This window comes from Peromyscus maniculatus, chromosome 7 (assembly GCF_049852395.1).
Source record: "Peromyscus maniculatus bairdii isolate BWxNUB_F1_BW_parent chromosome 7, HU_Pman_BW_mat_3.1, whole genome shotgun sequence".
Lineage (NCBI taxonomy): Eukaryota > Metazoa > Chordata > Mammalia > Rodentia > Cricetidae > Peromyscus > Peromyscus maniculatus.
The window spans coordinates 17,979,274-18,223,066 of NC_134858.1; the positions used below are offsets into that span (position 1 = coordinate 17,979,274).

A 243,793-nucleotide genomic window follows, 5' to 3' on the forward strand; every position below is an offset into this window, starting at 1 on the left:
CCACCACCGCCTGGTGTTTACTTTTATTTTATGTGTATGAATGTTCTGCCTGCAGGTATGGGTGTGCATTGGGTGCATGTAGTACCCGCAGGGCCCAGAAAAGAGCACCAGCGTCCCTGGAACCGGAGTCACAGACAATTATGACAGGCTCGGTAGGTGCTGGGAACTGAACCTCGGTTTCCTGGCAGATCAGCCAGTGCTCTTAACTGCTAAGCCATCTCTCAAGTTCCAAAAAATGAAACAGCTCTAAATTACATTTGAGTGTGCACATGTGTGTGTGTGTGTGTGTGTGTGTGTGTGCAAGTGCCATGCTTAATTGCAGAGGTCAGACAGCAGCTTAGGAAGGTAGTTCTTGGCACCTTTCCCCATAAGCCACCTACCCAGCTACCCAGCCCAAGTCTGTGTGCGTGTGTGTGTGTGTGCGGTGTGAGGACTGACCCCAGGGACTTGCTCTACCACTAAACTACAGCTCCGTCCTCCAAACTCCGTGCCCACAAGGCCTTGCATTCGGCCAGGTCTCCTCTCTGCTCTCACCCCCCTCACTTCCCCATCATTACATCCTTTCTTTTACCCAAATGCACCAGGCCTGTCCAGCCTCAGGACTTTTGCACCTGCTGTTTTTGGTGCTGGAAAGTCTGTTCGTGCTGGCCTGGGCGGCTCGTGTCTGTAATAGCAACACTCTGCAGGATTCCATGGGATGACTGTCTGGGGCTCAAGGCCAGCTGAGTCACAGAACGAGATGGAGGCCCTGTCTCAACCCGCCCCACAGAAACGCTCTTTCCTTTTTCTGCCAGTTTGAAGTTTGAAATGTCCTCTCCACCCTCCCCGATTCTCAGCTTTTTGTTTTTTTTACATTAATTTATTTTTAGGGTGTGTGTGTGTGTGTGTGTGTGTGTGTGGTGTGTGTGTGTGTGTGTGAGTTCTGCCTGTACCATGTGGATTTCAGTGATCCAAACTCAAGGATCAGGTTTGGCAGCAACCCACTGGACCCTCTCACTGGCCCTGCTATGACCCCATCTCAAGGTGCTTTTCTTTGGCTTGTGGGCTGTGGCCATTCGGTGAGACCATTCCATTTGTGTCATTGTAAGAACACATCTCAGCAACTCTGCAGCTGCTCACAAGTCCGCCGACTCAGCCATTCACAGCTCGAGACACTGGCCAGTATTGTCAAGTGGGGGAAGAAAGTCTGTTTACAGAGTAGTATGGAACCCCGGCTCATTGTGTCTTCATCAATGTCCTGGAGACGCGGTGCAGAGGCCCCGCCCACAAGTGTCAATGGGGTGACCAGTCTCTGTGGTGGGAGGGTCGAGAGCACCCCTCCCCCTCCCTTCTGCTGTTTCTATTCAAACCTCTAAATCTGATGTAGACAGGGGCCATTGTAACGGGTCTGGCATTTGTTTGGGGAGATGCCTTGTGGAGCTGTATTGCTTCGTTACAAATAACTAATCAGGGGCCGCTGAGATGGGTGAGCAGGTAAAGGCGCTTGTCACCAAGCCTGATGACCTGAATTGGATCTCTCAGACTCACAGGGTGAAGGAGAGAACAGACTCCCAAAGCTGTCCTCTGGCTTACACACACACACACACACACACACACACACACACACACACACTGAGTAAATGTAGTGAAATTCTTAAAAAGAAGTAACTAATTAGGGCCGGGGCTGTCACTCAGGGAGCAAGTGGAAGGCTACCTCCATCTTTCCCTGTGTGAGCGGGTGTGGTGGCGCACTGGAGGTGGAGGCAGGCACACCTCCCTGTGAGTTCCAGACCTGTTTGGTCTACACAGCATGCTTCCGGCCACCTGGAGCTGTATAGTGAGAGCCTGTCTCAAAAATATTTCTTTACACACACACACACACACACACACACACACACACACACACACACACAAATTTAAAAATTGCAGGCGAGTGTTTGAGGTTTCCTAACTCTATCATGGCACTGTGAGAGTTTATATGGTTTGTTTGTCGTCGTCGTGGTTACTGTTTTTGAGACAGGGTCTCACTATACAGCCCTGGGGCGTCTGGAGCATCTGTGCACACCGGGCTGGCCTCCTGCTCACAGAGACCCAGAGTTCGGGGATTACAGGTGTGCAATACCATGCCCAGCTTGGGATAGTGTGCTTTAGTCTCTCTATGGAGTCCTAGACAGCCTGGGAGTCACAGCAACCCTTCTGCCTCAGCCTTGAGTGATGAAATGACAGGCATGTGCCACCACACCCAGCTAGGGTAGCATCTTAGGTCTCAGGTCACGGAAGGTGCAGGGTAGATCTCCCCATCTTTCTTCTGTCTGTGTGTGGAGGTCGGAACCCACAATGCTACAGTGAGTTAAGAGGAAGGGCAGCCAGTGTTGGTCTTCACTTTCTTCACCATGGACACTAGCACACCTGGCCTGGAAGCTTCCAGAGAGTCTCCTGTGTCCACTTCCTGCCTACAGTGCCCACAACCGAGTCTGTGGTCACATGAGTTCCGGGATTTGAATTTAGGTCCTCACACTTCCGCAGCAAGCACCTGACACACCTGTGCAGCAGTTTCCTCCAAGACTGAAACATTCCAAAGCTCCTTAAGCAGGAAGGTTAGTAACTCAAACCAGCTTCAGGAAGTCCCTGAAACCGACCAGATTCAGCAGGCCCCTCCCTGCTCGAGTACGCAATAAAAGCTGAGAGTCCCTCTGAGACTTGCAGAAGGGAGCGGCAAAGACGACTCTGAGGTTGAGGCCACCTGAGGCACCTGGGAAGGACACTCTCCAACCTGTGCAGCTGCCTCCAGGCTGTGCAGTGTGCTCAGGTTCCCAGCTTTGTGAGATGTCGCTGTGCTGGGGTGGGCCTTGGTGACGCCGCTGTCTTAGAGTCGTTTCTGCTCCTGTGAATAACCCCTCACCCACACGCCTGTAAGTAACCCCAATAACACTCACTGGCTCACCTAGTTGGACTTTGGTGGTATCTGTACTTGGTCTGTCGTGGGCTCCCTATCTGGGGGGAGCAGACATGTGTGCTGTATCTCCTCAGGAAAAGTTTTGTCCCTCACCCTCACTGCCTCCAGAACAGGGACACAACCGAAGCAAAGATGAGCTGGGCCTGAGTGAGAGCGCAGTCCTGGCTATGGGCAGCAAGGCCGGCCGCAAGCTGAGAGGCCTGAGGGGGAAGCTTCCAGGGAGGGAATCCCGGCAGAGCTGCCTTGTCCTGTGTGCTGTTGTGAGTGTGTGTCTGTGCTAGGACAGCAGTTACACGGTTCTCGCTCTGGTAGTGAGACATGCAAACAAGGCTGAGCCATCAGGGTTAGCGTGTGTGGGGGAGGAATCCCAGGAGGGCCGGCTTCATCTGGAGGGATGCCTGCTTGATAAGGCGGAGGGCACTACAGGAATGTGTGGAGATCCCCTGAAAACAGTTAAAAGTTAGAGGAAAGTCTGCGGTCTTTAAGATGAGTGCAGAAGAGCTAAGAGTGTCCGGCAGCCCAGCGGAGTTAGCCACTGTTGTGTGTAGTTCAAAATACATCTGAGCCTGAGATGGGGGCCTAGCAGGCGCTCGTCTGTGTGGAAAAGCCATCGCAACAAGGAAGGGAAGAGATGGCAGCATCCTCCGTGTTAGCCTCGGATCTGGCAAGTAAATTAGATAAAGGGGGATGAGAGAGAGGAGGCAAAAGTGACAGACGACAGACACCCTGCAAGTCCAATCTTTAGTAGGACTGGGAAATCTGTGATCTGATGTCTGGATGGGGCCTTCAGTGACCCACTGTGAGAAATTAGTGTGACTGGACCACTCGGCGTTGGAACGTCTGACGTCAGGGAGGACACAGAAGCCGTGGGAGAGCCTGGCTCTGTGAGGCTGTGGGACGCGGGAGTGGATGGGATCAGTCGGACTGCGGTGGAGGCAGAAGACTGAGTAATGCAGCTCCCCACGGGTCAGATCGAAGTGTGATCACGGAAGAGTAAGGGAAACGTTGATCCTCGAGGCCGGTGTGGAGCTTTAGTGGCCTTGCTGAGCCCTTTGGCGGGGTAAGAGCTGGATAAAGTAGGAAAGGCTTTGGCAGATCTCAGTGACTTAGACCAGCATGTAAAGGAAGTTCATAAAGTAAAAACAACCATGAGGAAACAGTCAAAACGTAGAGCCGAGGAAGAGGTCTGTCTGGGTTACTCAGAGACACGTGGCAAGACTGTGGCAAGCTGAAGCTCCTGAGCAAAAGACTGACAGAAAGCCAAATTGTGTGCTGAGGAGCTTCCGGAAGTCTGTAAAGCCTGAGGAGCAGTTCACACAAGACAACCATGATGGAACAACACAGGTGAAGACTGCCAAGCCTGTCCTGGGGTGGGTAATTATCCCCCCAGTGAACAGCCAGGTATGGTGAGTGGGGAGGCAACAGCCGCCCTGACAACCCAGGGCCTGTCTGACCCAGGGCCTGTGGGTGCATCGGGAAAGCTGGGCCACATTCACCTTTGGCCCTGAGTAGGTCTGAGCAGACTGAGGCAGGCCCGCTGACTTGGTCAGGGTGGAGAGATGTAGGGGGGCTCCGTGAAGAGCTCTGGGATATGGAAACTAATGGCTCAGAGAGAATGACTGGGGGTGACAGAGAGCTAATGAAGTTAGCATCTCCTATCCACGCTGTGTGCCCAACCTTGATCTGTGGAGGAAGCAGCTGACAAATGGATGGAACCTTCTGGTGCTGCATGAGACCTTGATTGTGTTGACTTCACTATCTTCCTAGGTGTGAACTTCTGAGATCACCTGACACTTGGTGAGAACACACTCAGAGTGTTTCACCAAGGTTGTCTTTGTCACCCCACTGTTATGGGATGGGGGTTCGGGATGTTGCCTTGTCCTGCGTGGTTTCTGGGAAAGGCTTTGTTATACAGGTGGCATGGTGCCAACCTCTGAGGGCTTTGCAGATTTGGAAAGGCATCAGACAGACAGACAGACAGGTGCAATAGCCACTTACCTCACAACCCTATGGGGCTGGGTTAATTGAAAGAAAAAAAGAATCCTGAAGGACACTCCCAGAGGCCATAGGTTACTGATGAAGCCTCAGTGCCAGGGGTGGGCTCTACCCCCCTGTAGTTGTTGGCCAGTGAAGTCCCACAAACGGTGACGCCTTTGCTCCACGTCAGTTGTAGGCCAGGACTAAAGGGTGACGCCCTGTTGCTGAAGACACCGCACGCTCTGACTGTAGGACATGGAGACGCTAACTGGGACTGAACTGGAGACTCCCATCCTGCTCTCTGGCTTTTGTAGGGTCAGAGGGGTCATGCAGGCTGCTGTCCCCAACATTCCTGCGTGGATGTGGACCCTGTGGGCTGAAATACTGACATGCCAGGCAGGATGTGCCTGATTGTGCAATAGTTGCTCAGCCACTATGGGTAAGACCAATTCAACTGGATTTAAGGTCCACTCCACAAGACAGAGTTCACATCTGGTGCTGTAAACCGGACAAAACCCGGTGGCTGCTGCGGAGGTCCTAGGTCCCTGTGGGGAATGACTGACTTGTATGGTTTTTCTAGGTGGATGTCATGTGCCTGTCACACGCCTTCTAAACATGTGTGCTTACACCCATAATCACTTCTGTCACCCTCAACTCATAACGACAAGGGACGGTTACAGTGGCATGCGTGGTGGCCTGTTTCTTAGCCACAGGTGGACACCTACAGTCACCACCACCAAGGCTCAGAGATCACTGGGGAAGAGGAAACAGAAAGACTGGAAGAGCGGGAGGAAGAGGTGGAGTACTTTGTAACAGTTTCTTCGGAGATTGAAATAGTCCATCCTACCATCCTACCGGAAGCTCTTTAAGCAGGAAGGCAAATAACTCAAACTAGCATCAGGAAGTTCCTGAAACTGACCAGATTCAGCAGGCCCCTTCCTGCTAGAGTAAGCAATAAAAGCTGAGAGATCCTCTGAGATTTTCAGAACAGACCAGCTGCCTGGGAGAAGCAGAAACCAGGCGAGCTGCCTGGAAGAGGCTTAGACCAACTGAGGCACCTGGAAAGGACACTCTCCAAACAGTCCATGCTCATAATATTGGGCCCTCCAGAACAACAGTAAGAAAAGCGTCAGGTGCTAACCATGCACCAACCCCACAGCACAGCCCACAAACCCGGCACAGGCCGGACACACACACACACACACACACACACACACACACACCAAGCCACACAAACATCTTGTTGCAACAGACTTACCCCGAGTGCACCCTAGAAGCCACAACAGAAATCGCAGTGTCACAAAGTGTCACAAAGCACATATCACACTGACACCAGGTTCTACACACTCAAGAGTCATTTTGTCTGTTGCTGTTTGTCTTTTGAGATGGTCTCGTGTAGCTCAGGCTTGCCATGAAACCAGCAATTCTCCTGAACTCCTGATCTTCTTGCTGCCAAGTCTGGAATGCCGGGATCCCAGGCTTCCTCCACCAGGCGCAGTGTGTGTGGTGCTGGAGAACCAACCAACCAGGGTCTTCATGCATGCAGGGTGGGTGACACTTGCAGAAACTGAGCCCTCAATCTTATGCATGAGTATGTGTGCCTGTGTGGGCCAGGGGTCAACCTTAAGAGTCATTAGGAGGGAGCTGGAGAGAAGATGGCTCAGAGGTTAGGAGCACTGACTGCTCTTCCAGAGGTCCTGAGTTCAATTCCCAGCAACCACATGGTGGCTCACGACCATCTGTCACGAGATCTGGTGTTCACTTCTGGTGGGCAGGCAGAACACTGTATACATAATAAATACATATATCTTTAAAAAAAAGAGTCATTAGGAGCTGTCCACTTTTGAGATAGAGTGCCAGGGGCCTCACTGCCTCGCTCCAGCACTGGGGTTACAGGCAAAGGCCACCAAACCTGCCTTTATTTTTCTTTTCTTTTCTTTTTTGACAGGGTCTTACTGTATAGCTCTGGTTGAGCTGGAACTTGCTATATAGTCCAGGCTGGCCCCAACTCACAAAGATCTGCCTGCTTCTACCTCCTGAGTCCTGGGATTAAAGTTATGTGCCACTATGCCTGGCTTGTTTATTAGGGTTCTGGGGATCAAACTTAGGTCTTCAAAGCAGTAAAAACAACTGAGCTATCTCTCCAGGCTGCGCTCCCAATCGTTTGTTCATGTCTGTGCTGCAGCTGGAACTCTACAGGCTGGGCAAGCAAGCACTCTACCACTGAGCCACACTGCCAGCCCCACACCTCAAACCTTAATTATCCAGACCCATCTCGCAACAGTCACCTGCACAGATGCTGTGTCCCACAAGTCACTTATTCACTGCCTGGCACACCCCTGCAGGTCTACTGCCAGTCACTGGGGCCACACTCATGCCCCTGGGGCCTCTGGATCAAGCTGACCACAGAAAGACTCATCCAGTGGCACCATTTCCCTCCCCCACTCTGGGGAGAGGAAAAGATTCCTATACTTCTTTTCCCATGATACATTGGGGGCCAGATGGGCACCCTCAGCCTGGCCTCCCCAGGGGTCCTGGAGCAGATTTGAAGGGAGGAGCCCAAACACCCCCAGGCCAACTCAGAGAGGGGGGTTTCCATGGTGATTCTTCCCAAGGGAACTTGGGCTCACATGGTCCCAGCTGCAGCTGCTGAGAAGGGAGGCCATGGGGGAGGGGCAATGCAGAAAGGTGGGGGAGGGGCCGCTGCACCCCCCCTCCCCAGTCCCTAATTAGATTCCAGATGGCAGATGGGCCCCACCCCCTCTTCCAGGACAAAGCCAGGGAGGGGGTCTGCCCGTGGGGTCCTGGTCACTCTGTCCTATCTCCTGGGCCTGGCAGATTCCCTAAGTCTTCCAAAGAACATGGTAAGGACTTAATGTTGGCAGTACGTCCCCATCCAGGAGGAATGGTTCAGCTGGTAGAGGCAGTTGGTGCCAAGGCTGACCATCTGATCTGGATCCTTGGGACCCACATGGTGATTCCCACACTTGTCTCTAGTCTTCACACACACAGTGGCACACGTGTGCCCATGCACACATATGCACAGAATAGTAAAATAAAAATACAGGAATCTCTCACATTGATGGGTGAGGGAACAGGCTCAGAGAAATAAAGCCACGTGACCAGTAAGGAAAAGAGGAGATGCTGGCAGGGCTCACGGGACACACACACACACACACACACACACACACACACACACACACTCACCTTGATGGTCTTTGTCTGCAGTTTGAGGCCGTTGAGGGTGTTGATGGCTTTGTCCGCATCATTGGGGTCAGAATAGTTCACAAACCCGTACCCCAGGCTCTGCCCTGTAGGAGGACCAGAAGAGTGACTTCCCTAGTCTGCCTGGGGTCCCCAACACACTTGCCACGCTCCAGCTTTGTCCCCATGACAGTGTGTTCCCCAGAGAGCCACTTGGCGCCATCCATCCCGAGGTACCCCACCCAGGTCACACTTGTTTTTCCACGGCACTTCCTCCCTGCTTGCCACCCGAGGCCACGCACCTGTGATCTTGTCCCGGACCAACTTGCAGGATTCGATGTCCCCGATGCTGCCGAAGAGACTCTTGAACTCATCCTGTGTCATGTTCTGGGGTAGGTAGTTGACGATGAGGTTGGTCTTGCTGTCGTCAGTGGCTCCGTTTGTCCCAAGGAGTGGCCCGTTGGGCAGGGCCGGGCCGGCCGGCCCCCCCCCAACCTGAGACTCCATGGCCCCCAGTATCTGCTGGAGAAAACAGGTCGCACCCGCTCACCGCCCAGTTCCCATCACTGGAAAGAGGGGCTTGGGGATGAATTAGTCACGTCTAACATGGACTGAGTCAAGGGAGAGGGTAGTAATGGTTTTCATCGGGTTTTGTTTGTTTGTTGGTCTTTTTTTTTTCCCTTTCCTTTCTTTCTTTCTTGAGACAGGGTTTCTCTGTGTAGCCCTGGCTGTCCTAGAACTCACTCTGTAGACCAGGCTGACCTCGAACTCACAGATCTGCCTGCCTCTGCCTCCCGAGTGCCAGCTGTATCCATCGTTGTCTTCTTTTAATGATCGACGGGAACACAGCAGGTGAAGCTGTCACAGCAGGTCTGAAGACTGAGCTGTCTCCAGAACCCCGCAGAGGTGAAAGGACAGAACCTACAACTACATAAAGTTGTCCTGTGACGTGTGCACTACACATGCACACAAAGCAAAATTTTAAAATGTAATCCGTTTTAAATTAAAAAAAAAAAAAAAGGCTGGGCGGTGGTGGAGCACGCCTTTAATCGCAACACTGGGAGGCAGAGGCAGGCAGATCTCTGAGTTCCAGGCCAGCCTGGTCTACAGAACTAGCTCTAGGACAGCCAGAGCTACACAGAGAAATCCTGTCTCAAAAACCCAAAATAAATAACATAAAGTAAATGCTTTATGTGGCTAAGTACCTTACCTGTGTATAACGCCAGCACTGAAGAGGCTAAACAGTGGGACCTTGGCCCTTTTTTTTTTTTTGACAGGGTTTCATGTAACCCAGGCTGGTCTCAAAACTTGCTATGTAGCCAAGGTCAACTTTGAACTCCTGAACTTCCTGCCTCTACCTCCCAGGTGCTGGGATTACAGGAGTATGCCATCACACCCCAAAGCCTGTCTTAAAACCAAGTCAAAAAAGGGCATAAGGGCAGGGGATGTGCCTCGGTGGTGGGGCACTTGCCTAAGATGGGTGAGGATCTAAGTCACTCCCTAGCCCGGCCAACAAGCACGGTAAATTATAGTTTGGATAGGCTAGGGTGTGCCCACAGAGGTGTGTGTGCTGGGGCCTGGAGTGGCCGGGGTGGGAAGCAGTAGAACCTTGAAGAAGATCGGCCTAGGGGAGGTAATTAGGTCCCTGGCAGGGAGGTTTCCCTTGGAAGGGATTGACTGATGCTCTCCAGGGGCCCTGGCTGCTTCTCTCAAGACTGGGCTGTTTGGGACTGGAAAGTGATGCTCAGCAGGTAAGGGTTTGATTTCTTGCAGAGGACCAGTCTGTCAGGCGGCTCACAGCCACCTGTGACTCCAGCTTCAGGGGACCTGATGCCCTCTCTGGCTTCCAGAGGCACCAACGCTCACATATGCATACACATGGACTACATAAAATAAAATCTTCAATAAATAGAGACACAGAGAGAGAGAGACAGAGAGATAGAGAGACTAGGTTCTTTTAGGGGACGGTGCTGGGTGGAGCCCAGGCCTAGGTGGGGCAGGGTGTCTTACGGAGCCACTCCAGCCCCTTTAGGTCTGTGCGGAAAGACCATCATCCCCTGGGCCTGGCCTTTTGAGAACAGCGGTTCCCGCTTTCTTTCCTCCCCTTCAGAAGAAGGGGGTCAGCACATGCCACCAGGATGGCAAGGCGGCATCCTCCATTCCCACTTCTCTGCCCCTCTGTGACCCAACCCGAGGGCCTCCCAGAGGGTGAACAGATGGGACCACCTGCTCTGGGACTTCCAACCTCCAAAACAGAGCTAAGACAACCTCTTTTGTAGCCCAACATGGTCGCTAGCCCATGTCTGTAGCACTGGGGAGGCTGACGCAGGACAGTTGAGGTAGCTTTGTGGTCAGCTCAGGCTGCAGTGAGGCAGCAAAAACAAGAGCGTCCTCCAGACACTTCCTTTCTGTCTAAACTTCAAGTCTTTACATTTAGTTGTTTAGTGCGTGCATGCGTGTGTGTGTGTGTGTGTGTGTGTGTGTGTGTGTGTGTGTGTGTGCGCGCGCGCAGTGCATACGTGCCATGGCACACACCTGGAGGGCAGAAGACAACTTGGGAGAGTCTGTTCTCTTTTTCAACACTCGGGAGCCGGGGGTCAAACCCAGGTGGTTCGGGATTGGCAGCAAGCTCCTCCACCTGCAGAACCAGCTCGCTGGTCCCGCCTCTCTCTCTCTCTTAAATTAATTTTTTTATTTGTTTTAATTTTATGTGCATTGGTGTTTGCCTGCGTGTACATCTGTGTGAGGGTGTCAGGATCCTCTGAAACTGGAGTCACAGACAGCTGTGGGCCACCATGTGGTGCTGGGAATTGAACCCGGGTCCTCTGGAAGAGCAGCCAGTGCTCTTAGCCACCGACTCATCTCTCCAGCCCCTCTCTTCTCTTTATAAACATTCAGCTTCAGGTATTTTGTTACAGCAAGAGAAAATAAGCAGTTACTTCATATAAATAAGCGAATACCTAAAATCAGTCTGGGAATTTTCAGGATAAAAAAGGAACACTTTTCTTCATAAAAAAAGAAGTAGTCACAGCCTTCCTGGTGGTGTACATTTTTAATCCCAGAACTTGGGAGGCTAGCCTGGTCTACATATCAACTTCTAGGTTAGCCAGAGCTACACTGTGAGACCCTGTTTCAAAGACAGAGGGAAGAAAAGAAATCAAAATCAAACAAAAACAAAAAGTGGAAATTAACGACTTTAGTAGCTTTAAAGCCACAATCAGGCCCTTCTCTGGTGTGATTTGGTTTTCTTCTCCCACCAGAGATAACTCCCATCTCAAGGGTGTCAATATTTTTTCCTTCCTACATAATTTTCCTATTAGCCGTTTAACCCTATAATCGCCCTGTGAACTATTTTGGTTTGACTTTCTTTCTTCTCTTTCTTTCTTTCTTTCTTTCTTTTCTTTCTTTCTTTCTTTCTTTCTTTCTTTCTTTCTTTCTTTCTTTCTTTCTTTCTTTTTAAATAAAACATAAAACATCTGCAAAGAATATGACATTTTAATTTCTTAATTTATAGACTGTATCTGTCACTTCTTTTGGTGGAGACTGGGAGCTCACTGCAAGGGTCCTTATTCCTGGTGTTAAAGAAATGCTCAAAACAAAAATGCTATGCAGGCTGTGGCGGTGGCGCCCACCTCTAATCCCAGCACCGGGAAGGCAGAGGCAGGAGGATCTCTGTGAGTTCAGTGTCGTTCTGGATGCCAGGGCTAAGTAGTGAGACTCTGACTCGCAGAGTAAAGAGGAGGAAGCTGGTGAGGACGGCACACACAGACGTGTGGAATCCCGGCACCCAGGAGACTGAGGCAGGAGGACCCATGAACTCAAGGCCAATTTGAGCTTCCCGGACCCTGTATTAAAAGCCAAAACCAGGGAGCTGGAGAGACGGCTCAGGGGCTAAGAGCACTGGCTGCTCTGCAAAGACCCAGGTTCAATTCCCAGCACCCACAAGGCAGCTCATAACTACCTGCCACTCCAGCTCCAAGGAATCCGACACCCTCTTTGGGCTTCTAGGGACTCCTGCATATTTGGGTTCACCTAAACTCACACAGACACACACACATACACATGAGTACAGAACACATATATGTTTTTAAAAGCTCCAAACAAACAGACAAATAATTAATGCTCCATAATAAATAACAGCTCCATAATCATCGTAGCGACAGATATTCTTCCCCTAGGGCTGGCAAGACATCTCAGCAGACAGAGGTGCTTGGCACCAGGCCTAAGAGCCTGACGACTTCAGTCCCCCAGGACTTACACGGTAGAAAAACCATTCCTGCAATTTGCCTTTTACCTCCTCCACATGTACACCGTGGCACACACGTGCTCACACATACAATAAATAAATACTAGACAACTTAAAAATGCAATTGAGAGATTTTTTTCTACATGAGCTTTACCCAGCTAAGGTTATTTTGTATGTGGTGGTGGCGCATGCCTTTAATCTCAGCACTCGGGGGGCAGAGGCAGGCGGATCTCTGTGAGTTCGAGGCCAGCCTGGTCTACAGAGGGCGTTCCAGGACAGCCAGGGCTACACAGAAAAACCCTATCTCAGAACAAAACAATTATTTTGTATGGAATTTGGAGGTGAGTGTGATGTAGACACTCTAGCCCAAAAGTTCTTAAGGGACAGAGGCTGAAGATTCAGCACAATCCTCCCCTAAAAAGAGAGTTCAAGGCCAACCTGGGTGGCATGAGATCCCACCTTTAAAAAAAAGAAAGGAAGAAAGAAAGAAGAAAATGGGCCCAGAAAGACAGCTTGGTGGGTAAAGGCATTTGTCAAAACTCGACAGCCTGAGTTTGACCCTCAGATCCCACACTGGAAGCAGAGAATCAAGTCCTAAAAGACGTCCTATGACCCACCCCACCCCCCAACACACACACACACACACACACACACACACACACACACACACACACACACACACGTAAATTTTAAACAAAGAAAAGAGAAACCCAGAACATTTTCTTCGGGAGCTGGAGCTGTGACTGTAACTCAGGAGCAGAGTGCTTGTCTGGCGTGAGCCACCTCTCAGTCTGGTCTCTAGCAGTTAAAAAAACAAAAGCAAAAAAAAAAAAAAAGCCGTGTTTGATTTTGATCTAGATTTGTCCTTTCAGCAGGGAGTGGACGTGAGTTCTCATACATCCCGGATGAGTACACCACACTGTTATTTCTCTAGCCGTTTTATTTTCTTTTGAGCCACGGTTTCCTATAGCCCAAAGCAGCCCAGGATGACCTTGAACTTGTGAAGCTCTGAGTGCCGGGACTTGGGGCTGACCTCACACACCGGGTTTACATGTATAATGCTATGGACAATGTGGTGTTTTGTGCACACTAGGCAAGCACTCTGAAGCTGTGTCCAAACCTTCCCCCAGCTCGAGATGGTCTTGTTAAGCTGCCCAGGTTATCCTCCAACTTGCAAACCCAGAACTCTCAAGCAGCTGGGATCATAACTATGCTCTACAGTGCCTGTTCTATCAGGTTTGTAAATGTTGGATTTTATGGAAATATTTCCTGTATCTATTAAAGTAACTTTTGGGGGGAAGGTGGCTTTTTGAGATAGTGCTTTTCTATGTAGCCCTAAATGGTCTGGAACTGTTTAGATTTATTTTTATTCTTTTCAGTTATGTGTCTGTGTGTGGGATGTGAGTGCAGATGCCAGCAGGGTCAGAGGCATCAGATCTCCTGGAGGTGGAGTGAGAGCAGGTGTGAGACATGGGTGCTGGGAACGCAGGTCCCCTGCAAACAGAAGTGCTTTTAACCTACAGGCATCTCTCAGGCACCGCACCATCCCCTTCCCGGTCTCTGTCTCTCTGTGTCCATCTGTCTGTCTCTGTCTCTCTCTTTTCCAGACAGGGTCTCACTGTGTATCTCTGATCAGTAATCAGCCTGGAACTCTACTTAGAGTAGACCAGGCTGGCCTCAAACTCACAGAGATCCATCTGCTTCTGCCTCCACAAGCAGTGAGATTAAAGGTGTGCAGCAAGCTGGGTGTGGTGTGCCTTTAAACCCAACATTTGAGAAGCAGAGGCAGTCAGATCCCTGGGTTCTCGACCAGCCTGTTAAAGATTTCCAGGACAGCCAGGGCTACACAGAGAAACCCTGTCTCAAAACACAACAACAAACCAAAAACCAAACCAACCAACCAAACAAACCAAAAAAGGTATGCGCCCCCATGTGGACCTAGATCTTCTTCTGTGCTGGTGACAGGATTTCAAGGAGCCTAGACTGGCCGGGAGCTCGGTATAAAGCCAAGGATGACCTTGAACTCCTGATGTTGATGCCTCCATCTCCTGAGTGCAGGGGTAACAGTGAACTTGTGATCTTCCTGCTTTGGTCCCCTTGTGCTGGGGCCTGGGCCACCATGCCCAACATAAGGAATGACTTTTATATTTAATACATTATTGCTACGGATTATGTTAATTGATTTCCAGTATTAAACCAAGCATCCTAGGCAAACGAACCTGGCTAAGCAGACTTTTAAGCACGTATTTTATGAAACTTTGGACTGAGTATGGTGGTGCAAACGTTTAACTCCAGCACTCAGGAGGCAGACGCAGATGGAACTCTGTGAGTTCTGGGCCAGCCTGGTCTACAAAAGGAGTTCCAAGGTAGCCAGGGTTAAATAGTAAGACCCTATCTCAAACATTCTCTTAACTATGTTATATTTATTGATTTTTAATTTTATTTACTGACTTGTATATATGTGTGAGTGCATGTACGCCATAACTTACGTGGCAGTCAGAGGACCACTTGTGGGAGCTGGTTCTTCCCTTCACCACGTGGGTCTTGGGGACTGAACTCAGGTTGTCAGGCTTGGCTGCAGGGACCTGCTGAGCCACCTCACCAGCCTGGTCATGCATATTTTAATTGCATTTGTTTGCATTGCTTAATTTAGTTGGCTGATTTTTTCTGTTCCCGGGGATCTGGGAATTGAACCCAGAGCCTTACTCTGCCAGGCAAGAGTTGCCCCCTCAGCTCCCCATCTGCTCAGCAATTCTTACATTTATGTTCAAGAGTATAATTCAGCTTGATATTAACTGGTGTGTCCAAGCTTTTGACACTGGGACACGATGTTGTTGTCTACAAAGTTCACACTGGAGAACCACACAATTTTTAACAAAATATGTCCCCCCAAATTCCATGCTTATTTGGAGGCACTCTTGAACTCAGAGATCCACCTGCCTCTGCCTCCTGAGTTCTGGGGTTAATGGTGTGCGCCACATGTTAGGCAAAACTTCCTGTTTTAAATAGGGTTATGATTTTGTGTTGGGCCAACTTCCCAGCTCCTGTGGCCACCCCACCGGCTGCAAATGGATAAACTTGGAATACAGGAGCTAATTCTGCTAGGCTAGGTGAGCCACTAAGGCTCAGAGACCATAAGGAATGTGCTGAGTCACACCCACCACACGTCAGTGCGCGCAGTAGACGTCAGATGCACGCCTCTCCTCACTGAAGAACACATTAGCATTCTCTAGGAGAGATGACAGGCACTCAGACTGTCTTTGAATATACCCCTTGTATCCTCGAGACTCTGTTTTGCCTGGTAGTTGGGGCTGGGTAGATGGCTCAACAGTTACGATGGCTGCTCTTCCACAGGACCTGGGTTCGATTCCCAGCACCCACATGGTGTCTCACAACCACCTGTAACTCTAGTCCTGGGGATCTGACACCTTCTTCAGGCTTCTAGGCACTGAACTCACATGATGCAAAACACCCATACGGTAAAAAAGAAAAGAAAAAATCAAAGCAGGTGGTGATGGCTCTGGAGCGAAGGCTGCATCAAGGACCTTGGAAAGCCAGGGCTCAGTTCAGCTGGCAGAGCGCTGGGATCTATTGGTCATGTCTGCCGCGCTCCCCGGAAGGCAAAGAACCAGCACTGCCTCCAGCTCTTTCGTGGTGCAGCGGTGGCAGGATGCTTCAGGAGGTATAAAGGTGCTTGCTGCCAAGCCTGGCAACCTGAGTTCAATCTCCAGGGCCCACAAGATACGAGAGAACCAACTCCTGGAAACTGACCTCTGACCTTTTCACACTCACACTAATGCACACCTATACCAAGTAAATGTTAAAAAAAAGAAAAGAAGGAAGGAAGAAAGGGAGAGCCATGTGTGTGTTTAAAAATTACCAAAGCTTGACTGGGGATATAGTTCAGGGTACAGTGCTTGCCTACCATGTGAGGCAGTGGGTTCAGTACCTAGGACTGAAAAAAGGAGGGGGATTTTTGAAATAATGTTCTGGTGTGTTGGCTTATGCCTGTAATTCCGGTAGCCTTGTACTGAGGAAGCTAGGCAAAGATCACCACTACAGCTCAAGGCCAGCCTGGGTTAGAGTGAGTTGTGTATCAAAAACCACAGAGATTGGAGGATGGTGGCACACGCCTGTTATCGAAGCACTGGAGACAGAGGATCAGAGGTTCAAGGTCATCCTCAGCAGCGTAAACCAATTCAAGACCAGCCTGGATTAAGAGAGCCTGTCTCAAAAAAATAAAATAAATTGGGTGGTGGTGGCGCACACCTTTAATCCCAGCACTTGGGAGGCAGAGGCAGGCAGATCTCTGTGAGTTTGAGGCCAGCCTGGTCTATAGAGCAAGTTCCAGGATAGCCAAGGCTGTTTAATGAAACCTTGTTGTAAAAAACAAACAAACAAACAAAATACCTAAAACTGGGGACCAGCAAGACACCTTGGAGCAGCGATCCCTGAGGGCTCTGTGACTTCAAGTCAGCACAGTGATCCAGGCCCCAGTGGATATATGCTTGCTAGCCAGAGGCTCACACTCAGTGTGGGCAGTTATAAAGGAAACTGGGGCTTCCTTTTTATTTTGAGGTAAGGACACCTTCCACGAGCCTGAAAACCTGAGTTCCTTCCCTGGGACCTTCACAGAGGAAGAACCAACTGTTTCAAGCTGTCCTCTGACATGCTCCACATGTGTACTGTGGCAGCCATTTGGGGGGTGCATGCAAACACCCCCCACTTCCCCTCACATTAGATAAATAGAAATGAAATAGAAATGCATGCCTGAGCTATGCATAGTGGCTCACACATGTAAACCTAGCACTAGAGAGACTGAGGCAGGAGTGTGAAAGTCTGAGGTCAGCTTGGGCTACATCGTGACTTAGAGCCAGTACGGCAGACACAGCAAAGCCCTACCACCCCACCCCACCCCCAAAAACATGCTGGGCATGGTGGCGGCATACACCTTTAACTCCAGAAGTAGGCAAGCAGAAGCAGGTGAACCTCTGAGCTTGAGGCCAGCCTGATCTACATGCCAAATTCCAGGCCAGCCAATACTGTGAAGTGAAACCTTGTCTACAAAAATAAAGCCCATATCAGGCCGCATAAAGATGGAGGCTGAAGGGCTGGCGAGGCTGCTCAGCTGTTAGTTTGGTTCCACAAGACAGCTCACAACTGGGGCTCTCCTTTCTGTGTGTCCACTGCCTTCTTCTGGCCTCTGGACCCCCACCAAGCTCCAGGTATGTACACAAACATGCGTACAGTCAAGCGCGCACGCACACACACACTATAAATAAATCTGTAAAAACTGTTTGATGGAGGTGTCGAGGTCTCAGGACCAGAGTTTAACCCAGGCATTCATGTAAAGGTGAAAGAACAGACCCACAAAGTTGTTCTCTTATCTTCACACACATTTGCTGCAGCACGTGCATGCCCATCACACACACACACACACACACACACACACACACACACACACACACACACACAAAAGTTAATTTTTTTAAGAGTGGTGGGTGAGGGAGTTGCTGATCTCTGCCAACCATGCATGACTGGTTCCAGCTCACACTGCCCAACTGTGCATTCTCAGATGCGCTACCTGAAGTTTCTGGGACTCGAGTCCACACTGCCGAACCTCAGATTAGGGTCCAGCAGCCTGAGGGAGAACGGGAAGCCCTGTGTTGGGCAGCTGGAAAGCCTTCTGAGGGCAGTAAAGTCTGCTGTGGGCTTAGCTGTAAGAAGTGGAAGGAGGTCTGTAAGGTCCATGCCCCTGCCTCAGCAGTGTTATTTACAAGCATCCCACCTCAGTGAGTACAGACTCCACACAACTTTTAAGGACTGGTTCTCTCCTTTTGCCGTGAGGGTCCCAGCTCTTGAACTTAGGTTGTCGGCTTGATGGTAAGTGCCTCCCTCTACCTGCCGAGCTTTCTCCTGGTCCCTGACCTTGAACCCCTGAGTCTCCACCCTTCACAAGCTGGGTTTACAGGCCTGTGCCGGTTTGAGTGGAGCTGGGAGTCCAGTCCAGGCTTTGTCGCATGCCAAGAAGCATTCTCCCAGCTGAGCCACATACCCTGCCCTTGGGGTGGCTGCCGAGTTCTTGGCTTACAAGGTTTGGTCACCTCCCCTGTAGCTGGGGAGGCAGCTGGGCACCGGCTAAAAGGTTGACACCGCTGGGTGTAGCTTGCCTCAAGCCGGCAAGGCCCGGGGCATCTTGAGTACAGTAGGGTGAGGGAAGGGTGCCTCAGAGGGTCTCCTCTGACCGCCAGTCAGTCAGCTGAGAGTAGCTGCCTAGTCATGTGCTCCAAAGACACATCCGGTCTCTAACGGAACACGCCCTGCACTGACTAAATCCTGGGCTTATTAGCAATGGCTGTCATGGGCACAGCTGAATGAACACTGCAAGGTCTACATTTAGGTTCCCTAATATTCTCTTTCCCTCCCTCCCTCCCTTCCTTTTCTTTCTTTCTGGCCTTGGGCTCAGAGATGAGCCTGCCTCTGCCTCCCGAGTTCCAGGATTAAAGGCGCCCGATTCAGGTTCCCTAATATTAACACTATGTTGATATCACAGCCTGTGTTCTGAGAGCTTGCCATCTTATTCTTTTGTTTTGCCTTCTTAGTCCTGGGACTGAACTCAGGCCTCTTTCACACTAGACAGGCACCCTGCCGCCAAGCCTATCCCCAGCTTCCTCATGAGAAACAAACCCAGAGCTCAGCGGGTAAAGACACAAGCAACCGCGCCTGAGTGTGAGCCCTGGCATCCACGTGGTGGAAGGACAGAGCCAAATCCTGCAAGTGGTCCTCTGACCGCCACACACACAAACAAACCAATTTACAAGTGTAATGAAAAACTCACATCTAGGAGTAAAGAATGAACGGCCAATAGTAATAACAACAGCCGCAGCGGCATAACCGTATGGCAAGCCCTCGCTTAGCACGTACAAGGCCCTGGGTTCCAGCCCCAGCACTACAAAAACAAACAAACACCACAAAACAAAACTAAACTAACAAACCAGGACTGGCCTGCCAGCCCGAGCTGTGATCCCCGGACCTCGGAGCTTGATGCGGAATCAAACCTGTCTTAGAAACAAGACTGAATGAAAAGACAACCAAACATCCAAAGAGCAAAGCGATGCCGAGCGCCGACTCTTCACTACGCTCCAGATATTACTTTGGAACGTAAGACATTGCACGTGCTAGGCACTCACATCCTAGTTTCTGGAGCCCCCTGTGTATCAGGCACTGAGCACGTGGAGTCTGGATTTTTGTTTCGTTTGTTTTGAGACAGGGTCTCATTATGTAGCCCCATTGTCCTGGATACACTACATACCCCAGGCTGGCCTCGAATTCACAGAGATCCACATGCCTTGGCCTCCATGCCACCATGCCCAGCTACATGTTTGTAGGCTTCCAGCACTATTCAGAAAACTGGAAACCATTTGCTCCATTTCTCAGATGGAGAAACCAAGGCCAGAGGTAATGGTTTAGCATTTGCTATGGAGCCTATCTTAGATAGGCCTGTGTGTGTGTGTGTGTGTGTGTGTGTGTGTGTGTGTGCTCCTGTGTGTGTGTGTGTGCTCCTGTGTGTGTGCGCTCCTGTGGGCCACTGCACCTGTGTGGGGGTCAGAAGACAACTTTGAGGCGTTGGTTCTTCCCTTCCACCACGTGTGTCCTGGGGACGGACTCAGGTTGGCACAAACGATGGCAATCCCCGGCTCAGCCAGTGCCAGCTCCATGCCCAGCTTCAGTCAGCAACTGACCCCTGATTCACTGGCCCCGGAGTCTGTGAGTTACCTACCAGCTGCCCTGACATCACATCAGGGGTACCAGGGCGAGCTGGTTCTGGGGAGTTTGCTGCCAGCCTCTCATCTCCCATGTCTCCCCCCTGCTTCAGCTTTGCTGGGCAGGGCCTGGAGTCCCTTTCACAGCTGAACCTGCTGAGCCGACTAAGCCGATAATGGGGATCGGATTGGCAGAAGCCACACCCGGCCTGCCCGGTGGTCACTGCGTAGCCCGGGTTGGCGGCACCGCAGCGATCAGAAGGACATTGAGGACCGGCCCAGAACTGACTGAGCGGGACCTCTCTCCCTCCCTGGCTCCTCCTGTGGGTCTGTTTCTCACTCTTGGCTTCTTCCCACTCTCTCTCTGCCACTGCACCCCTCACCCCATCACACACAGCCGAGGAAGGATTTGTCAAGAACACACCTAAAGCCACTTGCTCCAAAGACCCCCGTGGCCTCCAGCTGGGCCTCTGGGCCCCAGTCACGGTGACAGATGCCTGGTGACAATAGCCACTGAGTGGCTGGCTATCTATGCAGGCAAGTCGGGGCCACCACGTGGTGCAGACTGAGCTCCAATTCCTGAACCCTTTTCCTCTACTTCTGCTAGGGGCCCTCACTGTCTCCATCCCCCTCACTTCCTCCTTCTTGAGTGTCCCCCACCACCACCCATGGGAATTCCAGGCCCCCCGGGGCTCCGGGCCCTGCTGTAACCTCTGACCACACCCTCTTCTCTTTTGCGCATTCTTTCCAAGCAGAACAACAGAGGAGGGTAAGTCTAGGGGGTGCTATATTGTTATGGGGGTTCTGAGAGTCCCCAGGAGGCCACACTCCTGTTCTCAGACCTGAATGAGCACCTTGAGGCCCAGAGATGGTAAGGAACCAGCCTGAGGTCACACAGCACGAAGAGCCGGTCTTGGGAAGACGTCGGGGAGGAGATGGTCCTTTCTTAGAGCCAGGTGGGCTGGTCCCGGGCCCAAGAGAGAGGAGGCCCAGAATAGACTACTGAGCTTCCCGTCCCCCACTGTACTAGCTGCGACTCGAAAAAGAGGCCGGGAACAACACTTGGTGTGCAGAGACACGCACGGAGAGATCTCCGAAGAGCAGAAAAGGTAGGCTGGGCGCGGGGACCAGACAAAGGACGCGCGGCGGCGCGGGGAGCTAGTCGCTCAGGGAGGCGGGGGTGGAGCCAGGGTGCGGTGAGCACTGGCCAGCCCCGCCCCGGGACACGCCCGGGTTGCCGGGTGGAGGTCCGAGGGCTCGCTCCAGGCCAGGTCCTGGGGGCCTCGGGGCGGGGCCTGGATGGGCGTGGCACGGCAGGGCGTGGCACACCGGGCGGGGCCGTGAGTTCGGGAGCTGACCAGCTCCGAGGCTGCTGAAAGCGAACGCGCGCCGGCCGAGCGGCGAGAGTTGCAGGCGCGTTCAAGGTCACCCCGAGGCCCGGAGCCCTGGCCCGGGGAGGGCGCGTGCAGAAGGCCCGATGGGATGCTGCTGCAGCCCCTCACCCCCTCACCTGGAGGCAACGGCTGGGGAAACGAGAAACCCCCCCTCCCGTCCCCCCCCCCCCGCAGCCCCAAGGCCCCGCGCGAGGCCACGGCCCGCGAAGAAGGGCGGAGAGACAAAGGGACCACGGCGGTGGCAGCGAGGCCTCGGGGCGCCCCCTCCTCTCCCCTCCCCGCTTGCCGCAAGGTCGACGGGGCTCGAGGACGAAGATGTTCGCCTCTCGGGCGCGGCCGGGGCCCGGGGTAGCGCGATCCGATGCCACCCCGCCTCTCCATCCCCCACAAAAAGCTCTCAGAGAATGCCCTGTGGCCTCTGCCGGACCAACAGAAGGCCATCGCGGCCCGCGTCCTCCTGGGCGGCCTGCGGGTCTGGGCCTGGGATGCTGGAAACATCCTCCGCCGCCGCGGCCCCTCCCCCACAGCCTTCCAGAGAGGGGCCATCCAGACCCCGGGGTGGCCGAGGGCACCCCGCACACAGCCCGGCTGGCCAGTCCTCTCCGACCAGGCTCTGCTCCCCAGAACTCCGGATGCGGCTGTACCCACTCTCAGGCCCGAGGCGCGGTCCTACCCCCCCACCCAGGCCTAGCTAGGCCTGGTCCTACCCCCCCACCGCGTCTCCGTGGAGCCAGACTCAGCCCCTCCCTCCCGTGTTCGTCTCGCAGCGACAAGGGAGTACCTACAGTGACCATTCTTGTGTGCCCGGTGGGCGCGGTCCGTATCGAGGGCGGCTCCGGGGGTCGTGCACTCCTGGGGGGGCGCCCGGTGCTCACGCCGGGGTCCCGCCCGGGCGTCTGCGGCTGCGGACGCTGCAGAGGCGGAGATGGAGGCGGCGGCGCCCTCGAGGGCCGGGAACGGACCCGAGCCTGGGGATGCGCGCGCCGACGGCCGGGTCCCCGGCGGCAGGTGGATGGAGGGAGCGGGCGCGCGGTGGAGGACGCCCAGTGCGCGGCCCCGCGGGGCCCGGAGAGGTCGCCCTTCCCTACTAAGATCTCGGCAGCTCTGCCTTCTGCGGTGGGCCCTCGGTCCGGCCTGTCCGGTGCCGGGTGCCGGGTGCCGAGTGTCGGGTCCTTGCCTCTCGCCCGCCCTCCCTCCCTCCCTCCGGCCCGCGCTGCGCGCTCCGCGCTCTGGGTCGCACCGCCGCCGCCCCCAGCCCTTTATAGCGGCAGCTGCCAGCGCCGGCGTCGCTCATTGGCTGGGTCGGCGGGTCCCCGCCTCCTCCCGGCTCCCGACGGCGCGGCAGGTGGAAGCGAGTGCGTGCCGGCGGACTCGGAATGCCGAGAATGAATATGCTGAGGCCTCGGATTCTGGCTCCCTGGTGCCTGTGGACCCTGAGTCCTGTCTTGACACCGTTCTGGTTCCCTCTTCGGTCCAGGACCTAACTCTGAAGGGGTGAAGACAGCTTTCCGTGGCCCAAACACAATCAGAAGGTTGTTAAGGGACAAAGACCCAGACCCGTGCTGCTAGGTCCGAGGTGAATAGGTTTCGTCCACATGACCTCTGCTGATATTAGAAATAATACTGGGTGGTGAGCCAGGAGGATCCTTGGTAGTTTGAGGGTAACATGGGCTACGCAAGACTCTAAGCTGACCTGGGTTACACAGCAAGCTCCAGGCTGATGTGTACCTCTTAGGAAGATCTTGTCTTTTTCAAAAGTGAAGGAAAAAGACAAGAAAACAGAAAGAAAAAAAAAATAAAGTGGGCACAATGGCACATGGTTGTAAGACCAGCTTTGGGCGATGGAGAGTCAGGGGGATCAGGAGTTCAAGGCCAGCCTGGGGTATATGAGACCCTTTCTCAACAAAACAAAACAAAATAAACCAAAACAAAAGGACAGATAGCTCAGCAGGAAAAGACTTGCTCGAACTCAGGGTGGCCTTGAACTCAGAGATCCATCTGCTTCTCCCAAGTGCCGGGATTAAAACCATTGCCATTATGCTGGACGGCAACCTGAGTTTGATCCCTAGAACTTATATAAAGGTGGAAGGGGAGAGCCAACTTCACAAAGTTGTCCTCTGACCTACACACACACACACACACTAATAGTAATAATAATATTATTAAATAATATTAATTTATTTAATAATATTATTATTAAATAAATTATTAGAATGCATGAAGCCTGGGGTCCATCCCTCGCACCACATAAACTTGGCATGATGCTGAAAGCCTGTAATCCCAACACTTGAGTTGCTGAGGTCATAAATTCAAGGTCATCATCAGTTACATAGTGAATTCCAGGCCAGCCTGAGCTACAGAGATTTTCCTTAAAAACGAACAACAACAACAACTGAATAAGAACAGCAACAGGAAAAAGAAAGGAAGGAAGGAAAGAAGGAAAAGTAGAAGTGATCTAGCAATTAGGGTGGTCTTAACTATATTGACTGTGGAGGAAACTAGACCTTGTGGGTTTTGAGTGCACCAAGCACTCTAGGGTCCAGAACGTGGGCACTGGCACCCTCCTTGGCAAGGCTACGCCTCGCTGCTCCGAAGCGGGTGAAGAGGTTTGTGCTAAGGGTTCTACACGATCCCTATTAGAGTCACGCAGCCTGAGAGACCATAGATAAAGTCTCCAAACTTGGACCAGCAAGGCTTGGCAGGCCTGTGGCTAACTCTGGCTTTCTGGGAGTGTGGCTGGTCTTGTGGAAGCACACCCCTTTTTAGGATACTGGAGGGCTACGCCTCCTTACTGCATTTCCCGGGGCAGGATTGGGGCTTGAGCAAGGCTTCAGCACTACAGACAGCGGCCCAACAAGGTGAAAACACCGCAGGTGACAGCCCAGATCCTCCAACCGGAGTCTCTGTCCCCAGCCTAACCTCATCCTTCTTGTTTTTTTAAAACAAATTTAGCAGTGTGTGTGTGTGTGTGTGTGTGTGTGTGTGTGTGTGTGTGTGTGTGTGTGTGTGTGTGTGTGTGTAGGTCAGAGGACAACTTTCAGGATTCAGGGCTCATCTTCCACCATGTGGGTCCCAGGAATCGAACTCAGGTCGCCAGTCTTGAGAGGCAGACGCCTTTACCCATAAGCCATCTCCACCGCCCTGGTCTTATTCTTGTGCACCCCTTCACGATCCGGCTTGTGAAGAGTGCGAATCAGCCTGATTTAACCAATCAGGAATGGCTCTCCAGAGACCCAATTGCAAGATGCCCTGGAGATTGAGCCAATGAGAGAGCACACGCCGAAGGTGCTGCCGTGCTGGAGAGGGCGGGCCAATCAGAGTGGCCCACACAGAAGGGGCGGTGGCAGAGCAGGTTCCCAAGTGGCTCCTCTGGGGTTTGTGGAGCAACTCGGCTGCCGACGCAGGACCCCCAACCCAGACGATGGTTCACAACCGCCCGCCCTGCCCCCGCGTTCCCTTCGGCTGGGAGTCAGTGTCTGCTGCCAAGCTACTTCCTGGGGCAAAGGCCCCACCGCGGTTCCCATGGAAACTGCTGGCTCCTATTGGGCGAGTAAAGAGAAGGGCTCTTGGAGCGCTGAGGCCAGCCCCGCAATTCTACCCCACGCTGATGTAGCCCCGAGTCGCAAGCGGAAATTGAGTCTTGTTGCCACCCCATCGGGACCAATCTGCTCGTGGTGCTGCAGGGCTCCCAGGGGCACGTGCCAGAGCTCGCGCCGTGCTCCCTTGGGTCACGTGGTGGCAACCACCCCGGGTCCACAGGGCTGGCGCACCACCTGGTGGTGGCGCCTTCTTCCCCAGGATCTCCCTGCACTCAGTGGGGCCAGGTCCTGTTCCAGGCAGGACACACCTAGCCATCCTCCCACACGGGAATCGATCCTCTTTGTCACTTTGGCACAAGAACAAAGCCACTTCTTCAGCGAAGCCCCCTACCCCCGTAACCCAACCCTCACCCCATCCTCTGCCCAGCGCTTGTCCCAGTGGAGATGTCTCATTTGGCTGTCCCCAAGTGTGTGATAACTGCTTGGTTCCTCCCACAGTCCTCCGGGCCAGCAATCAATATTCTGAGATATGGGAGGTGCGGGCATCAGGATTCTGGTTCCCCACACCCACCCTGTGGGAGCAGAGGCTAACAGGAAAGGTCCCTGTGTGCTACCCAAGGGCAGCCACCTCCAATCTAGCCTTGGTCAGGATGGGAACAGGTTAACTGGTCATGAAGGGGTGCCCAGCCCCCACAATTACTCAGGCCCGGGGAAGGACATCTCCTTCTTCACTTTAATCTCACTCTGTGCTCTTGACACAGTTCAGCAGTGCAGTCCCAGGTGCCAGCTCCGGGTGGGATGTGAGGGGGCAGGGTGGGGCACCTGCCCAGGGCGAGCGGGTAATGCCTCCTTCCGGCCTGCGGTTGGGGCAGCCCCAGTGGCTGTCTTGGGCTCTGACAGCCCTGGGCATGATGTCCAAGAGTACAAATAAATAGAGGCTGAGGTCCGTGGGCGCGGGCAGGTCAGGTGGGCTTGTGGTCCGGGTGGCTTTTGAGTGTGTGGAACTTGACGCTGTCCAGCTTCTCGAAGCGCTTGCCGCAGCGCTCACACGTGAAGTTGTACTGCACCTCTGCTGTGTGCTTCTTCATGTGCCAGTTGAGCGATGCCCGCTGCCGGCACTGGTACCCGCAAATTTCGCACCTGTGTGGCGGGAGGAGGGCCCAGGGGCAGGTCACCACCGGCTGAGACTCCCCTGCAAGCCGCTCAGGTCCCCTCCCTCCCGAGCACCCCCACACTCACTGCAGGGGCGTCTCTCCAGTGTGCGTGCGCCGGTGTACCTCCAGATGGTTCTTCCTCTTGAAAGACTTGCCGCAGGTCTCACAAGTGAACTCTCGGACGCCTGGGGGTGGCAGCAGCCTCAGGACACCGCCCAGTAGAGGTGGCTGCAAGGAGCGCGCTCCCCCCACCCCCCACCCCTGAACTGTTTCCGCTGGAATCCTAGCAGGTAAGAGGGCTGTGGTTCCTGACACAAGGTGCCGACTGCTAAGCTAAGCTGACCTTGAATGTGACCCTGTTGGGACTTGGGGCAACTACACATGAAAACCAGTACCGGGTACAGGGATGTGGGGTTTCATGGTGCAGCCCAGGCCTCCAGAGCGTGGGATTTACACATGTGCATTACAGCTGGCCTGTGGGGGCCAGGGCCTGACCTGAGTGGATGATCATGTGGCGCCGCAGGTGGTTGGACAAATAAAACTTCTTGCCACAGCCAGGGTGAGGGCACACTTTGGTCTTTCCTTTTCGGTGCACCAGGTTGACGTGGTTCTAGGGGTGAGAGGGGCAGCAGTGGGTACCATGGGCCCACCTGGGGGCTCTTAAGATGGGAAGACATGCAGGCAGCCAGGACATTAGCCAGTCTGTCTAGACTGGAAAGTGGAAGGGGCACTCCAGTGTCCAGCTTGGACGGGAGCACTGAGGTCAAAGAGCAGCTTTACCAGTCCCAGCTCTGGGATCCAGTTAACCTTGGTAGGCTCCTGCTGCTAGCCCACTACACAGAGGAGGAAACTGAGGCTCAGAGGCAGAGTGGTTGGCTGCTGCCTCACAGACGCTGCACTGCCCTGGGGGACTGGATTCATTTTGTTTCTTGTAATTTCATTCTTTAACCCATGACAACAGCCTGGGTGCTTACATGCTCAGCAATTCAACGGTCTGCTGGTGCTGCCTTCTGTGTGGAGGATGAGGAAACCCTTGTCTGCCCCGGGGTATATCATCCACACCACACAAGGCCAACTACAGGAAGATTTCTAGTTGTGTACGGATTTTGGGCTTCATGCATGGCTGGCCCCTGGGACTTGGGTGGTCTTCCTGTGAAGACTGAGAGGGTGGTCTGGGGAGGCAGGTCAGGCCAGGTGGTTGTGTCTGGTGTCTACATGGGGAGGTGTAGGGGGGGCTGCGGAAGCCAGATGTCCAGCAAGGCCAGCTAGGATGAAATGGGTTCATGGACGCAGGCCCGCACCACTGATTTCCAGTAGAGCCCCCATGCAGCCACGTGGTCCAGGCCAGCTGGACCTAGCAACAGGGTGGCCTCACCTGGAAGCTGCTGAGAGCCACATACACTTGGCTGCAGCCCTCGTAGGGACAGTGGAACATCTCCAGCAGGCCATCAGCATCCATCACCCGTGACCGCTTACTCCGCCGTCTCCTGGAGAGGAAGGAGCCTGTGGCATCAGGGTGCCAGTCCCCGGTGGGCTATAAGCCTGCAGCTGCTCCCTACCCTGGTCCCACCCACCCATCCCAGCACCCACTTCTCTGGCTCCTTGGGGATCTCATAGATGATAGCTGACATGTCACTGCCATCCAGTTCTTCTCCATCCACATCTGCTTCTGCCTCTGTATTCTCGGGCATGGTGGCTGCCAGCTCTACCAGTTCTGGGGCTACTGAATCCTCTTTCTCCTCCTTGAGCGTATACAGGTCCTCCTTCTCTACGGGGGGACACGGGGCGGTGTCTGTGGGGATAAGGCTGTCAAGGAGCTCACTTTGAGGGCCACTCCTTCCCCTCTGCCATCCCTCCCAACCCCTTCCAGAGGCCACAGTGGCACCACCAGACCTTTTTTGGTCTCAATGCTGGCTATGGAGGTCGTGTCCATGGTGCTGTGCTGGGTACCCTCAGGCTCCGTCTGTGTATAGGCTGCCACACCTTCCATCATGGCACAGGGTACCTCCTCACCCAGGCCACTGCTGGGAGTGCCACTGCCAGCAGCCACGTTGAGATGGATGCCCTCGGCTGTGAGGGTGTCATAGCCAGGCCCAGCAATGATGATCACCTGGGAGCCAGGTACCATGCCTGACACTGGGCAGCTGGCCACCACCTCACCCAGTGCCTCCTGGGGCATGTTCTCAAAGAGGGTGCCAGGGCCGGTGCCCATTTGCATGGGCACAGGCACACACACCACCGTCTCCAGGGCCTCAGGCCCACTGCTCGCGGGGTTCTGGCCCAGAGGGGTACCCTGCTCAGCCAGGCTCTCCACGTGATGGACATCAAAGGGGATGTGAACTCCTTCCTGAGTGATCAGCCCACTGCTGCCCGGGGGGCTGGCAGGGGTGACTGCAGCAGCAGCTGAGGCTTTGGCCGGTTGGGCCTCAGGCGGCTCATCCGAGTCCGAGCTGGAGCTAGAGCTGGAGGAGTCAGAGCTGCCAGCCACCAGGCCATTGCCCACTGCAGAGAGAGGGAAGGGGACAGTTATTAGTTGGGGAGATGGGTCGGACTCAAGTGCTTGTTTTAGAAGAACAAGGACCCGAGTTCTATCCCCAGAATCCATGCATGGGAGCTAGAAAGATGGCTCAGTGCTTAAGAGTCCTTACTTGGAGAGGACCAGGGTTCAGTTTCCAGCACCCATGTGGTGGCTAATTCAGTCTCAACACCAGTTGAAGGGGATCTGACACCCTTGCCTGGCCTGCATGAGTACTGCACACATGTAGTGTATTTAATATACATGCAGGCTAAACACTCACACACATAAAATAAAAACAAATTTTTACATTTCTGTGTGTGGACTGGTGGGGTGCTTTGGTGGTTAAAGGCACATGCCTGCAAGCCTGGCTACCCGAGTCTGGTTCCTGGAACCCCGTGCGGTGGTATGAATGAGAAACGCTCCCACAGGCTCATGCATTTGAACACTTGGTCCCCAGTTGGTGGCGCTGTTTGGGGGGGGGTTTAAGTTGTGTAGCCTTGCTGAAGGAAGTGCATCACTAGGGGCAGGATTTGAGGTTATGCAGCCCAGCTTGTGTTTGTAGTTGGGTATATGAGCCCAGCCCCCTGCTCGGCTGCCATGCCTCCTTCCCACCTCTGGAACTATAAGCCACAATAAATTCTTTCCTTTGGTCATGGTGTTTTATCACAGCAACAGAACAGTAACTAATACACTACACAGGTGGAGAGAGAAAATCGACCCCACAAAGTTGTCCTCTGACCTCCACACATGCTCTGTGGCTGCATGTCTCCCCATGAGCCACAGACACCACACACACATGCTACATACACATGTGACTAATAACAAGTGAAACAATTTTAAAGTGTCAGGTCAAGCTTGGTGGGACACAGGTGTAGGCTCCCCACCCCTGGCACTGGCGAGGCAGAGATACAAGGACCCCTGGGGTTCACTGATCAGACAGTCTAGCCTAATTGGTGAGCTCCAGGCCAGTGAGAAAGCCTGTCTCAAAGAGGAAGATGACATTTTTGAGGATGACACCCAAGGTTATCCACCGGCCTCCACCCACACATACACGTGAAAACACACACACACACACACACACACACACACACACACACACACACACACACATCTGGGGGCGTGCAGTTAGTGGTGGTGGCAGTAGCAGCAGCTGGAATCTATGTCACCAGGAACTAGGAACTGTGACTTTCAGGTCCCTGTGCCACCTGACCTGGCGGGCTGGATCAATCACTGGTCTCTTTTCCAGCTCTCACACTGCTCTCCCTTGGCCTCTCTGGCTTGTTTTATGTTGTTTTGAGATAGGGTCTCACTATGTATCCCTTGCTGGAAATACAGATGGAGACCAGGCTGGCCTCAAACTCACTGAGATCCGCCTGCAGCCTCTGCCTCCTGAGTGCTGGGATCAAAGGCGTCATCACCACCCAGCATCAGCACTCTGATTCTTATACTAATTAGTCATGTCAAATGCTGTCATTTCAACTAATTCCATAGGAATCTGAGACAATCCACCTGGGGCAAGCTTCTAATCCATTAAGTCAAAGCTCTGTCACCAGACTGTCTACTCTGATGCCCATGGAAAGTCCTGGACCACCTTGGGTGTCTTTCTGTCCAGACATCAGTTGGGAGTTCCATGATGCCGCTCTCAGGTGCCATGGCTGGCTGGGATGATTCATGGAACTCTAGAAGTTCTCCCTCTTGTCTGCTTATGATCACAACTTTATTATGAGGTTATAATTATCAATGATCAGGAGAAAGCAACTCTGGAGTCACAGCACCCAGTTCCTGGGGACAGATTTCAGCTTCTGTACATCTCTGAGAGAGCTTCCATCTCAGCACCATGCCACCAGGGCCTTCTGCACACGAGCCGTGTGTGTGTGTGCGTGCGCGTGCATGCGTGCATGCGCGTGTGTGGAGGCCAGAGGTGGACGCCTGGTGTCTTCTTCAATCTCTCCTCCTTATTATTTTGTATTTCTCACATTTATTTACTTGCATATGGTGTCGGTGTGGAGGCCAGGTGGACATCTGGTGTCTTCTCCAATCTCTCCTCCTTATTATTTTGTATTTCTCACATTTATTTACTTGCATATGGTGTCGGTGTGGAGGCCAGGGGATTACTTGCAGGAGTTGGCTCTTTCCCCCCACCATGGTGCACCCGAGGATAGAACTCTGATCATCTGGTTTGGCAACAAGCACCTTTACCTGCCGAGTCATCTCACTGGCTGGCACTCAGCTTTTCTGGGGGTGCTGGGGACCCACACTCATGTTCATGCTCCTGTATAGCAAGCATTTGATTGACTGAGCTATCTCCCCAGCCCCTCCCCGATGGGTGGGTGTTTGGCTTACATCTTAGCTCCAGTCCTGTGTTTGGGCTTTTAGATGTCTAGTCCCCGTCCAGCAGCTATGTAGGTGTGGGACCCAGAACCACCTAACTGGCAGAGATTCAGCAGTATTCCAAAGAGCTCCTTGTTAAAGTACTCCATATGAATTACAAAAACCACTGCTATCAGGGCTGCAGAGATGGCCCAGCTTAAGGCTAAAGAGTACTTGCTGTTCTTCCAGAGGACTCCAGTCCCATTCCCAGGAAGCTCTCAACAGCCCTAGGAGATCTGATGCCCTCTTCTGGCACATGCACACACACGTAGGTGTGCATATATACATACATACTGATGAAGTAAAAATAATCAAGAAACTACTCATTGTGTTAGTTTACAAACACTGCAAAACCTTCCTCCATTGAGGAAATTCTAAAGATCTTAGAAGTTTGTTCAGAGGGGATTGCTTCTAGAACTCCAAGCTGACACTGAAATTTTCAGAAGCTCAAATCCCGTATATCAAATGCAGTATTTGGGGGCTGTAGAGATGGCTCAGGGGCTAAGAACACTGGCTGCTCTTGCAGAGGACCTGAGTGCAGTACTCAGCACCTGCGTGGTGTGCACAACTGCCTATATAGATCTGAGACCTTCTGGTCCTTTCCAGGTACTGGACACCCATGTGGTGCACATATGTATGCCGGCAAACACTCACACTCATACTGTTCGTTTTTAGACAGAGTTTTTCCTAAGTAGCCCTGGCTGTTCTGAAAGTCACTCTATAGACCAGGCTGCCCTCGGTCCTGCAGAGATCTACCTCTGTCTCCCAAGTGCAGGGATTAAAGGTGTGCATCACCATGCCTTACTTACATAACCTTTTAAATGTAGTATTTGCTGTAGATGTTGCTCCGGTGGTACAGTGCTTGCCTAGCGCACACACACACAAAGTTCTGGGTTCCATCTCCAGCACTGCATAAACAGGGTATGGTGCTGTAATTCCAGCGGTTGGGTGGTGAGGCTAGACTATCAGAAGTTCAAGGTCATCCCTGGCTATATAGTGAATTCAAGGCCAGTCTGGGATACATGAGAACCTGTCTCAAAAAATAAGCAGGGCCAACAAGATTGTCCAGTGAGTGAAACCACTTGCCGCCACGCCAGGACTGAGGATCTGAGTTTGATCCCCAGGACCCCATAGTGGAAGGAAGGGTGAGCACCAACCCCCATGAAGTTGTCCTCTGATATTCACTGATATCCACATCAGTGCCACGCCACACGGTCCTTCCAACAAATAAATGTAATAAAAATTAAACAAATAAAACAAACCTTCACAGAACCCATACACACTCTTCATTTGCCTTAAATAATTGATAATACCTGACACAATACAAACTACCCTTTCTATACTGCATTGTCTCAGAAGCAAACAAACAAAAGGAAACGGAAGGAAGCAAGGATTTAGCATCTCAAGAAACCAGAAAGGAAAAGGCACCCAAAATAAAAGAGGCCTGTGCTGTAGTGTGTGGGGAGTGATCTCATGTATGCGGACCTTGCCCCATGTGCATTGAGTATGGAACCTGTGGGCACAGGGGGCAGGTTTGTGTATATGTGTGTCTGTGTGTCTGCATATGTGTGCACATGTGTACAGATACATGTGGAGGTCAGAAGCCACGTTTGGGTACCTTCCTCAGTCACTCTCTACCTACCTTATTCATAGATTTTAACTTTACTTTGAATCAAGAGTCTCAGTATGTAGTCCTCACTGGCCTAGAACTTACTATGTAGACCAGGTTGGCCTTGAACTCACAGTGATCCCGAGTGCTGGAATTAAAGGTGTGTGCTATCATATCTGGTTCCACTTTTTTTTTGTTTTTTGTTTTTCTAGACAGGGTTTCTCTGTGTAGCTTTGCGCCTTTCCTGGAACTCACTTGGTAGTCCAGTCTGGCCTCAAACTCACAGAGATCCGCCTGGCTCTGCCTCCCGAGTGCTGGGATTAAAGGCATGCGCCACCACTGCCTGGCTTCCACCTTATTTTTGGAGACAGAGTCTCTCCTTCAATTTGGAGTTCACCATTTGGCTAGGCTGGCTGGTCCGTGAGCCGTGGGGAGTCTCCTGTCTGATCCCCCCCCCCCAGAATTACAGAGCACGCCATGACACCTGTTTGGTTTGATGTGTGTGCTGGGAACTGAACTCATGTCCCCGCCTGCACAGCCAGTACTTTACCAGCTCAGCCACCACCCTAGCCCCTGAACTGTATCGGCTTTTATGACACCATAGGCTATACCAGTGGCCTGGTGACCCTATGCATTCATGGGGAGCTGGGCCTCCCTACTGAGCCCCAAGATCTTGGTACTGCACCCTCTGCCCCCCCATCTCCGAATCCACCCAGGGACACTGGGTCCTGCCCACTAGCCTTCCTCCCAGCAGAACTATGCTGCTCACAGGTGGTCCTGCCTCACAGGGTGGCAGTTCTGTCCTTCCTGTGGCTCAAGCCAACGTCCTGGGGCTCTCCTTGACTTTCTCTCACACCCACTTCCAATCTGTCAGCAAAACCTGCTGGGACTGCATCCAAAATCCATCCACCCACAGCCCAACTGCCCCTCCTCAATCCCTACAGATGCCGGTCATGGCATCAGCATCCCTGCAACAGGAGCAGCTTTGGCCCCCAGTTCCTAATCTGCTCATCACTTCCTGCCAAGACAGGCCAGCTCTTCCTCCTGTACACACATACCCTGCTGGTCGCATCTCCTATGATATGGCCCAGCTCCAGTTCCAGCCAATGGAGCAGCAGATATGGTTTCCCTTGGGCATACCTTCCACACCCCCACCCCCACGCCCTACCATCCATCCAGGCAGGCCCAGAAGGAGGCTAGAGCCACAGGACCAAAGAACCTGACTCCTGAGGTACAAGATGGCAAGTGGGTTAGGGGTGTGTCAGCTCATCGACTTCCCCAGGGAGACACCCTGATCACCTGTCTCAAGCCCCCTTCCAGAACATTTGATGATGTACTTGCTTATTTTGTTTATTGTCTGCTTCTGCTCTAGAACAGAAATGCCAGAGGGGCCAAAGAGATGGCCCAGCAGTTAAAAGCATATACTGCTGTTGCAGACGTTCAGTCCCAACACCCATGTCTGAAAGTTTACCACCTGTAACTCTAGCTCCAGGGGATCAAAGACCTGTAGCCTCCTTGAGCATCTGCACTCATATGCACACACACATGTTCACACACCAAGGAGGCCCATGGGCAGAGCACCCCTCCCACTCCCAGGCCACTAGTAAGCAAGGCCCGGCATCTCAGTCAGGTATTTGCTACTGAAGTCCACACACAAAGACTGAAGGGATGGGAGCCAGGAGTGACTGGGACTTTGACTATGCTCGTAACCCAACTGAGGCATGCCATCTGCGACCATTAGTTCCACGGCTCCAGAGCTTGGACTGGTACCTGCTTGCAGTTGTGTGCATGGCCTGCCTTCACAGCACCACTCTGGGCCCCAGAATCACTCTGGTGCCAGCCCAACTGGCACTGGAGCTATTTACTAAGAACACAGACCCAAAGGGTAGAGGAAGCTTTGTTTTGTTTTTAGCTTCTTAGTGGCCCTTGAGGTATGGTTATGGCCTGGCTAAGTGTTCCCCAAAGGCTCCTGTTCTAAAGACATGCTTCCCAAAATGGCACCATTAGAAAGTGGTGGAGCCTTTAACAGGCAGCTGAGCCTGAGGACTCAGGTCACAGGTGGCCCTAAAGGAAACCGTGGGACCTCAGCCGCTCTGGCTTTCTCTGGCAGAGGCTGTGGTGCGTGGCTCTCTCCTGCAGGCACGGCCACTGTTGCTGTCCCTGAGCTTCAGGTCCCAACAGTGCCAGAACTCTGGAACCTAGGCAAGCCTTCTCTTTTCCTACGTGGGTTGTTCTGGGCATTCAGTATAGTGACAGAAAGCTGACTCACACAGGCATGCAGACACCATCCTGGTTCGAGGGCCACAGGGTAGCTGGGAAGAGGAACAGGCCTTCCTGCCACCTACGACATCTTAGCTCCCAGCAACTCCCTGAAGGATATGTAATCACACCAGGCCTGGGGCACCAGTCCCTGACCCCAGCTTCTAAGGAGACCGAGGCAGAAAGATAGCTACTGCAAGGCCTACTGGCATTAGAGAGTGAATTCAAATTGCATGGGCCACTCGGTGCTCCATCCCCGGCTCCCAAAAGGCTCAAGGGTGGAATGCTTGCCTATCACCTGTGAGGCTCTGGGTTCCACCCCAAGCACCAAACACAAAAACCAACATCTGTGTGCAGCTGGACTTCACAGCTCCAGCAGAAGGTTCTCAGGCTGACTCTTGAGAGGTGGCAAGACCACCCCAGGCATGGCCAAGGTAGGGAGAGGTGCTTGGGGGGAGGCCAGGGCAGGAGCAAAGCCACTTCCTTACCCCTGCCTGGGCAGACATGGCTAATGAACCACAGGACTCGTTCCCAACAGTAAATTGTGGAGGTCAGTGTTGGCCCGGGATGACACCATCATAGCCTAAGAAGGTACCAGATAGACCAGCCCCGTCCTCCTGGGCTTCCTCAAGGGCTCCAGAGCGGGACAAATGACAGGGTTATAGGGAGGAGTCAGATGGTCCAGGTAGGGCCTCCAGTGGCCACACTGAGGGGACAGGTGCTAACCACAAAGCACAGGGCACCTGCTCTAGTAGACTGAATGTAACTGGCCTCATCAGCTCATAGGGAGGGGCACTAGTAGAAGGTGTGGCTTTGTTCGAGTGGGTGTGGCTTTGTTTGAGTGGGTGTGGCCTTGTTGTGTCACTGTGGGGATGGGCTTTGAGGTCTCATAAATGCTCAAGCCATGCCCAGTGTCTCGGTCTACTTCCTGTTGCCTTAGATCAAGATGTAGAACTCTCAGCTCCTTCTCCAGCACCATGTCTGCCTGCACACCACCATGTCCCACCATGACAATGGACTAAACCTCTGAACTGTAAACAACCCCAATTAAATACTTTCCTTTATAAGAGTTACCGTGGCCACGTTGTCTCTTCACAGCAAGAGAACCCTAACTAAGACACCTGCCCTCTGGAGACTGGCCGAGGCCCAGCAGGGTGGCCGTGGGTGTGGGGCCCACCAGGAGTACTTCTCATTTCAGCTTCCCCTCAGCCAGCTGGGATGCCACCTGCTTGGTGATGCCTGCCAGCACAGACTTAGCGCGATGACTGACCCCACCCTCAGGCCTGCTGCAGCACTTGGCAACTGGCCCTAGAGCCCTGGTCAGTCATGCCAAGTCCTGAGGCAGCTAGCATACAGCGTCCTCACTGCCCACACCAGGATGTTCCTGGGCATTCCTGAGAGTCCCTTTCAGCCTCCATGGGCAGCTAGCCCAGTGTGACTTGTGTGGGATAGGAGAGGGAGGAAGGGGATAGAAGATGCAACAGATCCAGGGACGACAGTGGGAAAGAGAAGATCACAGACAGGAAAGAAGCTTGAGTGTGGCCCAGGTCTGTAATCCTAGCTACACGGGATGCTGGGAAGGATTTCAAGTTCAAATTCAAGGTTTACTTGAGCTACAGAGAGTTCAAAGACAGCTTGGGTAACTTGGTGAGACCTTATCTCAAAACTAAAAAGAGGGCTGGAAGGGGCCAGAGGGATGGCTCAGAGGTTAAGAGTACTGATTGCTCCTCTAGGGGACCAGGGTTCAATTCCCAGCACCCATATAGTAGCTCCCAACCTCCTGTAACTCCAGTCCCAGGGAATATAAAACCACTTCTGGCCTCTAAAGGCACTGTGATACACAGACACAGACAAGCAAAAACAATACACATAAAACAAAAAGTGGGAAAACATTTGAAGGGCTGGAAAAATGGAGTGGGGCTGAGGATGTGTGGCTCAGTGGAAAAGCATGGGCCTAGGGTCTTTCAGTGAGGAGCTAAGGGCATACCCAAGTGGCAGAACACCTGCCTAGAATATACCAGTGAGGGGTTAGGTTTGTGTGCACATCTGTAATCCTAGTACTCGGTACGCTGAGGTAGAGGGGTTGTCTGAAACTCCAGACCAGCCTGGGCTACAGAGAGACACCCTGACTTAAGAAAAGCCAACAGGACTGAGTGTGGAGGGCATACCTTAATTCCAGCACTCAAGACGCAGAGGCAGGCAGATTCGTGAGCTCAAAGCCAGCATGGTCTAAAATAGCAAGTTCCAGGCCAGCCAAGAACAAATGAAAAAAATGCATAAAATATTTAAAACAAAACCAAAACTAGTAACCCAGCTAATGAGAACAAAGGGGGGTGAGAAGAAGGGCGAGGTGGGAAGAGAGCTGAGAGAGACGAGGAAATGAAAAGGTTGTTAGTACACAGGAGGACAGCATTCTGCTCAGCTTGGCAGGGACTCACAGACTGCAAGTCTGCAAAGGGCCAGGCCAGGCCAGGCTGACTCGACTCTGCCGGCTCCCGAGGCTGAGGGCAGTCAGGGCTGCTCCACCCGGGAGAGTGCAGAGGCGCATGCCCGCCTGCTACTCCCCGTGTCCCTGCCCTGAAGACTCACCTTTGTCACTGTCCGGCTCTGAGTCGCTGAGGGGCTTGAGCGGAGAGTGCAGGTCCTGGAAGTAGCGGTGGCCAGCTTCACACTGCCACACGGCCGTCGTGTAGAGGCCGAAGGTGGGGTCGAGCTCAGCCAGGTGCGGCTCATACGGGCACCGGTGTCTGTGGTCCTCATACCAGATCACCACGTTCTTCAGGCAGTTCACGTTGCGCCTCCGCCCTGTGGACACAGGGTCCAGGTGGACATAGGACAGGTGCTCCACCCCCCGGGGCCAACAGTCCCCACAGTCCGAGACCGCCTCTTGACTCCTACTCCCACTGAGCAGAAGAGGAAACTGAGGCTTGGAGAGATGACACAACCTAGAGACAACCGGGACCCGGAGAGCCAGCTCCTGTCCTGGCCGAGTGACGTCACACAGAAAGTGGAGACTGGCACATGCTAGAGGCAAAATAGTTGTTAGCTGGTTCTTTTCCCTTTAAAAAAATAGAGCCTCATTATGTAGCCCAAGATAGCTTTGAACTCCGAGAGGTCTGCCTGCTCCTGTCTCCCCAGTGCTGGGATTAAAGGTGTGCGCCACTGCTCAGCTTTTATCTGTTTCTTTTGGGATTAAAGATGTGTGCCACCATATCTGGCTGCTTCTTAATAAAAATCTTTATCAATACTTCTGGGCTAGACCCCCACCGTCCTGGGTCTTCCTGGTGCCCTCACACTGCCATCTACAGCCACAAGGGGGAGCCAGGAGAGCAGGGCATGGCCCCTCTCAGCTCAGAATCCACTGGCTACCACCTCAAAAGGGGAGGGAGAGAAGGCCAAGGCGGCTGGCAAGGCTATACAGTGTGTCAGGCCCCATGCCCGCCCGCCCTCCCTCCCTCCCTCCCTCCCTCCCTCCCTCCCTCCCTCCCATCCTCCTCTTCTCTTTACCCCCTCCAGCACATGGCCCCCTAGCTGTCCTTCAAATGAGCTGGGTTCGGTCCTGTCTCGGCCTTTGCACAGGCTGTACCCTAATCCTCAGTAACAGCCTTGCCCAGGGCCTTCATTCAGAGACCGCTCCACATGTACCCTCCTCTCAGAAACCATGCTCTCCAGAGTCTCTCAGCTAACTTTGGTTTGTTTCGAACAGCACAAAGAGGCTGCCTGTGGCTGTCTCCTCAGATGCCTCTTGTCTGTCTCCCCCGCTAGACTGACAGCCCCACGAAGGCAGAGACGTCACCGTTTTGCTTCCCTGGGACTAGTTAGGGTGAGAACTCACCAGACATGGTGAGGGTGCTGGAGGGTGGCCAGAGCGGAGCCAAACAGCCTGCATCAGATCTTGGCTTGGTCACAGTCTGGCTGGGCAGCTCTAAGTGAGTGGCCAGGGCAGAACCAGGATTCCACCTGTGGCAACTGCCACAGGGGCAGGAGGGGGCAAAGAGGTCACGAGGGCACACAGCAAGGCTAGGGCCTGTGAGAGGATGATGGGGCAGGGCTGGAAGGGACAGGCGTTCAGGCTGAGGGAGTGTGCCCATGAGAACCACGTCAGTGACATGGACTTCAACAGCGGCTCCATTCCCAGCCTGGCACCCCCTAACCCTGGGTGGTTGCACAGTTAAGACCGTTCACTTGCCTCTGCCTCCAAGAACTCATGTGCCAGAGCTGCGAACGGGAATGACTACGCATGCCTGTAATCCCATGAGACAGGGTGACTTTGACTTTTGAGGCTAGCTGGGTTACACAGTAAAACTGGCCAGAAAAAAGATAGTTCGGTGGTAAGTGACTTGCTACCAAGCCTGACCCACCCGAGTTAGATACTCAGGACCTATGTGGTAGAAAGCAAGAAGCAACTCCCATAAGTTGTTCCGACTTCACCCCTGCGATGTGCACACACGTGCATGCGCACACCCAAAAGAATAAACAAATGGAAAGAAATGTTTTCATTAGGAGCTGGGGATATGGCTTAGTTGTACGGCACAAAACCGGGGGTTCATCACTGGCACCACGTGAACTGTACTTGTGGCACACCCAATCAGCCTAGCATTTGTGGGATAAAGGCCAGCCTCTGCTGGAGAATGAGTTTGAGGTTAACCTGAGCTACACTGAGACCCATGTATCAAAACGGAAGCAGAGCAGGGCTCATTGCGACCAGGCGGTTCCCTCTTGGACCACCTGGCTGGGCATGCTAGAGATCGGCAGCCTAAAGACTTGGCAAGGCGCTGAGGTCACGCTGGCTGGGGCCTGTCAGGGTCAACCCATCTGGCACCTAACACACTCTGCCTCGAGCAGGCAGGGCTGGGGCTGGCTCTTCACCCGTGCAGCAAGGGACATGGATGGCGACTTCTAGGCTACGGTCCGTGTGTGCCGCCTCCCCCCCCACACACACACCCACTGCAGCTCCACTTACTTTTCTTCCGCTTTGGCTTTTTGGGGACTTGCTCCCAAGGCTTCCTGCAACACAGAGAGGTGGTGAGGGTGAATTTGGGGCTCAAGTCCTGGCCTGGTACAAACGACAGCAGTTCATCTGCTCTGGGATGGAGTCTGAACTTCCGCTGTCCTGTTCCCGATCCAGCAGTCCTTGGTTGGGTACCTGCCCCTGCCAGGAGCCCTGAATGGAGGCCTCTTACCATTACTTAACTCAGAGAACACTAGCACTCAGAAGGTCCCCGGCAGATGGGATGTGGAAGAGTTGGGGGAAGGCTAGGAGGGCCCCCTGATTCCTACCCCGTGGGGGCACATGCCCTGTATTCAGAGTCAGCCTCTGTACCCACAAACTTCACCAACCATCAATTGACAATATCAGTCAGAAGCGGTAGTGCACACCTGTCTCCCCAGCACTTAGAGAGCAGCCGTGGGAGGATCATGAACTTGAGGCCAGTCTGGACTATATCAAGAAGTCAAGGCCAGCTTAGGTTGTAGGTAGAGGGAAACCCTGTTTCAAAAAGCAAGATAAAGAAAAAATAATAGGAAGAAAATATTGGAGCACATGCCTAGCATGCACAAAGCCCAGGGTTCCTTTCCCTGAACTAAATAAACCCTGTGGTAGCTCATGCCTATAATCCCAGCACTCAAGAGGTAGAGGCAGGAGGATTATTACAAGTTCCTCCTTCCTGGCCTCCCTGTGCCTGCTCTCACTCTTCATGCTTCAGTGTAAGATCTTGACCTTCAAAATAATGTGTTACACTCACTTATTTACAGAGGTAGGGAATGCATAGTGCTTGTGCATGGAGGAGAGGAGGACTCGCAGGAGTCAGTTTTCTTCTGCCACATGTGTCCTGGGATCAACTAAGGTCATGCGGCTTGGGAGCAAATGCCTTCCTCTGAAGGGCTGTGATTACAAACACGCAATGAATCTGGAGCGTCATGCATGGAAGGCGAGATGCTGACGTGTGCGTGTATGTATGTGTGTAAGCGCCCTCGTGTGCGTGAGTGTGTGCGCGTGCGCGTGCGTGTGCGTGTTTGTGTGTGTGTGCTTGAAAGGCTGGGGTGGGACCCCGAGCTTTTCACATATTAGGTACTCCACCACCGGGTGCTGAGTTATATACCCCTTGCTCCTGGCTGATCACTGCCCCACAGAATCAAAGTGGGTTTTTTGTCTGTTTTGTTTTTTCTTTTTAAGACAAGGTCTCTCTGTGTGGCCCTGGCTATATCCTGGAACTCATTATGTAGACCGGGCTGGCCTCAAACTTAGAGAGCTCCATCTGCATCTGCCTCCAGAGTGCTGGGATTAAAGGCGTGTGCCACTATGGCTGGCTAACTTTTTAAATGATTTTATCATTTCATGTGCATAATTTTTTGCCTGCATTTATCTCTGTACCATGCATATGCCTGGTGGCCATGGAGGTAAGAAGAGGCACTGCATCCCTTGGACTGGAGTTCTAGATGGCTGCAAACCACAATGTGGGTACTTGGAACCAAACCCAGTTCCGACAAGTGCTCTTAGCCGCTGAGGCACCCTCTGCAGCACCCAGAGTCAGACAGATGAGTGCAAACAAGAGTAGAACAAGACACACTGTGAATCGAACCCTTTCTAAGCTCTGCATTTTTATTTTGTATTTTATTTGAGACAGGGTTATCATGACGAAGCCCTGACTGGCTAGAACTGTCTGTGCAGACAGTAGAGTTAATATCAAAGAATCAGGTGTTCACAGCGCGTCAGCTGACTGGGGAAGTTGAGGCATCAGCTGGAATTCCAGGCTGAGCTTTCTCTCCATAGCTGTGGACAAGCAGTGGGAAGCTCTGTGGGAAGCACTCCCCCTTCCTGCTATTCTTAAGGGCTTTTTCACTCTTGGGCAGTTCTGCCATTTTCTTCTCTTCCTGTGTCTGAGTTAGAGGGCCCACCCTACCCCAGACAAAGGGTGTTGGAGGGCACTGAGACAAACAGGCCTGGGTCTCAAATATGAGGGGGGCATCCATACTTCCAGAGCCAGCTTCTCTGTATGGGCAAGCAGCACATGTCCATTTACCAACATATGAACAACTACGGTGTGGTGAAACATTTATGCTCCGAGTTGGATCCCTAGAACACACATGGTAGGAGAGGACCAGCTCCACACGGCTGTTCTCTCATCTCCACCTGTGGGGCTACATACATCACACACACACACACACACACACACACACACACACACTAATACAATCTTAAAAGAACCCTCATGCCAAGCCTGGTGCATGCCTTTAGTCCCCGCATGAAGGATGCTGAGACGGGCAGATCTTTGAACTCGAGGCCAGCCTGGTCTACAGAGCAAGTGCCAGGACATCCAGGGCTACACAGAGAAACCCTGTCTCGAAAAACCAACCAATAAACAATTAATTAAGCCCGTAAGTCCCTTGGCTCCTGGGGAGCAACTCTGCCCAGGGAAAGTCGGACAAAAAAGAAGTTCCGAGTTAACTGTCCTTTTCAAAGTCTTCAGGTGAGAAGGAGCAGGATAGGTGGAGTTTTCCCTACTGACACTGTAGGTAGCTCCTGACAAGACAGTTGAAACAAAAGGCTGGCTGGAGAGAGAGCTCAGTGGTTAGGACCGCTTTCTGCACCGGTTTGGTTCCCAGCACCCACAGGGTGGTTCCCAACCACCCGTAACTACAGTTCCAGGGCATCTGACACCCGCTTCTGACCTCCGCAGGCAGCACGTGGTACACATGCACACACGCAGGCAAGGTGTCCACACACAGCACCAGGGCGCCCAGCGCCTTTGCAGCCACACACCTCTGAGACGCCCCCGCCTAGGCCAGCGAGGGCGGGGCCGACCCCAGGATGGACCAGTCAGCGCCCCGGGGGCGGGCAGAGGGGCGGGGCAAGGCTTGCATTGGCTAGTCACAGGCGGGGGGCGGCGCGCGAGGGGTCCGGGCCGCCGGAGCGGGAGACCCGGGCCTGCTTGGCGGCCGGGGGCGGGGCCTCGAGCTCGGGGGCGGGGCCGCGCTCTCCCCGCCTCTCCCTCCTCCCCTCCCTCTCCCGGCCCCGCGCCCCCTCACCCGTGGCGGCCGCTACGCTGGCCGCGCTCCAGCGAAATGAGGTAGGCAGCGAGTTTGGCGTCGCTCCAGCCGCTGCGCCGTCTCAGGTCCACCCAGGGGCCGTGCGCCTCGCCCAGGTACACGCGCCGCACGTCGTACTTCTTCCGGGACTCGAGCCTCCTCCGGGCCCGGTCCGACTCTGTGAGCCGCGGCCGGCCCCGCGCCTTTCGGCCCGCCGCGCCCTCTTCTGCCGCCGCCTCCCCGCCTGCGCCCGCCTCCGCCTCCGCCCCGGGCTCTGGAGCCCGCTCCGCCATCCCCCCCACCCTGGTTACCGGCCTCCCCCGTTGTTAGGAGCCCCGACCGGAAGTGGCGCGCCTAGTCCGCGCCGCCGGGAGATTTCTCACAGGTTCTTCACTGCCCGCGGCGCCAAACGGGGACAGCTAGCCGGAGCTGCGCATGCGCGGGCCAGAGGTACACTCCAGTTACCCTGCTCCTTGGGAAGTGGAGGCTGCAGGATCCGGGAGCTCAAGGTTATCCTCCGCTGTCTCCTGAATTCTAGAGCATAACCCTACCTTAAAGGTTTTTTACAAAAGACCAGTAAGATGACCGCGGGGAAGAGCGATTGCCGCCAAACCCGACAATCCCAGTTCCATTTGCGGGACTCAAAAGGGTGGAAAGCCAGAACCGACTCCGGCAAGTACGACCGCCACACACCCCTCCCACACATAAATACATAAAGGGAATTTTTAAAAGGATAAATAACAAAGGAGGGTCCCAGGACGGTCAAGCCAGACGAGCTCATGCATAACATCTTAAGGGAAGCCACATGGCCAGGGCAGAGGTTTTTATTTTGTCCATATTATTTTGTACCAGTTCAGTCTCTTGCTTCATGCCAGCTCAGACTCAACCCTGACCCTGCTGCTGCTGTGCCTGAGGGGCCTCATCTTCCTCCTGGCCCTTGGGAGGACCGTGGGGAGGGGATTGTTCCTCCAGCCTTGAGGTTGTCATCAGCTCCCCCGTGGACCTGGCCAGGCGAAATACCACGGGGACCTGTGCCAGCGCTGGGTTGGTCTCCTGCAGGCCCTGGATCCACTTGGCCAGTGTTGCCTGGTCATGGGCGCCAGCCATGCACATGGCGAAGACGGGGCCTTCTGTAACTGTTGGGAGAGAGCGGTTGGTGCCTCACCACCCTGAGGTTCCCTGACCTCCCGCTGATGAGCATCTCCACGCATTCACAGAGCAGCAGCTCCATACAGGTTCTACATTTTACCTGGGCCATGCCACCTGCTTCTTCAGACAGTATCAGGAAGCTGACCTTGACCCCAAACCTGGAGACTGCCATGTACCTCCCCTCAACTCCCCCTGTTGCTCGAAACTCAAATAGTCTTTCAATAAAAAGCTCAGAACCAGCCGGGAAGTGGTGGTGCACACCTTTAATCCCAGCACTCGGGAGGCAGAGCCAGGCGGATCTCTGTGAGTTCGAGGCCAGCCTGGGCTACCAAGTGAGTTCTAGGATAGGCGCAAAGCTACACAGAGAAACCCTGTCTTGAAAAACAAAACAAAACAAAACAAAAAAAAAAAAAAAAAAAAAAAAAAAAAGCTCAGAACCAGTTATTAGGGTAAATGCTGAAAGATGAGAGAGACCAAGGAACAAGCCACTGCCATGTCTCACCTCGCGAACTCCATGAATCCTGAGTCCTCACCTGAAAGGCTCCAGCTGAACGAGCCTCTAGCTGAAAGGGACGCTTCTGCCGAAAAGCCTTTAGTTTTTGTCTCCTCACACTTTACCAGCCATCAACTCCTGGGATGAAAGGCGTGTGTGCTTCCCAGTACTGGCATTAAAGGCGTGTGCCACCACTGCCCCTGGCTCTGTTTCTCTCCTAGACTGAGTCAATCTCATGTAATCCAGGGTGGCTTTGAATTCACAGAGATCCAGACGGCTCTCTGCCTCCTGAGTGCTAGGATTAAAGGTGTGTGCCACCACTGCCTGGCCTCTCTGTTTAATCTAGTGGTTTGTTCTGTTCTCTGGTCTTCAGGTAAATTATATTGGGGTGCACAGTATACCACCACACCCCCAAATGTAACTTGGCTGTTCCCTACTGACCCGAGGCTTGCATCTGTCCCGACTATGTCACTAGTCAGTATAGAATGCTCCATAAAAGATATCAGGGGCGGGGCCAAGGAGGACAGGTCCCTCGGGCACCTGACCGCCTGGAGACGGGGAATGGCAGTGTCCCAGCCCGAGGTCCTGAGGCCACTGAACAGGCTGTGCTGTGTTGAGTCCTGCTTTACCTTCATCCACGTCAAACTCGTAGTTGTCCCAACCGCTCCTTGAATACTCCAGGTCCAGCTGCATTGGGTAGTAGAGATTCCACTCTTCTGGGATTTCTTCTTCTTTCTGCCTCAGGCAAGAGAGAGCAAGCAGGATCAGAGGCCAGAACACAGAACCCCAGCTCCTCATCTGAGCCTTCAGGACAGTGCTAGCCTGCCTCTCCCCCTCCCCCCTTTCTGAGACAGAATCTCTAGTCCTGGCTAATCTGAAACTCACTCTGTAGACCAGGCTGGCCTTGAACTCACAGAGACCTGCCTGCCTCTGCCTCTGCCTCCAGAGTGCTGGAATTAAAGATATGTGCCACTATGTCTTCCTTATTTTTTTTTAAATTAACATTTATTTATGCACACCCTTGTGTAACTCAGGACAACTTGTAGGAGTCAGTTCTTTCCTTCCGCCATGTGGGTTCTGGGATGGGACTCACCTCTTCCTCAGTGGGTGGCAGATCAGCTCTCAGGATGTGATAATAGACACACTTATGGTGCAGCCAGAGAGGGAAGGGGCCCTCCACAAAAACAGGCTTGGATGGGTTGTGGCGGGCCAGGGCAGCTTGCTGATCAGGACTCTGGATTCCTGGTGTGGAGATGAGAACCTATTGATGTCTTAGCAGCAAAAGGCCCAGGGAGTCATTCAACGGGCCCAGAGGAATCTGGCAGAGACTGGGACAGACTGGGGCCTTACCTACAATGTAGGGCTGGGTGGGATCTGTGCCTGTCAAGTCACTGGGCAAAGACATCTGCAAAGAACAGCAGGGGTGCAAGATTGTGACTCCCCAGCATCTACAGGGGAGCCAGAGAAAGCAAAGGGAAAGAAGATGCCAGCAAATTCTGAACAGTTGTGCCAGATCCCCTACATGTTCCTCTTTTTTTGTAGCCAGTTTGGTCGGAGCTGCCAACACGGAGCCCATCCTGAAGGGGCCTTGGAGCCATCCAGCTATGTTCAGCCTGCAGTGACCTCACCCAAGTCACTGCACCTTTGTAGCTCAGTTGACTCATGTGCAGAAGTGACAGTAGCCGTTCTTCAGATGGCACCAAGACCTTGAACCTGGCCGGGACTTGGCTCAGTTGGTGAGTGCTTGCCTAGCATAATGCATCAAGACAAGTTTCTCTTTTTTGTCACAGTACTAGGAAAGGAACTCAAGCCTTGAACAAGGAAGGCAGGTGCCCTACCCACAAGCCCTGCCCTCACTAGGGGATGAGGCAGAGGCTCTTTTGTGTAGCCCTGGCTGACACAGAACTCACTATGTAGCCCAGGCTGGCCTTGAATTCAGAACGATCCACCTGCCTCTACTTCCCAAGTGCTGGGATTACACCTGGCATCTCTTTTCTTTATAAAGTACCCAGCCTCCAGTATTTTGTTAGAGAAACAAGAGGGGACTAATATACCCCGCACAGGATATTTTGTGATGGCTAAACAGACTAAGACAGGTTCAAGTGTGGTAATGCAGAAGGGCTTGAGCATTGTCAGAATACCAGGTGAGTGAAGGAGAGCCCAGCCAGGGTTGGCAGCTGTAGGACCCAACAAGAATGCATACCTGGTAGACAGTGACCTTGGCACTGAGGTCAGGTTCCATATGTCGCAGGCCTAGCCTGGCCAGGTCCAAAGGGTCCTGGGGCAGATCTCGGGGCACAGGGTAGGGGTTGATATTCTTGAATCGGGTGAGCCACAGCTTCATCCGCAGGAACTTGAGCATGGGGTAACTTTTGCGTCCAAATATCTGAGTCAGCAGGAACTCTGTCTCTGCGTTGGGCATGACTCCTGTGCTGGGCAGAGCCAGATAGAGCCTCAGAGAGGCAAGGCACAGTTAGACAGAGAGTGAAGTCAGGAGAGACAGCAGGAGGGAGAAGAGAATTAAAGGGAATTCATTTTTCATATTTTTTTTTCTTATTTTGAGACAGGATCTGACTATCTGTGCGGCCCTGGCTGGCCTGGAACTCTGTATGTAGAACAGAGATCGCCTATCTCTGCCTTCCAGAGCCGGGATTAAAGGTGTGCGCCACCACACCACACCCAGCCCATCAGGGTTGGTTTTATTTGAGCAGGGGCTGGGGCTAGGTTGCAGCCAAGTAGAGTGGTGGTCTGGCATACACAGCTCCAGGCTTGATCTTACCATATAAAAGAGCACAGTGGCACATGCCTATAATTGTACTCAGAACGTGAGAAATAGCAGTTAGGATCATGGACTGCATCACCTTTAACTCCAGGTCCAGGGTACCCAACACTGTCTTCGGACTTCTGTGGGCATGTGCACTCACACACTCACTGATACGCAGCATACATATGACTAAAAGTAAATCTTAGAAAAAACCCACAGAATAAAAAGCAAAGCAGCTGGGCACAGCAGCACATGCCCCTAGTCCTAACACTCAGTTTGAGGCCAGCTGGTCTACAGAGAGTTCCAAGACAGCCACAAACAAACAAACAAAAAACCCAGACAAACAAAACCAAAACCAAAAGAAAAATCAAAGCAAAACTTATGTAGTGGAGGACAAGCTTGAATGCCTACGTGCACCGCCTCCCCCCACGACCCCCAAGAGCTGGGATGACAGGCGTGCCCCTGAGGTTGTTGGAAACTGGGGACCAGCCTTGGAGTACCCCAGTAAGTCCCCCTCCAACTCCGCTACAGCCCTAGGCCCAGTAATTCTAAGAAGAGCCTGGGAGAGGAAGAGGAGGGGGAGAGGCTGAGACAGAAGGGGAGCGGGGGGCGGGCTGGGCCCACGCTCTCACCGTGCCGCTCCATCTGCTCTAGGACGGCAATCCCACACTCCTGCTGCCGTGGATAGTGGACGAAGATGCGCTGGATGACGTTGCGGGGCCGGAAGACCTCCTTGGGGAAGACATCCAGCAGCAAGTTGTACACTGACAGGTCCCGCTCCACTCCGAACTCGGGCATCTTGCGCAACGCTAGGTAGATGAAGTCCACGTGGCCGCGCTTGCGCACGCTGTGCTCCCCAAAGCTGCGTACTGCACGTAAGAAGCTTGCCTTGTCCTGCTCCCCATATGACGACGGCTTGAACAGTTCTTCATGGCCAGCTGGGACCTTGACGGGCTTCCTCTGGGGCTCGGGAGGTTGAGGAACCAACCACGTCTCATCCTTGTGCGTTACTGCGCTGCAGTGGAGGCCTCGGGGGGCCTGGAGGGACACCTGGGAGGGTATGGAGGGACACTTTAGCTTTTCTGGCAGAGGTGCCCGGGATATCATGGAGGGCCTCTGACGAGCTTTGATACGGTGGCTGCTAACCCTAGCTTAGGTACCATGACAAAGTACAGTGCCACATGGTGGCACACACCTGAAATTCCAACCCCCAGGAGGCTATGGCAGGAGAATTGAGATCTCAAGGCTTGCTTTGAAAGACCCTAACCCTTCAGGCTTACACCCCTCAAGCCCCGGGAAATAAGGAACTAAAAAGAAAACTAGTTCCAAGGGCAACCTGACTCAGCCATTACTCAACCACCCCTGTAACAATGTAACAATGTAAAGAGATTTCTGTTAAGAGATGTGCTCAACTGTGACTGGGATAGTTGCAGGTGTTCCAGAAGGACCACTGTGACCTTTGTGTAAACTCCACTCCCGCCTTGATACCCCCCTTGAGGTTTCAGGAAGAATGTGCATGTGGACGTGACTGTACCCACTCTGTATCAGACCATGATCTTGTGAAATGAAATTGTATGGGAACTGTAATCTTATGGCTTTTGTGGGTTTTTCCTTTAAAAGCCCCCATGGGGCTGCAGTAAGATGCGACTCTTGCTCTCTGGAGCTGAGTTTGCCTGACTGTACAGCCGCATTAATAAACACCTCGTGCTGTTGCATCAACTGGACTGGAGTCTGGGTTCTTGGGGCGCCCACTTGAGACCCTAGACTTTGGGGTCTAACAGCTTGAACCACACATCATATTCTAAGGCCATTTGGTATTCCATTTGTCTCTCTCTCTCTCTCTCTCTCTCTCTCTCTCTCTCTCTCTCTCTCAAAAAATACACCCTCTGTTGTGGTTTGAATGACTTCTGATTATTAATCCTTTGGGATTTGGAGTCTTGCTGGAGGAAGTGTGTCCCTGGAGGTGGCTTTGAAGATTTATAGCTTCAACCAATTTTCAGTTCATTCTCTGCTTCCTATGTGTGCTTGAGATGTAACCTCAGCAACCTGCTCTGGCCACCGGCTGCCAGGCCTCCCGTCATGGACTCACCCTCTGTGACTTAAGCCCAAAACCTTTAAGTCGCTTTGGTCACTGCACTGCAGGACAGCAATGCAGAATAACTGATGGGGGTCGTCACCAGGACAGGCAGGCCAAGGACCACCAGAACTCCCGTGGCCTGATCCTGAGAGGGTGCGTGTAAAGCCCAGGCCTTCCCCCTCTACTCATGAATGCCTGGCCTCTGGTTACCTGAGCAAAGGGAGCTCCTGAGAGGGCAGTCCTGCAGATGCCTCCCCAGCCCCTGGAGAGGCCTCGAGCCAGCAGGCTGGCCTGGACCCAGCTCATGCCTCTGCAAATTCAGCCACCAACCTAGTCAAGAGAAGTTGAGACAGCATTAGCCTGGCCACACACCTGTAAGACAGGGCATCAGTGTGACAGAGCACAATTCAGTCTGAAGAGCCTAGTCTATCAAGCCCCACGTGTTTATTTTTGTTTGATTTTGTTGTTTTTGAGATAAGAGTATCATATAGCCCAGGCTTGCTTCAGATTTACTATGTAGCCAAGGATGGCCTTAAACTCCTCCTCCACTTTCCAAGTGCTGAGACTTCAGGTGTGAGCCCCCAAGCCTGATAGTTTTTTAAATTATATTTATTGATTTAGTGTGTGTGTGTGTGTGTGTGTGTGTGTGTGTGTGTGTGTGCCTGCCTCATGCATACACTGTACGTGCTCTTGTGTGGAGGTTAGGGAATAGCATGGAGAGTTGGTTCTCTCTCCCACCATGTGGTCTTAAGGTTGAACTCAGGTTTCCAGGCTTGGTAAGTACCTTTATACAATGAGTCATCTCACTGGCTCATACCTGGCAGTTTTTCTTTTTCTTTTATTTATTCATTCATTCATTCATTCATTCATTCATTCATTCATTCATTCATTCATGCATTCTGAGACAGGGTTTCTCTGTATAGACCAGGCTGGCCTCGAACTCATGGGGATCCACCTGCTTCTGCCTCCCACCATGTGGTCTTAGGGTTGAACTCAGGTTTCCAGGCTTGGCAAGTACCTTTATACAATGAGTCATCTCATTGGCTCATACCTGGCAGTTTTTCTTTTTCTTTCATTCATTCATTCATTCATTCATTCATTCATTTATTTATTTATTTATTTATTTATTTATTTATTTATTTATTTTCCCAAGACAGGGTTTCTCTGTATAGACCAGGCTGGCCTCGAACTCATGGGGACCACCTGCTTCTGCCCCCCAAGTGCTGGGACTAAAGGTGTATGCCACCCCCACCCTACACTCCCCTTCATTATTTTTCTAAAGATTTGTCTATTTATTTTGTGTGTATCTGTACAAAGGTGTAGAGGCCACATTACTTTTGTGGAGGCCAGAGGACAACTTTTCAGTAGTCTCCTACTGTATGAATGCCAAGAATCTGACGTTTTAAAAACTTTTAATTACTTTTATTTTTAATTTATGTGTATGGGTGTTTTGCCTGCATGTATGTCTATATACTACATGTATGCCTAGTGCCTGTGGAGGCCAGAAGAGGGTGCTGAATCCCTGGAATTGAGATGGTTGTGAGCTACCACGTGAGTGCTGAGAATCAAGCCCTGGAAAAGCTCTTAATGGCTGAGCTATTTCTCCACTCTCCAGGCCCCCCACACCCTTTTTGAGACAGGGTCTTACTAGGTGGCCCTGGCTAGCCACGATGCTCTCCAGACTAGGCTGGCCTCAAACCTCACAGAGCTCCCTCATCTCTGCCTCTCAAGGATTGGAATTAACAGCATGCAGCACCAGTTTTTCAGACAGTCTTTCACTAAACTGGGAGCTCACCAGGTCAGCTAGAGTTCACCAGGGCTGACCAGTGAGCCCAAGGACCCCTCTTTCTCTGCCTCCTCCACCTTTAAAAGGAAAAGAAAAAAGGCTTGCACACAGCAGTTAAGAGAGGGGCTCAGAAGAAAGTAGGGTCCATCTGACCTTTTAAAAAAACCTTATTTGTGCATTCCTGAGCGTGTGTATACAGATGTGCCTGACACCAACCAGCACAGAGGACCACTTGCAGAATTCAGGTTTCTCCTTATACCACGTGAGTCCTGGGGACTGAACTCAGGTCCTCAGGCTTAGTAGCAAGCATCTTTACCTACTGAGCCATCTCAGTGTGTCGTGTCGTCCGTCCGTCCGTCCGTTCCACCCCCCCACCCCACCCCCGCCTGGTTTTCTGGCACAGGGTTTCTCTGTGTAACCCTGGCTGTCCTTGAACTCCCTCTGTAGACCATGCTGGCCTTGAGCTCATGGGCCTGCCTGCCTTTGCCTCCTGAGTGCTGGGCTTAAAAGGCTAGCTGCCTGGCATCTTTTTTTTGTTTTTTTTTTTTTTTTTTTTTTTTTTTTGTTTTTTGTTTTTTTTTAGCTTAAAAACAAAACAATTTTTTTTGGATATGTATGAATATTTTGCCTGTGTGTATGTATGTATTTATGTATGTGCATCACATCACCAGTGCCTGGTGCCTGCAGAAGTCAGAGGGGGCTTTGGAGCCTCTGGAACTGGAGTTACAGATGGTTGTGAGCCACAATGTGGAGCCGGGGATTGAGCTCCGGCTTGGAGCTTAGACTTGGCAGCAAGCACTTCTACCCAGCGAGCCGGCCCACCAGCCCCATCTCTTCTCACCCTGTGTCCTTAAGACAGAACTCAGGTGGTCAGGCTGAGGCAAGTACTTTATCGACTGAGCTGTCTCCATGGCTACTGCTGGAAGCTCTGGTACAACACTGAGAAGTGGCCAGACTGCACACCCTTGTCGGGATCCTGAACTCTGGCAAAAGAATCTAGTCTCTCACTGGGCGTGGGGGCGCATGGCTTTAATCCCAGCACTCAGGAGGCAGAGGCAGGCGGATCTCTGAGTTGGAGTTCAGCTGTGGAGGGCACAGAGTGGATGTGTTAACACCTGGTAATATTCGCTAGTCTGTAAAGCCAGCCCTCGTGGAATCCCCCAATCCTGAGCATTGTCTCAGTCAACAGAGCCCATCCTCCTGAAGGAGGTGCTGTGTACTTTGCAAAAGAGTTCGCAATTATGCTTATTCCTCCCTGGCCCCGGACTCCTTCCTAAGTTCTGTTTCTTAGTCAATAGAACCCACCCTTCTGCTTATTACGAACCCTTCCTCCCTGGGCCCTTGTCCTGAGCCCTGCTCTCAGTCAATAGAACCCATTTCTGTGGGAAAGGTCACAGGGGCTTTGCTATAGAGATGCACTTTGCAAGGGAGTTTCTTTCTGTGTGGCTATGCCTAAAGATTTGTTGTGGTAATTGTCACGTGATATGCTAACTTTTCCCCAAAGTTTTACTGTGTTTAAATGTACAAGCAATGAACCACTTGGCATTAGACTCCAGAAATTCGGACCCAGCACCAGCTAGGTTGTGCTGACCTAAGTTTCATTCTCAACCTCATCCAAATCATCCTGCTCTTGGTTGTGACACTTGCAGGGGCCCCCACAGCCAGCCTGTTCTACACAGTGAGACCCTGTCTCAAACAAATAAAAAAAGTAAGAGTGTTGGGTTTTATAATATAATAAATTTTATAAATAATCATGTAATTTTGGGGTTTTGATCTATTAGTGTATTACATTATTTTTCAGATACTAAACTACCCTTGCATTTTGGAGATAAATTCTCTTAGCCATGATATAGAATCCTCTTTGTATGTTTGCAAACCCACTGCAAGAGAACTTTACAGCTGTATTCAGGAGGCACTGGTCTGCAGTTTTCTTAGGGCACTGTGGGGTTTTGGTGTCAGGGTATCCAGGCCTCAGAGAACATGTTAGGAAGAGTTTAGGTCATCCTTGCCAGCACTCAAACTGGATACATAGCAAGTATGAAGCCAGCCTGGGCTACATGAGAACCTGCCTCAAAAAACAGGGAAAGAAAACCAAAAACCCAGGAAACTGTAACAAAACAAAAACCACCTTGGGAGCTAACAGGGTGGCCCAGCTGGTAAAGGTTGTTGCTGCCAGGTCTGAGAGCTGGAGTTCCACCCCTGGAACCCGGGGTGGGGAAAGAACTGGCTCCCACCAGTTGTCCTCTGACCTCCACTGGCGCACACATGTACACACACACACACACACACACACACACACACACACAGACAGACAGACAGACACACACACACACACACACACACACACACACACACACACACACACACACACACACACGGTCTAGTTGAGCCAGGCACGGTAATGCTCTTTTAATCCCTAACATTCAGGAGGCAGAAGCAGGCAGATCTCAGTGAGTTCCAGGCCAACTAGGGCTACATAGTGAGAACTTACTTAAGAAAATAACAACCCTTTCTCAGGTACCTCCCATCGGTACCCAAGATCTCACTCCAGCTTCCTGCTCTTTTATCACTGAAGCTACACCTAAGCCATGTCTACACACTGACTCCTTCCTCACCGACTTGATGACTGCCCTAGTCATGTAAGTAACACCAGTCCAAACTGGTGTGTTCAACACCTTGAAGAAGCCACACCATGACTTCAATGTCAATTTCTCCTAAGTGGGGTGTTGACTTGCTTGATTTTTCCTAAGTAGCGGATAGTGAAGTCCCCTCCCCCACAGCCCTTTGTTAACATCCTTGGTTTTCTTCCTGGCATCCAGGCCTGTTGCTCAGCCAATCAACGAGACCTCTCAATGTCTGCAGTGTGCAAAGCTGAAGGTGCACACAGATGCTCTGGGAGCACAAAACATGCAGATTCAGTCTTAGCGGTGGAAACGTGTTTGCACATCTGACAAACTTCGGGGTGAGAGCTCAGCTAGCGGTCTGAGGAAATGTAACTGGACTAGACTTGGGCAGTGATTCCAGTACAGATCACTGGACTACAGATCCAGTACAGATCACTGAACTATAGATCCAGTACAGATCACTGGACTATAGATCCAGTACAGATCACTGGACTATAAATCCAGTACAGATCTGGCCTACTCCAGTGAGCTGCTGGGGGCATGGTTCAGAGGTAAGTACCTGCCTAGACTCCCCCAGTGAGGGGCTGGGGTGTGGCTCAGTGGTAGAGCCCCTGCCTAGACTCCCCCAGTGAGGGGCTGGGGTGTGGCTCAGTGGTAGAGCCCCTGCCTAGACTCCCCCAGTGAGGGGCTGGGGTGTGGCTCAGTGGTAGAGACCCTGCCTAGAATTCCCCCAGTAAGGGGCTGGGGTGTGGCTCAGTGGTAGAGACCCTGCCTAGAATCCCCAGTGAGGGGCTGGGGTGTGGCTCAGCGAGAGGACACTTGCTTGGCATACAGTTAGATAAGAAGAATCGAAACCTTGGCTTTGCAAATTGTGTTCCAGGACCTGTAAAGTGCGGATTCTAACTCAACCTGCTTTGTGAGAATCTGCATTGTCAAGGCCACAGGTGGCAAGGCCACAGGTGGCTCCTACATGGAAGAGTAGTGACTGCTTACACTCATGGTTCCCTAAAGCTTTCACCTCCATAACGAAATATAACATTGGTACAAACCAGCCGTCTCAAGCTCCATTCACGGACGCCAACTGACAATACCTTTGTGTAGTGTGCTTCTCTGGAGGTCAGCCAGGGCCACCACCCTTCCTAGTTATTCAAGCCACACAGTAGGAGTCGTTTAGAGTCCGCCATGGCTCCATCAGTCTGTCAGATAGTCCAGGAGACGGTTCCCAAGTCTCCCCCTTTGGCACACCAGTCCCCCGCTGGCTTTCCTGCACACCAGTCCACACTAGGCTTTCCCGAACACCAGTCCACACTAGGCTTTCCCGCACACCAGTCCACGCTAGGCTTTCCTGCACACCAGTCCCCCACACTAGGCTTTCCCGCACACCAGTCCACGCTAGGCTTTCCTGCACACCAGTCCACACTAGGCTTTCCCGCACACCAGTCCCCCGCTTGCTTTCCTGCACACCAGTCCACGCTAGGCTTTCCTGCACACCAGTCCCCCCTAGGCTTTCCTGCACACCAGTCCCCCCTAGGCTTTCCTGCACACCAGTCCACGCTGGGCTTTCCTGCACACCAGTCCACGCTGGGCTTTCCCTCACACCAGTCCACACTAGGCTTTCCCGCACACCAGTCCCCCACACTAGGCTTTCCCGCACACCAGTCCACGCTAGGCTTTCCCGCACACCAGTCCCCCACACTAGGCTTTCCCGCACACCAGTCCACACTGGGCTTTCCCGCACACCAGTCCACGCTAGGCTTTCCCACACACCAGTCCACACTAGGCTTTCCCACACACCAGTCCACACTGGGCTTTCCCGCACACCAGTCCACGCTAGGCTTTCCCACACACCAGTCCCCCCTAGGCTTTCCCGCACACCAGTCCCCCCTAGGCTTTCCCGCACACCAGTCCACACTAGGCTTTCCCGCACACCAGTCCCCCCTAGGCTTTCCCGCACACCAGTCCACACTAGGCTTTCCCGCACACCAGTCCACGCTAGGCTTTCCCGCACACCAGTCCCCCCTAGGCTTTCCCGCACACCAGTCCACACTAGGCTTTCCCGCACACCAGTCCACACTAGGCTTTCCCGCACACCAGTCCACACTAGGCTTTCCTGCACACCGGTCCCCCACACTAGGCTTTCCCGCACACCAGTCCACGCTAGGCTTTCCCGCACACCAGTCCCCCCTAGGCTTTCCCGCACACCAGTCCACTCTCTCCTGGCCCGCAGGCTTCTTCCCTCCTCCACTGCAGAAGAGAGCTCTAACTCTGTAAACCAGGTGGGCAGAAAGATGGCTGTTGATAACATGCGCTCCCTGAAAGTATGGGGACCTGAGTTTGACCCCCAGCGCCCACATAAAAAGCCAGGTAAGGTGACACACACTTGCAGTCCCAACACTGGAGAAGCAGAGACAGGCAGCTCCCTAGCTGGCTGGCCAGCCTAGTCAGCGAGCTACAGTGAAGACCTTGTCTCAAAGCACAAGGTGGACAGCTACTGAGGAGCAACATCCACGGTTGACATTTGCCTGCACACGTGTGCATACGTGTACATGCACTAACATACATTCATGCACCCACACACGAACACACAAACGTGCTGGGTGTGGTGGCACACGCCTGTAATCCCAGCGCTTGGGAGACACAGGCAGGCAGATCTCTTGAGTTTGAGGCCAGCCTGATCTACACACACAGGGCAAGTTCCAGACCAGCCAGGGCTGCGTAGTCAGACTCTGCCTAATAAATAAATAAACTAATTAATAAAATCAGACTCGAGACAAGCATTCTGGCTGTAAAGTCAGCACTGTGGAGTCTGAGGCAGGAGGGTTGCATCTAGTATCAGACCAGCAGGTCTTAATTAGTGAGGTCTATGGCAGTCCTGAGCTACAGTGAGGTCCTGTCTAAAATATACATAAATAAGAGCCGGGAGAGATGATTCAGCTGAGAAGGCACTTGCCACTGGAACAATGCAAGCCGAAAGACCTGAGTTCAATCCCCGGAACCGGCATAAAATGTATAGATAAGACTCCATAGCTGTCCTCTGATCTCCACCATGCACCATGGCAAAGCCCCCATAACCAGAATAAAAACTTCACAGTAAATAAAGATCAGAATGGAGGCTGTCCTGAACTCACCCTATCGCTTCTAGCTACAGCCACATTGTTTCTGGAACAAGACAAGTTTATTGGTTCCACAGGGTTTGAACTTGTTTTACCCTCTGCCTACTGCTTACTGTCTCGGTGCATGCCTGTAACCAGAAGGCTGAAGCAGGAAGATCACGAGTTCGAGGCCAGCTTGGGATACATAAAGTCTTGTTTCAGGGAAAAATACACTGCTTGCAACAATCACTATTTGAAATCACGAGATGCCCTGTTCCGTTTGTGATTTGTTCAATAACTGGCTGTTTTAGATAATAACTTTTAAAAAAAATCTGTTTTTCTCATTGCTATGTCTCCATCAGTGGGACAGTGTACATGGTAAGTGTCAACACCGACCAACTGAGTGCGGACAAGCAGATAAACCTGAACAGCGAGGAGCGTGAATGTGCGTGTGTATGCGGGCTGCCACGGCTGCAGGTCCCGGAGAGACGGGAAGCCGCAGCTTCCGATGCCTGTCTCCCCGCCGACGTGCTGAGCGGCCCGAGCCGGCTGCGGTCGGTCGCACCTGCGAAACCGGGGCGCCGGGCAGCCGCTCCTCGCACGTCGCCAAGCCTGCACCCCAAAGGTCACCCTGAGGCCGAGGAGAAGGCCGTCCTCCCAGCTCTACCAGGCCTGGACGTGGACGCCCCGAACCCCAGACTGTCCCATCGTCCTCCCACGCGCGACCCACCTACTCACGCGGGCTGCCGCGGAACCCAGCCGGCTCGGAGGCACCGCTGGGAGCCGTCATGGTGAGCCAAGGAGCTTCCGGTTTCGGGCCGAAGGCGACAGCCAATCAGAAGAGCCTGTGGCGATAGGCCCCGCCCTCAGGAAGAGACTCGCCAATGGGAAGGAGGGAGGACACCGATGCCGCCGCAGGGGAGCAGGCCGTGTCCCCCACCGACTGCCCGAGCCTGGAGGCCTGGGGTCCCTGCGGCGGCGGAGGCGCTGGACCTGGGGGCCACGGAGTCATGCCATCCAGTTTTCTCACCTGAGGGGTCATGGCAAATTGTTGTTACGGACAAAATATTGTTAGGGACCTGAAGTACCACGTGTTCCGACAGACCTTGAGCTCACTTCCGCTCCCCAAGTGCTGGGATTAACGGCACGTGCCAATGCACCTGGCCACTAGATTATTTTTAGGACAAGGTCTTATGTAGCCCAGGTTAGCCTCAAACGGGATATGTAGCTAAGAAATGGAAGAAGGAGGGAAGGGAAAGGAATGAGCAAGCCCAGCATATGCCTGCCATCCCAGAGGTGGAGGCAGGAGAACCAGCAGTTCACAGTCATCCTTAAGACCCTGTCTCCATAAAAAAGGGCAGAGACTTAATCCGAGTATGGAGTTTTGAGGTGATACCTTCGAGAGGTGATTAGAACTACAGCTTGGTCCACCTATCCGTGTCCAGTCCAGCTAGGGCTACAGAATGAGAAAGCCTGTGTCAGACTGTGTGGGTCGGGAGGGCCCAGAGGACAGGTCCACGGTGCCTGTCTCTTGTCATGTGATGCTCTGCACTTACCGTGCACTCTGCCAGAAACACGGCATCAGCCAGCGTGGAGCCTCTGAACCTCCAGAACTGTCCACTAAGCTGAATGAACCCTTCTTTATAACGCCACCCACCCTCAGGCATTTCATCACAGTAGCATAAAACAGCAATACACCCAGCCAACGCAGAGGTAGACCTGGGGCCTCGAGTTCTCGGTGCCCACCCCTTAATGCCTAGTTTTGTTTCTGTGACCCTTGGGACTATGGTTTCTGCCTTACTTACTGCTTAAGTAGGTGGGCTCTGGCTGAATGAGACCAGGGGTCAGCTTCAGTCACTCCTATTGTCTTTGCCTTCGATGGTTAAGTTCTTAAAAGATTTATTATGCTTGACTATGAATTCCTGACTGGCCTGGAACTCACTATGTAGACCAAGCTGGCCTTGAACTCACTGAGGTCCACCTACCTCCAGAGTGCTCTAACTAAAGGCCTGTGCCACCATGCCCAGCTAGTTTTATTATTTTTATTTATGTGCTTGTGCGTGTGTCTGAGTGTGGGTATGTGCACTGTGTGCAGTGCCCGCAATGGCCAGAAGAGGGCATCAGATCTGAAACTGGAGTTACAGGTGGGTGTGAACTGCCTGCCACATGGGTTCTGGGAACAAAACTTGCTTTTGCTAGCACTGAAGACACATGCTACATGTAAATGCAGACAAAACACTCATACACATAAAATTTTAAGCCGGGCGGTGGTGGCACACGCCTTTAATCCCAGCACTCGGGAGGCCGAGGCAGGTAGATCTCTTTGAGTTTGAGACCAGCCTGGTCTACAGAGCAAGATCCAGGACAGGCACCAAACTACACAGAGAAACCCTGTCTCGAAAACAAACAAACAAACAAAAAATTTTAAAATGAGTAAAGGCTTAAAAAAGAAAAAGTACCACGGGCTTAAGATGTAGTTCAGTGGTAGAGTGCTTACTTAGCAAACACAAGTCCCTCAGTTCTCATTACCACCATAAAAAAAAAAGTCCTGGGGCTGGAGAGATGGCTCAGAAGTTAAGAGCACTGACTGCTCTTCCAGAGGTCCTGAGTTCAATTCCCAGCACCACATGGTGGCTCATGACCATCTGTAATGAGATCTGGCGCCCTCTTCTGTATACATAATAAATAAATAAGTCTTTTAAAAACAACAAGTCCCAGGTCACTGATGTGGTGATTTGCATTTTTGTCATCTGCAACCGAGCCACCCCCTCCACACCCCGAGACCTGAGTCTCATTCCTGGAGCCCAAACACTGGAAGGGGTAACAGCCTCCCACATGTGTGTCCTGGCTTGTGCTTGGGTGCACACGCAGTAAATAAATGTAATAAAAAATTTAAGAACAAACAAAAAGGGCCAGGGAATGAGCCCCGAGCAGTTGATTTAAACAAGTGCCTTCACTGGGCACCTGTCTCCTCTGTGTCAATCGGGTGTGGTGCAGTATGTGTGAGTGTCCCTCTTTGTCATGCAGTCCTTGGATTAATGCTAGAAAAACGGTGGAGAGTGTTGGCAGACATCCTGGCAGCCAGAGGACCACGGTTCACATCACGAGCCATGAGTCATAGTGACATCACATGCCCTGGGTATGATGTACACAGAAGGCACACTGTCACCTCTCTGGTATCCTTCCCAAAAAGCTTCAGTTGGATCAGGGCCAAATTATGAGACCATCTAAATTCAAAGTCACTGCTGAGGAGTTGGCACAGGGGTCAGGCTCACAAATGACTGAAGGCAGCAGCTACTGGAGACTCTAAAGAGGTGTGGAACTAATGCAAGGATCTTGGCTCCTGAACTAGACAAAGGACATGAGCAAACAACCCCCGAACTCTGAAGCAGTCCAAATGAAGCATTTGGCTCAGCAGATAAAGAAGCTTTTCTGAGCTGGGCATGGTGGTGCACACCTGTAATCCTCAGAGTTAGGACGCTGAGGCAGGAGGTTTGTGAGTTTGAGGCCAGCCTGGACTACATAATGAGATCCTCAACCAACTAGCTAAACAAATGAACCAAAAAGTTTATTTATTTATTTATTTATTTATTTATTTATTTATTTTGGTTTTTTGAGACAGGGTTTCTCTGTGTAGCTTTGCACCTTTCCTGGATCTCACTCAGTAGACAAGGCTGGCCTTGAACTCACAGAGATCCACCTGTCTGTGCCTCTCGAGTGCTAGGATTAAAGGCATGTGCCACATGCCCAGCTGCCATACTTAGTTTTGACATGGGTTCTGGGGAGTCAATTCAGCTCCTCATCCTTGTATAAGTGCCTTTACCCACTAAGCCAGCTGAGAGGGTAAAGGCACTTGCCACCAAGACTGATGACCCAAGTTCCATTCCTAGGACCCCATGATGGAAGGAGAGACTTCTGAAAGTTGTCTTCTGACCTCCCCACGTATTGGCAGTCATGTGTGCACACACATAAACAAACAAACAAACAAATGTTTAAAAAAAAAATTAAAACAAGCAGACCCAGGAAGAACTATGTCTGCGCCCACCCCAGCAGGCAGGCAAGGTGCAGAAAGGTGTCCGGAGTCAGGGTGGACGTGCTGACTGCACGCTGACGTGCAGTGCCGTCACTCGGAAGCCTATCGGAAGCCTAAAGCAGAAGGACCAAAAGTTCATCCTTAGTTACACACTGAGTTCTTCTTAAAAAATGTCTGGGCTTGTTTATTTATTTGGGTGAGGTCCCTTGTGTCTTGGTGTGAATGTGGAGGTCAGAGGACCCTGCACACATCTGTCCTCTCCTGTGGGTTCTCAGGCTTTTACCACTGAGTTCTCAAGAACCTTTTACCACTGAGCCATGTGAATGCCCCTCCCCCCCCCATATTGAGTTCTCGATCAGCTTAGGCTACCTGAAACCTGTATTAAAAAAAAAAAAAAATCATGCCCGCAGCAGTGGCGCACGCCTTTAACCCCAGCACTCGGGAGGCCAAGCCAGGCGGATCTCTGTGAGTTCAAGGCCAGCCTGGTCTACAGAGCGAGATCCAGGACAGGCACCAAAACTACACAGAGAAACCCTGTCTTGAAATAACAAAAAAACAAACAACCGCCCCCCCCAAAAAAAAAGGGAAAAAAAATCAAACCATGGGAGCTGGAAAGATGGCTCAGCAGTTAAGAGCACTGACTGCTCTTCCAGAGGTCCTGAGTTCAATTCCCAGCAACCACATGGTGGCTCACAATCATCTATAATGAGATCTGGAGCCCTCTTAGGGTGTGCAGACATACATGCAAATAGAGCACTCATATACATAAAATACATTTAAAAAAATCAAACCAGAATAAAACCAACCTGTGTAAGGCTCTGCAGTCCGTAAGTACTGGTGCACACCTGTCTTAGTGTTCTGTTGCTGGGAAGATACACCACGCCCAAGGCAACTTATAACGGAAAGTGGGGCTCACAGTTCCAGAGGGTGAGTCCACGACCATCATTGCTGCCAGCCGCAGGAAAACGTAATGGAATCCAGCTACTATCACAAAAGGTACTACTTGGAAAAGTCAAGGAATACTCCAAAGGTCAAGCTGTGGCTTAAGAAGTCTTGGTGATATTTTAGCATTTATGCTAAAATATATATGTGCTAAATATATATGCTAAATATATATATATGATATATGATATATATATATGTTAGCTGGTTCCTAAAATGATTTTCTTGCATGCTTCCAAGAACTCCTAACAGTGTATTTATCTAAATGCCTATCAAGCATCCAAGGCCATATGAAACACCTGTCTCCTAGGTCAGGCGGATAGCTTTATTTCTTGTGCAATTTGGGTGAGACCCTCCTTTCTTACAACCTTACTAACTTTATAGACCCCTACCTTCTTACCTAACCACTTCCCAGAATGTAGACTGAGCACATAGACCCCCTTTTTCATACACTAACCGGTCATTATCACTCAGCTGACCTCCTCTTTACCACTCCCATTTTCAGGTCATAAAAGAAAGCCTGGTGGTCACTGCCTGAGGAAAATTCTTACCTGCCTTTATGACCCCATAGAATTCAAGCCTGGTGACCTCGCTTGACCAGGGGATTGCTATTGCTTGGGTTTATAACTGGACTCCTGAGAGACTTGGGTAGAACTTAAAGAGACAAGAACGGAGAGGGATAAGGAGGATTTTGACCAGAGAGAACGTGTGGATGAGATGGAAGATGAGGAAGAGTCAGATGGGGAAGTACTAGCTGGGTAAGAACAAGATGAAAAGGACCTAGATGAGGCAGAATTAAGACGAGAGAATTAAAATAGAACTTAGAGGGAGCAGTAGATAAATAGAGAAATCGGGCATGAAAGGAGCCAGACATGAGAACAGAACTGAAGCTGTGTAGATAGGATGTTATCCCAGAAGAATTAAAGTGAATGGACTAAAGAGCTGGGTGTGCTGAGATTTTATTTCCTGAAAATAGTCCTCGCCATTAGTAGTTCTCTCTCCTGAGCCCCTGGCATGTATAATATTAAGACTGGTCCCTCCAATATCATACAAGACATCGCGGCAGGGAGCGTGGCGGCAGGCAGGCTGGCATGGTGCTGGAGCGGTAGCTGAGAGCGGACATCTGAACGTTGGAGTTGGAGGACTATAGTCTTGGTCTAACAACGGACTTTGGAAACCTCAAAGCCCACCTGTAGTGACACTCCTCCTCTAACAAGGCCACACCTCCAATCATTCCCAAACAGTCCACCAACTGGGGACAAGCTCTCAAACATGTGAGCCTATGGGGCCGTTCTCATTCACACCACCACAGCCCCCCAGAGGGCAGAAAGAGTTTCGCGTTTGCCACTGCACTGAGGCACCTCCGTCTGGCTGCAGCTGAGTGCCTGCTGGGCCCACGTTTGTCTCCGTGTTCCCAGCCGATGGGTCCTAGGGTGGCATGACCACAGCAGTAAAGGTCCCTGCATCAGCTGTCACTCTTCACACCTTCCCTGGGCACGACTGAGAAGGAAGACAGCCTGGGTCTGAAGCCGAGGAGTTTTATCATGAAATCTCTGAAAATTGCTCACTCCGGTCAACAGCGGCATCGTCTCTCTCCTCCGTGTTGTTTGCTGTCAGAATCTCACTTTGTCAGTGTGATAGTCACCAGGTGTGATAGCTTGGCTACACAGAGAGTTCAAAACCAGTCCGAGCTACATGAATGAGACCCTATCTCAAAAATAAATAAATAAATAAATAAATAAATAAATAAATAAATAAATAAATAAAAATAAAATAAATGCCAGCAAGCAGTTCTGATGATTTGTGTTTGATCCCCTCCCTAGACCTCACAACAGGAGAGAACTGACTCCCACAAGTTGTTCCCTGACTCATTGTGTGTTATATAAAATAATTGTAATTAAAAATTAAAATACAGGCAGGTGTGCAATCCCAGCCCTCAAGAGATAAATGCAGGAGGATCAGAAGTTCAAGGTTATCCTCAGCTTCATAGAAAGTTGAAGGCCAGCCTGGGCTATAGGAGACTATCTCAGAAATTAAAATGAAACTAAATACAATTAACTTTCTCTGCTCTTTTAGACAGGGTCTCACAGTAGCCCTACCTGGCCTGTAACTCACTATGGAGACCAAACTGGTCGTAAACTCACAGAGATCCACCTGCCTCTGCCTCTTAAACAGTACTTGCTTTCTCCCAATAATTTCCCGGAAAACCTCACTGCTGCCCATGAGACTAACAGATATAGGATGCTCTAGAAAAAGGGCAGCCAGAGGTCGTGACCCAGTCCCTTTGGGTGTTCCCCCAGGGGCTCTTCCAGGGAGGGCGGAATGGGGACACACAAGGCGCTCTCACTGTGTGGTCCCGAAGGCACTGGGGAGAGGCACCCTCACTTGGTGTGCGGTTAAGCACCCCCATGTCAAAAGGGGGTGAGTGTGAGACCCAGATCTTCCACTTTTCCTGCATTTAGGCATGCAACCTACGACCTTACACACGCTCTACAAGTACCCACCACTGATCTGCAGCCCCAGTCAGCCTTCCTTATTTATGTATTTTTTGTTTGTTTTTATGAGACAGAGTTTGACGTAGTCCGTGCTGGCTTGGAGCACTGAACTACTGATCCTCCTGCCTCCACCTCCCAATAGCTGGATGGGGTTCCAGGCCTTGGAGAGGGCACCTCGCTTGTTCAGAGCTGGGGATGGAACCCAAAACCCCACGCCGACTTAGCAAGCCCCCTGTGAACAGCACAGAACCTGACGTAAATCTGTCGAAGGGATGGAATGGGACCTCCTGCATGCTAGCGCACTCCACCTCTGAGCTGCTTCCTGGAGAGAAAGCCAGGACAACCGGGGTCTGCAAGAGAGGGACCGCCAAGAACAACCAGTGTAGCGAAGGTGGTCAGTCACTCTCCGCAACACACGGGGACCCAAATGTGTTGGAATGTGTGGGCAAGTGCTTTGTTTTAGGGAGTCCCCTAAAGCTTAGGGAAGACACTTTTCTTTCCCGTCTTTCCCTTTTATTTACTATTTATTTATTGTTTGTTTGTTTTACTTGTTTTTCTGTTTTTTTTTTTTTTTTTTCGGAAGCAGGGTCTCTCGGTGCAGCCCTGGCTGTCCTGGAACTCGCTCTGTAGACCAGGCTGGCCTTGAACTCAAAGATCCACCTGCCTCTGCCTCCAGAGTGCTGGAATTAAAGGCGTGCGCTACCACTGCCTGGCATATTTAAGTTAAAAAAACATTTTTTTTTTTGAGACAGGTTCTCATGTAGCCCAGGCTAGCCTGGAACTCACTGTGTAGCCCATGCTGACCTTGAACTCCTGATGCTCCTGCCTCCACCTCCTGAGTGCTGGCATCACAGCTGTAAATCAGCAAAGCCTGCTCCTTGAAAGATCCCGCGCTTCTCCTAGGAATGGGGAACTGAGGCGCAGCGCGGGCCAGTGCTTGGATGGCCAGGGACAGGGATGGGACCAGCGATGAGCTCCAGGATCAGGACGACAAGGCAGGCCCCCGGAGCACCGCCCCCGGGGTACCCGGGCTCCCCACCCGCCGCCTCCTCCCTCCGCCGCCGCCGTGCCAGCGCTCTGACTTCAGAGCCCGCGGGGATTCTATAAATGGCCAAGCCGCGGCGGACCCGGGAGCCCCGGCGGTGAGTCAGCGCTGACGTCAGCCCCCACCCCCGCCCGGTGCCCGGGCCGCCAGGGGGCACCAGACCTTGCGTGCTGTGGAGATCGCTGCCCTCTCGTGGAAGTGGCTTCTGGCTGTGAATTAAGTCAAATTCCACTGTGCTGCCTTCAGGGTATGTGACCCGGACAACTGACCGCGCTTCTCTGTTCATCCTGCAGGACCCTCCTTAGAGGGCTGCTGTGAGGCAGGGTTGCGATCTTATTTGATGTATTTCTTAGCCCACTGGTTCTCTGTCTCTGTCTCTCTCCTTCTCCCCTTCCTCTGTCCCTCTCTCCCACCTGCTCAGGGTTTCACTATGTAGCCCTGGCTGGCCTTAAACTCAGAGACCCACCCAAGTCTGCCTCCTGCGTGCTGAGATTTAAATTGTGCGCCCCCATGACCAATCATTTCTCCTTTACTTATTTTTTCCTCGTTCTCTCTCTTTTTAATCATATTTATTATTATTATTTTTTGAGACAGGATCTCTCTCATGTAGCCTCTCAAACTCTGTATGTAAATTCAACATGGCTTTGAACTTCTGATCCTCGAGCCCTCCAATCACTGATTAGAGACACACCACTGAGCCCCGCTTACCGGCCGGGGAGAGAACCCAAGCATTTCAGTTTGAGACAGGTCCCCATGCAAGGCAGGCAAGTGCTCTACCAACTGAACCACACCCCCAGCACCTCATTTATTTTGTCTGTTTTCTGAGACAGGCTGGGTCAGATTCACTGTGTAGCTGAGGAGGACCTTGAACTCTTGATCTTCCCACTTGCATCTCCCAGATGATTGCAGGCATGCCTCACTAGGTTGTCAAATGGGAACAGTCTGGAACAGCCCCCTCCATTCTCAAGGTCCATTTGACAACGTCTGTACAATTTCTGTTCGTCAAGGGGAAACTAGGCCTGCTGGTGCATGCCTGTGACTCGGGCATCAGGATGCCAGCCTGGGCGACATCACAAAAGCCTGTCTAAAAGACAGGGGGGCAGGTGCTGGCAACTGGCCCCTCGTAAAGGCTTGGGATGCTGTTAAAGCCACCGTGCCCAGGGCAGGACCCCACTGCAAAGAATTATCCAGCTCCAGCCATCATGTGAAGGCTGAGACACGGCCTGAACCTCACAGGATGGGGACAGAGGCTGAGTTTGAATTTTGCTGTGACACTGACAAAACTGTGTGACCCATTCCTAGGGAGGGGACCCCACACCCCTGCCTGTGCCGCTGTTTCCCCATCTGTAAAGTACCCGTAATAAGAACCCTCCTGCAGGGGGCTGTGAGTATTGAGTGGGTTAGACGGCCACAGTTTGGACAGGGCTTGACAGAAAAGCTGTTGGCAGTCAGGTGGGGCGATGCATGCTTGTAATTCCAGCTGCATAGGAGGTGGAGGGAGCAAATTCCAAGTTCAGTTCCCGCCTGGGAATGTAGTGAGACCTTGTCTCAAACAAGCTTTTCTTTTTTCTACATCTGTGTCTGTGTATGCAGGGCCCTTGAAGGCCAGGCCAGGGGGTCAGATAGCCTGGAGCTGGAGTTACAGGAGGCTGTGGACCACCAGATTTGGGCACTAGAGCCTGAATTCAGGTCCTCTGCGAGAACCGTGTGTGCCCTTAGCACTGAGCCATCTCTCCAGGCCAGGAAGGTTTGGTGGATGGTTTTGTTTCACAATATACATGACATGAAAGCAAAAAAAGGGACCATCTGGGAAGAGGGGGGAGGCCAGATGTAAAGAGCAGGGACAGGAAGGGGAGTGTGGGAGAACTATGATACTGTGCCTGGGCATGGTTGTGAATGACTGTAACTTCAGTGCTGTGGATAGAGGAAGGAGAATCAGGAGTTCAAGGTCATCCTCGGCTACACTTCAAGTTTGATACTAGCCTGGGCCACATGAGACTCTGTCTCCCTCCCTCCCAAAAACGTTATAATAAACATGTGTATTCCATTTAGTGTGTGTGTGTGTGTGTGTGTGTGTTTGGTCACATGCCCCCGCCCCCCCTTGCATGTGGAGGTCAGAGAACAACTTTCAGATTTCTCCTTCCACCATGGAAGTCCCAGAAATTAAGCCCGGGTTCTCAGGCTTGGTGGCAAGTGCCTTTCCTTGACAGTCCATCTTGTCCGCTCTACATCGCTCTCTACAGCAGCTGGAATCATTTCCAGTCTGCCTCTCCTCTCACTGTGCTGGCAATTATACTCAAAGTCTTCCCCATGCTGGGTAGGGATTTGCCACTGGTGTGTCCCCAGCCCCATCTCAAAGTCAAGTTTTATTATTATTATTTGTTGCCGTTATTGTTATTTTAAGTCGGGTCTCTATGCAGCTTTGGCTGGTCTGGAACTTCCTCTGATCCTCCTGCCTCTGTCTTCTGAGTGGTGAGATCAAAGGTGTGGACCTCCATGCCCTGCCAGATGTGTCCTTTACACATGAGCAGCAAATTGCAGGTCCTTAAAGTATCCTTGATGCACAGAGATTGCTGTCATGGAAATGTCACTATCTTGCCCTTGACCTGAGGTAGGTGGAGCATCCAACCCCACGGGCCAGATTAGAGCTCTCCTAGATAGGGATGCTTACAGGTGTCCATCCAGAGCAGCCCGAGTTGGATAGAAGACAGACGAGTGCTCATGACCAAAGACCAGCTAACACAGGCCCTGGTGGCCCAGGTGACCAGCTAACACAGGCCCTGGTGGCCCAGGTGACCAGCTAACACAGGCCCTGGTGGCCCAGGTGACCAGCTAACACGGGCCCTGGTGGCCCAGGTGGCCCAGGGATGCACAGTGGGAGTAGGTCCAGGGTCTTTGTTTTTCATCTCAAGGAGCCCAGGGTGGCCTTGAATTTAGTAGGTAGCCAAGGATGACCTTGTTCTTCTAAACATCCTGTGTCTACCTCCTGGGTGCTGGGATTACACACATGCATTACCAGGCTTGGTTTATGTGCTCTTGGGGATCGAACCCAGGGTTCTGTGCATGCTAGGCAAACGTCTACTAACAGATCTATGTCCTAGCCTCCCCCTTTTAACATTTTTCCATTACATTCATGTGTGTGTGTGTGTGTGTGTGTGTGTGTGTGTGTGTGTTTGCACACGATAGAGGTCAGAGGATAACTTGTAGGAGTTTGTTCTCTCGTTCCACCATGTGAATCCTGGGGTTCAAACTCTGGTCACCAAGTTTGTTGGTAAACATCTTAATTCACGGAACCATCTTGCCAACATCTCCCCACCCCACCCCTTTTAAACTAACGTGTGTGTGAGAGAGAGACAGGGTCTCACTCTATAGCCCAGGCTGTGCTGGAATTCACTATGTAGCCCAGGCTGGCCTCAAACTCTCGGGAGTTCTTCTGCCTCGAGTCCTCAAGTGCTGACATCGCAGGCGTGGGGACATCGTACAGCTCTGCTCTCCGTCCTTTGCTGCCCCGAGTCCTCATGAGGGACCAGAGAGGACAGAACAGGGCACCGGATTCTTAGTGGAAACAAAGCTTCGCTGAGATTCTCCCGTGTGCCAGGTACGGCCCTGGGCACCCTGGAGGTGACATTTTTTCCTGATCTTTATAACACTCATGAGGCAGGCTCTGTCATTAGCTCTTCTACAGATATGGCGATAGAGACCTAGAGAGAAGGTTATGTGTGGAGGCCCGGTGTGTGGAGATCGGTCAGACTGTCTTGTTAACTTCGGGGTGGGATGGGGGTTGGGGGCGACAGGGCAGTGGACACAGTCCTGGGACTGAAGAGGGACAGAGACCAGTGGCCTTTGAGATAAGGAGATTCAGAGATGGACAGAGACAGCTGGCGTGGGGAGCCCGGCAGAAGAGGGGTGGCCTGGGTGAGCAAACCCCCTTCCCAGAATAAGGCAAGCAGCCCCCTAGGTGGAAACAATGACACAATCAGCTCCCAATACCAAGGCCCTGACATCACGAGGTGGGGGTGGCCAGAGTGTGTGTGTGTGGTGCCACGCCCCTTGGCAAGGCCGTGGCCAATGGGACCGGCTTGGAAGAGCCCGGGGCTGGCCTCTGGAGCTTCAAAAACGTGTGAGGAGGGAAGAGGTGTGCAGACCCAGGCTCAGCCGGCTTGTCGCACTTGTCAGTGTCCCGGCCACCTCCGCTTTACCAGAGCCCCCTGGCCAGCATGTCCTCCGCGCACTTTAACCGAGGTCCTGCCTATGGCCTGTCCGCCGAAGTCAAGAACAAGGTAAGGCTGGAGGGGACCGCCTAGCCTGGCCCCTGACCCCCTGCCAGGGCAGACCCCGCTCCCTGAACTCCCGCCTACCTGTGTCACGTGACTCGAGACCCGAGGCGAGAAGGAGGAAGATAACGGGTACGGGCTGCTTTCTGTCCTTGGGACATCCCAGAGCCCTCAGTGACTTGAGGGGTGAAGTGAGGGAACCCCGATATCGTAAATAGAGGTAATCAGTGCTGCAAAGATTCCCCACCTGCTCAGAGTCCTTGTCAACCTTCTTGTTCCCGGGAGGGATGTAGGGGAAGGGACAGACCCCTACCTTTAAAAAAAATCAACTCTGCGCTTTGCAGAGCTAAAAGCCATTGAGAGACAGCATTTTCCTGCCATGGATGGGTAAACTGAGGCTTAGAAAGGATCAGCAAGGAGCTAGGGCGCCAGATAAGGCAAGTGCAGAGCCAAACCCCTCTCCACACCGGGATAGGTCGGTTTCCCGGACAGGGGACTGCACAGAGGAGAGGCAGTCCCATTTGACAGAAGGGAACACTGAGGCTCTTTCTTTGCAGGGTCCCACAGCAGGAGTTGAGGGGAGCGAGGAGCAGGGACTGGGACCTGCATCAGGTTGGGGTATCCTAGGGGCTTGAGTTGGGGGAGCGTAGGGGGCGGGTGCTCCGCGGGAGCCTGGTGGCAGCGCCGCCCCCTCCCCCCAGCGCCGGCCCCAGAGTCGCAGAAGAGCCGCCGCGCCTTATAAGGCGGCCTTGGGCAGCCTGGGCCCGCGCTATATAAGGGCCGGTTTGCTTTATAAAGCCGGGCTGATGAGGAGGGGGGCGGCAGGACTGGGGCCAGGTAAGGGGCTGCATCCCTCCTCCCCTCCTCTCCCCATTCAGTGGAAGCGAGGCATCCCCCCATCTCACCACCACCAGGGGCTGGGAGGCCAGCATGCAGGAGGATTGCTTAAATTACGCTGAGCGGCCTCGCAGACAGACTGCAGGGCCAGCCGGGAGGGAGATGGGAGCTCAGAGGTGGAGAAGGGAGCCGGCCGACTCCCACCCCTACCCGGGATCAGAGGGGGAGCTTCAAGAGCCATGAGCCCTACAGCTGGCTGGACAGCATTGTCTTCAGAGATGGGGACCCCAGACTGCGTCAAGGATGATGTACAGATTTGGGGGACAATGAGAGAGACGGGCTGAGGACAGACTTCAGAAACACACTCAAGGAGGAGAGGGGAACAAGATAACCCTCACTTCTGACCAGGGATTCTGTGTGTGTGATGGCGGGGTCTACACTGAGATGGCTCTAAGAGCAGCGTCCCAGCACCCCAGCACCCAGGGGCTCCTTCTTAGGGTTCATCCCCACCCCCACTTTAAGGCATCTTCTCTTCCAACTGGAGAGTGGAGGGGGGGTGGGTCAGGAGAAGCTAAGCCCCAAGTTTGGCTTGAAGGGGAAACCAAGGAGCCAAGCGCCGCCCCCCAGCTTCAAGGATCTGGCTCTCCAGCCCCCTCTTGTCTATTCATTGGTGCCAAACCTCAGAATGCCCGGAATGGCCCCCTGGGCAGGTGCCACCTCAATCCTGGCCCTCGGCCTCCTCCAAGTCCTGCCCCCCCCACCACCACCGTGGACACTAACACAGGATTGCCTTAGTTGGGATGGGTTGAAGTAGGAGATCGGGCCTGTCTGGGCTGAGAGGGGACCCAGAAAGCCAAAGCTACTCTCTATTGCCTGCATCCTCATCACCTGCCCCTCATCCCCCATCTCCACCTCAGCTGGCCCAGAAATACGACCATCAGCGCGAGCAGGAGCTGAGAGAGTGGATTGAGGGGGTGACAGGTCGCCGCATCGGGAACAACTTCATGGATGGCCTCAAAAATGGGATCATTCTTTGCGAGTGAGTAAGGCTCTTAGGGTACAGACCTTGCCCCCAACCAGGCACCCCACTCCATATCGGCCCTCAACCTCACCCGATGATCCCAAACCTGGAGCTGGAGTTAGACACTGATGTTTGAAGCCACCTACGCTTGAAAGGCCGCAAAGACTCACTTGTGTCTGATTCACAGGCAGAGGTGACTGAGTCCGTCAGGTTTAAAAGCCCTGAGGTGTCCCAGGCCATTACTTAGCTAGCACATGCTACAGGGTGAGGCCTATCTATAGATCCCAGTAGGCAACAATGGCTGTTTCGCGACAGTTTTAGTGCATTATGGTGGTGTCACAGTAATTTATGTCGAGCCTGGCTTCCCACGGCTCCTCATCACAGGAGCAGCTCACCATGGCTCGTCACACACCTGGGATCCCCAGCACAGGCGGAGGTACAGTTCAGGGCAGAACGTATAAGCAAGGCGGACTGAGTTCCAGCCTCGGCCCTTACACCGCCACCCGGCCAAACAGTCATTTACTTATCATCCATGCAATGAGCATTTATAGAGTTCCTGATACACACAGGCCTTTGCTCGAGGCATGTGGACAGAGAACCCGACTCCATGCGGAGCCTAGAGGGAGAAATTGTGCTGGTTCCATATCCAGCAATATTATCACCAAGAAAAGAAAAGATAACCAAATAACCAACCAGATAGTCACACTCTGGCCAGTAGGAGGAAAATACCGTGAAGAAAGTCCAACGGGCTGATGATTGGGTCAGTGGGTACTTGTCACCAAGACTGATGACCTGAGCTCAGTTCCCAGGACCCACATGTTGGCAGGAGGGAACAGGCTCCTGAAAGCTGTTCACTGACTTCTACACAAAGCATTCCACATGCATGTGCACGTGCCATGCACACTCATGGGCATGTATACACACACAGATGAAAACCACAACAGCCAACACTGCCATGTGAACACAGGAAAGCCAGGACATTCAGCCCGACTCAGGGACTTGCTGGCTGTCCCACACCCACCATAAGTGTGGGCTAGGTAGCATCCTCTTCCAACTGTCACCTCCTCGCCCTGCCTGGATTCTGAAGCGGCTGGGACTCACTTTCCCCACTCCTCCTTCTCTTCCTTAGATTCATCAACAAGCTCCAGCCCGGTTCTGTGAAGAAGGTGAACGAGTCGACCCAGAACTGGCACCAGGTAAGTCCAGACACAAGTCACCAGTTCGTTTCCTATCTTAGTAATGAGGGCTGAACCCATTGGGGGTGCTAGGCCGGGGCTCTACTGCCTGGTCATGCCCAGCTCCTCACTGGGGGGTTCTAGGCAAAGGCTCTACCACTGAGCCACACCCCAGCCCCTCACTGGGGGATTCTAGACAGGGGCTCTACCACTGAGCCACACCCCAGCCCCTCACTGGGGGGTTCTAGGCAGGGGCTCTACCACTGAGCCACACCCCAGCCCCTCACTGGGGGTTCTAGGCAGGGGCTCTAGGTTAGAACCATGCCCAACCATAGGCTCTGTTGTTGGCTTTGCCAAAGGCTCCTCTCACAGTCAGAGGATAACTCTGGTCTTGGTCCTCTCCTACCTTCTGTGAGACAGATTTCCATCTCTGTTGTTTTCTACTGGGTGCACCAGCCTTGCTGTCTCCTGAACTTGTGAGGGTTGCATCTCTACTTCCTGTCTCTCCTTACAGGAGTCCTAGGTTACAGACATTTATGCCGCATGTCTGACTTTTACTCCGTTTCTAGAGATTCAAACTCAGGTTCTGATGCTTGCGCAGGAACGTGTGGCTTTTTTTTTTTTTTTTTTTTGTCTTACCAAAAACATCTCTCTGGCTCCTACTTTTTATTTTGAGACAATGTCTCATTAAGTTGCTCAGACAGGCCTGGATTTGCAATCCTGCCTCAGCCTCCTGAGAGGATGGGATGGCAGGTTACTAACTTGTTTAAGTTTGTTTATTTGTGTGTGTGTGTGTGTGTGTGTGTGTGTGTGTGTGTGTGTACACTTGTGTGGGCAAGTGCTCACGGAGGCCAGAAGGAGGCAATGGAACCCTTGGAGCTGGAGTTATAGGAGTTTCATCCAGTCCCTTACCCACCAGCCCCTCAGCCCTCCACCCTCCCATCCCTGACCCAGCCTCTTCCCTTACAGCTGGAGAACATAGGTAATTTCATTAAAGCCATTACCAAATATGGGGTGAAACCCCACGACATCTTTGAGGCCAACGACCTATTTGAGAACACCAACCATACACAGGTTCAGTCTACTCTCCTGGCTCTGGCCAGCATGGTGAGTGTACCGGCAGAGTGGGCACGGGACAGGGCTGGGGTCGGATGCCCATGGGGACACTTGGGCCACTGAGCCTCACCGAGAGCGCGGCAGGTGTTGGTGAGTGAGGGGCATGAGGCCTCCTGGAGGCTCATCTGTGGTTCGCGTCCTCCTTCGCCCTTGCAGGCCAAGACGAAAGGAAACAAGGTCAATGTGGGGGTCAAATATGCAGAGAAACAAGAGCGGAGATTCGAGCCTGAGAAGCTGAGAGAAGGTCGGAACATCATTGGGCTGCAGGTACGGCCGCTGCATCACACCGCTGCTCTGGGCTGGGGGGATGGAGGCCAGGCCCTGGAGGCTCCGGGGCTCAGAATATCTGTATGGACTGGCTGCGAACCCTGTCAGTGTTTTCTCCTTACTAACTTGCTCCCTCTGCCCGTACGCCGAAGTAGTTCCTGTTTTTAACAGACCTTAAAATTATTTTATTTATTTATCTTTACGTGTATGAATGTTTTGCCTGCATGTGTGCCTATGATGTGCATAGTGCACGTGGAGGCCAGAAGAGGGCAATGGACCCCCCGGAACTGGAGTCACAGATGGTTGTAAGCATCCATGTGGGTGCTGGGAATTGAACCCAGGACCTCTGAAAGAGCAGCCAGTGCTCTTAACCACTGAGCCACCTCTCCAGCCTCTAGATCCCTTTAAAAATTATTCTTATATTTGCTGCATGTGTATCATGTGCGTGTGGTACCCATACAGATAACAAGAGGGCATCGGATCCCCTGGAACTGGAGTTAAGGATAGTTGTGGGTGCTGGGAATTGAACCCAGGTCCTCTGGAAGGGCAGCCAGTGCTTTTAACCCCTAAGCCATCTCCCCAGCCCTTTATACAGAGAAACTAAGGTTTGCAGAAGGAGCACACTACTTTTTTTCTTCGGTGTTGGGGATGGAGTCTGGGGCCTCATGGATGCTAGGCAAGCACTGGACCTTATATATCTATGGATGTGGTGTGCACATCCAGGTCAGAGGTCAGCCACTATTGTCACTCCTCAGGAGCCATCCACCTTGGTTTGTTTGCTGTTTTGTTTTGCTGTTTGTTTCTTTGTTTTGAGACAGGCTTTCTCTGTGTGGCCCTGGCTGTCCTGGAGCTCACTCTGTAGACCAGGCTGGCCTCAAATTCAGAGAGCTGTACTTACCTCTGCTTTCAAGTGCTGGAATTAAGGGTGTGCCCTACCACACCAAGACACCTTGCTTTTTTGTTTTGGTTTGGTTTGGTTTGGTTTTTCGAGACAGGGTTTCTCCATGTAGCTTTGGGCCTGTCCTGGATCTTGCTCTGTAGACCAGGCTGGCCTCGAACTCACAGAGATCCACCTGGCTCTGCCTCCCTAGTACTGGGATTAAAGGCATGCGCCACCACCGCCCAGCCGCACCTTGCTTTTTGAGACAGGGTCTCTCACTGGGTTTCTTAGTTTGCACTCTGATACTATGATAAAACACTAACCTAAGCTTTAGCAGGAAGGAGTTTATTTGGCCTCCACTTTCACATCCCAGTTTATCATGGAGAGAAGTCAGGGCAGGAATTCAAGCAGGAACCTGTAGTCAGGGACTGGAACAGAGACTATGAAGACACGTTGCTTAGTGCCTTGCTTTCCATGGCTTGCTCAATTTTCTTTTACAACCCAGGACCACCTGCCTAGGGATGGTGCCACCCACAGTGGGCTGCATCTTCTCGTATCAATCAATAATCAAGAAAATGGCCCACCGTCTTGCCCACAAACTAGTCTGATGGAGACAGTTCCTCAGCTGATGTCCCCTTCCCAGGGGACTCTAGTTTGTGTCAAGGTGACACAAACTACCCGGCACAGCTGACCTCTTATTAACTTGACACACACATCACTATTAAAGTACACCCTTTCCTTTCCTGTTATTCCCAAAGCCCTCCTCTACTGCAGACCACCCTGAATGCACCCGATCTTGTTAATATCACAACATAAAACTGTAACTTTAAATGTCTTATAGTCTTTAAAAAATTCAAACACTTTAAAAGTTCAAAGTCTCTTTAAAATATCCAAAGTCTTTTAATGTGGGCTTCTATAAAGATATTTTTTGAAAGTAAACATTTTCTTACTCCAAAAGGAAAAAACAAAGGCATAAAATACTTATACAAAATTCAAGTCCATCCATGTAGCTCCAAATCTTGTAGCTCAGTGTTTAACATTTGGGACTCAAGATCCTCTGGGCTCCAAGGGCTTGGGCAGCTGGACTCTGGCTCTGCCACCTGTAACACAGGCTTGTCTCGTAGGCTCAGGGAGGCTCTACATCACACCTGCTGTCCTTAGAGGTCATCTCACAGTCTATCTTCAATATGCTAGAGATCACCATTGCAACCAAGTGCATCTTCACCAGTGGCCTCCTGACCTCTTATCTGGGACTCTGACCCTAACTCACGGTCAGTGTCTGTCATGACCCCCTTCAGTCCTGGGGTTTCCACTGCAGCTGAGGCTGCATTTCCTGGCCTCTCACTGCTAAGTCTCAGTTGATCTCCATGAGCCTTTTAATCTTGCAGCTTTAATGATACAAAAAACAAAACAAAACAAAAAAAAAACCAAAACTGTACCACTGGGGAGACTCTCACACATTACCAAGTTCAGCTGCCAGCTTAAGATGGAGCCTTGAAGGCCGGGCGGTGGTGGCGCACGCCTTTAATCCCAGCACTCGGGAGGCAGAGCCAGGTGGATCACTGTGAGTTCGAGGCCAGCCTGGGCTACCAAGTGAGCTCCAGGAAAGGCGCAAAACTACACAGAGAAACCCTGTCTCGAAAAACCAAAAAAAAAAAAAAAGATGGAGCCTTGGCCCTTCTGGACGATAGTGTCTTTGTGCCAACCCTGAGAAATACTCCCAGATTTCACCTCCATGACCCTGGTTTCTTCTTAATCACTCCTCATTTCTCAGCCTCCACAAACCAGCATCAATTGATCAAGTGTCCCAGTAAAGCAAAGGTTTCACTTCAGTGATGCTGGTAACTCCTCCTCCTCTCCTCCTCCTCCTCTCCTCCTCCTCCTCTCCTCCTCCTCCTCTCCTCCTCCTCCCCCTTCTTTTGAATTACTTCACGCGCACGAGTGTCTGATTAGCACGTATGTATGTGCACCGTGTGAGCGCAGTGTCTGAGGAGGTTCGAAGAGGACAGTGGGTGTCTGTGAGCCACTGGATGGGTGCTGGGTCCTCAGCAAGAGCAGCAAGTGCAGTTAACCACTGAGCCGTCTCTCCAGCGCCCTGGTTTCTTGTTAATCAGAGCTGATTCTTAAGCCCCAGCTGACAGACATCATAGACTCATATTTGCTATTTATGTGTGTGGGTGTTTTGCCTGCATGGATGTATGTGCACCATGTGTCTGCTACCAGTGAAGTCCAGAAGAGGGCATCAGATCCCTTGAAAATGTAATTACAGGTGGTTTTGAATCATGTGCATGCTGGGAATAGAACCTGTGTCCTCTGGAAGGGCAGCCAGTGTTCTTAACCGCTGAGTCATCTCTCCAGCACCAGATTTTAAATTCAAAAGCTGTGTAAATGGCAACTTTCACACTTCCCTCTGACACATCACAAGCCAGGCCTCTGCCGTCTGTTTTCTTTCAGCATTCTTATCTTCCAAGTTTCCACAGAATTTCTCAGTAAGCTCGAGCATTTGATGGCTTTTCTAGCCCCAGGCTCCACAATCTCCATATTAGGGCTCTCCCATTTGGCTAGACTAGCTGGCCAGAAAGCCCAGGGAATCTACCTGTCTCTGCCTCCTCAGTCCTGGGATTATGAGCACATGCCACCATGTCCAGTTCCCTTAGGTGATGCTGGGCACTGATAGGTCCTGGTGCTTGGAAGGCAAGCACTACTTGAGACAGGTCTCCTATAGCCCAGGTTAGCCCTGGATTCACTACTCAACCAAAGCTAGCCTTGAGCTTCTCTTCTGATCCTCCTGCCTCCACCTCCCTCATAGTTTTTATCCTGACACAGTCTTACTAAGTTGCTCGGGCTGGCGGCCGGTTTGTGCTGTAGACAAGGCAGCCTTTAACTCGACGTCCTCTTTCCTTAGCCTCCCATCGTCGGGTAGCTAGGACTACGGACCTGTGCTAGCAGTCCCAGCTTGAATCGACCTCCTTTTCTCCTTTTGTTTACCTTGTTGTTTGAGACAAGATCTCCCTGTGCGTCTGTGGCTGACCTGGAACCCACTCTGTAGACCAGGCTGGCTTCAAACTCAGAGATCCACCTGCCTCTGCCTCCTTAGGTTATTTCCTTTCACTATGTGGGTCCCACGGCTCAACCCAGGCCATCGGGCTTGGAGGCAAGAACCTCTACCCACCAAGCCATCTGTCTCTCAGGCCCTGGACTTAAACTTCTGACCCTCTCGGGACTACAGTTGTGGGTCACTACACACGGCCATAGTTCCCTTGAGCCAGCATTCCAATTGACAAGAAGGGGACCACACCTTGACCCTGAGTCTGGTCATGCAATATCCCCACTCTGAGTGTTTCTGGCCTCCTGCTTTGCCATCAAATTTCTCTTGTGGGTCACAGGGACACTCTGCAATCCTCATTGATTAATTAATCTCTTTCCCAGATGGGCACCAACAAGTTTGCCAGTCAGCAGGGCATGACAGCCTATGGTACTCGGCGTCACCTCTACGACCCCAAACTGGGTACAGATCAGCCCCTGGACCAGGCCACCATCAGCCTGCAGATGGGCACCAACAAGGGCGCTAGCCAGGTTTGTGTGGTCAGAGGGACCCCTGGTGAGATGGGGCCGCGGAGGGGGGCTGCTCCCCCTGTGCCTTGACCTCTGTTCCCTCCTTAGGCCGGCATGACGGCACCAGGCACCAAGCGGCAGATCTTCGAGCCAGGTCTGGGAATGGAACACTGTGACACGCTCAACGTCAGCCTGCAGATGGGCAGCAACAAGGGGGCCTCCCAGAGGGGCATGACCGTGTACGGGCTGCCCCGGCAGGTGTACGATCCCAAGTACTGCCTGACTCCGGAATACCCAGAGCTGGGCGAGCCCACCCACAATCACCACCCACACAACTACTATAACTCCGCCTAGGGGCCCCCAGGGGGCTGGCTGCTGCTCTTGGCTGGACCCAGCGGGCCCAGCCAACCCCATCTCCTGCATGGCGTCCCCCAGCCCCCTGGCATCTGTCTATAGGGTTACAGTTTGGGGAGATCAGGCCGAAGGGGGCGGTGGGAAGAAGGGGGCCCCTCATCCCTGTAGCTCTCGAAGGGCCCAACACAGAATCGGGTGTCCCCAACAGCATCCAAAGGACGCATTGAGTAAAGGTATTTCAGCTGCCCCCTTGTACTCCCTCACAAGTGAGTACCTCCCGGAACCAGAAACCCTCCAAGCGAAGCCCCCAGAACCCAGGCTTGGCCTGACCCCTGCCCCGTTCCTGCAGCGGGAGCAGAATGCATGCCCGAAACGCAGCGGACACACACAGTTTGGTTTTGCAGTGACTGGCGTTTGTGGATGTGACAGCAGCGTTTGTAACTCGAGCACTTTCTTTTTCTATTTCACTGGAGCACAATAAATGGCTGTGACATCACCGGAGCCTCGGAGCTGGCTGTTCAGGAGTGTTGCCTGGAGTCTCCATCATTCTCCCATACACATACCCTGGGGCCAGGGAGATGGCTCCGAGCTAGGCCAGGCACTCGACCCCGAGCTCCACGAGCTGAGTTCAGTCTTTGAGACCCACATGGGAGAGGAGAATCAGTTCCTGCAACACCCTCTGACCTCCGTACACAAGCCATGTGATACATACACCCTTCCCTAAATAAGTATGTAATTAAAAAATTAAATGGATACACCTACAGACCTTACATCACTATAGAGGGTGGGCACATTGCCAATGCCACATACACTTAGACCAGATGATGAGAGAGGGTCCTGGAGGGGCTCCCAGGCTGTGTGCAAGTGGCATGGACTGGTACTCCTGGGCTGGGGTAATGGGTCCTAATGTTGGCAGAGCAGCTGAGTTAACCTCGGGGCATGGCTTTCTCTGTACGCCCGTCTTGTGCTCAGCGGTCTATCTTATTAAAACTGAATCCCATGGGCTGGTGAGATGTCTCAGCTGGTAAAGGTGTTTGCTACCAAGCCTGACAACCTGAGTTCATCCCCCAGGTCCTACACGATGGAAGGAGAGAACCAACTCTTGGTAAACTGTCCTCTGCCTCTTGCCACAGCACACACATACCCACCTACACAAATAAATGTCTTTAAAAACAACAACAAGAAACAAAAACAAAACCTGAGCCCCAGAAGTACCTACACTCCTGAAAGTCGAGACGGGACTCTGACCTCCCCTTGCCTCAGCAAGGACCCTGTTTTCTTGAAGAAGGCCCCAGATATTCTGCCTGAGAGCCTCTGTCAGCTGATCAGGGCTCCGAGGAGAGAATGCAGGAAAACAGGAGTCCGGAGGGCCCTTCCCCCACTCCATCTCTCCCAGGACAGAGGGTGAAGCCGTAACTCCTGGAGACACCAGAGATCAGCATGCAGACACACAGACACCCCGGCCTCCCAAACCCGATTCCAGGTGTCTTGGCCCCCCATGTTCTGGGGAGGCTGTGCTGAGGCTCTGCCTGTCAGATGAGGTGGTGGTGACAGAGGGCGCTGTTGTCAACACCGGGTACCCCTTCTGCTGAACCCCGCGGACAGCACTCCAGAAGCCTATCCGCTGCTGTTGCCTGGGGACTCCAGCTCCTACCTAGTCTAGGGGACCTTGGTGCACCAAGGGGCATATCACTGGAGGGTGGGGCTCGATAAGATCCGGCAGTCCAGCCAAGCAGCCACCACTTCTGGGCCAGCTCACTACCTTTCTTGGCTGTTCACCTGTTCTGCGGTGGCCGCAGAACCACTTGATGCCAGGTTCTGCTACCCGCTCATTCAGCACGGCTCCAGCAGCTTCTCTCTTCTCTACAGAGACAGGATCTGTGTAGCCCTGGCTGCCCTCTGTAGTAATAGTGTTCCCCAATATATTGTGCACCCTAATAAACTGATCTGGGGTCAGAGAACAGAACAGCCACTAGATATAGAGGCCAAAAAATGGTGGCACATACGCCTTTAGTCCTAGCATTCCAAAGGCAGAGGTCTGTCTGAATCTGTGAGTTCAAAGCCACACTGGAAACAGCCAGGCATGGTGACTCATGTCTTTAATCCCAGGAAGTGATGGCAGGAAGCAGAAAGGTGTATAAGGCACAAGGACCAGGAACTAGAGCCTGATTAAGCTTTTAGGCTTTTGAGCAGCAGTTCAGCTGAGCTTCATTCTGGATGAGAACACCTCAGATGGTGTTCCTCAGTTGCTATCCACCTTTTCTACTTTCATTTGGGGCGGAATATAAAAATGGCTCAGTGGGGTGGGGGTGGGGGGGTGGAGGCTGGCACACGCCTTTAATCCCAGCACTCCGAGAGGCAGAGGCAGGAGGATGTCTGTGAGTTCGAGGCCAGCCAGTCTGAGGAAACAGGATCAGCTGAGGAACTGGCAAGGTGAGGCTGTGGCTTGTTCTGCTTCTCTGATCTTCTAGCATTCACCCCATACCTGGCTTCAGGTTTATTTTTAATAAGACCTTCTAACAATTCATGCTACAGTTCTCGAACTCACAGAGATCTGCGTGCCTCTGCCTCCTGCGTGCTGGGATTAAAGGCGTGCGCCGCCATGCCCAGCACCAGCAGTTTCTTGTGTGTGGTATGCACAACTGTTTGTGTGGGCTTGTGCACGGTGAACATGAGGGCAGAGGCTGGCGTCCCATCATCCTTGGTGAGATCTCCCTGAATCCAGGGCTCACTCATGTGGTTCGGCTGGCTGGCCAGAGCTCCAGAGATCTGCCTGTCTCTACCACCCTAGTGCTGGGGCTGGACATGCTTTCACATGGAGCTAGGGACCTGAAGTCGGGTCAGTTCTGACAGCCATCTCCTGAGCTCTCTACAAGTCTCTTGTACCATTGAGGAGCTCTACACCACAGGTTGCTGCCCAGGCTCATGAGGCCAAGTTCAAGAGTTGAGTCCAGGTCCTTGGTTCAGGTGTCCTGTTGCCTTTGAGAATCTAAGGGCACATGGCACTCTCAGGATGCCCATCCTGTCACTCCCTCCAGCCTTCCAAGAGTCCTCACAACCCTTAGATAAGGTCCCTTCTCTGACCTTGCACTTTCCCAGTGGTCCAAAGCACCCAGGACAGCTGAGACCTCAGCCCAGAACTTGAACTTGCAGGAATTAAACTGGTGGGTTGTGAAGCAAGCTTCCTGGGCCCAAGTCTTCCTGTGCATTTAAGGCTGCAGGAACTGGGCATCAGCTTCCCCTCTCCGGTCTGTTTGTCTTTGAATCTGAAGTTGGGCAGCCACCTTCTTTACAGGGTAACCACCTTCCAGGTCACCTCCTTTTGGGTCACCTGTCTAGAAGCCTTGTGCTTATGTGAGTCTACACATGTGGCAGAGGTCAGCCAGAGGTCAACCTCAGATGGTGTTCCTCAGTTGCTATCGGCACTCCGAGAGGCAGAGGCAGGAGGATCTCTGTGAGTTCGAGGCCAGCCTGGGCTACAGAGCAAGATCCAGGAAAGACGCAAAGCTACACAGAGAAATCTTGTCTCAGGAAAAAAAACAAAAAAACAAAAACTTAAAACATGTATTTAGCATGTGGGTGCTACAGAGCTGGTATGGTCGTCAGAGGACACTAGGGAGCTGATGTCTTCTTCCTACCACAGGGTGGTGGGGGGAGTGAGGACAGAACTTAAATTGTCATGCTTACCCAGCAAACACTTTGCCCCCTGAACAGCTTGTCAGTTTCTATACTGTATAACAATTTTGATACTACTGTGTGTGTGTGATGTGTGGGGTTGTGCTAAGGGTACATGTGGAGGTCAGGACCACCAGGAGTCAGTCCTCTCCCCCTGCCATGTGGGTCCTGGGGATTGACTCAGGGCATCAGGCCTGTGAGCTGAGACATCTGACTTTTTTGTTGTTGGTGGTTGAGACTGGGTCTTACTATGTAGCCTTGGCTGGCCCAGAACTCAGAGATCTTCCTACCTCTCCCTCCTGAGTGCCAAGACATGGCTCAGATGTTAATAGCACTTGCTGTTCTTGCAGAGGACCTGAGTTCAGTTCTTAGTCCTCACACCAGGTCACTCAGAATCCTCTAATTCCCAGCTCCAGAACCAATGCCTCTCTTCTCCAGGCCCTCGATCACACACAAGCCCACAAGCAGACACACCCACCCATATGTAATTAAAACCCAATCTTTAAAGGCTTGTGCTACCATGCCCAGCCCAATCATGCTTTAGAGACAGGGTCTCTCACTGGCCTGGAACTAGCCAAAGGCTAGGCTGTCTGGTGGCAAGCCCAGGATCTGCTTGTGTCTGCCTCCTCAGCACTGGGTTCTGGGGATCAAGCCAAGGTCCTCACGTTTGGGTGCAAGGACTTTCCTGACTGAACTATCTCCCCAGCCATCTCTATGGTTTTCACTCTGATGGCTGTAAACACAAAGCCAGGTGTCTGTCTGGTCCACTGATATGCTGTGTACCCAGAACCGTCCAATTATGCAATATTATTATTGTTATTATTTGTTTGTTTTCTGAGGGAGGGTTTCTCTGTATATCTCTGGCTGTCTTGGAACTCGCTCTGTAGACCAGGCTGGACTTGAACTCAGAGATTAGCCTGCCTCTGCCTCCCAAGTGCTGGATTAAAGGCGTGCACAGGTGTGCACCACCGCCACCTGGCCAACTATGTTTTAAGTAGTGTTAGACCTCTGTAATTCTGCCACTTAGAAGGCTGGGGCAGGAGGATGGATTCGAGAGGATCCTGGGCTGTACGGTTTGTCTCAAACACCACCACTGGTTGGGTGGGATGGCGCGCGCACGCACGCGCGCACACACACACACACACACACACACACACACACACACACACACACCCTAGCACTTGGGGCAGAGGCAAGCAGTCTCCAAGCATGAGGCCAGCCTGGTTCACACAGTAACATCCATGCTCCGGAAATATACACATACACATACACCAACACACACACACACACACACACAAACACACACACACCAGACAAATAAAAACAATAATACAAACAAAAACAAAGACAAAAAAAAAAAACCTAACCACCTACGACCAAGAACTGAGAATGTACCTCAGTTGGTAGAGCATTTTGTCTAATACGCACAAAGCCCTGGGTCTGATCCCCAGAACCAGATGAATGAGGTGTGGTAGTGCACACCTGTAATCCCAGCACCTGGGACACAAAGGCAGGGGATCAGAAATTCAAGGCCACTCTCAGACTCATAGCAAGTTCAAGGTCAGCCTGGTACATGAGACCCACCACTCCCAATCACTACTAACTCTGCCCTCACAAAGAAAACAACAGAAGAACAGTTTGAAAAACTGACCAAACCATACACCATAGGGCCATCAAGATCTCTTCTGAGTGCCTTAGCCCCAAATCCCACTTCCCTTTCTGGCACTGGGACCTCATAACCCAAGAAAGCACAGAGCCAGGGATCCACACCGGCTGCTTTATTGACAGGCTTGTGAGTGACAGCTGTCCCGGAACCAGCCCCTACCTTTTCTACAAAAGTAAATGAGCAGGCAAACGGGCTCCCCGGCAAAGCCCAGCCAAAGGACCTGGTTGGTCTGTAGCCTTGACTCCCAGGCCACAGGCTGGGAAGGATGGGAAGTCCAGTTCCCCTGGGCAAGGCGCTGGTGAGGTGGCTGAGGAGACTGGAGGTCCCGGACACAGCTATTCCTTGCCTGAGATGTCAGGAAACTGTCACCAGAGGAGCCAAGAACCTAAAGCTTGGGGCCGGGGTGTGGGCTGAAGAAGGGCAACTCAAAGGCTTTCGGAGTCATTTGAGGCACAGGTTCTCAAGTTTGAGGCCACCCTGGGCAGCATGGTGAGACAGACCAGCAACCCCTCACCTCCACCCAACCTACAAGCAGTCACAGCCACCATTACAGCCACGTCTGCAGCCACACACACACACGTCTCCTCATTCACATCCACTCCACACACAGGGGGAGGGCTGTCACGGTCCTGGACCTACACCCTGGAATGTCTCTGGACTGGTACCCAAGTCGGGACTGCTGAGGGGGCAGGTCCTTGATATTGCTACTGATTGGCTGCCTCGCAGGCGTCTATCCAATCGCTGTACACATCCACTGGCTCTGACAGATCTGAAACACGGGTCAAGGATGATTTGTGGCCATGAAGCCCGCCCCCTCCTGAGCACATTTCTGCTCTGACAGGTCCAATCAGACCCCTGCCTGCCCTGGGCCTTGCACTTAGTGTTACGTCAGTAGACAAGGTCCATTCCCCCAGGTGGCAGTGGCTCCAGAACTGGCCATGGGGCCAGAGCAGCAGGAGTGAGGACAGTTCCGTGTCTTTGGTTACCAGCCCTTGAGCAGGTCAGGACAGCCCGACTCCCACCCACTTCCCCCATTCTCCGGGGAGCAGATGACTTTCTAAGGATACATGTGATGGGCGTCTGGAATTCCTCTAGGCACACGGTACAGGAGATGACTCCAGTGTTGCGAGCTCGGTCCCTGCATGGCAAGGTGGAAGGATGCATGAGAAACACACCCTGAGCCTGTCCTGTGGGGGCAACCCTGCCAGCAGGAAGGCCCGGGGGAACAAGGTGGGACAGAGGCCTGGAGGCCACGGCGGTAGGCTGGCCCACCCTAACCACCCACTTACATTTTCACGTCACAGGACTTCTCATGGTTGCAGAAGGGGCAAGTGAACTGGGTCTCCAGGGTACCTGTCATCTTCTTCTTGGGGGGTGGCTTCCGTTTAGACTTCCTTCGTCCCATGGCTACAGGGGGATGAAACCTGCGGGGCAGAGGAGGACAGGGGTCAGAAGCTGGTGGAAGCCGGCCACTCTCTACCTCCATTCTCTGGAGGCAGGCTGGAGGACCAGCAGTGGCCTGTGGAGAAAGGAAGATGTACACTAGGACATGCAGGCTTCTACCCGAGGAACCCAGGCTCCTGACCTTAGGCACAGCCGTCCGTCCCTGTGTACACTCTGGGCTGAGAACAGCCTTTAACCTTGGTTTCTCAACTTACTGTGTGACTCTAGGTAGGTCACTTAAGATCTCTGTGCTCAGAAGGTAGGGGTGGATGGCCGACTGCAGAAAAAACAGGACAGAAGGAAGGTACTCAGCACAGTGAGCGCAGCCTGTTGAGGGAGGCAGGAGTTGAGTCCAGAGAGCGACTAACGATGAAGTCAAGCTGAGGACTAGTCCAGAACCTACACAAAAGCCAGGTACAGCGCTTCCTATCTGTGACCCGGCACTCTGCGTGGGGACGACAGGCAGAAACAGGAGAATCGTTCGGGAGCTTGTGGGCTAGGGACAAAACATGATGGAAGGTGTGGACAGACTCCCCAAACACTAGCCCTCTGACCTCCACATGCACGACCTAGGACGTGTGCCTCCCCTGATCCCGACTACAAAGTCTCAAGCAGGACTGGGTTTTTTGGGGAGTGGGGGGTGGGATGGGAGTAGGGTGGCAGTGAGTGAGACAGGAAACAAACCAACTGAACAAGTGACAGTCCTGTTTGGGTGGTGCCCAGAGCTGGGATGGGGACGCAGAGGTTGGGAGGAAAGGCCCAGATAACTGACAAATGTGTGGGTCTTTCGCTCTCTTAAAAAAGAAAGAAAGAAAGAAAGAAAGAGAGAGAGAGAGAGAGAGAGAGAGAGAGAGAGAAAGAAAGAAAGAAAGAAAGAAAGAAAGAAAGAAAGAAAGAAAGAAAGAAAGAAAGAAAGAAAGAAAGAAAGGCAGTGTCGGCATGCACCTAACACCCAGGAGGCAGAGGCAGGCCGGTCATGGTCTAAGGAGTGAATTCTAGGAAAGCCAGGGCTACATTGAGAGCTCTTGTCTCAACCCCCACCTCACAAAGAAACAGAAAAAAACAAAACCAAACATGGTCTCCATTCTCAAATATCAGAGGATGACTTTGACCCCTGATCCTCCCAAGAGCTCAGACAGTAGGCATGAGCTGCCTGCCACGCCCGGGTTTCCCGACACTGTCATGTTAATACTGATTATTGACTTGACAGACTCTAGATCACTTGTGGGAGTCTCGGCACGCCAACTATCTTGATTAGGTTAATGACATGGGAAGACCCACCCTAAAGGAAGGCAGTGCCATTTTTTTGGGCTTCGGGATTATTGAAAGCTGGAGACCATTTTGGGCAACAAAATAAGTTCAAAGTTACCATCTTAAAAAAAAGGCAAACTCCCTTTGGCAGCACATACACTAAAATTGGAACGATACAGAGAAGATTAGCATGGCCCCTGCGAATTTTTAAGACACACAAATTCAAAAGGCAAAACATCTATATATATATATAAACTACAATAAAATTTTAAAGATCTGTGTTAATACATTTTTTTGGTTTTTTTGTCTGTTTGTTTGTTTTTGGAGACAGGGTTCCTCTGTGTATCCCAGGCTGTCCTGGAACTCAGAGAGCCGCAATCAGCCTGGTTCTGCCCCCTGAGTTCTGGGATTAAAGATATGTACCACGACTGCCAGGTAACGTGAAAACTGGGTGAATTCAGCTGGCAGTAGTCTAGCGTATAGAAGGTTCTAGGGTAGTGGTCCTCAACCTGTGGGTCTCAGGGTTGCATATCAGATATTTACATTATGATTCGTAGCAGTAGCAAAATTATAGTCATGAGTCAGCAACGAAATAATTCCATGGTTGGGGTCCCCACAGCATGAGGAACTGTACTAAAGGGTCGCAGCACTGGGAAGGGCGGGAACCACTGCTCTAGGGGCTGTGGTGCCCAACCCATTGCTTTCAAGATTCAGTTCCTGGGGCTTCATTGAGCAGCACTGGCACACTCCGGAATCCTAGCACCAAAGTGGCAGAAGAAGGAGGATTGCCACATGTTCAGCCAGCCTGAGCTACTCAGTACAGCAGACCAACACGGAACAACAAAACCAAACCATGCATGTTGGCTTGGAATGCAACCCCAGCACTTGGTAGGCTGAGGCAGGATGTTGCCATGAGTTGGAGGCCACAGACTGTCTCACAAATCCAAAACAATGGGGCTGACCCAGGTTCAATTCCCAGCACCCACATGGTGGCTCACAACTGCAACTCCAGTTCCAGGGGATCTGATGCCTTCTCTAGCTTCCTAGGACACTGCACGCGTGTGGTGCATCCATACACATAAGATAAAAACAAATGAATATTCAAAAGATCTGTATTAATAGTTACAGATGACAGGCGCTCTCTCTTTCTCTCTCTCTCTTTGTTTTTCGAGACAGGATTTCTCTGTGTAGCTTTGCGCCTTTCCTGGATCTCACTCTGTAGACCAGGCTGGGCTGGAACTCACAGAGATCCGCCTGCCTCTGCCTCCTGAGTGTCGGGATTAAAGGAGTGTGGGGATTAAAGGAGTGTGGGGATTAAAGGAGTGTGGGGATTAAAGGAGTGTGGGGATTAAAGGAGTGTGGGGATTAAAGGAGTGTGGGGATTAAAGGAGTGTGGGGATTAAAGGAGTGTGGGGATTAAAGGAGTGTGGGGATTAAAGGAGTGTGGGGATTAAAGGAGTGTGGGGATTAAAGGAGTGTGGGGATTAAAGGAGTGTGGGGATTAAAGGAGTGTCGGGATTAAAGGAGTGTCGGGATTAAAGGAGTGTCGGGATTAAAGGAGTGTCGGGATTAAAGGAGTGTCGGGATTAAAGGAGTGTCGGGATTAAAGGAGTGTCGGGATTAAAGGAGTGTCGGGATTAAAGGAGTGTCGGGATTAAAGGAGTGTCGGGATTAAAGGAGTGTCGGGATTAAAGGAGTGTTGGGATTAAAGGCGTGTCGGGATTAAAGGCGTGTCGGGATTAAAGGCGTGTCGGGATTAAAGGCGTGTCGGGATTAAAGGCGTGCGCCGCCGGCGACAGATGACAGGCTCTTAATAAGAAATCTCATAACTGGATGAATCTTAAAGATCACGATGAGGTTATTAGAATTAAATCAAAGTTTCTGAGACAGGGCTACTTTGGGTGAAGGCGGAGTGAGTCATTTAGGATGAAGCCTGGATGACAAAAGGCAGCTTTGATACAAGAAATCCAGGAAGAGAGAGAACTGCAAAGGGTCTGAGGCAGATGAAGCGTTTTCTCAGTTTTACCCCAGAGAGAAGGGCGGAAGCTCTAGGAACAACAGGGATAGAGTATGAGATGCCCAAGAGGAAAGTATGGGCCGGACCCCGGACCTGGTCCCGCAGCTGTCCAGTTTCCCCTCCAGTCTGGCCCTGGCAACCACCCACAACGGAATCACAGAGCTTCCCCAGGCCATCTCGGGCCACCTTGGTCGATCCTGTCTCGGCTGGGACAGGCACTGCTGCCACCCCTGACAAACTGAATTTGGTCCCCGGAAACCCACGTAAAGGTGGAAAGAGAGGATGTACCCCGCAAGCTGTCCGCTAACCTCTGTACACAGACACATAATACACATGAAGATTTCAAAACTTTCAGAACAGGGTAAGCAGGATGGCTCCGCAGGTAGAGATGCTGGTTGCCAAGTCTGACAGCCTGAGCTCAATGCCCTGGACCCTCACGTGAATGGAGAGCACCGAGTCCTGCAAGCTGTCCTCTGGACACTCGCATACACCATGCAAAACAAACAATTCCCCAGCCCTTCAACTCCTTATAGGTCGTCCAGCGTCTGCAACCCTGCCCGTCCATCTCCGAGGGGGGATTTCACTTGGCCACGGCTCGGTCCCCAGCACGCACCGTGTACACCTCAAGCACTTAAGAACCACTTGTTAAAGGCATCAGCGTTTCCGAATCTGTGTGGCCCCAGGATCCCATCCCACCGGCGAAGAGGCCGTGGCGTCTCGAGACAACCAGGGTGGCGGGAAGGGGGCGCGGCGCCGCCATCAGCCTCCCCCGGCTTCGGTGGCGCGGCCGCTCGCCCGGCTGCGGGGGGCCGGTGCTCAGGCCCCTCACACACGGCCGTCCGTCCGCCCGCAGAGCCATGCCCCGGCCTCGGCTCCACGCCCGGCGGGTGATCTAGACAAGCGCACCCCGCACCGCCCGGCCCAGCGCCCGGGACCCCCGCACCTACCTGAACCAGCCCTGCCTCGCGCAGCCCAAGCCGCTTCACCCGGGAGACGCTAACTTCCGGCCCTTGACGGAAGCGGAAATATGTCGCTTTGGTTTCCCGCCTACTCCGCAGCCGAGTGAATGATCGTGCAGACCCCGCCTCCTTCAACTGCCGGCCTCTGCGCGCGTGCGCGACGTCTGTGCAGCGCATGCGCTCCCGCGGGTTCCCAGCGAGCGCCCTGGGGCGGCGGATGTACGGTCCGCTCGCGGCCACGCGCTGTCCGTCCGTCTGCACGATCCCCGGTTAAGGTCCTCGCCCGGGACCGCCATCTCCTGGACTCCTCTCGCCGGCTTCTCCCCCCGGCAGCGCGCCTGCGTTTTCCCAACCTCCACGCTCACTCAGATATCCTAGCCCTAGGGAGACCAGTCGGAAAGAGGAAGGCCGGCAGCGGGGCGAGGGGCCGGGTGCGGGGTCAACATGGTCACAGTACATTAGATACACACGGGAAGATGGCACAGGGAAACCCACTGTGTGGGATTAATATATGCTAATGCAAAACAAAAAGTATCCCAGCCCTGACCCTGATCGTCTGTAATCCCGGCACCGAGGATTAGAAATTCAAAGTCGAGCCGCGCGGTGGGGGTGCACGCCTTTAATCCCAGCACTCGGGAGGCAGAGGCATGCTGATCTCTGTGAGTTCGAGGCCAGCCTGGGCTACAGAGCGAGATCCAGGAAAGGTACAAAGCTACACAGAGAAACCCTGTCTCGAAAAACAAAAACAAACAAACAAATGTCTTGTAAAATACATTAAGAAAGAAAAAATCTAGTAGTTGCTCAGTCTCACAAGATTGGGTGTCTCAGCTGGTCTTGAATTAGGCTCCAATGTCAGAGAAGGAATAGATTCCCTAACAAGGTGAGGGGAGGCAGGCAAAGACCAAAGCTTCCTTCTTCCACATCCTTATATACATTTCCAGCAGAAGGTGTGGCCCAGATAAAAGGTGTGTCTTCCCACCTCAAGATTTGGATTAAAGGTGTTTGTTTGTCTTCCCACCTCAAGATCCAAATCAAAGCTGTGTTTTCCAGCCTCAAAGGTCTGGACTGGAAATGGACTCATCCACTTCAAACCACACAAAAAACTTCTCACAGGTGTGCCCTCCATTTCTGGACTGTAGTTCAGTCCAGATATAGCCAAGTTGAAAACCGAGAATAGCCTTCACAATAGCCAAGAATGACCTTAAATTTATTTATTTGTTTTCGAAACAGGGTTTCTCTGTGTAGCTTTGGAGCCTGTCCTGGATCTCGCTCTGTAGACCAGGCTGGCCTGGAACTCACAGAGATCCTCCTGCCTCTGCCTCCCGAGTGCTGGGATTAAAGGCATGCGCCGCCGCCACCTGGCCACAAGACAATTTTTTAAAAGATTTACTCATTATGTATACAGTGTTCTGCCTATATGAATACCTGAACGCCAGAAGAGGACACCAGATCTCATTATAGATAGCTGTGAGCCTGGGCGGTGGTGGCGCACGCCTTTAATCCCAGCACTCTGGAGGCAGAGGCAGGCGGATCTCTGTGAGTTTAAGGCTGGCCTGGTCTACAAAGCAAGTTCCAGAACAGGCTCCAAAGCTACACAGAGAGACCCTGTCTTGAATAAACAAAATAGCTGTGAACCACCATGTGGTTGTTGGAAATTGAACTCAGATCCTCTGGAAGAGCAGCCAGTGTTCTTAACCTCTTGAGCTATCTCTCCAGCCCCCTACAACTACTAGATTCTTGAACTTACCATTCACAGTTAGCCTTTGTTGGATTAACTAGACTGCAGCCTGTAAGTCATTCCAATAAATCACACACACACACACACACACACACACACACACACACACATATATATATATATATATATAGAGAGAGAGAGAGAGAGAGAGAGAGAGACGGGAAAAGGGGGTCAGGGAGAGGCATTCCATAAGGTCTGTGACTCTAGAGAACCCTGACTAATACAGCTACAAATTGAGTTTGAGACCAGCCTGGGCTACAAAGACCGCTCCCCCTTTTAAGGCCACTCTAGCTGCTGGAGGGAGCTAGATGGGGTTGAGAGCTGGAAGAACAGTTTGAAAGTCGTTGCAGTAGCTGAATGGATTGTGGCCTCAGGTGGGCCAGTGTTAATGGGAACAGAAGAACTTTATACATCTAGAAATTGAGGTATAAAGCCAAACCGGTTCTGGAATTAGAGGCACAAATTCATATTCCCTGCAATGTATCAAAGACTATGACATGAGGGGTAGATTATAAGACTTCTGTGCGGCAGAGAGGGGCATTTGGAGCTCAGAACATTTGATGGTGGCAGAAGTTGCCAGATGATCTGAAAAGATAGAAGAGGCTTGGGGTCAGGTAGGCCGACGCTCCGGTTGGAAGAGGAGCCCTGGGAGAACGGAACAGGCAGAGGTGATGACAGGAGGGCTGTCCTTGGCAGAGCTCCAGGTGCTGCCCTCAGAAGGAGGCCAGGAGCTCACGGGGAAGAAACCAAGGATAAGCTTGGGGTAGAGGCTGACGAGATGACTCAGCAGGTAAAATACTTTTGGGGCGAGCTTGAGGATTGGAGTTTGACTGCCCAGCACTTGCATAAATGCCAGATGGGTGTGGTTCCCCACTTGTAATCCCAGCCTGCAGGAGGTGGAGACAGGATGCCCAGAGCAAGCTCGCTGGCTACAAGAGGTGAGCTCTGGGTTCAAGAGAGACCCTGCCTTAATTTATAAGGCGGAGAGCAATTAAGGAGGGTTCACTGGCCTCCACATGCAGACCCTCACAGACATGCGTGGGACACATACTTCTTTTTCTCTTAATTAAAGGCTACTGGCCATCAGGATGGCTCAGACACACACACACACACACACACACACACACACACACACACGGTAGGGGGAAGTGCTTAGCTGTGCCACGTTACTCATGCTTTGAAGAGAATAAAGGAAACATGTTAACTGTTGAGTCTGGTAAGTGTTTGCTCCTGGGGACCTTAACAAGAGTTATTTCTTTAGTGTGTTTCCAGGAACAACTTGAGGTATTTATTCAGAGCGGATGGTCTCCAGGATGTCCTACAGGGGGCGGTGTCATCCTTGAAACTGCCTTTCCTGAAGACATTTCCCAGTGTTGGCGGCTCCAACTCACAAGTGTAGTGTAGTGGTTCAGGCCTAAAATCCCAGCACTTGCCTGACTGTGGTGGCGCAAACCTTTAATTCCAGCACTCAGGAGGCAGAAAAAGGCAGATCTCTGTGAGTTCAAGGCCAGCCTGGTCTACAGAGCGAGATCCAGGACAGCCAGGGCTACACAGAGAAACCCTGTCTAAAAATAAAAATAAAAATCCCAGTACTCAGAAGGCAGAGACAAGATCTTTGCTAGTTCTAGAATGCTTGCTGTCTTATTTCTTCTAATGGTCAAGGCACAGATGCAAAACTCTTGTTTTCAGTAGCTGTCCTTGTCAGCTTTTGTCAGCTCTAGATGGGATCTAGATCGGCAGGGACAAGCCTCTGGTCACCTCTGGTAGGATCCTCTAGATTAGGTTAATGGAAGCAGGCAGACTGTGGGCGGCACCATTCCCTGGCTGCGGTCCTGGACTGAATAAAAAGGAAAAGAACGTCTGAGCACCAGCTTTCATCACCCTCTGACTGCAGATGAATGTGACCAGCTGCCTTGAGTTCCTGCCGCCGCCGCCGCCGCCGCCGCCGCCGCCGCCGCGCCTTCCCCATCACCATGGATCGACCCTGGGATCGGGAGCCAGAAGAAACCCTTCCTTCTGATTTAAGTTGCTTTAGGTAAGATAGTTTATCACATCGGCAGGAAAAGAAATGAATATAACGTGGGCCATGGTGGCTGCCAAGGGTCCAGCCTCACATTCCTTGTGGTGAGAAGGTGTCAGAAGCCTAGCATGGTTGAAAATACCTGTAATCCCAGCTCAGGAGGCTGAGACAGGAGGATTACCTTGAGTCAGAGGCCAGAATGGGCTACATAGAGAGACCTTGTCAAAATAAATAAAGTCATATAATTAAAACCGGACAGTGTCCTAGCCTGGCTTAGTACTGTAGCCCTGCTATCCCAGCTGCTGTGGAGGCTGAAGCAAGAGGCTCAAAGTTCAAGGTCAACCTGGGCCACTTGGACCCTGTCTCCAAATTAAAAAAAAAATCTAAGATAGGCGTGGTGACTCACTCTTTTAATCTCATAGCTCAGCATGTGGAAGCAGGAGCATCTTCACAAACAGAGGCCAGCCTAGCTACACAGTGGGCTTCAGAAAAGCCTAAGCTGTCCAGTGAGATCTTGCCTCAAAATGCCAACCATGGTGGTGAGGTGGCCCCACAGGTAAACAGGGTTGCCCTGCAAGCCTGGTGCCTGGAGTTCAATCCCGAGCCTGTGGTGGGAGAACCAATTCCTGCAGGTTGTTCTCTGACTTCCATGTGCGTGCCATGGTATATGTGCACACACACATCACACCCACCCACACACACACAACAGCCGTAATAATAAGCTGGCCGTGGTGGCACCCGGGAAGCAGAGGCTGGTGAAGCTCTCGGAGTTTGAGGCCCGCTGGTCTGCATAGTGAGACCCTGTCTAAGGAAACAAACGGAGTGTGTATTGTCCGGTTCAGTGCTCGCCTGGCATGCACAAGGCCCTGGGCTTCATTCCCAGTGCAGGAGCAAGCAACAGCGTTTTTCTCACTATCCACAAGTGGTCGCTGGACACTGCACAGCCCCCCCACCCATGCCTGAGAAATCTTTGTGGCATTTGGTGCTTCGTGGAGGGGGGAACATGGTTTGCAGTCCCTTGTCACTCATTTTCATGTGACATTTAATGTGTCGCTTCCCTTTTCTGGACCCTGGGAACAGGGACACTGGGTGAAGGTGACTGCTGATTCAGGGCTCTGACTGCCAGAAGGCCCTGAGTCAGTGGGAAGAAGCCGGTGGCCGTGAGCTTCAGGATGGTTGAGGTTAACGCTGAGCCAAGCTGTAATCATGCTAGTTGGCAACCTGACTGTGCTGGGTAGATTTGGTCAACACAAACTAGGCTCATCTGGACAGAGGGAACCCCAGCTGAGAAAATTCCTCCACCAGACTGGCCTGTAGGCAAGCCTGCGGGCCTTTTTTTTTTTTTTTTTTTTTTTTTTGATTAATGACTGACTGATGTGATAGGGCCCAGACCGCTGGGGGTGGAGCCACCTCTGGGCAGATGGTCCTGGGTGTATGAGAAAGCCACTGGAGCAAGCCAGCGTGTGGCACTGCCTCGCGGCTCCTGCTGCTGATCCAGTCCTGACCTTCTTCAGTGGTGGACTGGGATCCGGATGTATAAGCCAAATAAACCCTGCCCTCCTCATGTTGCTTTTCAGAGCGGTTCATCACCACAGTAGAGAGCAAGCCAAGACAGATATGGTGCCGAGACCTGTCTGGGCTTCTGTAATGGCCTCTGAGGATTGGGATGAGTCTGGCCTTTGCCTCATGGGTAGGGTCAGAAGTGATTTTTTTTTTTTAAAGACAAAGGTCTCATGTAGCCCAGGCTGGCTATAGACATGTCACTCTGCCTAGTTGACTTTTTTGCTTTACATCAACTTATTTGTGTGTGTGTGTATGTGTGTGTGTGTGTGTGTGTGTGTGTGTGTGTGTCTGTGTACCAGATGTGTGTGTACCTGTGTGTGTTTGTGCATGCATATGTGTATAGATTGTGTGTGTGTGTGTGTGTGTGTGTGTGTGTGTGTGTGTGGTCTCACTTGCTATGAGATTTTTTATTTAAACAGTTTTCAGGAGTCCGTTCTTTCCTTTCAATTTGGGCGGTCAGGCTTGGCAGCACATGCCCTTACTAAGTCATCTCACCACCCAACCCCCCAAAACAAGGTCATGGAGGACTGGCACGGGGTGCCACACCTTTAATCCCCAAACTCAGGAGGCAGAGGCAGACAGAGCTCTGAGTGTGAGGCCAGCCCGGTCTACATACTGAGTTCTGGGACAGTCAAGAATTTGAAGAGAGACTCTCTCAAAACAACAAAAATCCAAAAACAAATAACAATTCAAAGACCAAGATCAGGGACCAGGGATGAGGCTCAGTCAGAAAAGTGCTTTCCCTGAAAACGTGAAGACACATGTTTGATCTCCCAGGCATGGCCATGCCCATCTGTAACCTCATCAAAAGGAGGCAAAGACGGAAAGGTCACGGGACTTGCTGGCCAGCCAGACTGGTGGCGGCAGCAGCAGCAGCAAGCTTCAGCTCCAATGAAAGACCCCGCCTCAGGAAATAAGCTGAAGTCAGAGATGGCTGAGTGCTGGCTGCATTTGCAGAGTGTCTGGGTTCCCAGCACCTCTGCAGGAACTCCAGTTGAAGGGAGCTGTTCTCCTTGGGCACCAGCATGCATGTGGGCATATAAATTCCTGCAAGCACACAAACAAAAAATAAAATATGAAAGCCTATTTTAAATAGAGAAATTGAGGAAGACACCCAACACCAACCCGTGGCCGCCGCATGTACACATCCAAACATGCACACATCTACACATGCATGCGTACATAGAGACACACAAACTGAAGAAACAAGAGAGACAGAGCAGTCACTGAGGCAAGAGGATCACTTTGGCTTCAAGGTCAGCTTGGGCTGCAGTGTGAGCTCCAGACCAGGTTGGACTACAAAGTGAGAGTATGTCTCATAAAACAGCAAGAACAGATGACTCAGCTTAGGAGTGCTTACGGCTCTTGAGTTTGGTTTCAGCATGTGCATACATCTGGTGGTTCTCAGCTACCTGTAGCTCCGGCACCAGGGGATCCAACACCCTCCTTTGGCCTCTGTGGTCACTCCCACACAGGTTTGCATACATACACACATAAATAAAAAATCTACAGCCTGGTCTACAGAGTGAGTTCCAGGACTGCCAGGGCCACACAGAAAAACAAAACAAAACAAAAAAACACCCCAACGCTGCCCCCTCAAAAAAACCCTAAAACCACAAAACAACAGCAAAAATAAGCAAAGCCTGCCCAGAGTGTTGTAGAACTCCTGACTCCAGGAATCCTCCTGCCTCAGCTTCCTGGGTAGTTTGGACTCTCAACATACCTGGCACATGGTGGGGGTGTTTTGGCTCTGATAGACAAACCAGGTAACTATCTGTGGGGGTCAAACACTTGTTTGGTTTTGAAGTGGGGTTTGTGGTGATACGTCTTCTGAAAATATCTCTTCCCTTCAAAGGGACTGAAATTTTTGCAAGCCTTGCAGCTAAGTTAATTGTATGCCTTGAGATCATTCAAGACAGGTAGTCAAAATACCTTCCACTGTGTACTCAGCCTGTTTTCATCTAACCTGTTTCAAGACGATGTAAACAGCCTTCCCAGGTATGGGTTTTTACAGCCTAAATTGAGTGCAGAGCTTTTAGTCTTAAACCATGTTCTTCTTCCATGCCTCTGACGAGAATAATGGTGTGTGTGTGTGGTGTGGTGTATGTGTGTGTGGTGTGTGGTGTGTGTATGTGGTGTGTGTGTGTGTGTGTGTGTGTGTGTGTGTGTGTGGTGTGTGGTGTGTGTATGTGCAGTGTGTTGTGTGTGTGTATGTGTGTAGTGTGGTGTGGTAATCATTTTCTTTTCTTTTTCTTTTTTTTTTTTTTTTTTGAGACAGGTTCTCTGTGCAACAGTCCGAGCTGTCCTGGATCTCTGTAGCCCAGGCTGGCCTTGAATTCACAGAGATCTGCCTGCCTCTGCCTCCCAAGTGCTGAGATCAAAGGTGTGCATTACCACGCCCAGCGGTAATCATTTTCTGAAAGCAGCCAATAGACTGAAAGAAACCTTAAACAATGCAAATGTCCTGTAAGTGCTGGAAGCAACATGAGGACAGGACTGATAACATCAGTGCGGGTTTGAGTGCTGTTCTGGGTCATTTGGAGTTGAGTAACTTCTTCCCTTGTGAACTCTGGAAGCCATCTCTGTGAAGAATCCCTTCTTCCTTTCCTATGCCATGTTTTCTGAGAGAAAATAACAGGGCAAGAAAACTAACTCTCAACAGCTGCTGGGGGGAGGGAGCTGGACGAAAGGGAGAAAGACAGGCATGCTTTTTATCTCGGCGTTCAAGAAGGCAGGCAGGTTCAGCAGAGGAGGTCTGCAAGCAGCTGTGTGGGGTCCGATATCTTCAGGGAAACAGAAAAAGTTGAGTCAGGCTGAGCTGTGGAGATGAACAATCGCAAAAACTGTTTTCTTTAAGCAAGCAAGCAAACAAACAAACAGAGAAACCCCAGAATATTTTATTGGCAGGAATAGGAGTTTTGTGTGCAAGTGAAGGTCAGAACACTGTGAGTTACTTCCCTCTTTCCATCATGTGTGTTCCAGGGATGGAACTTGGGTTGTCACGCTTGGCTGCAAGCACCTTTGCCCCAAGATCCCTTTCTTAACTGTAACAGTAACTCTGGCTGGTCTCAAGTTCAACAGTATCAACATGAAGTAGCACACGGAGGTAGCTCTTCTGCCGCTCCTCTCTGGAGGAAACATCAATGAAATGCTTGCTGTACCTTGTTGCTCATTCAGCCAGGCAGCCAACAGCCCGGCATCCTTGCTGTCTCTCCTGGTGTGACAGTTGAAACTGCCAGGAGAGTGCTTTGTGTGACTTGTCTCAGGCCAGTGGCTTAGGCAAATATGTCTTCAGGCCAGTGTTACTCAATTCCCCACAGAAAGGAACTGGGCTTCTCGCAGCTGGCAGACTGACTTTCTGTCTGTTCTCTTTCCTCACATCGTTGTCTCTGCCTCCTTTTTTTCTTTCTTTCTTTATTCTTGAGACATGGTCTCACTATAGCCCTGAAACTCACTCTGTAGACCAGGCTGGCCTTGAACTCACAGACTTTCCTCTGCCTCCGGAGTGCTGGGATTAAAGGTGTGCGCCACCAGACCAGGCTCTGTATTCGTTGTGGGTGGAGTTGTGAGACCAGTTCTCGGGCAGAGCTTTTGTCTGTACAGGTGAGGCTCTGGAGTCCGTTCCCAGTGCCATCCACAAGAAGTTAAAAGGACAGCAGTGTTCCCGGGAGCCCATCCAGTTTCTCCAGAAACAAGTCTGAACACAGAGGATGTGAACACACAAGGGCAGCCGCCGTCTGCAGATTGCACAACGGACTGCAAGCCACCCAGCAGATCCTTGATAGGCGGACGGTTAGAAGCTCAGGATCAGGGGCCGGTCTCTGTACTCAAACAAAGATCTCCAGAGCTCTCCCACCAGCTGCTGGGGCAGCTCTCCAGATAGAAAAAGTGCACACATTAAGTTGCAAAAGGACCCTTTTTGGCTGATGAAAATGCTGGGCTTTCTTGTGTGTGTTTGGTATTGGGGATGGAACCCAGGAACTCACAAGTGTTAGGCAGGGCTCTACCACTGAGCCATGGCCCCAGCCCCTCACTGGGGATTCTAGGTAGGGGCTCTACCACTGAGCCACACCCCAGCCCCTCACTGGGGGATTCTAGGCAGGGGCTCTACCACTGAGTCACACCCCAGCCCCTCACTGGGGATTCTAGGCAGGAGCTCTACTACTGATCCATACCTCCCTGCAATGTAACATGTGGTGGGTTTACGACTTGTCCAAAACTTATCAGAAGGGTTGGTGTAGATCAGTTGGTAAAGTACTTGCACCAAGTCCTGGGTTTGATCTGATCCCCCATATCTCATAAACTAGTCATGGTTGTCACAGGCCTATGATCTGAGCTCTTGGAAGGCAGCAAAACCTTTTAGGGTGACGGGCTACAAATGCACCAAGAACCACAATGCAAATAAGACGCCTTAAGTGAAAAAAACAACAGAGCAGCTGGCTAGGGGTGTGGCTCAGGATAGGGTTGGCTCTGAGTGTTCTCAAGGCCCAGCTTTTCCCCAACATGCACACACACACACACACACACACACACACACACACACACACACACACCATACATACACATACACACACCACACACACTCCTTGTAAAACTATACATTTAGTGAGTTTGAATTAAGTGTGTAAATTACGCTTCAAAAATTGGTTTTGAAGAAAAGGAAGGTTAAAAAAATAAGGTGTGGTTCAGTGGGTAAGAAAAAAACATATTCCGGTTTGCTTTGATTTTCATAAGAAAATCTATGAGAGAAACTGGGTACAGTGACACACACTTCTCGTCAAACTTGAGGGCTGGGCAGGACTGTGGGGTTGGAGGCCAGGCTGGTCTGCACAGCAGATAGTGAGACCCCTTTTTTATGGAGGGTAGGGAGGAGGAGGAAGAAAGGAGAGGGAGGGAGGGAGGGAGGGAGGGAGGGAGGGAGGGAGGGAGGGAGGGAGGGAGGAAGGGAATGGATATGGTAGGGACAGGAAGGGAAGCAGTTTCCTGTCAGGCCAGAAGGAAGGAAAGGGTGGACCTGGAAAAGAAGGGAACACAGTATACTTTTTAATTTTCTATTTTAGTTTAATGTTTACTTTGCTTTAAAATGTATTTATTATACTTACTTATTTTTGTAGAGGGGCATGCCAGCCACTGTGAGTGTGAAGGGTGGAGGACAGTTTACAGGGGTCAGTTTTCTCCTTCCACATTGTGGGCTTGGGGATTGAACTCAGGTTACTAGTTTGTGTGACAAGCAGTTTTACAAGCTTTTGTTTATTTTATGCATATGGATTTTTTGTTTGTTTGTTTGTTTGTTTTGAGACAGGATTTCTCTGTGTAGCTTTGGAGACTGTCCTGGAACTTTCTCTATAGACCAGTCTGGCCTCGAACTCACAGAGATCCGCCTGCCTCTGCCTCCCGAGTGCTGGGATTAAAGGTGTGCCCCACGCCCCGCTTCCATATGGATGTTTTATCTGTATGTGTTTTCGTGTACTACATACATGCCTGGTGTCTGTGGAGGCCAGAAGAGAGTGTTGATCCCCTGGGACTAGAGTTATAAGCAATTGTGAGCTGCCATGTGGTGCTGGAAAATGAACCCAGGTCCTCTGGAAGAGCAGCCAGTGCTCTTAACCACTGAGCCATCTCCTCAGCCCAGTAGTAGGCACTTTTCACCTGGCTGGACCCTGTTTATTTGTTTTGCTTTGTTTTTTTTTTTTGTTTTTTTCCTAGGATGACAGACATGCATACATCCACTCACCCACCTGGTTTTATGTAGTTCTGAGGATGGGACCCAGGGCTTTGTGCACACTAAACAAATTCTCTATATCCCCATCCACATATTTTTCCTGTCTTTATTTTTTGCTGCATTTGAGGCAGGAACTTTCTGTGTAGTCCTGGCTGCCCTAGAGCTTGCTGTATAGACCAAGCTGGCCTCAAACTCACAGAGATCCACCTGCCTGTACCTCCCAAGTGCTGGGATTAAAGGCATGTGCCACCACTCCTGGTTCATATATCTATTTTAAGACGAGGTCTCACGTGGCCCAGGCTGATCTCAAACGTATTGAGTATCAGAGGATGGCCTTGAACTCCTGATCCTTGAGTCTCGGCCTCCTGGATGCTGGGATTGTAAGTGTACATCACCAAACCCTGCTGCACTTTTCTATGAACTTCAGAGTTTTGAATGTGTGATTATTCCCAGCTCCAAACTGAAATGGTCAAACGTTAATGCCGTGAGACAAACTGATGAATTATGGGTATGTAAAGGGACTTAGAGTAGGCAGAAAGCTTGTCAGTGTGTTTGAAAGCCTGGACTCCATCTTCAGCACTGAGGGGAAACGGAACCCAGGCCTCTGGGGTACATCACATGCTTGGTGTACTCAAAGCCTTCAGTTCTCAAAAGCCCCTGAAACGTGGAGCCTCAGGTGGTAGCACATCCTGCTGTGAGGTGGAGGTAGGGCCGTCAGGAGTTCAAGCTCATCCTTGGCTACTTATTGAGCTCAAGGTCAGCCTGGACTTTAACTGGACCTTTCTCAATAAAAGGGGCCAGGCCTGGAAAGCTGGCTCGGGGTTTAGGAACACCTGCTGCTCTTGCCAAGGACCTGGGTTCCATTTCTAACTGTTTGTAATCCCAGTCCCAGGGGACCCCATACCCTCTTCTGGCCTTTGTAGACACCTGCAAGGATGTGGCACACATACAGACAAGCAGGTACACACACACATACACAAAAATAAAAATAAATAAAATTTAACAATAATAAAAACAAAATAAAAAGCCAGGCGGTGGTGGAACACCGCCTTTAATCCCAGCCTTTGGGAGGCAGAGGCAGGTAGATTTCTGAGTTCCAGGACAGCCGAGAGTTCCAGGACAGCCAGGATTACACAGAGAAACCCTGCCTCGAAAACAAACAAACAAACAAACAAACAAACAAACAAAGTTGGACTGGAGATGTAACTCAGTTGGTGGAGTCCTTGCCTGGCATTCATGAAGCCTTGGCCTCCATCCCCAGCATAGGAGGATCCAGAGGCCGAGGTCATTTCTGCCACACAGCAAGCCAGAGCCCAGCCTGAGCTATATGAGACCTTGTCTCAAACAAATAAACAGGGAGGTGAGGATGGTGTTTGGCTCAAGGTGGTGAGGGGGGTCGGTTTGAAGGAGGGTGGCTAGAAACAGGAACTTGGGGACTTACTGTGTCCTTCTTTCTGATGAAGTAGCTGATTGGTTGATTTATTGATACATTTATATATATATGTATATATATATATTTTGAGACAGGGTTTCTCTACCATTCATTTATTTTTTTGAGACAGGGTCTCACCATATAGCACAGGCTGGCCTGGAACTTGCTTTGTAGAGCAGGGTGACCCAGAGCTCACAGAGCTAAGCCTGACTCTGGCTCTGGACTGCTAGAATTAGCAAGCTGGCTGTTAATTTTCAGCAGGATCTTGCTATGCTGCCATGCTGGCCCGGAAGTTCTAGACCCCAGTGGTTTCCTCTTTCATTCTCCTGTGTACCTGGGACCACAAGCTCAACCTTCGCATTGTGATATTTACTTAACATAACATCCACAACCAGGCATGATAGCAGATGCCATAATCCCAGCATGGGGTAGGGGAGGGGAGGCAGAGACAGAAGCACATGGAGTTCAGGGCCAGCCTGTGCTACATGAGACCAGGCTTAAAACAAAAACAAAAACAAAAACAAAAAAAACCCCCAAGGGTTAAGAATGTAGCTCGGTGGTAGAGCCCTTGTATAGCATGCAGGAGGCCCTGGATTTCATAGTAGCATAGGACCTGGATTTCTCAGTCCCACAGCTGGGGTAGGAGGGTTAATGTCCACATATGCAGTTAGTTGGTTATGCATGGGACTAAGAGATGGAAGGGAGGCCAGAGAGAGGCCTTAACAGGTAAGGCACCTGCCATCAAGCCTGGGAGCTTGTGTTTGATCCCGGGGACCCACACGGTGGAAGGAGAGAACAGACTTCCACAAGTTGTCTTTTAACCTCCACATGCGCCCTGAGGCTGCGTTCACCGACGAGTGTACACATACGTGCACTGGAACCCTGATGACGCACCCATTTTGGAGACAAGTGCAGCCTGGACAACTATTCTTTTATTGAATAGCGGTGGCAATAAAAATGCTTGATTTAGAAGAAAGCCTCGCTCCAAGAAAGCTCTACCCCAAAACCTCAGGGGTGAGCCCGGCAGTGGGGTGGGGTGAGTCCGTGTGCCCATTCTTCTTTCGTGTGTGTAAGCCTCTGTGGTTTCCTTTCCCACTCTGCCAGAGCACCGAGGGCAGAGGAAAGCTGCCTGTGGGCGAGGTCCTCACAGCACCTACCCACCACGCGTGCAGAGGCTTCCTGCCTCAGAGCCACGAGGGGCCAAGCAGAATCCTAGGTGTTCAGAGTCTGGGTCGCCTGGGGAGGCTGGTCTTGAAGAGTGACTTTCCAGAAGCTTCCACATAGGTGATGCTCATTTCTTTGGAGCTTATCTCCACATACGTGAAGCCACCCAGGGAGTCCTCGGACCCGTAGTGAAAGCGCAGATAGCCGTTGGGGACCTTGCGTTGGTGTCGCACAGAGGGGTCCATAAAGTTGCCGGCCCCGCTCAGCACATAGCCCACTCCGTTCTCATCCTGCAGATACTGAGGGCAGAGGATGCAAGGTTGGTCACTGCAGCCAGGGGATGACCTACCTTAAGTGTGGGAATAGGTCCATCCCTGATCACAGCGCTACCTTGAGCAAGAGGTGGATAACCTCTTTGTTCCATCTGCAGGAGTACATCAGTCCTACTTCACAGAACAACTGGGAGTTACTCTGGCATTTGGGGAGGTGTGTGTGTGTGTGTGTGTGTGTGTGTGTGTGTGTGTGTGTGTGTTTCAGTGTTGAGGATAGAACCCATGGCTTCCTGCTTGGTAGGCAAGCACTCTACCACTGAGGCCCAGCCCCAGCCCCTCACTGGGGGATTCTAGGCAGGAGCTCTACCACTGAGCCCCAGCCCCAGCCCCTCACTGGGGGATTCTAGGCAGGGACTCTACCACTGAGCCACACCCCAGCCCCTCACTGGGGGATTCCAGGCAGGGGCTCCACCACTTAGCCACACCCCAGCCCCTCACTGGGGGATCCTAGTCCAACACTCTGCTTTTGAGCCATGCCCTCTTGACATCGTAATCTGAGTGAGGGTATTGATGTTCACAAAGACAGCAGAGGCCCTCTGAACAGCTGGAGTCCGGCCATGCGGCACCTGGCCAGATTCCTGGAAGGATCCCAGATTCCCCATCCTATCCACAGAGCTCTCACCTGCAAGTTGTGGTCATGTCCACACAGGTAGGCGGTGACCCCGTACGTGGTCAACAGTGGCCGCAAGTGCTTGACCAGGCAGCGGGTGGGTCCGTGTTCAGCAATGGACCAGATGGGGTAGTGGCCAGCCACCAAAACATAGTCCTCCCTGGCTGCTGCCAACTGCTTTTTGAGCCAGGACATCTGGCTGCGGGCCACCCCCAGGTCTCGGGGCATTTTGGGCTGCTGGTTGCTGAAGTCATCAGAGTTGCCGCACAGCATCACTGTGTCCAGCATGAAGATGGCCACAGTGACGTTTGTCCGTGGAATTTTGAAGTGTAAACGGTAGTAAGGGCTTGGGAAGTTCCTGTGGAGGGAACAGAATTGTGGGTAAACATTTTCGGCAGAGCCACGCCAAGATTAGTTCTGGCCAAAGGACTTCCTGTTTTTATTTAAAGGAAAAAAAGTCTTAAAAACATTTCTTTTTAGATTGTATTTATTTATTTTTAATTTTCTATGCTCAAATGCTTGCCTGAATTGTATATGCTTGAATGTGTGACTGTGTACTGAGTGCATGCAGTGGCCCATGGAGGCCAGAAAAGGGTCCCTTGGGATTGGAGTTACAGATGGTTGTGAGCGGCCATATGGGTGCTGGGAAATGAACCCCGAGGCAAAGGAGCTCTTTTTGAAAATTTTAATTGTGTGTGTGTGTGCTCATGTATTTCCATGTTTGCGCATGTGCACAGAAGTCAGGGTCAACTTTAGATGCTGTTCCTCAAGAGCCATGCACCTTTTTGTGGTGAATTTCTGTGGTGTGCGTGGTGGGCGTGCACACACCTATGCACGCATGGAGGCCACAGGAGCGAGCTGAGTCTCCTCCTGTATTATTCTCCACCTTGTTCCTCTGAGGCGAGGTCTCTCGTCGACCCTGGAGCTCACTTTTTTTTTTTTTTCTGGCTAGCCTGGAAGGTAGCGAGCCCCACTGACCCTCCTCTCCTCCCTCCCACCCCACTTACTGCTGGAGCTGCATGCATGAAAGAGAGTGTGCCTGGCTGTTCCTGTGGGGGCTGGGATTCGAACCCTGGTCCTTGTGCTGGAGCAGCAAGTGCTCTTAACTGTTGCGCTGTCTCTCCAGCTACACTGCATTTGTTTCCATTTTTAATTTTTCATTGTTGCCCGTGCGTGCGTGCGTGCGGAGGTCACAGGACGACCTTTGGTAATGGGCTCTCTTTTCACTGTGGGCTCCCAGGATTGAACTCAGGTCCTCAGGTTTACAAGGCAGGTGCTTTTTACCCACTGAGACGTTTCGCCAACCTTCCTTTTTGAGACAGGGTATCTCACTGACCTGTGGGGCTCGCTGATTCAGCCAGGCTGGCTAGCCACCGAGCCCCAGGGGCCTTCTGTCTCTGCACCCCCAGACTAGGATTACAGACGCGTGCCTCCACACTCAGCTTTTGTCACAAGTTCTGTGGACTGAACTCAGGTCCTTGTGATTGCTTAGCAGGCGCTGCCCTGACTGAGCATGCGTCTCAGGCCTGAAAGGCTTATTTGGCTAGGCACAGTGGCCCACCTGTCATGTCAACACTTTGGAGGCTGAGACATGAGAATCTTAATTTCTGAGACCAGTCTAGACTCCATAGCAAGATCCCACCTCAAAAAAAACAAACAGCCGAGTGTGGTGGTGCATGTCTGAAATCTTATCCCTTGGGAGAGGGAGAGAGCAGGATCAAGAGTTCAGGATTATCCTTGGCTACATGGGATAGCCAAGGCCAGCACGGGCTACACCAGACCCTGTTTCAACAAAACCACGGAATTTCTGAGGGCAGGGCCACTGTTCAGTGAGGAAAGCACCTGCCACCTGATGACCTGAGCTTCAGCCCGGGAAGCCGCACAGTGGGACACGAGAGCCGATTCCCACATGTTGTCCTCTGGTCTCTACACGTGTCCTGTGACCCCCAATAAATACCATACAATGAAAAACAAACATTCCCCCCAAAGCCAAAGGGTCTCCTTGTCCCTGAGCGAGAGGCTCTTTGGGAAGGAGGGAAGCTCACCAGCGCTTGGAGACCTTGGAGTAGGCAATTTGTGCCGAGACGTTGCCAAGGTGGTCATGGTTTCCAGCCAGCACGTACCAGGGGACATTGCGCAGGGCAGGGTCGGAGAACACATCCTCAAAGGTTTCCTGTGACAGACAGAAAGGGGCGCCCCACCTCCGGGGTCAGCAGCCACCCTGCTGCTCTCACCAAATCAGCGACCAAGCACTACGGAACCACTTGGTGTCCCAGGTACCTACCTGGGGGAGCGTTTCTGCTTCCCTCTGCCCTCCCCAGAGGAGGGTCCCAGGGTGAAGTGACCTCCCCGCTGTCACCTCTAACCCTGCTGCTGAGCACGCACCTGGAACCTCTTGTCATTGGCATCGTGCACTCCAGTGAAGTAGAAGTTGTCCCCCAGGGACATGATGAAGTCCGCACCCATGATCTTCACGGTTCTGGCGATTTCTTTAGCGTTGGCCATCTCCCGCGCTGTGTGGAATGGGGCATTGGGGACCCCGCCCCAGTCACCCACAGCCACAAATCTCAGGGTGGGAGTAGGGGCCGTACAGTGAGCCAGGAGCGGGAGTGACATGATCTGCAGGCCCAGCAGCACCGTCTGTGCGTCCATCTGCGAGGGAAGAGAGCGTCTGGAGTCCCCGACTAAGGACAGAAAGCAAGGCCCTCAGAACTCCACTTTCCCTGTTCCGAGCAAAGGCGGGCCAGCTGAGCCTGGTGTGATGGTGCATGCCTGTAAACTCAGGCAGCGGGGAGGCGGAGCAACAGCATCAGAAGTTCAAGGCCAGCCTTGGCAACATAGGAAGCTTGAGAAGTGAAAACAGAAGGTCTGAGGCCAGCTGTACACGAGACCTTGTCTCAACACACACACACACACACACACACACACACACACACACACACACACACACACACACGAGAGCTAGCTATCCACAGCTGTCTGTTCCAAAGACAGACAGCAGCAGCAACTGGCCCTGGCCGGGGAGCTGAGGAGCTAGGGCAGGGTGGCCCCACAGGCCTCCTCCATCACCTTCCGCTGGCACTTGGCACTCACCCTGGAGGAAGCACAGGCTGCTCGCTGAGGCGGCAAGAGGCGATCGGGCTCCTGGAGCAGAACTGGCGATCACCGAGTCTTTATTCCCTGGGGGAGGAAGTGCATCGTTGGGAAAGATGATGCATTTTCTCCAAGGACGGTCCAGAAGCCCTCCCCTTGGGTCATGTGAGCACTGGACTTCCCCAGAACTGGACCTGGGGCTGGGGGTGGGGTGGCGTCCAGGCTGGGCTGGGCCGGGAGAAGCTTCGGGGGCGGCAGGCCAGGGTCTGATTGTATGTGTGCCGGGCATCCGTAGGTCCCCGTGTCTGGGTGTCTGTGCACTCTCGTGAGGCTGAACCTGTTTCACATCTGCGTCTCACGCTTGGCCGCCTGTCACTAGATGTCACTTTTTCTGTGTGCATCTGAGCCAGACCGAGTGGGTGCCTCTGCTCTGGCGTGGGAGTTCTGGTTCCGAGCAACCTGAGTGGCTTGCCTGTGACATATACTTCAATTCTTTGCTCTTTTCGTTTGGAGACAGAGTCTCAGGTCTCTCAGGCTGACCCCAAACTTCCTATGTAGCCAAGGATGACCTTGAACTCCCCAGCCACTGCCCCTGCCTTCCAAGTGCTGGAATGGCAGGTCTGAAGTCTTCCGTGGCACCCATGCGACAGACCCCTGGGCATGTCTGTCGCGTGCGGGAGTCGTGCCGCGTCTCTAACGTGAGCTCCGTGTTCGGAGTCACCTAAGGGTGGGGCTGTCTCTGTGTCCACCTCGCCCCCATAAACAGCGCCGCTGACTGCTTTTTCCAGGAAGTTCCGTCCAGGATCTTCCCTGGCCTCCCCACCCCCTCCCAGCCCGAGAAGGGACACACCACGTGGCTGCAGCACCCCCAGCAGCTGTGGGCACACCCACCGTTTGACCGCGGAGCCCAGTCCTGTGGTAGGTGGGGCCCTCTTCTCACCTCCCCACCTCCCTCCTCCCCTATACTCCTCAGACTTAGTTCCCTCAACACTCACCACCAATCCCTCCAGTCCCTGCGAGTGCGGATCCTGGAATCCCTCGTTCCGTGCTTTGCAAATAGGCTCAGAGAGGGCCAGCGACTCGCCCCAGGTCACCCAGCGCGGGGTCTGCTGTGGACGGGTCCCCAGTCGCACCTCTCGGCTGAGCCGAACAGGAAGGAAGTGGGTGACCTGAACGGGCAGAGACCCCTCCCCCGTGAGAGGCAGCGCGGAGGGCTTGGCCCGACCGGTCTCACCTCCCCGATCGGTCCAGGGTCCAAGCCAAACTGTGCTGACCCAGGCGAGCTGGGGATCCGCGGGCGGGCGGGCGGGCGGGCGGGCGGGCGGGCGGGCTGCACCAGTGAAGAGGCGGCGCCGGCCAGCCGGTGCCCACAGCTCTCTGCCAACCTTACTGAGTGGAGGCTTGCGGAGGGCGGGTGCCTCGATTTCCCCGCCCCAACCCTGCCTCATCCTCTACCTGGCGCCTTCCCTCCGGGGCTCGGAGTCCCGGGAGAGGAGGGGCCCCGGGACCTGGTTTCATTAGCACCTGCCTCCACCTTTGGGGTGCCCGCAGCCCCGGGTGGCCGCGCTGGGGAGGTCCAGCCCCGGACCGACCGGGCTCCCTCGTCGGGGGTGATGTCTCTAACCGGTCTCTCGGTCTTTAAAGTGGGTGAGAAGGAACCAGGGTGGCAGGTCAGCTTGCCTAGCACCAGAGCGGCTCTGGTTCCATCCCCAGCAGCAGGATGGGGGCGGGTTGGACTCCTACGTGTGCCAGCCACCTGTAAAACAGGCCTGCACAATCCGGGGAGGAGGAATTTAGGCGGAGAGGGACGCAGAGGGGGCTCAGAGCCACCCTCTTCTGCAGGTCTTCCCTGTTCCTTCAAACAAGAAAGTTTGCGGCTTTGCGGGGAGGCTGGGGTTGTGGTTCAGTTGGTAGCAGAGTGCTTGCCAACGTGTACCAAGCCCTGGATCTCAAACTCGAGTCGGTATAAAACAGGGGCACACCTCTAATCTTAGGCCGTGGAGGACGGAGCGTCAGGTCAAGATAAGCCTCATCCCAGAGCCAGGCATGAGACTGTCTCATTCATAAATAAATACGTTCCAGGGGAGGGGAGTCAAATTGTCCTTAAAATTCCAAAGAATAAGGCTGTGCCTACCTGGTGACTCACTTCTTTAACCACAGTGCTTGAGAGGCAGAAGCAGGTGGATCTCTGTGAGTTCAAGGTTGGCCTGATCTATATAGCAAGCTCCAGGATAGCCAAGGCTACGGAGAGAAACCCTGTCTCTAAAAAGAAAACAAAAACCAAATCCAAACAACAAAAGAATTCCAAAGGATAAAGCCTGGCAATGGGTCTTCAAGATGGTAGTGGCGCTTTCCGGCAAGCCTTGAGAACCGCGAGTTTCATCCCAGAAGCCACATGGAGGAAGGTTGCCGAGGACCTCCACATATGAGTTGTTAACACCCCCACCCCCATAACAAGTAAGTAAATGAGCGTAATAAAGATTTTAAAAGTGCCGGGGTAGTAGATCGTGTCTGTAAACCCAGCCATCGTAAGGCTGAGCAGGAGGGCTGCAGTGAGTTTGAGACGGCTTGGCTACACAGGGAGTCCTAGGTCAGCCTGGGCTAAAGCGTGAGGTCCTGTCCAACAACAACAACAAATGCCCCTCCTAAAATAATGAATCCCAGAGACAAAGAACATAATTCCAGGGGCCAGAACGACAGCCTAGTGATTATGACTGTACACGGCTCTTGCAGAGGACCAAGTCTGATTTTTTTTTTGGTTTTTTGAGACAGGGTTTCTCTGTGTAGCTTTGCGCCTTTCCTGGGACTCACTTGGTAGCCCAGGCTGGCCTCGAACTCACAGAGATCCGCCTGCCTCTGCCTCCCGAGTGCTGGGATTAAAGGCGTGCGCCACCACCGCCCGGCCCCCAGGACTCTTATGAGGCAGCTCACAACCGTCTTAACTCCAGCTCCTGGCCCTCTGACGCCCTCTTCTGGCTTCCGAGGGCACCTGCACTTAGGTTTGTATAAACTCACACACACACACACACACACACTCACACACACACACACACACACACGTGGAAAAAAATCTACACAATCCTAGAGGACCTGCATGTGGTGAACAGTTGCTGAAGTATGGAGAGACAGTTTCTTCAGTGAGGTAGCCACCGGTAAGGTGTCCACGCTCCTGCAAGCAACCCTTGGGAAGTTCACTGGGATACACACACACACACACACACTCACAACACAGAGGGAGAAGAGAGGTTGGGAAAGGGCCCTGCAATGAAGCCTGGCGACCTGAATTTGGTCCCGGGAACCCAGTCACAGCGGAAGGAGAGAATGAACTGCACAAAGTTGAGCTCTGACCGCCACAGTTTCGTTTTCGTTTTGTTTTTTTGAGACAGCGTCTCACTTTGTAGCTCTAGCTGTCCTGGAACTGGATATGTAGACCAGGCTGGCCTTGAACGTACTGAGATCCTCCTGCCTCTGCTTCCAGAGTGCTGGGATGAAAGGTGAGCAGCAGTATGCCCGCTGATCTCCACAGTCTTTCCATAGTATACGTGTGAGCCCAAACACATATCATGCACACACAATGATATTAAAATCAAAAACATTTTGAAGTAGAAGGAGGTAAACACACACACACACACACACACACACACACACACACACACACACACATGAGAGGAGAAGGGAGACATGAGGGGATGAGGGAGGGGTCAGGGAGAAGGGACAAGAGATGGTAAGAGGGGGGCTGACGAGATCAAAATATATTATGTATGTATAAGAAATGTCATAATAGAACCCATTATTGTGTATAATTAATACATATGTGAACAATACTTAATATATGCTATTTTAAAAACAAAAACAAAAGCCAACATGAGCAAAAGCAAGCTCCTCCCACAGTGTGTCGCTCCTCTCCAGCCTCCCTCCATTTTTGAGTGTGGTCTGGTCACAGCGACCTGAAGAATAAAGTATAGAATGCCTGGAAAACAGTCATTTTCCAGCGGGGAGTCATCTGGCAGGCAACTTGTTAAGGAGCAGGTTGAGGGAATCGTCATTCATCTGAGCACCACACACACACACACACACACACACACACACACATACACACACACCCTGCATGCTTCTCCCTGAACCCCAGAGCTTCTGCAGATGAGAAGAATGACGGATAGGGCCGGTGAGAGGGTTCAGTGTGTCGGAGTGCTCGTTGCCTGAAGACCTGAGTTCGATCCCTGGGATGATGGAGGAAGGATGGAACTGGCCTCCTAGCTGTACACACACACACACACACACACACACACACACACACACACACACTATACATGCAATGGTGACATTAAATTAAGCAAATGGGCATAGATCAAGCCGGGTGAGGTGGCCACACCTGTGATCCCAAGGCAGAAGCCAGAGGACATGAGCTCTGGGCCAGCCTCAGCCACAGATCCAGGGCCTGTATCAGAGCTTGAGGAGACCAAAGAGCCATGAAGACTGAGTGCAGTGGCACTCCAGACCGCCAGAAGGACAGTGTGGAAAGCTGGTAAAATCTACAGGCTTGCCGGGCGGTGGTGGCGCACGCCTTTAATCCCAGCACTTGGGAGGCAGAGCCAGGCGGATCTCTGTGAGTTCGAGGCCAGCCTGGGCTACCAAGTGAGCTCCAGGAAAGGCGCAAAGCTACGCAGAGAAACCCTGTCTCAAAAAAACAAAAACAAAAACAAACAAAAAAAATCTACAGGTTCTCTGGAGTTTTGTGAATAGTGCCATTAAAGCCAAGGTTTTACTTACTTATTCTGAGACAGGGTCCATAGAGACCAGGCTGGCCTCAAACTTCCTGTGTAGCTGAGGATGATCTTGAGCTCCTGGTGCTCCAGACTGGACCCCCAGAGCACTATAGGTAGGTGGCACCACACCTTGTTTTTTTTGTATGTTTTTGTTTTTGTTTTTTTAAAGGCAGGGTCACCTTATATATAGCTTTGGCTGTCCTGGAACTCTCTATGTAGACCAGGCTGGCCTCAAATTTTCAGAGATCTGCTTGTCAAGTGCATGCACCACCACACTCTATTCCTACTATTTGGTTTTATATACTTTTTATTTGTATTTTTTGAGGTTAGGAATTTTTTTTTTCTAGCCTATGCTGCCCTGGAACACCCATCAGGCTCAAGCCATCCTCCTGCTTCAGCAGAGACAACAGGTGTATACCACCTTGCCCTGGCTCAGTGTCTATTCACTTTTTTTTCTATGTCTTTTTTAAAAAATTTCTTCCACTTTTTAAAATTTGTCTTCAGAGAAAAATGGGGTACCATTTCATAATTGTCTTTTGTTTTTAACTTTAATGACCTGAATTGGATTTAAATTCACTACGTAGCTGAGGCCTTGAACTCCTGATCCTCCACTCCTGATCCTCCTGCCTCCACCTGCCGAGTACTGGCTCTCATCTAATTTTCCCCCTGCAACCCCAGCCCCAGAGGTCAGCCCCACACTGGAGTTCCTCTCTAGCTGGTCCTGTACCTGCTCCTCCCCTCCCCCACCCTTTCTTTTCCCACCGTCCTCCCAAATTTCCCAGCTTCTCTGACTCCTCCTCTTTCCTAGGAAGCCTCTGACCTCAGGGCCTTTGCCCTCCATGTTCCAAGCTCGAAGGCTCTTCCTTCCTCCATTGTGGCTTCTGGCTTCCTGTATTCACAGGGTTCCTGTATTCACACTCCCTTGACTCTTTTTTTTTTTTCCAGTGCTGGCTGTGGAACCCAGGGTCTTATGATCTACCACTGAGCCACATGGGAGACCTAGACTTACTATCTTCTGTAGCTTCTCTACAGCATGTCATCACGGCCTGCAGCAACGGAGGCATTCGAAAGCAAGGAGAGGCAGGCAGGCAGGCAACTGTTGTTTTCCAGATCTGGGCCACCTGCAGAAAGGCACCACCCATGACAGGTGAGAGGAGGGCTTCTCCCCTCTGGTAACCCTTCCTGAAGACACAGGTGCGTCCAGAGTGGTCACATCTTCATTCTGGGGCTCACCAAGTTGACTGTCAAGGATAGCCATCACACTGATTGGAGTCTATTGTCTCCTGCTAGCTTGATTGTATTCTAAGAAATGTTTTATTTGCTTTTTTTTTTTTTTTCCCAGGCAGGGTCTCATGTACCCCAGGCTGACCTCAAATTTACTGTGTTACCAAGGCTTGAACTCCTGATCTTCCTGCATACACCTTGCAAGTGCTGGGATTACAGGCATTTGCCACTTCCTGTCCCCATTCACAAAAGTGAATAGGCTCATATGTTAATCCAATGGCCTTTCGGAAAGCAAGGGCCTGCCCAACTTGGCATAGAAGCAACAGGGTAGTTTTCATTCTAAAGGCTTGGAGAAATCTGTCTCCAAAGGTGAATTTTATTTATTCAGTTATAACTTATTTTATGGAGACAAAGTCTGGCTCATAGGCCAGACTGTCCTGAAACTCAGAATCCCGCGGCCCCAGCCACTGCCCCTGTGCTGACCTCTTTCCTCCCTCCCTCAGCAAAGGGAAGCTGAGGATGCGGAGCAGGGACCAGCCCGGAATTCCTGTAACTGACACTTTGTTCTGTCCACTGCTGCCCCACGTGGCCAACGTCGGAATTGCAATCACCTCAGATAATCCAGATTTGTTCTAAAGAATGAACCAGCGCTGGGCGCTAGGCAGGAGCTGGGTGAGGCGAACCCTATGGTAGAATCAGCCAAAACCTAAGTGGTGGTGTAAGCTGTCATCCTGCCACTGAGGAGGCAGAGGCAGGGGAGGCAGGAGATCAAGTCATCCTTGCTGTCCAAGGCCAACCTTGACACACTGTTTGCAAAAACCTAAGAGGCCAGGCATGGTGGTGCACGCCTTTGATCTTTGGTTCCAGTGCTTGGGAGGCAGATTCAGGAGGATCGATCTCTGTGGCCAGCTTGGTCCACATAGTGAGCTGCAGGCCAGCCAGGGATACATAGTGAGATTCTTTTGAAAGAAAGAGAGCGAGAGAACCAGCAAAATGTCTCAGTGGATAAAGGTGCTTGCTGTCAAGTTTGAGGCCTTAGCTCCAGATCGGGGCTCGTGGTAGAAGGAGGAGAGACTCTTGCATTGTCCTCTGACCTCCATATGGGCATGTGGCACACACACACCTAAAATATAAATAAATAAATAAATAAATAAATAAATAAATAAATAAATAAATAAATAAATGTAAATAAAAAAGTACAGACGTCATTGAACATCTGTTACCTTCACACACACACACACACACACACACACACACACACACACACACCCCACCCCCACAGGAGCTCCCACCTTGAGTCAAGCCTATGTCTAGTCCTCATCTTGAATCTCCTTTGTCACCCCCCACGTTCCTGTCCTTCGGTTCCTGGACACTCAGCTCAGTCCCACATCTTCCCTGTCTCTCATCTGCTAACACCCTTTCCTTTGCTCCCTGGTGCTCTGGCCCTCAGCCTGAACCCCGAGGCTGTGAAAGACCTGTCTACATCTGACTCATTGCTACAAACAACTTCAGTCTCCGGGCTGGACCTACCCTTCCCACCGAGGGCCACATGGGGCTAAGACAAATGCCAGGCAGAGGGAGACAGCTTTAAAAATAACTATTTTTTTTTCCGGGAGGGGGGTCTTCTGTAGTCCGGGCTGGCCTTGAGCTCCCTGTGTGGCCATAATGACCCCGTCCCTTCTGCTTCCCCCACAGGTGCTGGGACGACAGGTGTGCGCCACCACAATCTGGTTTGTATGGTGCTGGGGACAGAATCCAGGCTTCATGCGTGCTGGGTGTCTTAGTTAGGGTTTCAGTTGGTGTGGTAAAACACCATGACCACAAGCATTTGGGGAGGGGAGAGGGTTTATTTCAAGTTACTCTAGACAAGAGTCCGTGATGGAGATTAAAGGCATGGACCGCCATGCCCACATCCAGTTGCATCCTGTTTTCTGACTTTCTCTCTCTCACTTGCTGGCCAGTGAGTCCCGGGGTTTTTGCTGTTTCTACCTCCCCAGTGAGGCACTGTAGGAGGGCACCTCCACCATGTCCAGTTTCTATCACTATTATTCTAATATTTATTTTAGATGATGTGCATGTGCATGTGTGTGTCTACGCACATGAGTCCATCAGAAGTCACTGGCCCTCTGAAGCTGGAGTTACAGGCAGTTGTGAGCCACTGTGTGCTGGGAACCAAACTTGGGTCCTCTGTAAGAGCGCTTAACAGCTGAGCTTTTTCTTCAGCTCCTTTAAAATTTTAAATAAGTGAGTGATTAAGAGCAATTACTGCTCTTCCGAGGACCTGAGTTTGGTCCTTCAGCATGCACAGGGCAGCTCACAACTGCCCTAACTCCAGCTCCAGGGGATCCCACACCTGTTTCTGATCCTCGTGGGTACTGCATGCATATGGTGCACATTAAACTCACAGCAGCACACATATATACACATACATTTAAAAAAATCTTTAAAAATTATTTGTAAATGTTTACTAAATTTATTTATTCATTCATTGGTCATAGACATTCTACATTGAAAGTGATTTAAATGTTAAACCATATATGAATAAGAAAGCATTGAAAATTAACAAAATTACATAATGAAAATATACTTCCAGAGAAAATGTATATTTATCAAATTACACAAGGATGGTCTAGTTTATTGGCAGTTATTCGAGCATAAAAAAATATAAAAACTGCCAGGTGTGGTGGTGCACACCTTTAATCCCAGCACTCGGGAGGCAGAGGCAGATAGATCTCTGTGAGTTTGAGGCCAGCCTGGTCTGCAGAGTGAGTTCCAGGCCAGCCAGGGATGTCTGTGTACAGAGAAATCCCATCTCAAAAAACAAAATCAAACAAACGAAAACCTGAGTATGGTGGTGCATGACTTTACTCCCAGCACTCAAGAGACAGAGGCAGGCAGGTCTCCATGAGTTCAAAGCCAGCCTGGGCTACATGGTGAGATCCTGTCTCAAAATAAGCACAGAAAATAATAACTGCTGAGTTCCCACCAGTCAGCATTATCTCATTCCCACAGTTTGTTACCTCTCTTCAGCTGTTATCACTGAAATAAGCCATGCTGTGTATCTGAAACCATGTCATGGCACAAACTTTTTGGTTTTCTTGGTTACTTCGGTGACCACTCAGCCAGTACAAAGGAACCCTGATGTGAGGGTTCTTCTGGTGTACCACCCGTGGGAATCCCTCCACTCACAAATGAAGGTCACAGATTGTGACTTGACTTCATGTACAGCATTGGATAAAGCTCAGATCCAATTATTTTTCTTTTCTAGGTTTTTTAATTGAATTTTTCATACAATATATTCTGATCACCTTTTCCCCCCATTTTTTCCCATCTCTCCACTCACCCAATCTATGCCCTGTTTCTCTCTTAAAAAAACAAATAAAACAAAACACAAAATACAAAACCACAAACCAAAATATACAAGCAAAAGACCAATAAAACAAAAATGCTCAAACAAAGCAATATGAGACAGAAAATCTCCAAAAATACCATTGTGTTGTAGAATATTCCTTTACACTGTGTGAAGATATGTCACTGTGATGGGTTTAATGAAAAGCTAAATGGCCAATGGGTAGGCAGGGGGTATAGGCAGGCCTTCTGGACAGAGAGAGCTCTGGGAAGAAGAGAGGCAGAGTCAAGAGCCAGACTCGGAATATTGGAGGTGGGCTGTAGCTGGAGAATTTCTCTCCAGCTCCCGCCAATCCTCGCCAGTCCCGGAGCCTGCTTATAAAATAAACACTGACTCTTATATTATTTAAACTGCTCGGCCATTAGCTCAGACCTACCATTGTCTAGCTCTTACTCTTATACTAAGCCCATTTCTGTTAATCTATATGTTGCCACGTGTTCCGTGGCTTTACCTGTTGTCCCTACATGATGCTCTCTGAAGGGCAGCTGGTGTCTCCTCCTCTCTGCCTTCCTCTCCTTTTCCTCTCTCCTCTCTGCTGGTCCCGCCTATACTTCCTGTCTGGCTACTGGCCAATCAGTGTGTTATTTATATAGAGCGATATCCACAGCAGTGGGATTAATGGAGGTGAGGTAATGAGCGTGTGGCAGGACACAGATTAAAATATGGGTTCATTTAAGTTATAAGAGCGAGTTAGAAACAAGCCTAAGCTAAGGCTGAGCTTTCCTAATTATTAAGTCTCCGAGTCATTTTTTTGTGACCTGGCACCCCCCTCCCCCCAACTGAGTTCATTTTGTATTGGCCATCTGCTGCTGGGCAGGTGGCCTACCATAAAGTGTGGTTCATATACACAGTGGAATTTCTTTGGGTATCAGCCTGCCTTCTCTTTCACATAGCTCCCTGAGCACTGAGGGAAGGGGTAGATGGAGACATCCCATTCAGGACTGAGTATTCCAAAGTCTCTCACTCTGCACACTGTCCATGTATGGGTCTCCGTTAGTTCCCATCTATTGCAAGAAGCTTCTCGGTGGTAGCTGAGCAAAGCACTGATCTATGGGGACAGCAGAGTGTGGTTAGGAGTCATTTTACTGCTGTGTCCCTTTAGTATTTGGTTTCCCCCTAGGTCCCTGGCCTATCCACTCTCAGGTTCTTGGCTACCCAAGAAGTGTCAGGCATGGGTTCCACCTTGTGGAGTGGGCCGTAGATATAAGCAGAGAGGTTGGCATTTTAGGAAGCTTCCACAGGAGCAGGTTTCCATGTGGCCCCCCTAATGGCCCTTAGTGTTAGTTGTCTCTCCCCACGGTCCTTCCCTCACCCTCTCCTTCATTCCCCCATTTAATCCTCCTGTTCCATAACTGTATATTCTATTTCCCCTTCTTTTGAGATCCTGTCCTCCCTCCTAGTCCCGTGCTCTGTACCTAACCTCTGTGGTTATATATACAGTTGTGGCATGCCTAAGGAAGGCTTAAAAGCTCAACTGTGTGTAAGAGGAAACATACAACATCTGTCCTTTTGGGTCTGAGTTATCTCACTCAGGAAGATCTTTTTATGGCTCCATCTATTTACCCATGAATTTCATAATTTCATTTTTCTTAACAGCTGATATCCGTTCATTAGTTGACGGGCATCTAGGTTGTTTCCAAACCTGGCTCTCATTAATAAATCTGCAATGAACATGGATGAGCAAGTGTCCCTGCAGTAGGATATAGAGTCCTTTGAGTCTGTGTCCAACAGTGGCATGGCTGGGTCTTGAGAGAGATTAATTCCTAGCATTCTGAGGAGCCACCCCACTGGTTTCCACAGTGGTTGTACAAGTTTGCAGTCCCATCAGCAATGGATGAGTGTTCTCCTTATCCCACATTCTTGACAGCATGAGCTGTCGTTTGTTTTATTGGTCTTGGACATTAGACCAGGTTAAGATGAAATTTCAAATTAGTTTTAATTTGTATTGCCTTGAGGTCTAAGGATGTTGAATATTTTTTAAGTGTTTCTCAGCCATTTGTATTTCATCTTTTGAGAACTCTCTGCTTAGTTCTGTACCCCATTTTTTGTGTAGTTTTTTTGAGATAGGGTTTCTTTGTGTGACAGTCTTGGCTGTCCTGGTATCTGCTTTATAGACCATGCTGGTCTTGAACTCACAGAGATCTGCCTAATGAGTGCTGGGATTTAAGGTGTGCACAACCACTGCCTGGCCTCTGTACCCCATTTTTAAGTTGGATTCTTTTCTTTTCTTTCTTTTTTTTTTTTTAGGTTTTTTCAAGACAGGGTTTCTCTGTGTAGCTTTGTACCTTTTCCTGGAACTCACTTGGTAGCCCAGGCTGGCCTCAAACTCACAGAGATCCGCCTGCCTCTGCCTCCCGAGTGCTGGGATTAAAGACGTGCGCCACCACCGCCCGGCGGATTATTTCTTTTCTTGATGCTGTTATTTTTAGTTCTTAATTTTATTTTAAAATCTTATTTTAGATACTGATCCTCTGTCAGATGCATAGTTAGTAGAGATCTTTTTCCCGTTCTGTATCCTGACTCTTTGCCTGAACGATGCTGTACTTTTCCATGCAGAAGCTTTTCAGCTTCATGAGGTCTTATTTATTAATTATTGGCCAAAGTGCCTGCTCTGTTGGTGCTCTGATCAGAGTCATTTCCTGTGCCAACGAGGTCAAGCCTATCCTAGTTTCTTTTCCATCAGATTCAGTGTGTCTGGCCATATACTAAGGTCTTCGATCCATTTGTAGTTGAGTTTTGTGCAGGGTGATAAGTCTGGATCTATTTAGATTCTTCTACACATAGCCATCTAGTTTGGCTGACACCATTTGTTGAAGACGCTGTCTTTTCTTCCAGTGTGTAGTTTAGGCTTCTTTGTCAAAAACTTGGGCATTGATAGGTGTGTGGACTTATGTTTGGGTCTCCCCTTGACTCCTCCCATCTACCTCTCACCTCCCCTTTCCCCAGATCCATTGCCCCTCCCGTTTCTTCTTCAGAAAGATGCAGGTTTCCAAGAGATGGCAGCCAAACAGAACAAAACAAGATACAATAAGACAAGGCAAAATATTGAGGCTGGACAAGGCAACCCAACAGGAGGAAAAGAGTCCCAAGAGCGGGCAAAAGACTCAGAGACAAACCCACTCCCACTGTTAGGAGTCACAGAAAAACACCAAGCTAACAGCCATAACATATATGCAGGGGCCCTGGTGTAGATCCATGCAGGCCCTGCGATTTCTGTTTCTGTCTCTGTGAACCCACGTGAGCCCTGCCTAGTTGATTTGGTGGGTTGTGTTCTCCTGGTGTCCTCCATCTCCTCCGACTCCTACAGTATTTCCTCTCCCTCTTCCTCGGGGTTTCCAAATCTCTGAGGGGAGGGACCCAGTGCAGACTCCAATAAGACTCCCTCTCAGCATAATGTCTGTCTGTGGGTCTCTGGGCCAGCTCCTATCTGCTGCTGGAGGAAGTCTCTCTGATGATGACTAGACTAGACACCAATCTATGAGTATAGCAGAATTTCATTAGGAATCATTTCATTGATTTTTTTAAAAAAGACCAGTCATGTTTGGTTCTACCCTAGGTCTCTGGGCTATCATTCAGTCTCTGGTTCCTGGCCATCCAAGTAGTTCCAGGTATGGGCTCCCTCTCCTGGCATGGACCTCAAGTCAAACCAAACATTGGTTGACCACTTCCCCAAGTTCTTCACCATTACCAAGCATATCTTGCAGACAGGACAGATTGTAGGCCCAGGGTTTTGTGGCTGGATTGGTGTCCAGGCTTCTCTTTCCATAGCCTGCAGAGTATTTTCTTGCTCCCAAGATACTAGGTTGTAGGGGTGAAGGCTCCATGCAGGCACCAGCTTGACCTCTCTACATTCAATGAACTGTGTGGATGTTGTCCTTGGCAATTCACCACCCCCTGTCAATTTTCAGAGAGCAACTTCTGTCTTACTGTCAGCCTGGGTGGTTTAGGGATCTCCGTGGGACCCCCTAAGCCAATAACTCAGCTGAATGCAACCCAGTCCCACCACTGGAAGCCTTGCCTGGCTATAAAAGATGGCCAGTTTAGACTCCATATTCTCCATTACTAGGAGTCCTCACTAGGGTCACCCTTATAGATCCCAGGAAGTTTCCACTGCACTAGGTTTACACACCCCTCCCGAAATGCCCCCCCCCCCAATTCTAGCTGTCTGTGATGCATTCCCTCCATCCCTTCCCAGAAACATACACCTGATCCCTTCCACTCTCTCATCCCCCACCAGCCCCCAGCCCACCTGCGGAATCTATTGTATTTCCCCCTCCCAGGGAGATCCATATGTCCCCTCTAGAGCCCTCCTCTTTACCTAGCCTCTCTGAGTCCATGGATTGTAGCTTGATTATCATTTACTTAAGAGCTAATAAATCCATTTATAAATGAATACATGCCATATTTGTCTTTCTGGGTCTGCATTACCTCACTCAGGATGATTTTTTTCTAGTTCCATCCATTTGCCTGCTAATCTCATGATGTCAATTTCTTTAACAGCTGAGTAATACTCCATTGTGTAAATGTACCACATTTTCTTTATACATTCTTCAATTGAAGGACAACTATGTCATTTCCAGTTTCTGGCTATTATGAATAAAGCTGCAATGAACATAGTTGAGTAAGTGTCCTTATGGCAGGATGGATCATCTTTTGGGTAGATGCCCAAGAATGGTTATGGTGATATTTTATTTGTATTCAAATGTTATTTGTATGTTAATAAATAAAGTTGCCCTGGGGTCAGAGCTATTAGCAAGCCATAGGAAAGCAGGGCAGTGGTGGCGTACGCTTGTAATCCCAGCACTTGGTAGGCAGAGCTAGGTAAGTCTCTGTGTGTTCAGAGATACAGCCAGTATTGGATACACATGCCTTTAATCTCAATACCAATCAATAGAAAACCTGGAGGTCTATACAGATAGGCCGTGAAGAGGCGGTCATGTGGTTGGGTTTACAACCAATGAGAAGGCAGAACAGAAACACTATAAAAAGACAGACACACAGGAAGTAGCTCTGGTTCAGAGAGGTAGGACCACCACAGGAGGAAGGGGAAGGTTTTAGCTCTTAGCTCTGACGTCTTGGCTTTCTTCTTTGCATTGGTTCTGTGTTTCTTATTTAATAAGACAGTTGGTTACATCTACAAATGGTATAGCTGGGTCTTGATTGATTCCCAATTTTCTGAGGAACTACCATATTTATTTCCATAGTGTCTGTACAAGTTTGCACTCCCACCACAATGAAGGAGTGTTCCCCTTGCTCCACATCCTCTCCAGCATAAGCTGTCACTCGTGTTATTGATCTTAGTCATTCTGACAGGTGTAAGATGGAATCTCAGAGTTGTTTTGATTTGCATTTCCCTTATGGCTAAGAATGTTGAACATTAAAAAAAATGTTGAACATTTATTTAAATGTTTCTCAGCCATTTGAGATTCCTCTATTGAGAATCCTCTGTTTAGATCTGTACCCCATTTTAAAATGGGATTGTTTGGTTCATTCTGTCTAGTTTCTTGAGTTCTTTATATATTTGTATATTAGCCCTCTATCTGATGTGGAGTTAGTGAAAATCTTATCCTGTTCTGTAGGCTGCCATTTCTGTCCTATTGACAATGTCCTTTGCTTTACAGAGCTTTTCAGTTTCATGAGGTCCCGTTTATTAACTGTTAGTCTTAGTGGCTGTCCTATCAGGGTTCAGAAAGTCTCCCGTGCCAATGCCTTCAAGGCTGTTCTTCACCTTCTCTACTATCAGGTTCAGTGTATTTGACCTTATGTTGAGGTCTTTGATCCACTTGGACTTCAGTTTTGTGCACGGAAATAAATATGGATCTATTTGCATTCTTCTACATGAAGACATCCAGTTTGACCAACACCATTTGTTGAAGATGCGTTCTTTTTTTCTGTGTATATTTCTTCTTCTTCTTCTTCATAAAAAATCAGGTGTCCAAAGGTGTGTGAATTTCTATGTGATCTTCAATTCGATTCCATTGATTAACATGTCTGTTTTTATGCCAATACCATGCTAGTTCTATTACAAGAGTACAGCTTGAAATCAGGGATGGCGATAACTATAGAAGTTCTTTTATTGTGCAGGATTGTTTTAGCTATCTTGGGTTTTTCTTTTTTTTTCCATATGAAGTTGAGATTGTTCTTTCAAGGTCTGTAAAGAATTGCTTTGGAATTTTGATGGGAATTCCTTTTGGTAAGATGGCCATTTTTACTATGTTAATCCTATTGATCCATGAGCATTGGAGATCTTTTCATTTTCTGATGTCTTCTTCAATTTCTTTCTTCAAAGACTTGAAATTTTTATCATACAAGTCTTTACCTTGCTTGGCTAGAGTTACCCCAAGATATTTTACATTATTTGTGGCTATCATAAAGGGTGTTTTCCTCTGATTCTTTCTCAGCCTGTTTGTCATTTGTATATAGGAGGGATATTGATATTTTTTAAAATTAATCTTGTATCCAGCCACTTCACTGAAGGTATTTATTAGCTGTATTAGTTCCCAGGTAGAATTTTTGGGCCTTCTTATGTATACTATCATGTCATCTGCAAATAATACTTTGACTTCTTCCCTTCTAATTTTTATCTCCTTGATCTCCTTTTGTCGTCCTATTGCTCTAGCAGAAACTTCAAGTACTATATTGAATAGATATGGAGAGAGTGGACAGCCTTGTCTTGTACTGATTTTAGTGGAATTGCTTTGAGTTTCTCTCCATTTAGTTTGATGTTGGCTATAGGCTTGCTGTAAACTGCCTTTATTATATTTAGGTATGTTTCTTGTATCCATAATATCTCTAAGACTTTCATCATGAAGGAGTTTTGAATTTTGTGAAAGGCTTTTTCAGCATCTAATGAGATGAACATGTGTTTTTTTCCCTCTCAGTTGTTTATATGGTGTATTACATTGACTGATTTTTTGTATGTTGGACCATCCCTGCATCTCTGGAAAGAAGCCTGCTTGGTCATGGTGAATGATCCTTTTGATGCATTCTTGGACTTGCTTTGCCAGTATTTTGTTGAGTATTTTTGCATCTATGTTCATGAGGAAAATTGGGCCATAATTCTCCTTCTTTGTTGAATCTTTGTAGTTTGGGGTGACTGTGGCCTCATAAAATGAACTGGACAATCTTCCTTCTGTTTCTCTTTTGTGGAATAATCTGAGGAGTATTTGCCTTAGCTCTTCCTTTAAAGATTGCTAGAATTCTGTGCCAAAGCTGTCTGGTCCTAAGTTTTTTTTTTTTTTCAATTGAGAGTTGTTTTTTTTTTTTTTTTGGTTTTTCGAGACAGGGTTTTTCTGTGTGGCTTTGCGCCTTTTCCTGGAACTCACTTGGTAGCCCAGGCTGGCCTCGAACTCACGAGATACGCCTGCCTCTGCCTCCCGAGTGCTGGGATTAAAGGCGTGCGCCACCACCGCCCGTCTCAATTGAGAGATTTTTAATGCTGCTTCTATTTCCTTAGGGTTTATAGGTCTATTTAAGTTGTTTATCTGATCTTGACTTAACTTTGGTAAGTAGTATCTATGGTAAAAATTATTTATTTCTTTTAGGTTTTCTAATTTGGTGGAGCACAAGTTTTTAAAGTATGTCCTTTGATTCTTTGGATTGTCTATGTGTCTGTTACATCCCCCTTTCTGTTTCTGATTTTATTAATTTGGATATTATCTGTCTGCCTTTTAGTTAGTTTGGATAAAGGTTTGTCTGTCTTGTTGATTTTCTTGAAGAATCACCTCTGTGTTTCAATGATTCTTTGTATTGTTCTCCTTATTTCTATTTTATTGATTTTAGCCTTTAGTCTGATTATTTCTTGCCTTCTACTTCTCTTGAGTGTGTCTGCTTCTTTTTGTTCTAGAGCTTTTAGGTGCGCTGTTAAGTTGCTAGTATATGAGCTCTCCAATTTTTTAATGTAGGCATTTAGCGCTATGAACTTTCCTCTTAGTGCAACTTTCAGTGTGTCCCATAAATTTGGGTATGTTGTTGCAATTCATTTTCATTGAATTCTAGAGTCTTTAACTTCTTTCTCATTTCTGTCTTGACCCAGTTTTCACTGAGCAGAGAGTTGTTCAGTTTCATGAGTTTGTAAGCTTTTTGGTTGTTTCTATTGCTATCAAAATCCAGCTTTAATCATGGTGGGCTGATAGGATGCAGGGGTTATTTCAGCCTTCTTGTAGCTGTCGAGACTTGCTTTGTCACTGAGTATGTGGTCAATTTTGGAGAAAGTTCTGTGAGGAGTTGTGAAGAAGGTGTATTCTTTTGTGTTTGGGTGAAATGTTCTGTAGATATCTGTTAGGTCCATTTGGTTTATAACATCTGCTAGCTCTAGTATTTCTGTTTAGTTCTGTTGGCTGAGTGGGGCACTGAAGTCTCCCATTATCAATGTGTGAGGGTCAATGTGTGATTTAAGCTTTTGTAATGTTTCTTGTACAAACATGGGCGCCCTTGCATTTGGGCCATAAATGTTAAGAATTAAAACATCACCTTGGTAGATTTTTCCTTTGATGAGTATGAATTATCCTTCCCCATCTCTTTGGATAATTTTGGTTTGAAGTCTATTTTGTTACATATTAGAATTGTTACACCAGCCTGCTTATTAGGTCCATTTCTTTTGGAAAAATATTTTTCCAACCCTTTACTCTGAGGTAATGTCTGTCTTTGATGTTGAGGTGTGTTTCTTGTATGCAGCAGAAGGAAGGATACTGTTTTCATATCCATTTTGTTAGCCTGTGTCCTTTTGATATTAAGAGATATCAATGATCAATGATTGTTAATTCTTATTGTTTTGGTGGTGGTGGTGGTGGTGGTAGTGTGAGTGTGTGTGTGTTTCTCTTCTTTTGATTTTGCTTGTTTGAGATTATTTTCTGTGTTTTTATGGATGTAGTTAACCTCCTTGGGTTGGAGTTTTCTTTCTAGTAACTTTTGTGGTGCTGAATTTGTAGATAGAAATTATTTTAACTTGACTTTACAATGGAATATCTTGTTTTATCCACCTATGGTGATTGAAAGTTTTGTTGGGTATAGTAGCCTGGACTGGCATCTGTGGTCTCTTAGAGTCTGCAGGACATCTATCCAAGTCCTTCTGGTTTTTAGAGTCTCTATTGAGAAGTCAGGTATAGTTCTAATAGGTCTGCCTTTATATGTTACCTACTCTTTTTACCCTTGCAGCTTTTAATAATCTTTCTTTGTTCTGTATGTTTAGTTTAGTGTTTTGATTATAATGTGGCAAGAGTACTTTCTCTTCTGGTCCAACATATTTGGTGTTCTGTATACTTCTTGTACTTTTATAGGCACCTCCTTCTTTAGTTTAGGAAAGTTTTCTTCTATGATTTTGTTGAAAATATTTCTGGGCCTTTGAACTAAGATTCATCTCTTTCTTCTATTCCTATTATTCTTAAGTTTGGCTTTTTCATAGTGTCCCAGATTTCCTGAATATTTTGTGTCAGGATTTTTGTTTGTTTGTTTTTTTGAGACAGGGTTTCTCTGTGTAGCCTTGGCTGTTCTGGAACTCACTCTTGCTGTGGAGACCTGGCTGGTCATGAACTCACAGAGATCCACCTGTCTCTGCCTCCCAAGTGCTGGGATTAAAGGTGTATGCCACTATCACCCAGCAAGAACTTTTTTAACATAATATTTTTATTGATTATTTGGAAATTTCACATAATGCACCATGATCATATTCACTTCCCAGTCCTCCCAGGGCCTAACCCTCACCCTTGTAACCCCTCAAAAAACAAAAGAAGGGGAAGAAGAAGATGAAGATACCATGTCCAATTTGTGTTGTCCATATACTCACTAGAGCATGGTTAATCTCCCAGTGGGCAGCGCCTTGCAGAGAACGGAATTCTTCCCCATGCATACCCACACCAGAAGCCATCTGCTGTGGGATGTTCTGTATGTGCTGTGGGAGCCCATTCTTGGGTTCCTCATGGCTTTACCCAGCAGGTCCGCATAGAGGATGATTAGGACCACGGTCCTGAGTGCAGGTGTCTGAGATGATCTGCACTTGGCTGTGCTGTGGGATGGTCTGTATGTCAAGTTGCTCTGATTGGTCAATAAATAAAATACTGATTGGGCTGTGGCTAGGCAGGAAGTATAGGCGGGACTTACAGAGAGGAGAAATAAAAGAACAGGAAGGCAGAAGGCGTCACTGCCAGCCACCACCCTGACAAGCAGCATGAAAAGATGTGGTAAGTCATGAGCCGCATGGCAGGGTATAGATTTGTGGAAATGGATTAAACTATAAGAACAGTTAGCAAGAAGCCTGCCACGGCCATACAGTTTCTAAGCAATATAAGTCTCTGTGTTTATTTGGTTGGGTCTGAGCGGCTGTGGGACTGGCGGGTGACAAAGATTTGTCCTGACTGTGGGCAAGGCAGGGAAACTCTAGCTACAGCCATCAACTGTGGAGAGTGACACTTTAGCATCCCTATCAAAAATTTTAAGAGTTTTCTTCAATGGCTTCCTGAATAGACTGTTTCTATGTCTCTCATTCTCTACTGTGAGTCTGAAGTCATCAATATCTCTGCAAAAGAAGCTTCTTTGCCCTTTTTAGTCATTGGTAGCATGGATCACAGATTTCCATTGCCCTCAATCGCAGCTGGGCCACAGACATCAACATAGTCTTAGGTGGCAGGTCATGTCACACACATCAACATGGCCTCTGGCTACAGGATGGGACATGGACATCAACATGGCTCTCAGTGGCAGCATGGATCATGGATGTCAACATGGATTCAGGTGGCAGCACACACTAAGGACATTCCTGTGGCCTTCAGTGGTAATAGAGACCATTGACATTAACATGGCCCTTGGCTGCTGCATGGGCCACTGACATCAATATGGCCTCTGGCCACAACAGGGCTGTGAACCCCAACATGGCCCTCAGTGGCATCAAGGGCCACGGATATCCACTTTTTCTTTGGTGGTAACTCTGGCCGTGGACATCCACATGGCCCCAAGCTGAAGCCAGACCATAGAGACCAACATTGCCCTCTGTGGCACATGACCACAGATACCAACATGGCTTCAGGAAGCAGCATGGGCTATGCATATCAACATCGTCTCTGGTGGCAACATGGCCATGGACGTCAATATGGCCCCTGGCTGTAGCCGGGTCAGTGTTAGGAAATTTTTAGATTTAACATTTCCTTTGACTTGTGTATCTATTTCTTCTATTATATCTTCAATGCCTGAGATTCTATCCTGTATTCTGTTGGAGAAGCTTGCCTCTGTAGTTCCTGTTCACTTACCTAGATTTTTCATTTCCAGAATTCCCTCAATTTATGTTTTCTTTTATTTTTCGATATACACAGGGTTTCTCTGTGTAGCTTTGGAGACTGTCCTGGAACTCACTCTGTAGCCCAGGCTGGCCTCGAACTCACAGAGATCCACCTGGCTCTGCCTCCCAAGTGCTGGGATTAAAGGTGTGCACCACCACTGCCTGGTCAATTTGTGTTTTCTTATTGCTTCTATTTCCATTTTCAGGTCTTGAACAGTTTTATTCATTTCTTTCAACTGTTTGTTTTTTCTTGGCTTTCCTGAGGGGATTTCTTCATTTCCTCCAATTTTTTATTCATCCTCTCCTCAATTTCTTTAAGAGATTAATTTCATTTTTAAGAAGCTCTATCATCTTCACAAACTTGGTTTTACGATCTTTTTCTTGTGCTTCAGCTGTATCTGAATATTCAGGACTCAGCTGTGGCAGGACAGCTGGTCTCTGGTGGTGACATATTGTCCTGGCTGTTGTATTCTTACACTGGCATCCAGGCATCTGGGCTTGGGGTGATTATAGACCTAGGTGCTGATTTCTGAGTTTGTCTTGGTTGGGTGGGTGTTTTGTTTCTTGGTTTCTGTTTCTTCTCTGGTCTTCTGGCTGGCGTGGCCTCTAGTTGAACAGGGGTCTCTGCCTGAGTTTGGGAGCTGGGACATGAGGAGGAGGGGTGGAGGGATTTGGGATAGTATTAGGGGGCACCAAGAGATTAGAGGGTCCATAGTGGGCGGCCTACCTGGACTTCTGGCAGCCAGAGTGAAGGGATTTATTCATTTCCTCTTTAAGGACCTCTATCATCTTCGTATGTTGGTTTTAAGGTGTTTTCTTTTTTTTTTTTTTTTTTTTTTGGTTTTTCGAGACAGGGTTTCTCTGTGTAGCTTTGCGCCTTTTCCTGGAGCTCACTTGGTAGCCCAGGCTGGCCTCGAACTCACAGAGATCCGCCTGGCTCTGCCTCCCGAGTGCTGGGATTAAAGGCGTGCGCCACCAACGCCCGGCTTAAGGTGTTTTCTTAAGCTTCAGCTATGTCTGAATATTCAGGACCTGCTGTGGTAGAATAGCTGGGCTCTGTTGGTGACATATTGTCCTGGCTGCACTTATGGTGGCATCTAGGCATCTGGGTTTGGGATGCTTTAGGTCTAGGTGCTGATTTCTGGGTTTGTCTTGGATGGGTGGGAGTTTTGTTCCTTGCTTTCTGTTTCCTCTCTGGACTTTCAGAGTGTGTGGCTGAGTGTTGTTTCCCTTGTCTGCCTGGCTGCTGTGGTGGCTTGAATGAAAATCGCCCCTGTAGGCTCATAGGGAGTGGCACTATTAGGAGGTGCGGCCTTGCTGTACAAGTGGCCTTGTTGGAGGAAGTGTGTCACTGGGCATGGGCTTTGAGGTTTCAGGTGCTCAAGCCAGGCCCAATGCGGTTCTCTGTTCCTGCTGCCTGCTGATCCAGATGTAGAACTCTGGGCCTCTTCTCCAGCACCATGTCTGACTGCATGCCACTATGCTACCTGTGTGATGGCAATGGACCAAACCTCTGAACTGTAAGCCAGCCCCAATGAAATGTTTTCCTTTATAAGAGTTGCTGTGGTCAAGGTGTCTCTTCACAGCTGGTGTGCTCATTTGAGCATCACAGTAGAGCTAACCCAATTGGTGGAGGAGTGGGTGAGCCAGCCCTGATGTTGTGAGCATAGGAGGGCTGTCCCCATTACTCATCTGTTATGTGGTGGCATGGGGGGGGGAGGAGATGCCCATCAGTGCCTGAGGCAGGTGGAAGAGCTGGCCCTGAGGTCATAAGTGTGGGAGACCTGTCCCTGTCTCTCATCAGCTGTAGCACTCAGAAGAGTGGCCTCTACACCTTGCCTGGGTAACACAGTAGAGCTGGCCCTGACGGTGTAGGTGTGGGAGAGCTGGTCCTGAGGATGCAAAAGCACAACTGGCCCCGCCCCTTGCTCATCACTGCAAGGGATGAACTACCCAGGGCAATGCTGGAGAGCTCCCCCTGGTGGCGACAGGGGAGAGCTGACTAGCCCTGCAACTACCCAGGCCCAGAACCAGGGTTATGTGTTGGCCCATCCCAACATCCACCTCATCTGTGATCTGCTGGAACATGGGGGTGGGTGGGTCAGTCCTGCGGACCCAGGGCTGCAGGATCTCCATGACACAAGGCAGCGATGGGATGTCCAGGAAGAGTCCCAGTGAGGGCCCAGCATCGATGATGTAGCAGAGACCAGAGGCCTCAAACCAGACCAATGATATTTTGTGACGAATGTCTGCATGTAAAAATATATGGACAAAGGGGTTTACTACGTGACTCACTGTGTTACAGTGCAGCTTCTATGATGAGGTTTCCCCCTTCTTCCTCCCCTCTTTTTTCTCTTAAATTTTATTTTATTTTGGGGTGGGAGAGGGAGATGGGTAGAATCAGGAGGCATGATGTGAAAGACGCAAAGAATAAATAGAAAAGTTTAAAAACAAAGTCAGCTGGTATGTTCACAGGGAACGCTTGCTGGTGTTGGAGGCTGAGGGGAGACCATGGGGAGATGGTCTGAGGGATCGACAGGAGGCGTGGACAGGGGCAGGGGAGGCTGCCCGGGGGTTCTATTGCAATGCTAGAAGCATCCCTGAGAATTGTGAAGCAACCCTGAGAATTGTGTCTGGCGTAAAAGACAGGGTGGGGGAAGATCTGGGGGCAGCCTGCCGGATCTTCAGGCAGGCATCTGCCTTCACGTCTGAAATTGTTTCTTTCAACTGTTTGTTGGCATTTTCACAGACTTCACTGAGAGGTTTACGAATCTCTTCTTTGAAGTCCTTTACCATATTCCTAATTGTTCTTTTGAAGTCCTTGTCTGTACTTGTCTGTACTTGAGCCATGCTGTGTTCCTCAGGGTCTAGTGTAGGAAAGTCACTGGGTTCTGATGGAGTCATAATCGCTTTGGCTTTTCGTGTTTTGTGCAGGGGTCTAGGCATCTTACCATGCTCGAGGTGTTCCTTCATGTTGGTATCTGATCTTGTCTCTTCTGGGGGGTGTTCTAGTCTTTGGCTGCTGTCGCCTCCCCTGGATTTTAGGCACCTGTGGTGGTGGCTCTGGGGTCCCTGGTGGAGAGTGCTTCTGCACATCAGTGGGTGGCAGAAAGGAACGGAGATGCCTAGGAGGAAATGCTGAGGGACCCTGGGAAAGAGCTAGGGTGTTCACACCCAAAGGTGGAGTCCCCGGAACGGTAGTGTGGAAAGAGGAGCCCCTGCAAGCGGGCTGCTCCAGAACCGAGAGTGGGCCAGGAGACAGCATAAGGGAGGACAAGAAGGATGGTGGCCACGTCCCCCCGAGTCCCAGCCTAGTATGGTCCCTTGTAGAAAGCGTTTCTGGGAATTTGGAGCTGACACAAAGGACTGGACATGGACTGGAGGGCTGAGCTGGTAGGAGGCAAGAGCTAATCTGGGTCTGCACCAGGAGGCGGAGTCACAAGGTAAGACCCCGAGCTGGAGCTGGGGGGCTGGGAAAAGTGCTCACCTCCAGGTTCAACAACCTGAGTTTGATTCCTGGGACCCACATGAAGAAAGGAGAGAAATGATGCCCACAATTTGTCCTCTGACCTCTCTATGCTCACAAGCATGTGTGTCCACACACAGATACATAAATAAATGTAAATACCTTTTATAGATTTGTTTATGTGTATGGTTGTTTTGCCTGCACATGTCTGTGTACCACATGTGTGCAATGCCTGCAGAAGCCAGAAGAGGGCAATATGTAGCTTTGGAATTGGAGTTATAGATGGTTGTGAGCCACTCTGCAGGTGCTGGGATTTGAACTCTGGTCTTTTGGAAGAACAACAGCCAGTGCTCTTAATGGCTGAGCCACATCTCCAACCCCACAAAAATATTTCTGGAAAGGCATGGCAAGAGGTCTTGCACATCTCTGGGAGCTTCTGGACTCTGAGCTGTTTTTTTTTGTTTTTTGGTTTTTGGTTTTTTTTGGACTTAGCACCTGCCTCTAAGCTGTACTCTCAGCTCTCGCCTCAAAGAAATCTAGACCAGCTGCTTCTCCAAAGCTGTGAGTTGGCCTCCCTCCACTTTCAGACCAGAGAAGAAGGTCAGGGCAAGAAGCATCTAAGTATACTGATGAAGCACATGAGGAAACAGACCTAATGAACAAGCCAGTGGGGAAAATTCGAAAGCAGAAAGATAACAAGTGCCACAAACCATGTTTTCAGAAGATGTCAGGATTGATTGCTGGTGTTTAGCAGTTTCCTCCTAGAATGAAACATTCAACCCTGCAGAAAAGCTCATGATACAGGAAGTAAACAACTCAAAATATCTTCAGGATGTCCCTGAAACTGACCAGATTCACTAGACTCTCCCTCTGCAAGTGTATGTGAATGTGTGTGTGTGAGTGAATAAATGAATGCATGGATGGATAGATGAGTGAATGAATGAACCACTGATAAGTGCACCTCTCAGACAAGCCAAGCTACAAGGAAGACTCTCAGACAAGTCCAGCTGCCTGGAAGAAGCAGAGAGCCACTGAGCCACCTGGAAAGGACGCTCTCCAACCTGCTGAGCTGCCCGCAGGCTGTGCAACGCACTCCGGTCTCCTGGCCTTTGTGACGCCCATGCTGTGGTGGGCTTTGGTGATGCAGCTGTCTTTGAGTCATTTCCACACCTGTAAGGAACCCCTCATTCATATTCCTTTAAGTAACCCTCCAAAAACTCTTTGATTCACCAAATTAGTTCACTCCATTGGTTCACCACACTTTGGTGGTGTCCATACTTTGTTTGGTCTGAGGTGGAGCCCTTTTCTGGGGTGAGTAGATGTATGTGCGGTGCATCGGCACAGGAAAAGCCTGTCCCAGATTTTAAGGTAGCAACACCTGCCAGCTACCCAGGTATATTTGTTTATTTATTTTATGTGTATGTGTTCCTCTCCATGCAGCGGTCAGAGGAGTCAAGCTTGTGTAGTGAGTGCCTTTACCACTTGAACTATCTTGCTGGCTCCTAATTTTTTGTTCCGTTTTTAACATACTTAATTTAAAAAGTTTATTATCTGATTGTGTGTGTGTGTGTGTGTGTGTGTGTGTGTGTGTGTGTGTGTGCAAAGGCGTGCGCCTGTGTATAGTCCATAAGGCAGCTTTGTTCTTGGCTCTCTCCTGCCACCTCGTGGTCCAACAAAAACCGCATGGACCCTACACCACTACGGACCTCTAGGAAAAAAAAACTTTCTGATCTTTTTAGTTTGCAGGAAGGCGAAAGGGTGGAGGCTCCTGTGTAGTAGTGCATAGAATCCAAGCTCAATCCTCGGTACGCTGGGTTCAGACATTACAAGCCGTGTATGCAACGGGAACAGCATTTGCGAACACGAATCCCCCTAACCTCCACCCCACGCCCAGATAGGGTCTTACTATGTAGTCCGGATGACCTGGATCTTGCTGTGTAAACCAAGCTGGCTTTGAACTCACAGAAATCCTCCTGCCTCTGCCCCCTGAGTGCTGAGATTAGGGGTGTATGCCCCCACGTCTGGATACGTTCTCTCTTTAAACTGCATCTTACACTTTTTGCGTGAATACACGCCGGAGTGCCACGGTGCGTGTGTGGAGGTCAGAGGACAGTGTGAGAAAATAGGTTCTCCATCATGTGGGTTCCCTGGGACCGAATTCAGGTAATCAGGCTTGGCAGCAAGCGTCTACACTCGCTAAGCCATCACAGCGGTCCAAACTATTATTTTGACATTTCAAATTCATATGTAAAACAACCAATTAGACTCTTTTCCCTCCGCTCCAGAGGCTCAAGTCAGTTGGCAGCTGAGGCCAAGAGCGGTTCAGGCTCCCGGTTTATCCATTAGAAGTAGGGAAGGCTTCTGAGTGTGGAAAGACGCCACTGTCCGCTCTGGAAAGCTGTGAATAAACTGTGGCAAACATGCTCCTATCCTACCTCCAGCAGGACGGACGTACAGGACACCCAGCCAGAGCCGGCGGGGCGCCCCAGGACCCCATCTATCAAGCTCCTCTCCGCCGTGCTGGCTTTACCCGTCACTCAAGACCGCGGGGGCGGAGCCTGGGGGCGGAGCGGAGGCGTGGCGCGCTGTCCAATGAGCAGGCGCGGGTGGTTCGCTCGCGGGATCTGGGCTTCTCGCCCCGCCCCCTGCAGGGATTTGACTGCCCCGCCTCCGCGGACCGGCGACCGTCACGGCTGGGCGCCACCGGGACCGGGGACCCTGCAGGCCCCGAATGGTGAGTTCAGGGTCTGGAGGTCCCGAGATACGGGCCGAGGAGCTGTTGGGACCGGTAGGGGGCGGGGCGTCGGCCGCCTCGCGCCACCTAGGCGTCTGCGCCGGTTCCGCTCGGCCGGCTGGCTCGCTTTCGGCTCGGCCGGGTTCGGCTTGTCCGGCTCCGTTCGGCTGTGTCCGGCTCCGTTCGGCTCTGTCCGCCCGGCCATCGCTCCCCGCGGGACCTTGGTACCCCTTCGCGTGCCCGCGGGCCCAGGGCTGGCGCTGCCCGTGCAGCGACGGCGGGTTCCGGTGCGGGTCCGCAGCCGGCCCTCGGCGTGTGGGACGCATCCACTCAGAGGCTGCGGTCTGTTCGTCTGATGTGAATCTAGGTTTGTAGGTCCCGTTCCACTTCCCAGTTCACAAAAACGTGATCGTCCACCTGCCCTTCATCCTGCTTTTCAAACGGCTTACTTCCCGAAGTAGTGGATGACACTTTGTGGTGTTTTGAAGTGCCGTTCTTCTGGTGTGAACCACCACAGGCAGCTTTGGGAGACACTTTTTTTTTTTTTTTTTTTTTTGGTTTTTCGAGACAGGGTTTCTCTGTGTATCCCTGGCTATCCTGGATCTCCCTTTGTAGACCAGGCTGGCCTCGAACTCACAAAGATCCACCTGCCTCTGCCTCCCGAGGGAAGACACTCTTTTAAAAGATTTGTTTTCTAGTCGGTCGTGGTGGCTTGGGGATGCTGATGGAGGAGGACCTTGTAGGTTCCAGCAATCCTCCTGTCTCTAACCTGCTCAGCGCTGAAGTTGGAGTCTGCTTCTCTGTACCCATTTCTTTCCTCTCCCCTCCCTTCATCTTGTTACCCAGTTGCACTTTTCTCATACAGTTAAGAATCCTTTACGGGGGACACGTGTGTTGTCTGCGGTCGCTGCTAACTGCTGCATGTGACAGTGGATCGGATCAGAACCAGGCTGAAGAGCCCGCGCCTCCGGCCTGGGGCCGCAGGGCTTCTTGTGACCTCGGGAAGCATGGCCGCGTGCCTGGATGAATGAGGAGTTGGGACGAAGGGAAGATCAGACGGGAGCGGACTAGCACAGGAGCAGAACTTTTCAAAGAACCGAGTTTTTGACACTGTCTACCTTCTAAGGGAGGAGGATGTTCCCGTCTCTGCCCACCCTGACTGTCCTCATCCCGCTAGTCTCACTGGCAGGCCTGTTCTACTCGGCCTCTGTGGAGGAAGGCTTCCCCCAGGGCTGCACCAGCGCCAGCAGCCTGTGTTTCTACAGCCTGCTCCTGCCGGTCACCGTGCCGGTGTACGTCTTCTTCCACCTGTGGACCTGGATGGGGCTGAAGCTCTTCAGACATAATTAGTGCAGCGTGGGCCCCTCTCGTGGGGACCTGCGTGATGAGTCGCCCTGGCGGCGGGAGCGTCCTGGTCGTTGGGTTCTGCCCTCTGGAGTTGCAGATTCTGATGTCAGTGCGGTGGCAGAATAACACGTTCATTAAAATGTCTTGAGGGAGGAACACCACCAGTCTATCTGAAGACTGTTTCTTTTCTTTTCAAGACTGAGTTTTAATTACGTGTCTGGGTGTGGATATGTGCACGTGAGAGTGGGTGGCCGAAGAGGCCACAAGAGGGTTGGATCCCCTGGAGCTGGCGGTTCGGGCTGTTGTGTGCTGCCTGCCATGGGTGCTGAGAGCTGTATGGGTCCTCTGCGACCGTAGCAAGTTAAGTAACTGCTCTTCACCCCTGAGCCATCTCCCAGCCGCCTATTTCCTTTCTCTTCTTTTTTAGTTCAGGCTAACCTCGAACCTTGGGGAGGATGACCTTGACCTTTACCCTCCTGCCTCCACCTGAGGGCTCAAATGTGAGGCAGTTACTACCACATCCTGTTATGTGGTGCTGGGGAAGAAACCCTGGGCTTCATGCTTGCTAAGCCAGCACTCTGTCAGCTACCCAGCCCCAGCCCTAAAGACTATTTTTAAAATCCCATTCATTTAAATATTAGTCGTTTGGAAGCTGGGCATGGTGGCACATACCTTTAATCTCAGCACTTGGGAGGCAGAGACGGGGGCGGGGGGGGGGGGGGGGGGGGGGAATCTCCTTGAATTCGAGGCAGCCTGATCTACACAAGTGGGTACCAGGCCAGCCAAGGCTGCATAGTGAGACTGTCTCAAATAATAATTTGGAATTTTGTTTCAGCCTCGAGGTCAGTGGTGAAGTCTTATGTTAGGGACGACTCCACCGAGAGGCCCTGGATGGAGTCGTTGTAGAGAAACTAATTAGAACTAGTGTGATAGATAAAACTGTCAACATCTGGAAGCTGGAAATATCAAAATGAGTTTGTGGCTGGGCAGATGGCTCAACAGTTTCTTACACCAGGTGCTTTTGAAAAGGACCCCGTTCAGTTCCCAGCACCCACGTTGGTGGCTCACAACGGACTCCCTCTTCTGGACTCTGGGCACCTGCACACATGTGGCATATATTCACACACACACACACACACACACACACACACAAATAAAACAAAACAAAACATTTTTTAAAGAGGAAAACAAATCTTGACTTTATAAAGTTACCTTTATTTTTTTTGGTATCAGGTGTTACCAGGTGTTGAAGGTCATGGTCAAGGTCAGGGTCAGTGTTTCCCGGTTCTAGGATTCTTATTCAAGGAATTGAAATAAAAGTCCCTCATACAGATTTGCAGAGTTGAAAGGAAACTTTATATAGAGCGAGGCTATAGAACAGGAATGCAGATGTATGAGCCTATGGGGCTGTTCCTATTCAAACCACCACACCTGTTCTCCCAGCCTACATTCCTCTGCCCTCCTTACCTCCTGTACCTGCAGCTTCTGGGGACCTGCCTCTGCAGGCACTGTGCACAAGTTTGCAACATACACACCTAAAAATAAACACAAAGTCTTGCAAAAAAGGAAACAAGTTCTTGTGGGCTGAAAGTGGGTCTACCCTTGCTTGAAGGCAAGTTCAGAGATGGGGTGGGGAAGTTGCCGGCTTGACCTGAACTCACTTGTTCCCAGTTCCTGAAGCCTCAGAGAGGTAGAGGCTTGGCTCCATTGGCTACAGAATCTGGAATTCCTTGAGTACATTGGCCCTGTTTGAAGAACAGTGGGGCACCTCCCTACCACAGGAGAGGTGAGGATGGCCGACCATGAGTGGTTGTGGGCCAGTGACTTGTGTGTAAAACACCAGTGTGTGTGCGTGTGTGAGTGTGCGCGCGCGCGCGCGCGCGCGTGTGTGTGTGTGTGTGTGTGTGTGTGTGTGTGTGTGTGTGTGTGTTGTGAGCCATGACTTTGGTAAGAAACACTGTAGCAAATAAACTCTGTAAACATCCTTGGCCCCTTGGGGCTAACATTCTGCAATTTTTTATCCAATTTGATGTTACCTAGCCAGGTTCTATTTGTCCATTTGAAATGAGTTTTGTAAAGACCAGAGATGGTCAGATTTGAGATGGGAGATCCAAGTCTTCATTGGCCTCCCCAGGGGTAGCACTTAGAGGTACTTATTGTTATATATTGCGTGCATGTGAGCATGCACACACGGGACCCTAACTGGCCCAGCCAGGGTATCCCACGCATGCAGGGGAACACGGCAGGCAGATGCATTGGTGGGCGGCGGCATTCGGTGACATGCAGAACAGTCACTCACACCCAGGCGCTGCATCCACGTGGAGAGAGTTTATTATAATAGAGAGATGAAGAGAAAGATAGGAAAGAGGGGGATAGGAAGAAAGAGAAAGGAGGGGAGGTGTGCACACCTTGTGGGAATGGAGAGGGAGAGAGCGCAGAGAGAGAGGAAGGGGAGGGGGTTTTCCTTAAATGAGAGAGGCTTTTGCATCAGGACACAGGGGAGGGTCAGAATATTAACACTGGTTTACAAGGGGCAGGTCAGACTACTAACACATGGGATGCAGAAACAAGAGTGAGGTGAGAAGGTATCTGAGGTCCAACTACTCAGAAACATGATGATGGTGTGAACAAAGGTGGGATTTTATGTTTCTGATCTCAAAAGTTTGGCTCTCAGGCCCAGTGAGATGGCTCTGATGACCCGAGTTAATTCCTGGGAACCCATGGTGGAGCAGAGAACTGACTCCTTAGAGTTGTCCTCTGGAGGTTGGAGAGACGGCTCAGCTGGAACACTGGATGCTCTTCAGCACCGACATAGCAGTTCACAACCACCTGTAACTGGCCCCCAGATGATCCAGTGCCCTCTTCTGGCCTCCACCAGGCATGCATACGGTGCAGACATACACGCAGGCAAAATACCCATATACATTTATAAAAAAAAAAAAGTATGTCACACTCATGCCATAGTGTACTTTTCCCTTCAGTAATAATAAAAACACATTATTTATTTGAAACATAGTCTGGGTAGCCCTTGCTGGCCTGGAACTTGATATATAGACCAGGCTAGCCTAAAACTCAGAGTCTACCTGCCTCTGCCTCTGGAAGGCTGTGATTAAAGGCATGTACCACCACACTGAGCCTTTTTACTTTTTTAAAAACACTGCTGGGGATCGAACCCTGGGCTCTTGAATTCTAGGCAAGGACTCCGCCAACTAAGGTACATCTCCAGTTCCCATCAGACATTTTTGCAGCCCTTAGTAATGAAAAGTTGGTGTTTTCTGAAGGGTTATTGGTCATCCTAAAAGCCTCAGGTGAGCAGAGAAACGTGAAACATGAAAGTTGGGTGCTGATAACATTTGCAGGTAGTTAGGAGCTGGGGTAACTCCTTTCTGATACGATAACATACAACCTCCCTCTGTATTTACAACCTTGAGACTGCCAGGAAACAGATCTGCTGATGGGATCCTCCACCCCAAAATTCCCTTTGATTCTCTATGAAACCCCAGTCCCCCGACTGCTGCCCTTCATTATTCTGAATAAAGGACTATCCGCTTCTGTGGAGGTTGGTCTCTTTATTTTCACATCTGCCCCAGCAATCCCAATCCAAGCTCTTCAGCTAGTTTGAAATAGGGCAACCTCGGAGTTCCTGAAAGAACACAGGTGTTCTATTGATATCATCATGACCTTTGTGTCACGTGCCATGTACAACAAAGGTAATAAGACCACATTCCTTAGTGATCTGGAAACAAGCCCCTGGCCCAGATGTCCTGGTAGCTCATGAATGGAATTCTAGTACTCAGGAGGATGCCAGTGCTAAGCTATATAGACCCAGTCCTCTTACAAAAAAGGGAGAGACAAAGGACCAGGGAACTGGGGTGTAGCCCCATTGGCAGAGTGCTTGGCTGCCACGCACAAGGCTCCAGGTAACATCTCCAACACAGCATAAACCCAGGCACAACTTTCCTTAAAAAAAAAAAATTTTTTTTTTTTTTTTTTGCATTGCTATAATCCCAGCACTCAAGAGGGAGAAGGATCAGGAGTTCAAATTCATCCTTGGCTACTGAAATTCCTCGAGGCCAGCCTGGGCTACATGATACCGGGTGTCAATTACACACACACACACACACCACCACCAACAACAACAACAAACAACAACGAACAGCTAGAGAGTTTACTTACGTTTCCCCTTAGCTGCCCCAATCAGCTTGAGATCCTGCACTTAAGGATCTAGGACCTAGAGGAAGCTTACACGGATTTACCCCTGGTCTTTCCCCTCTGTCCCTGAGTGAGGGGGCGGGACTGCAGTAACTGTCCAATGAGACGCGCCGCTGGGAGGGGCGGTGCGCCACCTCGCAAAGTCACCGAAGGGACAGGGCTCTCATTCGGGATGGTTTGTCCCAGCGACTGCCAGCTCGGCCCTCTTCCTCCATCCGTGTCCTGCTGTGCCCCGAAGAGAACCGGGAACCGGACGCGGACGTCACTAGGACCTCCTGGGCAACGAGATGGTGAGTGCAGCCGGAGATGGAAACAACGGCTGCGTGACGCAGCCTTGCGTCACTCGGGAGTCTGCGCCGAGTTTGTCACCCCCCCACCTCCCCCCGCCCCACCTCCGGTGGCTTCTGCTCAGTGCGGCTCCGCCCTGCCCGGCTGCCCTCCCTCCGTCTGGCTTCAGCTCTGCTCGGCGCGGCTGGGTCGTGGGGTGGGCGGGGCGGCAACAAGACCCTGACTGTACAGAGTGCCGGGGGGTTGGGTGGGGGTGGGGGGGGGCTGCTGCCTGAGGGTCCCCAGCCCATCCCTGCTCCCTAAGTGGGAGCCGGTTTCCCCCAGTGTTGTACAGATTTACGGGCGGTCTCAAATTAGAGACCCTATTCCAGCCTAGCTTTTCAAACTCTGCTGCCAACGAAGACCTTCGTTTCCGGTTCCCCTTTCCACATCTCCAGTAGCAGCTCCCCTCTGCTTGTCCTTTTTCTTTGTCGTTTTCTCTCTTCTGCCTCCCTCCCCCCACTTACTCTTTCCCCGCTGGGGTGCAGTGCAGTGCACTGGAAGCAGAAGCGCAGAGAGGGATACTGGGCCTGGTGTGGGTGTTTTTTGTTTGTTTGTTTTGATTTTTGAGACAGGGTTTCTCTGTGTAGTCCTGGCAGTCCTGGAACTCTGTAGACCAGGCTGGACTCGAACTCACAGAGATCCGCCTGCCTCTGCCTTCCAAGTGCTGGGATTAAAGGTGTGCACCACCACTGCTACTGGTGTGGGCTTTTTGAAACCTCAGAGCCCGCCCCCCAGTGACACTCTGTCTCCAGGAAGGCCACACCTCCTAATCCTTTTCAAATGGTGCTGCTCCCTGAGGGCTAAGCATTCAAATATATGAGCTATGGGAGCCTTTCTTATTTTATTCTGTGTGCACATTGTTTATGTGAGGGTGTTGGATCCCCTGGACCTGGAGTTACAGACAATTGTGAGCTGCCATGTGGGTGCTGGGAATTGAACCCAGGTCCTCTGGAAGAGCAGCCAGTGCTCTTAACCACTGAGCCATCTCTCCAGTCATAGGGGCCATTGTTATTCAAACCACCATAGTAACTCAGTCTGGCCTTCATCTCACTATTTCCAGCAGGCTGTCCTTCAACTCAGAGTAGTCCCCCTACTTGACTACCCTAGGCGTTTTTAAAAAGGTATTTAATTTATTACGTTTTCCTCTTACCCCTGTGTGTGGGTAGGTCAGAGCACTTGTGGGAGTGGATTCTCTCCTGTCGTGTGGGTCCAGGGGATTGAACTCAGGCTGTCAGACTTGGCAGTCAGTGCCTTTTTGCTGAGCCATCTCACTGGCTCACAAAACACACACACACACACACACACACACACACACACACAGATTCATTAAGAAAAAATGACAGTTTCTGAGAGTGGGAAGGGGTCCAAGGGAAGCACACCCTGCTCACCCACTTTTGCATGTGTGTGGAATATGCATGTATGCTCATATGTGCAGATATGCACACGCATGGAGTGGGGTCAGGGTTAGAGACTGACATTGGTTGTTCTCCGTCACTCTACCTTATTTTTAAGACAGGGTTCCTCACTGAACCTGGGTTTACCGTTTTGGCTAGACTGGCTAGCCGGCCAGCAAGTCCTCGGGGTCCTCCTGTCTTCACGCCGCTTTGATGCTGGAGTTATAAGCTTGTTCTGCCATGCCTGGCTTTTTATGTGGGTGCTGGGGATATGAACTTAGGACCTCATGCTTCTGCACAAGCCCTATAGCTACCGAGCCATCTCTTTAGCCCCAAGTGTAGCTTAAATCCGCCTTCAGGATCCTCCTGCCTCTGTAGCTTCAGCATTTCCTGTGCGCACGCACCACCACAAGATTTTTATTTTGAGACATATTTTTTCTCTGTATCCCAGTTGGCCTTAAACTCAATACAATCCTGTTTTAACCTTCTGAGTGTTAGGATTACAGGTGTGTCCTACCGTGCCTGCCCCCTCTCCACACACTAAGAATTTTATAATTGTGAGTCCACTTACCATCACATCTTGATTCCTATTCAGCTATGTCGGAAATGGTATCTGTTGTGCTAGCAAGGTACTTGCCACCAAACCTAATAACCCGAGTTGAGCCCTGTATTGGTTTGAATGAGAATGGCCCCCATAGGCACAAATGCTTGAATATTTGGTCTCCAGTTGGTGAAACTGTTTGGGAAGGATTAGGAGGTGTGGCCCTGTTGGAAGAGGTGTGTCACTGGAGGGGGGCTGAGCCATTTCCAGTGTCTTTCTTTCTGAATCATCTGCTGCCCCAGCCCTGTGCCTGCCTATTCCCATGCTCCCCAACACGGTGGTTATGAGCTTGCCCTCTGAAACTGTAAGCCCCAATAAACTCCTTCAATAAGTTGCCCTAGTTATGGTGTCTTACCCCAGCAATAAAAAAGTAACTGAGATAATACCCAAAGCCCACGTGGTGGAAGGAGAGAACTTACTCCCACAAGCTTGTCCTCTGACCTCCACACCCACTATGGCATGTATACCCCCAATAAATAGATGCAATTTTAAAGACTGAGAGAAATGTAGCTGTTAATTATTTCTCAGTGTGAGCCAAACCCAATGCAGTTTGGGCTCTGCTGAAGGAGCTTTTGTCTCATGCTGAAATGGGAGTGGATGGAGCGGAGGCTGTTCTCAGGCTCAGCACCATGAAGATTCTGAAGGGTCAGGGTACTCATGCCTCTCCCTTCTGCCATCTTTTCTCTGCCTTCCTGCTGATTTTCTTGCACAATTATATGTTTGAAAGTTTATATTTATGCGTGTGAGTGTTTTGCCAGTGTGTGTGTCTGCATCATGCTTTGCCCTGATAGGCCAGAAGAGGGCACCAGAACTGCTGGAACTGGAGTTACACGCAGTTGTGAGCTAGGAATTGAACCCGGGTCTTCGGCAAGAGCAGCCAGTGCTCTTAACTGCTGAGTCATCTCTCCAGCCCACCTTCTACAATTTTAAAGTGGGGCAGAAAGAAAAAGAAAAATTAGACCTGTGTATTGGTTTTAATATTAAGGCAACTCCACGTAGTTAAAATGGAGGTTATTTTGTGGGGTAACTTACAAGTGAAGGGATAGGTTACAGGGTCTGGGAAAGGTGTAGCGCAGTCCAGCGGTGTTCTCTGGAGAACTCTGCTCAGTCTCCCTCCAGCGTCCAGGGTCCAGAAACCAAGAGAGCCAGCCCATCCGGATCTCGGGTCTTCAGGGTCCTCTCTTGGCCCCGCCTTGTAGGTGTGACAGTTACCGAAGCCTCAGTGGGGGTGGCACTTCCAGGTCAAAGCTGGCCCGGCTACCCACTACACCTGTGATAAATCTATCAATGAGTCGGACATGGTGGCACCAGCTGCAATCCCAGCATCTGAGAGGACTGGCAGGAAGATCATGAGTCAGAGGATGGCCTGGCGCAGCAGAGCTGGACACTGTCTACAGCCAACAAAGCAGCTGCAGAGAGGCTTAGTGGGTGAGCTGATAGCTGTGGAAGCGTGACGACCTGGGTTCAGGTCCCTAGCATCTGTGTGAAGCCTAGCATGGCCTTATGCCTGTGATCCCGGTGCTGTGGGTGGAGACGTGGTCTGCTGAAAAACGGCAGCTTCAGGTTCAGTGAGAGGCCCTGGTCCCACTCATCCAGGAGGGCCATAGTGCTCACACGGGACAGGAAGTACATGGTTACAGCTGAAAGCAACGTGAGGCAGCCTTCAGTAACTCCTCTTCCCATTGTCGTGGTAATAACCCAGAGAGTAGTAGAGCACAGCTCCTGACCTTCTCCACATGTGCATGCATGTGCACACACAATATAAATAAAACAAGCCAACAGTTAAAACGTACAGGTCAGTTCCATGTGTTTTGGTGCCAGTAATTTATGAGAGAGTGAATGTGGACTAAGGTTAGAATTCTGGTAACCGTATTCATTTACCATAAACTAAAAGTGTAGAGACCACAGAATTGTATGTGAATGTCTTTTTAAAGGAAGGTTTATTTTTATTTATGTGGATGTCTGTGTTAGAATATGCTATGTGTGCTGCCCCTGCCCTCAGCAAGGAGGCCACAAGAAGATGTTACATCTCCTGGAGCTGGTGTTGTGAGCAGCCTAGCGTGGGTGCTGGGAATTGAACTCAGGTCCTCTGAAGAGCAGCAAGTGTTCTTAACTGCTGAGCCACCTCTCCAGCCTCGTGTGCATGTCTTATGGATTGAATACAGGTTCCCTGTGCTACATGTGTATCTCTCTTCCTCTTATAAACACATTTGGGATATTTCAGGACTTGGTGACCTTTGAGGATGTGACTGTGAACTTCACCCAGGATGAATGGGCTCTGCTGGATTCTTCCCAGAAGAACCTGTACAGAGAGGTTGTCGGGGAAATCTTTATGAGCTTGGCTTCTATGGGTAAGGATGACAGCTTCTTACTTTCCCAGTTAGACAGCATGCTTTTCCTATCAGTGCTGGCCCATGATTGGAAATGTGAAAAGGAATGCTCTGATAAATAACCATAGCATCATTTCATCAGTTCGTGGTCCTAGAGTCTTATACATTGTCTCTAATAACTTAGTTTTCTCCCCCCTATGTTGTAGGAGAAAGATGGGACCAGAATATTGAAGACTGGTACAGAAAACAGGGGAGAATCTTAAGGTAATTCTCACTGAAAACAGAAAGGAATGTCCTAGAAAGTTGAGGAGCTGGGTCGGTAGTGAAAAGTTTCCATACCGCGATATAGTAAGCCTCTCCACTGACGCGGTAAGTCAGATCAGGCCAGTTAATAAGTCCAGCTTTAATCTGAGCAGAGCATTCTTGGGTAGTCCCAGGGGAAGAGGAGAAGCCATGAAGGAAAGCCATGAGGGGAAGTCTGTGGGCCAGACCTTAAGTACCCTCTGGGGGTGGAGCCACCGCTTGACAGGGGTGGGGTCTGGGGAGATAGAGGTGGGGTTTCCACCTAATCATCCCAGACTCCTTGGGTACATGGCGCTGGTAAGACTTCCACCTAAACAGGTAATTCAGGTGGTAAAATGCCTTCCGTGCAAGCGTGAGGACCTGTGTTTGATCCCTAGAATCTATGTAAAAAGCCAGGTGGGTGTGGGGACATATGCTTGTAATCCCAGCTTTGGGGAGGTAGAGATAGGTAGATCTCTGGGGCTTACCGGCCAGCTAGCCTAATTACACTGGCTAGTTATTTGTAAAAGTGGAAGACCGTATCTCAGAAAATAAGGTAGCAAAGAAGACACCTGAGATTGACCTCTGACCTCCACATGTACACTTGTATACACAGACACACATAGACAGAACTTTAGTTTGTCATGAAGTTTTAAAAATAAGCCCATCCATCTGCATGTTTGTTTATTTATTTTTACATTTTATTTATTTGTGTGTGCACATGCACCTACAAAGGCCAGAGGTACCGGATTCCTCTGGAGCTGGAGTTAAGTTCCAGGGGTCCAATGTCCTCTTCTGGCACACAATAGTGTACAGACATATATGCAGATAGGTAAAACACCTATAAACATAAGATAAAATACAAACAAAAGCATTAAAAAATGAACAGTTCACATCCTTAATGGCTGAGATATCTCTTCAGCCCCCTGGTAAAAATATGAATTTGAAGCGTATCAGTAAGTATGAAATTGTGAGTAAAGCATTTGTAATGTGTTCTGATTTTTTTTCTTAACAGCAACCATATTATAGGGAGACTTGGTGACAGCAAACGAGGCAGCCGTGGTGGCGAAACCTTCAGTCAAATTCTTGACCATGATCTGAAAAGGAAAAGCTCTACTAGAGTTAAACTCTGCGAATGTGGTGTGTGTGGAGTAGTCTTCGTGCCTGGCTCACCCAGGAGTGCCCTCAGTGCTCACACTAGACAGGGAGCACATGATTACAAGTGTAAGCAACGTGAGGCAGCCTTCCGAAGTAATTGCTCTTTGCAGATCAATGACAGGTCTCACGCTGCAGACAACCCTTCTGAGCGTCGGGAACACGAGGCAGCCTTCCTTTCTTTGACCAGCCTTGGGGAACTCGTTATAACTCACACTGAAGGTGGACCCCATAAATGTAACGTGTGTGGAAAAGGTTTGCACTATCCCAGCTCACTCAGAATTCATGAAAGAATTCACACAGGAGAGAAGCCTTACCAGTGCGAGCAGTGTGGAAAAGCCTTCAGCTGTTGGGGCTCAGTTCGAAGACATCAAAGGACTCACACGGGGGAGAAACCCTACAACTGTAAGGAGTGTGGGAAGGCCTTCAGCTCTCTTTCAGGCCTTAAAGGACACGTGATAAGGCACACTGGAGGGGGCCCTTATAAATGCAAGGAGTGTGGAAAAGTCTTTAATTCGCCTAGCGCACTTAGTAAACATGAAAGAACTCACACGGGAGAGAGACCTTTTTTGTGTAAATACTGTGGTAAGGCCTTCATTTGTTCAACTTCAGTTCGAAAACATGAGAGAACTCATACTGGAGAAAAACCCTATGAGTGTAAGCGATGTGGGAAGGCCTTCATTTCTAATTCAGGCCTTCAAGGACACATGATCAGGCACACTGGTGTTGGGCCTTATAAATGTAAATTCTGTGGGAAAGCCTTTGGCTCTCCCAGTGCGGTTCTAAGGCACGAGAGTGCTCACGTTGTGTAGGATTCATGTGACTAGAGCTGGGAAAGCCTTCACTTTTGGTCATTTGAGGACACGTAAGGTATCTGAGAAAATCTTTTACTATCCTAGTTCAGGTACAGAAAAGAATTACTGGAGAGAAACCCTGTTTAGAGAATATGGTAAAGCTGTAAACTGTTAGATTTTATCTAGAAGGCATGAAAAGGTTGGAGAAAAAGCTTGTAAATAAAAAAATAAAACGTGTGTGTGTGTGTGTGTGTGTGTGTGTGTGTGTGTGTGTGTGTGTGAGAGAGAGAGAGAGAGAGAGAGAGAGAGAGAGAGAAACAGTTATTTTGTTGAGGTGGGCCAGAAGATACATAGAAGATGGGTTCTTAAGTTAGCCATAATGGCACAGGCCTTTAATCCCAGTACTGGGAGGTGGGGCAGGAGAATCAGGAGCATGTGGTCATCCTCAGCTATGTAGCAAATTTGAGATCAGCTTGGGTTACATGATACCCTGTTTCAAAGGGGTGCCACAAGCCTTTAATCCCAATACTTAAGAGGTAGAGGCAGGTGCATCTTTGTGAGTTCGAGGCCAGCCTGGCCTACATAGTGAGTTCCAGGCCAGCCAAGTCTGTATAGTGAAACCCTGTCTCAAAGGGCTTGAGGGATGCTCAGTGGTTAAGAGTGCTTGCTGTCCTTCCAGAGAACCCAAGTTCTATTGTCAGCACCCACCTCGGACATCTTACAACTGTGCAAGTTCAGCTATGGGGAATCGCAGCTCTCTTCTGGCCTCTGCAGGCTCTGCATTCAATATACATACACATAATTTTAAAAAGATGGACGATTTCTCCAGTTAGCACCTGGGGGACAGATTACAGAGGTTTCCATCGAGAAGGCCCTGGGGTGGCATGTAAAAATGTTTGAGGGCACTATTCTAATAAGTACAAGGCCTATGGAAATGTACCTTTAAAAATGTATTGTGCAGTGGGCATGTGTGGAGGTCAGAGGGCAACTCTGTGGCATTAGTTTTCTCCTTCAACCTTTACATAGGTTCCAGGGGTGGAACTCGGTTATCAAGATTAGCAGCAAGAATCTTCACCTGCTGAGCATCTTGTCAGCCCAGCCATTTCTTTTTGTGTGTGTGTGACTATATCTTGCTATTAGGATGTCCTGGAACTCAGCAATCCTCCTGCCTCAGCCTTTGAAGTGCTTTGGGAGTAACATTTGAAAAAAAATTTTCATTGATGTGTGGGTGTGTGTTTGGGGGTCATGTGCTTGTGGAAATTGGAGATCAACTTTATGATAGAGTTTATTCTCTCCTTCCTTTACATGGGTTTTGGGATCAAACTCAGGTTACACTTGCCCAGCAAGTGCCTTTACCTGCTGAGCCATCTTGTCAGCCCTAATTGGTTGTTTTTAATATTTTTTTTGTTTTTGCCAGTGCAAGTATGGAGGGCAAACAACAACCTCTAGGTGTTGGCCTATCCCAAATTGTTTGAGTCAGGATCTCGTGTTTGCATATACTATGCTAGCTGGCCCAGGAGCTTCTGAGAATTCTGTTCTATACCTTCCATCTTGCTGTAGGAGCATGACAATTAAATCACTACTGTGGTGGTCTGAATGAGAATGGCCCTCATAGGGTCACATATTTGAATACTTGGTTCCCAATTGGTGGAACTGTTCGGGAAGGATTAGGAGGTGTGGTCTTGTTGGAGGAAGTGCATCACTAGGGATGGGCTTTGAGTCAAAAGACTCAAGCTATTCTGAGCCTCTCTGCTTCCAACTTTCAAATCAAGATATAAGTTCTCAGATGGACCTACCATTATGCTTTTGCTCCACCATCCTGGATTCATCATTTTCTAAAGCTGTAAGCCCCAAATTAAATGCTTTTCTTTAATAAGTTGCCTTGGTCATGGTGCTTTATCACTGAAAATGTAAAGTAACTAAAAATACAGGAAATGAAAAGATAAATGTCTTAACTAATGTTGCCTTAATATCAATTATGATTACTATCATTCTGGTATTTCATATTTTATTTTTTTATTTGAGACAGGGTTTCTCTGTGTAGTTAGTCCTGGCTGTCCTGGAACTCACTCTGTAGACCAGGCTGGCCTCGAACTCACAGAGATCCACCTGCCTCTGTACTGTACCCATTCTTAATATTATTATTTTTAATAACCATAGTGGCCCTCTGTCCCCTCTCAAAGAAAAAAGCTTTAGAAATACAAGAAAAAATATAAAAGATTGATTGATAAAAGACAAGCCTTAGGAGAAAAATTAGAAAGAAATGAATAAAAATGAGAAAGATACTAAGACGGAGACAGCAGGATTAAGATAAGAGCCTACTGTGCCACTGTATAATGAAATAAAAGGTCAGTCAAAAGTTGTTAGAAAACCAGCCTTAGCTTATCCAGTTACTATACAACAAATACCAGCAGATGATAGGTAACCCCAAGATATGAAGAATTTGGATGACATTCCATAGCAATGTGTAAGATGAATTGCTAAATGGTCTTATTAATTGAAAACCTGGAGCCAGATATTGGGATAAAAACTGAGACATCGGGGAAGCAGAAAGAAGCCAGCCATGTTCTTACTGCTAGAAATCCTTAGCCAAAAAGAGACCTACTTCCTGTATATCCATGCCTATATGCTTTTCTGTTTCTGCCCTCTTACTTCCTCTCTCTACCCAGCTACATCACTTCCTGTCTGTCTGTACAGATCTCCAGACCTCTATGGTTAGTGCTGGTATTAAAGGCATGTGCCACCATGCCTGGCTCCGTTCCTGGTGTGGCCTTGAACTCACAGAGATCCGGATGGATCTCTGCCTCCCAAATGCGAGGATTAAAGGCATGTGCTACCATTGCCTGACGTCTATGTTTAATACAGTGGCTGGCCTTTTCCTCTGATCTACAGATAAGCTTTATTGGGGTGCACAAATAAAATTTCACATTTCTCCTTTTTTTTCTAAAACAAAAAAGATATAACTAATATAAGAAAAACTATATACAATAAGTACAATAACTACATACAATATATGCAGGCAATAAATACAATGTCTAGTCCATTTGCATTTGACAAAATCAGCAAAAATATTCCATTATCTATCCTATTTTGATGAGTCCAAAATGTACCTAATTCACTTTCTATCCTAACTTGTATTACCAATCAAAAACTATCTTTTGATGTCTTTCAGACTTACTCACTTTACACCTCTTAGTGAGTTTCTTTTCTGAATTTCTTAACAAGAAAAACTGGGCTGGAGAGATGGCTCAGAAGTTAAGAGCACTGACTGCTCTTCCAGAGGACCTGAGTTCAATTCTCAGCAACCACTTGGTGGCTCACAACCATCGTAATGAGATCTGGTGCCCTCTTCTGGCCTACATAATAAAAAAATACAATCTTTGGGTGGTGGTGGCACACGCCTTTAATCCCAGCACTCAGGAGGCAGAGGCAGGTGAATCTTTGTGAGTTTGAGTCCAGCCTGGTCTACAAGCGAGTTCTAGGACAGGCTCCAAAAGCTGCACAGAGAAACCCTGTCCAAAAAAAAAAAAAAAAAAAAAAAAACAGAAAAAAAAAAACACCAATGAACCTAAAATAAAAATATTTTTTATTTTAGCATAGCATATTTTTACCTAGCATATCTGACAGACTGTGAAGCAGGATTTTCTAAAGAGCTTTCCAACCTTGCCTTTTGGATAGCATACTGTCAGCAGTTGATGTGAGGGCACTTTCTTGCCCAGTGGCTAACTTTGCCACAATGAAAGTAAATTCCATATGGTGTTTCTTCAATGCCCATCATCTTCTCTGACATGGCTCAATTTCATAAAAAAAAATTTTAAAAAAATCTATGTTATTAAAACATCTTAAATGCCATATTCTGTAGATCTCTGAAGTGTTTGAAGATGACCAGTCTATCAAAAATATATCTCAGGCCGGGCGGTGGCGGCACATGCTTTTAATCCCAGCACTTGGGAGGCAGAGGCAGGTGGATCTCTGTGAGTTCGAGGCCAGCCTGGACTATAGATGGAGTTTCAGGAAAGGCGCAAAACTACACAGAGAAACCCTGTCTCAAAAAAGAAAGAAAGAAAGAAAGAAAGAAAGAAAGAAAGAAAGAAAGAAAGAAAGAAAGAAAGAAAGAAAATATATCTCTGCTTGACCTTGAAAACATACCTAATAAGACTACAAGTTTGATTGTAATGACTACTAACTTATATTTCTTTATATCCTAATTAGTTGGTAATAATAACTTTCAAGGATTAGCAATTTGCATTACATTGTTAAATTAACTATATAGGTACAATACCTTGAACAAGATTAGAAATAGATGTACAGTATTTTCTAACAAAATCAATCTCAAATTTGTATCAGTATACATAATTTATATAGAATATACAAAAATCCAATCCAATGTAAAATATTTAAAACTAGTAGTTGCTTTTTAAAAGTAGATTCAGTAGTCTACCTTTTTATCTTAGCAATGCTAGATTTAAAAAAAAAATCTGGAGAAGCTGTAATTTCATATGGTATGCATTTACCATTTGTGAAGCAGATACTAAGTTCTTGGGTGATTTAAAATAGAGTAATCTCCCAAGATTGGAAAGATATGACAAAAGCAGTCCTAGAAGCTGGTCCTCAGTTACAGAGGTGGTCATGGTGGAAGGAAGAAGCTAAGGAGACAGAGCAGAGAAAGAGGGCTAGAGGAATCAATAGTTCCCAGTGTCAGGTTCTAGGCGAAGGTCAATATGCTGAGATACAAATGCAGGCTGGATATGATGCTGCCACCTTGGCACTTGGTACAACAGCTTTTTTTTTTTTTTCGAGACAGGGTTTCTCTGTGTAGCTTTGTGCCTTTCCTGGAACTCACTTGGTAGCCCAGGCTGGCCTCAAACTCACAGAGATCCGCCTGCCTCTGCCTCCCGAGTGCTGGGATTAAAGGCGTGCGCCACCACCGCCCGGCGACTATACAACAGCTTTAAATGCTTGGGGACAGGAAAAAGGTCTGTACCACTTACTAAAATTATACAAGGTCCAAAGGAAGCATTCACTGATTTTTTTTTTTTTACAAAGATTGACTTTAGTTGTAAATAGAAGAGAATTAGATTCAGATATTAATTGAATCTTTGGGTTTTGAAAATGCTAATTCTGAATGCAAAAGGTGATCAGGCCTCTAAAGGCAGGAGCAGCACTAATAGAAGATGTATGATATAACTTTAAGAGGAGAAGTAATCTCTAAAGGTTTAAAGAAAAGCCAAGCTGTCATATGTCTTGGCTGTGGCAAGCAAGATCACTTCAAAAGGGATTATAGGCAAGGCATTCCTAGAAACTATGTGTTTTCTAGGGATAATCCAAAAAGAAGGCCCTAATTCTGGAGTATGCATTGAACTAATGATGCAGATCAACAAGAGACAAACAAGGTATCTCCTTGTTGGGAAACACCCTAAAGGGCCTCTTTCAGGCCACAATATCAAATTCAAGTTGGTCATTTCAGGTCAACATCTGTAATTACACATTTATTAGAAGTTATGTCTATATTAAGAATACCTTTACAAATTAAGACTGACAATGCTCCAGCATATGTCTCTAGTAAAATGAAACAGTTTTTTTTTACATATTATAACATAAAGCATATTACAGGCATACCACACAATTCTGCAGGATAAGCAGTTGTAGAAAGATTCAATCATGCTTTAAAAGAGATGCTTAATAAATAGAAAGGGGTAACAAAGACCCCCAGAGATAGATTACATAATGCTTTATTAACTTTAAATTTTTTAAGTGCTAATGAGTAAAAAACAGCTGCTGAGAGACATTGGATAGTGGAAAAAAAACTTCTGAATCAAACCAGTCTATATATTTTAAGGATGTCTTAATTTCAGAATGGAAGTCAGGAAATGTGTTGCATTTGTTTCCATGGGAAATGAAAAGCTATGGATTCCTTCAAAAATTAATAAAGATCAGATTTGACTGGAGGAGACATCCTGAAAATCTTGGCTGCAGACATGAAGAAACAAACCAACAAAAACTACAAGACAGGTAATGTATACATGGATCCCTTTTCACGGGAACAGCTCTGAGACTGTTGGGTACATAGTCTTCATGACTTATTATTACATGCCATTCTTTCATATGGCATGGATACTTATATTACAGTTTGGTCATGCAGTCCAAACAGATTTATAAAGTTGACAGATGTCTTTTACCTTCTCAAACATAGAGCAGAGAATCATCTTTAGCTGATTTGTGCATATGGCACATTCCATGCTTGTGTTAATGCAGATAGGTATGTTACCTTTAAAAGTTTGTGTGTTTTCAGAACAAAAGGACCAGACACCAATGAAAACAAGTAGCCCAGGTGATCCAGCCTCTTAGAATGCTTCTGTTGCCATTCCTCAAAAATCTATATCCAGAACAACTTCAAAGAGGCTATCTAAGATGGTCCAGCCTTACAGATTTCTCCAGCCAGGGCTTCAGTTAAGCCCTGCACTTTCCCATCACACAGACACTGGACAACAAATGATACAGCTATCTCTCCCAGGACTTGACCATTATCCTAATTTTCTCAGGGTTCCCTAAAGATGCTATTGCCCCAAGACAACAGGAAGTAATGTTAAGAACATGACACCCACATTCCTGAGATGTGGGTAGTTTTTGGTTGTTTGGTGGGTTATGGATGTTTGTAGTCATTTAGAGGGGTTGGTTGCAAGTTGTTATTGGTCATGGTCAGGGAGGAAACTAAGCAAAGGAGGTTACATTATGAGACCTCTTTCTTTCTCCCTTTCTTTCTCTCTCTCTTTCTTTCTTTTCTCTTTCTTTCTTTCTTTCTTTCTTTCTTTCTTTCTTTCTTTCTTTCTTTCTTTCTTTCTTTCTTTCTCTTTCTCTCTCTCCTCTTTCTTTTTCTTTCCTCTGTCCTTCTTTCTCTTCTATCTAGTGTTGGAGGAAAAGGGAAAAGGGATGAAAAGAAAAAAGAGGGTATAGGAATGATAGACTAAATGGATAGGTTATTGAATCTACTTTTTAACTAAAAAGCCCCCAAAAGAAAAAACAAACAACAATATTTTGGCATAACAACATGGGACATATTTCCATGTAGGGCCTGAGGAAGCTGAAAAAAAAAAAAAAAAGGATATGGCTCCTTTAAGAAACCCTGTTGTATAAATCCAGTTACACTAAACTTAATAGAAAAGAAAGTAGGAAGCACTCTTGAATGCATTGGCACCGGAGACCATTTCCTAAATAAAACACCAACAGCACAGACCCTGAGCACAACAATTAATAAATGGGACCTCTCGAAACTGAGAAGCTTTTGCAGGGCAAAAGACACAGTCAATAAGACAAAAAGACAGCCAACAGAATGGGAAAAGATCTTCACCAACCCCATATCTGACAGAGGATTGATCTCCACAGTATATAAAGAACTCAAGAAACTAGACATCAAAGTACTGAACAGTTCAATTAAAAAATGGGCTAAAGAGCTAAACAGAGAATTCACAAAACAAGAACTACAAATGGCTGAAAGACATTTAAAGAAATGCTCAACATCCCTAATCATCAGAGAAATGCAAATCAAAACGACTCTGAGATACCACCTTACACCTGTCAGAATGGCTACGATCAAAAACACCAATGACAACCAATGTTGGAGAGGATGTGGAGCAAAGGGAACACTCCTCCACTGTTGGTGGGAATGTAAACTTGTACAACCACTGTGGAAATCAGTATGGCAGTTTCTCAGAAAATTAGGAATCGAACTACCTCAAGACCCAGCCATCCCACTCTTGGGCATATACCCAAGGAATGCTGATACATAAAGATACATAAAGATACATGCTCAGCTATGTTCATAGCAGCACTATTTGTAATAGCCAGAAACTGGAAACAACCTAGATGCCCATCAACGGAAGGATGGATGGAAAAAATGTGGTACATATACACAATGGAGTACTACTCAGCAGAGAAAAACAATGAAAGCATGAAATTTGCAGGCAAATGGATGGAAGTGGAAAAAAATCATCCTGAGTGAGGTAACCCAAACCCAGAAAGACAGTCATGGTATCTACTCACTCATAAGTGGATTCTAGATATAAAATAAAGAACAATCAGACCACAACCCATAGAACCATGGAGGCTATATATATAGCATGGAGGTCCCTAGGACGACTGTGGCTTATAATAAATTTTGGTTTTACTCAATTATTGAAAAAAAATAGCCAAATGAATGGAAACACATGAACTATGAACCAAAGGCTGAGGGGCCCCCAGCTGGATCAGGCCCTCTGAATAGGTGAGACAGTTGATTGGCTTGATCAGTTTGGGAGGCAACTAGGCAGTGGGACCAAGTCATGTGCTCATTGCATGAATTGGCTGTTTGAAACCTGGACCTTATGCAGGGACACTTGGCTCAGTCTGGGAGGAAGGGACTGGACCTGCCTGGACTGAGTCTACCAGGTTGATCGCAGTCCTCAGGGGAAGATTTGCCCTGGAGGAGGTGGGAATGGGGGGTGGGCTGGGGGTAAGGGGAGGGGGTGAGAGGGGGGAGAATAGGGGAACCTGTGGCTGATATGTAGAACTGAATGGTATTGTAAAATAAAAATAAATAAATAAATAAATAAATAAATAAATAAATAAATAAATAATAGAAAAAATAAAAAATAAAACGGAAAAAAGAAAAGAAACCCTGTTGTACAGCAGAGCACTTAAATAGCTTTTTTCATGATAAATAGAAAGAAAACAAACTAAGTAAAAAACACCTGCCAAAGTGCAGGGCACCAGCATTCCAAAGCTGGGGGGTTGAATGCAGTCAAACAAACCTCCAACTGGGCTGCAAGCTTTAGGCTTGGCTCTCACAAACCTAGATGTGGGCAAGGCCAGCTAAGGAAGCAGGACGGAGGGTCCAGGAGTAGCTTAGCAGTCTGAAGCTTGCCCATGTGGCCAAAAAAGGTTAAAAGATATGCAGCAAAGCAGGTTCAGATGGGAGAAAAAAATGCTAAAAAAGTTCCAGTGTGTTTAACAATGGCATAGGCTTAAGAAATAAAAGAATATGTGTATAGACAGTCATAGAAGGAAAGTTTAAAAATAATAAAGTCTTTAAAGAGACAGTAAAAATAATAAAAAAGAATAAGCCACATAGAGATGGAAAATACACAGAGTCTGGATCCTGTATGGTATTGTGTTGATTTTGAATTTTTTAACTGTTGATATGCAAACAATAGCTGCTGAGAGACATGGGATTGTGAACTGGACTGCACAATTGAACCAATCTAGATACTTTAGGAATGCCTTAACTTTAAAAAAGAAGTAAAAAAAATATATATATTTGTCAAATGGAAATCAAATGCTCTGGGGAAGAGATTTTGCTTTTGTTTCCACAGGTAACAAGAGGCTGTGGATTCGTTCCAGGTTAATATAGATCACGTTTGACCAAGAGAGACCTCCTAAATCTTGACAAGTGGTATCTATCAACAAAGATTGTAGCTGATCTTCCCAGGACTTGGCCATTCTCTCAAATTTTCTCTCTGGGACCCTAAAGGTACTTTGTCCATAGACAGCAAGAAGCAGTTTGGAGAATATAACATCCACATTCCCAAGAGTTGGGTTGTGGGGTTTTGGTTATTTGGTGGGTTATGGATGTTTGTTATCATTTAGGGGAATGTAGTATATTCATACAAATTTAAAGCTATTTTTGTTAACACTGTATATATGTTTCTAGTCTTGTTTAAGGTATTATACCTATGCAGTTCATTTTAAAGTGTAAGGTTTAAAAATTCTAGTTTTTGAAAGCTATTATTATAAACTATATAAGATAATCAGGAAACATGTGTTAGTGGTTAGTCACTTAACAATCAAAATTGTAGATATGTTAGGTGTGCTTTCCAGATCATATAGAGATATTTTAGATAGATAGATGGTCTTCAAACCTTTCAAAGACCACAGAATATGGCATTTAAAATGTTTTGTTACCTTAGGGCTTTTTGTGATAATGAGACACATCTGCTCCTGGCAGCACCATTTACTTCAGAGATGATGGGCACTGAAGAAACTCCTAATGGAGTTTGCTTTTAATGTGGGCAAGAAGCTGCTCTTACCTGGACTGATTGACAGTATGTTGCATAAACTGGACATGCAAGACCACAGGAAAGTGACCACTGAACTTTGCCAAAACAAGGCAGGATGGGCCTTCGGGGTTCCCACTTCACAGAAGAAACTGCCAGACATTTTTCAGGACACAGAGGAAAGTGACTGACAAACTTTGCCAGTATAGGCAGGATAGTCTTTTAAATTTTCTTCTTCATTGAAAAGTCTGCCAGATACTATGGGCCTGTAGGCTTAAGATGGATGCCCCAACGTTGCAGAGGGACTCTGGGTGACTGGCCAAGCAGTCTGATATCTCTGTCATTTCTAGAGTTTTTGAAAATCGTTTGCAATGCACTTTTTGTTTACTTAAATAATACTATATCCTTCTGGGCCTTTGATGGAGTTGAAGATTAGATAGTTATAGTTGCAGTTTTCCTTAGATATGATAGAAAGTAAATTAGGTATAAAATTTTGAATTTACTAAGAGAGGATAGATTATGGAGCATTTTCTTTAAATTTACCAGACATAAATGAATTGGAATTCAGTACATTGTGAATGTAATCTTTACTGGATAATTATTCTTATTGTATATAGTCTTACTGTGTTAAAGTTAAAACCTTTTATTTTATTGTTTGTTTGTTTCTTTGCTTTGATATTTCTTTTTTTTCCTTTTATTTTATTTTACAATACCATTCAGTTCTACATATCAGCCACGGATTCCCTTGTTCTCCCCCCTCCTGCCCCCCTCCCCTTCCCCCCAGCCCACCCCCTATTCCTACCTCCTCCAGGGCAAAGCCTCCCCCGAGGACTGAGATTGACCTGGTAGACTCAGTTCAGGCAGGTCCAGTCCTCTCCTCCCAGACTGAGCCAAGCATGACGGAGAAATGGCTGAGATCTACATGAACAACCTGGACATGAGTGGGAGTTCAGGTTGTTCATGTAGTTCATCTGATTAAAGTAAAGGATTCAGGGATACTAAAGGATACAATGGAGTCGCATGTATATCCAGTCAATGCTACAGTATTTATTATTTTTATATAGTGCCTATTCTCTAGGTGTGATGCTACACACCTTTAATCTCAACACTCTGGAGGCAGAGGCAGGGAGATCTCTGAGTTTGAGGCCAGGCTGATCCATACAATGAGTTTCAGGCTAGTTAGGGCTTCATACTGAGGCTGTATCTCAAAAATAAAAATAGGGACTGGAGGGATGTCTCAGTGGTTAGGAGAGTACCTGGGTTCAGTTCCCAACATTCACCTCAAATGGCTGCAACAATCTGTAACTCCATTCCCAAGGGATCCGATGCCTCTGGCCTCTGAGAGAACTGTGTGTATGTGGTGCACACCAAATTACACAGACATATGGAAAGTCACACAGGCACACACATATGCATGAATACAGCTAATCTGTAAAATTTGTAAAGTCTTCAAGAAATAAGTAGTACAAGTTAAGTTTTGCTTATATTTGCAAATCAAGCAAGGTTAAGACTGATCTGAACACTGCTAACTGGTGTCTCAGGATTCTTCAGACCTAGTCTTTTTTTAATGGCCATTTATTTAATTTATTTAAATTTTATTTATTTATTTATTTATTTATTTATTTATTTATTTATTTATTTATTTATTTATTTATTCTCTGTTTGCCTGTATGCCTGTATGCTAGGAAAGGGCATCAGATCCCATTATAGATGATTGAGAGCCACAGTGTGATTGCTGGGCATTGAACTCAGGACCTCTGGAAGAACAGCCAGTGTTCTTAACTGCTGAGCCATCTCTCCAGCCCCCAAGACCTAGTCTTTATCTTAATTTACTTAATAGCTAATAAATGTACCTGGCTAGCTCAGTCAGTACAACAGGAGACTTTTTCTTTTCTGTTTGGACAGGGTCTCTGTTAGGTCCAAAATGGACCCCAAAATGTCAGAGACCTAACTAACAGTCTGGGCTCAGCTCAGGCTGAACTCTGACCAATTAAACAGAAGGATTGCTAGCAGATAACCAACGGCCTAAAATCAGCATTCCTCAGAAATCTTGTGAGATGAGTCTGGCAGTGGGGGGCATCTAGTTCCCTATAAACTCCAACAGGCCAGCAACCATCAAAGACACAAAGCCAACGCCCAGTCTGATTCCCAGGCTGTCCTGACTTACAGGCCTCTTCCTGCCTCAGCCAACTCCCTTGTACCCCACAAGGCTCTCCTGCCTTTTCTCTCTGCCCTCTCACGCACAGTTGCACCCTAGACAGCCCCAGCTGGCCGGGAACTCACTTTGTAGACCAGGCCCAGCCTGTGAGGTTACTTTCAAGTGACCATATTTATATGTGTTGTGGTCAGTTTTAAATTAAATTTGTTTATTTTGAGGTCATTTAAAAAAATTGATTTGATGTGCTAAGGAGGCAAACGCAGCTCTTCATGCTAGAGATGTGGTCTATCACTGAACCATATCCTGAGTCCACCAACATTTAAGATAAGGATTTAGTTATTTAGTGTGGAGACCCACAGAGGTTTCCTAGTGAGATCTGAGCTTGCTTTACCCAGCAGGGCTGCATAAGGGGATGACTGGACCAGCAGCGTGGTTACCAGGTGTTTGGAAGGGTCTACACTTGGCTGCGTGGTGTGCTTTGACCACGCATGGGGGAGGTCTTTTGCCCTGCCCCTTGGCATTGTTATAAAAAGCCCTTTTGAAGAGCCAGGGGGGCTGGTGGATTTTGATCCAGGTCCTCCCAAAGCTATCCTGTGTTTCTGTCTGTCTCCTCTCCACTATTTTTCTATCTAAAAAATTCTTATTCCTCTCTCCTCATAGGAATCCTTTAAAAGATGGAAGCTGGCCTCCCACAGATGGTGCCCTGAACAGGGACTTAGGTTCACGGATCCCCACAACTCAGTGTGCAATAATCCCCTGGAACTGGAGTAATAGACTGTAGTGAGTCACCACGTCGGTGCTAGAAGCCAAAGACAGGTCCTCTGCAAGAGCAGGACTTAACTGAGCCACCTCTCCAGTTCAATTTTTCAAATTTAAGTTTTGAGACAGGGTTTCATGCTGTGGACTTTTCTGGCCTATAACCCTCTACACAGATTAGACTGGCTTTGAATTTACAGAAATCCTCTGGCTCCTGAGTGCTGGGATTAAAAGGTATGTATCACCACATAGAATAATCTTTATTTTCATGTGTACAAGTGCTTTGCTTGTATGGTCGTATGTTGGTGCACCATGTGCTTGCAGTGCCCACGGAGGCCAGAAGAGGGCACTGGATGCCATGAAGTTGGAGTTAGGAGCAGGCACGTGAGTGAGTGCTGGGAACTGAACCCGGGTCCTCTGAAAAAGCAGCCAGCGCTTTTAACCACGGAGTCGTTTCTTAAGGCTTGTTGAGGGCACTTTTAAATGTTCAAATTTAAATATGGTGCGTTCACTTTGAAGCATCTCTTTGTAAATTCGGGGCTCGGGATAAGCTTGAGAGGCCATCAGTAGAATCTCCTCATTTCAGGATTAAAACAAATAAAAAGCACGCGAAGTGTGTGTGTGTGTGTGTGAAGGACACCTCTCGGGAGTCTCCGGTCATGTGGCCAGATTGTCAGGCTCCGGGTAAGTGTCTTCCCTGCTGAGTCACCTGGCCGACCCTGTTTATTCTGTTTCTGCTTTGGCCTGGCCCCTTGCTTTGGACAAAGTGGCTCTCGCTTTATCTAGAAAGCAAATGTGGAGTTTCCTGCGCCCGCTTACGTCCCTTCATTCGGCTGGAGCTGCGACGAACACCAAAGAACAGGCCGTGGTCCCAGAGTCAATCCTCGTTAAAACGCCTACTAGGCGGCAGCCCTGGCAGGGCGGCTCCGGGAGCATCTCGGCGCTCAGCTGTCATTCAGGCGAAGGGGCGTGTCCGCGCCGGCCGTCCAATTAGAGACGCCGGCGTCAGGCGTGGGAGCCACAGGGCGGAGGGCGAGGGGACCGCTAAGGCCCATCACTCCTCATTCATGTTCGCACCCGGGGCTCGGCGCGGGAGGCGGGAGCCTGGGAGGACGCCGGGATATGGTAGGTGAGGCCCGCGGGCCGAGGACGGGGAGGGACGGGGAAGGGCAGTTGTCACCCGACGCAGCCGGGGGCGACGGGACCCGGCCTCCGCTTCAGCTTTGGAGTCTGCGCGAGTGGCCCGCCTGGTTCGGCCTGGTTCGGCGCGGCTCGGCCCTGTCCGGCTCCGCTCGGCTCCGCTCGGCTCCTCTCGGCTCTGCCCGGCCCTGCTCGGCTCTGCCCCGCTCGGCTCTGCCTGGCCCTGCTCGGCTCTGCCCGGCTCTGTTCGGCTCTGCTCTGCCCCGCTCGGCTCGGCTCGGCTCGGCTCTGCCCGGCTCGGCTCTGCCCCGCTCGGCTCTGCCCGGCTCTGTTCGGCTCTGCTCTGCCCCGCCCGGCTCGGCTGTGCCCAGCTCGGCTCTGCCCGGCTCGGCTCTGCCTGGCTCTCCTCTCTGCCCACCCAGCCCCAGCTCCTCTAGGCTCCGACCCGCTCTGTCCCGCACTGCTAATCCAATGTGGTGACTCCGGGCTCAGGTGCTGAGTCAAGCGGGTTCCCAGCCCGTCCTTGCTCCCCGAATAAGGGGACCTGTTTCCCTTAAGTTTTCCAGAATTGTGGGCGGCAGGGTCCCGAATGCACGACTCCGTGCTTCTCTCTTGGCTCTCCCTAAACCCCAGGTTTTCAAATGGCAATCTCCCCTCCATTTGATTGCGTCTTCTGTCAGCTGTCACCAGTGGTTCCAGCCAGAGGCAGTGTTTTCATTATAATTTTAGAACAAATGAACTATCTTTACTTTTTTTTTTCTTTCCCAAGATTTTTGATCCTCTTTTTGAAATTATTTACTTATTGTGAAGGGGGACGGGTGCTGTCAGAGCCAATGTGTGGAAGCCAGAGGACAGTTTGCTGCATTGGGCTCTCCCGAGGGATCGAACTGAGGTGGTCAGGTTTGGTCAAAAGCGCCCCTACTTGGTGAGACGTGTCGATGTTACTGTGACAATTAAAAAAAATTTTTTTTGCCCCACTGGGCGGTGGTTGACGAAGGCCTTTGATTCTGGAATTCGGAGGTAGAGGCAGGCGGATCTCTTTAGTGGCCAAACTGGTCTTCCGAGTGAGTTCTAGGACAGTCAGGGTTACATAGAAAAACCTTGTCTAAAAAAGAAAAAAAAAAAAAAATAGAGATTCTTTTTTAATGTGTGTGTCTGTGTTGAGTGTATGCTGTGTGTGTGTGTGTGTGTGTGTGTGTGTGTGTGTGTGTGTATGTGTGTATGTGTACGTGTGTGCGCGTGTTCGTGTGCCCTTGTATGTCAGAAGAGGGCTGGAATTACAGGCAGTCTGAGTTGCCTGATGTGGGTGCTAGGATTTGTTAAGTGTCAGACTCAGGACAGATGCCTAACTGAGAAGCTTATTTTACCTGTCAAAGCGGACCCTGGCAGCCAGTCTCCCAGCAACTCCCTGTTACAGGGTCATTCTGGTTGGCATACCCTGCCTCTTGCCCTAAACTCTCTAGCCCAGGGATTGGGCTAGGCCCCTTCCCAGGCTTCTGATTCCTATTTAACCTCAGCCATTGGCTACGCCCCTTTGCCTCTTGGTCTCTGGGTTCCCAGGTATTCTTTTTGCTCCCTCTCTCTTCTCCTCCTTTCTGGCTCTGCCCCCACCCCTGCCCCCATGGTCAGGTTCAGTCTCGACCTTCCAGATGCCTCTAGCTATGCCCTTCCTCATATCTACAATAAACCTCCCTAGTCTAGGGCCGGGCGGTGGTGGTGGTGGCGGCGCACTTGGGAGGCCGAGCCAGGCAGATCTCTGTGAGTTAGAGGCCAGCCTGGTCTTCAGAGAAAGATCCAGGACAGGCACAAAATCTACAGAGAGAAACCCTGTCTTGAAAAACCAAAAATAAATAAATAAATAAACCCCCCTCAACCATACCTTGGAGCAGTCACTTCTTTATTTCATTCATGATCCAAACACAGGTCTTTTTTTTTTTTTTTTTCATGTTCCCCCCAACACACAAATGCTTTATCAATACAACATATATAAACTCTAAGGAAGGAAGAAGTGTGTCCAGGGTGCAGAGAGCGCTGGGAGGAGATTGCAACAGGTAGCCGCTCATGGTAGAAAGGGTGTCTTCAGAGGAAAGGCAGGTCCAGGTGTGGCAGCTTCTCAAGCCTCTCTCCTTGCTCAGGATGGTGAGAGGCACTCCATTCAAGGGGAGGTGTGCAGTCTGATTGCGGGAGAGCAGCGAGCCTTGGCTGGACGTGTTATAGAAGTATGTCTGGAGAACACAGAATCGTGTGGACTTCTTTATGAGGGAGTGTGCCAATCTCACGTCCTTCTTTACATTTAAATACATGGGATGTTTTAGGACTCGGTGGCTTTCGAGGATGTGGCTGTGAACTTCAGCCATGAGGAGTGGGCTCTGCTGGACCCGTCTCAGAAGAAACTGTACAGAGATGTGATGCAGGAGACCTTCACTAACTTGGCTTCCATTGGTAAGAATAAAATTATCTTTAAACCTAGATTATTAGAAAGCAAATATTCCTTGCTCATTAATGAGATTTCAGTATTCAGCATGTAAAAAAGAATAGTTAGGTAAGCAGCTATGCAAGGGTATCATGGTTCACCACGGACCTAGAATCTGTGAATTTTTCTGTCATTTGTAGTTTTTTTTCTCTCTTGTTCCCCCCCCCCCCCCCTTAGGGGAAAATTGGGAAGACCAGAGCATTGGGGATGAGTACGAAACCCAGGGAAGAAATATAAGGTGAGTTGTACTCATAAAAGAAACTGTAGTCCCATGAAGGAGTCTTAGTATGTTGTGGGAAACAACACCAAGAACCCAATTTCCTGCTTATTTATTTTTAGAAAACTTTCATGAAGACTTTTTTTTTTTTTTTTGGTTTTTCGAGACAGGGTTTCTCTGTGTAGCTTTGCGCCTTTCCTGGAACTCACTTGGTAGCCCAGGCTGGCCTCGAACTCACAGAGATTCGCCTGCCTCTGCCTCCCGAGTGCTGGGATTAAAGGCGTGCGCCACCACCGCCCGGCTCATGAAGACTTTTTAAAAACATTATTTTTGATGCTGGAGGGATGACTGAGGGGTTAAAGGTATTTTTTGCTCTTGTGAAGGACCTGGGTTCAATTCTCAGCACCCAAATCAAGTAGTTCACAACCTCCAGTAAATCCAACTCCAAGAGATATGATGCCCTCTTCTGGCTTCCATGGGCACTGCACTTACATGTTACACATACAGGCAAGCAGGTGCACACAAATATTTAAAATTTTAAGTATTTATTTTAAATTATTTGTGTCTGAGTTTGTATACATTTGTGCATGGCCTGAGGAGGCCAGAAGAGGATGTTGGGTCACCCAGTTAGAGGCAGTTGTGGGTTGTCCACTGTGGGTGGATGCTGGGAACCAAACTCAGGAGCTCTGGAAGAACAGCAAGTGTCCTTAACTGCTGTGACATCTCTCTAGCCCTCAAGCCCCCAAGATTATGACACTGTTTTCTTTCTCTTTTTTTAAGATTTATTTGTTTTAATTTATATGTCTCTGTATGGATATGCACACATGAGTGCAGCTACCTACAGAAGCCAGAGGGCATCAGATTTCCTGGAGAGCTGGAGGTGGTTATGAGCCACCTGATGTGGGTGTTGGGAACTAAACTTGGGTCCTCTGTAAGAGCAGCCAGTGCTCTTAACTGCTGAGATCTCTCTCCAGCTTCTCACCAAGAACTTTTAAAAATGACATAGCTGTGCAATATTCAAAGAATAACTCACTTGAAACAGTATTAAGAAACTGCACATTAAAGCAGACGAAAAAGAAACTACACATTTTGAATATCACTTACATTTTTTAGATGTACTTGTTTTATGTATATGAATGTTTTGCTTCCATATATTTGTACCATGTGCATGTCTAGTACCTGCAGAGGTTAGAAGAGGGTGCTGGATTCTTAGATCTGGAGTTACAGGCAGTTGTGAGCTATCACATGGGTGCTGGGAACAGAATCTCAGTCATCTGAAAGAGCAACAAGCATTCTTTTTTTAAAAAATAGTATCAACTTTTATTCAAAAGACAAAAAGGAACTCAGCCAGGAAAAAAACCTGTAAGCTACCAATGATTCTATGTGTACAGAAATTAAATAAACACTGGTTGCACAAGTCACACAAAATTAACTCAAAGTGACCCCTTCAGTTGTTAACTTTCTGACTCTCTCCAATTCTGGGTGTTTCCTCCAGATAGGCCCCAAGCTCCAGAGCTCACTTTGCAAATGGAGGCGATCTCTTCCAGAGCTCACTCTGCAAATGGAGGTGATCTCCTCCAGAGCTCACTCTGCAAATGGAGGTGATCTCCTTCAGAACTCACTGCAAATGGAGGTGATCTCCTCCAGAGCTCACTGCAAATGGAGGCGATCTCCTCCAGAGCCTACAGCTCTCTCCCTCCCCCGTGTTGCTTGTGGTTTCAGGCAAACCCAGCCCCAACGATGCCCAATCACAAAACAGTGTTGAAAAATAATTTAATGTCTGCTTCCTGCCACATGGGTTATGTCACAAGATGTGTGGCATCTGCCTCATTCCCCTGCCATACACCATGCAAACATGGGATACCTCCACAGCTCAGAAACTCCTTTGTGCCCTGGAGCTGGGCCTCACAGAATCACACCATGGTGGCTGGCAGTAGCAGAAGGATGAAAACATTCTAATCATGGATTGCTGGAGGACGATGCCCATCACCTCCTTTCTACTAGTTTCTCAGCTATGTAACGTGTGTAAGACATACCTGAAAGTGGATCATGACATTCAGAACTTCTAGAAACCAGACCTTCAGTTTTCCAGTCTGTCTTCCCACTGCACAACAGAAGCAAAGCCTGTGTGTGCACACTGGACAGTGATATTACAAGCTCATAGTCCTCCATGCCAGGATGGCAGAGCTACCCCTCCCCAGGAAATCCACTCCCAACAAATTCTGAGGCCAATGGACACTGCCCAGGTCACCACAGGGACCAACAGAACCTCAGTCTGGCTCATGGTCCATCCCAGACCAAGCAGCTTTGACAGCTCAGCCAACCTTCTCTTCTTGGTCTGGGGACAGTGGCCCCCACACTCACCATGGCATAGATTTGGGTCTTCCTTACAGCTCCCTACAGCAAAACAAGTGGAGAATCCTGCAAAGAACCTGTAAGCTACTTCCCACTGGTACTCCTGACGGCTAAACCTTGCTGGAGTTCCTCATTAGCTTGGAATGTCCAGCTGGGCTTCAGGACATTACCCTACCAGTTGAGCAGAGACCAAATAACTCATACAGCCCAAGCTTTCCCAGCTCTGCCCTGCCCCGCTAGGGCGAGATAGGGCCCTAATCTGGGAAATTTGTACTTTGATAAAATTTTCATTTCCCTAGAGCACTTCCTGTTCCTCTTCTAAGGCACAGGGTTCTATGTGTGCATATTCCATTTCACACTCAATGTCTAGTGCAGCCAAGCTTTTGCTTCATAGTTGGGAGGTTCTGTAGCCAAACAGGTCACATTCAAACAGTAACTGTTGTTAAACAAAGGGGGCCATGGATGAGAACACAATGAAGGGACTGTGGGAAGGCTGTTTCAACTTTTTAACAGAATTTTTTGGGGTTAAAATTACAAGTACTCTTAACTGCTGAGCCATCTCTCCAGCCCTGATATCATGGTTTTGATAGTGGCTATGGTTAAACTCTTTCAAAGGACTCATATACATGCCACCTGAAAACTGAAAAAGTATGTCAATGTTTATGAGATCCTTAACCTTTGATTATGAAATCATTAATAAAGAAACCACTGATAATATAATTCTCATTCTTCACAGAGCTCATGTAGAACAGAGACCCTGTGAATGGAAAAGTCCATGTAGGGAAACCTTCATCCAGGTTCCAGTTCTTAAACAGAACAAGAAAACTCTTCCTGGAGTAAAACCCTATGAATGCAGTGTGTGCAGAAAAGTTTACATGTGTCATTCATCTCTTAAAAGGCATATGAAATCTCATACCGAACACAAACAGTATGAGAATCACAAACACGGAGAAAAGTCATATGAATGTAAAGAATGTGGGAAAACATTCAACTTTCGAAGTTCCTTTCGAATACATGAAAGGACTCACACTGGAGAGAAACCGTATAAATGTCAACAATGTGGGAAAGCTTTCAGTTGGCCCAGTTCCTTCCAGATACATGAAAGAACGCACACTGGAGAGAAACCCTATGAGTGTAAGGAATGTGGCAAAGCCTTCATTTATCATACCACCTATCGAGGACACATGAGAATGCACACAGGTGAAAAACCCTATCACTGTAAAGAATGTGGGAAGACTTTCAGCCATCCCAGTTCCTTTCGAAACCATGAAAGAACTCACTCTGGAGAGAAACCCTACAAATGTAAACAATGTGAAAAAGCTTTCAGATATTATCAAACTTTTCAAATCCATGAAAGGACCCACACTGGAGAAAAACCTTATCAATGTCAACAGTGTGGAAAAGCTCTCAGTTGTCCCACATCTTTTCAAAGTCATGAAAGGATTCACACTGGAGAAAAACCATATAAATGTAGAAAATGTGGCAAAGCCTTTAGTTTTCCCAGTTCCTTTCGCAAACATGAAAGAATTCACACTGGAGAGAAACCTTATGATTGTAAGGAATGTGGGAAAGCATTCATTTCTCTTCCAAGCTTTCGAAGACATATGATAATGCACACTGGAAATGGGCCTTATAAATGTCAAGAGTGTGGGAAAGCCTTCGATTGTCCCAGCTCATTTCAAATTCATGAGCGAACACACACTGGAGAGAAACCCTATGAATGTAAGCAGTGTGGGAAGGCCTTCAGTTGTTCTAGTTCTTTTCGAATGCATGGAAGAACTCACACTGGTGAGAAACCCCATGAATGTAAACAGTGTGGGAAAGCCTTCAGCTGTTCCAGTTCTGTTCGAATACATGAAAGGACTCACACTGGAGAGAAGCCCTATGAGTGTAAACAGTGTGGTAAGGCCTTTAGTTGTTCCAGTTCCTTTCGAATGCATGAGCGAATTCATACTGGAGAGAAACCCTATGAATGTAAACAATGTGGTAAGGCCTTTAGTTTTTCCAGTTCTTTTCGGATGCATGAAAGGATTCACACAGGAGAGAAGCCTTATGAATGTAAGCAGTGTGGGAAAGCCTTCAGCTGTTCCAGTTCTTTTAGAATGCATGAAAGAACTCACACTGGAGAGAAGCCTTATGAATGTAAGCAATGTGGGAAAGCCTTCAGCTGTTCCAGTTCCATTCGAATACATGAAAGAACACATACTGGTGAAAAACCATATGAATGTAAACAGTGTGGTAAGGCCTTCAGCTGTTCCAGCTCTGTACGAATACATGAAAGAACTCACACTGGAGCGAAGCCCTATGAGTGTCAACAGTGTAACAAGGCCTTCAGTTGCTCCCGTTCTTTTCGGATCCATGAAAGAACTCACACTGGAGAGAAACCTTATGAATGTCAACAGTGTGGGAAAGCATTCAAGTGTTCTCGTTCCTTTAGAATACATGGAAGAACCCATAATGGACAATGATTCTTTAAATGCAAATCATGTGATAAAACCTCCAGTGTCCCATTATCCTTTGATGATATAAAAAGACTCTTAGCAAAACCTTGTGAATAAAATAAAAATGTGGAAAACCTTTCAGTTCTCTACATGTGAATCCCAGGAAACAACTCAGACTAATAAAAATCCCTGTGACTGTAGGTGATGGGTCAGTGGTCATGCAACTTAGTGAGGCCACATAAACATATAGAAGAAAAACACTCTACATTAGCTAATGTGTAAAAGCCTTCAGTTGCTCAGTTATCTGGAAACCACAAGCTGTAGTCCAGAGCAGCTTAATGAATGCAAGCATTGTGGGAAAACCATCAGTAGTCTATAGCCTCACAAACATATGAAGAGGTTCACTGTATAGAACCCTTACAAAAGTGAAAACTAATGGTTAATGTCCCATTTCATCGAGTGCTCACATGATACTCGCTTGTGAAACAGTGAGCTCTTGAAGACAACCACTGGAAAGGAGTCCTATAAGTATAGATAACATTGGAAATTTCCATGCAAGTTAGTATATGTATATTTTAGAAAAGTCATAATATGAAAGAAATGTAATTGTTTTTGTCAGTTGCTCATTCTTAAAAGTATGACTCTAGACTATGGATTTCTGTTACTTATGCATATGAACATTGAGGTTAGACAATTCTGTAAGCCCTCAGTAAACAATAGTACACAAATTTAATAAGTAGTTTTTTTTTTTTGGTTTTTTTTTTTTTTTTTTTTTTTTTGTGACAGGGTTTCTCTGTAGCCCTGGCTGGCCTGGAACTCATTCTGTAGACCAAGCTAGCCTTGAACTCAGAGATCTGGGATTAAAGGTGTACACCACTATGTCTAGCTTTATAAGTAGTGTTTTTTATTAAACCTGTTACTCTAATTTTCCCTTTCCTTTTTGAAGTCTTTTGGAATCATCAGTGAAGGGAACTGTATCACTAATACGAAATTTTTTCATAATTTTTGTTTAAAATTTTTTCTGTAGCCGGGCGGTGGTGGCGCACGCCTTTAATCCCAGCACTCGGGAGGCAGAGCCAGGCGGATCTCTGTGAGTTCGAGGCCAGCCTGGGCTACCAAGTGAGCTCCAGGAAAGGCGCAAAGCTACACAGAGAAACCCTGTCTCGAAAAACCAAAAAAAAAAAAAAAAAAAAAAATTTTCTGTAATGGGCTATTAAAAGGTATCAATTTAGTTATTGATGTGAATTTTCCTCTTGTGTCCTAGATCTTCCTTTTATCCATTATATGTTTTCTTTTTTTTTTTTTTTTTTTTTTTTTTTTGGTTTTTCGAGACAGGGTTTCTCTGTGTAGCTTTGCGCCTTTCCTGGAACTCACTTGGTAGCCCAGGCTGGCCTCGAACTCACAGAGATCTGCCTGCTTCTGCCTCCCGAGTGCTGGGATTAAAGGCGTGCGCCACCACCGCCCGGCTTATATGTTTTCTTTTAAAAAATGATTTATTGGGCTGGAGAGGTGGCTCAGAGGTTAAGAGCACTGATTGCTCTTCCAGAGGTCCTGAGTTCAATTCCCAGCAACCGCATGGTGGCTCACAACCACCTGTAATGAGATCTGGTGCCCTCTTCTGGCCTGCAGACATGCAGGCAGAACACTTTATACATAATAAATAAATAAATCTAAAAAAAAAAAAAAAGATTTATTTTAACGGGCGGTTGGTGGTGCACGTTTTTAATCCCAGCACTTGGGAGGCAGAGGCAGGCAGATCTTTGTGAGTTCGAGGCCAGCATGGCCTACAGAGTGAGTTCCAGAAAAGACTCCAAAGCTACACAGAGAAACCCTGTCTTGAAAAACAAACAAAAATATTTTTTTATTATTTTAAGTTTGTGTGTGTGTATGGGGTGTGCACATGAGTGGGGGTGCCCACGGAGTCCAGAACAAGGTTTTGGATCCCTAGCAGGAGAGATAGAACCGTGTAAGCTGCCTTACATGGTGCTGGGAACCTGACTCAGTCCTCTGCAACTGCAGTGCCTCCTCGTAACCCGTGGGTGGCGCTCTACTCCATCCATGATACTCTTCCAATCTTTTTTTATTATTTATTTAAGGTTTTTTATTTTTTATTTTTTGTGGAGGATATAAATGTCTTTATCTAACATAAATGCCCTCAAATCTGTAATCCTTCTGCCTTAGAATCCCAAATCCTGGGATTATGAGCATGCACCATCATGCCTACGTTATTTATTCTGATCCAAAGAAGCTTATTTGAGGCAGGAAAGAATCTTACTGTCTTCTGTGATAATTACTTGCCATAAATCTGTGAGTATGCCAAGTTTATGTCATACTATCTCAGTTGTGGAACTTTGTGGTTTTTTTTTTAAATCATTTTTATTGCTTGTTTTGTGGAGCTGAGGATGGAACCTATGTCCTTCACATGCTGGACGAGTGCTGTACCACCGAGTCACATTCTTACCTTGCTATTTTTTTTTGGAGACAGTCTCATCGTGCAGCCCTGGCTGCCCTGTAGCCCTGCGACTCACTATGCAGACCAGGTTGAACTCCTAGAGATCTGCCTGCTTTTGCTTCCCACGGATTGGGATTAAAGGTGTGCAGCACTATGTTTTAATCATTTAAAAATTAATACGGTACACACACATAGAGCAATGTGCGTTTGTGAGTGTAGGTGCATGCTGGCATTGGTTTACATGTGGTCAGAGAACAACTTTTGGAAACTGGTTCTCTCCTCCCAGCATGGTATCTAGGGACTGAACTGCGATCACCAGGCTTGTAATGTGTCTTAGTCAGTGTTCTGTGGCTGTGAAGAGACACCATGGCCATGGCAACTGTTATAAAGGAACACATTTAGTTGGGGCTGGCTTACAGTTCAGAGGTTCAGTCCATTATCATCCTGGTGGGCAGCATTCAGGCAGATGTGATGCTGGAGAAGGAGCTGAGAGTTCTACATCTTGATCTGTAGGCAACAGGAAGTGAACTGTCTCACACTGGGCGTAACATGAACATGTATATAAGACCTCAAAGCCCACCCACCCACAGTGACACACCTCCAACAAGGCCACATCTACTCCAAGGTTACACTTCCTAGTAGTGGCCACTCTATAGGCCAGGCATCCAAGCCGATGAATCCATGGGGGCCATACCTATTCAGTCACTACATACAATAAACACTTTTTGTCCACTGAACCATCTTGTAGGCCCTGTTTTATGTTTTGATCCTTACTTGTCATTTCTTCTGGCTGTATTTGTATGATAGACTTTGTGTTAGAAAGCAAGACCTATGATAGCATGATCTAGAGTTGTAAATGGCTTTCTGGGGCTGTGCTAGTATGGATGACATTTTGGCTTTTTTAAAGACAGGATCTCAGACAGGGTTTCTCTGTGTAGTTTTGGTGCCTGTTCTGGATCATGCTCTGTAGCCCAGGCTGGCCATGAACTCTCGGAGATTCACCTGGCTCTGCCTCCTGAGTGCTGGGACTAAAGGCATGCACCACCACTGCCCAGCTCTTGAATGTCTTTAAAACGTTTCACTTATGTGTGTTTGTACATGTGTGCAGGTGTCCAGAGGCTAGAAGAGGGTGTTGGAGCCCCTGAAACTGGAGTGCAGGCAGTGTGAGCCAGCTGACTACAGTGCTGGGAACTGAACTCCAGGCCTCTGTAGGAGGGCAAGCACACTCCTAATTGGTGAGCCATCTCTCCAGCCTAAGCTTGGTGTTCTAATCCTCCCCTCTGCCTTCCACCTCCTGAGTGCTGGCATTACGGGGACTGCATCTGTTTATGCGGTGCTGGGGATTGAACCCAGGGCTTCATGTATGCCAGGCAAGCCCTCTACCAACTGAGCTTCAGCCTCAGCCCACAGCTTGTTTTCTACAACTCAGGTGTTATGGTTCCTCATCAGACCATTGTTTGTCCACTTGCACCAGATGCCTCAGGGGGAGTGTAAAGGAACATCTGTCAGGTTCTTAGTCCTCATCTGTGCACCTTGAAAACTGTGCTGGAACTCTAGGAATACTTGCTTCGACCTCATTTTCCTGACGCTTTGCCTGCCAATTCAGAGTACACTCATGACTGGAGATGGAGATGAGTGGTATCTGCCTAGCATATGGGAGGCACAGGGTTCTAGTCTCATCGTTAGAGAAGTAAAAAGGTACCAACTCTTCAAACTGATGCTTAAAATTCCAGTCACTATGTTTTACCTTGAAGTAACATTTTCTTTTGGGGGACAGGTTCTCATGTAGCACAGATTGGCCTCAAACTCCCTGTGTAGCAAGGGGGGTGACCTTGAACTTTTGTTTTGAAAGTTTTGAGGCAGGATAGGAAGACAGGAAGGGCCAAGCATGGTGGCACACACCTTTAACCCTAACACTCAGGAGGCAGAGGCAGGCAGATCTTTGAGTTCCAGGCCAGCCTGGTCTACAGAGGGAGTTCCAGGACAGGCAGGGAACCAACATAGAAAAACCCTGTCCTGAAAAGCCACCTCCCTGCACCCCCCAAAAGGACAGAATAATTAAAGAGACAGGAGAAAGAACCCTAACTCCCTTGGAACTGGTTTAAATCTTTCACTGGCTCTAAGCCAAACATGTGACCTTTTGAGTTTAATCTTGCCGGCACGTACTTTATGTGTGAGCTTGTATATTTCTGAGAAAAACTCACAAATGGAATTATATACCATGTTTACAGTAAAACAAACAAAAACAACAAAAATTCTTGTTGGGCTGATGAGATGGATTAGTGGATAAAGGTGCTTATCAGGCAAGCCTGGTAACTTGATTTCAGTTCCTGGAACCCATGTAAAGGTAGGAGAGAACCAAGTCCAGAGTTGTCCAGTGACCTCTGCACACCTTTCAGGAGCATCCTGGCTTCAGGCCACTGATAACATCTCTTCTCTTCCATTTTAATTGGGGTCAGAGTGCTTATTCCAGAAAGATTCCCACAGCATTTCTGGAGTCCTCCAGCACCCAGTTGGTTGAGAGGGGCTGCCACTTCTGGACCTCTCAGGCCACCTGAGGTCTTCTGAACTGAGAAGTGTGTGTTCCTGGTGGTATCCTGAGGTTCCTTTCCAGTGGCCAAGGGGACTGTGAGACTCAGGACCAGAGTCTCCGGGTTGAAGAAGACAAGACTAGTGTGGACCTTTAGACCAGGTAAGGACCCTGGGACGATAGGCAGGCAGAGCCAAGCAGCTGGTTTGATCACCCCAGAGGAGACAGCTTTTGAAGTCTACATGGGATTCAAAGATGACATTGATATTGGTCTCCGGAGAAATAGGCGGATTAGGAATTCAAAATAGGAATGTATAACCTCTGAACAAATGATGAATGAGTGTGTAAATGATTGTAATGGCCCCACAGCCCTGTGGCTATGGGATCTGATTGAGCCCCAACTTGTGAGTGAATGAGATCAATTCATCCAAACTGGCACTCACCTTCAGTAATAGCTGACCAAGCATGCAGATACATTGGGCCTAAGGTGAGATCTTGTAGTTCGCCTCAAGACACCTGCTTGAGGGAGAAGCTGATGTTCTCCATCCCATCCCACACACCACACCAGCGAGGCACATATGAGCCCCCCTAACTCCAGGTTAGGGAACATTTCTCCACATGGGGTCTGCACAGTCCCGATGTGAGACCCACACAGCCCTGCACGACCGTCATGCCTGAAGACACTGAGGAAGGACCCCATTAGCCTTCTTAGAGGATGAAATTTTGCCCAGGATGAAAATTTGCCTCCCTGGGGGCTTCAATGGTCAGTGTCCCGTGACCAGCAGGCAGTCTAGTCTTCTGATCCCATCCCCCAGAGCATGGACACAGTGCCCACCAACCTCGTCCAGCCAGCCAGCTCTGCCACGTGAATTTAAACTCAGCTCCTCCTGCTCCAGCATGAGCTTGTGAGATGAGCCGTTCCTGCCACTGTTCTCTCACCACCTCAGAGTGTTTTCAGGTATGTGTTATGGTTTGGGATTAAAAACTGCATGCTGCTTTTTGTCTAAGTGTTTCTAGAGCTTTCCCAAAAGCACTTCATTAACCATTCCCAGATAATCTCTACTGTAAACTCAAGTGTTATCCTTCTCCTTTCCTTTAAGGATATACTAAATTTCTTTATTGCACTTATACATTTTCAGATTGTAAATTTTCCAAGCTAAGCAATATTAATGTGTTTATACAACATTGTATTTTATTATATTACTGCTTACTTGTGTTATTTTTCATAAAACAAATAAAAATTTTATGTATTTATGTATTTGCCTCTGTGTGTGTGTATAGGTCAGAAAACAACTTGCCAGAGTTGGTTCTTTCCTCCTACCATGTAGGTCTGGAGGATCAAACTCAGGTTATAAGATTTGGTGGCAAGCACCTTTACTTAATGAATGATCATGCAGCCCCCAACCAATTTCTAATCCATAATAAAATTTAACGGATCATGCCTGTCCTCAAGGAGAGCCGTGCTATGAGTTATAGGAATATAACAGGTACAGACCATAAGTGAATCGACTACATTAGGAAGAGGATAATTAATACAAAAGGGTTTGGGGGGCAACTTAGGCTTTTGCAGGTAAATTCATTATTACTCAGTGATATGAGACAGAATTCCCTGTGTTGGATGGTGTAATTTAAATTATATTGATGAGTTGCCGTCTGCTGCTGGTGCTTGTTGACCTCAGACTGTGGGGGCACGGAAAGCCCCCCTGTCCTAGACTCCAGCCTGTGTATTTAAGTGTCCTTCCAAACTCCCTGTCCCGGGCCGGGCTAGCCCCCTAACAGTGATAAGAAAGAGAGGAGAGCAGCGAAACAGTCCAGGAGGAAAACACTGCCCTTGAAAACAGGAGCATCAGTGAGCCAGTGAAGACAGTGTGCCCCGGAGAGCAGCTGGCCAGCGAACCATTCCAGGACTGCCCAGCACCTTCCTGAAACCTAAGACCTAGATACTGTCTGTCCATAACATAAACATGCCTGTGTGGGGACAGCTGACTGGGAGCCTCACTGGAGAGGAACTCTCTGCTCTGCCAGGACTCTCAATTGGGAACTCCAGCTGGTTGCTGCAAGGGGGCTTCCCCAGTTCCTGCTTCCTTCCCCCTCCCATCCTTTTTAAATTTAAAAATTGCATTCATTTATTGTGTATGCACATGTACATGTGTTTACCATGGTGTGCACATGCAAGTCAGAGGACAATGTGCAGGAGTTGATTTCTCCTTTACCTGCTGAGTTATCTAACCCTGTCCCACTGATTTCCTCCAGATGTTGCAGGCACACAGTTTGATGATGATTTCCTGTCTGTCTATCTATCTATCTATCTATCTATCTATCTATCTATCTATCTATCTATCTATCTATCTATCTATCTATCATCTGTCTATCTATCTATCTATCTATCTATCTATCTATCTATCTATCTATCTATCTATCTATCTATCTACCTACCTACCTACCTATCTATCTATCTATCTATCTATCTATCTATCTATCTATCTATCTATCTTTCTATCTATCTATCTACCTATCTATCTATCATCTGTCTATCTATCTACCTATCTATCTACCCTATCTACCTACCTACCTATCCATCTATCTATCTATCTATCTATCTATCTATCTATCTATCTATCTATCTATCTATCTATCTATCATCTGTCTATCTATCTATCATCTATCTATCATCTGTCTATCTATCTATCATCTGTCTATCATCTATCTATCTATCTATCTATCTATCTATCTGTCATCTGTCTATCTATCTGTCATCTGTCTATCTATCCGTCAGAACATGGTGTAAGAATGGAGTCATGAGAGGAGAATTCTAAGTGCTTATGGGAAAACCCCAAGAAAACAAGACAAGAGTCTTGTGACCTCACTTTCTTCAAAACACAGAATTGTTCTTGGAATGTGTTTCACAGTCGTCCCAGGTGTAGCAGATAGGAGTGAGTTCACTTCAGACTATTCATTTCTACTGGCTGTTGTGATTTGTTTGTATGCCTCTATGGGAAACATATTTTGCCTCGTGCGGCTTGTCCACCACATGCAGCCTGTCCTTGTAGTTGTGCACTTTACTCAGGTGACTCTTCTTAACCCTCAGAGTATAAACTGTCTGATGCTCTGAATCAGGTGGCTATTGCAGAGACTTTGGTCCAGCTCATTCATTGGCTCCATTCTCCCAGGTCCCACCGCCTCTAGAACAGTGGTAGTGTTCTTTATTTTTTGCTTGCTACATGCTTAATAAGTGAGCTTGTTCAAAACCAGAACCGTCTCTCAGTCTTAGCACGGTTTTCTTTGATACCCCTGAGCTGTGGGAACAAAGTGGAGGAAGAAGTGAGTGTGTAAAAGGGATGAGGCAGGTACAAGCACACTTGTGCACACTAGCTCTTGCGTCCACGGAGGCTGCAGCGGCAGGAAGAAGGGAGGCCGGAGGCTGGCCGGTGAGCTGTTGGACTGCCCGCTGCTGCTGGTTCTTCCCACTGGATCTGGACTTCACCATCTGATTGCCCAGACACCTCTGACAAACAGCTTTGCCCAGACCTGTGCCCTCAGGGCCCAAGGCGTTCTGAACTAGCTCTGTTCTCAATTGTGGCTGAGTGTAACAGGTTTACAACAGGTCATTTGTCGATATCTCAAAAGAACAACAGTAACAACCGCCACCATCCAAACAAAGAAAAAAACAAACTGAAAGTGTGGATTGTTTAGGCTAAGGAAACCATTCTGTTCCAGGCATGGCTTTAGTAGCCATTGGCCTCTGGCGTGAACTCCTGAAAGCTCTGACCCCTTGCCCCCCACAATTACAAAACTGTGTAACTGTTGTGAAATGATGAACCGCTCACTCTGGCTTCAGTAAACACGCTTATTGCTGTGCCTGGGTGGGGAAGGGGCTGATACTTCACGTGGCTGAGGGAGTCAGGCAATTCCTCGTGTATCTATAAATTCTGCAGAAGTGGAGTCATTGTGGTGGTTGTGATACCTCAGTAAAAACCCCCCACTCTATCCCCCACAGACAAAGAGAAGCTTAAACCAGGATTCCTAAGTGTAGATAAGAACTTAGACCCCTTTTCCCCAGGTGGCTGTATCTGCTACAGGGACTTTGGAAAACACAGTCAGGATATTCAACCAAAAGACTAAAAAGAGAGGCGGGTTAAAATAAATTATATGGTCTGTGCCTTTAAGAACTAGCCTCACAAAGAAAGGGGAGCACTCCTTCCAACCTCCCTGCTGTGAGTGAGAGATTTGGAATGAGCCTCCCTGCCAAGCCTCTCTGGAGGCTTGTAAACTTAGAAAACACCTTGCTTTTGCATTCTGTACCTAAAGTCTCCAGTGGCGGCTTTGGGGACTGTGATCTAGGCACAACAAGACCCTCACTCTATTGTCTCAAAAAAGGGGCCTTAGACAAAGATATCTCAATATAGATAGACCCAGGCCAGTTTCAGGTCCCCAGAAATGATGGTGCCAGCCCCAGGAACTCAAAAGAACAGAGTCAGGATGTCTGATGGTAACCAATTAACCACGAGATGCCCCTCTCCGGAGATAACATGACCAGACCCCAGAGAGGAGTTGTAAAACTCCTGACAGGGCAAACAGATAAGCTAGAATAAGATAAAGTCCAGGCCCAGGAAAAACTGGACCAATCAAGGATGGATCCGTACTAACCCCCTCCCCTCTAAGAAATTGTATGGGTTTTGCCTATAAAAACTAACTTCCCCAAGAAAGAGGAACTCTTCTCTGCCTCACTTGAGATGGCTTGAGATGAGTTCCCTGTCATGACTTGCAGCAGAAGTGAACCTTGCTTTTGCATTCTGGTATGCTCGTCCTTGGTGGTCTCTCTGGGGGTTACGATCTGGGCACAACAGTGGTCTCCTTTAAAAACAATTCCCCCATGGGCTTCAGGGGGAATATTTCTGATTTGGCTTAGAGACGGATGCCCTGCTAGCAGAAATAATAATCTGAATTGAGTCTGTGGTCTTTTCCCAGTGGTCTTGAACTCTATAACAAGATCATTCTACATAGGGAACAGATACTTTGAGGTGAGCTGAATTGAATCACTGGTAATCATAGTAAGAATTGAGATAACCTAAACCCTGGGAACCCCAGTCAGGTTAATGAGGGGAGGGCCATCGTGGTTATTTTTAAGCTTAGACTGATTCTCCCGCCCACCCCCTCTGTCTCCTGGCCCTCTCTGAAGAGAGCATGGGCAGTGGGCTGTGAAGGCTTGGCACGTAGGATATCTCCACAAGCTTTGTCTTTTGAATATGCTTGGTTTATCGATACAAATATTCTTTATAATACCATACTAATATAGAAGTCAGACAGACATCCACCAAGTAGGAGACAGTTGATTAGGCAGAAGATGCTGCTGCTGGGTTCCCCTGGGGAATCTTTTCCAGTGAGGACCCTTTGGAAGCTTGCAGGCTTGCCCTGTGGAATCCGATATGAAATCCTTCAGCAGCAGTGGCAGGCTGGGAGGATGGCACTGGTGGAGGTCCAGCAGGTCCTTGATAGCCGAGGCTAGACTAGGCTGACAGGAGTGTGGGCCCGGCAGCAGCTCTGGCAAAGGTCACTGAGGCCAGGGCCACACACAGAGTCTCAGTTCTTCACTGATAGGTATCAACGAAGAGGCTAGAGAAGCTGTGTCGGGAGCGGTGGTGCCATCCTGGAGACCATTCCGGAAGTTCCGATCTCTGTATCACTTCACTGGGCAGCTGCTTCGCACTCTCAGGGCTCAGCACTCGGGGCTGTTCACAGGCACACCACCACCACCTTGGAGTTGGTTCAGCAGCTTATCATCAAGCCTGTCCTGGGCATGGCTTGACCTGAGCTTCAGGGGGCATGTCTGGGGCTTCCTAGCTCTTCCCAGGGCCTCCCGGTGGCAAGCTTAGGCATCACATTATTCCAAGTCACATATATGGTTTTTAAATTACATAAAATGGTTTCATTTATGTTCCTAACACTCTCCCTCTTCCTCACACGCACATGCATGCGCGTGCATACACACACACACAGACAGACAGACACACACACACACACACACACATACACACACACTTTAAATCATTTCTCTTTCTGTCAAGGGACAAGATTTAGTCATGTTGCCTAGACTAGTCATGGAATCCTGGACTCAAGAGAACACATGATTATATATGTATATCCATAGAAAACTTCATATTTGAAGAGTAATAGCATCTCTATTCATAATACACAAAAGAAGATACAAAGCCAATGTATTAACTGATGATGAATTAGTAAGTATACAGTGCCATAGAGCAGAAGTTATCTATCATGGAAAATAATGACATGATAACCTGCTACACTACAGATATCCTCTGAGAAAACTGCTTGGTGAATAAAGCCAGTTACCAGATTACAGATGATTAGGGCTGGAGACATGGCTCAGCAGTTTAAGGGCAGACACTGTTCTTGCAGAAGACCAGAGTTCTGTTCCCAGGACCCCCATTAGGTGGCTCACAACCATCTGTTAAGTCCAACTCAAGGATCTCCAAAGCACACTTTTGACCTCCACACTCACGTGCACCTATGTACCCCACTGTCTTAGTCAGTGTTTGTTTACTGCTGTGAAGAGACACCATGACCAAAGCAACTCCTATAAAAGAAAGCATTTTCTTGGAGCTTGCTTAGTTTCAGAGGTTTAGTCCATTGTCATTATGGTTGGGAGAATGGCAGACATGGTGCTGGAGTTGCTGAGAGTTCTACATCTGGATCCCCAGGCAGCACAAAGAGAGAGAGTCACTGGGCCTGGCTTGGGCTTCTGAAACCACAAAGCCCACCCCCCAGTGACACACTTCCTCTAAAAAGGCCACACCCATTCCAACAAGGCCACACCTCCTAATGCTTCTCAAGTAGTGCCACTTCCTGATGACCAAGCTTTCAAATGTGTCAGCCCATGGGGGCCGTTCCTATTCAAACCACCACAGCACCATAATTAAAAATTTAAAAGAAATCGTAAGCAAGAGACCACAATGGTGTGGTTCCCTTCATATCAAGACCCCAAAGAGGAAAGTCTGTACGAAGATAAAATAGAAGCATGCTGTCTAGAGTTTGGAAGAAGGAGCCAGGAAGATAGTGAAGTTCTAAAATCGTGGTGACGGCGGCAAGTGTAAGTGAACTAACTAACTGTACACACTGAAGGAGGGATCAGTGAGCCTGTGTGTTACAGCCCAGCAAACAGCTTCCAAGAGACAAGCATAAGGAACTGTGACCCAGCTTCTTAGTACAGTAAGATTTCTGTCCACATACAGACCTTTTGTATGGAGCCTCCTACCACTTTTAGGAGGAATCCATTGGACTCAGGATCTTACCCAGCAAGTTTCCAAGTTTCCTAAGGATTCAGAAATTACTGACTAGATACTTCCTTCCACAGCTGGGTCATTGCTCAGGGACAGACCAAGTGCCTGGCCAGTGCAAGGCCCTGGGTTCTACGCCCAGCAACGCAAAAACAAAAAACAAGAGGAGAGCACAGGGTGGAAGGATAGTGGGAGTCACTGAGTGCTGCTCCCCCAGAACGAAAATGCAGCTCGACCCTGTTGCGCATATGAGGCCACTTTTAAACGTCTGTGCTAATAAACAGGGAAGGTCCAAAAGAGGCCCCGGAATTACGGAAAATTTCCGGCCTCTGAAGACATGGGGCCCCACTGTTCGGCTGGACGCCTTGGCTCCACTGGCTGGAGTGCCTGCCATCCGTGCGACAGTGGAGTCTGGGATTCTCTGCGGACACTGTCGCCGTTCATAAGGATTCCGAGTGTGTGCTGCGGGCGTGGGAATGGGGTGTCGAGTTCTGATGAAGGAAAAATGACTCCAGCGCCAGCTGCAAAGCGGCCAGAAATTCGGCCCGAGCTGGGTGGTCTATAGTGGGCGGGGCCACCGCACCCGCCCAATCGGCGCCTCTCAAGGCAGGTGAGTGACAAGCCGGGTGGGCGTGCGTGAGGGCGCGCGATTGTGCGCACTGCGCTCTCTCCCTGACCTCTGCGCAGCAGCCTTCACCTTGTGCGAACGGATCCGGGCGTCCTCCGCGGACTCCGGGACGCCCAGTAAACCAGAACTGGTGAGTTCGCGGCGGAACCCGGAGGAACTGGGAGGGCAGGTCCGGGCCACCTGGCCTCAGCTCCGCGGTGCAGCCCGCGTCCTCGAGGATTCCGTGGTGCTGCTGTTCCCAGCTCGGTGCAGCCCGCGGTGCAGCCCGCGTCCTCGAGGATTCCGTGGTGCTGCTGTTCCCAGCTCGGTCTGGCCGCTCGGACCACGCGCATCTGCACACCTGCTTCTGTGGGTTCGCGGAGGGGAGAGCCGCGGTCGCCGGTGTCCTCAGCCTCTCCTCGGTGGAGTTCGCTTCCCCTCTGTTTATTTACTTGGAGACAGCATGGTCTCTCTACACATCCCTAGCTGGCCTGGAACGCACTCTGTAGACCAGGCTGTCCTTGAACTCACAGAGATCCTCCTGTCTCTGCCTCATGAGAGCTTCGATTAAAGATGTGTGCCACCATGCCTGGCCTCCCACGTGGTTTTTTTTTTTTTTTTTTGAGTACTCGATGCCTTTTCCCAATGTTCTCATGCCTCAGTTTACCTTTTCCGAATCAACGCCATTGTCAGCCCTGTGACCTTTATGCTACATTGTCAAACTGATTATTTGCGTAGTCTCACCTTAGGGAGAGAATTCTCAACTCATTTAGGCAAATACCTTGCTGTGTTATAAGGCCATGTTTCTTGTTGTAAGAGCTTGCCAGGCTGTCTTCTAAAGTGTTTTTTGGGTCACACCAACAGTGGGGGTTTCTGTGCTGTGTGATTGTTAGCACTTGGTGGTTTCGGACTTTGGATTTAGTCACTATACTAGGTATGTGACCACACCACGTTGGTTTTGATGTGCGCTTTCCAAATATCAGCTCACTGGATGCTGAGCTCCTTGCATGAGCCCATCCAAGCTCCATAACCTCATGAGCGAGACCCACTTCCCGATAGTTTGCCGATTACTTTTAAAAAATTGATTGATTATTTTCTTGTTCAGTTTTAATTAATTTATTTTGAGGGTCTCACTATACAGCCTCAGCTGGCTTGGAATTCCTATGTAGACCAAGTGGGCCTCGGACTAAAGGAATCTGTCTGGGGCTGGAGCTGTGGCTCAGGTTTTTTTTTTTTTTAAATTACACTCATGATATTCAATACTTACACTCATGATATTAATCACATTTGTGGTATTCATAGATTACATTCGCAGTATTCATTCAAATATATATATTTGAATTCATTCAAATATATATATATTCAAATATATATATATTTAAAATGTCGAATGTCATTTCTTGAAGGGGGTAGGAGGTTAAATACAGGCTTAGAGCACAATGGGAGGACCCCGGAGGCAGAAGTTCGCTACTGATGTTTTACAATCTTGCATCTAAGCTGTTAACGTCCATTATTCAGGATACACAGACAAGGAACTTCCCTTAAGCATTCAGGAGGGTGGAACCTGGCAGGGAATTAGCATTGGGAGGATATCAAGGTCAAGGTCCGCAAGCAAGGCAACAGTTACCCAAAACGGGGGCCAGGGCTCTGCAGGTCCCCCTTTTATTAAAAAATGAGCTTCTGACTTGGTTTGCGTGGGACATCAGCAGGTCACCTTACTCGTCATGGAGATGCCTGCCCAGGCCACACAGGTGCTCTGTCTTAGGTTGGTGAGCGGGCCCCCCCCCATATTACCCGTCTCTGAATACTTATTATCATACTGGCTCAATCGTGTGTGAGCTGCATGGTTAATTGCTGCCAAAGATCTCAAAGTGGCACTGGGCTTGCAATCTGTGTGTTCGATATAGAAAAGACCAACAGAGGTCCTATCTCACCCATAGCCAGTAGGCTAAAGGTAACTGAGCCATTCCCTTCCTTAATGAGCCATACTGTATGTTGGAGTCCTTGTAAGATAGTATCCCAAAAGCAACTGGAACTTGAGTTTATAAATTTATAATTTTCAAAGCCAATCGAAATGTATATAACTACTGAATTAAATTTATCATGCCAAATAGAATGAAAGATTAACTAACTGTGGTAGCTACTTTTGTTGCCAGGGTCTCCACTGTGCTAGCTGTAGTAAGCAATTATGAAATGGTAATCCCAGAAACAGTAGCAGCGGTGTGCGCCATTGTTATAACAGCAACAACAGCAGCAGCAATGTCAAATTCTCTTCTGGATTGTGTGGACATCCACTGGCATGGATACAACTCCAGGAACACGAACCGCCAAGGCCCGTTTTTATTGATCCCAGCATGACTTTAGCTGGCAGCTCTTTTGGAGAATCCAATCTCATGGCTACAGTTCCTAGGCTTACATTAATGCTTGCCAAAGCTGACCATATTGGGCTCTCAATCTCCATTGGCATCAGAAGGGTAGATTTTTTTTTCATGAAGACCCATTAGGTCTCTGTCATGTTGGGCTTCAGCAGCAGCCACAGGGCACGTTCAGTGCTCAGGAATCCAAAGAGGAACCTCATTGTCCTGAGGAAAGACAAACCAAACTCCGGGGCCACACCAACACTAGATCGGGTCTCCTCCACATGCTAGTAGAAAGATCCTTCCATTGCTCCAGAGGGTGATCTGCAACAGGGTGGCTCAGGATTTTTAAGAGCATAGGCTGCTCTTCCAGAGGACCTGCATTTGATTCTTAGATCTACACTGTGTGTCACAAATGTCTGTAACTCCAGTTCCAGGGGAGCTGATGCTCTGTCTGATCCAGGACACCAGGACACACATGGTGCACAAGCCTTCATGCAAGCAAATACTCATATACATAAAATAAGGTTAAAAAATTTTTGAGACAGGGTTTTTCTGTGTAGCCCTGGTTGTCCTGGAACTAGCTCTGTAGACCAGGTTGGCCTTGAACTCAGAGATCCCCCTGCTTCTGCTTCCGGGTGCTGGGATTAGAGGTGTGTGCCACTACCACCAGGCTCAGGTTTACTGTCTGCCTCTGCCTTCTGAGTACCAGGATGAAAGACAGATGTGTTCTACCACATCGTTGTCTTTCAGTTTCCGGAGTTCGATGTCAGTATTTTGTCAAATACATAGTTTGCAAATGTGCTATTTTGTTTCTCTTATGTTTCTGCTTATATGGCAGAGCAGAAATTTTATTTCAGTGTATTTGCACATTCATGGATCACACTTTTGTGCACATTCTGACACTTCATTGCCGGATCTAAGGTCACTTAGTTTTTCTACTTTTGTGTTCTAGAAATTTTCAGTTCTGAGTTTTACAATGAAGGTGTATGATACATTTTTGAGTTAATTTGTGGCAGTTGTAAGATTTCCATCTAATTTCCTTTTCTTTTTTGTTTTTGTTTTGGGGGCAGGGTCTTGCTCTAGAGTCCGGCCCTGGAGCTCCATAGGTAGTCAGTCCATGATGGCCTTGACCGCAGGGTGGTCCTGCTTTCTCCCCCTCCGAGTGCTGATGTGCGGGCTCTCTATCACACCGGCTGCCATTTGCTTCTGTGCGTGCACAGACCAGGACTTTTGGCACAGTTAACGCCGTCCAGCTCTGTTGGATGGCCTTGGCTCCGGTCACAGAACTACGGGCTGTGTTAGTACCAGCTCCTCGGCTCCTTCGCACATGCCATGTTACTTCCGGCATTCCAGAGTCGCGGTACTTTGATTTTTATTTGTGCCCGAGGAGACCAGAAGAGGGCGCTGGAGTTACAGGCAGGCTGCCGTTCGAGCCCTCTCTCCCACCCCGGGACGATCCTTCTTCGTTCTTTTTAAGCTTGTGGCCGTGCTGGGGTGGCACCTGGGTAACTTTGAGACAAGGTCTTGTTATGTAGGCCTGGCTTACCTTAGGCTAGTGATCTGCCTGCCTCAGGCACAGATTGATGAGGATAATTTTGCCTTTGTGGAATTACTCTCTCAGTGGTACATATATAGCCCAGGGGTAGTATACTTCCTGGCATGTATGAGGGCCTGCTTTCAATCCCCTTTCATTATTTTGAAAAAAAAAAAATTGTAATGTAATGCTGGCAATTTTTTTCTAAAGTAGTTAATAAAAAACATTTTAAAGTGAAATTGTCTGGTGCCGGGATTTTAATTTTGTGTGTGTAAGGCTTGTCTTTTTGTGTTGCTACATTAAATACCTAAGAGCGGGTAATACATAAATAACAGAATTCTCTCTTCCTTACAGTTGAGCTGTCAGTCTAAGTGTCTGCTGGGAGCCCCATCCATGTCTAAGGTGGCCCTTGGTGTCCTCTCAGGGAGGGGTATGAAGGTAGAGTCCTGCCTGCTTCTCTCTGGGCCGCTTTAGAATAGCTTGGTCCCCCACTGCCCAGTGCGCTCTCGTGGCTTGCTCGCCCACTGCATAAGGTCTCCCTCTTCAAGTGCACTAGAGGTATTTCCAACACAAAATATGGAAGGGGTGGAAACCTGGTAATGGCGGGAGGTTTTCATTATTGCATCTTTAATCTGAGTATGTGCAGGCTTTGTTCCGGTCACTAAACCATAAGCAATCTGCTGTAAAAACTCTATATACATTCACATTTTATTAGGCCTTATAAGTCACCTAGAAGTGATTTCGGTATACAGGAGGGCAGCATACATAAGTTATATGCAAAACTATACAATTTTTTTTTTAAACAGGTTCTCATGTAGCCCAGGCTAGCCTCAAACTGGATATGTATCTAAGACTGGTCTTGAATTTGGGATCTCTCTGCCTTTACTCTTGAGTCCTGGGGTTAGAGGTTGCCACCATGCCCCGTTTATGTAGTCCTGTGATGGAATCCAGGGTGTCTCACATCTTAGACAAGCTTCATCAGCTGAGCTGACCCCCAGCCTGCCAACATTATACAGTTTTTATAAAAGCCTTCAACACCTGCATCTTGGGGGTTTCTGGAATCAGATCCCACAGATATGAAGTATGACTTCAGCCTGTCCATCTTCTGTCTGTCTGTCCATCATCTGTCCTATCTTCCTTCCCATGCTGGGGATGGAAATGAGGGTCCCCTAATGGCTTTTGTTTCTTCACCACATCTGGATAAAGCAGCAGGAAGCATACACACTCCATCCTTTGTTGGGGGCTGGGCATTCAGTATTTGCAAGCCTCTGCTCCCACACCTGACCTCTTCCCTCTTCCCTCGCTCACCCTTAGCCACAAGGGAAGTCTGAAATCTCAGGCCAGATGCCTTCCTTACTCTCACGGCATTTTGGTCCTGCTCAGGCCTACTCAGTTTGTGCTGCCCGGTGGCCAGCATGCCCTTGGGGGGGGGGTTTAGACCTTTATTTACTTTGTGTTTGTGTGTGCATGTTCACTCTGTGCCATGTGTGTATGTTGAGGTGTGCTTAGAGGACAAGTTAGGGGAGTCTTTCCTGTGTGTGGGTCTGTGGATGAACTCAGGCTGTCAGGGTGTCAGGAGCACCCATACCTCCCAGGCCGTCTGGCCCACCCTGACCTGCACCTTGCCCGGCTGCTCACTGCAGATTTTCCCAACTGGCGCTCTTCTGTGTGGTTTTTGTTGAGACATCTGGGAGTTTGAACCCCAGGTTGCCACATTATATAGTAAATGAAAAGTACAAATTAAATTATTTTTTAACCTTACTCATTCTTGAGTTTATTATTTATTTTGAGACAGGATCTCACTTTGTAGCCTTGACTGGCCTGGAATTCACAGAGATCCACCTGCCTCTGCCTGCTGAGTGCTGGGATTAAGGGCGTGTACTACCACACCTGGCTGATTTTGTATGTTTTGATTTGTATGTGTCCTCATGTACTCTGAGCCATACTGGACCAGTGAGCTACACTGTAAGTTCCTACTTTTTAACTTTATATCAGGAAAAGCATTCTCAGGGAATGAATAAAAATGGTTTGCAGACATTTCATAATGACAGCCATGTGGAATGCCCTTTGAATTTCTGCCAAGATTCATAATTGCTCCTTGGGTAGATGTTCGAGTCTCCTAATTACGCCGTACCCGACTCATCTCCATTGGCCCCATTGGTGACCACTGTCCACATTCCTTCGTTATATTTTATAATCTCTGTTGTCTTGTCTTTTCCGTGTTAGAGATCGAGTCCAGGGTCTTAGTCAAGTTAGGAAGTGTCTGTCCCTGAGCTGTACCACAGCTCCGCCATCTTAGCTTAGTTAAGAGAACGCCATCGTAAGTGGTGTTCTCTTACCTGGGCCTGCTGGCGGCTCGGTGGATGGATAGTGGCATCACACTGACGAAGTGTTCAGCGGTCTCTTTGTCGAGGTTTGTTTCACACATGTCAGTATCTGAGGTTGAAGACATCCCGTGCACACCCCTCCCCAACTCCAACATCTGTTTTGGCTTTTTAAAGTTCACTTTTTGGTCTTATGGAAAAGCCACTCCTGTTGTCTTGTATCAGCCTTCAAGTATAAGTCTGTTATAATTACTCTGTCCTTAAAAGTGCTGCGCTCAGCCGGGTGGTGGCACACTCCTTTAAGCCCAGCACTCAGGAGGCAGAGGCAGGCAGATCTCTGTGAGTTCGAGGCCAGCCTGGGCTAAAGAGTGAGTTCCAGGAGAGGCTCCAAAGCTACACAGAGAAACCCTGTCTCAAAACAAACAAACAAACAAACAACAACAACAAAGTGCTGTGCTGTAGTTACGGAAGTCTAGTTACAGCCCGTTAGCTGACCCCTTTCATTCATGCTGAGCTATGTTTGTTCTGTGTGGTCATCAGCTCTTGCCGTGGTCTGTTTGCCTAGTAGGTAGTGTCAGTTGCTCGTCATTTTGTGTGGCTCTTTCCTCATTACCAAGGAGATGGACCTGGTCTCTGGTATGTTCTTGTTAAGTGTTAGATAGTGTCTTAGTTCAGGTTTCTATTGCTGTGAAGAGACACCAAGACCATGGCAACTCTTATAAAGGAAAACATTTAAATGGCGTACAGTTTCAGAGGTTTTAGTCCATTATCGCCATGGTGGGACATGGTGGTGTGCAGGCAGACATGGCGGTGTGCAGGCAGACATGGTGCTGGAGAAGGAGCTGAGGGTTCTACATCTTGATCCCCAGGCAGCAGGAGGACACTGTTGCCACACTAGGCCTAGCTTGAGCATCTGAGACCTCAGAGCCCACCCCACAGTGACACACTTCCTCCAACAAGGCCACACCTACTCCAACAAGCCCCACACCTTCTAATAGTGCCCCCCCATGCCCACTCCTATTCACATCACCACACTCCACTCCCTGGTCCCCATAGGCTTGTGACCACACCATAATGGAAAACACATTCAGTCCATCTTCAGAAGTCCCCAAAGTCTACCACAGTCTCGACAATGTTGAAAAGTCCAAAGTTCAAAGTCCCTTCTTAGACTCATGCAATCTTTTAACTGTAATCCCCTGTAAAATCAAAATGAAGAAGCACATCACATACTTCCAACATATAATGGCACAGGATATACATTACAGTTCCAAAGGGAGCACAGTGAGGAAATACTGAACCAAAGCAAGAGCGAACACCAGCTGGGCAGACTCAGACTCTGCATCTCCATGTCTGATGTCAAAGCGCTCTTTGGATCTCCAACTCCTCTCAGCCTTGTTGACTACAACAGACACTTTCACAATTTAAAAATAATATATTCATTTTAATTCTACACATACTGCTTTTTAGAGACAGGGTCTTACTTATAGGCCGGGAATGTGCTATGTAGACCAGACTGGCCTCACACTTTCAGAGAGCTCTGCGTTCCTGCCTCCCACGTGTGGGATTAAAGGTGTGTGCTCCTGGCCAGCTACTCAGCCTTATTCGATCTCACAGGCATCCCAGAAACTCTCTTCCACTCTTGCTGTCCTTGAACTCCTTTTATTAAGATTAAGTTTAAAATTTATTAATTGTTTAATAATTTTTTATTATTAAAATTTAAAACTATTAAAATTAAATTTTGGGCTGGAGAGGTGGCTCAGAGGTTAAGAGCACTGGCTGCTCTTCCAGAGGTCCTGAGTTCAATTCCCAGCAACCACATGGTGGCTCACAACCATCTGTAATGAGATCCGGCGCCCTCTTCTGGACTGCAGGCAGAACACCATATACATAATAAATAAATAAATATTTTTTAAAAATTAAATTAAATTTTATTAAGAGTAAATCTGTCACATTTACTCTTTTGTTTTAAATTTTCTTTTTATTTTTATTTTGTGTGTCTTTCACATCATACATCTTGATCTCATTCATTTCCCCATCCCTTTGTATCCTCCCTCTGCCCTTGCAACCTCCCCCACAAAATAAAATAAAATAAAATTTAAGAGAAAAAAAGAAAAAAAAAAAGGAAAAATCTCATCGTGGAAGCTGTCTTGTGGCCCAGTGAGTCACACAGTATCCCTTTGTCCATATATCTTTACTTGTAAGTGTTCATTGCAAAGTCGTTGGTCTGGTTCCAGGCCTCTGGTTTCTATTACACTATGGATGCTGGGCCCTCCCTGGGGCTCCTCTTGGATATCCTGCTGTTTCCCTGTGTTGTGGAGATCCTGCAGCTTTGGGTCTGCAGGACGGGCCGCTTCCCATGCTCCAGCAGATCATAGATGGAGTGGATGTTGGGATGGGCCAGCTCATAACCCTGGTTCTGGGCCTGGGTAGTTGCAGGGTTTGTCAGCCCGCCAGCTCTCCCTCATCCTCACCACCAGGGGGAGCTCTCCAGTACTGCCCCGGCTAGTGCACCCTTGCAGCGATGAGCGAGGGGTGGCTGCTGGTTCTTCTGCCTTCTCATCCTCCTGGGTTGGTTCTCCCACCTCGACACCATCAGGGCCAGCTCTACTGTGTGGCCCAGTCGAGGTGCAGGGGCCACTCTCGCGAGTGCTGCAGCTGATGAGGGGCAGGACAGCTCTCCACCCTCAGGGCCAGCCCTCCCACCCGGCTTGGGGAGGGCATCTCTCCCCCGCCCATGCAGCCCTATGGCAGATGAGGTGCTGGGACAGAGCTCCCATGCTCATACTCTTGGAGTCCGCTCACCTGCCCCCCTCACCCCCGGGTGGGGTGGGGTGGGCGCTGCCGCGCTGCCCAGACGAAGGGCAGGGTCCACTCTGACCAGTGCTGCAGATGGCAAAGGGGAGGGAGGGTCAGCTCCCTGCCGTCTGGAGGCAGTAGGGAGAGGGGGAGGGCATTTTCCCCCGGACCCCACTACCCCATGGCAGACAAGGGAGGCGGTGCCAGCTGTGTCCCTCTCGTGCCCTAAGGACTGGCTCACCCCCACCCCTGCCTAACCGGTCAGGGGTACTGTGCCGCCCAGGCCAGGCGCAGGGCCGGTTCTCCCGAGTGCTGCAGCTGGTGAGGGGTGCGTCAGGTCCCCCACCTGTTGCAGGTGTCAAGGGGCGAGGGGTGGAGGGCATCTTTCCCTCATCCATGCCACCACATGGCAGATGAGGGGGCGCAGCCTGCTCCCCCATTCTCACGCCCTAAGCGCCAGCTCGCCCATGCCCTTGTGAACAGGGTTGACTCTATCGTGCTGCCCAGGAGAGGTTGTAGGACATTTCTCCTGAGTGCCTCAGTCTGTGAGGGGCAGGACCGGTGCTCCCTAGTGTTGCGGCGGTGAGGGGGGGGGGCAGGGGGAGGCCCACCCTGTGCAGCCCTTTCCTCTGGGCCTTCGGTGGTATCAGGAGCACTGACGTCAACACAGACTACAGCTACATCAGGCTCAGGGACCCAGACATGGGCTTCAGCAGCAGCCCAGGCCCAGACATGGTCCTGGGTGGCAATCAAACCCACCCACCTCAGCCCGCTCCTCACCACTTTCACCTCTTCTGGCATTCCTGTGTCCACAGGACATGAACCACTCTGTCTCTCTCTCCCTCATACCACACCATACATTTGCTCACCATACTAGTTCCCATCAGCGTGTTTTCTCCTCAGAGATCTCTGTGTGTGTGCCTCTCTGTTCCTCCCAGCCTGTCACCCACAGTTATTCTTTTAAGGGAAGTTTTTTGCATGTTTTATTGTGAGACAGTTTCATTGTGTCTTAGCCTAGTCTCAGGTTAGATTGGATTGGTCTCAGAATGATGATTCTCCTCTCCCAAACTTCTGAGTCTTACTAATTACCAACACCACCACACCTTCTTCTGTGTTCTTGTGTGTGTGTGTGTGTGTGTGTGTGTGTGTCACAATAATTGTGTTTGTTCTTTCATGAAATGGCACTTGTCTCTGACATGCGTAAGTTCTGCAGTTATATTTTCAACCTTGAACTATTGTCAGTTGACTAGTGCCCGTGAACTAGAAGGAATTATAGCTTGTTTTCATCTGGGTAGCAGATGTTTTCCTTATCCTTAGAAAAATGTTCTTGGTCCTTTCCTCTGAGTGTACGAGTATGCTTTGTCATTAATCCATTTTCCATATAAATGCTGACCAGCCGAGGCCATTTCCTGTCCCTTCTACACGTCTGCTACTCAAATGTTTGGAATAATAATCTTGGTTTTGGTGAGCAGTCCATCACTTGTTTTCATTTTACTTTTGGAAACGAGTTCTTGCTCTTGTTTCTCAGGTTGGTCTTGAATCTTCTGGACTAAAGTGATCCTGCTCTGTAGGAATATGCTGTTATGTACCACTGTGTGCATACAGCTAGTTGCTTTTTTCTTTTAAAAAATACTTTATTTTTTAAATTATGTGTGCGGGCTTGTGCACATGAAAACAGTGCCTGTAGAGGCTAGAAGAGGGTGTGGATCCTCTGGGGCCAGAGTCACCGGCTGCTTGATGTGAACACTGGTGCCGGGGATGGTATATAAGATGGCTGACGTGCTGCCAGCAGAGACTGGAGAAAAGCAGACCCGAGATTGAGGACCATCAACCCTCCGTGTGTTCCCCTCTGGATCTTCAGTTTAGCATGCCTCTAGAGGGCCAAGGCAGACATGCCTATGTGTCCCAAGGTCATGCTTTATGGCATGCACATGTCATGTCCCTCCTCCATATAAATACTTCTTGTAATGCTAGTCTTTTTCTTCTATCTGATCTTCATGTTCTGTGTTCTTAGACCAATGGTGATTTCTGTGATACAGAAAAGGAGTGAAGTAAATTACATGGGAAATTATACAGAAATGATCACCCAGGCAGTTATGCAGTTCATGGGAAAGAACCTGCAGCCTGGGGAAGCTTTTCAGGCTTGGATAAACTGTACTGAATGTGGGGTCAACTATAGCACATGGTATGATGTGTATCAACACACTGGACTCAAATTGGCCATGATGAATAATTCAGTTTCTGAGGATATTCCAAGGGCATTGTGTAAAACTTGAGAACCTAAGGGGTATTGGCTGAAGACTGTGGATGGAGTAACATATAGATGGGATGACAAACTCAAAGTGTGGGAACCTGGAATAGGAGGAAAATAGGGGCCTCCACCAAGAAAGGGAGATGGCAACTTTAATCCAGATAGTTTTTATTCCTCCTGAAGGAGTGTAGAGATAATGTGGCAATGATTGGAGTGATTGCTACAAGCTTTATTGGGTTCCTAGATTGAAAAGAGCTGCCAGGAAAGGTGAGCTTCCTTTCATGGAAGCTCTGAAAATTGGATCAGGGCTTCCTTGGAATTGTTGGATATAGAAGGACAGAAGTCGCTGACTTGCAGGGACAGATTCTTGTCTGAGGTCATTGTAGCCCACCAGTCCTGGGGCTTGGTGTTTTCGGAGGGCTGAGGAGGAACTTAGGTGGCTTCAGGGGTCTTGAGGTTGGAGCAGGCTGTGTGAGAAGGAAACGACTGTCTGCTACATTGACCACTGTTCTTATTTTTACCTTTTTTTGTGAAATTGCATGTTGCTAGCCTTTGGGTCAAGTGCTCAGAAGATTGTATAATCACCAAAAATAAGAAATAGACTATGGTTGCTTTAGTGTTAAGTCTGGGATAGTTCCTGTGTTTAGTAAAAGATGATGAAGAATATATTGGTGATTTTCTACGAATAATCTTTGGAATCATGACAACATTTTATATTGGGTGATTTCCCTTTTCTTTCTGTCCCCCCTTTTCTTATGATAATAAAAGACTGAGGTTACCAGGGCAAAAGCAGAAGCTAAGAGAAGCCTGGAAAGCAAAAGAAACTCTGCAGCTGCAGAAGCCCGAAGTGACCTGTCAGCTTGCACGAACATTGTCTCTGAGTCGTTCGTTATTGCGCCTTCCGGGTATCCCATCCTTCAGACCCCCGAAACTGCTGAGGCTGGTCCCCGGCAGCTGGGAACTGAACTCAGGTCCTCTGAAAGAGCAGTAAATGTGCCTAACCAGGGAACCATCTCTCCAGCCTGTCGCTGCTTTCTTGAGCAGAAGGCTTTGACCAGTGGTAGACATTCCCTGAATTATTTTTCCAGTGCTTGGAGTGGTATCCAAGTCTTCATTTATGATAATCTGCTCTACCACTGAGTCAGTTCCTAACATTTGATCCTCCTCATTAGATTCCTAAAATGTTTCCTAGAGGATTTCCAGAATTTTGTACTCTTCCATTGGTTGATGTCTTGGTGACCTGGGTTCTTTCTAAGATTTTGTACCATTTTTCCTTTCTTCATACACATCTGACAGAACTTAATAAAGAATGTCACCTTTAGAAGAGTGGAGTGTTCTCGTTGGCTTTGTGTGTACTTAATGAAATTTGTAGAGGAAACATGATACACATTTCCACAATCTTAATCTTATACACAATAAGCTAAAATCCACAGGTATGAAAATGGAATAGTGCAAGTATGTACATATGTTAGAGATTCATTAATAAGTGTGTGTGTGTGTGTGTGTGTGTGGTCATGTGTGTACCATTGCTCACACCTGGACATCAAAGAACGGCTTTCAGGAGTCGGTCTCTCCTTCTGCCACATGGGTCCTCTGGATTGAACTCAGCCTGTCAGGCTTCCCAGCCAGCGCTGGCCCTGCTTAGCCGTTTCTGCTCCCTGACGGCATTTCTACAGGAAAGCATTCTAAGTACTGTCACGCTACCTCGCTCATGAGCAGAGCCGTGTTAGAACAGAACCAGACATTGGTAGAAAGGGGAACTACAAGTGACTCAGGATCAAGTCTCCCCCGTCTCCTGCTGTCCGAGGGGTGTCCCTGCTCTGCTGTTGTCCTTGTCAATATTTTGTTTCTGTAATTTGTTCTGTGAGGCGATGTTAATGGAGCCAGAGGGCAGGATTCTGATAAAGTCATCAATAAACGTGTATGGATCAGAACCTGAGAAATTGCTCATACACCGAGTGTAGCTACCCAGTGCGATCTGTCTCGCTCGCCTGTGCATCATGGGGGATGTTGCAGGGGCCACTGACCTTTGAGGATGTGGCTGTGAACTTCACCCAGGAGGAATGGACTCTGCTGGATCCTGCTCAGGAGAATCTATCTCTACAGGGATGTGATGTTGGAAACAGTCAGAAACCTGACTGCTGTAGGTAAAGAGGACACCATTCCTTCCTCCTTCCCTTCATCATTTAAAGGAAATGTGTCATATTAGCAATGGTGTTCAGTGATTTAGCATACAGAGAGAATACTTTGGATAAATCAGCAGGGCCTTGTGTACCATGAAAACAGAATTCAATAACTCTTCCAAGTATGGTAATTTCTGCTGTTTTCTCTGGTCTACATTTTAGGAATACAGTGGGAAGGTCAGCACATTGAAGATCAGTACAGAAATCCTGGAACAAACCTCAGGTACTTTGAACTCATTAGGGGAAATAGTTCCCACTAGTGTGAAATAGAGTAAGTCATGAATATATATTTTTATTAAAATCATAGATCTCATGGTTTATCAAGATATCATTGAAGTTAGATTCAACCTATGGATTCAAATGATTCATCTGCTCAAATTTTTTAGTATCTGGGACTGTAGAGATATATTGTCATGAAATTAAAAAAAAACACAAGTAATAATAAGTCCTGCTTCAAATATACTTGTCCTTCCAACAATTTTTTAATAAATATAGCCTTAATTTTTTACATATATGCTATGTCAGTTTTGGTCACTGTCAAGAGTCCCCACATCTGAATTCTAGTGTTTTGATACTAGCTGCAATCAAACACTTTACAGAGCCCACGAAATTTCAAGAGCCTTCCTTTTTCCCAACAGAGTTAACAGCACGAGTGTAGTTCATGCTAATGAATATAAGATTTTAAGAACTAAGACACTAACCAAAAGCACCGTGGAAGGAAAGGATTATTTCATCTTGTACTTGCTGGGCACAGTGTATCACTGCGGGAGTCATGGCAAGAGCTTGAGTTGGGGACTTAGGCCGAGGCCATGAAGGAACGCTGCCTACTGGCTTGCCCTCCATGGCTCGTTCAGCCTTCCTCCTTATGTAACTGGGACCACCTGTCTGGAGTAACCGTATATAGCGAGCTGGGCCTTCCTGATCATTAATCCAGAAAATACCAGATAGACATGCCCGCAGGCCAGTCTGATGAAGGCAGTCAGTTCTCAGCTGAGGTTCCTTTCCCACGTGACTAGTTTGTGTCTAGTTGATAAAAAAAAGAAAGAAAACAGCTGATTAACACAGTAATAATGTCTCTCTCTCTCTCTCTCTCTCTCTCTCTCTCTTTTTACAGAAGTCTTGTGGCAGAGAGATTTTCAGAAAGAAAAGAATATGATTGGCATGAAGGAAGCCAGATTCCAGATCTCAGTCTGAGCGGGGAAGCTGAAGGGCAAGGCTGTGAGTGCACTGTGTGTGGGGAAGTCTTGATTGCTCATGAATCTCTTCACAGGTACATGGGCATTCACACTGAGCACAAACCCTGTGAGCATCAAGAAGACGGCGACAAGACACAGGGAGCCAAGCAACGTGAAGTCAAAAGGATTCGAACTAGGGAGACCCAGTACACATGTAAAAGATGGGGAGCATTGCTCACTTCTTCTGAAAGCTTTCAAAGACATGTGAGAACATACAGTGGACACGGACTTTATAAATCTAAGGAGTGTGGAGAAGCCTTTACATCTCCCAGTTCACTTCAGACCCAGGAAGAAGTGCACACTCAAGATAAAACCCGTCACCCTGGGGCTGGAGAGATGGCTCAGCGGTTAAGAGCGCTGGCTGTTCTTCCAGAGGTTTTGAGTTCAATTCCCAGCACCCACATGGTGGCTCACAACCATCTGTAATGAGATCTGGCGCCCACTTCTGTGTACATAATAAATAAATAAATCTTTAAAAAAAAAAAAAACCAGTTACCCTGGTCAGGCTGAAAGAACTTCTGGAGCTTTCCAAATCCAAGACAGTGTTCATCCTGAAGGTAGACGCTACAAATGTAAGGAATGTGGGAAAGGCTTTAATGGTTCAAGTTCTTTGCGAAGACATTTAGTGACTCACACCAAAGAAAGACCTTTTAAGTGCAAAACATGTGGGAAAGGCTTTGGGAGTTTAAGTTCTCTTCGAATCCACGTAAAAATCCACACCAGAGAGCATGTACTTCGGGAATGTGAGGGATGTGGGAAGGCCTTCCTCTCGCTCTCTATGTTTCAACGGCACATGATAACTCACCCTGGAAATGGGCCTTATAAGTGTAAGGAGTGCGGAAAATCCTTTATTAGTCAGGTTTCATTTCAGATACATGAAAAACTGCACAGTTCAGAAAACCCTATGAATGTAAACAATGTGGTAAAACCTTTAGTAGTCCAAATTCCCTTCAAAGACATGAAAGAACCCACACTGGAGAGACCCTATGAATGTAAGGAGTGTGGGAAATCTTTCAGTTGTCCCAGTTCCTTTCAAAGGCATGGAAAACTCACACTGGAGAGAAACCCTTTGAATGTCAGAGTGTGGTAAAACCTTCACCTGTTCGACGTACCTTCAGATGCATGTCAAGATCCGCAGTGGAGAGAAACCTTATGGATGTAGACTGTGAGGGAAAGCGTTCACTAGCTCCAGTTCCATCCGTGAACACAAGAGGACCCACACCGGGGAGAAACCGTTCCCCTACCAGGAGGGTGGGAGAGCCTTCGGCTGCCCCAGTGCTTTCCAGAGACAAAATTATCCACACCGGAGAAAAGCCGTATGAGTGCACAAAGTGTGGCAAAGCCTTTAATCGCTCTAGTTCCTTCCAAAGGCACCAGAGAACTCACACTGGAGAGAAACCTTATGGATGTGAGGAGTGTGGGAAAGTCTTTATGAGTTTCAGTTCCATTCGAATACATAAAAGAACTCACACTGGAGAGAAACCTTATGGATGTGCAGAGTGTGGGAAAGCGTTCAGCTGTTCCAGTACCTGGAACATGAAAGGACCCACAGTGGAGAAAAACCCTATCAATGCGCACAGCATGGGAAAGCCTTTAGTCGCTTCAGGAACGATCAGTCACACTTGAGGTCTCACAAGGAAAAACTTCACTAGTGTAACATTGTGATAATTTCCTTCACAAGCGTGACAGCACACATATCTATGTTAGGGACTTCAGACAGTCTTTCATTATACACCTTTGTAGCACCCCTGAGACTGTGCAGTGGGGGATAATCCACATAAATACTGAGAGAAGCAATGCCATTTGACTTCAGTCGGAAGCCATGAAAAGACACGTCTGGAGAGAACATAAACAGTGGAATATGAGCAGTCAGCCCCAGGAGCCTCAGGTCCAAAGAAACATGTCAGAGTGAACAGCAGGGGGGAGAAGAGCCTTGTAGAACGCTTGTCTATCAAGAGTAATCTATCACTGCCTAAAACACTTGGGTACAATCAGGACAGCCATGCATGGTGGCACACGCCTTTAATCCCAGTACTTGGGAGGCAGAGGCCAGCAGATATCTGTGAGTTTGAGGACAGCTTGGTGTACATAGTAAATTGTAAGCCAGACAAGGCTAATAGATACTGCTGAAAAACTACTACTACTACTACTAATAATAATAAATAAATAAGATTTAGAAACTAGTACATATTAGATCAAAAAATTTAAAATGTTATAAATAGAAACAAATTTAAGACTTGTTTTTATTTATGTACTGTTATGTGCTTTATTTATTCTGCAATGAAATATGAGACGATATATGCCACTTGTGTGTAGGTGCCTGTAGGGACCAGAAGAGGGGTCGGATTCTGTGAAGCTGGAGTTACAGGTGGTTGTGAGGCCTGAGAGCTGAACTTGAGTCCTGCAAGAGCAGGACACAGTCTTAACTGCTGAGTGAGATTATTCGTCACTTTGAGGCTGAAAGTGGTGACGTATGCTTTTAATCTCAGTACTCAGGATGCAGAGACAGGATTGCCATGGGTTCGAGGACATTCCAGGTTATGTAGTGAGAATCAAATAATAATGATGATGATGATGATGATGATGATGATGACGACAACAACAACAACAATAGAAGCCAAACCAAGCAAACGGATTAAGAAACAAAACCCAAATCAAAAACAGCCTGTGAGTTTGCTGTCCATTCTGATAATCTGAGTTATTTTCCTGGACTCACCTGGTAACAAGAGAGAACTCTCGACCTTCATGTGCAAACCATAGCATGCATGGACATGCACACGAATGTAATAAAGAACAAAAAAGCAACAGAAAACAAGCCAATTTTTAAAATTAATTTCTTTTGTAGAAACAGAGTCTCACTAAGTAGCCCTGGGTGACTTGGAATAGCCTCAAACTCAGAGATCCCCTGCCTCTGCCTCCCAAGTGCTGGCATTAAAGGCCTGTGCCACCACACCCAGCCATGCCAATTATTTTTAAAGTCATGTGAAAATTTCTAATTTAGAGAAAACTTACAAATTAAAGCAGTACGAAAAGTCTAGTGCAATGAGTACATCTTGTCCTATGACATATGTATCTTGAGGGAAATCTACAAACGCACGAACCAGGAGCTGAGAGGTGGCTCTGTGCTTCTTGGCCCCCGAGGCTCTTACAGAAGACCCAGGTTTGCTTCCCAGCACCCACTTAGTGGCTCACAAACATCGGGAACTCTAATTCCAGGATAGCTGATGCCCTCTTTTGACTCGTGTGGGTATCAGCTGCGTATGTGGTACACATACATGTATGCTGGCAGGCATTCTTATACACAAAACCTTTACAAATTAATAAAAAACAATATAAAAGGTACAAACTGATTTTCTCTCTTAGTGACTCATTATTTGTGATCTCTATATTATGGATTTTTCATTTTTCATTTCCAAAGAGTCAACAGTAAGAAATTGAAAGGGTATATATTTCCATTTTTAACGTAAACATTTTGCAATGAAGAATTATCAGCTATTTTTAAAATGAAGAAAACCAACCAGAATTAACATAATATGGTTAAATCCCAAATACATCTTACAGTTTTCCTTCACATCCCCTCTGGCCTTCCACAACTTACCATGTACCTTCAGGTCAGGCCCTTCCCTATGTTTGCTCTTTTGGTTCAGCCAGACATAGACAAATTCCTTTTTCCCTTTCCTACCACCATTCCAGTCTTTTGCCTTCTCTTGCTTTTCAGACAACATGCAAATTTCCATCAGAGTCCTTTTTCTTGTGGTTTCCTCCCAGCTGTTTAGAACATTGCATAGGTATAACACTTCAAACAGGAATAAAAGCATATAGATATGTATGCAGATATCATAACAAAAACCTATTTTTGCATTAATATATAAAAACCTGTATCAATGTGAAACATTTGAGATTAGCAGCAGTTTTTCTTACCTTAATCAACAATAATTTGTAATCAATTCTCCTAAATGATGACAAGTATTTGTAACCCAATGAACCCAAATGATCAAAATCCATGTATTTTTTTCTTTTCCTGTGGAGGTAAAAGCATAATTTTTCCAAAACATAATGCATTTTTGGCTTTTACTCTAAAGTCAAAGCTTTTCAGAATATGCAGGCTGGTAATTCAACATTTTTTCAAGCAGTATCAGGACACAGAAGGGTTAAAGTGGGTTAAAATTGGAAGTTGCTGGCCAGCAGAAGAGACCTTAACATTGCCACAGTGAAGAACTTGGCTTCGGAAGGAAGGGAGTCACAGAGTATGTCCTTGGCTGCCAGTGTTCCAGAAAAAAATTTTTTGTTAACTCCTCTGACTAAAATGAACAATTAACTCCAGATTCTCTTTTTGGTGTTTGTTCAGCTTGTCAATTGTAGGATTAAACTCCCTGCCACCATTCCACAGATTCCACCTCTGCCCGTCCTGCTCGGAGAATGCATACCCTCGCCCTCTGAGGGCCGCTGGCTGGATGCCGGACAGCCCCGAGTTTATTTCACAGCCAGCTTATACACAGTCTTGAAGGACAGAGGTAGAACAATGCACAGCGCAGGCATTCAGCCACCATCTATCCTGCCTTGTGTCAAGGAGCAGGCAGTTTCATTTTCTCTCTCAGTGTACCTCTGGCTGTCAGCTGCAGCCTGCATCTAGCTAGATAGTATGTCCCTTCCCATGGGCTAATTAGGACTTTCTTACAGCCCTGGAGCAAGCAAGCTTGAACTCTATTGACTCAGAATAGACTTCAGGTTCAAACTGGGACACTGAGTCAGTTGTGGGCTCCCATACTGCACATAGGAGAAATGAGACTGGCAATAGCAGGAGCCCCAGATCCTCCACACACTAACGCCACACAAGCATCTACCGTCTCCTAATGACCCTAAGGTCATCGTCACAGTTGGGGACAGCAGACTTTGCAGTCTTCCTTTGCTTGATAAAGAGAGCGGGCCGGAGGGACGGACAGAGGGACACACACAGAGGGACAGAACTCGGGAGCTCTCACCACCTGGGCTTCTACTCAAGTCGGAGCCTGGAAGCAAAGACAGCTTTATTCACTTAAGAGCTTGGCAAAATTGGACAGAGGTCTCCCAGAAATGCACCCCCACTTTCAAAGGGGAAATCACTTCAGGGGGTTCCATCAGGGTACTGGATGGAAGATTCCTGCCTCGAGGTGAGGCGACCATTCTTTCCCCAAAGTTTTTGACGTGTTGACTCTGGCTCCCTTAGGGTTCACCTTAAATAAGGGGACAGGCATGGTTGTAAAGAACCCCAGACCTCATTCCCAAATAGATGGTGCCCCATTGTAGTGTAGGAGGGGCCCAACACAGCAGAGCTCCCACCTCAGAGGTCAAGGGTTACCATAATTCCCAGATGTCCTCGTTAAGGTTACTATTGCTGGGACAAAACACCATGACCAAAAGCAACCTGAAGAGGAAAGGGTTAATTTGGCTTTCATACCCAGAGTTACAGTTCAATGAGGGAAGCCAAGGCAGGCTCTCAAGCAGGGCAGGAACCTGGAGTCAGGAGCTGATGCAGAGGCCATGGAGGAGAGCTGCTTACTGGCTTGCTCCCCATGGCTCACTCAGCCTGTTCTCCATTGAAGCTCCCTTCTTGAAGATGACTCTAGCTTGTGTCAAATTGACATAAAAGGAACCAGCACATCAGGATTCTTTGAATCTCTACTGTTTATAGATACAGATGATTAAAGGGAAACTAATCTGAGATAAGATTCTGCTTTCGTGGTTATCTTGGCAGAAGTATGAACAACAAAGCCCTACACTGGGTACAGTAACTCCTTTTCCTATAGTGTATAGTTTTTCTCTCTCTCCTATCTACCCTCTCTTGCTTACTGTTTAAACACACACACACACACACACACACACGCACGCACGCACGCACACACACACACACACACATACACACACTACTATTGAGCTACTTTTCTAGCTAGCATTAAGAAGAAATGTCTGATTGGTAATTTCTAAAAGAATTCTTTTTTTTTTTTTGGTTTTTCGAGACAGGGTTTCTCTGTGTAGTTTTGCGCCTTTCCTGGAACTCACTTGGTAGCCCAGGCTGGCCTTGAACTCACAGAGATCTGCCTGCCTCTGCCTCCCAAGTGCTGGGATTAAAGGCGTGAGCCACCACCGCCCGGCTCTAAAAGAATTCTTTAGGGAACTGAAATGTTCCTTATAAATAAGGCTTTCCAAACAAATTAATTTTGTTCACTGTTAAAAGAGAAATAAGAAAAGGTTACAGAAGGTTTAGGTGTGTTTAAGAAATTGAAATTTGACATTTGAAATCAGCCGGGGCCACATGAAACCCTGTCTAAATCAGCCAGCCAGCCAGCCAATCAATCCAACCAAAGCCCAAACAATACAAAAATGACAGTAATCCCAGGGTCCTAAGGAAAGAAATAATTGAGGAGGAACACAAGAGACTATTCTGGAGATGATAAAAAGACTAAATATTTAAATACATAAGTAAATCAGAATAATTATAGAATTCTGACTTGTTTTAAAGCGGTGTACACAGATCTGTATTCTTGGTGCTCAGAGGTAGAGACAGGTATGGTGAGTCCATGACCTGTGTGGGCTGTAGTTAGAGTTCCAGGCTAGGTTGTGTTGTTGTGCCCCGATCGTGACCCCCAGAGAGACCACCAAAGACGAGCATGCCAGAATGCAAAAGCAAGGTTTAATTCTGGATATCCAAGCCTAGGCAGGGACTTCGTCCAATACATCCAACACAGTGGAGGGTGGAGGAAGCGCCCACCTGTCTGCAAGCTCAGCTTTTAAAGGGAGAAATCACAAGGTTACATTTATTTAGGGGTGCTAGTATGGATACAATTCTGATTGGCTTGCTTCTAGGGACTTCTAGAAATTACTTCTAAGGGAGTGGTTGCCCGCCACCATTTCTCATTGGCTGCCCTCAGGTGGGGGCATTTCTGTGGTCAGTTACCCTGGAAACCAGGGAGAGGACATTCCATAGTCCAGCAGGCATTACCTCGTGACTATCTTGTGACTGTACTTTTATACTTCCTGGTTTCTGGAATCTGAACTGACTAGTTTCAGTAACTAATGGCCTATTCCCAAAAGGAGAAATCTTAGGCCTTAGTTTTAGGGTGAAAGCATTTTGGTCTCACAGTGTTACATAATAAGTCCTGTGTAAAAAAGAAAAGAAAAATATAAATGAATGGATAAAACAAATACAGTATCTACACAGGATGGATTTTAATATTTTGGAGCATTTATTATTATCTTAATCTTTTTATTCAACTTGAAATCCGTTGATTTGGATATGAATTTTGATGTTACATTTGGGGATTCTAATTTTTTTGAACTTTTTTTTTTTTAGCCAAAATGTCTACACCTTCAAAGCCTTATCACAGGTAGGACTACACAGTCCCTCTCAGATCCTAGCTCATTAATATATTGGGCTCAGCCAGGAACAAAATTCGTAGTACAGACTATATTGTGTAAATGATAGAAATCAGTTGATGTAGACACCGGGGAGGGGTCTTACACAGTGGCAAACCTCTTCTTCTTAAGTGAATCACTTGAAAGTGCATCCACACAGGTGATCCTTGTGAACTTTGAACAGAGTGGACGCTGGAGTCCCAGGACAGGGGTCCTGATTCAATTAGATGGTCTTAAGTCTTCATCAGAAATGTGTCTGCTATGTGTGTTTGACCATTGCATCTCGTCGATTTCTGGTTTGGGAATGTTACGGATGATGGGTTCACAGCACACCCCCACGGTTGGGCATGTTTGATCATGCCCGGCGGACCTGGACACTTCCGCCTAGCCAGTTCCAGGTCAAAATAGCCATTTCTAGGTCAAGGTGTCTCACGTGACCAGGACCCCGTGACTTTGCGTGGTTGTGTAAGAGTGCACAACGCAACCATGTGATCTGTGCATGCGTGGAGTAGTTACGTCGACCTGTGTAGGCACGTGCGCCACCCAACCTTTATAAGCTGGCCCCATATTCCCAGCTCTCTTCTCTCTCCTTCTCCTCCTCCTCCTCCTCCTCCTCCTCCTTCTTCTTCTTTTCACACGTGTTTCTCCCACAGGCCTGAGCACTCGTCTGTCTCTTTCCTCTTAATAAAACTCTTATTAGCAGATTTTGTCATGTTTCGTGACATTTCCTCGCAGGGTAAGAGCGCTGCTAAATAACTAACAATTCCCAGATTGTGGGGACCCCCAAAAGACCACCATGGAGACCGAATCCCACATGTAAAAGCAAAGAGCCTTTATTCTCTTCAAGCTCCGAGCTTGGTCTGTCTGTCCACCGCAGTGGTGAGAACAGAGAGCCCTAAGCTCAGGTGGGGCAGAGTTTTTATCATAGCAGAGGTTGGGGTGAGGGATTTCCAGGGTTCAGGACCCTGATTGGCTGACATTTGTCTAGGGGTATCTGTAAAACAAAAATAGGTTGGGCGGTGGTGGCTTGCATGCCTTTAATCCCAGCACTCAGGAGGCAGAGGCAGGTGGATCTCTGTGAGTTTGAGGCCAGCCTGGGCTACAGAGTAAGTTCCAGGAAAGGTGCAAAGCTACACAGAAAAACCCTGTCTCGAAAAACAAAAACGAACAAACAAACAAACAAAAAGCAATAAAACAAAAACAGGTGTGTGCTAGACTCAGGGACATCTGGCCACCTTATCTAATGGTTGGAATGTTTGGGATGTCAGGTACTTCCTCACCCCTGGGTAGATCCCTGGGTGGGGTCAGCTGATGGCTTTTCCTGGATCTCGGTGTTGCCTGCCAGTAAGCCTGTCACAGAAGCTGTGTCTAGGCCCCTAAGCCTGTCATGGCTGCTGTGTGGTCAAGCTGTTTTGGGGCCCCTCCACAGGAAAATTGGTTTTTCTAGCCAATATCAATAAATTCAAGGCATACTCCCATGTTTTGATGCATTCTCAGATGGTCACAGACTACATTCTCATCTTTGTTAGTGTGTATGGGGGCCCCAGGACAGCTTGACCACACAGCTGCCATGACAGGCTTAGAGGCCCAGACACAGCTTCTGTGACAGACTCACTGGCAGGCAACACCCAGATCCAGGAAAAGCCATAAGCAGACCCCACACAGGGAGGGCCTGCACTGGGTCAGGAACTGCTCCCAAAAGAAAAAGACAGTCCATGTCCCAACCCTAGCGACCAGGCTAGAAGAAGAAAGCGACTGGGGGGGGGGGCTCAGTACTCCTCCCTGAGCCCAGGGTAACCCTAAAGGTGGAGGGGAAACCAGTTCAGTTATCGGTAGACATGGGAGCCAAGAGTTCAGTCCTCCTCATCCCTGCTGGACCCCTATCCTCGAAGCAAACCTGGGTGTAGGGAGCCATGGGAACCCAGTCATCTTCATGGACTACTTCATGTGGACTTAGGCGTGGGGAAAGTAACCCATTCCTTCCTGGGGATACCAGAATGCCTCTATTCTCTGCTGGGGAGAGACCTCCTGTCTAAAATGAGAAGAGCCCAGATTCAATTCTCAGAAGAGGGCGCTCGGCGAATGGACCAAAAAGGGAGGCCGATACAAGTATTCCCGACAACCAACCTGGTCGAGAATATAGGCTCCACCTAGAACCCGAGGCTCCCAGGAAAGAAATTCAAACATGGCTCCAAAAATGCCCCCTGGCATGGACAGAGATGGGGAAGGGGACTCTCGAAACATAGACCCCCAGTCCATGAGAAATAAAATCAGACGCTGACCCAGTCAAAGTCCGCCAACGCCCCAGGTCACTAGAAGCAAAGAAAGAAATAACTCCCCATATAAGGAGGCTTATGAGCTTTGGAGTCCTAGGGCCGATTCAGTCAGCCTGGAACACTGCCCTATTACCAGTCAAGAAACCCTACTCAGGGGACTACAGACCCGTCCAGGTCTTACCGGCGGTGAACAAGAGAGTGGTGGATGTACACCCCACCGTGACTAATCATGTACCCTGTTGAGCTCACTGCCCCAGACCGGCAATGGTACTCTGGTTTGGACTTGAAAGACGCCTTCTTTAGCCTCCCTTTGGCCCCCCCAAAGCAAACCGTACTTCGCCTTTGAATGGCACCACCCAGAGATCCGGCTCAGCGGACAGCTGACATGGACCAGACTCCCCCAAGGGTTCCAAAACTCCCCAACCATATTTGATGAAGCTCTTCATGAAGACCTGGGTGAGTACTGCACCCCAAATCCCGAATCAGTCTGTAACAATATGTAGATGACTTGTTGATTGCTGCTGCCGACAGAGCAGCCTGCCTGAAAGGGACTGAAAACCTGCTTCTGACCCTACGACGCCTAGGGTACGGAGCTTCGGCTAAGAATGCCCAAATCTGCAAGAAACAGGTCAGGTATCTAGGGTATGTCCTTAAGGGGGGTCAAAGATGGCTGTCGGACACCCGGAAGGAGACAGTCTTGAAAATACCTGCTCCTACAACACCCAGACAGATGAGAGAGTTTTTAGGGATGGCGGGATTCTGTCTCCTCTGGATTCCTGGGTTTGCCGAGTTGGCCAAGCCCCTATAAGAGATTACTAAAAACACAACGATTTGTCTGGACAGAGAGGGAACAAAGGGCATTTGAGGAACTGAAATGGAAACTCCTGGAGGCCCCAGCCCTTGGCCTACCAGACATCAACAAACCCTTCCATCTTTATGTGGATGAGAGTAGGGGCATTGCCCAAGGGGTCCTCACCCAGACCTTGGGACCATGGAAAAGACTGGTGCCATATCTGTCAAAGAGGTTGGACCCAGTGGCTGCAGGGTGGTCTCCATGCCTAAGAATCATTGCGGCCGTAGCTCTGTTAGTCAAAGATGCGGACAAGCTGACTCTTGATCAAAAGGTGATTATTGCTAGCCCGCACGCCCTGGAAGGAGTCCCTAAGCAGCCCCCGGATCCGTAGATCAGCAATGCGAGGCTTACTCACTGCCAGGCTCTCCTTCTTAACCCAGCCAGACTAACTTATCAAGTTCCAACAGCTCTCAACCCGGCTACCCTACTGCCTAACCCAGACCTAGGAGCTCCGCTCCATGACTGCGCCAAGATCCTGGCCCAGGCACACTGCATATGCCCAGATCTGCTAGATGTCCGCTGCCAGACGCGGAAGAAACTTGGTTCACAGACAAAGGTATGAGCGGCGGTAACCACCAGTGTAGTATGGGCCACCGTACTGCCACCAGGGACTTCGGCGCGCAAAGGGCCAAACTGATAGCCCTGACTGACGCCCTCCAGCTCGGGAGGGACCAGGAGTTGAATACCTACCCTGACAGTAGATTTGTGCTTGCCACTGGGCATATCCATGGGGCTATATACATGGAAAGGTGTCTATTGATTGCAGAAGAAGAGGCCATTAAAAACAAGCCGGGCCGGGCGGTGGTGGCGCACGCCTTTAATCCCAGCACTCGGGAGGCAGAGGCAGGCGGATCTCTGTGAGTTCGAGGTCAGCCTGGTCTCCAAAGCGAGTTCCAGGAAAGGCGCAAAGCTACACAGAGAAACCCTGTCTCGAAAAACAAAACAAAACAAAACAAAAACAAGCTGGAAATTCTAGAACTGCTGAAAGCCCTCTGGGCCCCTAAGAAACTGGCAGTTGTTCACCGCCCAGGGCCCCAGAAAGGTGAGGGGCCAATTCAGCGAGGAAATAACTTGACAGATCAGGTGGCTGTGACAACCACTACAGCCCCTGTGTTTGTGGACCCTAAAGCCCGTGACCTTCCCTCTCAACCCTGTTACACGGACAAGGATGAGGCATGGGCAAAATCCCTACCCATGGCCCACCTAGTAGGGGGATGGTGGCAGACAGCTGATGACAAGATCATCCTGCCCCAAGAACTGGGACGAACAATGCTCTGAAAAATATATTGAGCATCCCACATGGCAATCAGGAGGATGCAAGATCTCCTCAGACACTCTGCAGTAAAAATTAAAGAAGGCAACCAGATTACAGAGGACATTGTGGCCAGTTGTTACACTTGCTGCCTGACTAATACCAGCACGCACCCCCCCCCCCCGGGAGTCGCCTCGGGGCACCCGGCCAGGTACATTCTGGGAAGTGGATTTCACTGAGATCAAAACAGGAGAGTTTGGCTATAAATATCTGTTAGTCTTCATAGACATTTTTCAGGATGGACTGAAGCGTACCCCACTAAACACAAAACTGCAAACGTGGTGTCTAAGAAGATACTGGAAGAAATCCTGCCCAGGTTTGGCTTTCCAGTTATGATAGGATCAGGTAATGGTCCAGCCTTCATTTCCCAGGTAAGTCAGGGAATAGCCACCGCAGTGGGAACAGAGTGGACATTATGCATATAGACCCCAGAGCTCAGGATAAGTGGAAAGGATGAACTGGACCCTAAAAGAGACTTTAACTAGATTGTCCTTGGAGACTGGCTGAGGCTGGGTGACCCTCTTCCCCTTTGCCCTTTTCCAGGTTTGGAATTCCCCTTACCAAATGGGATTAACACCCTTCGAAATCTTGTATGGATATTCCCCTTCCATTATACCTAGGCTTCACACTGATTTAGTGGCACAGTTGGAGGACCAGGACCTCTTGGATGCACTCCAGGGGCTCTGCCAGGCCCAAGCTCCAGGCTATTTACCAGGCAGCTTTTCCCCTACTTCCCACAGGTTCAAACCGGGAGACTGGGCCCTTGTTCAGAGGCACCAAGTCCCTGGAGCCCAGGTGGAAAGGACCTTACATGGCTATTCTGATCATCCCAACAGCCCTAAAAGTGGATGGAATCACAGCTTGGGTTCACTACTCAATCGCGCGATTGGCTGACCCCTTCGTGCTCCCTGAGGAGTACCAAGGTGAGACTTGGGAGGCTGCACAACGTCTCTCCAACCTGCTGAAGCTCAAGCTACTGTCAGGAGAAATGATCAGCTTTTACCTGATTTTTCTACTCTGCCCAGTACCACCGCGGGGATCAGCCCACCTGACAATCCTCACACCCCTTGGAACCAAGCCTGGCTCATCATCACTGAGACAGGCAAAACTTTGTCTGTGGCCCCTCAGGATACCTGGTTCCCTAATCTATATGTAGATCTTTGTGATCTGGGGGGACCAGACTGGGGACCCCCCTCAGATATGGAAGAGAGACTCCCAAATGGCCAGGTATTCCTAACCAGCCGAGGATGTGGGGTGCCCGGAGGGGAAGCCAAAGCAAGAACCCTGGAATTTTATGTCTGCCCTGGCCACTCCATGACCAGAAAACTGAGCCACATTGTGAAACCTCAGTAACCCACCTCCTCTATTCCCTACAGACAAAGAGAAGCTTAAACCAGGATTCCTAAGTGTAGATAAGAACTTAGACCCCTTTTCCCCAGGTGGCTGTATCTGCTACAGGGACTTAAAAAAAAACACAGTCAGGATATTCGACCAAAAGACTAAAAAAGGGAGGTGGGTTGTGGAAAATGAATTATATGGTCTGTGCCTTTAAGAACTAGCCTCACAAAGAAAGGGGAGGCTCCTTCCAACCTCCCTGCTGCGTGTGAGAGCTTTGGAATGAGCCTCCCTGCTGAGGCTTGTAAACTTAGAATACACCTTGCTTTTGCATTCTGTACCTAAAGTCTCCAGTGGCTTCTTTGGGGACTCTATCTGGGCATAACACAGGCCAGTTTGGGCTATAGAGATCCTGTTTCAAAACCAAATGGGATGGGAATATGGTGACACACGCCTTTAATCTCAGCACTGGAGATAAAAAAAAACTCAGACACAGTTCCCCCAGAAACCCAAAAGAGCTGAGGAAAGAGATATCTTAAAAATGAGCCAGTTCCCCCTTCCTGGAGAGGGTGAAGTCAGGTGTTTTTAAAAGAACAAAGCCAGGATGTCTGATGGTAACCGATTAACCACGAGATGCCCCTCTCTAGGATAACATGACCAGACCCCAGAGATGAGTTGTAAAACTCCTGACAGGACAAACAGATAAGGTAAAATAAGATAAAGTCCAGGCCCGGGAAAAACTGGACCAATTGAGGATGGACCCGTACTAACCCCCTCCCCTCTAAGAAATTTTATGGGTTTTGCCTATAAAAACTAACTTCCCCAAGAAAGAGTAACTCCTCCCTGCCTCACTGCACTGAGGCCAGTGAATGCTTGAGATGAGTTCCCTGTCGGCAACTTGTAACAGATAAACCTTGCTTTTGCATTCTGGCATGCTCGTCCTTGGTGGTCTCTCTGGGGGTCACAATCTGGGCACAACAACATGTGCAGGAGGGCGACGTCTACTGTGCTAGCTGGGGATGTGAATTCACTGGATGGATATCCTGGACTCCTCCAACAAAGGGGGACTTGATCACGGTACAGCAGGTAGGAGATACAACCAGCCTGGGGGTTGGGTTTTTAGGGAATCAGCCTTTGGAAACTGTTATGACATAAAACACCATCCCACTTACGCTGGAGCCAGACCTGGCGGGTGCTGCAACCCCCTAATTATCCAATTCACAGAGGCCAGTAAGAGGGCAGATTGGAACACTGGGAGAACATGGACACTGCAGTTGTATCCCGGAACAATGGGTTGGCTCGCTTTTACTATAAAGCGCACCCTCACACCGGTCACGGCAGGGATGGGGCCCAACCGTGTGTTTAACTCCCAGATAGCGCCGGGTCCTACTAGACCTGCCCCGGCTTCCACCAAACGTCCAACACAAACGTCCAACCGTTGCGCCTGTACAGCCCCGCTCTGGCGGACCCATAGAACAGCCCGCTTACCTGCCGGGAGAACCCTTGGACAGGAGTCCCCTGTACCCCCTCCTTCAAAAGTCCTGCTTGCTCCTGAACGCGTCCAAACATGACTTAACTGTTTCGTGTTGGCTCTGTTATGATGCACAACCCCCTTTTTAGGAGGGGACTGCGGTGGAGGGCAATTATACAATGACTAGCAAGCCCCAGGAATGCCGATGGCAAGCTAAGGCCTCACTCACTATCCAGCAGGTACAGGACCAAGGCTTTTGCATAGGAACGGTTCCAGCTAAGTACCAGGTTCACTGTCAAAACCCTAACCCCTCCCTGACCAGACCTCTACCTACGGCCTCCTGATAACACTTGGTGGGCATGCTCTACGGGACTGACACCCTGCGCACATGTCCAAGTCCCCAATAGAACTCAGGGCTTCTGTATAGTGGTCCGGCTTCTGCCACGGTTGACATACCATTCTGAGGAGGAGCTAGAAGGCCTTGTTGGACCAGTCAGCCTCCATAGGTCAAAAAGGGAGCCAGTAACTGCCCTCACTTTAAGCATACTGTTGGGGGCCAGTCTAGCCCGGCTGGGGACAGGAGCTGCCACTTTGGTCATCCAACAACAACGCTACCCAAGCCTGCATGAGTTTATAGATGAGGACGTAGAAAAGCTAGAGTTCCAGATTACCCACCTCCAAGAGTCCCTGACCTCCCTCGCAGAAGTTGTCTTACAGAATAGAAGAGGCTTGGACCTAATATTCCTAAAAGAAAAAGGATCGTGTGCTGCATTGGGTGAAGAATGTTGTTTCTATACAGGCTACTCGGGAATAGTAAAAGACTCAGTAGCCAAGGTCCGAGAGGGCATGGCCCAGCGAAAAAGAGAACGAGAAGCCAACCATGGATGGTTTGAGGCTTGGTATTCTAAATCCCCCTGGTTCACTACCTTGATTTCCAGTCTCCTCGGGCCCCTCATTATTTTAGTATTACTATTGACATTCGGGCCTTGTATCTTAAGCTGGTACAGTTTATGAGACAGGTTGGGGACCATGCAATTGACGGTACAGCGTGGCTATGTACCTGTCAGCATTGGGAACCCCCCACCGCACATGAAGAAGAGTCTTTTTTTTTTTTTTTAGTTTCTCGAGACAGGGTTTCTCTATGTATCCGCCGTGGCTGTCCTGGAACTCACTCTGCAGACCAGGCTCGAACTCATGGAGACCCGCCTGCCTCTGCTTCCCGAGAGCTGGGATTACAAGCACACGTCACCACCACCAGGCAAGAAGAGTCTTCGGAGCTACTTGAGGCCCAAGATTGGGCCTCCTTAGGACCACGAGAAGGGGGAAATGTGGGACCAAAATGCCTTCATCATAAAAATAAGGCCTAAGCTTTCTCCATTTTAGGTGCAGACCTTGAGTTACTGGAACCAGTCAAACCAGATTGCAGCTCAAAGTACAGAGTCTCAAGGTATTCATGTGGTGATGACTGCTGGACCACAGAATGTCCCAACCCTGATTCCCAGGGTAACTGTTTAACCACAGTGTCCCAACCCTAGTCTCCATGGTGATTGTTTTGAAAGACCCCAGCATACTAGCTTAGCCTAACGCCATTTCAAGTAAGGTCTGAAAAGCGCCGGGTGTCTACGGCCGGCCTCCTGGCCCCAGAAAAGGGTACTAAAGGTCAGAAAAACAACTTGGAGCCAGACAGCAGGCATGTCAAGCTCGGGGGAAAAACCACGAGCTGCCCTGAGTTTGAACCCGGCCTCATTTGAATCGTCCAATCAGAACCCTGTAAACCATGAGCTGCCCTGAGTTTGAACCCGCCCTCCTCGTGCTCCTGCTGCCCGACCCTATAAAAACCCTCCGCTCCAGCCCCTGGGCGCGCCAGTCTCTTGAGCTTCTTGAGGGACTGCGTTGCCCCGGGTACCTGTGTTCCTGAATAAAGCCTCTTGCTGTTTGCATCTGACTCGTGGTCTCGGCGTGATCTCTGGGCGAGGGTCTCTCCAGAGGGAAGACTGCCTTCGGGGGTCTTTCATTTGGGGGCTCGTCCGGGATTAGAGACCCCCCGCCTCGGGACCACCGACCCACTGTCAGGAGGTAAGCCGGCCGGCCTTGGTGTATGTCATCTCTGTCCTGTCAGAGTGTTGTCGGTTTATCTGAATGTTGAATGTTGTCTGTTTGCGCGCCTGAATCGGTCTGGAGTCAGTGGGGCTGAAGGAGCTGACGAGCTCGGACTTCGCCACTGCGACCCTGGAAGACGTTCCACGGGTCTCTGAAGTCCCCTTCGGGGGCACGGAAAGTCCCCTTCTGGGGCACGGGAAGTCCCCTCTGGGGCACGGTTTTTCGGGGCCACCCCCGTATCAGAAGGATACGTGGTGCTGGCAGGGGACGGAGAATTCAAACACTCCGTGTCCCCATCTGAGTTTTTGCTTTCGGTTTTACACCGGAGCCGCGCAGCGAAACTGTTTCTTGTTTGTGGTGTCGGTTTGTTTTGCGTTCTTTGTCTAATCCTTCTCCATCCAGGAATTAATATGGGACAGACTGTCGTTACCCCCTTGAGCCTAACTACTGACCATTGGTCGGACGTCAAAGGCCGGGGGAGCAATGAAGGTGTAGTCATCAAGAAAAATAGATGGATGACCCTCTGTGAGGCCAAATGGGTCATGATGAATGTAGGATGGCCACGGGAAGGGTCATTTAATCTCTCTCTCATTTTACAGGTTGAGAGGAAGGTGTTTGCCCCTAGCCCCCATGGGCATCCAGACCAGGTTCCCTACATCACCATTTGGAGATCCCTGGTTGAAAACCCATTCCCCTGGGTCAAGCCCTTCCTCCCACAACCCCCTCTCACTCCCCAACCTTCGGCGCCTCCTAACCCCCTTTCTTCTCTCTACCCAGTCCTTCCCCACAGGGAGCCTTCCAAGGCCCCATCCATCCCCCTGACCCTAACTCTCCTCTTGTAGATCTGCTGGTAAATGAACCGCCGCCCTACCAGCCGACCCTGGCGGCTGCGCTCGCGCGCGCCTCCTGTCACGGCTGCGCTCGCGCGCCTCCTGTCACGACGCTGGCCGCGACCCCGGCGGCCGCGCTCGCGGCGGCTCCTGCCGCGGCGCCGGCCGCGACCTTCCCGGCGGCTGCGCTCGCGGCGCCTCCTGCCGTGGCGCGGGCCGCGACCTTCCAGACGGCCGCCCCCCCCCCCCCCCCGTGATGACCCCGCTCGCTGGGGACTCGGAGGAAGAAGAGGAAGCAGTCCAGTCCCCCATCGCGGGCCTCCTCAGGGGCCGCCGAGCCGGCCCCCCCACTGAGTCCAAAGCCTTCCCGCTTCGGGAAGGCCTCAACCATCAGTTACAATATTGGCCCTTCTCTGCCTCAGACCTTTATAATTGAAAACAACATAATCCCCCTTTCTCCAGGGATCCTGTTGCCTTGACCAGCCTAATTGAGTCCATCCTAGTGACTCACAGGCCGACTTGGGACGACTGTCAGCAGCTCCTGCAGACCCTCTTAACAGTAGAGGAAAAGCAGAGAGTTTTCCTGGAGGCCCGGAAGCAGGTTCCGGGCGATGACGGGAGGCCAACCCAACTCCCAAATATCATCGATGCAGCTTTTCCCTTGTCCCGCCCAGACTGGGACTTCAATACACCTGAAGGTAGGGAGCATCTACGTCTCTATCGCCAGTTGCTCTTAGCGGGTCTCCGAGCGGCCGCCAGAAGGCCTACCAATTTGGCTCAGGTAAGGAATGTGATACAGGGAAAGGAAGAAACACCAGGTGCATTTTTAGAGAGGCTGAAGGAGGCTTATAGGATGTACACTCCGTATGATCCAGAAGACCCAGGGCAAGCACCAGGTGTCATCCTGTCATTTATATACCAGTCCAGCTCAGATATCCGAACCAAATTGCAGCAGTTGGAAAGTTTGCAAGCGCTAGGTTTGCCAGATTTATTGAAGGAAGCAGAGAAAGTGTTCAATAAGAGAGAAACTCCTGAGGAGCGTGAGGAAAGGAGATGGCAGAAACGTGAGGAAAGGGACAAGAAACAACATAGGGAGATGAAAAAGGTTTTGGCCGCCGTTGTGTCTCAGGGACAGCGGAGAGAGGGAGATAGGTCGGGAGAGCGAAGGAGGTCACCCCTTGATAAAGATCAATGTGCTTACTGTAAGAAGAAGGGACACTGGGCCCGAGACTGCCCCAAGAAGCCACAAGGACCCCACCGACCCAAGCCCAAAACCGTGGACCTCCTTAATCTAGAGGACTAGGGGAGTCGAGGCCAGGAGTCCCCCCCCCCCCGAGCCTAGGATAACCCTCAAGATCGGGGGGCAGCCCGTGACCTTCCTGGTTGATACTGGTGCCGAACATTCAGTCCTAACCCATGCCAGAGTGCCTCTTAGCCGGCATTCTGCACTGGTGCAGGGGGCAACTGGAAACAAGAGGTATCACTGGACTGCCGAGAGAAAGGTCCAACTGGCATCAGGGCAAGTAACTCACTCCTTCCTGCATATACCTGAATGCCCCCATCTGCTGCTAGGACGGGACCTATTAACCAAATTGAAGGCACAAATCTACTTTGATGAGAAGGGACCAAGAGTCACAGGCCCTAAAGGAGACCCCCTACAAATCCTTGCCCTCAGTTTAGAGGAAGAATACCGTTTATTTGAGGCAGAACCCACGGAGAAGTCACCTGAGGAGCTACAGAACTGGCTGAGAGAGTTTCCTCAGGCCTGGGCAGAGACTGGGGGCTTGGGGTTGGCACGCGATCAGCCACCGCTGATGATCTCACTAAAGGCCTCCATGACTCCCGTTTCAATCAGACAATACCCAATGTCACGGGAAGCTCATGAGGGGATCAAGCCCCATATTCGGAGGCTCCTGGACCAAGGGGTGTTAAAGCCCTGCCAATCACCTTGGAACACCCCTCTCTTGCCTGTTAAGAAACCGGGGACAGGAGACTACAGGCCGGTCCAGGACTTGAGAGAGGTCAATAAGCGGGTGGAGGACATACACCCCACGGTGCCTAACCCCTATAACCTTCTGAGCACCCTACCACCGACCCACGTCTGGTACACTGTGCTAGACCTGAAGGATGCCTTCTTTTGTTTAAAACTGCACCCTCAGAGTCAACTGCTATTCGCTTTTGAATGGAGGGACCCAGAAAAAGGGCTCTCGGGACAATCAACCTGGACCAGGCTCCCGCAGGGCTTCAAAAATAGCCCAACCCTCTTTGATGAGGCCCTACATGCAGATCTGGCCGGATTCCGGTTGAACACCCAACCCTGACTCTGCTCCAGTATGTGGATGATCTACTCCTGGCGGCCAGGAGTCGAACCGAGTACATGGAGGGCACTCGAGCTTTACTGGCCAGACTTGGGCAGAAGGGCTATAGAGCCTCAGCCAAAAAGGCCCAAATATGCCGAGACAAGGTCACCTATCCTAGACCTCCTAAAGGCCCTGTTCCTCCCGCTCCAACTCAGTATTGTCCACTGCCCAGGGCATCAAAAGGATGACTCTGCGGTAGCCAGAGGGAATCGGCTGGCAGATCTGACTGCCCGAACAGTGGCTTCCCAGACAGCAGGAAACAGCCAGTTGATGGCTATACAAGAACCACAGCCTGAGAGAGAGCCCGTGCCCTATAGCCCAGAAGACCATGAGCTAGCAAAGAAAATGGGGGCGGACTGGGAACAAAGAGGACAGGCATATATACTAGGGGACCGGATGGTCATGCCAACCTCCCATACCCGATATATGCTGAGATTCCTCCATGCATTGACCCATTTGAGCAAAAACAAGATGAAGACCTTATTAGACAGAGAAAACACCTAGGCAGTGCTGCTGAACCAGGATCAGGTACTCCAGCAGGTAACTTCTACCTGCCCAGCCTGTGCTCAAGTCAACACAGGAAAGGTTCATCTAAACAAGGGGGCCCGCCAAAGAGGCCATCGTCCTGGTGTTCATTGGGAAATAGGCTTTACAGAAGTAAAACCTGGACTCTACGGGTACCGGTATCTCCTGGTCTTCGTGGACACCTTTTCTGAATGGATCGAGGCATTTCCAACCAAGAATGAGACGGCTAACGTGGTAACAAAGAAACTGTTGGAAGAACTCTTCCCCAGGTATGGGATGCCTCAAATATTGGGGTCGGATAACGGGCCTGCCTTCGTCTCCCAGGTAAGTCAGAAGGTGGCCAAACTATTGGGGGTTGATTGGAAACTCCATTGTGCATACCGCCCCCAGAGCTCAGGACAGGTAGAACGAGCTAATAGAACAATTAAGGAGACTCTAACCAAATTAACGCTTGCAACTGGCACTAGAGATTGGGTGCTCCTACTTCCCTTGGCTCTCTATCGAGCCCGAAATACCCCCGGCCCACACGGCCTAACCCCTTTTGAGATCATATATGGGGCCCCACCTCCTGTTGTAAACTTTCTCCATCCTGATATTTCCTCTCTTGCCACCACCCCTACTTTAGAAGCACATCTTCAAGCCCTCCAGTTGGTGCAGAGGGAGGTCTGGAAGCCCCTGGCCAAGGCTTATCAGGAGCAGCTAGACAAGCCGGTGGTGCCCCACCCCTTCCAGATCGGGGACTCCGTTTGGGTCCGACGACACCAGACCAAGAGCCTGGAATCACGGTGGAAGGGGCCCTACACTGTCTTGCTGACCACCCCCACTGCACTCAAGGTCGACGGGATTGCTGCATGGATCCACGCCTCTCATGTGAAGGCTGCCAGGGAACCCGACCCAGCAGGATCCAGAAAGTCAACATGGACAGTGCGCCATACACGAAACCCCTTAAAAATAAGGTTGGCCCGCGGCTCCTCTTCCTCCCCCTCCTCTTAATCTCTACCTACCCCCAGGGGACTAGGGCGGCAGAGAGCCCGCACCTAGCTAAGAGGCTCACTTGGCAGGTCATCTCACAAACTGGGGAGACGGTCTGGCAAACGACCGCCTTTCACACCCCCTTTACATGGTGGCCTAACTTGCATCCAGATCTCTGCCAATTAGCAGCAGGGTCAGAGGACTGGGACATCCCTACCACTGACCCCATGAACCCCAGAGCACCAGACGTCTGTCAGGATGGTAAAGGAACTTGCAAATGTAGTGACGGGAGATACGGATGTGGCCACCCTGAAGCCAGGGCAGCCCTGTCACAACTATCCTTCTATGTCTGCTCCCGGGATGGTAGGGACAGAAAGCTGATTAGCCAATGTGGGGGTTATGAAAGTTACTTCTGTAAAGCATGGGGATGTGAAACAACTGGCAATACCTATTGGAAGCCTTCATCCACTTGGGACCTCATTAGGGTAAAAAGGACTACCCAAGGGGAAAGCCGCACATGGCGCCTACTCACCCGAGCACATTGTTGGGGTTTCCCAGGCGAGCTTAGTACATACTGGGAGGGGGAGGGCCCCTGTATAAACTTCACCTGCAACCCCCTAAACATATCCTTTACTCAGAAAGGAAGGGGGACGGCACAAGATTGGATTAAAGGAAAAACATGGGGACTTAGATTTTTCATGACAGGACAGGACCAGGGATTTACCTTTATGATTAAACTTAAAATTGAGGAGCCCTCCGCCTCTATAGGCCCCAACCAGGTTCTCTCTGACCAAAAGCGCCCCTCTTTACCTGCTCCAGCACCCCCGAGGGCTACCACCCGACCCAATTCGGCCATTCGCCCAAGCACGGCTCCGAATGCCGCTGTAACCCCACTCACCCTCCAACCACCCAGACCCGGTACGGGAGACCGGCTATTGAATCTTATAGAGGGCGCTTACTCAGCCCTCAATGTTACTAGCCCAAATCGGACTCAGGAGTGCTGGTTATGCCTAGTTTCCACACCTCCCTATTATGAGGGGGTGGCCATAGTCGGAAGCTTCACCAATTCTTCTTCACCCCCATCAGGATGTGCCTCAACACCTCAGCATAAGCTCACAATCTCCGAGGTGTCAGGACAAGGACTATGTCTGGGGACAGTACCCTACACCTACCAACACCTGTGTAATCGCACCCAGGTACTTGTTCCAGGACCCCATTATCTCGTGGCTCCCAACGGAACTTACTGGGCCTGTAGCACTGGACTTACACCATGCCTCTCCCCCTCAATACTAGCTAACACGGCCGATTATTGTGTGCTCATAGAACTGTACCCCAGGATAGTCTATCATACACCTGAAGCTATCTATGCCCGATATGAAACAGGGATCCCCCGTATAAAAAGAGAGCCATTCTCACTAACCCTGGCCCTGATACTAGGTGGATTAACAATGGGAGGGATCGCCACCGGAATAGGCACAGGTACCACTGCCCTCATGGAAACCAACCAATTCCGACAACTCCAGGTTGCCATGCATACCGATATCCAGGCACTGGAGGAATCCGTGAGTGCCTTGGAAAAGTCACTCACCTCCCTGTCGGAGGTAGTTCTGCAGAACCGGAGGGGATTAGACCTCCTCTTCCTGCAGGAAGGGGGGTTATGTGCTGCCCTTAGAGAAGAATGTTGCTTCTATGCGGATCATACTGGGGTGGTGAGAGATAGCATGGCTAAGTTAAGAAAGAGACTAGAACAGAGACAAAAACTCTTTAAAGAACAGCAGGGGTGGTTTGAAGGATGGTTCGGAAGGTCCCCCTGGCTCACCACCCTCATCTCCACCCTTATAGGGCCCCTTCTGATCTTATTGCTCCTTCTGACGCTCGGGCCCTGCATCCTAAACAGACTTGTCCAATTTATCAGGGAACGTGTTTCTATTGTTCAGACCTTGGTATTGACCCAACAATACCAACGACTCAACCAGGTGGAAATGGAGCCACATCCCTATTCTTCCCCATGAATGGAGGATTCCATTCCCTGAGATAAGAAAATGGGGGAATGAAAGACCCCAGCATACTAGCTTAGCCTAACGCCATTTCAAGTAAGGTCTGAAAAGCGCCGGGTGTCTACAGCCGGCCTCCTGGCCCCAGAAAAGGGTACTAAAGGTCAGAAAAACAACTTGGAGCCAGACAGCAGGCATGTCAAGCTCGGGGGAAAAACCACGAGCTGCCCTGAGTTTGAACCCGGCCTCATTTGAATCGTCCAATCAGAACCCTGTAAACCATGAGCTGCCCTGAGTTTGAACCCGCCCTCCTCGTGCTCCTGCTGCCCGACCCTATAAAAACCCTCCGCTCCAGCCCCTGGGCGCGCCAGTCTCTTGAGCTTCTTGAGGGACTGCGTTGCCCCGGGTACCTGTGTTCCTGAATAAAGCCTCTTGCTGTTTGCATCTGACTCGTGGTCTCGGCGTGATCTCTGGGCGAGGGTCTCTCCAGAGGGAAGACTGCCTTCGGGGGTCTTTCAGTTTAATCACCAAATGTCCCCACGTGTGGCAGCCCATGAGAAACGGTGACAGACACACACACACACACACACACACACACACACACACACACACACACACACACACACACACACACACCCTTAGAAGTAAGATTAAACGCGATCTTGGGCACAACAATACCATTATTTCTGCCAGTGAAGAACTTCCACATAATTACACGTTTAGCCTTAAACCCACTGATGCAAGAAAATCGCCAGTCTGGGCTGAACTCCGCCCCCTAGCCCCAGGAAGCCCCGCATTCCGTAATGGGTTGGTGCCATTGGCTGTCACTCAGGCCCTATGACAGAGGAGGGGGGCGGGCTTATAAAGTTTCGCGAGGGTGAGTTGCACGAGTTCGCCATTTTCCGCTCTGTCATTCGAGACGTCGGTTGGCTGAGCCTGCGCGGGCACCGGAGACCCAGGAGAGTCACCGGGCGCTCCGAGACCGACCGACCATGGTGAGCGCGGCGTCCCCGCGGAGCTGGTGCCGGCGGCTGCAGGGTCCCCAGGCCCGGCTGCAGGGTCCCCGCTGCGGGGTGGGGGTGGACAGGTGCGGGCGGCGGCAGGGTCCCCGCTGCGGGGTGAGGGTGGACAGGTGCGGGCGGCTGCAGGGTCCCCGCTGCGGGGTGGGGGTGGACAGGTGCGGGCGGCTGTAGGGTCCCCGCTGCGGGGTGGGGAATGGACAGGTGCGGGCGGCTGCAGGGTCCCCGCTGCGGGGTGGGGAATGGATAGGTGCGGGCGGCGGCAGGGTTCCCAGGCCCGGCTGCAGGGTCCCCGCTGTGGGGTGGGGAATGGACTGGTACCGGCGGCTGCAGGGTCCCCGCTGCGGGGTGGGGGTGGACAGGTGCGGGCGGCTGCAGGGACCCCACTGTAGGGTGGGGGTGGACAGGTGCGGGCGGCTGCAGGGTCCCCGCTGCGGGGTGGGGGTGGACAGGTACGGGCGGCGGCAGGGACCCCAGGTCCCCCGCTTTCCGGTGTGGCTGGACAGGCGCTGGGTGGCCCCGGCGTCCCTGATCCCCGCACCGGAACTCGAGCCTGGTGGTCTCCGTGCTCTCTGCAGCTCCAGCGCTGCCCGGGCCGTGGGGCCACTGGAGGAAGACTCGAGAAGGGAACTAATTGCCTTGTATCTGCTTTAGCACAGTACACACTAGCCTTCCTCTCTGGGCTTCCAATACTGGAGGGGTGCGATGGGGAACTGCATGTACTGTATGGAAAATCGGAAACTGGGTGCAGGGAGCGGGGTTTAGGGGTCGGGTTGTGCCCGTGTTGGTGTGAGGCCTCAGTAAGACCCCCTACTCTATTCTCCGGAGAGGAAAAAGGCTTATGCAAGGATATCTTAATATAGACAGGCCCAGACCAGTTTTAAGTTCTCAGATGGTGAATATCAGCCCCAGAAACTCGAAAATACAAGTCAGGATGTTTGACCATCTGGTGGGGACTATTTGACCACGAAATGTCCCAACTCCGGAGGCAGGATGTCTCAACTCCAGAGACAGCTCGTAAAAGTCCTGACAAAGCAGCTGAACAGGCGAAAAATAAAGATAACATATAGGCCTGGGAAAATGGAACCAAAACTAATTAGGGGAGAAGGGGAGGCCCTGTGGGGGATTGTGGGTTTTTCCTCTAAAAGCTAGCTTCCCAGAGAAAGAGGAACTCCTCCCTGCCTCGCCGCGACGGGTGCCAGTGGAGGAGGCCCTGCCTGGCTTGTATCGCGCATTCTGGACACCCTCTGTCTTCGGTGGTCTCTCTGGGGGTCGTGATCTGGGCAGAACATTGGGAGACTCCCCAAGCAAGACCGCCACAGAGCCGGTATCCGATGCAAACACACAGGGGTTTATTGATCACAAGTTCCTTTTGTGTGTGTGTGTGTGTGTGTGTGTGTGTGTGTGTGTGGTTTTTCGAGACAGGGTTCCAGTTCCGGCCACATCCAAAACTCCATCGTGGGGGTCTTCGGGTAAGGGGTTTTTAAAGGGACAAACCGCAGGCAGATTCAGAATTGGGTAAGGGTGTGCACCCTTTAAGTTCATTGGCTCAGGTCTAGGGGAATTTCTATCAATGGCTAGCAGAAACCGCAGAGACATTGGGAGCCCAGAGACAAGGCCACCTGCAGCTCAGGGGGTGGGAGTGAAAGACCCCCGAAGGCAGTCTTCCCTCTGGAGAGACCCTCGCCCAGAGATCACACCGAGACCACAAGTCAGATGCAAACAGCAAGAGGCTTTATTCAGGAACACGGGTACCCGGGGCGACACAGTCCCTCAAGAGGCTCAAGAGACTGGCGCGCCCACGGGCTGGAGTGGAGGGTTTTTATAGGGTCGGGCAGCAGAAGGGCGGGTACAGAAGCGAGAAGCATGGTTTACAGGGTTCTGATTGGACGATTCATATGAGGCCAGGTTCAAACTCAGGACAGCTCGTGGTTTTTCCCCCGAGCTCCACACGCCTGCTGACTTGGTTACAAGTTGTTTTTCTGACCTTTAGTACCCTGTTTGTTCCTATGCCCATGTCCTCTAACTGAACTTCCCCGTACTTTTCAGGCCTTGCTTAAAATGGCGTTAGGCTAAGCAAGTTTGCTGGGGTCTTTCAGGAGTGGGGTTGTTTAACAAGTATTCTGGTTAGTTGGTTAGTCTTCTGGTGAGGTGGTCCTGACCCGAACCTTGGGCGGTATGTAGTTGTTTTTGAAACTTTGTAGTTTTTCCTGGAATCAAGTTCAGCTCCTCGGTCAAGGACCTGTCTAAGATGGAGTTCTTTTTAAAATGGAGTTAGTTCAGCTCCTTCAGTTGGATTGGGAGGTGTTGAGGGAACTCAGCCTCTAAGGACAGGTAAGAGACTAATGGGCCTGAGAAAGGGTCTTCGAAGAAGGCGGAAGTATGAAATATTTACATAGAAGTCTGACTGTGGGGGGGGGCATATTAAAAAAATTCCTTGTCCTAAACACTACTTTTATAATATTTGATAGGAAATGAAGAGCCAGGAATATGAAAATGTGTATGCCTATAGCTTATATACATATTCCAGGGATATTAGAGCTGGCCGCTGCTTTAAACAGGTTAACCTTTAACATGCACCCTTTGCTCTACTTTCCTTCCAGTTCAGGAGAAGTGGTCGGTTAAGAATTAAGTGGTCGGTTAAGAATTAAGTGGTTGGAGAGGTGGCTCGGAGGTTAAGAGCACTGGCTGTTCTTCCAGAGGTCCTGAGTTCAATTCCCAGCAACCACATGGTGGCTCACGACCATCTGTAATGAGATCTGGTGCCCTCTTCTGGCATCAAGGGACACATGCAAGCAGAACACTGTATACATAATAAATAAATAATCTTTTTTTAAAAAAAAAAAAGAGTTGCTTAAAAAAAAAAAAAGAATTAAGTGGTTGAGTCAGACTGGTGGTGGCGCACGCCTTTAATCCCAGCACTCGGGAGGCAGAGGCAGGCAGACTGGCCTACAAAGTGAGTTCCAGGAAAGGCGCAAAGCTACACAGAGAAACCCTGTCTCGAAAAACCAAAAAAAAAAAAAAAAAGAATTAAGTGGTTGATTAAGAATTATCTGTGTATGTCAAGATAGCCACATGATTTTGGTTGGAATGTTGGAACCCCTTGGATGCTGGCCCAGCCCCGGGTGGTGTCAGCTTATGACTTTTTCTGGACCCGGCTATTGCCTGCCAGTAAGTCTGTCACAGCAGCTGTGTCTGGGCCCCTAAGCCTGTCATGGCAGCTGTGTGTTCAAGCTATTGGGGGCCACCCACATTGGGAGACAGGTGTCAGGGGTAACGGTCGATAACTCAGATAATACCATCTGGAGCTTACTGGCATGTAATCAGAAGAAGTGGATCTTACCAGCAAGAGTCAGAGAAACAGAATTCAGAACAAAAAGAGGCTACAGGACTGTGAAGTCTCGGTGGTTAAAAGCGATCATTGCGTGGTGTTAGGAGGCAGGTGCCTGTAAGGTGGAGTCGGGAGGATGGAAGAAGTCTGAGCCTGGAGTAGAAACCCAGCCACACTGCGTAGGGCACTAAAGGGCTGGGTAATAGCCAAGAAATGACATGGGCTGTCGCTACTCATTGGTGTCTTGAAGTGCGGTGGGGACATGGAGTGGAGGTTCGGGACACTCACAGGAACAGGTCATTTGAGCTGGGGTGGGGACAGTATCAACTCTGGACAGATGAATGGACAGCTAGGCCTCTTTAGGAGACGTGAGGAGTCCTTGGTGAGGTCTCATTCTGTGAGGGTTGAAGAGGCTTGTATCCTGTGGGAAGGATGTTTTACCCTTCAGGACTACACTGAGAGCAGGCAGGACAGATTTGGGAACAGATCACAGTGTCTGAAGAGGCTTTGCAATCAGAAGGTGCAGGACTGTGCCTCCCAGTTGTGAGACCCAGTGAAACTGCTGAGTCCCTCTTGGGAGGACCCAGGAAGCAATAGACATTTCTGGGCTTTGTAACCACCCGAGGCAGTAGCTGCAGATTTCAGGTCGAAAGCTTGTAGAGTCACCTGAGCTGTATATTGAGGACGAGGGAGAGTGTGGGTAGGAAAGTTAGGCAGCCTGTTTTAGAAGCTTAACTGCCTGTTTGACCTGTTAATTGACCCAGAAATGTCAGAGGGTCCTTCTAGTGGGCCTTGAAATGTGTAATGGCCACCTAAATTAGAAGCCAGATGGTTTCCAGTAATATCAAAATCTCAGGGGCATGTTTAATTGGGATACTACTGTTGTGCCCAGATCGTGACCCCCAGAGAGACCACCAAAGACGAGCATGCCGGAATGCAAAAGCAAGGTTTAATTCTGGATATCCAAAAGCAATACAAGCCTAGGCAGGGACTTCGTCCAATACATCCAATGCAGTGGAGGCTGGAGGAAGCGCCCACCTGTCTGCAAGCTCAGTTTTTAAAGGGAAAAGTCACAAGGTTACATCATTTAGGGGTGCTAGTACAGGTACAATTCTGATTGGCTCGCTTTTAGAGGCTTTCTAGAAATCATGGCTTAATCTTACTTCTAAGGGGGTGATTGCCCGCCACCATTTCTCATTGGCTGCCCTCAGATGGGGATATTTTTATGGTCAGTTACCCTGGAAACCAGGGAGAGGACATTCCATAGTCTGGCAGTCATTACCTCGTGACTATCTTGTGACTCTGTACTTTTACACTTCCTGGTTTCTGGAATCTGGACTGACTTGTTTCAGTAACTAATGGCCTATTCCCAAAAGGAGAAATCTTAGGCCTTAGTTTTTGGGTGAAAGCATTTTGGTCTTCTTTCTAAGATGGCTCATTTTGGTCTCACACTCGGCAGTAGAAGACCCTCTTTCTCCCCAAGGTGGCTGCATGGTTGCATGGACAGCAGAGGCCCAATGTGAGTTGAGTTCCTGCCTCATGTGGAGAGCCTTAGTGAGGGCGGCTAGCTCAGCTCTTCAGCCTCAAGTACAGTTACTCCGCGGGGCTCATGTGGGGTGTTACAGCATCCTCCCCTAGTCTGTCCTGCCACCACAGAATTGAGTCTTCTCTTGAGCCAGCAGTGGGTGCTGGCAGCAGAGTGGCTGGAGTCAAAGTTGGGTGAGATTTTCCAGTCAAGTCTGACGTCTATAAGGAGACTGGTGCTTGTTGAGTCTTATCTGAGACCCAGTGAGTTGAGCTTTAAGGGTCGGGGAAGGTTTTACTTGGACGACTGTCTCTGCAGGGACTGTGTAGTGTCAGGTTTCCAGCAGGACAAGGTCAGGATGAGAATCCTGGTAGGGCTGTGGGCTGTTAGATTTTATTTTATAATACCGCTGTTTGGGGTTAGACTTTCCCCCTGGGTATTTCAGACCTTGTAGCTAGACACAAAAACTTTGTTATGGCCAGACAAGGCTCTTTTTCTTTTTTTTTTTTTTTTTGGGAACCAATGAATTTTACTGACAGAAATATGGGTGAGGGGTTACTTACAGAAGCAAAAATGAACCAAAGACAGCTGCATCACCAAAGCCCACCCCAGCCTGGGTGACAGCTCACAAAAGCTGGGAACCTGGAACATTCACTGTAAAAGTCGGAGGTTGTACTTCCCATGTGACTTAGTCCTCGTGTGTAAACGTCTTTCAGGCAGCTCAGTGCTTATCTGCTCCTTCAGGGCACTTGGCTTATATGAGTCTTTGCAGCTTAGCCCAGACATGGCTTCTTAAGGGTTGCTTTTAGCAACTTGTCTGGAGAACCTCTCTCTCTCTCTCTCTCTCTCTCTCTCTCTCTCTCTCTCTCTCTCTCTCTCTCTCTCTCTCTCTCTCCTGTCAGTTGTGTGACCTGCTGGGATGGGTCAGGGACTTCCTGAGAAGAAAGTTCCTTTCTCCTCTGGTCCCCTGTGTGTGACCTAGCTGACCTGAGGGCAATAGCTAAAATACTGGCTGTCAGCTCAGCCCCTTTTCTTATTGGCTTTAGCTTCCAATATAGCTGTTATATACCCACAACAGATTGTGGTTTGAAACCCAGCTGTTCTGTAACACTAAAAACTTGACTCAGGAACCTCAATTATCTGAACAAACCATAGTCCTTGCTCTATTTATTTTTACCAATGCCACTTAAGTTAATTTTTACAAGTCTTACTGTGACATATTTTAACCTTCTGATTTTGTCCTGACCTCTTTTTCATAATCCTTTACTTAAGTACAAAACTATTTTGTCGTACAAAATCCTTGCCAAAATGTGTTTTCTTCTTATTAGGATGGTCTCTTTCTTTCTTTCTTTCTTTCTTTCTTTCTTTCTTTCTTTCTTTCTTTCTTTCTTTCTTTCTTTCTTTCTTTCTTTCTTTCTTCCTCCCTCCCTCCCTCCCTCCCTCCCTCCCTCCCTCCCTCCCTCCCTCCCTCCTTCTCTCTCTCTCTTTCTTTCTTTCTTTCTTCTTTTTTAAAGATTTATTTATTATGTACACAGTGTTCTGCTTGAACGCCAGAAGAGGGCACCATATCTCATTACAGATGGTTGTGAGCCACCATGTGGTTGCTGGGAATTGAACTCAGGACCTCTGGAAGAGCGGCTAGTGCTCTTAACCTCTGAGCCATCTCTCCAGTCCTAGGATGGTGTTTCTATACCTGTAACCTTTTATATTTCTTTCTTACACATGTTCATTCTTCTTTGCCTTCCCTTTTTTTTCTTGGTTTTGGTTTTTTTTTTTGAGACGGGGTTTCTCTGTGTGGCCTTAGCTATTCTGGAACTCACAGTGTAGACCAGGCTGTCCTCGAACTCCCACCTGCCTCTGCCTCCTGAGTACTGGATTAAAGGTGTGTGGTGCCGCCGCCGCTGCCGCCACCATCGCCATCATCATCACCATTACCCAGCACTGTCCTTTTTAATAAAAATTTCTCTGACGAGAAAAAAGGTCATAAAAGCCTGCAAAGAGGCCATATTTGATTAGTAAACTCCTAATAGTTAAGTATTTTTCTTCTTTTTACAAATGTATTGAGAATTTCATACATGAATATAATGTGTTTTGCTCAAATCCACCCTGCATTTCCTCCCCTCCAGCTCCTCCATACCCCCACCACCAAGTTCCCGTCCCCACTTAATGCAACTTAAAAAAGTGCCAGGATGTGCAAGGGTGTAGGCTCATCGCTAGAACATGGGCAGTCTATCAGGTCACATCTGAGGTAAACTGACTCCTTACCCAGCAGCCATCAATTGCCAAAAGCTCCTCAGTGGGACTTTACAAGCCTCTCTCCCATCCATGATGGAATTTTACCTAGTTTGATCTTGTACAGGTCTTTGCATGCAGTCATAGTTGCTCTGAATGCATGAGTTCAATGTCCCTGTCAAGTTTCATAGCTCCTCTATAGCACCTGACTCTTAGACCTGTGTTTCAAGATGATCCCCAAGCCTTGGGCATAGGGAATGTAATATAGATGTGCCATTCATGGCTCAGCTCTCCAGTGTCTTGTTCTCTACACTTTGACCAGCTGGAAGTCTCTATTAATCACCGTCTACTGCAAAACAAAGCTTCTTTGGTTTAGAGAGAATGTTGGGAGCTGCAGTTTAATACCATGTCTGTTTAACTAAGTAATGGTAATTAGTGCTTCCCTAGAGCCCTGTGTTTTCATGGCTCGAAAGAGATATTCATGAGCCCAGGTCCCCTTGCTCCCTTTGGAGTTTAGATTGTATTCCCACAAATCAAATGTAAGTATGTTGGTAGACTCTGGTAGGAACTGGTGGGCCTGGAGCTAGCTGTCCATGCAGTGAGCAGCAGCAGCAGCAGGCCCAGGAAGGAGTGTCAGCTTTTTCTAGGCTCCAGGGCTCTGCTGATTCTTGCCTTATTTTAGTTCCTTGGAGCAGCTTAGATAAAAGCTCAACCATCAGCAACAGTGGTTAGCTGCTGCGGGCCACAGGAATATATCATAAGAACTCAGCTGGTTACGGCAAAATCACTACCTGGAGGGACCAGGGAATTCCTCCAGAGGAAGCCAAATTCCAAGGAGTTTTTGGTGTTATTTGGCTTGTTATATATCATCTGTCTTCTGTTATGAAAATCATGTGTGCCTTCATAGTTTTCCCAGTTGACTTTTCCCTAAGAAGGGCTAACAGTGTGAACTGATCACTCTCTGGACATACACATTTCAGGTGTTTTGAGAACTGCCTCAGGAAAGGCTTTCTCTGGAATCAGATTCTCCCTCGGCCTTTCAAGGATTAGCAGTAATAACAGTCCACATGCAAGTCTCCTGATTTAAGATAAATTCCATAAGGAGACACCGCCTAGGTCAGGTGGACGTTAAGTAATAGCTTTACACAATTCAGCTCGGACCCTCCTTTCTTACAGCCTTACTAACTTTATAGACCGCTAATTCCTTACCTAACCACTTCTAGGAATAGTTAGATAACCTTCTGTGCTAACAGCTATGCTCAGCCAGAACCCCAGTTCAAGCCTCCCTGTAATCATCATCATTGGCAGCATCTGGCCAGGTCCATTCCCAGACAGAAGAAAGTACCTTATCAGAGATACCTCTGTACTCTCTAAGAACAGACCTAAGCATCCAGGCTACCCGTTTGAGAAGGCCTGGCGGATGTGCCAATTAAGTTTTACTTTCTCCTTTCCCAAATCTTACCTCCAGTTCCAGATCTCCCTTTAACTATCACCAGAGGCATCTAGCTGTGCACAGGTTGCCTAGCGACTGAGCACACTTTCGCCCACCCTGCAGAAAAACGGCAGATAGCTTGGACACATAGGAGCCACAGGAAAAAAGAAGACAGTTTTATTTTCTCCCATTGACTTAGCAACTTATAGATTCTTAACATTTTTCTACCAATCACGTTTAAGATTTTTATAGTTGAGCACATAAGGTCCCTCTTCTTAGATATTACCTGAATTTAGCCTTTAGTTAATTCATTTCCCCATTGGTCACTTCCCTTTGGGGTTGCAAATGATAATTAACAGTTATTGCCTCTCAATGTGATTCTTATCACCCCTCCGTTTGACCCTGGAAGCCTAGCTTTATATACCAGGACTTCCAGGGCACAGGAGGGAGAAAAGAGTATGGAAGAACTAGACAGGTAAGAACTTGCGAGGAACAAACTGAGATGGGGAAGAACTAGATTGAAGGGCTAGAAGAGAGTACTAGAGGAATGAGATGGAAGATGAGGAAGAGTCAGATGGGAAAGCCCTAGCTGGGTAAGAAGAAGATGAAAAGGACCTAGATGAGGCAGAATTAAGACGAGAGAATTAAGATAGAACTTAAGAGGGAACAGTAGATAAACAGAGAGAGATCAGGCAAGGAAGGAGCTAGGCACGAGAACAGAACTGAAACTGTGTATATGTGGATGTTATGGCAGAGGAATTAAAGCAAGTGGACTATAGAGCTCGGTGTGCTGAGATTCTATTTCCTGAAAACAGTCCTTGCCGTTAGTAGTTCTCTCTCCTGAGCCCCTGGGATGTATAATATTAAGGCTGGTCCCTCCAATATCATACAAGAGCTAGCAGAATTCCCTTCTAGAGAAATAAGACCTTTGAGTTCAACCTGTTACTCCCCTGACAATCCCAAGGGATGAGACTAGCGGATTTTTTCTATTAGTATATAGAGTGGGGGTTCATTCTGTGCTCTAGATAGGTTAGCGTGGATCCCTACACCTTGAACTAAAATAGGGCTCTAGCCATATGTGCCTAATCTTTCCTTCCTTGGGGTGATGTTAGGTGTCTGGAGTCATTCTCCAGATCTCTGGCATGTTGCCCATAGTAGGATTTGATACATGGTTTTCTCAGTGTCTGACAACTCACTTTTGCTTTTGAGGGAACTTGATACCTGTGTAGATGTTTATTAATCTTGTCACTCACGGGCGGAAGGAAAGTCAGGATCTATACCAGGGATTCGTAAATGTTCTGTACTTTTGACCCCCTCCACACACACACACCGGGAAAAACTTGTATGCTCTTGGGTGTTCATGTGTGTAAAATAGATATGCTTCATATGAAACATTTGCTGTAGTAAGAATTTTATTTATTTTAAAACGATGCTTTGACATACATCCAATATAACATTTCTCAAAGATGAAAGAGACTTTGAATACTAGTGAGACAAGCTAATTTGTCTGACATAATATGGTGTGAAGATAAATGGCAAGAGATTATGGCAGAAAAATATTAAATGTCTGTTTTTCATAAAAACCTTGTGTTTTGAAAGAGCAGCTAACTATGTAGAGTACAAACCCTACAATTTATAACATCCTTGAATCTGAGCCAGAGTGATACAGGCGGCCTCTATCGGTGCTGTGCGATGTACTGGTACACACTGTGTAAAGCGTGCATGTCGTAGGTTCTGAACAGAGACCCGTCACGGGGAAGGCGTCCTGTAGCAGCGTTGAGCCAATTCTGTCCATATTTGATTTTTAGTGTTCCCAGTTTTTGGACCCCCTTCCTTGTTATGTGACCCCACATGGAGCTGCAGCTAACAGGTTGAGAATAGGACTCTGTGCTGGATCGTTGTATGTCAAGTTGACACAAGCTGAAGTCATCTAAGAGGAGGGAGCCTCAGTTAAGAAAATGCTTCCATACGATGGGGCTGTAAGCAAGCGTGGTGGGTGGTGCCGTCCCTGGGCTGGTGGTTCTGGGTTCTATAAGAAAGCAGGCTGAGCAAGCCAGGGGAAGCAAGCCAGTAAGCAGCCCTACTCCATGGCCTCTGCCTCAGCTCCTGCCTCCAGGATCCTGCCCTGCTTGAGTTCCTGTCCTCACTGCTTTTCATGATGAACTATTAATATGGATCTGAGTGAAATAAACCCTGTCCTCCCCAAGCTGCCTTTGGTTGTGGTGATTGATCACAGCAAAAGTAACCCTAACTAAGACAGACTCTGTGGTCAGCACTGAGAACTGAGCTCATACCTTGGCATACACCTGTAACACAGTGCTGTGACGCCAGCCTCAGCATCTACATTTTCTCCTTTGGAGACTGAATGTTATTGTTTAGGATTGGGTTCGTATTCTTTCCCCTTGCTCTTACTAAAACCTACCTCACATACCTGTGTCTTCCTCTATGGATTGTTTTCCTTTTGGGAATGAGAAAAGGCTAGCGTTGTTTTCTTGAACCAGTATGTTGACACCTGTGTTGATTTTTCTCATTCCATGATACAGAATACAAATTAAGCTGTACCTTCTGTAAGAAACTAGTAACACACACACACACACACACACACACACACACACAGAGAGAGAGAGAGAGAGAGAGAGAGAGAGAGAGAGAGAGAGAGAGAGAGAGAGAGAGAGAGAAAGGGAGAGAGAGGTGAACTCTGATTTTGTGTTCCTTGAACTGAAGAGAAATGTGTCATTTCAGGGCTTGGTATTATTTGAGGACGTAGCCGTGCACTTCACCCGGCGGGAGTGGCAGGAGCTGGATGCGGCCCAGAGGACCCTCTATAGGGATGTGATGCTGGAGAACTACAGCAATCTGCTGTTCCTGGGTGAGTGGAACTCCTTGTCAGTCTCAGCAAGCACTTCCTCCTTAGTTAACAAGCAGAGAAATCATGACTTACTCTAAAGATTTATTTTTATTTGTAGCTATGTATATGTGTCTGCGAGAGTGAGTACCACATGTGTGTGGGTACCTGTGCACACCAGAGGGCATTAGGTAGCCCAGAGCTTGAAATGAACAGTTGTGAGCTGCCAAGTTTGGATACTGGGAGCTGAACTTGGGTCTCCCAAGAGCAATATTTGCTCTTAGACCCAGAACCGTCTTTCCAGCCCACTGAACTTTCTCAAGGTCATTATTTGGGGTTATCTACCTTGCAGTTTAATGCCACAAGAGGGTGGTCTTCTGGCTATTGAAGGATGAGAATATAGATCCTCTCTGACCAATCAGTTTCTTACCTATTGAACAATTCCCGAAGTGGAGCTGTGGTTTCTCAGGAGACTGTCATAACACCCTGACACCATTTGCTTACTATTTCCAATTTGCAGAGCCCCGCATGGCCAAGCCTAAGCTGATCTTCAACTTGGAACGCGGCCATGGGCCATGGAGCCTAGCGGAAGCTTCAGTGCCGAGCTTCGCGGGTGAGTACACGTGGACGAGGAGGTCAGCAGGCAGCGCTCCTCCGGTACTGGTCATGTTGAGCTGTTGGTGTTGTTTTAATCAAATCTCATCGAAACCCAGACCCGAAACAGCTGGTCACATGGGTCTAACCTTTTTTTTCCTTTCTTTTCTTTGGGTGGTTTTGTTTTTTGTTTTTTCAAGACAGGGTTTGTCTGTGTAGCTTTTGGAGCCTATCCTGGAACTCACTCTGTACACCAGGCTGGCCTCAAACTCAAGAGATCCACCTGTCTCTGCCTCCCGAGTGCTGGGACTAAAGGCAACTTTTTTTTCTTTTTTTTTTTTTTTTTTTTTTATATATATTTTTTATTTTACAATACCATTCAGTTCTACATATCAGCCATGGGTTCCCCTATTCTCCCCCCTCCCACGCCCTCCCCTTACCCCCAGCCCACCCTCCATTCCCACCTCCTCCAGGACAAGTCCTCCCCCGAGGACTGTGATCGACTTGGTAGACTCAGTCCAGGGAGGTCCAGTCCCTTCCTCCCAGACTGAGCCAAGTGTCCCTGCATAAGTTCCTGGTTTCAAACAGCCAACTCATGGAATGAGCACAGGACTTGGTCCCACTGCCTAAATGCCTCCCAAACTGATCAAGCCAATCAACTGTCTCACCTATTCAGAGGGCCTGATCCAGCAGGGAGCCCCTCAGTCTTTGGTTCATAGTTCATGTGTTTCCATTCATTTGGCTATTTTTTTTTCAATAATTGAGTAAAACTGAAATTTATTATATGCCACAGTCGTCCTACGGACCTCCATGCTATATATATATATATAGCCTCTATGGTTCTATGGGTTGTGGTCTGATTGTTCATTTTATATCTAGAATCCACCAATGAGTGAGTACATACCATAACTGTCTTTCTGGGTTTGGGTTACCTCACTCAGGATGATATTTTCTAGTTCCATCCATTTGCCTGCAAATTTCATGCTTTCATTGTTTTTCTCTGCTGAGTAGTACTCCATTGTGTATATGTACCACATTTTTTTCATCCATTCTTCCGTTGATGGGCATCTAGGTTGTTAACTTTTTTTTCTTAATCCATTTTTAAAAGAATATTCATGGCGTCACTCCATCACCCTGATTTTCTTGCTGAAGATTTGCCTAAAAAATCTGAGATCTGCCAAAACAAACCCTGTATAGATCTTCTTAGCCACTTTTCACTGATTAAATGCTTGACCTAATTTCTTGTTTGTCCTGCTATCTTACTTGTTTTAATATAATAGCTTTGTTATTGGACCTTTGTTTTCATTTATAGGTAGGTAGTTGTCTTTGTAATTGTCATGTTACCAATGCTGGTCACATGATACCTCTCTCCTAAAAGAGCTTATAGTTGGATAGAGCACAGTGGACTGAAGATAGATGAGTGATGAATAGCCAGAAAGAAGGTTTACCAGGAAAGATATTTAGGAGTGTTTATGCTAGCAGAGGCACACAGTGAGTTTGCTGTGGATGGATATTTTCATTTAATTTCCCTTTCACTTTGAGATGTGATTAGTAGTTGGGTATAAATTAATGACTTGATAGTGATCATGGTTAGAATATAGATACATTTGAAAATCAGTAGCCTACAGACATTTTAATATACTTAATGTACTGTATTATCTCCTGCTTTCATATCCTTTTAATATTCATTAGGTTTCATTTTCACTGTTTTTTGTATGTTCTTTGTGTAGTTACTGGTGTTATGTGAGTTGTCTTTATTTTTCGTTTCTGTATTGGGTTTTCTTCCTCCTCTAAGTGGTGCAGTAGGCTCAGGCTGCAGGTGAGGAGTAATGGCAAGTCCCCCTGGCATAGAATGGGAAGATTGATGGCTCCTCACTGTTGTACAAATTCCAGTATGGAAACATCAATTATGGCAGAACAGACAAAATACGATAAATCTTCCAACACATATTGGCCCTCTAATAACTGATTCCAAAGATAGGGAAGTGGAAAAGATGCCAGATACAAAATTCATACGCTACATTTACTAGTGATCACTGACCTGAAAGAGTTTTCAAATAAATAGATGAATGAAGAATAAATTTAAAGCTTTCCCAAGAAATTTAGAATCTTCAGTAAGAAATTCAGAGAGATTGGGAAAGAAAATACAACCCGAGATCTTGAAAGGGAAATGCTCAACCATAACTAGAATATTCACTAAAATGCATCATAGAGTATATAGTGTGACAGAAAAAATAAAACAAAGCAGAACAGGGATTGCAGCTGGGGTTGAGAATTATTAGTCAGATTGAGAGAAAATATAACACTTAATACCCTCTGGCTATGATTAAGAAACCTAACATGGCTCGTGGGGTGGTTCAGTGTGTAAAGGCACTGGAAGGCCTGACCACCTGAGTTTTGTCATTGGGTCCCACCTAGTGGAGGAAGAGAACAGACTCCCTTCAGGTTGTCCTTGGACTTCCACACATGCGCCATGGCATGCATGTACCTACACCATACACACACACACACACACACACACACACACACACACACACACACACACACAATGAACAAAAAGAATTACTGCCTGGGAATCTGGCACACAGTAGCAATGAAGGGACTAGAGGCCTAGATTCCCAGGCCTCTAGGTGACTAACCAACATATCTAGGTGTGTGAGCAGTTTAGAACCATGACTTGATACAAAAAATTGACATGATCCAAAAAGACCTTTTCAAGGGTCATTAAAATGAAATTGCCAGAGCACAAAAGAAAGACTCTTGAAACTGGCGAGAAGACCGTGCTGAGTTACTTTAGAATACAAGCACATTAGCACAGGCTGTGTCTCAGCAAAGACTGCCCTGACCGGAAAGCAGGGCTCATGCATTTGAAACCCTGAGTCAAACTGTGAAGCAAGATTTCTCTGACCAACAAAGTTATCCTGTAAAACTAGAAAGAACTGATGGCCTTCTACAATGAGCATGAATTCAATTTATATTTCAACAATAAAACAAAGCAAAGGAAATATGAGTTAGAATCCTGGTATCTGTTAGAGAAATTTGTTATATTCATTACGGAATAAAATAGGTACTGTGGGTCAGTAAGTGTGTTAGTTGGGGTTTCTGTTGCTATGCTAAAACACCATGACCAAAAGCAACTTAGGGTGGAAAAGATTTATTTCTGCTTATAGTTCCACAGCACAGTCCATCACTCAAGCAGGGATTGGGGCAGAGACCATGGAGGATACTGCTTCCTGGCTTGTTCCCTATGGCGTGCTCAGTCTGCTTGCTTGCTTGCTTGCTTGCTTGCTTGCTTGCTTGCTTGCTTGCTTGCTTGCTTGCTTGCTTGCTTCCTTCCTTCCTTCCTTCCTTCCTTCCTTCCTTCCTTCCTTCCTTCCTTTCTTTCTTTCTTTCTTTTCTTTCTTTCTTTTTTTAGTATAAATAGAAAACATTTATATGACTCAAGTTTATCCAAATAGCTTAACCTTAACAGACTTAGCAAAGACAAAGGGGCCTGGCAACGTTTTTAAGCCTTAATGGGCCCTGGATAAAGAGAGGCATTCTCCAAGTCACTGGTTCTCAGCTTTCTCAATGCTTTTCATAACTGCAGTTTTGCCATTGTTGAATCTCAGTGCAAACATCTGACATACAGGTGGTCCTAGGCTACCCCTGTAAAAAGATTTTTTCAACTCCCAAAGGATCGAGACTCATGGAGTCAGAAGCTGTTTCAAGCCCTTTGCCAGGCTGCTTAGGTCATTGTCTTGCTGTTTCACAAAAAATGAACATCCCAGTTCCTAGTTAGTATTTGGTGCTTAAGACTCTGACTCTAATTTTTAGCCTTTTATTTTAAGTCCAAATATTAACAATATAGAGCATTTCATAAACTTAAAATTTCCCGTAGCCTTACAAAATTCAAATATTTTAAAAACTGTCCTTAAAAAGGTTAAGATCTCTCAAATGTCTTTCTGCAATATCAAAAATAAAACACCTTCTTATACTTAAAGAGGGAGAAAACATGGCATCACCATGATCTGTATAAAGCTCTGGAGTGCAAACAATCCCAAAGTTCAGTATCTGGGATTCATTTATAATTATTTTGGTTCTTTCACTTAGAGGAATGGATGATTTCTTTAGCCCTACCCTTGGTGGCACATACATGCTCCATTTCACTGTGGCTGGTGTTTCTGGTGATCATCACCTGGCACTGGCATTTTCAAAACTGCTAAGGTCCACCATTGCAACTAGACTCTTTGGAACGTAGTCCTGCCATACATTTGCAAACCACCTGTTCCCTGTGATCCTCTCCTGTCTTTAAAACCATTATCTTATTACATGGGTAAATCTTAAATCACAAAGTTTAGCTGCCAGAGCAAGCACTGAGACCCAGCTGTAATATTTATCAAATACCTTATTCATTAAACATATGTAGCCATCTATTTAAATTCTCTAGAAGCTTGCTGTTGAACACATGGGAAAGACATAAGTACTTAGGTGTAACTCTCTAAGTTAGCTTTTGTTAACCTGAATAAGTCTTTATAACCTTAGTAAAAGATGGTTGCCAGCCATGTGGCTGCCTCTGAGGTCACCAGCCAAGATGGAGGAAAGCCATGTGGTTGCTGTTTAAAGCATGTTTTTCTGAACAATAATTACTTGCATACACGTGCACAGTTGGATCCAAGTTAGATACACATACATACAGTTCAAGCTAGCTTCCATTCATACATATAGTATTTATTTCTGCTACTATAATATAATATCTTCTAGCTTCGTTCTTGCTCATCCTTCATAAATCACAAAGTTCTGGGTTTTTTTTTTTGTTTTTTTTGTTTTTTTTTTTGGGTTTTTCAAGACAGGGTTTGGTGCCTGTCCTGGATCTCACTCTGTAGACCAGGCTGGCCTCAAACTCAGAGATCCGCCTGGCTCTGCCTCCTGAGTTCTGGGATTAAAGGTGTTCACCACCACCGCCTGGCTCAGTGTCTGCTACTTCTGGGACCCAGGACCACCAGCCCAGTGGTGCAAGTGGCCACTCCCCTTTCCACGTCTATCAAGAAAATGTCCCCTAGGCTTGCCCATAGGCCAGTTGGTCAGGGCATGTTCTTAATTGAGGTCCCCTCTTTCAGAATGACTCTAGCTGCGTCAAGTTGACATCAAACAGCATAATAGCATATGAAGGCATGACTTGTCGTTTATATTTGAATTCTTAAAAAATATATTTATTATTGAACCGTGACATTTTTAATATTATAGGTGTTCATAAAGTGAGTGCCCTGATTGACACCAGCAAGGAAAATCCTAAGATACATCTGGGGCCACTTGAAATAACTAACCAAAAGATACCAAATGAAGACATGATTGAAGTAAGTAGACATGTAATGTAAGGTCAAACCATATGTCCACACTTAGAGTGAGCTGCTTCTCAGTAGTGAGCCTGATTAGATGCAAGCTGGAGAACCTGATGATTGTCATCTATTTAAGCAAGCCTACCAGACTCCTCAGCAGCTTAGTTTGCGTCACAGTAAAGTTCATAGTGTTAGTATTTTCAAAGAGGCAAAGGCAATATTATTGATACATAAAGACATTTCATCTCAAAGAGACTTCTAGTAAATTCTGTAAATACTTGAAATCCTTTCCTTGTCCACAGTGTGGCTTATGTGGGAATGAAGTACTGAATGTAGTATATGTGGATAATGTTTTTAAGGGGACAAATCAGTCACTGGTAAAGAGCACACAGAAATATCTAGAGATTATGAGGCAGCATACTTGGAATATTAGGCAGCTCATTCTAGGAAAAAGTGCTGGAGCACTAATGAATCTTAACAAATTCTTTTGTTTCAAGGCAAAACTGAAAACTCCACAGAAAGTCTACAAAGGGACAAGAGCATGTCATGGTAGAGCTCCTGCCAAAACATTTCACCAGAAGTTAAGGGAAAACAAGAACCAGATACTGTACAGAGAAGAGAACCTCTATGAATGTAAGGAATGTGGGAGAACTTTCTCTAATAACTCAACCCTCATCAAGCATCGCAGAAGAACTCATAATGTACAGAACCGCTTTGAATGTACTGAATGTGGTAAAATGTACCATTGGAAGTCAGACCTCACTGATCATCAGAAAATGCATAGTCAAGAGAGGATCTATGAATGTAAAGAATGTGAGAAAGCTTTCTTTCGTAGGTCTCATCTCAATGCACATAAAATAATTCATACAGGTGAGAAGCCTTATAAATGTACAGAATGCAAGAAAGCTTTCAATTACAAGTCAGACCTTACTCGACATAAAAAAACTCATTTGGGTGAAAAGCCTTTTAAATGTGAAGAGTGCATGAAAGGTTTTTCCCGAAAGTCAAAGCTCGCTATACATCAGAGAACTCATTCTGGTGAGAAGCCTTATGAATGTACAGAATGCCCGAAAACTTTCTCCCATAAGTCACAACTTACTGCACATAGGATAACTCATTCATCTGAGAATTTTTATGAATGTAAAGAGTGTAATAAATCTTTCCACTGGAAGTGTCAACTCACAGCACATCAGAAAAGGCACACAGGAAAAAACTTCATGAATACAGAACGCAGGAAAACCTGCCACAAGTCAGAAGTCACTGGACATCAGAGAACTCAGATCGCTGAAAAGCCCTATGGATATGAGGAATTCGGGGAAGAAGGATTTCAAGTATTTACAGAAGAATTCTACACTAAGTCAGACCTTACTGTACATCAGGGAAATTCATAATTGAGAAGCTTTACAGAATGTAGGAAGGTTTTCCAGTGCAAATCTGACCTCATTCATCATCAGAGATCCACAGAAACGAGAAGCCACCGTGAAGAATGGTGCTCAAAGTTAGCCCTAGCAACAGAGAAGAGCATGTGAAGAGAAGCAGGGAGGCTGTCTTGACAGAACCTGCCTGACTCACCTGCCAGCAGACTCCACAAAGAGCTCTTGCTTTCTTTTATTCTTTGGTTTCTCTGTGTAGCCTGGCTGTCCTAGAACTTGCTCTTTAGATCAGGCTGGCCTCTAACTCAGAGATCCACCTGCCTCCGTGCTGGGACTAAAGATGTGTTATCAGTAGCTTGGGGTGGGGGGGGTCATCCCCCAGCTACCACCAGGGTTATGCAAGAAAATGCACAAATGCAAAATGCAATGAAAGCTTAGGAAAGATTCTCTCTCTGCAAATATTTCTGTCTCCACAGTTATATCTCTTTACATACAGCTGTATTTTCTACACACACACACACAGCCCCTTCTCTCTGAAAAATCTCTCTTGCTCTCTCTCCTGCCTACCTATTCATGTTCTCTCCTCAGGTCTTTCTGCGCACACACACACACACACACACACACACACTCACTCACTCACTGTCCAGGTCTTTCCACGGTTCCCTCACATAGCTCTTCCTTCATGGCAGCAGCTCTTTCACCCAGCTCTGCACAGCCGTCTCTCCCCACACCACAGCTGCTGCCCCACAGCCAAACTCTGGACAATTATAAGTTACATTTTTCAAGGCCATACCCTTTCTCAGAACAAGATAAGTCACGTAGTCTCTCTTGGGCTAGTGATGTCACATTGACCCATGCACGTAGCTCTAAGTTGGTGAGGGGTCCCCGACAGTAAACAGTTGGCTGAACCTTGAGCCGTCAGGGTACGTGCGGACAGAGAGCTGCTGCAGGGAGCCCTATCTCAGTGTAAACAGTCTGGCCTTGATTGAGCAATAAACAACACCCGGGGATTAGTGTTGGTGTCTGTTCTGTAGGGACAGCTTTGTTTTGATTTGTTCTGATCAGCCTAAAATTAGCTGTCTTTGAGACTGAAAATGCTGTTACTTTCCTGTGTCAGTAAAGAAGAATATTCTGGTGTTATTTCTATACATCAGAATTATACAGCTTAAACAGAAATCCACAACTAAATGTGTGCCCCAAGATGTAATATTTTCTTGAGACACGCAGTGGGAAAACACCCATAGCTGTTTTTAGGAAAGAAATGTAGTAGCACATGAGAAAAATAACAGACAGGAGCCGCAGGTCAGTAACAGTAACTCCACGGCTTTGGCAAGTGGGGCTCCCCACCAGGGAGTTATGTCTGGTGGGTGGACTTGTCAAGCACTAGTTGTCACCTGCTGTATACTCCCGTAGCCTTTGGCAGTGTGTACCCCTACTGCCTGGATAGAGTTCTCTTTGACAAGTCAGCATCCCTGCGAACACCTGTTCCCCCAGTTCTGACAGTAGTGGAGACGGGGATCACTTGAACTTGCTGACTTCTAGCCTAGCTGAGAATGAGTCCCAGGAACAGGTGGAGAGTGGTGGAAGTGGACCCTCAATACCCACTCTGGCTTCTGTGTGTGAGTTTAGGTGCACATTAAACACGTGTAAACAAGAAAGGAAAGCAAAGGAGGCTGGTGAATGGGTCACTGTGTAAATTGTTTATCACCAATCCGATGACTCAGGTTTGATCCCTAGAACCTGCACTGTTGGATGGACAGCTGCAAGTTGTCCCACAGGTACACAAATGGGTTAAGAACAGGTGGCGTGGGTGCCTACACAAAGTAGAGGTGGGGAGCAGCTTGCTGCAGGTGCCGCCCCCCCCCCCCGTTATTCATCCGAGAGTCAAGCTAAGGAACACCCTATAAATCTAGTAATTAAGAAACAGCAGCGTTTCAGATAAGCCCTCGGGAATGGCTCAGTGGTGGTGTCTACTGCGCCTGTGCATTGCTGATCTTTTATATTCAGTTTTTCCAGGTTGTCTGCACTGTCAACGTTTATGCTCTTGAATCTGTTTGAAAAACAAACAAGCCATTAACCGTGTGAAAAATTGCAACAAATTGATGCTTTATTGCACTCTGTGAAGTCAATCTCCATGTCTGTCTTCTTGCCTTTTTTCCATCCGTATGTGGACAAGGTTATCATCAGCTCCTAGTTGCCTTACGAGCTTGGCTGTGCAACAAACCCCTTTCACTTTGAATCTCAGTTTGGGTTTGTCAGCCAGTTCTGCACAGTTATTTGGGGATTTATCCTGACTTTTATACCTCACTTCAACTGATCATTTCATCCCTATTCACATTTATTCTAAGAGCTTTATGTCCTGACAGTCTTACAGCAAATGTGAATGGTGATGAACTATCTGCTCAGATGTCTAAACATTACCTGCCTGAGGACATGTAGAGAATAGTGAACTTTCTGTCTGTGGGGCATAGCTACCAAAGTACTAAGTGTCCTTGACTGGCTGGAGACGATGGTGGCAGTTTTGGAACCGCCCTCCCTTCCTCCCCGCTGCAGACAGCTCCACTGGCCCTGACGGGTTTAGACGCCAGAAAGTTGCCTTCAGCTTGTGCCTATATACACACTGAGAGGGCCAGGGAGCCAGACCGAGCCGTGCGTGACAGGTTTCTAACAGCCCAGCCAGGAACCAGGCTTTAGGGAACTGGCTGGAGCTGAGCAAGTAGCTCTTGGGAAAACCACAATTTAGGGGCAACCAACCAACAGGTGCCCGTCCCCCAGCCTCCTGCCAGCTCAGCAAACCCCCAAACCCCGTCTGCTGGCACAGCAAATGTCCCCCAGACTTCTGCTAGCTAAAGGTAGCTTTCCCTAATCTCGTGTCAACAAGCCCCTAGACATTAGCCCCCCACCACTAAATACTAGAGCCACCTACCAGTCAACCCCCAGACTAATCTTTCCTCCACCAGTCAGCACCAGATCAATCCCTTCCCTCGAATTCCCCTAACTGACCTCCCTTTGGGGTCGCTATTTGCCACCCCAACATACTGGAAAAAATGCTCTTGCTAAATTGCATATGTGACTGCTGGTCTTGGAGGCTTCTCTCAGATCCCAACACAAATAAAAGCTTAAAATTCATTCCTATTAATTTGCCTCCAGTGAACTCAACTAGTACTTACAGTTTCTGCTTATAGGATTATCTGTCAGGGATAATATACATAGTCTTTTTTTAATATCTGATCACAGTATCTGATTGTACTGTGGCGATTTGAATGAGATTGGCCCTCATAGGCTCACGTTTAAAAACGTCCCCATTTGGTGGAACTGTTGGGGGAGGATCAGGAGGTGTGGCCTTACTGGAGTGGGTGTGTCACTCAGGTGGGCTTTGAGGCGGAGCTAACCTCAGCTCCTGGTGGGTCAGTGTGAGTTCTCGGCTGTTGCTGATGCCATGCCTTGGCTCTGCCATCTTGGACTCTAACTCTGAAATTATAAAACTAAATAAACACTCTATTTTTTTATAAGTTGCCTTGATTATGGTGTTTTGTCACAGCAATAGAAAAGTGACTAGTATACCTGTCGTCCTTCACTGTACCTCAGTGGGTCACCTCTGACAACTGTCACCTAGGACACTCGAGGTTCTCCCTTACTCCATGTTACTTTTGAAAAGTGCATTATGTCTTCTGGCCTTCCTATCTACAAATCCTCACTCACCTATACTGTATTCAACACATGGCCGAGAAGCACTTGAAGAAATGTTCAACATCCTTAGTCATTCAGGAAATGCAAATCAAAACTGCTTTGATATTTTTGTCTATACCGGTCATAATGGCCAAGTTAATAAGACAAATGACGGCTCTTGCTTGTCAGGATGTGGGAGGAAGGGGAACACTTCTCCGTTGTTGGTGGGAGCGCACACTTAGACACTATGGAAAGCAGTATGATGGGTCCACAGGAAGCTGGGAGTAGATCTACCTCAGTATCCAGCTATGGGCATGTATCCAAAGGACTCTACCCAGCTTGGGCATGTATCCAAAGGACTCTACCCTACTACAAAGACACTTGCTCATCTGTGTTCATTGCTGCTCGAATATCTAGAAATTAGAAACAGCCTGGATGTCCCTCAACTGATGATAAGGAAATTGTACATTTACATAATGGAATATTATAGAGAATCATGGGATTCACAGGTAAAGGGGATGGAGCCAGTAAAACATTACTACTCGGGTGACCCAGACCCAAAATGACAAATATGGTATGTCTTCTCCTATCTGTGGATGTTACCTTTTAAGCCTTTGATAGGCATGCTACAATTTGTATAAGCACAGAGGAGAGGTATAGAGAAGGTGAGGGGGAAGGGAGGGTGACCCAAGGAAGAGGGAACAGGAAATTATGGAGAGCAGGGGTGGGGTGGGAAGGCAGACTAGAACAGGAGGATTAAATAGTGCTGTAGCAAGAGTTCCCACAGAGCTCTGTGGCTGGGTTGATTCTGGAGCATCGGCCCCTGGTTTTGATCTGCCCTAATGACTGCTGCCTTTTGGGTCTGCTACCTTCTGTTTGAAGTACGCAAACCTTATCTGAGAGTTCCCTAAAGTTTCAAAGCCTATA

General features: G+C 49.0%; 10 protein-coding genes, 3 long non-coding RNA genes, 1 other non-coding gene and 1 pseudogene across 27 annotated transcripts in view; 9 read left to right on the forward strand and 6 right to left on the reverse strand.

Annotated features, from left to right (window-relative positions):
- Positions 1 to 22,728, reverse strand: part of Elavl3 (ELAV like RNA binding protein 3) — a 35,438-nt gene extending 12,710 nt beyond the window's left edge. For 4 of the 6 annotated variants that reach the window (XM_076575851.1, XM_076575854.1, XM_076575849.1 and 1 more), the window contains exons 1-3: positions 22,305 to 22,728; positions 8,419 to 8,638; positions 8,120 to 8,223 (exon numbers count right to left, since the gene is read on the reverse strand). In XM_076575851.1, coding sequence (XP_076431966.1) covers positions 8,120 to 8,223; positions 8,419 to 8,638; positions 22,305 to 22,313 — 333 coding nt within the window. In that variant the 5' untranslated portion in view covers positions 22,314 to 22,728. Of the gene's footprint in view, positions 1 to 8,119; positions 8,224 to 8,418; positions 8,639 to 20,979; positions 21,390 to 22,304 lie in introns of those variants that run through there. The other 2 variants (XM_076575850.1, XM_076575852.1) reach the window with 2 other exon arrangements.
- Positions 22,729 to 25,777: 3,049 nt separating this feature from the next.
- On the reverse strand, positions 25,778 to 43,675 carry Znf653 (zinc finger protein 653). Of its 2 annotated transcripts, none has more exons than XM_006982358.4 (9): positions 42,997 to 43,675; positions 39,932 to 39,975; positions 37,558 to 37,773; positions 28,106 to 28,714; positions 27,803 to 27,980; positions 27,588 to 27,699; positions 26,708 to 26,822; positions 26,298 to 26,397; positions 25,778 to 26,198 (listed from the first exon to the last, which is right to left on the reverse strand). In XM_006982358.4, exons 1-9 carry the CDS (start codon positions 43,287 to 43,289, stop codon positions 26,021 to 26,023), a joined length of 1,845 nt encoding a protein of 614 aa, XP_006982420.1. In that variant the 5' UTR covers positions 43,290 to 43,675; the 3' UTR covers positions 25,778 to 26,020. The 2 variants fall into 2 exon arrangements, with proteins under 2 accessions (XP_006982420.1, XP_006982419.1); XM_006982357.4 differs by having other exon boundaries at positions 27,803 to 28,004.
- On the forward strand, positions 42,898 to 49,246 carry LOC121830763 (uncharacterized). The gene is made up of 3 exons (XR_013052644.1): positions 42,898 to 43,037; positions 46,181 to 46,374; positions 48,057 to 49,246. It is a non-coding gene; the product is annotated as an uncharacterized LOC121830763 (long non-coding RNA).
- Ecsit (ECSIT signaling integrator) lies at positions 43,805 to 63,544 on the reverse strand. 2 transcript variants are annotated; one of them, XM_006982360.4, is made up of 9 exons: positions 61,821 to 63,544; positions 57,720 to 58,011; positions 49,690 to 49,809; positions 48,035 to 48,452; positions 46,842 to 47,065; positions 45,989 to 46,043; positions 45,732 to 45,880; positions 45,268 to 45,373; positions 43,805 to 44,132 (listed from the first exon to the last, which is right to left on the reverse strand). In XM_006982360.4, exons 3-9 carry the CDS (start codon positions 49,783 to 49,785, stop codon positions 43,879 to 43,881), a joined length of 1,302 nt encoding a protein of 433 aa, XP_006982422.1. In that variant the 5' UTR covers positions 49,786 to 49,809; positions 57,720 to 58,011; positions 61,821 to 63,544; the 3' UTR covers positions 43,805 to 43,878. The 2 variants fall into 2 exon arrangements, with proteins under 2 accessions (XP_006982422.1, XP_006982421.1); XM_006982359.4 differs by having other exon boundaries at positions 57,712 to 58,011; positions 61,821 to 62,419.
- A 6,003-nt stretch (positions 63,545 to 69,547) lies between these two features.
- Cnn1 (calponin 1) lies at positions 69,548 to 79,471 on the forward strand. The gene is made up of 7 exons (XM_006982361.3): positions 69,548 to 69,776; positions 71,525 to 71,646; positions 72,758 to 72,824; positions 73,773 to 73,910; positions 74,076 to 74,186; positions 78,496 to 78,642; positions 78,730 to 79,471. The coding sequence occupies exons 1-7, from the start codon at positions 69,714 to 69,716 to the stop codon at positions 78,973 to 78,975; spliced, it is 894 nt and encodes a 297-aa protein (XP_006982423.1). The 5' UTR covers positions 69,548 to 69,713; the 3' UTR covers positions 78,976 to 79,471.
- Positions 79,472 to 84,413: 4,942 nt separating this feature from the next.
- On the reverse strand, positions 84,414 to 90,110 carry Elof1 (elongation factor 1). 3 transcript variants are annotated; one of them, XM_042280552.2, is made up of 5 exons: positions 89,975 to 90,042; positions 85,975 to 86,036; positions 85,606 to 85,740; positions 85,384 to 85,454; positions 84,414 to 85,085 (listed from the first exon to the last, which is right to left on the reverse strand). In XM_042280552.2, exons 3-5 carry the CDS (start codon positions 85,719 to 85,721, stop codon positions 85,021 to 85,023), a joined length of 252 nt encoding a protein of 83 aa, XP_042136486.1. In that variant the 5' UTR covers positions 85,722 to 85,740; positions 85,975 to 86,036; positions 89,975 to 90,042; the 3' UTR covers positions 84,414 to 85,020. The 3 variants fall into 3 exon arrangements, with proteins under 3 accessions (XP_042136486.1, XP_006982425.1, XP_006982426.1); XM_006982363.4 differs by lacking the exon at positions 85,975 to 86,036 and having other exon boundaries at positions 89,975 to 90,110; XM_006982364.3 differs by lacking the exon at positions 89,975 to 90,042 and having other exon boundaries at positions 85,902 to 86,032.
- Positions 87,149 to 87,254, forward strand: LOC121831194 (U6 spliceosomal RNA). The gene has a single exon (XR_006074576.1). It is a non-coding gene; the product is annotated as a U6 spliceosomal RNA (small nuclear RNA).
- Positions 90,111 to 103,371: 13,261 nt separating the features above from the next.
- On the reverse strand, positions 103,372 to 108,935 carry Acp5 (acid phosphatase 5, tartrate resistant). Its single transcript, XM_076575855.1, has 6 exons — positions 108,656 to 108,935; positions 107,661 to 107,747; positions 106,953 to 107,219; positions 106,613 to 106,740; positions 104,580 to 104,925; positions 103,372 to 103,924 (listed from the first exon to the last, which is right to left on the reverse strand). Exons 3-6 carry the CDS (start codon positions 107,217 to 107,219, stop codon positions 103,682 to 103,684), a joined length of 984 nt encoding a protein of 327 aa, XP_076431970.1. The 5' UTR covers positions 107,661 to 107,747; positions 108,656 to 108,935; the 3' UTR covers positions 103,372 to 103,681.
- A 25,274-nt stretch (positions 108,936 to 134,209) lies between these two features.
- Positions 134,210 to 136,036, forward strand: Pigy (phosphatidylinositol glycan anchor biosynthesis class Y). 3 transcript variants are annotated; one of them, XM_076575856.1, is made up of 2 exons: positions 134,210 to 134,528; positions 135,394 to 136,036. In XM_076575856.1, exons 1-2 carry the CDS (start codon positions 134,215 to 134,217, stop codon positions 135,395 to 135,397), a joined length of 318 nt encoding a protein of 105 aa, XP_076431971.1. In that variant the 5' UTR covers positions 134,210 to 134,214; the 3' UTR covers positions 135,398 to 136,036. The 3 variants fall into 3 exon arrangements, with proteins under 3 accessions (XP_076431971.1, XP_006982429.1, XP_006982430.1); XM_006982367.4 differs by having other exon boundaries at positions 134,371 to 134,528; XM_006982368.4 differs by lacking the exon at positions 134,210 to 134,528 and adding an exon at positions 134,684 to 134,895.
- Positions 136,037 to 139,424: 3,388 nt separating this feature from the next.
- LOC121830765 (uncharacterized) lies at positions 139,425 to 140,189 on the reverse strand. The gene is made up of 2 exons (XR_006073977.2): positions 140,052 to 140,189; positions 139,425 to 139,518 (listed from the first exon to the last, which is right to left on the reverse strand). It is a non-coding gene; the product is annotated as an uncharacterized LOC121830765 (long non-coding RNA).
- Positions 140,190 to 140,238: 49 nt separating this feature from the next.
- Positions 140,239 to 169,272, forward strand: LOC102915787 (uncharacterized). 2 transcript variants are annotated; one of them, XM_006982369.4, is made up of 4 exons: positions 160,924 to 161,040; positions 163,371 to 163,497; positions 163,706 to 163,766; positions 166,837 to 169,272. In XM_006982369.4, the coding sequence occupies exons 1-4, from the start codon at positions 161,038 to 161,040 to the stop codon at positions 168,566 to 168,568; spliced, it is 1,923 nt and encodes a 640-aa protein (XP_006982431.3). In that variant the 5' UTR covers positions 160,924 to 161,037; the 3' UTR covers positions 168,569 to 169,272. The 2 variants fall into 2 exon arrangements, with proteins under 2 accessions (XP_076431972.1, XP_006982431.3); XM_076575857.1 differs by lacking the exons at positions 160,924 to 161,040; positions 163,371 to 163,497; positions 163,706 to 163,766; positions 166,837 to 169,272 and adding exons at positions 140,239 to 140,377; positions 144,637 to 144,763; positions 146,040 to 148,849.
- A 27,302-nt stretch (positions 169,273 to 196,574) lies between these two features.
- Positions 196,575 to 205,006, forward strand: LOC143274198 (uncharacterized; annotated as a pseudogene). Its single transcript, XR_013052645.1, has 2 exons — positions 196,575 to 204,511; positions 204,705 to 205,006. The product of XR_013052645.1 is annotated as an uncharacterized LOC143274198 (transcript).
- Positions 205,007 to 205,143: 137 nt separating this feature from the next.
- Positions 205,144 to 210,206, forward strand: LOC143274199 (uncharacterized). Its single transcript, XR_013052646.1, has 2 exons — positions 205,144 to 208,312; positions 208,682 to 210,206. It is a non-coding gene; the product is annotated as an uncharacterized LOC143274199 (long non-coding RNA).
- Positions 210,207 to 210,565: 359 nt separating this feature from the next.
- On the forward strand, positions 210,566 to 220,005 carry LOC143274170 (uncharacterized). Its single transcript, XM_076575605.1, has 5 exons — positions 210,566 to 210,796; positions 210,897 to 210,986; positions 212,711 to 212,823; positions 214,140 to 214,375; positions 217,188 to 220,005. Exons 1-5 carry the CDS (start codon positions 210,566 to 210,568, stop codon positions 217,553 to 217,555), a joined length of 1,038 nt encoding a protein of 345 aa, XP_076431720.1. The 3' UTR covers positions 217,556 to 220,005.
- A 366-nt stretch (positions 220,006 to 220,371) lies between these two features.
- Positions 220,372 to 242,709, forward strand: LOC102916097 (uncharacterized). Its single transcript, XM_006982370.4, has 5 exons — positions 220,372 to 220,523; positions 231,810 to 231,936; positions 232,433 to 232,525; positions 237,733 to 237,842; positions 238,322 to 242,709. Exons 1-5 carry the CDS (start codon positions 220,521 to 220,523, stop codon positions 239,213 to 239,215), a joined length of 1,227 nt encoding a protein of 408 aa, XP_006982432.1. The 5' UTR covers positions 220,372 to 220,520; the 3' UTR covers positions 239,216 to 242,709.
- The last annotated feature ends 1,084 nt before the right edge of the window (positions 242,710 to 243,793 follow it).

Coding starts and splice junctions, on each gene's coding strand:
- Znf653 (XM_006982357.4), bottom strand. CDS start 43,289: ATGGCGGAGCGGGCTCCAGAGCCCGGGGCGGAGGCGGAGGCGGGCGCA. Junction 26,398..26,707: donor CCACATGATCATCCACTCAG/GTCAGGCCCTGG, acceptor TGCCACCCCCAG/GCGTCCGAGAGTTCACTTGT. Junction 26,199..26,297: donor ACTGGAGAGACGCCCCTGCA/GTGAGTGTGGGG, acceptor CCCGCCACACAG/GTGCGAAATTTGCGGGTACC.
- Ecsit (XM_006982360.4), bottom strand. CDS start 49,785: ATGAGCTGGGTCCAGGCCAGCCTGCTGGCTCGAGGCCTCTCCAGGGGC. Junction 47,066..48,034: donor AGAGCAGATGGAGCGGCACG/GTGAGAGCGTGG, acceptor TGCCCAGCACAG/GAGTCATGCCCAACGCAGAG. Junction 45,374..45,731: donor TGCCACCCACTGAGGAAGAG/GTGAGTCCCATC, acceptor TGCCTGAGGCAG/AAAGAAGAAGAAATCCCAGA.
- Cnn1 (XM_006982361.3), top strand. CDS start 69,714: ATGTCCTCCGCGCACTTTAACCGAGGTCCTGCCTATGGCCTGTCCGCC. Junction 69,777..71,524: donor CCGCCGAAGTCAAGAACAAG/GTAAGGCTGGAG, acceptor TCTCCACCTCAG/CTGGCCCAGAAATACGACCA. Junction 74,187..78,495: donor GGAACATCATTGGGCTGCAG/GTACGGCCGCTG, acceptor TCTCTTTCCCAG/ATGGGCACCAACAAGTTTGC.
- Elof1 (XM_006982363.4), bottom strand. CDS start 85,721: ATGGGACGAAGGAAGTCTAAACGGAAGCCACCCCCCAAGAAGAAGATG. Junction 85,455..85,605: donor AAGTCCTGTGACGTGAAAAT/GTAAGTGGGTGG, acceptor CTTGCCATGCAG/GGACCGAGCTCGCAACACTG. Junction 85,086..85,383: donor ATTCCAGACGCCCATCACAT/GTATCCTTAGAA, acceptor CCCGTGTTTCAG/ATCTGTCAGAGCCAGTGGAT.
- Acp5 (XM_076575855.1), bottom strand. CDS start 107,219: ATGGACGCACAGACGGTGCTGCTGGGCCTGCAGATCATGTCACTCCCG. Junction 106,741..106,952: donor CCAATGACAAGAGGTTCCAG/GTGCGTGCTCAG, acceptor TGTCTGTCACAG/GAAACCTTTGAGGATGTGTT. Junction 103,925..104,579: donor GACATGACCACAACTTGCAG/GTGAGAGCTCTG, acceptor CTCTGCCCTCAG/TATCTGCAGGATGAGAACGG.
- Pigy (XM_076575856.1), top strand. CDS start 134,215: ATGCTCCTATCCTACCTCCAGCAGGACGGACGTACAGGACACCCAGCC.
- LOC102915787 (XM_006982369.4), top strand. Junction 163,498..163,705: donor CACTAACTTGGCTTCCATTG/GTAAGAATAAAA, acceptor CCCCCCCCTTAG/GGGAAAATTGGGAAGACCAG. Junction 163,767..166,836: donor ACCCAGGGAAGAAATATAAG/GTGAGTTGTACT, acceptor CATTCTTCACAG/AGCTCATGTAGAACAGAGAC.
- LOC143274170 (XM_076575605.1), top strand. CDS start 210,566: ATGGGTTGGCTCGCTTTTACTATAAAGCGCACCCTCACACCGGTCACG. Junction 210,987..212,710: donor CCTCACTCACTATCCAGCAG/GTACAGGACCAA, acceptor GTCTCGGCGTGA/TCTCTGGGCGAGGGTCTCTC. Junction 212,824..214,139: donor CACCGACCCACTGTCAGGAG/GTAAGCCGGCCG, acceptor CCCTTTCTCCAG/GGATCCTGTTGCCTTGACCA.
- LOC102916097 (XM_006982370.4), top strand. Junction 232,526..237,732: donor TTCAGTGCCGAGCTTCGCGG/GTGAGTACACGT, acceptor TTAATATTATAG/GTGTTCATAAAGTGAGTGCC. Junction 237,843..238,321: donor CAAATGAAGACATGATTGAA/GTAAGTAGACAT, acceptor TTTTGTTTCAAG/GCAAAACTGAAAACTCCACA.